Source organism: Anomaloglossus baeobatrachus, chromosome 3, assembly GCF_048569485.1.
Source record: "Anomaloglossus baeobatrachus isolate aAnoBae1 chromosome 3, aAnoBae1.hap1, whole genome shotgun sequence".
Taxonomy (NCBI): Eukaryota; Metazoa; Chordata; class Amphibia; order Anura; family Aromobatidae; genus Anomaloglossus; species Anomaloglossus baeobatrachus.
In genome coordinates this window covers 558,148,052-558,436,409 of record NC_134355.1, presented here as the reverse complement: position 1 = coordinate 558,436,409, position 288,358 = coordinate 558,148,052, and the positions used below count along the sequence as shown (strand labels likewise).

General features: G+C 48.0%; 3 protein-coding genes across 4 annotated transcripts in view; 2 read left to right on the top strand and 1 right to left on the bottom strand.

Annotated features, from left to right (window-relative positions):
* The first annotated feature begins 3,781 nt into the window (after positions 1 to 3,781).
* Positions 3,782 to 69,490, top strand: LOC142297300 (coagulation factor X-like). The gene is made up of 9 exons (XM_075341541.1): positions 3,782 to 4,308; positions 14,414 to 14,595; positions 39,865 to 40,019; positions 42,252 to 42,276; positions 52,584 to 52,697; positions 61,522 to 61,656; positions 63,254 to 63,624; positions 65,872 to 65,989; positions 68,590 to 69,490. The coding sequence occupies exons 1-9, from the start codon at positions 3,782 to 3,784 to the stop codon at positions 69,165 to 69,167; spliced, it is 2,205 nt and encodes a 734-aa protein (XP_075197656.1). The 3' UTR covers positions 69,168 to 69,490.
* A 23,919-nt stretch (positions 69,491 to 93,409) lies between these two features.
* Positions 93,410 to 207,917, bottom strand: IWS1 (interacts with SUPT6H, CTD assembly factor 1). 2 transcript variants are annotated; one of them, XM_075340843.1, is made up of 15 exons: positions 207,704 to 207,917; positions 190,186 to 190,298; positions 188,314 to 190,090; positions 187,432 to 187,624; positions 169,882 to 169,939; positions 151,605 to 151,702; positions 137,663 to 137,813; positions 129,542 to 129,624; positions 127,103 to 127,232; positions 126,861 to 126,978; positions 117,395 to 117,506; positions 109,813 to 109,869; positions 102,336 to 102,447; positions 102,031 to 102,161; positions 93,774 to 93,860 (listed from the first exon to the last, which is right to left on the bottom strand). In XM_075340843.1, exons 1-14 carry the CDS (start codon positions 207,735 to 207,737, stop codon positions 102,036 to 102,038), a joined length of 3,162 nt encoding a protein of 1,053 aa, XP_075196958.1. In that variant the 5' UTR covers positions 207,738 to 207,917; the 3' UTR covers positions 93,774 to 93,860; positions 102,031 to 102,035. The 2 variants fall into 2 exon arrangements, with proteins under 2 accessions (XP_075196957.1, XP_075196958.1); XM_075340842.1 differs by lacking the exon at positions 102,031 to 102,161 and having other exon boundaries at positions 93,410 to 93,860.
* Positions 207,918 to 248,494: 40,577 nt separating this feature from the next.
* The window catches only part of MYO7B (myosin VIIB), a 266,503-nt gene continuing 226,639 nt past the window's right edge, over positions 248,495 to 288,358 (top strand). The window contains exons 1-2 of the mRNA XM_075340840.1: positions 248,495 to 248,550; positions 274,482 to 274,531. Coding sequence (XP_075196955.1) covers positions 274,514 to 274,531 — 18 coding nt within the window. The 5' untranslated portion in view covers positions 248,495 to 248,550; positions 274,482 to 274,513. The remainder of the gene's footprint in view (positions 248,551 to 274,481; positions 274,532 to 288,358) is intronic.

Below are 288,358 nucleotides of genomic sequence, written 5' to 3'. Positions count from 1 at the left end.
GGCAGGTCTATTCAGATTTGCAGACATTATAGATGGAAGTACAATGCAGATCCATTCCTTTGAGTACCTTAGAGATAAATTCTCTCTCTCTAATCGAGAGTTTTTCCAATATCTGCAGATCAGAGACTTGGCTGGCTCCTTGTTTGGCAGGGCAGGGGCCTCGATTCCCACAGATTTTGAGAAAATTTGCAGAAGGGGCACTGATACTAAGGGACTAATTTCGGAAATTTACATTTTGCTTTCTGAGTCACGGGAGGGGCCCGAGGGGTCTTTTCCATACATGCGGAAATGGGAGTCTCTATTGGGAAGGCGGATACTTCCTCAGGAATGGGCAGCAATCTGGGGAAACGCCGCCAAGACGTCAATATGCACACTATATAAGGAAAATATCTATAAAATTTTGCTATTTTGGTACCACACTCCAGATTTCCTTCATGGCATAGACCCCTCCATACCGGCTTGTTGCTGGAGATGCGGGGGAGGCAGGGGCACCATTCTGCACATATTCTGGTCCTGTCCAGGGATAGTCCCCTTCTGGGAGCGGGTTAGAGGGTTGATCCTTAAAGTACTATATATAGAGGTTGATCTTGATCCCCTGATCTATGTTCTGGGTCTTGGGAATGGGGGATTGGGAAAAACGGCCTCTAAGCTTTTGTCCCACATCCTTACGGCGGCCAGATGCTTAATTGCAAATAATTGGAGGCAGCCAGGGACACCCTCACTCCAGAGCCTCAAGTATAGATTACTGGACGTTAGACGCATGGAACATCTCACGGCACTATTGCATGACACAGTTGACCGTTTCCAGGCCGTGTGGGCACCATGGGACTACTTTGCGGGACAGGAGGATCTGTGAGACTGAGGCCTATGGGTCCTATGGAAGCAGCATGGACTCTTGAAACCCTTCCCTCTTCCCTCCTATTTCTCCTCTCCCCTCCTAACCCTCCTCACCTGTCCTGTCATTGTTTGTCTAGGTTCGATAAGAATTCTGAATTTTATGTTTTATTTTATGTATGAAAAACGTAAATTGAAAATCTCAATAAAAATTCAAAGTTTAAATAAATTATATCAAGTGGTTAACTTTAATTTTTGACTTGTTGAATGATCCCTGGAACAGTCAGTTCCTTGAATACGGATGAAAAGTGCCTGATTCATATCTCAGCCTTTTCTTTGTCCTCTATAATTAACTTATTACATTTTAAGGGACCAACACTGTCCCTTGTTTTCCTTTTGGCATTAATGTATTTGTAAAAAAAAATGTATTTTAATGTCCTTGGTGATTTTGTTTCAGTAGCTAATTTTGCTAACTTGATTACTTTTTTACATTACCTATTGAGATCTTTATATTCCTGAAATACTAGCATGATAGTTTTATAGATTGGGTCACTCTGGACATGAAAATACCAAATATATGTTATTTTTATTTTTTTTTACATAAATATCAATATTTATTGTTATATTATTTTCATTTTTCTGTTTTTATTTTTTTTTAATATATAAACCATTTTAAAACTGTTTTTTAACTAGCATTGCAATGAATTATACTTGCCAGTTTTACACAAACAGAAGCCTCTCAAACCATGCTGCCGACATGGTCTAAGAGGCTTGCCATAGCTGACTGATCCGGAGGTCATCATGAGTTCGTCATGGTGACATCAGGTTGCCATGGCAACATTCGGGCCTCCATGATCATGTTCTGGGGGTCTAATTTACATGTGAGAAGAAGGACAATCCCTTTCCCAGCCCCTTAATACTGCAAATGTGATGCCCTGGACCCCAGGGGTCACAGGTCACAACATCACCACATACACCCCCACACTAGAAAGGTACCACCAGTCAACCACAAAGACCTGATTGCCTCCCTCAGTGTTAGACAGGCACACCAGGTGGGCGGAGTCAGGTGGAAAGACACGCCCCCCCCGAGGAGTCTGCTAGCCTGAGGCAGGAAGACAGCTAGTTAGTTCAGACAGTCAGTGCAGACAGACGGTTCAAACAGTCAGGCAGGCAGACAGCAGTGACCGCCTGCAGGAGACCGGGAACACGACCAGCGGAACCGTAAGGGACCGGGACAGGGTAGTGGCCCGCCGGAACCGAACCGGGGAGCTAACAGCATACCGGTGCACCAGGCAGGGTACTCAGACCCCGAACTAGGCTATATGCCACCACCATAGTCGAATTAACTGATTGCGGTCTGGACCTCAGGGGTTCATTCCCACCAAAGTCCCGTTTGACGGCAACAGCCCAACCCATCCGAGCTCCTCCAACATCTACACGCTGGGGAGCGGACTACCAGTGCTCAGGCACAGTGGTCAAACTACAACATAGGTGCAGGAGAAAGTTGGACATTGCCAACCCGACTAGGAAACTGCAGCCGGCTGCGGGCCCTGTTCATACCTTTGTTTGGTTTACCAGTGACTCCGTGTGGTTTAATCGTGAGTACACCAGTGCCATCAGGCACCACACCGCGCTGCACCGCAACCCTGCGCCCTGCACCCCGGCCCTCGCACAACCGGGCCCCAGGACAAACACCCCCTACCCACGGAGGGGTCAACACCTAGCTGCGCCACTACACCGCTCCCGGGAGTCCCCATACCTTCACCGCAGCGGTGGTGTCTACCATCACCACAACCCGTGGGTGGCGTCACGAACAATCACCCCAAAACCCAAATATCCGCATTCCCCCGTGTGTAACGCCAACCCCCTTGCAGAGCGACGTGACCCTCGGGTCCATGAGAGGCTCGAGCCACCACCTGTAGAACGCGAGCACGGATCCGAGCGGCTCGGGGCCGCAGCCGAGGCCGTGGGGTGGTACACATCGACTCTTCTGGCGTCATGAACAGGATAGAACCAGTCTACTTACCGGTAGAAGTGCGCCTTGTGGTTCCCGTCAGCGGCGTCCCGCTGAAAAATCTAAAGATCTGCCATCTTTGGCGTGAAAGTTTCCCACTCGAGTCGTCTTCCCCGAGCAGTGGAGGTGTGAAAGTGAAGCCCCGCCCCCAAAGAGAGAAGTGCTGTAGAAAAACCAGGGGGGGGGGGCGGGCGAGGAGCTTGTCTCATGTGATCTCAGGGATAAGAAGCAGGGACGCCAGGACTCTGCACCCGTCTTGTTCCTGGATCCTGAGCAAGAAACATGTCTGCCCCATCCAGCAAGTCTTAAGCCCCGGAGCCCGCGCCCGGAACAGCGGCGTGGGTGGAAGCCCGGACAGCGCAGATGAGACACTGTCTGCAGGCCCAAGTCCAGCTCCCCGTGGAAGGATGGGTGGCCGAGATGGAGGAGGTAGCTGCAGTTGTGCGGGCACGTGAGGTGGAGGCAGTGTTGGAGGAGCGGGTAAGCGACCCATGTCCCTACGTCCCAGAGGGAACGGCTACTGCTGCCGATGGGCCCGGTCTGCTCCCGCTCACCCTGCTTCATCCCCCACCGCCCGTACCGGTCGCTGTTGCCCCGCCGATCGGTCCATTGCCCCCGACACCGGCAGCGGGTTCCACCGTACCTGCCCGCGAGGGCAGGCCTGTAAACATGGCCCGCAGACGGCCGCTTTCCCGGTCGGCACCGATCCTGTTGCCCTGGAAGGTGCCCGTTCCCCGTGAGGAATCGCAGGTCCCGGAAATGACCACACCCGAAGAGGCCCCGGCAGTCCGCCCGGCCCGAGGAATGATGGACGCTGATCGGAAAGAGGCCCGGAAGGTAAGGCTGGCCCTCCAGGCCTCGGCTGAGGCAGCGGAGGGCTGTTGCTGCAAGGCAGCAAGACAGGCCGCGAAACAGCGGGGCTCCCCAACTCCGATGGTGCCGGTTGTAGCCAGCATCGGGGAGCGCCGACTGGGCCCGACCCCGACCCCCGCACAAAAGGAGCATGCGGAAACCCCATACTGGGAGCGGCAGCTGAACCAAACTGGCCGGGAGATTGAGGCCCGAGAAAAGGAGAAGACTGCAGTACTGGCCTGCACCATCCGGGAAAAGGAGAACCTCCGAAATGCAACATACCGGGTGCGGGGCCAGACCTACGAGGGCCAGGTCCGGTGGTTTTGCCCCCATCGTGGATGGGGGATCATATACGAACCGGACCTGGAAGCCGAGGTTTTCTTCTCCAGAAGGGATGTATACCACCATCTTCCCCTGGGTCATCCGGATCGTGACCTGAAAGCCGGTGAGCTGGTCTCCTATACCCGCCACTGCGGGAAGAGGGGCTGGTTCGCCCTTGATGTAAGGAGGAGGGCGAGCCGCAGTGTTCCTAGGCGGCCCCAGTCCCCTCACCCGCCATACAGCCCCAATGTGGAGCTGGAGGAGGAATATGAAGAAGGAGACTTAAAGTAAGGCAGCGGACTCCCATTGTCCACAGGACAGTCCCCGTTGGGACCAACAAGTTTATTTTGTGGTAGCCCGTTGGCTGCTGAAGTGCCCATCCCCGTTGGGACTGATGTTGTCACTCTTTACCCCCAAAGACAAGGCTGAGAACTCGCAAGTCACCCAAAAACTATTGGGTTTGTAAATAGTCCCCAACTGCCCCTTCCCGCAACTGCCAGTCCCCAGAGAGGCTGGTTGGAGGAAGGACCCGCAGCAGAGCAGGCTGGGGTCCGGTCACCACCAGGACCGGTGACCATCCTCCGGGTCAGGGGTCCCCTTGGACGTGGGGCCCCTGAAGGACTGCCGGGTGCGTAGCACCATACCCGTTCCCGCTTGGGTGGCCTGGGCCAGTTCCCGTTTTACAGACTGGGGAAAAGGGGTGCTGCCTGTTTCTTAGGGGCTGCATCAAGGTTCAGGTTGATTGGGTGCGAAAGCGGAAGGACCCGTTAATGTTATTAAAAATGTTTTCCCGTTTGCAACGGTTCAAAGTGACGTGCCTCCCGTAAGGGAAGAAATGAAAATGCTTTTTGAATGTTTACCTGTTATTTATCTTTTTGCAGTTAACAACAAAATAAACCGGTGTGGACGGGTAGCCCGCGGACAGTCTGCATTAAACCAAGGGGGAATGTGACGCCCTGGACCCCAGGGGTCACAGGTCACAACATCACCCCTTACACCCCTACACTAGAAAGGTACCACCAGTCAACCACAAAGACCTGATTGCCTCCCTCAGTGTTAGACTGGCACACCATGTGGGTGGAGTCGGGCGGAAATACACGCCCCCGAGGAGTCTGCTGGCCTGAGGCAGGAAGACAGCTAGTTAGTTAGTTCAGACAGTCGGTGCAGACAGACGGTTCAAACAGTCAGGCAGGCAGATGGTAGTGACCGCCTGCAGGAGACCGGGAACACGACCAGCGGAACCGTAAGGGACCGGGACAGAGTAGTGGCCCGCCGGAACCGAACCGGGGAGCTAACAGGATAACGGAGCACCAGGCAGGGTACTCAGACCCCGAACTAGGCTATATGCCACCACCATAGTCGAATTAACTGATTGCGGTCTGGACCTCAGGGGTTCATTCCCACCAAAGTCCCGTTTGACGGCAACAGCCCAACCCATCCGGATAGTAGCCACTGCCAAAGGCCAGAGATCCAAGGGCCAGCGCCTGCGGGCAAAGGAGCTACTCCGACATCTACACGCCGGGGAGCGGACTACTAGTGCTCAGGCACAGTGGTCAAACTACAACAGAGGTGCAGGAGAAAGGTGGACATTGCCAACCCGACTAGGAAACTGCAGCCGGCTGCAGGCCTCGTTCATACCTTTGTTTGGTTTACCAGTGACTCCGTGTGGTTTAATCGTGAGTACACCAGTGCCATCAGGCACCACACCGCGCTGCACCGCAACCCTGCGCCCTGCACCCCGGCCCTCGCACCACCGGGCCCCGGGACCAACACCCCCTTCTCACGGAGGGGTCAACACCTAGCTGCGCCACTACACCGCTCCCGGGAGTCCCCGTACCTTCACCGCAGCGGTGGTGTCCACCATCACCACAACCCGTGGATGGTGTCACGAACAATCACCCCATACCCAAATATCCGCATTCTCCCGTGTGTAACGCCAACCCCCTTGCAGAGCAACATGACCCCCGGGTCCGTGAGAGGCTCAAGCCACCACCCGTAGAACGCGAGCACGGATCCGAGCGGCTCGGCGGCCGCAGCCGAGGTCGCGGGGCGGTACACAATCACTGTTGATCGCTGCATATAGGGAGTTAAACAGCTAGGGGCGGTGTAGGTGAGAGGCAGGTTTTGGCTGCCATGTAAGCTGAGCTACTGGAGGCGATTGCAAGGGCACACATGATTTTGCCAGTACATACCAGTATGTTCAAGGTCAGGAACACACAGCAAAAAAGGACGTACTGGTATGTCCGATATCTTAACGGTATATGTACAGTCTTAGGAGATCATAGAGTGTCACAAATGTGCAATGCTTTTGATACAACAAATCTGTTTGCTACAAATCAATTTTTTTAAGCATTGGCTAAATTAGCTGGCGAATTTAAATTTCAAAAGATACCATCATCTTTATAACAAGATCGTTGTGGTCATATCTCAATCTTGCAAAACATTTGGTGCACATTGACACATCTTAAACCATACACCTTTCTAAATAAACCATAACCCCGCCTTGAAAAACGCACGGCACCATGAAAATGCATTTCTATCTGCAAACAGCATGGTATAGATCTGAGCAGTTGATATATAGTTTTGTTAGCAAAGATTCAGCTTATTCTATGTTTTAGACACTTAAACCTCTGCTCTTACTGGGATTTTTTAGCGTAGTGGACGATCCTATCACTGATTGACGGTGCATATAGAAAAGCTGTCAGTCACTGATAGGATCGCCCACTGGACCGAAAATCACAGAAAGAGCAGAAGTTTAAATGATTAAAGCACAGGTTATACTTATACTTTACTCACAAAAATATATTAATCCGCTCAGCTCAAACTTCTTTATAATGTGATGGTTGTACATTTCACTGCATTTTCATGGTGACAGGTTCACGTTAAAAATACAACTCTTTTCCAAGTGAGTTGCAATTATTTTAAACATAAACACGTGGTCAAAATTATTGGTATCCCTCGTTTAATGAAAGATAAACCCACAATGGTCTCAGAAATAACTTGAATCTGACAAAAATAATAAATACAAAATCTATGAAAATGACCAAATGAAAGTCAGACATTGCTTTTCAACCATGCTTCCACAGAATTAAAAAAAAAATAAAACTCATGAAACAGGCTTGGACAGAAATGATGGTACCCCTTAAAATAATATCACAAAAGGGACATGTTAAATCAAGGTATGTCCACTAATTAGCATCACATGTGACTACAATCTTGTAATCAGTCAGTGAACTTGTATATAGGGCTACAGATACTCACTGTGCTGTTTGGTGACATGGTGTGTACCACACTCAACATGGACCAGAGGAAGCGAAGGAAAGAGTTGTCTCAGGAGATTAGAAAGAAATTTATAGAAAAGCATGTTAAAGGTAAAGGTTATGAGACCATCTCCAAGCAACTTGATGTTCCTGTGACTATAGTTGCACATATTATTCAGAAATTTAAGATCCATGGCATTGTAGCCAACCTCCCTGGACATGACCGCAGGAGGAAAATTGATGACAAATTAAAGAGATGGATAATACGAATGGTAACAAAAGAGCCCAGTAAAACTTCTACAGAGATTAAAGGTGAACATCAAGCTCAAGGAACATCAGTGTCAGATCACACCATTTGGTGTTGTTTGAGCTAATGTGGACTTCATGGGAGATAACCAAGGAAGACACCATTGTTGAAACAGTTGAAAAAAAATGATAAAAAAGCCAGACTGGAGTTTGCCAAATTACATGTTGATAAGCCACAAAGCTTCTGGGAGAATGTCCTATGGACAGATGAGACAAAAATGAAACTTTTTGGCAAGGCACATCAACTTTATGTTCACAGATGGAAAAATGAAACATATCAAGAAAAGAACACTGTCCCTACTGTGAAACATGGAGGAGGCTCTGTTATGTTCTGGGGCTGCTTTGCTGCATCTGGCACAGGGTGTCTTGAACCTGTGCAGGGTACAATGAAATCTCAAGACTATCAAGGGATTCTAGAGAGAAATGTACTGCCCAGTGTCAGAAAGCTTGGTCTCAGTCGCAGGTCATGGGTCTTGCAACAGGATAATGACCCAAAACATACAGCTAAAAACACCCAAGAATGGCTTAAAGGAAATATTGGACTATTCTGAAATGGCCTTCTATGAGCCCTGACCTAAATCCTATTGAGCATCTTTGGAAAGAGCTGAAACATGCCGTCTGGAAATGGCAACCTTCAAACATGAGACAACTGAAGCAGTTTACTTTTGAAGAGTGGCCAAAATACCTGTCGAAAGGTGCAGAAGTCTCATTGACAGTAACAAAGATTGTTTGATTGCAGTGATTTCCTCAAAAGGTTGTGCAACAAAATATTAAGTTGACAAGGAGGATGCTATCATTTCTTTCCAGGCCTATTTCATGAGTTTTATTTGTATGAAAATTCTGTGGAAGCAGAAAAGCAATGTCTGATTTTCATTTGTTCATTTTCATAGATTTTTTTATTTATTATTTCTTTTGTCAGATTCAAGTTGTTTTTGTGACCATTGTGGGGTTTTCTTTCATTAAGCGAGGGGTATCAACAATTTTGACCACTTGTGTATCATACATATGTCTAAAATGACATTTGCACAACCTATCCCAAGTATTACAGCTTTCTAAATGAGCTACACATAGCCCTTAATGTAGCCTGTCACAAACGTCTATTAGGGTGTAACGGAGTAGATACATTCATGCTCCCCTCCCCACCTTTTTTTCCCACCTTCTCTCCCCTTCAATCTTTATCTCATTCTACCTCCCCTCTAATTGTTTTCCTTCTTATCAATTTGTATAAGTTGTAAGTTGTTTGATACTGTTTGGATATGTATACTTATTCATATTACACCCCAGGTAGGGGAATGTACTGTCTGTCTACATTTTTTCTGAACTTAATTAATAGAGTTATTTAAAGCTGAATTGACTGAACTGATTTTTGGATCTGTACCATTAACTGATCATAGGTTATTGATTCCATTTCTTTTAGTTGGTCTCATTTCAGTCTTCATTTCTTGTGTTTAAAGCCTGGTGTGTTTAGTCCTTTCCTTCTGTAAACAGGGACACAGGGGGCACTATAGTCGTGGTCAGTGTGTCGTGCAACCCCCTGGCCCCGATACAGGCAGATTGAGGGCCCATTAGACGTATGGGGTTCATCCACTTACTTGCCACTGGGGATACTTCGGTTCCTTCTATTCTCTGGTTCAGGTTCAAATAAGAAGATAATAATCTGGGTTTCTTTTCTATAACTCAACTTTACTTGTTCTTCTTCAGGGTTTTCTCATACAGGATACAGTCACTTTTAAATCCTTCCTCTCTACTTCTTCCTTTATCTGTTCCTTTTAGTCTGTTTCTGCCTTTCTCTGTGCATTTCTGTACTATATTGAGCTTCTTTTATTGGCTGTGTACAGTCACAGCAGACTGGTCCAGCTCTGACTGTGACCTAGGGTCCCATCCCTGTCTGTTCCTTGTTCTGAGGGTCCCGCATACTCCTATGTCACCCAGCAGGCCGCCAACAACTGACCAGCTCATAGAGGAACCGGTCCAACCCCGGCACCACACACATCCTGCTCCTCAGGCAGCCATCTTTTTTCTCCACTCCTTTGACTCTCTCCCAGGAACCTAGTTTCCAAGCTCCTCCCATGGGCTAAACCTTTCCTTATCTCCCGGTGTACTTGCTGTGAAATACAACTGAGCTACCCGGCTATTCCACTCTACCAGCACTGTTTATCTAACCTGCACCTATCTAACTCTTCTACATCTTTTCTGTCTATAAACTACTCTGCTGTCCTAACCATTACTAACTTAATGTTACTAACACCTCAGCTAGCAATTCCCTACGTCTGCTCACTTGTCCCTAGTTGCACTAATTCTTATCTAAAACGTTCTTACGCTTTACACAATATAGTCTTTCCTATCATAAATGGTCCTATATAAAACACATTACACCTTATACTCTTAAAGGCCTATAAACATACATTTCATTAACTTCAGGAGAGCTGTGTAAAAAAGAAGCGCAAATAGGGTCTTATCTGGTAGACAAGTGGGTATAAGGAAAAAGACAGGTACTCATCTGTTTCAGTTGTGATAGGCACAACTCCTTAAAGGCATCAAATAAAAAGACGTATGGAGTGGTCAGCCGCAGCCCCGATAGAACAGATATGGATCACTGGGTGGGTGATGAGAAATGGGTTCTATGCTGCGCTAAAAACCACAATTCCAGGAGATGTGATAGGATTATTTCCTTTATTTTCACAAGTCAACGCGTTTCGAAGGCATCACTGCCTTCTTCATCAGGACAGCAGAAGTAGAAAGAACCTACCTAAGGTTCTTTCTACTTCTGCTGTCCTGATGAAGAAGGCGGTGATGCCTTCGAAACGTGTTGACTTGTGAAAATAAAGGAAAGAATCCTATCACATCTCCTGGAATTGTGGTTTTTAGCGCAGCATAGAACCCGTTTCTCATCACCCACCCAGTGATCCATTTCATTAACTTAGCATACAATACAACACTGTACCCTTTTGGCCACTAGATGGCATTGTCCATCTTACAATAACAAAAGCATGAAGTATTATGAAACATTTTGGTTGGTGTCTTCAGGGGAAAGTTCTTCTCACACCGACCACCTCCTTACACTTCAATATTAGTGTTATTTGTAAAGTTTGGTAAATCACTCTACTACTCTGCCAAGAGGAACGGAAACCTTTATAGACAATAGTACTGTACTATATCGTCTAGTCCGATATGTTCAAATTGTGGACTCCAATTTACTATAAAACCAGTCTCTGCTGCAAATCTTTTCTATCATATTTCTGGCTTTCGAATGTCCTCCGCCAGTCCGGCTCATCACTGGAGCTATGATGTTGTTTGTTTGATGTGCCTCTTGCCAATATTTGTTTGAGATGATGATTAACTACATGTGCTCAGCCGACCCCACAGTTATACCTGAAATACAGACATATCTACACACTACAGAGTGTAGCTCAAGACTCTCCGTAGTGTTCTCACACTCCTACCAAGGTATGTACCACCATAAAGCAAATATAAAGATAAATATTGGAATAGGCTTAATAAAAAATACTTTGAAAAAAACCCAAAAAAAACCAAACCCCCACTTAGATAACTGGGGTCATACAGATGACAATATAGTGTCTTCATCCTGTAGGCCATCACCCTGAGTTCGGTTTACATAGAGAGGAAAATTTGTAGTTTTAGAGGTAGTTTGTGCAATTTTTTTGGTCCCATTTACCCTGTGTGAAAACAAGTTTACAGAATAAACTGTATATATCAATCAAATTATAGAGCGTCTAGCTAAAAAAAACCCTTACAAAATCCAGAAGTGGTAAACATTTCACAATGTACTTTGTGTATTGTGCAATGTTAAACTGGACAGCTTTAGAGAATACTCTCACTTTAGTTGATATATGAAGTGAATCTGAAACAAATCATTTGTGGAAATATAGTATAATACCTGGTATGAGTTTATAGTTTAATTACCGTACTTTTCTGCTGGGCTATCATCTGCAACTAGTCTTGAAATCATGAATAGACAATAAGAAGAACAACAAATGTTACTTTAGTATTTTCTTTGTTAAACTGATGAGTGACATGTAAAAATTGACTTAAATGTCATATGCATTATATCACAAACGTGAGTACACCCCTCAAATTTTTGTAAATATTTATTATATCTTTTTATGGGACAACACTGAAGGTATGACACTTTGACACAATGTAAAGTAGTCAATATAAAGCTTGTATAACAGTGTAATTTTGGTGCCCTCTGAATAACTCAACACACTGCCATTAATGTGTAAACCCCTAACAACAAAAGTGAGTACACCTGTAAGTGAAAATAGCATTGTGCCCAATTAGCCATTTTCCTGCACCAGTGGTATGTGATTCATTAGTGTTACAAGGTCTCAGGTGTGAATGGGGAGCAGGTGTGTTAAATTTGGTGTTATCACTCACACAGTAGCTCATACTGGTCACTGAAAGTTCAACATGACATTTAATGGCAAATCATTCTCTGAGGATCTGAAAAAAAGGAATTATTGCTCTATATAAAGATGGCCTAGGCCATATGAAGTTTGCCAAGACACTGAAACTGGGCTGCAGTACATCGGCCAAGACCATACAGCTGTTTAACAAAACTGGTTCCATTCAGAGCAGGCGTCACCATGGTAGACCAAAAAATCATATCCAGAAGTCGTGTTTTCAAAATAGATGTATGAGTGCTGCCGGCTGTGGCTGAGGGAACCATGAAGGCCAACATGTACTGTGACATACTGAATCAGAGCATGAAACCCTCTCTTCAGAAATTGGACTGCAGGGCAGTATTCCAACAAGAAAATGTCCCCAAACACACCTCCAAGATGGTCCCTGCCTTGCTAAAGAAACTGAGGGTAAAGGACCTGGACTGGCCAAGGATGTCTCCAGGCCTAAACCCTATTGAGCATCTGTGGGACATCCTAACAATGGAAGGTGGAGGCGTGCAAGGTCTCTAGCATCCACCAGCTCTGTGATGTCATCATGGAGGAAAGAAGAGGATCCAATGGCTCCTGTTAGGCTCTTGTGACCTCTATGCCCAAGAGCGTTAAGGCAGTATTTGAAAATAATTGTGGGCACACAAAATATTATCACTTTGGGCACAATTTAGCCATTTTCACTTAGGGGTATACTCCTTTTTGTTGGTAGCAGTTTAGATATTAATGGCTGTGTTTTGAGTCATTTAGAGAGCGAATCAAATTTACGCTATTGTACAAGCTGTACACTGACTACTTTACATTGTATCAAAGGGTCAGATCTTCAGTGTTGTACCATGAAAATATATAATAAAATATTTACAAAAATGTGAGGGATGTACTCACTTTTGTGATATTCTGTATGATGGGGTTCTCTGAATATCGATTGGCGGTTTTTAAGATTTATCTGATATAACTGTATATTCTTTAGGATGGCATGGGCATGCAAGTTGATCATTTAGCTCCAAACCATGGAGCTGAAGTTAGGCTTTCTTCCAGCCATTTTATTTGTTGCCCTAACCCATACATCTAAATACTCAAGAAAAGGTAATGTGGCTTGTTGGGGCTCCCCTAGCACTCATGCTACAGTTGGCCCCACTTGGCAACAGGATTTTCATTCTCAACATTGGGCACTTAAAATTAATTAAGAAAAAATGGCCACAGACTCAGTATATCAACAGAGCCATATTGAATCCCCATGGGAATGTAATTTGATTGATTGATTAATTAATTAATTAATTGATTGACATTGGGATGCTTCTGCAAATCACAAAGTATGTGATTGTGCTGTTATTGGTGTTGATACATAGTTTTGAACACCCTTTATGATACTCAAGAAGAAGTCATAGGATTAAGGTCTACAAAAGTATATAATAAAAAGACTGGAGGTGACCATTGATATTTTTCTCCTGTAAAATTTATTGTGGAGTTGAGAAAAAGTGTTTTTCATTTGTATTTTATATGGAATAGGCAACATTCACACTTATATTTTGACATTTCATTTGTCCATTCAATTTTTAGGCATAGATAAACGGAATTAACATTAAAAATGGATTGACTTGGATAACTGATGAAAGTGTAAGCAGAGGGACCATATTAATCATATGATTCATCTAGGTTCCCCTACTTGTGAGTTTTTAGAACAGATGAAAAAGTTGCGCAATTGTATTGTGTTCTAAAAACGGATACATAACGGAACTCAGACACACCCCATATTTATGAATGAAAGACCCCCTGATTCTGTGTATCAGTAAAGTAGATCCATTTTTTACATTAAGGGGTTGTCCACTACTCAGTCAACTCTTTCTCAATTGCTATACTCCCCACCCCCCTCCCCCCATAAAATAAAATCAGTCTATGCTCATGTATGGCGCCAGTGCTATTCCTGCGACATTTGCACCTGGTCTCCTGGAGCTTGCGTGACATTGTTATGCCACATGAGCTCTGCATCCAATGAGCAGCCACTTCACTTCCTTTGGAAGCAGCTGGCATCCAGAGGAAGTCAGAGAGCTGGATAAGGTCTCACCTCTTTTGGATTTCAGTTTCATCTGAAGAAAGTGAGAATTAAGAAGCCATTGGTTGGGTGCTGGCCCATTAAGCACAACAACATCACACAAACCCTGAAAGACCAGGTTTCAATGTAGGAAGGAGAAGGCATCGGGCCATGGAGGGCGCCGCACTCCTACAGCAGAAAGAGTCCATACGTATTGATCACTTCAGACGGGTTGTGTGGCACTTACTGTTCTCTTCAGGGTGGTGTCCATCACCCTGCAGCCGGTCCCCATCATAGATACAGTAGTGAAACACTTGACACAGGAGTACTTTTGACAACCATAACTTGAACGGTATTTTTTCCTTCTCCCCATTACATGCAGAAGCTGTTCTTCCGATCATGCGCAGTTCACCTTTCTGAAGCCGGGATGCATACACCCGTCTTCTGATCCACTCATGGAAATCATGTTATCACACCCACAGGGGTCTGATGACATGGAAAGAAGCCCTACTAGCTGGGGAACTTCAACTAGTCAAGGCCCTAATTTGCATACAAAGAACGCAGGTAATAAATGCTTTTTTTGCACATTGATTTTAGATAATGAGGTTATACAGGGCTGATAAGGAAAGGATATGCAAATCTGACTGCTGCTGGTTTGGATGGCATAAGGGACCTGACAAGTTGCCTTTGAATGGGCAAATATAGAAATTGAGAAAGGGTGGTCTGAGTAGTGGAAAACTCTTTTAAATCCATTTGTCTGTTCATAAAAATGGAATACACAAATGAAATGTCAAAAAACAAGTGGCTTAAAAACCTAGCAATATTTTGTGAAGCTGGAAGAGCACAACTTGCAATTTATAGACCCCTGTGAACTCAGTGACCCCTTTACATTTAATATATTACTATTCTCATATGTTAAAGACCTGGGTCTCTTCATTAGTGATGAGCGAGCGTGCTCGCCAGGGCAGGATTATAGGCGGGGCAGGCGGGGCTCCAGCCCAGGGGCCCCCACCAAAAGAGCTTCTAAGGGGGCCCCCACCATACTTGGCACTAGGCACCTGTCAGCATTTTTTTTCTTCACACCCTCTCCCCCTCTCCGTAAAGACAGTCTAATAAATCAGCTGTGTTTTCGGGGGGGGGGGGGGGGGTGTTGGAGCACCCGAGGGGGGGAGACAGGAGTGTGTAGGGATGGGGCAGTGTAATTTGTGTGTGTAGGGGGTGATGAGGGTTGTATTGTGTGTGGGGGGAGGGGTAATGGAGGGTGTATTGTGTGTGGGGGAGAGGTAATGAGGGGTGCATTGTATTGTGTGTGTGGGGAGGGGTGCATTGTATTGTGTGTGGGGGGGAAGGGTAATGGGGGGTGCATTGTATTGTGTGTGGAGGGAGGGGTAATGGGGGTGCATTGTATTGTGTGTGGAGGGGGGTAATGGGGATGCATTGTATTGTGTGTGTGGGGAGGGGTAATGGGGGGTGCATTGTATTGTGTGTGGGGGGAGGGGTAATGGGGGGTGCATTGTATTGTGTGGGGGGGGTAATGGGGGGTGCATTGTATTGTGTGTGGGGGAGGGGTAATGGGGGGTGAATTGTATTGTGTGTGTGTGTGTAGGAGGTGATGTGGGGTGCATTGTGTGTGTTTGTGTGTGTGTGTGTAGGGGGTGATGGGGGGTGCATTGTATTGTGTGTGTGTGTGTGTGTGTGTGAAGGGGGTGATAGAGGGTGCATTGTAGTGTGTGTGTGTGTGTGTGTGTGTGTGTGTAAGAAGCAGTACTGTGTGTGTATATATGAATTAGAGCAGTCTGTGCACCCCCCCAGAACTATATGGGTCCCCCAAAGCGCTATGTCACCCATCCCAGTAATGAGTACACCACCAGAGCTGTTTGCCACTCCAGTAACGTCTATGCCCCCTGCCCCTCCTGTAATGTATATATTGTAGCCACCAGCCCCTCCTGTGATGTATATACAGCAGTGCAGTCATGTGTGTTAGTGACAGCCATCGTGAAACACAGTCACATGTCCTGAAGTAGCTGGACGGAAACAAGCGGGAGAGGTGAGTGAGGCTGCTGGCGACTTCCCCATATTAATACCTGTAAGGGCTCATGCGCACGTAACTGCTGAATATTCTGCAGCGATTTGACAGCACATGTGCGAGTCAAATCGCTGCAGAAACACTGCAGAATGGATGCAGTTTTTCTGTACAAAAAAAGCCGATTTCATGCGCTATGGCTGCTGCCCCCGCCATAGACAGAGTGGGAGCTGCATCCATAGCGCATGGAATAATTGACATGCTCATTTTATGAACGCACAGATTTGGGTCCACATTTTAGCACCCAAATTGCTGCGTTCATAAAAGCAACGTGCTCACGTATCATGCACAATCTTCATAGATTGTATAGGGGACGCAGGACACATGCATTTACACTGCAGTGCTATACGCAGCGTAAATGCATGGAATTACGCACCGTGCGCATGAGCCCTAATGCGTCTGTGTCTGCATGTATGTCAGTGTATATGACTGTGCATATATTTGTCTGTTTATATGTATTTTTCTGAATTTGTCTTCAAATATGTATATGTACGTATGCCTGTATGTGTATGTGCGTGTCTGTGTGTGGATGGGGTCCACTGAGACTCTTTCAAACGGAGGCCACAAAAACCTGGAGCCGTCCCTGGCAGCCTTAACATTGGGATCAATAAAAAATATGTGACTAAAGCGGGCTTTTCACGCTACAATATATCTAACGATGTGTCGGAGGGGTCACGTCGTAAGTGACGCACATCCGGCATCGTTAGTGATATTGTAGTGTGTGACAGCTACGTGCGACCCTAATTGTGCGTTAAAACGTTGATCGCATACACGTCGTTCATTTTCTAAAAATTGAACGTCTGGTTGTTCATCGTTCTTGAGGTAGCACACGTCGCACCGTGTGACACCCCAGGAACGATGAACACAGCTTACCTGCGTCCCGCCGGCAATGCGGAAGGAAGGAGGTGGGCGGGATGTTTACGTCCCGCTCATCTCCGCCCCTCCGCTTCTATTGGCCGGCTGTGTGACGTCGCTGTGACGCAGAACGTCCCTCCCACTTTAGGAAGTGGATGTTCGCCGCCCACTGCGAGGTCATTTGGAAGGTAAGTGCGTGTGACGGGGGTTAATCGTTTGTGCGACACGGGCAACAAATTGCCTGTTCCGCACATACGATGGGGGCGTGTGCGATCGCATACGAGATCGCATATGTAATTGAAACGTGTAAAGCAGCCTTAACTCTACTTTCTGTGCATAAGTGACGGCTGTGAGTTTTCCTGGACTGTGTATTGTAGTACTGTAAATCTGAATGTGGCAGAACAGGATAAGATAAATGTTCATTGGATTTATATCTAAATGCTACAGTTCGTGCTCTACTGTTATGGCTAAAAATGTTAACGTTATGGGGCCCCCACCAGATTTTCTGCCCAGGGGCCCCCACCAACCTTAATCTGGCCCTGGTGCTCGCCGATGCTCGATACTCGATTGAGAATTGGGTTGCTCGGGTACGCTTGTTACTTGATTGAGTATCACAGGTGCTCAAGCACTCTTAAGGCTACTTTACACACTGCGATATTGGTCCCGATATCGCTAGTGTGCGTACCCGTCCCCATCTGTTGCGCGACATGGGCAAATCGCTGCCCGTGCCGCGCAACATCGCCCAGACCCATTACACATACTTACCTGCCCGGCGATGTCGCTGTGACCGGCGAACCGCCTCCTTTCTAAGGGGGCGGTCCGTGCGGCGTCACAGCGACGTCACTGAGCGGCCGCCCAATAGCAGCGGAGGGGCGGAGATGAGCAGGACGTAACATCCCGCCCACCTCCTTCCTTCCGCATAGCGGCCGGGAGGCAGGTAAGGAGAGCTTCCTCGTTCCTGCGGCGTCACACATGCAAAATCGCTCATCGGTGTCACACGCAGCAACATCGCTAATGAGGCTGGATGTGCATCACAAATTCCGTGACCCCAACGACTCCGCATTAGCGATGTCGCAGCGTGTAAAGCCCCCTTTAGACAACCAATCTACATGTGGGGCTTGCCTGCCATACACAGTAATGCCGTAGCCATGTTGGCTTCTGGCATTAATGTGGATTGTCCAGCTGTATTGCGACATCTATAAGTCACACTCTTCTCTCCAAGCAGTTCAGGGAGAGTTGATCTAGGAGGGAGAGCTTAGGTTACAGCAGGCATAAGGGCAGTGTTTAATTGGTATTGCAGCAATTATATACTGCTGCTGCAAATTTAAAAGAAAAATCCTTTCCAAGGCTATATACTGTCCGTTCTCTAGTAAATCTGCAACCTGGAGAAAGGATATTTTTGGATTAGAGGCATGTGGGCAGGGATTATTGCCTTAGGATATGTGTACATGATGAGCGTTTGCTCAGGCTTTCACACATGAATCCTGCACCTCCACTCACTTGTGTTTTATGATGTGTTTTTTTTTGCCACAATAAAGCTGGTTGAAAGGCAGGAAGCAAAAGAAACCGGAGGTTGAGCAAAGCAAAGTAATGTCTCACCCCCCTACATATTGTACACTTGCACCATTTAGTGCCTTTCATGTGGCACAAAAGGGTGTTTATAGCCTTGTTTAACCTAATAAATAATTTTAAAAACTGAAGTGGGGTCCTTCCTATTTCTGATAACCAACCAACGTAAAGCAGAGAGCTGCGTGCTGATATTATCAGGCTAGGAAGGTCCATAGTTATTGGGCCTTTCCAAGCCTAAACATACCAGCCCGCAGCCGACCCAGAAGTGGTGCATCATATAGGATGCGCCCATTCTGGTGCTTCACCTCTGCTCTTACCAATTGTCCTGGTGCACTTTCAATTAGGGTAATGGTTTATGGGATTGATGTCAGATGGAATTGTCAGCTGACCTCAAACCCTGATGTTAGTGATGGAAAGGTGTCTATCAGACACCCCCATTACCAACCCACTAAGTAAAAAGAAACAAAAGACATACAAACAAATTTTTTATTTAAAAAAAACACCCTCCAAAAGTTTGGACACACCTTTTCATTCAAAGAATTTTCTTTATTTTCATGACTCTGAACGTTGTAGATTCACATTGAAGGCATCAAAACTATGAATTAACACATGTGGAATGAAATACTTAACAAAAAAGTGTGAAACAACCGATAATATTTCTTATATTCTAGGTTCTTCAAAGTAGCCACCTTTTGCTCTGATTACTGCTTTGCACAATCTTGGCATTCTTTTGATGAGCTTCAAGAGGTAGTCACCGGAAATGGTCTTCCAACAGTCTTGAATACATTCCCAGAGATGCTTAGCACTTGTTGGCTCTTTTGCCTTCACTCTGCGGACCAGCTCACCCCAAACCATCTCGATTAGGTTAATGTCTAGTGACTGTGGAGGCCAGGTCATCTGGCGTAGCACCCCATCACTCTCCTTTTTAGTCAACTAGCCCTTACACAGCCTGGAGGTGTGTTTGGGGTCATTGTCCTGTTGAAAAATAAATGATGGTCCAACTAAACGCAAACCAGATGGAATAGCATGCCGCTGCAAGATGCTGTGGTAGCAATGCTTGTTCAGTTTGCCTTCAATTTTGAATAATTCCCCAACAGTGTCACCCGCAAAACACCCCCACACCATCACACCTCCTCCTCCATGCTTCACGGTGGGAACCAGGCATGTAGAGTCCATTCGTTCACCTTTTCTACGTCACACAAAGACATGGTGGTTGGATCCAAAGATCTCAAATTTGGACTCATCAGAAAAAAGCACAGATTTCCACTGGTCTAATGTCCATTCCTTGTGTTCTTTAGCCCAAACAAGTCTCTTCTGCTTGTTGCCTGTCTTTAGCAGTGGTTTCCTAGCAGCTATTTCACCAAGAAGGCCTGCTGCACAAAGTCTCCTCTTAACAGTTGTTCTAGAGATGTGTCTGCTGCTTGAACTCTGTGTGGCATTGACCTGGTCTCTAATCTGAGCTGCTGTTAACCTGCGATTTCTGAGGCTGGTGACTTGGATAAACTTATCCTCCGCAGCAGAGGTGACTCTTGGTCTTCCTTTCCTGGGGCGGTCCTCATGTGAGCCAGTTTCTTTGTAGCGTTTGATGGTTTTTGCCACTGCACTTGGGGACACTTTCAACGTTTTCCCAATTTTTCTGACTGGCTGACCTTAATTTCTTAAAGTAATGATGGCCACTCGTTTTTCTTTACTTAGCTGCTTTTTTCTTGCCATAATACAAAATCTAACAGTCTATTCAGTAGGACTATCAGCTGTGTTTCCACCAGACTTCTGCACAATACAACTGATGGTCCCAACTCCATTTATAAGGCAAGAAATTCCACTTATTAAACCTGACAGGGCACACCTGTAAAGTGAAAACTATTTTCGGTGACTACCTCTTGAAGCTCATCAAAGCAATGCCAAGAGTGTGCAAACCAGTAATCAAAGCAAAAGGTGGCTACTTTGAAGAACCTAGAATATAAGACATATTTTCAGTTGTTTCACAATTTGTTGTTAAGTATTTAGTTCCAAATGTGTTAATTCATAGTTTTGATTCCTTCAATGTGAATCTACCATTTTCAGAGTTATGAAAATAAAGAAAACTTTTTGAATGAGAAGGTGTGTCCAAACTTTTGGTCTGTACTGTATATTGCACTGCAGTCGTCGCATAACGTGAGTGCAGTGCGATGTTTTACACACACCCATTGGCTTGTTTGGGGGTGCGTGAGCTGAGACTCGCTGCAAAATGCAGCATGCTGCGATTGCACCGAGAGCACGATTCGTGTTGAGAAATAAAAGGCAAGAGGATACTGCCTCATTGATTAACACAGGTGCGAGTGTGATCCGATGTTTTATCGGATCGCACTCGCACATGAAAATCGCAAGTGGAAAAGAGGTCTGAGAATGACACTTCATAGGTCACTCCCGGTCAGGCTGCGATCTTCAATACCCAGCAACTTTGATGAGCGGTGATGACGTCAATACCGTTATCGCTCATCACTGCCCTTGCTGGGTTACTTGGAGGCCCGCACGAGACCTGGAATGTCTCACGAGCGTCGAAGCCACTAACTCAGTGATGTCACCACTCATCAGCCATTCCTGGATTTGTGCTGCCCTGTGTGTAACTGTTGAGAGCAGTGATGAACAGTAACATTACTAACATCATCAGCGCTCATCACAGATCCCGGGGACGTCGTGGGAATGCGAATGAACTACTCCGGAGCTGCACGGGGAATGACGGGTGGTTAATAATTACTTTGTAAATAAGGGACAGTCTCTTGTTTGTATTTCTTTACCTCTCTTTTTTTTAATTTCTTTTAGATTCCCATTTGTGGACTATGTCAGATTTTGTGCAGTATTTCGGATCTGCGTGACTTTTTTTTAATAAATTGGTAAACAAGAGCAAGAATTGGAGAGTGTTTTATAATTCAAAATATTTTTGTGTGTTTTATTATATTTTTACTCACTGGTTAGTCATGGGAGTGTCTGATAGACGCCTCTCCATTACTAACACCAGACAGCTGACAGCAATCCCATAAACCATTACCCCGATTGCCACCGCACCTGGGCAATTGGTAAGATGCTAAGTGTGAGATTTGATGCATCTAATTTGATGTGCCACTTTTGGGGTGGTTGTGGAATGGTATTTTTGGACCAGTAACCATGGACCTTCCCAGCCTGACAATACCAGCCAACAGCTGTCTGCTTTACCTTGATTGGTTATCAAAAATAAGAGGGACGCCACGCTATTTAAAAAAAAAAAAAAAAAACAAAAGCAAAAAACCCCAATGTATTTATTAGGCTAAACAAACTAAAATCACTCTTTAGTGCCACATGAAAGTCACTAAAGAGTGCAAGTGTACAATATGTAGGGGGGCAGGACATTACTTTGCTTTGGTCAACCTCTTGTTTCTTCTGCTTCCTGTCTTTCATCCAACTGCAATGAGACAAAAACACATGCAAAAACACGTCAAAACCACAAGTGAGTGGAGGTGCACGATTCATGTGGAATTTCAGTTGCTTGAAAGCCTGAACAAACACTGATCGTGTGCACATATCCTCAGGGGGTGGAGGAGGCGTGTTTTTTTTTTCTTTTTCATTTTGGCTTATATAAAAGTTATTAAACAGGAAAGGATGTTGCCTAACATTTCTTCCTGTAAAATACATTTTATCTTCAGTTTTGTTTGTTTTATTGTCACTCCGTGAAAGTGGAGTAAAGGCTACTTTACACACTGCGATATCGGTCCCGATATCGCTAGTGTGGGTACCCGCCCCCATCTGTTGCGCGACACGGACAAATCGCTGCCCGTGCCGCACAACATCGCGCAGACCCGTCACACATACTTACCTGCCCGGCGACGTCGCTGTGACCGGCGAACCGCCTCCTTTCTAAGGGGGCGGTCCGTGCGGCGTCACAGCGACGTCACGGAGCGGCCGCCCAATAGCAGCGGAGGGGCGGAGATGAGCGGGACGTAACATCCCGCCCACCTCCTTCCTAGAACGGCAATGGGCGTAGCAACCACCACTTATCAAATTCATGACGTGCGGTGTTTCCTACTCCACAGATCTTACGCCAGCAGAGTTAGGAGTTGGATTTGTTGGCAAGGCGCACATGAAGGTGCATGCCGCTCGTCCTACACTCTTGATTCAGGATTCATGAATCAGGAGAATCTGACCCGAGGACATTTCCTCATAAAGACCAGAGTGAATGAAGCCGGTCTTGTTGAATTGGGATATATATATATATATATATATATATATACACATATAAATATAAATTATATATATACAGTATATATATATATATATATATATATACTAGAAGGTGGCCCGATTCTACGCATCGGGTATACTAGAATTTATTGTGTAGTTAATGTATGATTTTGGTTATATATATCGATGTTGTTGTGTGTAGTTGCCAGTGTTTGTGTAGGGCGCTGTAAATGTTCTGGGTGTTGTCTGGGTGTGGGGTGTGTGAGAGCGGTGCTGTATGTGTGTTGCGTTGTGTGTGTTGCGTTGTTTGTGGAGCACTGTGCGTCTGCAGTGTTGTCTGTGTGTGGTGCTGTGTGTGTTGCGCGGGTTGTGTGGGTGTGGAGTGCATGTGTGTGTTTTGGGGGAGGTATGTTTTGTGCAGTGTGTGTGTTGCGCGGTATGTGCGTATATTTGTGTATGCCGCGGTGTTTGTGTGTTGGGTGTTGTGTGTGTGCGGCGTTGTCTGTGTGTGGGTGTCTGTGTAGGGCAGTGTTTGTGGTTCCCAGTGTGTGTGTGGTGTGTTGTGCGGTGCGCGTGTGGCGCTGTGTGTGTGTTTTGGGGGGAGGTGTGCAACCCCATCGTGCTCCATCCCCCATGCTGCGCACCCCCCATCGTGCTCCATCCCCCATGCTGCGCACCCCCATCGTGCTCCATCCCCCATGCTGCGCACCCCCCATCGTGCTCAATCCCCCATGCTGCGCACTCCCAAACGTGCTCCATCCCCCATGCTGCGCACTCCCATCGTGCTCCATCCCCCATGCTGCGCACTCCCATCGTGCTCCATCCCCCATGCTGCGCACCCCTATCGTACTCCATCCCACATGCTGCGCACCCCCCATTGTGCTCCATCCCCCATGCTGCGCACACCCCATCGTGCTCCATCCCCCATGCTGTGCACCCCCCATTGTGCTCCATCCCCCATGCTGCGCACCCCTCATCGTGCTCCATCCCCCATGCTGTGCACTCCCCATCGTGCTCCATCCTCCATGCTGCGCACTCCCCATCGTGCTCCATCCCCCATGCTGCGCACTCCCCATCGTGCTCCATCCCCCATGCTGCGCACCCCCCATCGTGCTCCATCTCCCATGCTGCGCACCCCCATTGTGCTCCATCCCCCATGCTGCGCACCCCCCATCGTGCTCCATCTCCCATGCTGCGCACTCCCCATTGTGCTCCATCCTCCATGCTGCGCACTCCCCATCGTGCTCCATCCCCATGCTGCGCACTCCCCATCGTGCTCCATCCCCCATGCTGCGCACCCCCCCATCGTGCTCCATCTCCCATGCTGCGCACTCCCCATCGTGCTCCATCCTCCATGCTGCGCACCCCCTATGCTGCGCACCCCCCATCGTACTCCATCCCCCATGCTGCGCACCCCCCATCGTGCTCCATCCTCCATGCTGCGCACCCCCCATGCTGCGCACCCCCCCATCGTACTCCATCCCCCATGCTGCGCACCCCCCATCGTGCTCCATCCCCCATGCTGCGCACCCCCCATCGTGCTCCATCCCCCATGCTGCGCACCCCCCATCGTGCTCCATCCCCCATGCTGCGCACCCCCATCGTGCTCCATCCTCCATGCTGCGCACCCCCCATCATACTCCATCCCCCATGCTGCGCACCCCCCATCGTGCTCCATCCCCCATGCTGCGCACCCCCCATCATGCTCCATCCTCCATGCTGCACACCCCCCATCATACTCCATCCCCCATGCTGCGCACCCCCCATCGTGCTCCATCCCCCATGCTGCGCACCCCCCATCGTGCTCCATCCCCCATGCTGCGCACCCCCCATCATGATCCATCCCCCATGCTGCGCACCCCCCATCGTGCTCCATCCCCCATGCTGCGCACTCCCCATCGTGCTCCGCGGTCACACATCAGATAGTATACACGCACACATCTGATCGCATACATTCACACCCCACTTCTCCCTATGCCCTCCGGTGGCCGGTCCCAGCAGCTGTGCTGCACGCCGTGCTCCTCTGCCTGCTGCCAACACTCACAGATCCGATCGCATACACTCACATATCAGAACACACGCACACATCCGATCGCATACACGCACACATCCGATCGCATACACGCACACACACACACACACACACACACACTGACGATATCGCACATACGTGCTCACACGCTCACAACATCCGGCGATACCACATGCTTCCGGCCATGTGATCCTCCGGCAGGTCCTGGAAGGTCACTGCACGCACAGTATCGCCGCCAAGAAGTAAGCGATATCACTGGATGTTGTGAGTGAGTGAGTGTGATCTGATGTGTGTGTGTCTGTTCTTATGTGTGTGCGTTTGTGTGTGTTCCGCCACTGCAGGACCTTGATGCGCTCACCTTTTCCCGGTCGGCGTCTGGTGAGTATGACTGCGGGGTCTTCTTTCTTCTGTCTTCTCTCTTCTGGGGGTGCCCACTGCCTATAATGAAGTGTCTTGCAGTGTCTTTAACTCATTCACCGCTGCATGACGCTTCATTATTGACCGCAGCGTATGCCGGCTCCCTGCACATGTTTTTCCCGGGAGCTGGTGTTCGCTGGTAACCATGATACACATCGGATAACTAAGGGAAGCGCTTCCTATAGTTATGCGATGTGTATCATGGTTACCAGTGTACACCGGCTCCGTCACGATCCCAGCATCACAAGGTTATGTCCGCCGGGGGCGGGGCTGAGTGTACCAACGTGTGGCGGGGGCGAGCGGGCGAGGCGTCAGCGTATGCCGGCTCCCTGCACATGTGTACCGGGAGCCGGTGTACGCTGGAGCGGGTGAAACGTGCGGAGGGCCGGGGCGAGCGGCTAATCCATGCGGGGGGCGGGGCCAGGCCGAGGCGAGCGGCCAATCCGTCGGGGGGGGGGGCCAGGCCGAGCCCAGCGGCCAATCCGACAGTTGTCACGCTAACGACACTGTCACGGTGACACAATTTTGGAGCAAGACAGACAGACAGACAGAATAAGGCAATTATATATATATATATATATATATATATATATATATGTGTATATAAATAAATATATATATGTATATATATATATATATGTATATGATATTTTATTATAAAACCAAACAGTGAGCAAGTACAATAATGATGTCGTAAATTGTTTTCCACAGTCCAACATGATGACACCACTACTGGGTGTTACACTGTTGCTGCTGACTACCTCATCTTGTCAATCAGGTACATAAAAATATTTAAAAAAAATACATCCAGATTTACTATTTATATTTTAATTTCGTGCTATAAGCTACATGTCAATAATTCATTGCTTTATTGTTTCAGCAAGAAAAGTTATAAAATAATGAAAAACAAAGTCAAACTTTCCTATCTGTCCGCCATCTGGGAAATGCAGTTTTTGGTGTTTTTATAATTTTTAAAAGAACTGAAGTCCTCAGTGGTTGATACCTTTTAATGGCTAACTGAAAAGATGGTAATAATAGCAGCTTTCCAGACTACTCAGGTCTCTTCATCAGGCATGGTATAACACAAAATCTGAAGAGTCACATATTTATACACAACAGGACTTAGAATAGTGCAGTAAAAAAAAACAAAAAAACAAGTTATATGAAACAGAACTATCTCTATGGCAGGGGAGCAAACTGTTGTGGCCATAAATATTGCTGCAGTTCAGTGTGAAAGTTTTATTGTCCTCTGATTAGGGTCTGGTCCAGGGCTGTGATGCGCTCGGATGGTCTGAGGAGCACATCTCTTAACTGATGTAAAAAGACATAAATCCGTAGTCTCCTATGATGCTGTGGTCATGAACATGGACATGAAATTGCTGGTATTGAAAGGGAATTTCAAGTCACAGAGAGACACTGAACTGCAGCAATATTTATGGCCAAAACAGTTTGCCCCCCTGCCATAGTGATAGTTCTGTTTCATATAACTTGTTTTGTTTTTTTTTACTGCACTATTCTATGTACTGTTGTATATAAATATGTGACTCTTCAGATTTTGTGTTATACAGAGCCTGATGAAGAGACCTGAGTAGTCTGGAAAGCTGCTATTATTACCATCTTTTCAGTTAGCCATTAAAAGGTATCAACCACTGAGGACTTCAGTTCTTTTAAACAATTTTTTATCTCTACTGGCTAACACGGTGCAAAGATATATTTTACCTTTAAAAGGCATAAAGTTAAAGATGACACATTTCCTTTGTATTTTACGAGAAAAAAAAAATCATCTTTTACATTTCTAAATGATCAAAAAAGGAAGATGTGCTGATGTAAAAGTTTGGGCACCCTGCATGATTAGTACCTAGTTTCACTCCCGTTGGCAAGTATCACGGCTTGTAAATGTTTTTTTAGCCACCCAAGAGTCTTTCAATTCTTGTTTGAGGGATTTCATCATTTGTTCCTTGGAAAAGTCCTCCATTTCTGTGAGGTTCCTGGGTTGTCTTGCATGCACTGCTCTTTTGCGGTCTAGCCACAGATTTTCAATGATGTTCAGATCAGGGGACTGTGAGGGCCATTGTAAAACATTCAGCTTGTGGTTTTTGAGATAGCCTATTGTGGAATTTGATGTGTGTTTAGGATCATTATCCATTTGAAGAAGACATCCTCTTTTCAACCTCAGCTTTTTACAGATGATGTTATCTTTGCATGAAGAATTAGTTGAAATTTCATTGAATGCATTCCTCCTTTTACCCGTAAATTGTTCCCATGAAATTGGCTACAACACAACCGGAAAGCATGATTGATCCACCCCATGCTTAATGGGGGGTATATGTTCTCTTCCTGAAATTTTGTGCCCTTTTTTTTTTCCACACATACCTTTGATCACAGTGGCCAAGCAGTTCTATTTTAACCTCATCAGTCCACAGGACTTGTTTCCAAAATGCATCAGACTTTTTTAGATGTTCTTTTGCATACTACTGACTCAATTTTATGGTGAGGACACAGGAGAGGTTTTCCTCTGATGACTTTTCCATGAAGGCCATATTTGTGCATGTGCCTCTGAACAGTAGAGCAATGTACCACAATTCCAGAGTCTGCTAAATCTTCCGGAAGGTCTTTTGCAAACAAGCAGGGGTTCTGATTTGCCTCTCTAGCAATCCTACGAGCAGCTCTCACAGAAATTTTGCTTGGTTTTCCAGATCTTATCTTGACCTTCACTGTTCCTGTTAACTTCCATTTCTTAATTACATTTTGAACTAAAGAAAGGGCAACTTGAAAATGCTTTGCCATCTTTTTATATCATTCTCCTGCTTTGTGGGCCTCCACCATTTTCCTTTTCAGAGTGCTAGGCAGCTGTTGTTTTTGGCACAAGATTAGAGGAGGCTGGGTTTTTATAATCTGTGAAATTTGCATCATCTGGCCTATCTAAAAGATAATAATGAACAAGCCATAATGCTAAGAGGTTAATTAATGTCTGAAATCTTGGTCAAAGTTATCTGAGCACAGATCTCCAAGGGTGTCCAAACTTTTGCCCATTTTCTGTTTTCTAATTTTTAAAATGTAAAAGATTCAAACATTTTTTTACCTAAAATACAAAGGAAATATGTCATCTTTATGCCTTTTAGAGATGATTTCAACTTCAATTTGCTTAACTGTTCACAATAACAGTTATTTTGACCAAGGTGCCCAAACATTTGCATTCCAGTGTAATGACATCAACCAACTGTACCCAATGTTAGATCTTAAGGTAATCATAATTGAGCATGTCTTGAACCTTGATTTACTAGGTGAAAAAAATCCTCGTTCTGCTGGGAGTTGCTGACATGGTCATCATAGGTTATTGTATTGACAATTTAAGGAAAGTTAGCAGTTAGGAACATGGCCAAGTTTGAATGGGAACCTTGCTATCCAAAAATGAGAAGAACCTTTAGAACCTGCATGCTCAATGTGGGATACATATCTGCTTTGTGCGTAGCCATAATAGAGCTGCATGGAGCCTTTGTTATACAACTGTATGCCATTATTTCATGCAGACCTTGTTGAACGCTATACAGTGATTAGCAAAAGGGTAGCAATGTTTTGAACTTTTGATTTTCAGCCTCCATATCTCACCATCCACTACAGCTTTGAGCATGAGATTGCCACTACAGCTTTGGGCATGATTGTAGACAATCATCTTGTCTATCTCATATATAAATTTGACTTGGGGGGGCGTGTCCTGACATGGAAGCGTGAGGACGCTGGATCCCAGAGCTCCTGCGCCCACAGCCTAAATCTACTAAATCCTGCAGCCCCCACTTACCCGGGATGGCCCCCAAGAAGAGACCGGGGGTAGCGCCCGCTTCTGCCTCCCCGGTGACGAGCCAGAGACTCCAGGGGAGCCTCACGAAGTTTCTGACGGCGCCGGGCTCTGAACCTCCGCAGGCGGCCCGAAGCAAGATGGCGCCGGCGGGCGCTCGGCGTCCTCCAGCGGGGGATTCCCCAGGTGCCGCTCGGCATTCTCCCACAGCCTGTGCAGCAGAGCAGGGGACCAGCGGTGCAGAGAAACGGAGGTCGGAGGCGGCGGTGGCACTGGACGGAGCGGGCCCAGGTACAGAGGACTGGAGGAGGGGGGAGGCTGCTCAGCCTGCCTCGCAGTACGCTGCTGTGGATAGGGGGGGGGCCCTGAGGGGATCACCAGACCCGGGGATACCGGCCATGCTCTGCACACAGGAGACCCCCCCGCCCACGGGGCACACAGAACCTCAGGTGATACCAAACAGTATGCATGCTGGCCCCCCACAGGGGGACATACAAGCCCTGAGAGAGCTCATTTTGGCCCTCCCCAGCAAGAAAGATCTGGAGGATGTTGTGGCTAGAATTGAATCCTCCCAGCAGATGGCGCTGTCTGCCCTGAGGGAGGAAATGGTGGTACTGGAGGACAGAATTGAAGCCACAGAGCAGGCTCAGGAGTCCCTGGAGAGCAGAATGGAGAGGATTGAGAGAGACTGTGAGTCATCCAATGCCCGCATCAGAGACCTTGCCCTGCTCTTGGATGATCAAGAGAACAGGGGCAGAAGAAATAATATCAGACTGAAGGGTATACCGGAGGACTGGCCCCAGGAACTCCTGCGTACTAAAGTCTTAAACATCTTCAACCGGGTCACTGATCGCCCATTGGAGGCTACCTACCTCTTCGACAGAATTCACAGAGTCGCAAGGACGTGCCCTAGATCTGCCCCCTCCTCTAGAGATGTACTATGTCGTTTGCACTATTATGGGGACAGAGAAAGGATCCTACAGGGAGCTTGGTCATACGGACCGGTGGAGATGGATGGGGCCATGGTGAAGTTATTCCCTGATGTCTCCGGCCGCACGCTATATATGAGACGCCTGCTTCATCCTCTCCTGCTCGGCATCAAAGAAGTAAACGCTTCATATAGATGGGGCCATCCCTTCCATTTGATAGTACGCAAGGGGGACTCCGTGTTTTTGCTGAGGAGGCACTCAGAGCTTCCTGATCTTTTTGCATTCCTGGGAATACCAGACTGCTCAATTCCGGACTGGTTGGAGTGGGAACCCCAGGCACCCTCGAGGCCGCGGAGGAGGAAGGGAGGCACCCGTTCTGCTCAAAGCGGCGATCCTTGAGGGGTTTGGCATGTACCGGATGCTGCCGGGAGGAAGGAGTGGTCCAAGATGTGAGACGAAGGTGCTTTTGATGAGAGGCGGAGTCAAAGTACGGGGAGCTGGGAGGCTCTCTCTTGTCTCTACGACTCCTGAGCAGGAGCCCTGGCCTTGGGCTAGTTTTTTCTGGACATAGTATACTGTCTAAAGTTTTTGAAAATTCTATTTCTTTGGCAATGTCTAGTTTAAGATTGGGGGGGGGGGTGGGGGGGGATGTTTTTCTTTACCGCGTTCATCCTGGGTGGTGGGGTGTGTGGGTGGTTAATCGGCTGACCCTTCCTCTCCGTCGGGGAGAGGGGTCATTTAGTGCTAATAAGAGGGGCGCGGGTCTGCGCTCTGGCCGCATGTCAGTTCTTGTCCCTATCTTTTTCTTAGTAGTCCCTGGGCTGGTCCCTGGTGCTGCGAGCGGCAGTCTCGCTGCTTTTCCTCTTTCTTGTTCTCTCCTCTGAACTTCTTGCCTCTTTCTCTTCCCCCTGCTAAAGGGTCTCAGCTACTTCCCTCTTTGTCAATACTTTTTCTACCCCTCCTCTCTTTTTACCAGCTTTCCCTCTCTTCCTTTTTTTTTTTTTTTTTTTTTTCTCCCCCCTTCCCCTCTTTTCTCTTGGTTTGCTCCTCTAGGACCTCGCGACAGAAAATGGCAAAACAGAGGCAGGCCGAACTGCGGGTGGGCTCACTGAATGTCAAGGGCCTTCATAGCCCGGAGAAACGGTCTATCCTGCTGAACCTTCTTTGGAGAAACCGAATCCAGGTAGCCTTCCTCCAGGAGACACATTACTGTGAAGCTAAGCCTTACAGACTCTCGGACAGAAGGTACCCCATTGTGCACCACTCACCCTCCCCTGATCCTAGATCTAGGGGAACGAGCATCCTCATGTCCAGCACGCTCCCGTGGGAATTGTTAGACTCTCAGACAGACGACCTGGGTAGACTTATGATGCTCAAGGGACGCATAGCTACTCAGATATTCACATTTGTGGCAGTATACTTGCCTAATGTGGGCCAATGTCCCACCTTGTTGCGGTACCTTGAGAAGATAGAGGAATTCTCGGAGGGCACTCTGGTTCTCGGGGGTGACTTTAACGTAGTTTTGGAACCGTTGAGAGACAGTTCAAAAGGGGTGTCCGGTATGCCACACATGACGCTGCGCCGGATGAGACGGGGATTACATGACCACCAACTGATAGACACTTGGCGATTGCTGCACCCATCAGACAAAGACTTTTCATTTTATTCTGCAGCGCACGACTGCTATTCTAGGTTGGACCTCTTTTTTATTAAACATGGGGACCTACACTCTCTGGTGGATGCGTCAATTGAGTGCATATCTTTTTCTGATCACGCACTGATCACGGTCACTCTGTCCCTTGAATGTCCCATCGGGAGGCAGGGTCAGTGGCTATTGAACACCTCGCTACTCAATGAGCCGGTGACAATGCAAGAAATAAGGGAGGCCCTGAAGGAATACTTTGATTGTAGTGGGGGGGAGGGGATGTCCCCCAACATTGTGTGGGAAGCTCACAAATGTGTCGTGAGGGGATTATTCATTAAACATGGGGCCCGTCTGAAAAGGGAACGGGAAGCTGAGGTTACATCTCTACTAGCAGACATAAGGGAGTTGGAAGCAGTACATAAGGGGTCTCTGGGAGGGAACGTGGGCGCCAATCTGGCCAGGAAGAGGGAGGAACTCAGGTCCTTGCTATATCAAAAGGCCAAGGGAGTGCTAGCTAAATGCAGGCGGCATTTCTATGAATATGGCAATAAAAGTGGCAGGACCCTGGCTAGAGCCCTCCGGATCCAGAGGGCGAGGGGCTATGTTCCTAGAGTGCACGTGTCTGGCGACAGGTGGGCCACTCTTCCGAAAGACATTGCCTCCGCCTTTAAAGACTTTTACGCCTCTCTCTACTCAATAGATGGGGGGCGGTCGGAGAGGGCCAGGACGGAACTACGGCAGCGCATCCAGAAGTACATTTCTAACTCCGGGTTGAAACACCTTAAACCGGAGGATGCGGAAGCCCTGGAAAGACCCATCTCAGAGGAGGAGTACTGGGCTGCAATTAAAAATTCCCCCACTGGTAAGGCCCCTGGTCCGGATGGCTTCCCCCTGCTTTACTACAAAAAGATGGGCTCCATGCTGCTTCCCCCATTTCTCTCGGCCTTTAACAATATCTCACTCTCTGAAAAAGTCCACTTGCCGAGAGACTCTCTGGCCGCTAATATAGTAGTCATCCCTAAAGAGGGTAAAGACCCTACCTCTTGTTCTAGTTACCGACCCATCTCCCTCCTCAACACAGACTTGAAGCTCTTCACCAGAATATTATCAGAGAGACTCTCTCCATTGCTGGGGGAGATTGTCCACCCTGACCAGGCTGGGTTCATGGTGGGAAGGGAAGCGAGGGACAACACCACTAAGGCGCTGAACTTAATCCACAGGGCTAATTCGGAAGGGTTGCCCCTGATGCTCTTGTCGACCGACGCAGAAAAAGCATTCGACAGAGTCAATTGGATATTCATGGAGGAGGTTCTGCGGGAGGTGGGGTTGGGGAGGATGATGCTCAGGTGGATTTGCTCTCTGTATAGCAATCCCTCTGCTGTGGTCAGGGTGAACGGTCTCCTTTCAGATAGATTTTCCATTCTTAACGGCACAAGGCAGGGATGTCCCCTCTCACCCCTGATCTTTATCCTGACCCTGGAACCCCTGCTTTGCCGAATTAGAGGTAACATTGACATTTCCGGCCCTATAGTTGCGGGTTCCACCTACAAAATCGCGGCGTACGCGGATGATTTACTTTTCTTTATTACTAACCCTCGGGTCTCCCTGCCCAATTTACTGAGAGAGCTGGAAACATACTCCTCTCTTTCTAATTTTAGAATTAACATGTCAAAATCAGAGGCTATGAATGTATCTCTCCCCCAAGATCTTGTTATTGCGCTTCAATCTGCGTTCGGGTTTAAGTGGGCTAATCACTCTCTGAGGTATCTGGGGGTCCAGCTGGCAGCGGAAAATAGCCAACTTTTTAAGCTGAACTATCTCCCTCTCCTGCAGTCCATTAGAACAGACTGCGCAAACTGGGCGAGGGGTCTTTTCACATGGTTTGGGAGGTGTGCAATATTGAAGATGAACATATTACCACGGCTTCTTTATCTCTTCCAGGCCCTGCCAATTAAGATCCCGAGCTCTTTTTTTAAGGAATTGGCCTCACTATATACTAAATTTATCTGGGCAAATAAGCCGGCGAGGCTTTCCCGTTCCCTACTGTGCAGACCTAAGCGTAGGGGGGGGCTGGGAATACCTGATATGAAAAAATATTACTGGGCCACACATATGGTCAGGGTTCTGGATTGGTGCCGTCACTCTAGGATGAAACCATGGGTCGCCCTGGAACAGAGCTTCTCGGAGGTACATTTACCGGCCATGCCTTGGGTCGGGAGCTTATTCCCGGCCTCTGTGAGATCTCATCCCACCATTGGCGCTACTCTGGAATGCTGTTCGAGGGGAGAGGTTCGGCGCCTCCTCCTGCCGTTGCCTTCTCCCATGTCACCAATTATAGGAGATCCGGATTTCCGTCCCGGCCTCTCGGACCCAGTTTTTCGGAGCTGGGTACAGGGGGGCAGATTCAGAGCTTACCAGATGGGAGGAGAGGGTGACTGGCTATCTCTTTCGGATATTTGTGGTCTCCTGCCGCCGGACCCCTTGGGGAGATGGAGGGCCATGCAGTTGAGACACTTCTTGAGCTCCCTTCCCTGCTTCGCCCGGTATGCTGGGCCTCTCACTAGATTCGAAAAATTGTGCTTGGGAGAGGGGGCCCTGCGGCACTCACTTTCCCTGGCATACAATCTGCTATCAGACCCGGGAGATTTGCCCACCCCGGTTTATTTGCGGCAGTGGGAAAGGGACCTTGGGACAGCCTTATCAGACACGCAGCGAAACAACGTTCTAATGATGGCACATAAAACCTCGATCAGTTCCAGAATGTTGGAGGCCAACTTCAAACTACTGACCAGGTGGTATAGAGTCCCGACCAGACTTCATAGGATATTCCCCTCAGTCGATCCCGTTTGCTGGAGATGTGGTTCGGGGGAGGGTGACTACGTGCACATCTTTTGGTCTTGCCCTTCTTTGCAACGGTTTTGGTCAGGAGTGAGGGAGGTAACTAGACTGGTGACCGGCACGGCTGAGACATTGGGTCCGGAACTGTATATCTTACAGCTTTCGGAACTCCCGGCTCATAGATACAAGCGCTCTTTGCTTAGATTTCTGGTAATGGCCGCCAGGTCTTGTATCCCGCTTGGCTGGAAGTCTACTACCCCCCCCACACTGGCACAGTGGGTTTCAAGGGTTAACGACCTAAGGCACATGGAGGACCTGACATCCTCTCTCAATGACAGTCAGGAAGGTTTTCGTAGGACCTGGCTCCCATGGTTGGAGTTCACTTACTCGGCGGATTACGCCAGATTACTCGCTCCTCCACGTCTGCTGTGAGGCTCTGGTGGAGCATTCCCTCCCCCCCCCCTTTTTTTTTTTTTTTTTTTTTTTTTTTTCTCTCGCTTTCCCTTTCTCTCACCTCTTTGCCCCCTATCTTCTCCTACTCTCCCCTCCCCTTTATTCTCTTTCTACCTCTTTCTCTTATCCTGTTCTAAATTCTTTTCGGGCTTTGCTCTCTCTTTCTATGTTCTGTATTCTACCCATGTTGGGTTGGTTCATAAAAGGATTAAAATGGGCCTGACTCGAGCAGTTGCAGTTACTAGATATGTATAGGGGAGCGGAAGGGTGGGCTACATGTCAATGTTAAATATTTGAAATCTGTTTTTCTGCTCTTTGTGGAACAGTGGTTATTTTGTATGTTCTCGAGTCGGTCTTTAAAATAAAGAATTTAAAAAAAAAAAAAAAAATTTGACTTGCAACTATTTAGCGTATGATTAGTTATGCAGATTCTGTTTTGCTCCTGGTGTTTGATTTTTTTTTTTCTTTCTGTATGTTACAAATTACAACCTGTTCTCACGTTCCCTAATAGCTCAGTGTGTTATTAGGTTGATTCCCAAGTGAAAGGTCACTGGTTTGAATCGAGGCGCAATCATGAAGAAGACTTCCCAAGAAAAGAGAAACGGAATCATCCAGCTCATCAATAGTGGTCTCTCGGTCAAGAAAATTGCCAAGCTGCATCATGAGAGTGCCATAACAGTTGTAAAAATATGAAATGAAGTCCATCCATCCATTTAAAAGCCAAGAACTGGATGTCCAGGCAAAATATAGGAGTTAAAAAGTTGTCTCATCACAAGGTTTATCAGTTCTGGCGCAACAAACATGGCAGTGAAGGTAGCTTGTATGCTTCGTAATAGTGAGATCACAGATGTCTATTTAAGCACTGTGTGATTCAGACTACACAAGTCTGTTGTACCGCCCCCATGGAAGCAGCCAAGCTGCTCGGATCAGGGTTCTCGGTGGCTTGAGGATCTCTGGACCCGGGGGTCGTGCGGCCTCTCAAATCAAGGGGGGTATTTACAAGGAATTATAGAGTTCGTGACGCCACCTGTGGTGCACGGTAACTGGGGTGAATACCGTCACTGCTGTTGGGGAGTACCCGGGGTGATGACGGGGGCAGCGAGGTGTTGTAACCCTCCACTGTTAGGGGGGAATGCCCCGGGACTCAGTGGGGGGTAAGGCCGTGGGATGCAGGGGTCACTCTCGTACTCACTCAGTCCATTAAGCAGACACCGACCACTTGGTAAACCAAGTCTCTGGACACCGCTGCCGCTGAGGGGAGCTAGTTCGGGTCTTGTCCCCAATGGTGCTGCCTGGTGATCCATGACCTGCCTCCTGACACTAACTTTACTTCACGCTTGGGATTTTCTGGACCGTTTTGGATGGGAAGTCCTATCCCCCTCGTTGCGCTAATGTCCCCGATTCTGGAGCAGTTGGGAACAAATCTTGAAGGCTCTGTTCTCCACGGGAAAATTATCGGGTTGCCTTCAGCTACCCCCCGACCTAGGGTCCACGTACCCCGTCGTGCCTCGGTCCCAGACCGGTAATGGTGGAAGGCCGCTGGCTGTCCTGCTCGACACATCCGAGCCTCTTGCCACAATCCCCTGCGACCGGGGGTCCGACTCCTCTAGGCCCAGACCACCGTCTGCAGCCTAGACAGCTTTCTTATGGGCGTCCCCGCTCCCGACCTCCTCAGAGCTCCTCACAGCTCAAGGGCTACTTTCTCACTCCTCACGACCAACTCACTCTGACTACACTCCTCACCTCCCCTTCCTGACCCTCCCAGGTGGGCGACTTTATTCCACTCAAGCCGTCCACTGGTGTGTCTGGTGGGTGTGGTGCAGGGTGTATCTAGGATTTGATTTGCTGTTGGAGGCAACACCATTTGGTTAGGGACCCATAACCAAGAGGGAGGTGGATACTGCACGGGAGGGTATATTGTGCAATACCCTGTGATGACCTGATAGTCCAGGGGCGTCACACTGTAATGGTCGCCCAAAAAAGGTGAAGGAAGAAGGCTTGACTTCAGTATCATCATAATAAGTGTTGGCTCGAGTTTGCAAAGAAGTATGAAACGTGGACAGTAGAAGATTAGAAATGGGTGATTTGGAGCAATGAGTTTAAAGTCAATACACTAGGCTCTGATGGGTGCAAATGGGTCTAGAAAAAAACAAGTGAATAAGGGACTAACGGATCAAGAAATTGAAGTAAATATCAAATTTGGTAGAGGAAGTCTGATGATATAGGGTTGTTTCACAGCCAAAGGCATTTGATACTTAACCAGGATCAATGGTGGTCTCAATGCTGAGCTATATGTGGGTATCCTACAAGATGAGTAACTTCGTACACTACAGTATTTATAGGTGTGAAAAGAACGACATAGTGTTCCAGTAGGACAATGACCTGAAGCATAACTCGAGATTGGCAAAGAAAAGGTTCAATGACTATGAAGTAGAGGAGCTGGTCCAGAGACCTCAACTCAATCGAACACTTGTAAGTAGAGTTGAAGAAAAAGCTGAGAGTCAACCAGTATGCACCAACATTGGGATCGTGTAGATGAGACCTGGGATCAAATTTTGGTTGAGACTTGCTTGATTCTGATCCAGAGCATACCCAGAAAGATTCAGGAAGTGTTGAAAGTCAAGTGAGATTTACAAAATATTAATAAAAAAATAAAAGTGTAAATTTAGATTTTCAGGAGCAAAATAGAATATCGTGAATAGTTGCAAGTCAAATTTATGTGTGATATAGCCAGGTTGATTGTCTATAAAATGAAGATAATTTCACCCTCAAAGCTGTAGAGGATGGCGAGATATTGAGTCTGAAAGTCAAAAATTCAAAACAGTGTTACCCTTTTGTTTCTCTGTATGTACATAGGTATTCCTATTCTTCAATAGAAGTATTACTTATATGACAGATTATCTCTGTATATATTGTACCAGAAGAAGCCTAGATAATTTTGTAAACATTTTTATTTACTACAGCACTATCTAATATCTCACTAGTTCAAATCTATTATATTGTCAAGACCTAGTTTAAAGTGGTAGAAAATATAAAGGGTATTGGCCAGATGCTGTGGTCAAATAGTCAAATTACCCTCCAGACTCCACAATTTCTTAGATAAAAAGTGTTCACAGGCATCCACTTAATTCCAAGATTTGTGTTTTGCCCCTATATATAAAAACACCATGTATTGACCCAACCAGGGATCCTACCTACCATGCTTTTGAAAAGACCCTTTTGTGGGTAAAAACAAGGTGTTATTATGTATTGGAGCAAAAACACATTTTGTCAAATAACCTTTAAGTGAATGATGACAAACGCTCTTTATCTACATTTTGACTATATGATCCTGGGGGAAAAAAACAGTTTGCATCAATATTAATCATAAGCAACTATAAGGAACTTAATGTATTTTTTTCAAAGGACATTTGAAAGGTTGGGCCCTTACACTGACTGACTAGACCACAATTATGTTATCACATTATATGATTTCTTTACATTTTGTAAATAGAGATCAACAATCATCTTTGACTTTGAGTTATCTTGAGACAATGAATATACAGTTAAAACCGGAAGATTACATACACTATCAAAAAAGACACATCTGCATGTTTTTCCCACTATCTGACATGAAATCAGAATAAACCTTTCCTGTTTTAAGTCAATTAGGAACCAAAATTATTTATATTTGCCAAAAGCCAGAATAATGAGAGAGAGAGAATGTTTTAAGGCATTTTTATTACTTTCTGCAAAGTCAAAAGTTTAATATATAATCAAACAATCTTACCAGCTTCTGCCAGCATCTTCACAACGTCTTTTGCTTTCGGGTACACAGAGCCTATCTCCTTCCTGAGCGATATGATTGCTGGAAATTCCCACCTTGATTGTACTTGCATATAATTGTTTGTTTCAGATGAACGACATATCTGGAAATTGCATCCAAACTCATGGATGAAAAATACTTGTGTAAGTCCATAGTTTTCGTCCTGAGATCTTGGCTATTTCTTTTGACTTTTCCATGATGCTATACAAAGCAGCAGTGTGTTTCAGATGTTCATTAAAATACATCCACAGTTGCGTCTCTAATTAACTCAGATGTTGCCAATAAACCTATTAGAAGCTTCCAAAGACATGACATCATCATATGGGTGTCCCATATTGTTTAAAGGCATAGTACTCTAAAGGGGGCTTTACACGCAGCGATATCGCTGATGAAAGCACCCGCCCCCGTCGTTTGTGCGTCACGGGCAAATCTCTGCCCGTGGTGCACAAAATCGTTAGGAGCCGTCACACGGACTTACCTGCCTAGCAACGTCGCTGTGGCCGGCGAACCGCCTCCTTTCTAAGGTCGCGGTTCGTTCGGTGTCACAGCGGCGTCTCTAAGCGGCCGCCCACTAGAAGCGGAGGGGCGGAGATGAGTGGCCGTAACATTCCGCCCACCTCCTTCCTTCCTCATTGCCGATGGCCACAGGTAAGCTGTAGTTCGTCGTTCCCGAGGTGTCACACGTAGCGAGATGTGTGCTGCCTCGGGAACGATGAACAACCTCCGTCCTGCTACAATCAACGATTTTTTGAAAATGAACGACATGTCAACGATCAACGATAAGGTGAGTATTTTTGATCGTTAACGGACGTTCGTTGGTGTCACACGCAACGACGTCGCTAACGATGCCGGATGTGCGTCATGGAATCCGTGACCCATGCGATATATCATTAGATACGTCGTTGCGTGTAACGGGGCCTTTAGTGTATGTAAACTTTTCACTTTGCAGAAAGTAATAAAAATGCCTTAAAATATTCTCTCACTCTCATTATTCTGCCATTTGGTAAATATAAATAATTTTGGTTCCTAATTGACCTTAAAACGGGAAAGGTTTATTCTGATTTCATGTCAGATAATGAGAAAAACATGCAAATGTGTCTTTTCAGATAGTGGATGGAAATGTTTGGTTTCAACTGTATAAGGTCACTTTGTAGATGCTCCAACATATAGTCCCAGAATTTCAAGCACATAATGTATTCTCGCTATGATTTTCTTAGTCTTTATTGGAAAAGAGAGAGCTCATCATGTTTTACGAAAAAGAGCTAATAATTTTCTGGAGGAAATGCTTCCTGGAAATCTGGAGCGAGAATGCTATGAGGAGACATGTTCAAGAGAAGAGGCAAGAGAAATCTTCAAGTCTCAAGAAAAAACAGTAAGTGTATTTTTGTGTGAATGGCAAATTAAATATGAAATGATAAATCAGTAATGAATTGCAGGTAGTGGCGTAACTAGAGTCCAATGGGCCCTGGTGTGACACGCCCGCACCGGGGCCTGGGGGATACTCGTTACTGGACCCGATTCCATGACCCCGGCGGTGTCGTTTTAATAAATGGAGGTGGTGGTGGTAGAAATTATATTTACAATGGAGATGTCGTGACGCCACCTTTGGTGTGTGGCAAGATAGGAGTTACCGCTGCTATTCAGTTCCCTGCGGGTCGGTGGTGATGCAGATGAGTTGGTATAGCTCTCCACAGGTAGAGCTAGGCCCCAGGACTGGTGGGAGTAGTAGTCTTTACAAATGATGGAGGGACTTAACGTTGGGGTGCAAGACTGAGGACGCCGGCAATACCTGGACAACACAGGGGCCGTAATTTCCTTTACCTTTTACTCGGTAGTAGATGATACAGGCCCGGGAGACTGGTCCAGCTGGTAACGGAAGCCCAGTCAGCCTGTAACCAATTGAGGGGATCCACCTAGCCAGGTAGGTTCAGAGGCCTTCCTGCTTGCGCTGTAATGTGTGGGTCCCTGCGGCTTGAAGCTATACTGTGACCCTCTTCCTTGTGTTGGTAGTGGTCCTCACCCATATGGCAGGCAGCGTGAGTCTTTTACTGGTGCCACCCCGCTCGTCACTGCTCCTGTCTCTACTATGCTGCTGTACCCCGGACTCCGGTGTCCGGTCCTCTGCGCTCGGCCCTGAGGAAGCTATGTTGCAGCTCCCTTCTCAGCGACCGTCTTCTCTCTCCTCCTGACGTGTTCTGACTAGTTTTACTTTCGTGTGTGTCTAACTCCTCCTCCAGGCCAGAATGCATAGGGAAGCTCCCCTCAAACCGGGCTCTTGAGCTCCCCCTTCTGGTCTGGAGTTAGGAAGTGTTGAGTGCTGCTGCACCTAGCGTGGGGGACCCCCCCCTTCTTGCTTCCAGGCATAGCATCTCCCATTGTGAGGAGGGAAACACTACTGTGGCAACCGGACCACTGGGGTGCCAAATATGCAAAATTTGGATCTGGGGCACCCCACTGCATGTTGGTGAGATGAATGGGCCTTTGTAGTGTTCTAAATCCTGTAAAGACATGTGTTGCCCCCCTCCCCTCTTCATTATGTAGTAATGTCCCCATCCTGTACTAATGTCCCCCATCCTAGGCAAGAGCAGTGTTAATGACTTACCAATAAAATTGGGTTTTTATATTGCACCAAAGAAATGCCAACATGTTGATGGTGGGTTTTCAATTGATCACAGATAAAAGCAATACCATACATCTTACCTACACACTGCTCTACCTTATACATGTATTACACAGGCATACATTACTGTACATCATACATGTCACAACACATTACATTACTATATATCACATTGTTACAGTTCACATGACTGTACAACGCTGTGATTTCTGTCTTCAGGGAGGAAGGCGACTGCCAGTCCACATCTGTACACTAGAAACATTTGTTTGAACAGGAATGCACGTCATTTTGGTTGATGTAAAATATGGAGGAATTTGACTTCCTGAGCATCCCTTTCATCAGAATAAGGGAAGTGCGCAAAATCTGCCATTGGCGCATCCAATCATACACATATCTGTACTAATGACGTCACCAGCCCTGCTCACCTCCTAATGCGAAAGTGAGCAAAGCTGAACATCCTTTTAACAACTGGAAAAGCAGTATTTGAAATTAACCTACCACTATGTCTAAATACAGAGCAGAGTAGACTAAGTATTGATGTGAAAAAAAACTTCAAACAAGAATGGTTTCACACGTTCAGTAATCATGTTCCGAGTATGGGTGCAATGTCTGGACTGGCCATGGGTCTCCCTGTTTGAACTCAAGAGCCTCATAGGCATGTATGAGACTGTAAGTTCAGTTCAAGAAACCCGTGACTGGTCCGGACGCCATAGTCTGTTCTTGTCATATGTGAAATCGTCCGTAAGAATATGCGAATCGCCTATGAGATCCAGGACTGTACCAATCTTCTAGTCTATTCAATGAAGAAGAAATGGGTTGTCTACTAATGAAAGGGATAACTCGTGCACACATTGTTGGCAACTCCAACTGGCAACTAGACTAGGAATAAACTAGAAAAGCCCGATACTTGGATCTTTATGTAGTGTGTGCTTGCTAATGCCAGGGTTGTTATATTAACATTTTTTTTTTCCTGTTCTTTTGTAGACAGAGTTTTGGTATCACTATGAAGGTGAGTAAAATAATCTCTATGGCAACCTTTTTAGTAGAGTCTAGCTTCTTTCTGCCATCTTGATTGTACCAATTACTGTCTACAGTTTCTTAATCTAGTGTCTGTGTGTCCTGTGATTCCTTGTCATTGCAACCCTTAGGAATGTATGGCCTGATCATATTGAAAGCCATAGTCATATATATCATATATAGAGAGTATATGGCCCAGAAATAACTATAGGCTGTGCCACGTGATGCAGTATTCACGTCAGACCCTATTTGTAAACTCTAATGCGGGCTTTACACGAGACGATAGATTGTGCGATATGTCGTCGGGGTCACGGTTTTCGTGATGCACATCTGGCATAGCGCACGACGTTGTCTCGTGTGACACCTCTGAGCGACGCAGTATCGCTCACAAATCGTGAGTCGTGTACTCGTCGTTAACTTTCATAATCTCGTTTATTTTCATTGGTGCAGGTTGTTCATCATTTCCGTGGCATCACGCGTTGCTCCGTGTGACACCACGGAAACAATGAACACAACCTACCTGCATCCCACTGCACCCGCCGGCTTAATGGAAGGAAGGAAGGAGGTGGGCGGGATGTTTACATCCCGCTCATCTCCACCCCTCCGCTTCTATTGGCCAGCTGCCGTGTGACGTTGCTGTGACGCCGAACGTCCCTCCCACTTCAGGAAGTGGACGTTCGTCGCCCACAGAGAGGTCGTCCGGAGGGTAAGTGCGTGTGACGGGGGTTAAACGAGTTTGTGCGCCACGGGTAGCGATTTGCCCGTGACGCAAAAACGACGGGGGCGTGTACGATCGATTGTGAAATCGCACAATCGGTCGTCTCGTGTAAAGCAGGCTTTACCCTCTATAGTCAGAGAAACATTGAGTAAACTATCTTCGTTGGCCTATTGCCTAGATCAGGATTATATATTGAATGTATTTTTAAAAGTTTTTAATCAATTTGTGGTTGTCACCCACCCAGCACACTCTTAGGGGTACTTTGCACGTTGCGACATCGCTACTGTGATGTCGTCGGGGTCAAATCGATAGTGACGCACATCCGGCACCAGTAACGACGTCGCAACGTGTAAAGCCTAGATCAGGGGTGGGCAATTAATTTTCCCATGGGGCCGCATGAGAAATCGGGATTAGTTTAGAGGGCCGGACTAATATAATTACCTCAGTTCTACCCAATATACTACATTACTACACCCCCTCCATATACTACACCTGTAATAAACTACACCACTACACCCCTATATACTACACCTGTAATAAACTACACCACTACACCCCTATATACTACACCTGTAATAAACTACACCTGTAATATAGTACACCTCCATATAGGACACCTGTAATATGCTACATCACTACATCCCTATATACTACACCTGTAATATACTACACCTGTAATATAGTACACCCCCATATAGTACACCTGTAATATACTACACCTCCATATAGTACACCTGTAATATACATCACTATACCCCCATATACTACACCACTATATACACTTCCATATAGTACACCTGTAATATACTACACCTCCATATAGTAAACCTGTAATATACTACACCTCAATATAGCACACCTGTAATATACTACACCTCCATATAGTACACCTGTAATATACTACACCTCCATATAGTACACCTGTAATATACTACATCACTATACCCCCATATACTACACCACTATATACACCTCCATATAGTACACCTGTAATATACTACACCTCCATATAGCACAACTGTAATATACTACACCACCATATAGTACACCTGTAATATACTACACCACCATATAGTACACCTGTAATATACTACATCACTATACCCCAAATACTACACCACTATATACACCTCCATATAGTACACCTGTAATATACTACACCTCCATATAGCACACCTGTAATATACTACACCACCATATAGCACACCTGTAATATACTACACCACCATATAGTACACCTGTAATATACTACATCACTATACCCCCATATACTACACCACTATATACACCTCCATATAGCACACCTGTAATATACTACATCACTATACCCCAAATACTACACCACTATATACACCGCCATATAGTACACCTGTAATATACTACACCTCCATATAGCACACCTGTGATATAGTATACCTCCATATAGCACACCTGTAATATACTACACCTCCATATAGTACACCTGTAATATACTACACCTCCATATAGCACACCTGTAATATACTACACCTCCATATAGTACACCTGTAATATACTACACCTCCATATAGTACACCTGTAATATACTACACCTCCATATAGTACACCTGTGATATACTACACCTCCATATAGTACACCTGTAATATACTACACCTCCATATAGTACACCTGTAATATACTACACCTCCATATAGTACACCTGTAATATACTACACCTCCATATAGCACACCTGTAATATACTACACCTCCATATAGCACACCTGTAATATACTACACCTCCATATAGTACACCTGTAATATACTACACCTCCATATAGTACACCTGTAATATACTACACCTCCATATAGTACACCTGTAATATACTACACCTCCATATAGTACACTTGTAATATACTACTCCCCCATATATCACACACCCTGCTCTCCCATATCACACACACTACACCCCCATATGTCACATACCCTGCTCTCCATACAGCCTGCACCCCCATATCACACACATTACACCCCCATATCTCACATACCCTGCTCCCCATACAACCTGCACCCCCATATCTCACATACCCTGCTCCCCATACAACCTGCACTCCCATATCTCACATACCCTGCTCCACATACAACCTGCACTCCCATATCTCACAAACCCTGCTCCCCATACAGCCTGCACCCCCCAGATCACACACTACACCCCGATATGTCACACAGCATGCCCACACATCTCACCCTGCTTGTACCCCAACTTACCCCTCTCAAACACTCTGCACCCGTTCACATCCTTCTGTCAGTCTGCAGCCCTCATATGCCCCTCACTCTGTAGCCCCCTTCCCCCTCTCATGTCCCCTCTTTTCTTTTTACCAGTCATCATGTGTCCAAATCTCTTTTAGGATTCAGTATCTTGCTTTCTTCCCGGCCTCCTGTGTCTCCTCCCACACAGTCACATGGGCGTGACATCATCGCAGGTCCTGCAGGATGGATTATTCCGTCTGCTGTGCAGGTCTCTCCTGCTCTGCTGCAGCTCAGACACGGCTGGTGGCCCTCTCCAGGTCAGGGGCCCCTCTGCTGACACTGGGCTCCCCTGACTCACAGGCCGGCCCCCTGACGGTCGCATTGTCGGCCACTACACTGCGGCAATTATTAATAGGGGCCCGGCAGCCGGCTCTGCAGAGCGGCTCCCGGGCCCCTATAACCTTGCTGGCCCGATCGCAGTGGCGACCTCTGCGACCGCGAGCGTTACGCGCCCCTGACCCCATGTACCCCACTATATACTACACCACTATATATACACAACACCATATACTACACCTGTAAAACTACACCACTACACCCCCAGTATTAGTCACCAGTCCCGCCCTCCCCCATTGTCCCCTCCTCAGCTTATTAGTCACTACTTACCTCTCCCTTGTTATCGTCCCCGTCCTCAGGCACCCTCCGTACAGGCCCCCCGCTGAGCTGCTCCTCTTATACGGGCCCTGGCTGTGCTGATGCTGTTCTGCGAGGGGCCCCCGCCGCTGCTTCTCTCCGTGAAAACCCCCACTGTGCTGCTCCTTCTGCCGGGTGGGAACTTTTGAAATGACAAACGCAGCGCAGTACTGATAACATCAGAGCGCGCGCGCGTGTCACTGACAAAGTGCCGGCAGGGAACAGAGCAGAGACTCCTGCGTTCCGCTGCCTGCACTTACTGTGCGGACCTGCAGGATTTCTCCCTGAAAGACAGGCGGGCCGGTCACAGAGAGTAGGCGGGCCGGATGTGGCCCGCAGGCTGCCCCTTGCCCAGGTCTGGCCTAGATGCACCGATAAACGATCGCAAAAGCGTCGTAAATTGGTGATCTGTGTAGTTTCATAGTTTTTAAGGTTGAAGGGAGACTCTAAGTCCATCTAGTTCAACCCGTAACGTAACATGTTGATCCAGAGGAAGGCAAAAAAACCCCAATGTGTCAAATAAGCTCCAATGGGGAAAAAAATTCCTTCCTGTCATAAAATCTAATATACATAACTGGTAATATTATATTTTTCAAGAAGAGCGTCCAGGCTCTGCTTAAATGTTAGTAGTGAATCACTCATTACAACATCATGCGGCAGAGAGCTCCATAGTCTCACTGCTCGTACAGTAAAGAATCCTCGTCTGTGATTATGATTAAACCTTCTTTCCTCAAGACATAGCGGATGCCCCGTGTTCCAGTCGTAGGCCTAGGTGTAGAGAGATCTTTGGAAGTGTAGTGTAGTGTCGGTCATTTCCATAATTTTGCTGCAGCGACAGGTACGATGTCGCTCCTTGTTCCTGCGGCAGCACACATCGCTGTGTATGAAGCCGCAGGAGCGAGGAACATCTCCTTACCTGCGTCCCGCCTGCAATGAGGAAGGAAAGAGGTGGGCGGTATGTTTACGTCCCGCTCATCTCCGCCCCTCCGCTTCTATTGGCCGCCTGCCGTGTGACGTCACTGTGATGCCGCATGACCCGCCCCCTTAGGAAGGAGACAGATCGCCGGTCAGAGCGACGTCGCAGGGCAGGTAAGTGGTGTGAAGCTTCTGTAGCGATAATTTTTGCTACGGCAGCTATCACAAGAGATCGCATCTGCGACAGGGGCGGGTACTATCGCACTCGGCATGGCTACAGTCGGCTAGCAATGTCGCAGCATGCAAAGTACCCCTTAGTATACTGTGATACAACAACGCAACAAATCTGCACCATATTGTAGAGAATTTGGTGCTGATTTGCTACCATGCAAGGGTAAAACTGAAAAGGAAAACCAAGCACTTTCACTTGCCCCTATATGGCTCTATGACTGGTCCTCTCCCTGTCTCTGTACAACCGGCATGTGATCTCTGTAGACTGTGATTAACATCATAGGAGGTCGGGTTATATGGAAAACAGCGGAGAACAAGGTAGTAGAGCTACCGAACGTTGAGTTTTTTAAGTTTTAAATATGAAGTTTTTTTGGTATGGGAACATTTTTTTAAATCAACTGACTCTCTGATATGACTAAGGTCCTGGAAAATGCCGATCTATCAGATTGGCATCATATACAGAAAATATTCTAGATATACAACCTACAAGAATTAGGGCACAACGACTAGAGTGAAAAAAAATTGTATTCTTTTATTAACAGAGACATACCATTAAAAAAGGTGAGAAAGAATAAGCGATGAGATAAACCACTATGGCCGCACACACAGAGCAACTAATGTCAATCAATACATGTATGATAATCGTAATAGTACTGTGTCAGAGCAATTAATGACAGTCATTCTCAAATGATGTCCATACCTTGAGAAAGACGGCACATCGAAACACGTGTCGAGAGGGAGCTGGGACACCCAAGGCTATCTGGTCAATCAGGTAATGTGCATCTCCAACCTGTATTACTAACCTAGCAAAGCGTTCTATATGTAGTGAAGGCAGAGTCATTGTAATGTGTATCTGGGTGTATGCTGCATAGCTCAGTGGAGTGATGTCTGTATTTGGAGAGGGTTACTGTCATGACTAGGACAATACAGTGGGGAAAAAAGTTAGTCAGCCACCAATTGTGCAAGTTCTCCCACTTAAAAAGATGAGAGAGGCCTGTAATTGACATCATAGGTAGACCACAACTTTGAGAGTGAAAATGAGAAAACAAATCCAGAAAATCACCTTGACTGATTTGTCAAGATTATTTTTGCAAATTATGGTAGAAAATAAGTATTTGGTCAATAACAAAAGTTCATTTCAATATTTTGTTATATATCCTTTGTTGGTAATGACAGAGGCCAAACATTTTCTGTAAGTCTTCACAAGTTTGACACACACTGATGGTGGTATGTTGGCCCATTCCTCCATGCAGATCTCTTCTAGAGCACTGATGTTTTGGGCCTGTCTCTGGGGAACACGGACTTTCAACTCCCTCCAAAGGTTTTCTATGGAGTTGAGAACTGGAGACTGGCTAGGCCACTCCAGGACCTTCATATGCTTCTTACGAAGCCACTCCTTTGTTGCCCTGGTGGTGTGCTTGGGATAATTATTATGCTGAAAGACCCATCCAGGTTTCATCTTCAATGCCCTTGCTGATGGAAGGAGGTTCGCGCTCAAAACCCCATGATACATGGCCCCATTCATTCTTTCATGTACACGGATCAGTCGTCCTGGTCGCTTAGGAGAGAAACAGTCCCAAAGCATGATATTGTCACCCCCATGCTTCACAGTAGGTATTGTCACGAATCGGGGTATGGGGGCTCCTCGTTTGTCTTCTGGAGCTGTTCCTCCCCGTACCCGAGGTCGCTCGGGCCGATCTCCTGAGCCACGGATGGTGACCAGGACTTTTTGGAGTTCTGACACTAAGTGTCAAAAAGAGCCTACTGAGCATGTGCGGGATTCCTATGGGTCTTTTGACACTATCTGAGCATGTCAGTGATGTGGCACGTTCCTATTGGCCACAGTGACATCATCAGTGATGTGGTACGTTCCTATTGGCCGCCGTGACATCATCGGTGATGTGGCACATTCCTATTGGCCGGTGACGTTATCAGTGATGTGGCACGTTCTTATTGGCCACCGTGACATCATCAGTGATGTGTAAGGCTCTCATTGGCCAAAGGGGCTGGCTACACATGGTTCCTCCGTCTTGTGGGTGGTAGACAGGTGATAATAGCCCTGACGCCCACATGGAGGTGCACACTCGTCTTTGTGCATTCAGCAACACACAGCTATCTTAGGTAGGGATACGCGGCGAGGTCCAACCGGACTAATTGAGGGTCAAGAGGCAGGTTAGGGTGAGGCATCGCGGTCACATCTAGACCGAGTTAGGGTCAGAAGCCGCTAGGCAGGGTTCCATAGATATCGGGGTTGTGCCGCTAAGGGACCGGTGGTTAACCGGCTACACCCTAATACATCCCGATATAGGAGCAGTACCCTACACGCTCACTCCTGCATATACCCAGAGCATATACTAGCAGAATACGGATAGTGTTCTGCAGGCCTATCCCTATCCATACACCAAAAGTCAGCCTTGCTACAATATGAATATTGTGGGAATTAAACATAGTAAGGTGGTCTCCTAGCACAAGGAAAACATGTCACCACCCACTTATTCATAAATATAATGGATATTTTGATCTATGTAAACATACAAACCAACTCACAAAAGGATCAGATAACAAAGATAGTATAAGAAAAATCTTTATTTAAGAGTAAAAAGTATACAGAAAAAAAGGGGCATACCAGAGCAGCTGAGAGCAATAAAGTGTGCAACGTTGTAAGGAAGCCACAAAAAAACCTTATAAAGAGTAGGGGGGATGCCAGCATATATTACTGAATCATATTCAGGCGGAATCCCAAGACAGAATAATACAGAAAGGCAACATGTTGTGGCAACCAAGTACTAGAAGTAAACACGCATACTCACAGCTGGAATGGCTGTTTCAGCGATAGCCTTCGTCAGGGAGGGGGGCGTGGCGACATACCGGCAGGGTAGGTGTATTTCTATGAAGACCCAGCCAATATTCACATAATGTATGTTTTTTATATTTTTCATATATGAGAACTATTTATTCCAAATTGATGAATTGTATGGTTATTTATTATTCTTTACTTCCTTTTTGCTTTATGACTAATACATGTATACATTCCTTGGGTAATGAGCACCAATTGATAATGTATTTTGTGTCTTGGTGTACCTGGATCCAGTGCGCATGCGCTGTCTCCGGACAGCGCTCACACAGGGGGCGTATCTGTATTGTCCGGACTCCGTACTCGCCCCTCTGACGTCATCGCGTCACGTGATTTTTTGTCACGTGTAGCGGTGACTCATAGTGGGATGACTCCGGTTGCTAGGTGACGATGACGCATCCTTCCTGTTTGGGCTCTGTGCCGATCTGCACAGCGCATGCGCCGCCTAATTGATCCAGATATTCTTTTCATTGGCTGGGTCTTCATACAAATACACCTACCCTGCCGGTATGTCGCCACGCCCCCACCCTGACGAAGGCTATCGCTGAAACGCACGTCGGATGGGACTTGGCGCCATTCCAGCTGTGAGTATGCGTGTTTACTTCTAGTACTTGGTTGCCACAACATGTTCTGTATTATTCTGTCTTGGGATTCCGCCTGAATATGATTCAGTAATATATGCTGGCATCCCCCCTACTCTTTATAAGGTTTTTTTGTGGCTTCCTTACAACGTTGCACACTTTATTGCTCTCAGCTGCTCTGGTATGCCATCTTGTGTATCCTCCCTGTTACTACACCCCCCTTTTTTTCTGTATACTTTTTACTCTTAAATAAAGATTTTTCTTATACTATCTTTGTTATCTGATCCTTTTGTGAGTTGGTCCCTATCCATACTGTGTATGCAACATATATTAACTTTTGTTAAGTCACAGTAGAGCATTGCGCCATATCTGGTCCTGTGAGTTAACAGAGTCCTATCATTTTATATATTATTACCCGCTCCGGGTCCTGTGAGTTAACAGGGTCCCGCTATATTATGCTACAGCTTCTGTGTGGCCTAGAACACAGAGACTGTACATGCAGGTTCTGAGTACTTATTATACCTGCGTTAACACCTGTGTGACCTGTAACACAGGCGTATATTATTACCTGGGCCTTTGTTGAATATCAGTAGAGCCTTATTCTATCAGCTGCAGTTTACCACCACTGCACGGTGGACCCTGACCACTGATATCAGTTTACTCTCATCTTTTACCATATTAGTAGTTCCATCCGTAACAGGTATGGTGTTCTTTGGATGCAGCTCAGCATTCTGTCTCCTCCAAACACGACGAGTTGTGTTTCTACCACACAGTTCTACTTTGACATATGACATTCTCCCAATACTCTTCTGGATAATCCAAATGCTCTCTAGCAAACTTCAGACGGGCCCAGACATATACTGGCTTAAGCAGGCAAACACGTCTGGCACTGCAGGATCTGAGTCCCTGGTGGCAAAGTGTGTTACTGATGGTAGCCTTTGTTACTGTGGTCCCAGCTCTATGCAGGTCATTCACTAGGTCCCCCTGTGTGGATCTGGGATGTTCTTGTGATCATTTTGACTCCACAGGGTGAGATCTTGCGTGGAGCCCCAGATCGAGGGAGGTTATCAGTGGTCTTGTATGTCTTTCATTTTCTTATTATTGCTCCCATAGTTGATTTCATCACACCAAGCTGCTTGCCTATTGCAGATTCAGTTTTCCCAGCCTGGTACAGGGCTACAATTTTTTGTTTCTGGTGTCCTTTGACAGCTCTTTGGTCTTCACCATAGTGGAGTGTGACTGTTTGAGGTTGTGGACAGGTGTCTTTTATGCTGATAATAAGTTCAAACAGGTGCCATTACTACAGGTAATGAGAGGAGGACAGAGGAGCCTCTTAAAGAAGAAGTTACAGGTCTCTGAGAGCCAGAAATCTTGCATGTTTTTAGGTGACTAAATACTTATTTTCCACCGTAATTTAAAGAAAATAAAAAATAAATAAATCTTGCCAAATCAGAGAAGGTGATTTTCTGGATTTGTTTTCTTATTTTGTCTCTCATAGTTATGGTCTACCTATGATGTCAATTACAGGCCTCTCTCATCTTTCTAAGTGGGAGAACTTGCGCAGTTGGTGGCTGACTAAATACTTTTTTCCCACTGTGTATAAGTTATTGCTCTTTACAACTACCCAACTATAGATTATACTATTAGTGTGTACTATTGCAGCATATCTGGATACAATACTAATTGTGATAAGATAATGGTCCTGCACATTAATTGCTCTGACACAGTACTATTACGAATATCATACATGTATTGATTGACCTTGGTTGGTATGTGTGTGCGGCCCAAGTGGTTTACCTCTGTTTATTCTTGCACACTTTTTTTAATGATATATCTCTGTTGTTAATAAAAGAATAATATTTTTTTACTCTGGTCATTGTGCGCTAATTCTTGTAGGTTGTATTGCTTTGAGAGACTATGGTTATTGTGTGATGGTCGGTACAGTTATTTGTTAATTCTGTGTCTGATCTGATTTTGAAGCATTTCTGATTTAGATTGTAGATATGTTCCCTGTTAATGAGATTCAAGAGTAATTCTGAAATAAATTCTATGTATGAGTTGGCATGTACTTTTCACTGTTATTGACTATCTCTTCCTAGACCTCAGCCCATGTAAAGAGAATCCATGCCAAAATGGGGGAATCTGCCAGCAGTATCACTATACATACACATGTCTATGTCCACCACGTTATGCAGGAAAGCATTGTGAAAACGGTGAGCAAATCAGCCAAATATTTTACTACACCGTGTGCAGAACTATTAGGCAAATGAGTATTTTGATCACATGATACTTTTTATACATGTTGTCCTACCCCAAGCTGTATAGGCTTGAGAGCCAACTACCAATTAAGTAAATCAGGTGATGTGCATCTCTGTAATGAGGAGGGGTGTGGTGTAATGACATCAACACCCTATATAAGGTGTGCTTAATTATTAGGCAACTTCCTTTCCTTTGGCAAAATGAGTCAGAAGAGCGATTTGACGGGCTCTGAAAAGTCCAAAATTGTTAATGTCTTACAGAGGGATGCAGCAGTTTTGAAAATTGCCAAACTTTAGAAGCGTGATCACCGAACAATCAAGCATTTCATGGCAAATAGCCAACAGAATCGCAAAAAGCATGTTGGGCAAAAAAGGCACAAAATAACTGCCCATGAATTGAGGAAAATCAAGCATCATGCTGCCAAGATGCCATTTGCCACCAGTTTGGCCATATTTCAGAGCTGCAACGTTACTAGAGTATTAAAAAGCACAAGGTGTGCCATACTCAGGGACATGGCCAAGGTAAGGAAGGCTGAAAAACGACCACCTTTGAACAAGAAACATAAGATAAAACATCAAGACTGGGCCAAGAAATATCTTAAGACTGATTTTTCAAAGGCTTTATTTCACTGATGAAATGAGAGTGACTCTTGATGGGCCAGATGGATGGATCAGTAAAGGGCAGAGAGCTCCACTCTGACTTAGACGCCAGCAAGGTGGAGGTGGGGTACTGGTATGGGCTGGTATCATCAAAGATGAACTTGTGGGACCTTTTCGGGTTGAGGATGGAGTGAAGCTCAACTCTCAGACCTACTGCAAGTTTCTGGAAGACAACTTCTTCAAGCAGTGGTACAGGAAAGAAAAACATGATTTTCATGCAGCACAATGCGCCATCACATGCATCCAACTACTCCACAGCGTGGCTGGCCAGTAAAGGTCTAAAAGATGAAAAAATAATGACATGGCCCCCTTGTTTACCTGATCTGAACCCCATAGAGAACCTGTGGTCCCTCATAAAATGTGAGATTTACAGGGAGGGAAAACAGTACACCTCTGGGCTGTTGAGTGTCATGATAAAGAAAGGTGGCTATATTGGTCACTGTTTTTGGGGGTTTTGTTTTTGCATGTCAGAAATGTTTATTTCTAAATTTTGTGCAGTTATATTGGTTTACTTGGTGAAAATAAACAAAGTGAGATGGGAATATATTTGGTTTTTATTAAGTTGCCTAATAATTGTGCACAGTAATCATTACCTGCAAAAACAGATATCCTCCTAAGGCTGGTTTCACATCAGCGTTTTTCTGCCGCACTGCCAGATCCGGCACAAGTACAGTACAGTTCAATACAGTTCACAGACAGTGCGGCATGCCCCGGTCACATGCTGTCACATGCTCCGGTCACATGACCGCATGTGCCCGGAGCTTGCCAGTGAACTGTAATGAACCTTACTACACTTATGCCGGATCTGACAGTGCGGCAGGGTAGACGCTGATGTAAAACCAGCGTAAGATAGCCAAATCTAAAAAAAAACCACTCCAACTTTCAAAAATATTAAGCTTTGATATTTATGAGTCTTTTGGGTTGATTGAGAACATAGTTGTTGATCAATAATAAAAAATATCCTCTAAAATACAACTTGCTTAATAAATCTGCACACAGTGTATGTTGAGGCGCTTTTTTACCAATGGAACGCAGGGTGATGTGGAACATGGACGAAGTTTTCTTCACAGCAGCCGTTTACTCCTCATCAGTGCTATTTGCATTTTAAGCAATGTAGTGGAGACAAAGGAATAACATTGGGCTTTGTTCACACAGAGTTTTTTTCTGCAGCCAAACCATGTTCTCTTGGCAGTAAAACAGCTGTTTTTCAAGTGGGTTTTTTTCGGGTGCGATTACATGTGCATTTTGTCCACACACAAAAAAAAATGCAGGAGAATCTGTTAGATGCATTTTTTTGCAGTGTTTTTACACTTACCCGTTGCTTTCTATGGATGCAGGACACTTTAAAAAGGATGAAAGAATTAACACGCTGCAGATAAAAAAAAAATGCTGCAGTTCTAAAGTTTAGTCAGAAAAGAAAACAAAAACGAGCGTACACGTGAGATTTCTGAAATGTCATAACTGTTGCTGGTAATGCACAACACAGATTCTTACATGATTTAAAAAAAAAAAACAAAAAAACAAACCTGCAAAATCGCTGCATGTGAACATAGCCTTACAATAAAGACAAGGCTTACCTGGCTTAGGTAGGAATGACATATTTCATGTAGAAAAGTCACAGGAAGGGCTCACTATTTATCAGGTGAGTGCTGTCCGATTTTTTTTTATCACATAACACACTGACACATTTTATTCAATGGGGTAATGCTGATGAGCATTTTTTTCACTGACAGAATCCGTGTGAAAAAAGTCTCAACATGCTGCGATTTGACTGGAAAATTGGATGAGATTAACCCATTCATGTCTATGGGTGAAAGAAAAAAATGAGAGGACACAGTATGACATCTGATTTTCACAGATACATTACAGATGTGTAACAGTAAACTAAATGATTAATAGCTCCTGAGTAAAAAACAGATTACAATCAGATGACAAGTGAGAAAATAATCTCACTTCATCCTTTCTGGATAAAAATTGGACCGATTTGTTTTTACTTCTCATGTGAACCTACCCCAATTGAACTTGTTTCTTAACCCATTTCACACCAGGGGATTTTTCCTTTTTACACTTTAGTTTTTTTCCTTCAATTCTTCCAAGAGCCATAATTATTTTATTTTTTTCTTCCACATTGCTTTAATTCCTGTGAAGCACATAAAGGGTTAATAAACTTCTTGAAAGTGGTTTTGAGCGCTTTGCGGGGTACAATTTTTAAAATGGTGTGATTTTTGGGTATTCACTGCTACATAGGCCAAATGACTTGCAGCAGTAATTGCAGCAAAAGGTGTTTCTACAAAGTATTGACTCAGGGGGACTGAATACAAATGCACATCACAATTTATATTTTTAAAATATTTATATAACCACTTGTCATTTCCTTTACACCACAAATACCTGCTACATAGTGTTGGTATATCACATAAAAACCCAATGAAATACAGTTTGTGAATTTAATGGTAAGAAAAATCTTAATTACTCACCGGTAATGGGATTTTCAATAGCCCATGACAGCACCACATGAGAGATAGGTTCCGCCCACATCAGGACAGGAAACCCACTGATAAAAAGGCGGTACCTCTCCTCCACATCAGTAGGTTTTCAGAGCCAGAGAGGACCAACAAAACACAAGAAACAGATTAATCATACCACCACCCAAGGAAAAACACCCATAACTAACACTCCCCGAAGGGTGCCCACAACCAGTGAATAGGGGGGGAACTAAGGGTGCTGTCATGGGCTATTGAAAATCCCATTACCGGTGAGTAATTAAGATTTTTCCCTGCCGCCCATGACAGCACCACATGAGAGATTTAAATAGACCATCCACCTTAGGGAGGGACCACCGCCTGCAAGACCCGTCTCCCAAAGGAAAGGTCAGTTGTGGAGGACAAGTCCAGCCTATAGTGCCGAAAGAAAGTCCCAGGAGACGACCAAGTAGCCGCCCGACAGATCTGGTCAAGAGAGGCATCCGCCCTCTCCGCCCAAGACGTAGACACCGCTCTAGTGGAGTGCGCCCTTATGCCCGGAGGAGGAGTGGCGTCTTTAGCCGAGTACGCCAAACCGATGGCATCCCTGACCCATCTGGCCAAGGTAGCCTTAGAAGCCCCATGCCCCCTGGACTGCCCCTGAAAAGTGACAAACAGGACCTGAGACTTCCTCCATTCCCTAGTCCTATCTAGGTACGTGACTAAGGCCCTCCGGACATCCAACGTGTGTAACCTAGCCTCCTCCTCGTTCCGAGGGGGGTCACAGAGGGAAGGGAGCACGATCTCTTGGGACCTATGAAAAGGTGTAGAAACCTTGGGCAAGTAGAAGGGATCAGTCCGCAACACTACCCTATCATCCAGAATCTGGGTATAAGGGTGAACCACAGACAAGGCTTGGAGATCCCCCACCCGCCTGGCCGAGGTGAGTGCGACGAGGAGAAAAACCTTAAGGGACAGCAGTTTGAGAGGGACTTCCCCTAAGGGCTCAAACGGAGGCCCTGTGAGGGCATCCAACACTAAATTAAGGTCCCATGGGGGAACCCTGGGAGCCTGAACAGGTACAGACCTGGACTTAGATTTAATGAACCGGCAAATCCATTCATTCTGCGCCAGACTACAATGAAACAGTGCCCCTAAGGGCCGATACCTGCACCTTGAGCGTACTGGTGGAGAGCTCCAATTCCAACCCCCTCTGGAGGAATTCTAGAATAGCCGAGATAGGAGGGGGGCCCTCCGCCCGAGCCCCCGACTGAAGGAGAAAGCGCTTCCAGACCCTACCGTAAATGGCCGTGGTGACCGCTTTCCTACTGCGAAGAAGAGTATCGATTAGGCAAGAGGAAAACCCCCGTCGAGCTAGCAGCCGCCGCTCAAACGCCAAGCCGTCAAATGGAGAGCCGGGTCGGGGGGGTGACGGACTGGGCCCTGGGACAGGAGATGAGGGGCGTCCGGGAGAACCCAAGGATCCACCAGAGACAGTGTCCGCAGCCAGTAAAACCACGCCCGTTTCGGCCAGAAGGGGGCGATGAGAATAACCTCTGCTCTGTCGGTCCGGATTTTCCGGAGAACCGAAGGCAACAGGATCAGGGGAGGAAACGCGTACAGAGGCCGTGAGACCAAGACATCTGGAAGGCATCGAGGGCAACAGGATCGTCTCGGGGGTTGAGAGAGCAGAACCTGTCCACTTTCCGATTCGCCTTGGTAGCGAACAGGTCTAGAACAGGGACACCCCATAGAAGCGTGATCTTGCGAAAGACCTCCGGGTACAAGGACCACTTCCCCTGACGGAGACAGTGCCGGCTGAGGAAGTCTGTCTCCTCGTTGTCCGTCCCCTTGATATGAAGAGCAGTCAAGGAGGAGAGATGTTGTTCAGCCAGCTGGAAGATGTGCATAGTCAGAGTCAGAAGAGAAGGGGATCTGGTGCCGCCCTGATGGTTGACGTACGCCACCGTCACCCTGTTGTCCGAAAGGATCCGAACATGGCGACCTCTCAAGAAGGGGAGGAACCCCTCTAGTGCCTTGAGAACCGCCATGAGCTCCCTGTAGTTGGAGGACTGTCTGACCAACCGAGCGTCCCAGGGACCCTGGAGCACCCGTTGGCGTAGATGGGCACCCCACCCCCAATGGCTGGCATCTGTGACTATTGTGTCCGTGACCGGGGAAAGCCAAGGAACCCCCATCCTGAGGTGAGAGGGGTCCTGCCACCAACCCAGGGAGTGCAAGGTGTCCGCAGACAGGGTCAATTGTTTCTCCAAACAGCCTCCAAACAGTCTCTGAAACTGAAGGACCTCCATCTGGAGGATTCTGGAACGCAGTTGGGCCCACCACACTCCTGGGATGCAAGAGGTAAGAGTCCCGACCAGCGACATAGCCTGCCGTAAGGACATGCTTGGGCAACTCCTTACGGAAGAGAGAAAGGACAAGATCCTGGCGACCTTGTCCTCTGGCAGGTGGCACAACTGTCTGGTAGAGTCCAAGACGAGACCCAGGAAGACTTGACACTGGAGAGGCTGGAGTCTGGACTTCTGCTGATTCACCACCCACCCCAGGCTTTCCAGGATGGTGATGACCCTGGTCACGTGAGCCGCACATAGAGACTCCGACTGACTCACTATCAGGAGGTCGTCCAGATACGGAATGATCAATATGTCCTGTTCCCTGACATGTGCCATGACCTCCGCGAGGACTTTGGTGAAGATCCGTGGGGCCATGGAAAGCCCGAATGGCAGCGCTGCGAATTGGAAGTGTCTCAGCCTCCTGGAGACGTGTAGTGCGAACCTGAGAAACCGCCGGTGAGATGGAAAAATAGGGATGTGATAATAGGCGTCCTTTAAGTCGAGGACCGCCATAAAACACTCTGGATACAACAGCCTGACAGTTGACTTCATGGTCTCCATTTTGAAGGCTCGCTGCACCAGATGCAAATTCAAGTTCCTCAGGTTGAAGATGGTGCGGAAGGTGGAGTCCGGCTTCCGAACCAGAAAGAGAGTGGAGTAAAAGCCGTCCCCTTCTTGTTCTATGGGGACCTCCTGAACGACTTTCCTCGAGAGGAGAGTTAGCACTTCCACTTCCAAGGCCATCTGCCGCTCTGGGGACCGCAAGGATGTTATCATGAGAGACCCCCGAGGGGGTGAACGGAAGTCCAATTTTAACCCTTCCTCCACAATCTGAAGGAGCCACCTGTTGGAGGAGATTGCCTGCCATGCATGGAGGAAGAGGGACAGCCGACCACCTACCTGATGATAGGCGTCAGTCATTGAGAGGGCTTGGGCTTATTATCGGAGTGCTTGCCAAAGAGAAAGCCCGAGGTAGTCTTTCTACGGTCCTTCCACTGATCTTGCGGTTTTTGAGACTTCTTTGCGAAAAATTTACGTCTCCGAAAGGGCCGGCTGCGAGAGGACGCCACCGGAAAAACTGGAAACCCCTGTTTCTTATCGGATGCCTTAGTGAGGAGGTCGTCCAGGCCAGAGCCAAAAAGATAGGCACCTTCACAAGGCATGCTGCATAGTCGCCCCTTGGATTGGACATCACCCTTCCAAGTTTTCAGCCAGAGGGCCCGACGCGCGGAATTGGAAAGTGCCGCTGACCTGGCAAATAGTCTTAAAGAATCAACCGAGGCATCAGCCATAAAGGCAGCAGCACCCTGTATTAAGGGCAAGGACGAGATAATATCTTTCCTAGGAGTGTCATTGCGCAACTGGTCTTCTAACTGCTGAAGCCACACCATTAAAGACCGGGCAACACAGGCGCTGGTCACGGCCGGGCGCAAGCCACCTGCCGTAGACTCCCATGTCCCTCTCAGAAAACCATCAGCCTTCCTATCCAGCTGATCCTTAAGGGACCCCAAGTCCTCAAACGGCAAGGTAGTGGAACGAGACGCCTTGGCAATAGCGACATCAATTTTTGGGGTTCTATCCCAAGAGGTAGATGCTTCCTCATCCACGGGGTACTTCCTTTTAAGGGAAGAGCTAAGATTCAACCTTTTGTCCACTTTTTTCCACTGGTCAGTAATGAGACTTTGAACCTTCTGGGGAATGGGAAACCCCTTACGCTTCCTGGAATCCAAGCCCCCAAACATGACATCCTGGGTAGATTCGGGCCCCCTGGGGTCCACTATACCCATGGTCGAACGTACTGCCTTCACCAAAGGTCCGACGTCTGCTGTAGGGAAACAAGGGCGACCACCTTCATCGGAAGAGGAAGAGGAGCCAGAATCGGAGGGGGAGGATCCCGAGGATCCCGACGACCGAGAGCCCTGAGCCGAACCCGCCGAGGTATCGGGAGTAGACAGCTTATGATGACGGGACTTCTTGCGCCTCTTGCCCCCCTTAAGGGATTTAAGGGACTCCTGTACTTCCGCTCTGATAATGGAACGTAATTCAGATGAGAACCCCGGCCCCTCTTTGAGTAGGGTCTGTTGGATACAGCCTGCACACAGGGCCTTGGTGTAATCCGAAGACAGGGAGGATTGGCATATGGCACATTCCTTGTGACGCTGCTTGGAGGCACATTTTTTCGGTACCTAACAATAGAGGGGATACGGAAACGGGGACTTAGAAACATGGAAGACCACGAAGTCCACTCACCCCCACGACTCCAGGCAATACCGGATCAGGAGGCGGATTCTTATCTCCCTTGGACCTCTTGGGACCCACCGACCGAACGCTGCCCGGACTGGATACAGCCTTCCGGGAACGATCCGCAGAGCCGCGTTCCGAGCCCCGCTGTGGCGACTCCTTGCGCTGCTCCTTGCTGCGGGGTGAATCTCCTGCCATAATGGTAACAATGGAGGAGAAAAAACTCACCAGTCCCAAGCGCCGGTCACATTTGTCTCGTTACATGGGCGCCGCCATCTTGGATCCTAGTGCGCATGCGCACACCAGTCACTTCCTGGTCGCATTGCGCACGTCACCCTGGAATCGCGTCACTTCCGGTCAGAGCTTCCAGCTTCACTCCAGCGTGCTGCACAGCAGGGACAAGCCTTCCAGCGGCCGCCGTGAGTGCGCACATCCCTGGAGCGACGCCGGGCCGAGCTCCCGCTCCAGGCCCGCGCCTCACCGCCGCAGAGGTCTGAGACCGAGGGGGGGTGCATCCAGGCCCGAGCACCGGCTTCAGGTAAGTACCAGGCTTCCACACCGGGTCGGACCTGGGACAGCAATGGGTTGTCCATACCAGGACAGGAAACCAAACTGATGTGGAGGAGAGGTACCGCCTTTTTATCAGTGGGTTTCCTGTCCTGATGTGGGCGGAACCTATCTCTCATGTGGTGCTGTCATGGGCGGCAGGGAAAATTAGGAATAGTTTATGGGGTATGAATACTTTTTCAAGGCACAGTTCAAGTACATTGTATGTTGGGAAGGAGCTAAAGTCTTTTTCCACAATGGACATTGTCAACTGTCCATTAGATAGGTAATAAATGTCTGATTAATCAATAGAATGGGGGGGCACTAACTGCACAAAAGAGGTAGGACCCCAACCAGGTTTGTCATCTATATTTTGAACAGGAACTGCAGAAAAAAAACCTTTATATTATTTTTTTAATAGGAAAGTGGAAAAATAGTACATCTGAGCTCCATGTTTAGAAGTGATGTGACCAATTGTATGCATAATAATATAACTGTAAATCTCTTTAACTGCAGCGCGGGTTGAGTGCTGGTATAACAATGGCGGATGCTGGCAGTACTGTACCGATACACCGCGGTCACTTACTGTAACCTGCTCCTGTGCACAAGGGTATAGCCTGGAGGAGGATGGGAAGAAATGCGCCAAATCTGGTAGGCTGCATCTTTCATTTAATTTGTAGCAACAGATCACAGTTCAGTTTCCATTTCTTATAGAGCTCTTGAAAAATTGTTATTGCACATCGTAATTTAAAACTATATCAGTACTTCTATAATTGTGAGATTGCATCACTGGTCTCCAACATTCGGCTTTCTAGGTGCAACACTCAGCAAGCCTTCACAAATCACAAAAGCATAACTGACTTTCCAAACAATGGGAGAAATTCAGTAAGATAAATGTGCCGAAATCTTTGTGCAATTTGTACCTTGAAACTGCACGTGCACTAGATTTATAATGTGCTGTAGGCCTCCTTCACCCATCCGGATCTGCAGTACGTGTGACATCCATTTTCACATTTACCAGAGACCCAGACACATGTAGATCCATTAAAATCAATGGGCTTGCACACACGTCCGTGTTTTGTCCGTGTCCTCCACATGGTAACATGTTCATTTTCTGATAGTAGCACTGGTGTCTCACGGACCGCACACTGATATGATCCGTGTGACATCAGTGAGACACGTACCGGAGAAAATGTAGGTGACATAAAAATAAAGAATTTTTATACTTACATGTCTCTGCTGGTGCTGCCGTTTCTGCCTCTGCTTTTACTTCCGGGTTTTCGCTCAATATGCTTATGAATATTCACTGCACTCATCGCGGACTCGGAATTTACAGCAGCGCCACAGACAGCAGTGCAGGGGACAGGTAAGTATACCATCAGCTCATACTGTCTGTGTACTATCCGCATGTCACATAATAGCACAAGGACAGCACATGTAAACACACACATACGCGCTACACCACGGACCGTGCAAAACAGTATTTTGCGCACAGACATGTGAAGGAGGGGTTAGACACTTTCTGCTCTGAGTCTGATAAGTTCAGCTAGTGTAAATTGACTTCTATTGCGAATATTAAAATCTGCAACATGTAAATTATTATTCTGTCTTTGTTACATTGTGAAACTTACATTGTATATCACCTCCCCCAAAAGACTTCAATTTTTAAAAGTACAATTTCTGTATTTTTTTATGCATTTTATATATTTCCACACAAAAACAACCCACAGATATTGTATTTTATAGGAGGGAAATGTGTAAATCAAAGAATCACAAAAGAGCATCTCAAAAAGGCACCAAACACAAAACATGATAAATGATGATGAATTGATCAGAATTTCATGAGGATAACCACACATCATATGCATTAGCCCTGAAGGTGCCCTCGGGGTTGGCAACTTGATTTTTTTTCATTTTCTGGCCAGATTATCAAAAAATCATGGACAGGCAACGTTCTTTATGGACACATTGAAAAACCATAATAAGCTATTATGAATAGAAGTGATACATGTTTACAGGTCATAATTCTGATAAGATATTTCCTGCATTAGCTGTACACAGTAAGATAATTGCTGAAAAAATAATCTGTATAAGTTTGTACACCTTAAAAAAAATTTAAGGACAGTGCAAAAAGTGTATTTTTACAGACTGTACTGGAAATTCTGGACGGTTGGCAACCCAGGGGTGCCTGTAATTTCAGAAAGAGCAAACCTATTGGCAGTAATCCATGTTTCCTCTTCTCCTCCAGCTCGTTTCCCGTGTGGACTCACAACCAGTTCGCCACGCTCACTACTGGATCCCCGTGGCCGCTCCAATTCTGATTTTTCAGAAGCAGAGAATTTGTTGTCCAATTCCACAGGGGCCATAACCCCTCCCAACAGTGTTAATGACAGTATAAAGTTACAAAAGATAAATGAGACAGATAGACCGGTGGAGAATGACACATCTCATAATGTTACTGGAATACACAGTAAGAACGTTACTACGGGGGGTGAGGATGGAAATGGAACAACCTGGTATGAGGACTTCATTGGGACAATTCTGAACGGTGAAGACATGTCAGAATTTGGTCGGATCGTAGGTGGGATGCGCTGCGAGCTCGGACACTGCCCCTGGCAGGTATTTAATAACTGTGATTGATTTAGCAGCAATATTTTATGGATTCACCATTCATGTTTTTGACAAGAGATAGAAGTAGGAAAAGTATTTCTGTTACTTTTAGTCTATATTACATCTATGTCACAAATTGATTGATGAACTGTTGATGAATTTGGCGGATGTGTAATGATCCATTGTTCATGGTACTCTCCGGGGTTGGACCCAATGGCCCTTGAGGTCCCTTCCAACTCTACCATTCTATGATTCCATATTGTGTAAAGCCTGCTTTACACGTTACGATTAAGCATACGATGTCGTATGCGATCGTAACCGCCCCCCCATCGTATGCGCGGCACGTTCAATTTTGTTGCACAAACGATTATTTGCTGTCACACGTACTTACCCGTCCATACGACCTCGATGTGGGCGGCGAACGTCCACTTCCTGGAGTGGGAGGGACGTTCGGCGTCACATCGACGTCACGCGGCAGCCGGCCAATAGAAGCGGAGGGGCGGAGATGAGTGGGACGTAGACATCCCGCCCACCTCATTCCTTTCGCATTGCCGGCGGGAGCAGCGGGACGCAGGTAAGATCTGTTCATCGTTCCCGGGGTGTCACACACTGCGATGTGTGCTACCTCGGGAACATTGAACAACCTCACGTTCAATTTTTAGGAATTGAACGACGTGTATGCGATCAACGTTTTAACGTTCAATCGCACATAGCTGTCACACGTTACAATATAACTTACAATGCCGGATGTGCGTCACTTACGACGTGACCCCGCCGACACATTGTAAGATATATTGTAGCGTTTAAAGCCCGCTTTATGTCAATGGATTGAACAACTGAACAATATGTCCAGAAACATAAAAAACGTTTTGGTGAGCAAAAAATATTCTTGTTCAACCTTTGAAAACTGTGAAATGTAAGAGATTATTCGCTCATTCCACAATTAGACCAATAAAAAGGAGGAGAGGAAATTCAATTCATAAATAGGTATTAGTCCGTGTGAACACAGTGCATGATGTCCATTGTTACGATGTAATGATTGCTGTTCAACCATTTTATTCACAATTCTCGTCCTATATTAAAGGGGTGGTTCACCCATATTTTTTATTGTCTAGTTTGATATTATATTGAGAAACAATGTTTCTCTCAAATACCCAGTGTTGGCAATAATGCCTGTGAGAGGCGCTATTGCAGACCGCTGTTTCCCGTCCAGTGACGTCACGTCAAGTTCCGCACACGTCACATCCCTGCGGCCAGCTGCAGTCTTCCTGACTCACTGAGCTGTGGGTGGTATTTCACCGCTGTCACAGCACAGCGCATCTCCTGCTTGCAGCGTTCTGCTGTGAGGGAGGAGGGAGCAGGGAGCAGATGGGCTGTAACGAGCGGTGCAACACCGCCCACAGCTCAGTGAGTCAGGAAGACTGCAGCCGGCCGCAGGGATGTGACGTGTGCAGAACTTGACGTGACGTGAGCGGGGAACAGCGGTCTGCAATAGCGCCTCTCACAGGCACTATTGCCAACATAAGGTATTTGAGAGAAACATTGTTTCTCAATATAATATCGAACTAGACAATAAAAAATATAGGTGAACCACCCCTTTAACACTTGTCCTAAGTCACGATTGCATCATTCATCATTTAAAGGGAATCTGTCCGCAGGTTTTTGGTATGTAAACTGACAGTAGCATGATGTAGGGACAGAGACCCTGATTCCAGCGATGTATTACTTAATTTACTGGGTGCAGCAATTATGATAGAATCATAGTTTTCTCTGCTGCAGATCTAGCACAACTCCGATGTTGAGCTGCGTATAACGTCGCCCACACAACAGCTTTCTGTATACATTGTATAGTGACAGCTGCTAATTAGTGATGGGAGCGTGGTTATAGTAACAAGCATGAGAACCTTGTCCTATAGTGATAATCTCCTGCTGATAAAACACTGATTGTATTGAAACAGCAAAACAGTGTAATAAATGGTAAATCACTTTAATCAGGCTCTCTTCCACTAAATCATGTTGCTCTCAGTTTACATAACAAAAACAGTATAACTTTAAATGATTTTCTATTCATGTAAACAATCCCTTTCAAGCAGAAATATTTTAAGAGAGTTTTCTAATTGTATGCAAATTAGTTGTACTAGAATTATTTTTATTTGTTCTCCAATGTTACAGTATCAGATTAGTTTTACTTTGGATAAAATTTTCTTAGATTGAAAATGTTTATTTTATTTCTTTTTCTTATGCTGCTTGTTTCAGGTTATGATTCGCAATTCTCGAGGAACAGATTTTTGCAGCGGGAGCCTGATTAGCCAACGTTGGGTAGTGTCTGCTGCCCACTGCTTTGAAGGCATTGACCCACATCATGTTACTATTGGTGCGTTCACTACTTAATACACTGATACTGCAATATGATTGATATGCAGAAAATGAATAACAACTGCTATGTATCATTTTAATGTATCTTGTGTTTTAGATTGTTTAAAGCAAATCTGTTATCAGACAATGCAAACTGCAAATATTATGAAATGAATGATCTCTTAACCTGATGAAACTGATCTATTACTGGGGTGGTTATCTAACTTTATTAGCCCTGGGCCACAGTCATTGCCGCAGCCTGCAGATACTTAAACATATGGTCGCATCAGAGGGGGCCAGCCATGCCTGACATCATCAGTGGCCTGCCCCCTTTTTTTCAGCCACTTTATGGTGAGTGAGTGTGTGCCACCACATGGCTAATTTGCATTTGATGTGCATCAGGCGCATCTCATGCAAATTAGCCATGTAGTGGCGCCAGGGGCACTGGAGCAGAGCAGTGCGTATCATCCTCAGTCCGTAGAGCAGCAGTGTGATGAGGTCATATTATTCAGAGGAGCAGTGTGTGTGGGGGATATTATACAGAGGGGCACTGTGTGGGGTGGGATATTATAGAGAGCGGCAGTGTGGAGGTGTATTACACAGAGGGGCAGTGTGGGAGGCATATTATTATTACTACTAATTTTCTGGGGGAAAAATACAGTACCTCATTCTCTGGAACAATTTCAAGGGTGCCAACACTTTCAGCCATGACTGTGTGTGTATATATATATATATATATATATATATATATATATATATATATATATATATATATATATATATATATATATATATATATATATATATATATATATATATATATATATACATATACACATACATATACACACACTATATATAGGCTAGGGCAGGCGGGCCCCCTGCACCCTCAGGCCTGGTCATTATGCCCATATATATATATATATATATATATATATATATATATATATATATATATATATAGGCATAATGACCAGGCCTGAGGGTGCAGGGGGCCCGCCTGCCCTAGCCCCGATTCAGATGGATGTGTGTCCGAGTTTACTCATCTATCTGAAGTACATCGCAGCAGAGAGACCCGTCGGGTCCCTGCACTGTGATGTGTCGGCCGCCATGAATATTCATTGCTCACAATCCTAGACATGGGGAGCAGAGAATATGCTGACAGCTTCTGGCGCTGTAAGTGGCCGTGCATGCCATTGACGTCATGCGCTGCATCGCTTAAACGCTGGTCAGTTGCCAGCATTGCAGGAGGGAGCACAGGCTAGATGAATACAATTGTTTTTTTTGTTACTGTGCGGGGTACGGGGGATGGGGGGCTATATACGAGGATGGAGGGCTATATACATGATGGGAACATGATGGGGCCATATAAACCAGGATGGGAACATGATGGGAGCACATAACCAGGACGGCCATGATGGGGCCATATATACCAGGATGGGGCCTTATATATTATATACCAGGCTATAGCCATGTTCGGGGTCATACAGCAGGATGGGGCAATGATGGGGACATAAACCAGGATGAGGCCATATATCCCAGGATGTAGTTCATACACCAGAATGGGGCCAAGATGGGGACATATACCATGATGGGGTAATGATGGAGATATATACCAGGATGGGGGGCATATTTAACATCTGATAAACATATGGGGGGCCAAAGTTCAAACTCTGCACCGGGGTCCATTAGACTCTAGTTATGCCACTGTGCGTGCGTATATATATATATATATATATATGTTGAAGCTTTGAGGGGTGGACGCTGAGCTGAGGTGGAGCCTGGGAGGAGTCTCCAGGGCACCTGAAAATGTTGCCATTGTGTGGACCTGAAATTTCTGGTGGCATCCCTGGTGTACAGAGGGGCAGTGTATGTTGGAGGATATTATAAAGAGGGGCATCTTGTGTGGGATAATAGTATACAGAGGAGCAGCGTATGTGAGGGATATTATATAGAAGAGCAGTGTCTGTGGGGATATTGTACATAGGGGCAGTGTGTGTGTAGAATATTATACAGAGGGGAAGTGTGTGTGGGTGATGTTATATAGGGGCAGTATGGGAGACATATTATGGAGAGGGGCAATGTAGAGGGTGCATTATTAACTTTCTTAGGGAAATAATTTATTGGAACAACTTCAAGGGTGCTAACACTTTTGGCCATGACTTTGTGTTTATACATATATAGATTTATACATACAGGTTTTTCCAAGAGTGGCAGTGAGACTGGAAGGTTTGAGGGGTGGAGCCAGAGCTGGGGTGGAGCCTTGGCAGAGTCTCAAGGGGGCCTGAAAAATGTTGCCAGTATGGGGTCTTGAAATTCCTAGTGGCAGTCCTTTTCTATCCCATTCACATGCATTATGATGCAATGCTACAGCAGCACAGTGATCTTTGGCCACGCAACCTGTGTCACAGCCGAAGGCACCATTTAGCCCCAGCCTTAATGCTACAGAAATTGAGTAGAGTAACACGAATGTTGATCTGTGAGGGCCACCAACTATGTGTGAACTGCTTATAGTTGTTCTGGAGTTGCATCTACCATATTGGAGATGCATTAATTTGAAGTTGCAAACATGGATCTTTTACAATGATTTGATTTTTTTTTTTTAAATCTATTTTCCAGGAGATTATGACAAATATCTGCGGGATCAGGATGAGCAGAAGATTGCAGTACTGAAAGTTTTCCCTCATCCATACTATTTGGGAGAATATTACGACCATGACATTGCTCTTTTGTACTTGCGTAGTCCAGCTATCCTGAGTGATTACACACGACCAATCTGCTTGCCTAGCCCTGGGCTTGGACGTCTGCTAACCCAAGAGGGAGAGATAGGGCAAGTAAGTGGTTGGGGATCAACACATTATAAAGGGCGTGCCAGTCGTTTCCTGCTAAAGGTTCGATTACCTATTGTAAGCCAAGACACTTGTATGGCATCTACTGATATGGTGCTAACAGGGAACATGTTCTGTGCTGGATACAACATTGAGGCAAGAGACTCATGTAAAGGAGACAGCGGAGGTCCCTTTGCCGTGCTATATCGCAATACCTGGTACCTGGTAGGTGTGGTAAGTTGGGGAGAAGGATGTGCCCAAGAAGGAAAATATGGTGTTTACACAAGAGTATCCAATTATATCTCGTGGATAAAGGACACCATTATAGAATCAGAAGGAACAGATGAGGAAGTTGTTAATACCTTATAAGTTCATAGATATTTTGCCAGTGATATAAATAATGGCTAAAGGTTTGGAGTGAAGAGAGACCTTGTATCGGCTGAACAGTCAGTGCCACATTCATGGTGGTAGCAGTCTAGTATGGAAATGTACGTCATCAATGGATGACATTCAAGAGAGCACATGTAAAAGGCTTATACAGTTAGGAGTATGGGCAGAAGAATCAGCTATAAGCCATACGATATTTTTCAGACTATAAGACGCACCCTGGTTTTAGAGGAACAAAATAAAAAAATAAAATTTTAAGCAAAAAATGTGGTCATGGCACACTGTTATGGGGCGAGGATCTGCTGCTGACACTGTTATGGGGGTAATGTCCCCAAATTCTTTAAGGTACCCCATCCTGGTAATGATCCTCCTGCCTTGTATATGTACCTCATCCTGGTATATGCCCTTATCCTGCTATATACTGGCATCCTGCTATATGCCCCCATCCTGATATATACTGTCATCCATCCTGCTATATGCATGTATGCTGCATGTATCCTGAATCACAAAAAAAAAAAAAAAAAAAAAAGTTTATACTCCCCTTTCATTGCTCCATGCAGCATCGGTCCTCCCTCTGTCTGTGGCGCTTATCTGTGTGGAGCCGTCACCGGTCACTTCCCTGCAGCATCGCAATGTCCTCCTGTCTGTGCCGGTCAGCTGACCTGTGTGACTAGCGGCACGCACAGCGATGACATCATCGCTGTGCTCACCGCTCACTACACAGATCAGCTGACCGGCACAGACAGGAGGACATCGCGGTGCTGCAGGGGAACGGTGAGTACACTGATTCACTGCACCCTGCACTGATGATGATGCGTGGGGGGCAGTGAATACAGCCGCACATGATCACTGCAGGCTGTAGTTGCCAGGGGTGATCACGGCCGGCTGTTAATTATTCGCGCACCCCATGCCCATCATCCCGCCCACCTGTCAGCTCTGGCTTCAGTGCTGAGAGATGATGGGCGGGAGAATGGGCGTGCATATGTAATGAGTGGGCCCACGTGGTCACGGCAGGCGCTGCCACAGCCTTCTTGTGCCGCTGATGACCCGCTCCACTGCAGCACCCTCATTCCTGGCCGCAGCCCTATATTCAGACCATTAGACGCACCCCCCCACTTACCCCCAACATTTGGGGGAAAAAAGTGCGTCTTATGGTCCGAAAAAAAAATTCACGGTCCAGTAAGACGTATCCCATACAACCATCTTATTGTAAACTATCCAGGTAAAGTTTCATGGCTAGTTACAAATTTACCTTGAAAAAGTATTCATACCATGTGACCTTTTCCACATTTTTTTCATGTAACACCCACAAACTTAAATGTATTTTTAAGAGATTTTATGTGATTTAGGAACACTATGTAGGAAGTATTTGTGAAGTGTAAATTAAATGATACATGGTTAAATATTTTAAAAATAGAAATCTGAAAATTGTGTCGTACATTAGTATTCAGCCCCCCCTGAGTCAATACTTTGTAGAATCACCTTTTGCTGCACTTACTTCTGCAAGTCTTTTGGGGAATGTGTCTTGATTTGAGCCCAACTGAACACTTATGGGGAATTCTGAGAAGACAAGTTGAGCATCACTCTTCATCCAGCATCCAGGCCCTAAAAGAACTCATTCATGAAGAATAACAAACATCAGGAGAAGAAGAATGGGTATCATTGCCACACTGCCGTAGTCAGAGATACATCCAGGAGTAGGTCCATAGTGATTTATTGTTACGAGTTTCAGAAAGAACCCTCTTCTTCCTCAGGAAATATTACATATACACATCCGTACATGTGATATTTCCTGAGGAAGGAGAGGGTTCTCTCTGAAATGTGTAGAAATCACTATCTACCTATTCCTGGATGTTTCTTTAACTACGGCAGTGATACCCATTCTTCTTCTGGTGTTTGCCGTTACATTAGTTGGGCTGCTACAGCCGTCATTTCCAGTTTCTTGTGACTCACATAACCTGGCAAGATAAGTATTTCCAACAGTTTTTCAATCATCTTTCTTGTATAAAACCCCAGATTGCGTTATTTTTTCCTTCAGCTCACTGTATGTCATTCATGAAGAATGGAACCTAGAGAGATATTGTAATGTCACCAACTTGTTAATTCCATGCCTCACCTTGGAGTGGTCCTTAAAAATCACGTAGGCCATGCAAAATACCAGATACAGTTTTTCTGTGGGGTATATTTCATTTTCATCAGCCAATTTGTATTAAACTGAAAATGTATTAACCTTACTTTCATGTTATGGGTAATAAGACGGTCTATGAAATACAGTCCTGTCTACCTTTTTGGAAATTGTTCCTGTATACAGTGAGATATTGATTAAAATGTTACTTTTCAAAGTGGGTGTACTCATTTATGCAGAGCACAATATATAACGTACAAAAAAAACCTGTACCAAGAATGGCACAGTACTCGGCAGTCACAGGATGAACACACTGAAGTAGTGCAAATGTAAAAAAAAAAAAAACAGGAAAAAAAAAAAAAAGGCTCTTGGCAAAATTTTAACAGACTCTGATCAGTAATGTGCAATACCAATCATAGCAGTGTAGCTGCAGGCAGAGCTGGTTTTCGACAAAGGGGGGCCCTGGACAAAAGTTTAAAGTGGGGCCCAAATGCTGACATATTGCTCCATCAAACATTTAGGTTACATTTACATGGGCTGAGTTCAAGCTGTTAAATGACTGGGATGGAAAACATTCTAGTCATTCTGCACTTATTTACCGATACTTATACTTATATATACACAGAGCACATACATGCAGAGACATGTATACAGAACACATACTGTACATATATACAGAGTTGGGTTGCCAACCATCTATACATTTAAGGCCAGTCCATAAAACCCCGGCTCTTTTCGGTGCAGTCTGTAGCGTAGTGAAGAAAACCCCACCGACCATGATTTTTTTTTTCCAATTTGTCGTGAAGTTTGTTCTGTGCATGTGCTGAAGAGGCCTTATTGGAAGGAAAAATGATGTCACCGCAAGCACTGAAGCCACGCACTGATGATACTCTTTAATACACTCACCGATGACATTCACTGATGACACTACAAGGACAGAGAGGTCCTCCAATCATCGAACTGTATATCAATTTTCTGCCGTAGGCTGCTTTCACATTGCGTTTTTACCTACGTTTGCTAGTCCTGTCGGGGGCCTCCGTCCAACCCACCCCGCATGCCTGACGGGGCCATTGACTATATTTGAGCAGATGGAGTCACCGTGTGCTTTATCTTGCACCATTTTCGGGCATATACGCTTTCTGCAGGCGGACACCCAGGCATAGCAGGCTTTTAACCCCTTCACGACCATGGACGGATATATCCGTCATGGATCGTGTCCCGGTAAGCCCCGCCCCCTGCCGCGGGCAGGCGGCGTGGATCGGCACACATATCAGCTGTTTTCAACAGCTGACATGTGTGCCTACATGTTCCGAGTGGAATCGCATTCCACCCGGAACATTAACCCCTTAGATCTCGCTGCCAAAGTCTGGCAGCGAGATCTATATGCGCGCGGCCATCTTTTTTTCTTACCGCCGCCCCCTCCGGACGTCACGTGAGTGATCACGTGACGTTCGGTGGTTGCCATCGTAGCACAGGGTCATGTGATGACGCCTGGTGCTACGAAGTTTCACTTTCATTCTTCCTCGGCACGGAGCAGAGGAAGAAAGAAAGTGACTATTTCTGCTGTTTACAGCGGTATAGCTGTAATCAGCAGATAGCGATCAGCAATCGGATTGCTGATCGCTATAGCCCCCTAGGGGGTCTAGTAAAATAAAATAAAAAAAGTAAAAAAAAAGTTTTAAAAAATTAAAAAAAAAACAAAAAACCTAAAAGTTCAAATCACCCCCCTTTCCCCCCATTGAAAATTAAAGGGTTAAAAAATAAATAAATATACACATATTTGGTATCGCCGCGTTCAGAAATGCCCGATCTATCAAAATATAAAATCAATTAATCTGATTGGTAAACGGCGTAGTGGCAAAAAAATTCCAAACGCCAAAATTACGTTTTTTGGTCACCGCAAGTTTTACGCAAAATGTAATAACAGGCGATCAAAACGTAGCATCTGCGCAAAAATGCTACCATTAGAAACATCAGCTCGAGACGCAAAAAATAAGCCGTCACTGAGCCATAGATCCCAAAAAATAAGAACGCTACGTGTTTCGGAAAATGGCGCAAAACGTGCGCCACTTTTATTGGACAAACTTGTGAATTTTTTTTAACCCCTTAGTTACAAGTAAACCTATACATGTTTGGTGTCTACAAACTCGCACCGACCTCAGGTATCATACCCACACATCAGTTTTACCATATAGTGAACACCGTGAATAAAACATCCCAAAAACTATTGTGCCATCACACTTTTTTTGCAATTTTTCCACACTTGGAATTTTTTTGCTGTTTTCCAGTACACCATATGGTAAAACTTATGGTTTCATTTAAAAGTACAACTTGTCCCGCAAAAAACAAGCCCTCATATGGCAAGATTGATGGAAAAATAAAAAAGTTACGGCTCTTGGAAGAAGGGGAGCAAAAAAAAAAAACGCAAAAACGGAAAGTGCCCCGGGGCTGAAGGGGTTAAAGGAGAAGAGAGAAAAAAAAAAAAGGCTCGGTCTGCAAAATGTTAACAGAGACTTTGATCACCATTGTGCAATACCGATCATAGCATTGCAGCTGCAGACTGAGATGGTCTTCGACAAACACTCAAATATTTAGGTTGCATTTACATGAGCTGAGTTCAGGCCATAAGTGCCCAAGATAGACAATATTCAAGTCGTTCTGCGCTTGTTTACGAGTACACACACTACAGTTCAAAAGTTTGGGGTCACCCAGACAATAGTCTTTTCCATGAAAAATCATACTTTTATTTATTAAATAAGTTGCATAATGAATAGTAAATATAGTCCAGACATTGACTAGGTTAAAAATAATGATTTTTACTTGAAATAATAATTTTCTCCTTCACACTTTGCTTTTGTCACAGAATGCTCCTTTGCAGCAATTCCAGCTTTGCAGACCTTTTGGCATTCTAGCTGTTAATTTGTGGAGGTAATCTGGAGATATTTCACCCCGTGCTTCCAGAAGCCGCTCCCACAAGTTGGATTGGCTTGATGGCCACTTTTTACGTACCCTGATTTCAGTGATGTCACTTACTGGGCTGCGTAGTGTAGCTTTTATAAAATCACTGTTCAATTAGAAGATTAGAGGACTACTTGGCGGACTGCCAGGTAGTTCAGCAACTGCATGAGCTCGTTATTTCCCTGCTCTACTTTCAAATGATGCTAGATCAACAGCAAACAGCTCGGTAAGTGACACATTGCTGGAGTCAGGGTCTCTGTCTCTACATTATGCTGTTCTCAGATGAGTTAGCAAAAACCTAGAGACAGATTCCCTTTAATTACATTTCGAACTGAGGAAAGGGCAACTTGAAAACGCTTTGTTATCTCCTTACAGTTTTCTGCTGCTTTGTGGGCCTCCACCATTTTCAGAGTGCTAGGCAGCTACTTAGAAAAACCCATGACTGCTGGTTTTTCGCACAAGGTTAGGGGAGGCTTGGTTTTTAAACAGATATGAAATTTGCAGCACCTGGCCTTTCCTTACCATGATAGTGAACAATCTATAACAATAACTCGCTAAAGTTATCGGAGCACACAAATCTCCAAGGGTGGCCAAAAATTTGCATTGGCCCATTTCCATTTTTGCAAATTTTCAAATGTGTGTGTGTGTGCGCGTGTGTGTGTATGTATATATATATATATATATATATATATATATATATAATTTTTTTTTTATTATTTTTTTTTGCCTAAAATACAAAGGAAATGGGTCGCTTTCAACTTCATGCCTTTTAGAGATCATTTTATTTTCAACTTGTTTAACTGTTCATAATAACAGTAATTTTGACCAGGGGTGCCCAAAGTTTTACATGCCACTGTACATACAGATGTAGTGTGCAAAGTAGACGAAGGGATTAACCGTGCTGCCAGATGAAGAAGCGATCAATGAAGATCAGTAGAGGTCACTCGTGTGATTTTATTGTTCTACACAATTGAGTACAATCACTCCTTGAGGCACAAAATCACTTTGTGAATTTGTTTCTGAAGAAATGATTGTACTCCAATATGCATAGAAAAATAAAATCGCATGATTTTGGCCAACAACCTCCTTCAGTAAGAGCAAGGTGAGGCAAGTCTGGGTCTTCTGGAATGACAATGACCCGAAACACACAGCCAGTAAAAGTCATGTCGTGACCTAGCTAGTCTCTCTTTAGAGGCAGCTGAAACTCAATGTTGCCCAGTGACAGCCCCGAAACCTGAGAGATCTGGAGAAGAACTGTATGGAGTGGGCCAAAATCCCTGCTGCAGGGTGTGCAAACCTGGTCATGAACAACAGGAAACATCTGACCTCTGTAGTTGCAAAGAAAGGTTTATGCACCAAATACTAAGTTCTGTTTTTCTATTGTATGAAATACCTATTTCATGCTATAAAAGAAGGGAATTTTGTTTACTTACCGTAAATTCCTTTTCTTCTAGCTCCTATTGGGAGACCCAGACAATTGGGTGTATAGCTTCTGCCTCCGGAGGCCACACAAAGTATTACACTTTAAAAAGTGTAACCCCTCCCCTCTGCTATACACCCTCCCGTGCATCACGGGCCGATCAGTTTTGGTGCCAAAGCAGGAAGGAGGAAACTTATAAATTGGTCTAAGGTAAATTCAATCCGAAGGATGTTCGGAGAACTGAAACCATGAACCAAAAGAACAATTGAACATGAACAACATGTGTACACAAAAGAACAACAGCCCGAAGGGAACAGGGGCGGGTGCTGGGTCTCCCAATAGGAGCTAGAAGAAAAGGAATTTACGGTAAGTAAACAAAATTCCCTTCTTCTTTGTCGCTCCATTGGGAGACCCAGACAATTGGGATGTCCAAAAGCAGTCCCTGGGTTGCGTAAAAGAATACCTCGATAAAAAGAGCCGAAAAACGGCCCCTTCTTACAGGTGGGCAACCGCCGCCTGAAGGACTCTACTACCTAGGCTGGCGTCTGCCTAAGCATAGGCATGCACCTGATAGTGTTTTGTAAAAGTGTGCAGACTCGACCAGGTAGCCGCCTGACACACCTGCTGAGCCGTAGCCTGGTGCCGCAATGCCCAGGACGCACCTACGGCTCTGGTAGAATGGGCTTTCAGCCCTGAAGGAATTGGAAGCCCAGACGAACGGTAGGCTTCCAGAATCGGTTCCTTGATCCACCGAGCCAAGGTTGACTTGGAAGCCTGCGACCTCTTACGCTGGCCAGCGACAAGGACAAAGAGCGCGTCAGAACGGCGCAGGGGCGCCGTGCGAGAAATGTAGAGCCTGAGTGCTCTCACGAGATCTAACAAGTGCAAATCCTTTTCACATTGGTGAACTGGATGAGGACAAAAAGAAGGTAAGGAGATATCCTGATTTAGATGAAACGGGGATACCACCTTAGGGAGAAATTCCGGGACCGGACGCAGAACCACCTTATCCTGGTGAAACACCAGGAAGGGGGCTTTGCATGACAGCGCTGCTAGTTCAGACACTCTCCTAAGTGATGTGACTGCCACTAGGAAGGCCACCTTCTGCGAAAGGCGAGATAGAGAGACATCCCGCATCGGCTCGAAAGGTGGCTTCTGAAGAGCCGTCAGCACCCTGTTAAGATCCCAGGGTTCTAGCGGACGCTTGTAAGGTGGGACTATGTGGCAAACTCCCTGCAGGAACGTGCGGACCTGCGGAAGCCTGGCTAGACGCTTTTGAAAAAAAAACACGGAAGGCGCCGATACTTGTCCCTTGAGAGAGCCGAGAGACAAGCCCTTGTCCATTCCGGATTGAAAGAAAAGTGGGCAAGGCAAACGGCCAGGGAGTAAAACCCTGATCAGAGCACCAGGATAAGAAGATCCTCCAAGTCCTGTGATAGATCTTGGCGGACGTTGGTTTCCTGGCCTGTCTCATGGTGGTAATGACATCTTGAGATAACCCTGAGGACGCTAGTAGCCAGGACTCAATGGCCACACAGTCAGGTTGAGGGCCGCAGAATTCAGATGGAAAAATGGTCCTTGAGACAGCAAGTCTGGTCGGTCTGGGAGTGCCCACGGTTGACCCACCGTGAGGTGCCACAGATCCGGGTACCACGATCTCCTCGGCCAGTCTGGAGCGACGAGGATGGCGCGGCGGCAGTCGGACCTGATCTTGCGTAACACTCTGGGCAGCAGTGCCAGAGGAGGAAATACATAAGGCAGTCGAAACTGCGACCAGTCCTGAACTAACGCGTCTGCCGCCAGAGCTCTGTGATCCTCGGACCGAGCTATGAATGCCGGGACTTTGTTGTTGTGCCGAGACGCCATGAGGTCGACGTCCGGCGTTCCCCAGCGGCAACAGATCTCTAGAAACACGTCCGGGTGAAGAGACCATTCCCCTGCGTCCATGCCCTGGCGACTGAGAAAATCTGCTTTCCAATTTTCTACGCCCGGGATGTGAACTGCGGAGATGGTGGAGGCTGTGGCTTCCGCCCACAGCAGAATCTGCCGCACTTCTCGGAAGGCTTGACGACTGAGTGTGCCGCCCTGGTGGTTGATGTATGCAACCGCCGTGGCGTTGTCCGACTGTATTCGGATCTGCCTGCCCTCCAGCCACCGCTGGAACGCCTTTAGGGCTAGATACACTGCCCTTATCTCCAGAACATTGATCTGAAGGGAGGACTCTGTCGGAGTCCAGGTTCCCTGAGCCCTGTGGCGGAGGAAGACCGCTCCCCACCCTGACAGACTCGCGTCCGCCGTGACCACAGCCCAGGATGGGGGCAGGAAAGATTTTCCTTTCGACAAAGAAGTGGGAGGAAGCCACCACTGAAGAGAGGTTTTGGTTGTCCGTGACAGGGAAACGTTCCTGTCTAGGGACGTCGACCTCCTGTCCCATTTGCGGAGGATGTCCCATTGAAGTGGACGCAGATGAAACTGCGCAAAAGGAACTGCCTCCATTGCTGCCACCATCTTCCCTAGGAAGTGCATAAGGCGTCTCAAGGAGTGTGACTGATTCCGAAGAAGAGATTGCACCCCTGTCTGCAGCGAAAGCTGTTTGTCCAGCGGTAGCTTGACTACCGCTGACTGAGTATGAAACTCCATCCCGAGATAAGTCAGTGATTGGGTCGGTGTCAACTTGGACTTTGGGAAGTTGATGAGCCACCCGAACTGCTGGAGAGTCGCCAGAGCGACGGTCAGGCTGTGTTGACACGCCACCCGGGAGGGTGCCCTGACTAGGAGATCGTCTAAGTAAGGGATCACCGAGTGGCCCTGAGAGTGTAGGACCGCCACAACGGATGCCATGACCTTGGTGAAGACCCATGGGGCTGTCGCCAGGCCGAAAAGCAGTGCCACGAACTGAAGGTGTTCGTCCCCAATGGCGAAACGCAGGAAGCGTTGATGTTCGGGTGCGATCGGCACATGGAGATAAGCATCCTTGATGCGATTGATGCTAGGAAGTCTCCTTGTGACATCGAGGCGATGACCGAGCGGAGAGATTCCATCCGAAACCTTCTGGTGCTCACATGCTTGTTGAGCAGTTTGAGGTCTAGAACGGGACGGAAAGATCCGTCCTTTTTTGGCACCACGAACAAGTTGGAGTAGAAGCCGTGACCATGCTCCTGAGGGGGAACGGGAATCACCACTCCTTCTGCCCTCCGAGTGTTCACCGCCTGAAAAAGTGCATCGGCTCGCTCGGGGGGCGGAGATGTTTTGAAGAAACGAGTCGGAGGACGAGAGCAGAGCTCTATCCTGTATGTGACTTAGACCGCCATGCAGAAGAGTTCCTCTGGCCCTCCTCTGACCTGTTGGACGTGGAGGAACGGAACTTTGCTGAGGACCGAAAGGACCGAAACCTTTGGACTGGGGCAAGGACGAGTCCTTTCCCTTGGACTGTTTAATAATTTCATCCAATTGCTCGCCAAACAAACGGTCGCCAGAAAATGGCAAACCGGTTGAGAACTTCTTGGAAGCAGAGTCTGCCTTCCATTCACGTAGCCACATGGCCCAGCAGACTGCCACCGAATTGGTGGATGCTACCGCAGTACGGCTCGCAGAGTCCAGGAACGGCGTTCATGGCATAGGACGAAAAAACCTACGCCTGAGAAGTGAAGGACACAACCTGCGGGGCAAAGGTATGTGCGACCGCATTAATCTCAGCCAGAGAAGCTGAGATAGCTTGGAGTGCCCTCACGGCTGCGAAGGCTGGAGCAAAAGATGCGACTATGGCTTCATAGATGGATTTCATCATAAGCTTTATTTGCCTGTCAGTGGCATACATGAGAGATGGACATCTGCCACTAATACTACGGATCTAGCCGTCAGTCTGGAGACTGGAGGATCCACCCTGTGACACTGAGCTCAACCTTTAACAACGTCAGGGGAGGGAAAGGGTAACGCGTGTCATTAAGGCGCGTAGTAAGCGCTTGTCCGTAAAGTTCTGTGCTTCTGGACGGCCCCTCTGGAGTTAGAGTGATTGAAACACGCACTCCTGATGAAGTCGGGGAAGGTTCCCAGCGGGCCCGCTTAGCCTATCGGATGCCGCGGTCCGTGACGGAGTTCTCACCGTGGGATCTGGGTGTTACCCCAGGAGCCCCTTGTTGTACCGACCCAGAGGGACCCGGGAGCGATGAACTCACAGCTCCCTGGCCCTGTGTTACCGGTCTGGACTGCAAAGCTTCCAGTATCTTAGCAGACCCTCTGTCCATAGACTGAGTCCTGGAATGTGAAAGCTCAGAGAGTTGCTGATTCCAACGTGCAAACTCTGTCCCTGCCATCTGTGCAGTGGAAACCGGCGGTACCACCTGAGCCGAGGGTCCCACCAGTGCCGGGGGCTCCGGCTGAGTGAGTGCCCCAGGGGCCAGGCATTGTACACAATGAGGGTAGGTGGAACCTGCCTGTAATATTGTAAAATAAGCCAGTGCCTTGGCACCCTTACTCTTTGCGGACGACATGCTGTTGTCTCCTCTTAGAGTAATCAGTGAGGGTATACAGCCAAAAGCAAATAATGCTGCCGAACATGAGATCATATACCATATAAATAAATATATATATATATATACACACTTCGGCACCCAAGGGGGGTCAGCACCCGAAAAACTGGTGCCCCACAGTGCTCAGTGAGGGGGGAGGAGGATACCAAGGTATGCTCCAGCCCTCCATGCCGACGTCCAGTCGGCCGTCCCGTCGTTACCCCTGACTGGCAGGCCCGGGAACGGGAGTATATGGTACTAGGCCGCAAGAGCCGGGGACTAAATTTAAAAACGCGGCCGGCAAACAGGCGCGGTCGGTGCGGTAGTCCCGGTCTCACAAACCACACAGCAACCGCTGCGGCGTTTGTAACACAGATGCTGCATGCACCGTCCCTAAGGAGACACAGAGTACCTTATGGATGCAGGGCTCTGTCCCTGATGATGTCCAGTCTCCTGTCCGTCAGAATCCCCCAGGGGCTGCGGAGCCCGGTCCCAGTGCATGGCGACCGGTCAGGATCCCCCTCTCCCAGAGCTGTAGAGCAGATTCTGAGATCCTCCACCGGCAGAATTATAACAATGGCTGCCGGCATTCCGAGGGGAGGAGAGAGCCGTGGGCGGAACCGCAAAAGTGCGGGAATCTGGTGGCCCATAGTGATCAGTGAGGGGGGCGGAGGACAGCGAAGTGTGCTCCAGCCCTCACTGTCGGCATCATACCGACCGTCCCGCCTTTCTCCCTGACTGGCAGGCTCAGGGGCGGGAGTTTAACACACTAGGCCGCAAAAGCCGGGGACTAAAGTAAAAACCGCGGCCGGCAAACAGGCACGGTCGGCGCGGTAGTCCCAGTGAAAAAATCCACACCGCAGTCGCAGCTGCGTCTGAGGCCAAGGTGCTTCATGCACCGTCCCAAAGGGGACACAGAGTCCCTGTAGATGCAGGGCCATGTCCCCGACGATACTCAGTCTCCTGTCCGGCAGATTCCCCCAGGGGCTGCAGAGGGAGCCCGGTCCCAGTGGCTGGATGACCGGTTAGGATCCCACTTCCCCAGAGCCCCTAAGGGATGGGGAAGGAAAACGGCATGTGGCTCCTGCCTGTGTACCCGCAATGGGTACCTCAACCTTAACAGCACCGCCGACTCAGTGGGGTGAGAAGGGAGCATGCCGGGGGCCCTGTTAGGGGCCCTCTTTTCTTCCATCCGATATAATCAGCAGCTGCTGCTGACTAAAATGTGGAGCATTGTGTGAATGTGTGCCTCCTTCAACACAAAGTCTAAAACTGATGGGCCCATGATGCACGGGAGGGTGTATAGCAGAGAGGAGGGGTTACACTTTTTAAAGTGTAATACTTTGTGTGGCCTCCGGAGGCAGAAGCTATACACCCAATTGTCTGGGTCTCCCAATGGAGCGACAAAGAAATGCAAATTATTTAAAAACCATACAATGTGATTTTCTGGATTTTTTGAGGGGAGGGATTCTGTCTGTCACAGTTGAAGTGTACCTACGATAAAAATTACAGACCTCTACATTCTCTGTAGGTGGGAAAACTTGCAAAATCAGTGTATCAAATTCTTATTTTCCCCACTGATGAGGTTACAAAAAGTGTACAATAAGTTGTATAAAACAAGAAAAAAAAAAAAAAAGTTGTATAACAATTTTTTAGTGCAAAAAAAGTCCTCATACTGCTCTGTCAGTGAAAAAATACAACAGTCATCAGTATATGTCAATGCAAAATATAATCTAGCGTGATAAAGCTGAAACGCATAAAAAAAAAATAGAGATGCAGTATCTGTATGGTAGTACTGAATTGATTAAGTTTTCTTTCCTTTGAATTGCATACAAAAAAAAGCAAGCATGAATTGTTGTAAGTTCTCTGTCAACCAAAAATAAAACCAAACAAAAATGTAATGTAGTCCAAAATGGTACAATAAAAACATCCCACGAAGAGGCCACACAGCTCTTTTGAAGGAAAAATAAAAGTTAAAGCTCTCGGAATATGGTGATACAAAAAAAAATACATTTTTTTTTATAAAAAATGAACTGCATTTTGAACACGCCCCCTATTACATGACAGAATGGACTCATACCTGGAAGGAGCCCATACAGTCTAGCATCTACCAAGGCCATGCAGCAGACAAGGCTGGGAATAGATATCTAAATATGTGGGTCAGGTTTTGCTATTTGATTGACAGGTGCTACAGAATAACAGTGCATCTCTAAGTTTACTTGCACATATTTCTGAAATAAAACATCCAGTCTCAGAACAAAAGCTATGCTTACATTCAGCATCCTAGTGTCTATAGCACTGGCTTTACTTTATATATGAAAATCCTGATGGTTATTTCTCTTTCAGGCTATGTGCCCATGGGAGCTCGTACCCACAGATATATCCGCAGGTTTCCCGCAGAAACTCCCTGGAATCCACAGCTATACATTGCTGCGGAATTCCAGCGAAATAGCTGCGGTAAACCTGCGGACATTTATGTAGCTTACTTGCTGAAGTTCCCGCCTCTATCTCCATAGTGGAGAGCCGGGAATTCCGCAGCATATTGAGCAGGAATAATTGACATGCAGTTACGTGCGGCTGCAGGACATCTGCAGCTGCACATACCGCAGCATGGACCCAGCACTCCCCATGTCCCATAGGGAGTGTCTGTACTTTGTAAAACCTGCGGATTTATCTAGAAAATAGAATTCGTGGGTACAGAGTACCGTGGGCACATAGCCTAAGAGTTAGGTTTCTTTTTTAACATTGGGTCACTTTATGGGTGTTTTCTGCTGTTCTGACACCTTGAGTGCTCTGCAAGTTGCACCCACTTTTTTTTTTTTTTATAGAGAAATTTTCATCCCCAAAGCCACATAACCTTTATTCCCTTCCACGTCCTGCTGGGCGTCCCAGCAATAGTTTTTGACCACATATTTGATATTGCCACATTTCAGAGAAACTATTTACAATTTGCGGGGTCCATTTTTAGCTCTGACCCTTTGCAAAACTGGAAGATTGGGAGCTTATCTTAGTTGAACATTTCAATTTCATATCCCAATAGTGTAAACTGTTCTGAAGCACCTGTATGTCCTAAAAGATCACTACATCCCAAGCTGACTGCTTTTGAGTCATATAGTTTCTAAAAATGGGATCACTTTTGCTGTTTTATCACCTCAAGGGGCTCTTCAAATGTGAGTGAGTTTGTGCACCTGCTGCACATCTCTCCCCTCCCTGCTGTTAAAGCTGCAAAGTTGTTTTTAAAAAAAAAAAGTGAAGAAATTTTTTTTTTTTTTTATACTTCTGTGGTGAGTGCCGCTGATCTATTTTTCTAGACTCCTCAAAAGTGACATGGTGTCCACGGTCTGCCCCAGTCAAAATTGGGCACCAAAAGTCAAAAGTGCTTTCTTTCCCTCCATGCACTGGCATGGGCCCAAACAGTAGTTCAGGCATACAAATGCAACGTTTAAACATTTCTAATTTTTCATACACTTTTACAAAATGTCAGAAATTAACACATCTTATTAAACAAAATTTGTCACTATCATGAAATTCAATGTGTAAAGAAAAAAATAAATCCCCAAATAACTGGGATTGGAAGAAGCATTCTAGAGTTTTTACCAAAAAGTGACATGACACATTTGAAAAATAGGGCTGTGTCAGGAAGGTCGAAACTGGCTTTGATGGTAAAGGGTAAATACCTAAGAAATATGTCACTTCTGATGTCAAGTGTTTCAGTCTTGTCAAGAAACTTGCTAGTGACCATCCAACAATTAGGGAGTCCTTTAAAAATATTCTGGATATAAGAATTTACATTGATCGCCAGGGTAGAGAATTGACTACAGCCACAAACAGATACTGCCCCTGGAAAAAGGGCCGAGCGAAACGATCGTTGAGGATCTCCCTCTCCCCTCCACTGTGACCACTGCTGCTTATAGGTAACTATAGTGTATGCATCTATCCCTTTATTTTGATGTTTGTTTACAGCTTTCATCCTCTGGTCTCCCCTGGTATGTTAGATATACACATTTTTTGCAGCACTAACCCTGCCTCTTAGTACTAAACTTCTTGTTGATTCATCCAAGCTACCAAGCGTTATTGCTGGCTCCTCCCAGTTCAAAACGTTCCTTTTGACTGTGAACTTTTATACTGCCAGGAGGTTTAATATATTCTTTACTGTGATTCTCTGTTACTATGGCATGGCAGCATACTTCTCATTAAATATACACTTTAGTATTTTTGATCAGCATTTCTGCAACCTCTATCTCAGATAATTATACATAAGTACATGAGCATCTTCTGGCCTCTTTTGGTCTGTTAGAGACATACATATTTTGTAGCTCCAACCTTGCCTCTTAGTAGCCCAGATAAATGAACAGGAAGTTTAGTACTAAGTGTTATTACCTACTCCTTTCAGTACAAAACATTTATTCTCGGTGTGTACTTCTATACCGCCAGGAGGTCTAATATATTCTCTGTGTGATTCTGTGTTATTTTAGCACGGCAGTATACAGCTCATCAGATATACACTGTAGTATTGTGATTGGTACCTCTGCATCCTTAGTCACACAGAACCATATTTTTATCCAGCGGTTTTCTGTCACCCTTAGGAGTCTTTATATGCATACACACCTTTGACCCTCCTCCTTATACACTACCATAGGAATTGTTTTCTTATAAATGCTAACTGAAGCAGTAGTGGATATTTATTGATAGGTTGTGGTCCTTTCATATGCATGCGGTGGTCGCACTGGTTGGGGAAGGGGGGGGGGGGAGTCACACCTCGTTTCCCTTTCCACATGGTGCAGGTATTTTACATCTTTTCCGGTCTCTGTCCTGTAAGTTGGTATTAATACATTTTGTACTCTTGTTGAATAAAAATATTTAAAATTCATCATTTTTTGGTTTCTGTTCTTCTTTTCCTCCTCTGATAACAAATATCTAATTGTGGATGATTGCACAAACAACGGTTTTCTAAGATGGATGTCAATATCACCACTTGTCTGTTCGCATATGGCCACTGTATGCATTGGATATATGGCTAGATAACTTGAAAACTCATCTGTTCAGAAATTCCTATAATCTCCCACGACCCAACTGCCCCACCTACTGTGTCCTTCCCAGTATCCTATAGACTAAGCCCGCAAGGGCAGGGTCCTCTTCCCTCTATACCAGTGTGTCTATTGTAACTTGTACATGTACTTTGTATGTAACCCCCCGATGTACAGCACCATGGAATCAATGGTGCTCTATAATTATTATTATTATTATTAATATAACTTGGGGTGGAAATCTAGAAGGCCGGTGAATATGCACTTTATTACCCTTGTATGAATTCTTTCCTAGAAAACATTTAATTGAAAAAGAAATGGTTGTCTCCTTGTGCATGTTATATATAGGTGGTTAATACCAGTTAAAGGGAAACCAGTGCACCCAAGAACAAGCAGTGCAAAATTAACTAATGTCCTTCAAATAGTGTGTTTTTTTGAAACCATGCACTGCAAAGAACTCATTCAGATGTCAGTTTTCCACACGAGTGCAGTCTGTTTTTCACAGCCAGAACTTATGATAGTTTATGAGTTACCTCACATGAGCGGGGGGGAAATCACACAAAGGATCAACATGAAAGCACAGAAACTTGTCCGATATTGATGTAAGTGGCGGATTAAAATCACCAATGCAAGTCTGAGTCAGGGGGAAAAAAAAAAAAAAAAAAAAAAGAAAAAAAAAAGCAGACCGCAAGTAGAGCCAATATGGGTGAGCATCAGCACATGCTCCATTAAAAACACTACTCTTTTTTTTTTCTTTTTGTTTGTCCCACCACTGGAGTGGTGCTTTGGGCAAAGAGCTTAGAATTAGTCTTATACTCACTTTCTGGCGGCTTCATAGTTTTCGGCACCGCTCGGATCCTGCAGCACAATCTAGTACCCGTAACTTCTGACTGGATGGAAGTCAGAAATTACATCAAGCTCTCAATGAAACTCTGAGAGCAAGAACAAGGCTCTTAGAGATTTATTGCGTTGTGATCTCCGCCATACTGGAGCTGCTGGCAGGTCACAAATCCCTGGAGACCAACTGCAGCGACGCTGGAAAAAGAAGGGAATTTTGTTACTTACCGTAAATTCCTTTTCTTCTAGCTCCTATTGGGAGACCCAGACGATTGGGTGTATAGCTACTGCCTCCGGAGGCCACACAAAGCATTACACTAAAAAGTGTAAGGCCCCTCCCCTTCTGGCTATACACCCCCAGTGGGATCACTGGCTCACCAGTTTTAGTGCAAAAGCAAGAAGGAGGAAAGCCAATAACTGGTTTAAACAAATTCACTCCGAGTAACATCGGAGAACTGAAAAACTGTTCAACATGAGCAACATGTGTACCCGAAACAACCCAAAAATCCCGAAGGACAACAGGGCGGGTGCTGGGTCTCCCAATAGGAGCTAGAAGAAAAGGAATTTACGGTAAGTAACAAAATTCCCTTCTTCTTCGTCGCTCCATTGGGAGACCCAGACGATTGGGACGTCCAAAAGCTGTCCCTGGGTGGGAAAGAAATACCTCATGTTAGAGCTGCGAAGACAGCCCTCCCCTACGGGGAGGCAACTGCCGCCTGCAGGACTCTTCTACCTAGGCTGGCGTCCGCCGAAGCATAGGTATGCACCTGATAATGTTTGGTGAAAGTGAGCAGACTCGACCAGGTAGCTGCCTGGCACACCTGTTGAGCCGTAGCCTGGTGACGTAATGCCCAGGAAGCACCCACGGCTCTGGTTGAATGGGCCTTCAGCCCTGATGGAACCGGAAGCCCAGCAGAACGGTAGGCTTCAAGAATTGGTTCCTTGATCCATCGAGCCAGGGCGGCCTCAGAAGCCTGCGACCCTTTGCGTTGACCAGCGACAAGGACAAAAAGTGCATCCGAACGGCGCAAGGGCGCCGTGCGGGAAATGTAGATTCTGAGTGCTCTCACCAGATCTAACAAATGTAAATCCTTCTCATACCGATGAACTGCATGAGGACAAAACGAAGGCAAGGAGATATCCTGATTAAGATGAAAAGAGGATACCACCTTCGGGAGAAAACTCCTGAATGGGGCGCAGCACTACCTTGTCCTGGTGGAAGACCAGGAAGGGAGTCTTGGATGACAGCGCTGCCAGCTGAGACACTCTCCGAAGAGATGTGATCGCTACCAGAAAAGCCACGTTCTGGGATAGTCTAGAAAGTGAAACCTCCCTCAGAGGCTCGAAGGGCGGCTTCTGGAGGGCAACTAGTACCCTGTTCAGATCCCATGGATCTAACGGCCGCTTGCACGGGGGAACGATATTGCAAACCCCCTGTAGGAACGTGCGCACCATAGGAAGGCGTGCCAAACGCCTCTGAAAAAAGACGGATAGCGCCGATACCTGACCTTTAAGGGAACCGAGCGCCAAACCTTTTTCTAACCCAGATAGCAGGAAAGAAAGAAAGGTAGGCAATGTAAATGGCCAGGGAGACACTCCCTGAGCAGAGCACCAGGATAAGAATATCCTCCACGTTCTGTGGTTCTTAGCGGACGTGGGCTTCCTAGCCTGTCTCATGGTGGCAACGACCCCGTGGAATAATCCTGAAGACGCTAGGATCCAGGACTCAATGGCCACACAGTCAGGTTCAGGGCCGCAGAATTCCGATGGAAAAACGGCCCTTGGGACAGTAAGTCTGGTCGGTCTGGTAGTGCCCACGGTTGGCCGACCGTGAGCTGCCACAGATCCGGATACCACGCCCTCCTCGGCCAGTCTGGGGCGACGAGTATGACGCGGCTGCAATCGGATCTGATCTTGCGTAGCACTCTGGGCAAGGGTGCCAGAGGTGGAAACACATAAGGGAGCCGGAGCTGCGACCAATCTTGCGCTAGGGCGTCTGCCGCCAGCGCTCTTTGATCGCGAGACCGTGCCATGAAGGTTGGGACCTTGTTGTTGTGCCGGGACGCCATTAGGTCGACGTCCGGCCTTCCCCAGCGGCGACAGATTTCCTGAAACACGTCCGGGTGAAGGGACCATTCCCCTGCGTCCATGCCCTGGCGACTGAGGAAGTCTGCCTCCCAGTTTTCTACGCCGGGGATGTGAACTGCGGATATGGTGGAGGCCGTGGCATCCACCCACATCAGAATCCGCCGGACTTCCTGGAAGGCTTGCCGACTGCGTGTCCCCCCTTGGTGATTGATGTATGCCACCGCTGTGGAGTTGTCCGATTGAATTCGGATCTGCTTTCTTTCCAGCCACTGCTGGAAGGCTAGTAGGGCAAGATACACTGCTCTGATTACCAGAACATTGATCTGAAGGGTGGACTCCTGCTGAGTCCACGGACCCGGAGCCCTGTGGTGGAGAAAAACGCTCCCCACCCTGACAGACTCGCGTCTGTCGTGACCACCGCCCAAGACGGTGGTAGGAAGGATCTTCCCTGTGATAATGAGGTGGGAAGAAGCCACCATTGCAGAGAGTCCTTGCCGTCTGTGAAAGGGATACTTTCCTGTACAGGGATGTTGACTTCCCGTCTCATTGGCGGAGAATGTCCCATTGAAGTGAACGCAGATGAAACTGCGCAAACGGAACCGCCTCCATTGCCGCCACTATCTTCCCGAGGAAGTGCATGAGGCGTCTTAAGAAGTGCGACTGACCTTGAAGGAGAGTCTGCACCCCAGTCTGTAGTGACCGCTGCTTGTCCAGCGGAAGCTTCACTACCGCTGAGAGGGTATGAAACTCCATGCCAAGATACGTTAGTGATTGGGTCGTGACAGGTTTGACTTTGAGAAGTTGATGATCCACCCGAACGTCTGGAGAGTCTCCAGCGCAACATTCAGGCTGAGTTGGCATGCCTCTTGAGAGGGTGCCTTGACAAGTATATCGTCCAAGTAAGGGATCACAGAGTGTCCCTGTGAGTGCAAGACTGCTACCACTGCCGCCATGACCTTGGCGAACACCCGTGGGGCTGTCGCCAGCCCGAATGGCAGAGCTACGAACTGAAGCTGGTCGTTTCCTATCACGAAATGTAGAAAAACATTGGTGCTCTGTAGCAATCGGCACGTGGAGATAAGCAGCTTAGATGTCTATTGATGCTAGGAAATTTCCTTGAGACATTGAGGCAATGACGGAGCGGAGGGTTTCATCCGGAACCGCCTGGCCTCCACGTGCTTGTTGAGCAGTTTTAGGTCCAGAACGGAACGGAAAGAGCCATCCTTTTTTGGCACCACAACCAGATTGGAGGAAAACCGTGTCTTGTTCCTGAAGAGGAACCGGGATTACCACTCCTTCTGCCTGCAGAAGAGCATCTGCTCGGTGGGGAGGTGGGGACGTTCTGAAGAATCGAGTCGGAGGACGAGAACAGAACTCTGTCCTGTGCACGTGGGCACACTGTCCCTCACCCACCGATCTGTGACCTGTGGCAGCTAAATGTCGCCAAAGGCGAGCGAGTCTGCCATCAACCGCGGATGCGGAAAGATGAGAGAGCTGAGAGTCATGAGGAGACCGCCTTGGTAGCGGTTCCTCCGGCTGCCTTCCTTGGGCGTGATTGAGCCCGGCCGGCAGCTGAGCCCCTCTGAGGCTTTTCAGCCCTTTTGGACGAGGACAATTGGGACCTGCCCGAGCCTGGGAAGGACCGAAACCTCGGCTGTCCTTCCAGGACAGCATTAATAGGGTAAGTCGCAATGCAGACATTGCGAGGTTACGGACGCCCCTGCGGCACAGATGTACTTGTGCTCAAGACCAGCTGCGCAAGAACAGCTGAAAAGCTTAGGGTGCCCATACGGCTGTGAATGCCGGAGCAACCGACACGCCGATAGCCTCACAGACAGATTTCAACCAGAGTCCATCTGTCTGTCAATGGCATCTGTAAGTGAAGTCCCATCTCCACTGCAACTATGGCTCTAGCCGCAAACCTGGAGATTGGAGAATCCACCTTTGGACCCCGGGTCCAACGCCTGACCACGTCAGGGGGAAAGTGATAACGTGTATCCTTAATACGTTTGGAGAAAACGCTTATCTGGGAAGCGTGGTGTTCCTGGACTGCTTCTCTGCAGTCAGCGTGGCCAGAACAATACTCAATATACGTTTGAGCTTGAAATGGGACTTCTCCTGCTGTGAAGCTGACTCCTCCGCTGGGGGAGCTGAGGGAGAAAAGATCCAACATTCCATTGATGGACGCTATAGGATCATTCCTTATGGCGTCACCATCCGGTGTATCCGGAGTGAGAGCGGTGTCAGGATCAAAGTCCTGATGAGCTACGTCTACCTCATCATACAGAGAGCCTCCTTGGACCCCCCCGGAGCACCGATTTTTAATCCAAGTGAGGGTGGCCAGGGAGCAATGATCCAGATTGCCCATGGCCTGTCCGGACTGCAAGTCTCTATCCCATTGCAACTCCGTCCCTGTCCTTGGACAGGGTTGAGAGGTGGTTCTTTTGGCCACGTCAAGTAGAGTCCCCGGCTGACCAAGTGCTACAGGGGAGCATTGCACCCAATGGGGAGCAGTGCCGTGGAACAGTATCACATGCAGCAAAAACAGCATCGAAAGCCTGTGTTGCTTATATGCTGCTGCCGACTTATAGAGCCAAGAATGGCGACCGTACAGTGCAATGTATATCATACAAGCATAAAGTACAAATGAACACTGCAGCACATGGAATACAAGCAGCATAGAAAGCCTGCTTTTCTGCTGCTGTAGACTAGCCATCTAGGGGAATATAGCCCAGAATAGCGACCATACAGTGCAATGTATAGCATACAAGCATAAGTACAAATGAACACTGCAACACCTGCAATACAAGCAGCATAGAAAAAAACCTGTGCCTCAGCACCCTTGCTTTTCTGCTGCTGTAGTCTAGCCATTCTATGGCGAATATAGCCAAGACTAGTGACCGTACAGTGCAGTGTATAGCATAGCATACAAGCATAAATACACATGAACACTTCAGTACGTGCAATACAAGCAGCATAGAAAGCCTGTGCCTTAGCACCCATGCTTTCCTGCTGCTGATGTGTCGCCATCTAAGAGGGCATATAGCCCGAAATAGCGACCTATGCAGTGTACTTAAATACAAATAGACAAACTGCGGTATTTAGTGTCAGCACCCCAGGTGCCGCTTACCGCCCGCCTATAAGCGGGTGTGTGGTCGCCCTATTCCTGTTGGTTGCCCAGAGTCCGTTCTCTCAGCTCGGGCTGCAGGAATGGCTGCCGGCGTCCTTCTCCAGCTCGTGTGAGTAGGGACGGGCCGTGGGCGTGCCCCAAGTCAGAGCGGGAAACCGGCGTCCCACAGTGTCTAGTGAGAGGGCTGGAGCATGTAAATAAGGCTCCAGCCCTCGGCGCTGCTGATTGTACAGCGTCTCTCCCCTACCCTGATTGACAGGGTGGGGGCGGGAACGAAGCTGAGCTAGGCCGCAAAAGCCGGGGACTGGATTTATGAGCGCCGCCGCCGTAAAAGCGCGGTCGGCGCTAAGTCCCCGGCGCACTACAAGTCCCAGCCGCGCCGCCGCTCCCGGAGCGTCCGGCGCGGTAGTTCCCAATAAATAAAGTCACTCAGCTAGGCTGCAGTGACTGTAACCCTTTACTGTCCCTGGCGCACTAGCACACCCAGCAAGTCTGGAGTGTGCTGTGCCTGTGTGTACGGGGACACAGAGTACCTGAATGGTGCAGGGCCATGTCCCTGAACGGCACTCCCGCTCCACATCCAGCAGGTTCAATGGGTCTGTGGATGGAGCCCGGCCTCAGGGCTTTGGGGCCGGTAAGATCCCACTTCCTCAGAGCCCCTCAGGGGGATGGGGAAGGAAAACAGCATGTGGGCTCCAGCCGCCGTACCAGCAATAGGTACCTCAACCTTACAAACCACCAGTGGGGTGAGAAGGGAGCATGCTGGGGGCCCTATATGGGCCCTCTTTTCTTCCATCCGATATAGTCAGCAGCTACTGCTGACTAAACAGTGGAGCTATGCGTGGATGTCTGACCTCCTTCGCACAAAGCCGAAAACTGGTGAGCCAGTGATCCCACTGGGGGTGTATAGCCAGAAGGGGAGGGGCCTTACACTTTTTAGTGTAATGCTTTGTGTGGCCTCCGGAGGCAGTAGCTATACACCCAATCGTCTGGGTCTCCCAATGGAGCGACGAAGAAGAGGAAGATCCAGGGGACTTAGATTTAAAGGATTATTCCCATCTCCAAGATCCAATCCCAATATGTAGTAGGTCTAATAGTAATAGCAGCAAATACTTCCAATTAGAAATTTAGTATAGTTCTCCTGATATAGTCAAGTCTCTTACCTCATGTGCATGGCATTGTGACTTAGGTATCCATGGTTACGACCATGAGCAACTAACTAGTCACGATATGAGTGGATATAACCAGGGATACCAAAGCTGCAATGTCTTGCATAAGATGTAAGAGACATGGCTATATCAGGTGATCTATACTACCTTGCTAATTGGAGGTATTTGGTAATATTATTATACCTACCACATATTGGGATAGGATCTTGAAGATGGGAATAACCCTTTAAAGCACCACTCCAGCAGTGCAATAAAAAACCCTTCTGGACTGGGCCTGTAAATGTTACCATCAAAGAACAACAATGTTGTTGAAATAATTAACAGCTGTAATAAATTTATATATCTCTCTATCTCTCTCTCTCTCTATCTATATATCTATATATATATCTATCTCAAATACATAAGAGCGCACGCATTTTATATACAGTTTGGGATTGTTGCAATCATTTTGAACAGCAGAATCAAGTGATGACAAGGTCATGTTACTGCACAGTAATTGCTGTAATGATGAAACCAGCGTAATAATGGAAAGGTTGTGTTTTTCTACCATGTTCTGCAATATACATATTATACACATGTAGGGTTACCCTTGGCGAGCTTTGCTCTTCCAGCAGATGGCGTACATACTGAAAGTGCTACTAGTAGACTGGCTCTTTCGTACTGTAGTGTTGTGTAGACTGCAGCCTCTGCTGAGCATGTGCACAACAAAGATAGTGAAAAATCAGTCGGCAATCAAGCATGAGAGACGAAGATAGTTTGAAAAGATACAAAATTTGGCAGTATATCTCATCAGTATTCATAAAATACTTAACTCTATAATCATTTCAGTGCGATTCTGGTATGAATTTTTCAAAGTTAGTACACCATTGTAATTATGGCCAGGTGATCCATTTTTGATGTATACAGCCTATACTGTTAGATCTGGTGACAGATCCTCTTTAATTCCACCAAGACACTAGTAATTAAAAAAAAACCAAGATAGAATTTTATTGTCTGAAATCCAGACACTGAGGTACGAAGGGAAATTGATCTGTACAGACAGCATTAAATACGATCCAAAAATAAGGACCAGTGTTGGTTTCCGGAGATGTGTGAATGGGGAAGCAGAAGAAATGTCTCCTGAAGGGCAAGAACACATTTACAGGGCCAGGGGAAAAAAACCCAAAACATTAAAACTATTGCAAAAGGCTCATTAGAGTCCAATTCAGTGAACGCAACAGGACAATTCATTAAAAGCCCCGTCCCAATATTGGCATAGAAGGAAAAAAAAAAAAAGAGCGGCAAGTGTCACAAAGGCATCTTATTCCCTTCTATGCTGATTTTAACTGCATGGCCAAAGCGCATCTTTTTCCGGATATCTGTGAACTTCCTCATTTGTTTGTCCAGGCGGCTCACCCCTTTCTTTGCACTTCCCTGGAAAGAGAAAAGGCATTTTTATTCTTGTGCAGAAATAGGATTATCAGAAATGTAAACAAGCCAATGATTAGAAGATTGTTATCCAAGAAGCACAATAAAAAGAAACCTGTTCTTTGTATGGTTCTGTTGTGCATGCATAATCAAAGTCACAACATTCAATGTTATATTGCCCTGTAGACAACACACATGCCTACATGCCAGCACTCCAGAAGAGACCGCTACATTGTACTGAACGTGTACATTACTGAGAAAAGCAGACACCCCACACTTTACCCCATGCACACTCCATTTGCTACACTGCAAAACTTTCTGCAAACTCAGTTCAAACTTTGGCCAGAAAAACATGGCCCCCTACATCTCAGGTGAGGGCTGCCCATGCAAAGCCTTAGGCTATGTGCGCACGTAGCGTTCTGTCCCTGCAGAAATTTCTGCAGTGATTTTAACAGCACACGTGCGCTTCAAATCGCTGCAGAATCCGTAATGAAGAAAAAATAAAAGCTGATTCCATGCGCTCTGAGTGCAGCCCCTCCCATAGACAGAGCAGGGGCTGCATGCAGAGCGCAGGAAAGAAGGGACATGTCACCACTTAGAACGCGCGCTTCGGGCAGCAGCCGAAGCGCTGCGCTCTAATACGCCACGTGGGCACGTCTCCTGCATAATCTTCATAGATTATGCTGGGGACGCAGGGTGCATGCAGTTACGCTGCGGTGCAGATCGCAGCATAACTGCATGCAAATACGCAACGTGCGCACCTAGACAGCATGTTTAATCTGATATAGACTAAGGAGCAGAAAACAGGGAAATCAGATGCAGCACAACACCTCCAAGTTAAAGAGGACCAGCCACCAGGATTTTCCTATATAAACTAAAGCCAGTGCTATACTGGCGCTATCATGCTGATTCTAAACATACTTTTATTTGTGAGATCGGATGTATAGTTTCTGACATACAGGTAAGTTTGTGAAATGCACTGTTACCTGATTGATAGGTGCTGCAGAATATCTAATAGGTGGGTCTGGTTTTGCTAGTTATTCCCGCCTCTGTTGGCCTGCCTGTCCTTCCTCTCCATATAATAACAGAGAAAGGGGGAGGAGGGACAGGCTTGCAGACAGGGGTGGGAATATCTAGCAAAACGTGACTCACCTATTAGATATTTTGCAGCACATATCAATCAAGTAACAGTGCATTTCACAAAGAAGGGAATTTTGTTTACTTACCGTAAATTCCTTTTCTTCTAGCTCCAATTGGGAGACCCAGACAATTGGGTGTATAGCTACTGCCTCCGGAGGCCACACAAAGCATTACACTTAAAAGTGTAAGGCCCCTCCCCTTCTGCCTATACACCCCCCGTGGGATCACGGGCTCCTCAGTTTTAGTGCAAAAGCAAGAAGGAGGAAAGCCAATAACTGGTTTAAGAACAAATTCAATCCGAAGGAACATCGGAGAACCGAAACCATTCAACATGAACAACATGTGTACCCGAAAAAACAAAAATCCCTAAGCAAACAGGGCGGGTGCTGGGTCTCCCAATTGGAGCTAGAAGAAAAGGAATTTACGGTAAGTAAACAAAATTCCCTTCTTCTTTGGCGCTCCATTGGGAGACCCAGACAATTGGGACGTCCAAAAGCAGTCCCTGGGTGGGTATAATAACCTCTCGTGATAGGACCGTAAAACAGCCCTTCCCTACAGGTGGGCAGCCGCCGCCTGAAGGACTTGTCTACCTAGGCTGGCGTCCGCCGAAGCGTAGGTATGCACCTGATAGTGTTTGGTAAAAGTGTGCAGACTCGACCAGGTAGCCGCCTGGCACACCTGCTGAGCCGTAGCCTGGTGCCGTAATGCCCAGGACGCACCCACGGCTCTGGTAGAATGGGCCTTCAGCCCTGAGGGAACCGGAAGCCCAGCAGAACGGTAGGCTTCAAGAATTGGTTCCTTGATCCACCGAGCCAGGGTGGATTTGGAAGCTTGCGACCCTTTGCGCTGACCAGCGACAAGGACAAAGAGTGCATCCGAGCGGCGCAGGGGCGCCGTGCGGGAAATGTAGATCCTGAGCGCTCTCACGAGATCCAACAGATGCAAATCCTTTTCACATTGATGAACTGGATGAGGGCACAAGGAAGGCAAGGAGATATCCTGATTAAGATGAAACGGGGATACCACCTTAGGGAGAAACTCCGGAATCGGGCGCAGAACCACCTTGTCCTGGTGAATCACCAGGAAGGGAGATTTGCATGACAGCGCTGCTAGCTCGGACACTCTCCGGAGAGATGTGACCGCTACTAGAAAGGCCACTTTCTGTGAAAGGCGAGAAAGGGAAACATCCCTCATAGGCTCGAAAGGCGGCTTCTGAAGAACAATTAGAACCCTGTTCAGATCCCAGGGCTCTAACGGCCGCTTGTAAGGAGGGACGATATGACAGACCCCTTGCAGGAACGTGCGTACCTGAGGAAGTCGTGCTAGGCGCTTCTGAAAAAATACAGATAGCGCTGAGACTTGCCCCTTGAGGGAGCTGAGCGACAAACCTTTTTCCAACCCGGATTGCAGGAAGGAAAGAAAAGTAGGCAATCCAAATGGCCAGGGAGAGACTCCCTGAGCAGAGCACCAAGATAAGAATATTTTCCACGTCCTGTGGTATATCTTGGCGGAGGTAGGTTTTCTAGCCTGTCTCATGGTGGCAATGACCTCTTGAGACAATCCTGAACACGCTAGGATCCAGGACTCAATGGCCACACAGTCAGGTTCAGGGCCGCAGAATTCTGATGGAAAAACGGCCCTCGAGACAGCAAGTCTGGTCGGTCTGGTAGTGCCCACGGTTGGCCTACCGCGAGGTGCCACAGATCCGGGTACCACGACCTCCTTGGCCAGTCTGGAGCGACGAGGATGGCGCGGCGGCAGTCGGACCTGATCTTGCGCAGCACTCTGGGCAACAGGGCCAGAGGTGGAAACACATAAGGAAGCCGGAACTGCGACCAATCTTGAACTAAGGCGTCTGCCGCCAGAGCTCGGTGATCGTGAGACCGTGCCATGAAAGCTGGGACCTTGTTGTTGTGCCGAGACGCCATAAGGTCGACGTCCGGCATCCCCCAGCGGCGACAGATCTCCTGAAACACGTCCGGGTGAAGAGACCATTCCCCTGCGTCCATACCCTGGCGACTGAGGAAGTCTGCTTCCCAGTTGTCCACGCCTGGGATGTGAACTGCGGATATGGTGGATGCCGTGTCTTCCACCCACGTCAGAATCCGTCGGACTTCCTGGAAGGCTTGCCGACTGAGAGTTCCTCCTTGGTGGTTGATGTATGCCACCGTTGTGGAGTTGTCCGACTGAATACGGATCTGCTTGCCTTCCAGCCACTGCTGGAAGGCTTGTAGGGCAAGATACACTGCTCTGATCTCCAGAACGTTGATCTGAAGGGTGGACTCTTGCTGAGTCCACGTACCTTGAGCCCTGTGGTGGAGAAAGACTGCTCCCCACCCTGACAGACTCGCATCCGTCGTCACCACCGCCCAGGATGGGGGTAGGAAGGATTTCCCTTTCGACAATGAGGTGGGAAGCAGCCACCATCGAAGAGAATCCTTGGCCGCCTGAGAGAGAGAGACGTTTCTGTCGAGGGACTTCGACCTCCCGTCCCATTGGCGGAGAATGTCCCATTGTAGTGGACGCAGATGAAACTGCGCGAAAGGGACTGCCTCTATTGCTGCCACCATCTTCCCTAGGAAGTGCATGAGGCGTCTCAAGGGGTGTGACTGGCCTTGAAGGAGAGATTGCACCCCTGTCTGTAGTGAACGCTGTTTGACAAGCGGAAGCTTCACTATCGCTGAGAGAGTATGAAACTCCATGCCAAGATATGTTATCGACTGGGTCGGGGTTAGATTTGACTTGGAAAAGTTGATGATCCACCCGAAACCCTGGAGGGTCTCCAGCGCAACGTTCAGGCTGTGTTGGCATGCCTCTTGAGAAGGCGCCTTGACCAGCAGATCGTCTAAGTAAGGGATCACTGAGTGTCCCTGAGTGCAGGACTGCAACTACAGCTGCCATGACTTTGGTGAAGACCCGTGGGGCTGTCACCAGACCAAAAGGCAGGGCTACGAACTGAAGGTGTTCGTCTCCTATAACGAAGCGTAGAAAACGCTGATGCTCTGGAGCAATCGGTACGTGGAGATAAGCATCCTTGATGTCTATTGATGCTAGGAAATCTCCTTGAGACATTGCGGCGATGACGGATCGGAGGGATTCCATCCGGAACCGTCTGGTTCTCACGTGGTTGTTGAGAAGTTTTAGGTCCAGAACGGGACGGAACGACCCGTCCTTTTTTGGTACCACAAACAAATTGGAGTAAAAACCGTGACCTTGCTCTTGAAGAGGAACAGGGATCACCACTCCTTCCGCCTTTAGAGTGCACACCGCCTGCAGAAGAGCATCGGCTCGGTCGGGAGGCGGAGACGTTCTGAAGAATCGAGTTGGAGGACGAGAACTGAACTCTATCCTGTACCCGTGAGACAGAATGTCTCTCACCCAACGGTCTTGGACCTGTGGCAGCCACATGTCGCCAAAGCGGGAGAGCCTGCCACCGACTGAGGATGCGGAGGGAGGAGGCCGGAAGTCATGAGGAAGCCGCCTTGGTAGCGGGTCTTCCGGCTGTCTTTTTTGGGCGTGACTGAGCCCGCCAAGAATCTGAACTCCTCTGATCCTTTTGAGTCCTTTTGGACGAGGAGAATTGGGACCTGCCCGAGCCTCGAAAGGACCGAAACCCCGACTGTCCCCTCCTCTGTTGGGGTTTGTTTTGTCTGGGCTGAGGTAAGGATGAATCCTTACCCTTGGACTGTTTAATGATTTCATCCAAACGCTCACCAAACAGCCGGTCACCAGAAAATGGCAAACTGGTTAAACATTTTTTGGAAGCAGAATCTGCTTTCCATTCCCTTAACCACAAGGCTCTGCGTAAAACCACGGAGTTGGCGGACGCCACTGCCGTACGGCTCGTAGAGTCCAGAACCGCATTAATCGCGTAAGACGCGAATGCAGACATTTGAGAGGTTAAGGATGCCACCTGCGGAACAGATGTACGGGTGACCGTATCAATCTGTGTAAGACCAGCTGAAATAGCTTGGAGTGCCCATACGGCTGCGAATGCAGGAGCAAACGACGCGCCGATACCTTCATAGATGGATTTCAACCAGAGCTCCATCTGTCTGTCAGTGGCATCTTTAAGTGCAGCCCCATCCTCCACTGCAACTATGGATCTAGCCGCAAGCCTGGAGATAGGGGGATCCACCTTGGGACACTGGGTCCAGCTCTTGACCACGTCAGGAGGAAAGGGATAACGTGTATCCTTAAGCCGTTTGGAGAAACGCTTATCTGGATAAGCGTGGTGTTTCTGGACTGACTCTCTAAAGTCAGAGTGGTCCAGAAAAGTACTTAATTTACGCTTGGGATACCTGAAATGGAATTTCTCCTGCTGTGAAGCTGACTCCTCCACTGGAGGAGCTGGGGGAGAAATATCCAACATTTTATTGATGGACGCGATAAGATCGTTCACTATGGCGTCACCATCAGGAGTATCCAGATTGAGAGCGGTCTCAGGATCAGAATCCTGATCAGCTACCTCCGGCTCATCACACAGAGAATCCTCCTGCTGAGACCCTGACCAGTGAGATGATGTAGAGGGCCGCTCATAGCGAGCTCGCTTAGGCTGTCTGGGACTGTCGTCCGTGTCAGAGCCAACACCCTGGGATGCATGAGACACCCCCGGAGCCCGGAGCTGTTCCAACTGAGGGGGACCAGGGAGCAATGAATCAACAGTGCCCATGGTCTGAGTTACTGGTCTAGACTGCAAAGTTTCTAGAATCTGAGACATAGTCACAGACAATCTATCCGCAAAAATTGCAAACTCTGTCCCCGTCACCTGGACAGAATTCACAGGTGGATCTCTCTGGGACACCTCCAACAGAGGCCCCGGCCGAGCAGGGGGCACAGGGGCCGAGCACTGCACACAATGGGGGTCAGTGGAACCTGCCGGTAGAACAGCCTCACAAGCGGTGCAAGCAGCATAGAAAGCCTGTGCCTTGGCACCCCTGTTTTTTGCGGACGACATGCTGTATTCTCCACAGAGCAATCTAGGAGGGTATATAGCCCAGAATCACCAGCGACCGTTTAGTGCAATGTATAGCATGCAAGCATAAAAATACAATTGAACACTTCGTCACTAGTGGGGTAAGCACCGGAGGTGCCGCTTACCGCCCGCTAAAAGCGGGTGTGTAGTCGCCAGAATCCCGTGCCTGGGTCTCCCAGAACTTGTCTCCCCTCTCCAGCTCAGACTGCACACAGGAATGGCTGCCGGCGTTCAGTGAAGAGGGGCGGACCGTGGGCGTGCCTCAGACAAAGTGCGGGAAACTGGCGTCCCACTGTGCTCAATGTGAGGGCTGGAGTATGTAAAGCAGACTCCAGCCCTCGGCGCTGACGTTCTGTACAGCGTCCCGCCCTTCCCCTGACTGGCAGGCCTGGGGGCGGGAACGAAACGGAACTAGGCCGCAAAAGCCGGGGACTCTAGTAATAAGCGCGGCCGACAAATATGCACGGCCAGCGCGGAAGTCCCCGGCGCACCACAAGTCCCAGCCGCGCCGCAGTAAAAACTGCCAGCAGGGGCCGGCGCGGCAGTTCCCAACATACTAACTCCCTCAGCAAGCTGTGGAAGTGTGGCACAAGCGCGCAGTGCTGTTGTCCCCGGCGCACTAACACACCCAGCAATGCTGCAGTGTGCGCGCGGTCTGTACGGGGACACGGAGTACCTTGACGTAGCAGGGCCCTGTCCCTGACGATACTCCGCTCCATATCCAGCAGATTCCCCGGGGGCTGTGGACGGAGCACGGTCCCTGTGCCTGGAGACCGGTAAAATCCCACTTCACCCAGAGCCCTAAGGGGGATGGGGAAGGATGCAGCATGTGGGCTCCAGCCTCTGTACCCGCAATGGGTACCTCAACCTTAACAAACACCGCCGACAAAAGTGGGGTGAGAAGGGAGCATGCTGGGGACCCTAGTATGGGTCCTCTTTTCTTCCATCCGACATAGTCAGCAGCTGCTGCTGACTAAACAGTGGAGCTATGCGTGGATGTCTGACCTCCTTCGCACAAAGCTTGAAAACTGAGGAGCCCGTGATCCCACGGGGGGTGTATAGGCAGAAGGGGAGGGGCCTTACACTTTTAAGTGTAATGCTTTGTGTGGCCTCTGGAGGCAGTAGCTATACACCCAATTGTCTGGGTCTCCCAATGGAGCGCCAAAGAAATTTACTTGTCTGTATTTCAGAAATTATATATTCGATCTCACAAGTAAAGGTATGTTTAGAATCCGCATGATAGCACCAGTATAGCACTGGCTTTAGGTTATATAGGAAAATCCTGGTCGATGGTCCTCTTTAAAGCTGATAAATCCTAAATCTATGCGTACTGCCCTCATTGGCTCACGGATTTGCAAACACCAGCACTGTGGTAAAGGGAAATGATGACTGGTGGCAACATGTACAGACCCCTCTTTTCCCCACATTCTGAACTGAAAAAGAGGAATAAATCATGACGTCATTAGTATTCCTTTTTCACCATTAAAGAAGCCCGACCATTAAGTTTTAGGTTTTTTTTTCTACATCTGTGTATGTAATGTAGTGAGTATGTTTCACATACTCACCCACTGTCTTCACCAGTATTCAGCTCCACTCTTTTCCTCTTCTCACTGATGTCACCGCTCTTATGACTGTGCGTCACACAGCGCTCTGCGTGACGTGGAACACTCTTGCTTTTACAATGCGTGTAAGGAACATCAGAACGAAGCTCCCTAGGCCTACATTGTAAAAGACTTCCAGGTCAAGAATAGAGGGATCCATAGTCTGAAATGCGGTGACATCACTAAAAAGAGGAGCGCAACTGTGCTAGATTCTGTAGAAGCTGATGGTGAGTATATGAACACAAACAAAGATTTAAAAAAAATAAATAAATAAAAAATAAATCTTCATACCAGTATTTAATTAATTAGCAATTCATGGAATGTAAAGCACCTGTTTCATGTTTTGGGTTCCTAAATCATGCTTCATATGGCCAAATGTGAGACGCAGCCAGAGAAGCAAATACCAGTGCATGCAGAGCACACCTGTATTCTTCACACTGGGGCATAGGTTAAGAATTACCAATATCACAAGGGCATTCGGTTGCCCTCAATGCTGAATTTGATGGCATGAGTGGTTTTAGTGAGCCTTCTCTGCTCAGCAAATCGTCTTTTGTGCTTTTCCAATCGAGATATCCCTTTACGGCCTCCAAACTAAATTAAAACATTGTGTAACCAGTACAGATATATCACAAAAATACAAAAAAGGAAAGGATAGCAAAGAAATAGAATTAGGAAGAAATTTCTCTTTAAAAAAATGTATAGCCAAAAATCAAAGTAAATATGACAACTTGTCCCATTCACATGGTAACTAAACCTACAACTTACCCGGGACGATTCCATCTCTACATTCCATTTTGGACGGACAACATAATCCTTGTTAGAAGGCAGAGGAACTCGAGCTCGAGCACAAAATCCAGGGTCACCTGGACGTAACGCCCTAAAATAAACAAGAAAATGATGCTTGTAAATATCTACCAGGCACCTGATTTTTCTTAAAAGGGGAGGGGTCACGCTTTTTATTTTGTATTGATAATAGTGATTATGAAATCAAGTATTTTTAATACCAAATTAAACTCCCTATTTATTTAGTTTTATATAATTCTAGTTTTACTGACACACTGTGGGCTGCCATCTTGGATTTGCTGTGTGTGACGACCGTTACTCACCTCCTTTATGGCAGTCCCCAGGGCATTCACTCTGATGGTCGGGCTCCGACTCTATACTTAATACAGGAAAGCTCCCTGCTGTGACCTGGATGTGTGCCCTGGGGTGTCCAGATCACAGCATGGGGAGGAGATCAGCGCCATGTTTGTGCAGGTCACAGCATATGCTGCACTTTCCCAGTCACCTATTCGGGTTGTGTGAGTACCGGCGCCCCTCCCCCCCGTTGCTACCGTCTCCAATGACACCGCCCCCCCCCACAACCCTCCCCCCCACTCTCTTTGCTGCAGTGGGCGTGCATGCAGAGCATTGGAAAGCACTATGCAGCTGTCCTTGGTGACACTTTAGACATTTGTGGTCACCAACAAAATGGCTCTGCACTGTGATCCTAAACTTCATCTTCCCTTATCCTTTTGGAAACACTCAGATTGGGAGGGAGCTGTGACATCACACACAGGAGAACAGATTCTGCACACTTTACTGCAGCTGTAATCTGAGATATTTTTACAGTAGGATTTCAGCAGCTGCTCCCCCTAGTGTTTAAAAGTGGAAAATATCAAACTTTTTAATTATTTTTTATATTTTGCTCAATTAAAAACAAGAAGGGAATTTTGTTTACTTACCGTAAATTCCTTTTCTTCTAGCTCCAATTGGGAGACCCAGACAGTGGGTGTATAGCTACTGCCTCTGGAGGCCGCACAAAGAACTACACTTAAAAGTGTAAGGCCCCTCCCCTTCTGGCTATACACCCTCCCGTAGGAGTACAGATTCCTCAGTTTTAGTACCAAAGCAAGAAGGAGGAAAGCCAATAACAGTTTCAAAAACAAATTCAATCCGATAACACGATCGGAGAACTTAAGAAACAACATGAACAACATGTGCACCCGAAAAACGAAACCCTAAGAACAAATAGGGCGGGTGCTGGGTCTCCCAATTGGAGCTAGAAGAAAAGGAATTTACGGTAAGTAAACAAAATTCCCTTCTTCTTTTTCGCTCCTAATTGGGAGACCCAGACAGTGGGACGTCCAAAAGCAGTCCCTGGGTGGGTAAAAAGATACCACATGAACGGGCTGTCAGACAGCCTCTTCCTACAGGTGGGCCACCGCCGCCTGAAGGACCTGTCTACCTAGGCTGGCATCTGCCGAAGCGTAGGTATGCACTTGATAGTGTTTGGTAAACGTGTGCAGACTCGACCAGGTAGCCGCTTGGCACACTTGCTGAGCCGTAGCCTGATGCCGCAATGCCCAGGACGCACCCACGGCTCTGGTAGAATGGGCCTTCAGTCCAGATGGAATCGGAAGCCCAGCAGAACGGTATGTGTGAAGAATTGGTTCCTTGATCCACCGCGCCAGGGTGGATTTGGAAGCTTGCGATCCCTTATGCTGACCAGCGACTAGGACAAAGAGCGCATCAGAACGGCGTAGAGCCGCCGTGCGAGAAATGTAAATCCTGAGTGCTCTCACCAGGTCCAACAGATGTAAACCCTTTTCAAATTGGTGAACTGGATGCGGACACAAAGATGGTAAAGTGATATCCTGATTGAGATGAAAGGAAGAAACCACCTTGGGAGAAAACTCTGGAATTGGACGCAGTACTACCTTGTCTTGGTGAAACACCAGGAAGGGAGATTTGCAAGATAACGCCGCTAGCTCGGACACTCTTCGAAGAGACGTGACCGCCACAAGAAAAACTACCTTTTGTGAAAGCCGAGAAAGGGGAACCTCTTTCAAAGGCTCGAAAGGCGGCTTCTGGAGAGCAATGAGAACCTTGTTCAGATCCCAGGGTTCCAATGGCCGTCTGTAAGGAGGAACGATATGACAAACTCCTTGGAGAAACGTGCGTACTTTAGAAAGCCGTGCCAAGCGCTTCTGAAAGAATACGGATAGCGCGGAGACTTGACCCTTAAGAGAGCTAAGCGACAAACCTTTTTCCAACCCAGACTGCAGGAAGGAAAGAAAAATTGGCAATGCAAATGGCCAGGGAGAAAACCCTTGAGCCAAGCACCACGCTAAGAATATCTTCCACGTTCTGTGATAGATCTTAGCTGAGGATGGTTTTCTAGCCTGTCTCATTGTGGCAACAACTTCATGAGATAAACCTGAGGCCGCTAGGATCCAGGACTCAATGGCCACACAGTCAGGTTCAGGGCCGCAGAATTCAGATGGAAAAACGGCCCTTGAGACAGCAAATCTGGACGGTCTGGTAGTGTCCACGGTTGGCCTACCGTGAGATGCCACAGATCCGGGTACCACGACCTTCTTGGCCAATCTGGAGCGACGAGTATGGCTCGATGGCAGTCGGACCTGATTTTCCGGAGAACTCTGGGTAACAATGCTAGAGGTGGGAACACATAGGGGAGTCGGAATTGCGACCAATCCTGAACCAAGGCGTCTGCCGCCAGTGCTCGGTGATCGTGAGACCGTGCCATGAAAACTGGGACCTTGTTGTTGTGCCGTGACGCCATCAGATCGACGTCCGGCGTCCCCCAGCGGCAACAGATCTGCTGAAACACGTCCGGGTGAAGGGACCATTCTCCTGCGTCCATGCCCTGGCGACTGAGAAAGTCTGCTTCCCAGTTTTCCACGCCTGGGATGTGAACTGCGGATATGGTGGACGCTCTGCTTTCCACCCACGTCAAAATCCGTTGGACTTCTTGAAAAGCTTGGCGACTGCGTGTTCCCCCTTGGTGGTTGATGTACGCCACCGCCGTGGAATTGTCCGACTGAATCCGAATCTGCTTGCCTTCCAGCCATTGTTGGAAGGCTCGCAGGGCAAGATAGATTGCTCTGATTTCCAGAACATTGATCTGCAGGGTGGACTCTTCCAGAGTCCACATCCCCTGAGCCCTGTGGTGGAGATACACCGCTCCCCACCCTGATAGGCTCGCATCCGTCGTGACCACTGCCCAGGACGGGGGAAGGAACGACTTTCCCTGTGACAATGAGGTGGGGAGAAGCCACCAACGCAGAGAGTCCTTGGCAGTCTGAGAGAGGGAGACAGTCCTGTCGAGGGACGTCGATTTCCCGTCCCATTGGCGTAGAATGTCCCATTGTAGAGGGCGCAGATGAAACTGCGCGAACGGGACTGCCTCCATTGCTGCTACCATCTTTCCTAGGAAATGCATGAGGCGCCTCAGTGAGTGCGACTGGCTCTGAAGGAGAGATTGCACTCCACTCCGTAGCGAGCACTGCTTGTCCAGTGGAAGCTTCACTATCGCTGAGAGAGTATGAAACTCCATGCCAAGATAAGTCAGAGATTGGGTCGGGGTTAGATGAGACTTTGGAAAGTTGATAATCCACCCGAAACTCTGGAGAGTGTCTAGTGCCACCTTCAGACTGTGTTGGCATGCCTCTTGAGAGGGTGCCTTTATAAGCAGGTCGTCTAGATACGGGATGACCGAGTGACCCTGCGAGTGCAGAACAGCTACTACTGCTGCCATGACTTTGGTGAAGACCCGGGGGGCTGTTGCCAGACCGAAAGGTAACGCTACGAACTGCAGGTGTTCGTCGTGTATGACGAAGCGTAGGAAACGCTGATGCTCTGGTGCGATCGGCACGTGGAGATACGCATCTTTGATATCTATTGATGCTAGAAAATCTCCTTGAGACATTGAGGCTATGACGGAGCGTAGGGATTCCATCCGGAACCTCCTGACTTTTACGTGTCTGTTGAGCAACTTTAGATCCAGGACGGGCCGATACGATCCGTCCTTTTTTGGGACCACCAACAGATTGGAGTAAAAACCGTGACCTTGTTCCTGAAGAGGGACGGAGGTCACCACTCCTTCCGCCTTTAGAGCGGCCACCGCCTGCAACAGAGCATCGGCTCGGTCTGGTGGTGGAGAAGTTCTGAAGAAACGAGTTGGCGGACGAGAACTGAACTCTATCCTGTACCCGTGAGACAGAATATCCCTCACCCAACGGTCTTTGACGTGTGACAGCCAGATGTCGCCAAAGTGGGAAAGCCTCCCACCGACCGCGGGTGTGGGAATCGGAGACCGCAAGTCAGGAGGACGCCGTCTTGGCAACGGTTCCTCCGGCTGTCCTTTTTGGGCGTGACTGAGACCTCCAAGAATCTGAGCGTCTCTGGTCTTTTTGAGTCTTTTTTGACGAGGCGAATTGGGACCTGCCCGGTCCTCGAAAGGACCGATAACCAGACTGACCCTTCCTCTGTTGGGGTCTGTTTTGTCTGTGTTGCGGTAAGGATGAGTCCTTACCCTTGGAGTGTTTGATGATTTCATCCAAACGCTCTCCAAACAATCGGTCACGAGAAAAAGGCAAATTGGTTAAGCACTTCTTGGAATGAGAATCTGCTTTCCAATGTCTCAACCACAGGGCCCTACGCAAAACAACGGAGTTGGCTGACGCCACTGCCGTGCGGCTTGTAGCGTCAAGAACAGCATTAATCACGTACGACGCGAATGCCGCCATTTGCGAGGTCAATGGTGCTACCTGCGGGGCAAATGCACGTGTGACGGAGTCAACTCGCGCAAGCCCGGCTGAGATAGCTTGGAGTGCCCATACGGCTGCAAAAGAAGGCGCTAATGACGCTCCAATCGCTTCATAGATGGATTTCAGCCAGAGCTCCATCTGCCTGTCAGTGGCATCTTTAAGTGCCGCTCCATCTTCAACTGCAACCAAGGATCTAGCTGCAAGCCTGGAAATTGGAGGATCCACTTTTGGACACTGGGTCCAACCCTTGACCACCTCAGGGGGAAAAGGATAGCGTGTATCTTTAAGCCGTTTAGGAAAACGCCTTTCAGGATAAGCGTGGGGTTTCTGGATTGCGTCTCTAAAGTCAGCGTGGTCCAGAAAAGTGCTTAAAGTACGCTTAGGGTATCTGAAATGGATTCTCTCGTGCTGCGAAGCTGACTCCTCCACAAGAGGAGCTGGTGGGGAAATATTTAACATCTTATTGATGTTAAATATAAGATCATTAACTATGGCGTCACCATCTGGTGTATCTAGATTGAGAGCGGTCCCAGGATCAGAATCCTGATCAGTTACGTCCGCCTCATCACCCATAGATTCATCTCGCTGGGATCCTGACCATTGAGATGAATGTGAAGGCCCGTCATAGCGAGCCCGCTTAGGCTGCCCGGGGCCATCGTCCGAGTCAGAGTCTTCACCCTGAGGTGTATATGCCCGTCCCGGAGCTTGGAGCTGAGGGGGACCAGGGGGCAATGATTGCACAGTGTCCGTGGCCTGAAGTACAGGCCTAGCTCGCAATGTGTCAAGAATTTGTGACATAGTGAGAGACATTCTGTCAGCAAAAGCTGCAAACTCAGTTCCTGTCACCTGGACAGCATTCACAGGTGGTACACCCTGGGTCACGTCCAGCAGAGGTCCCGACTGTGCAAGCGCCGCAGGGGCCGAGCACTGCACACAATGGGGGTCCGTGGAGCCTGCCGGTAGAAAAGTCCCACATGCGGTGCAGGAAGCATATAATGTCTGTGCCTTGGCACCCTTGCGTTTTACGGACGACATGCTGCTGGCTCTCTGCAATGTGAGAGAGTCTATAGCCAAAGGGCGACCAGCGCTATGCAATACAAAGTATTTGTAGAAACAAAATACTAAGAATACTACTGGCACAAGAGGGGGTGAGCCCTGAGGGCTGCTTACCGCCCGCTGAATAGCGGGTAAGAGGCTGCAGAATTCCTTGTCTGGGTCTCCCCGGCTCCCCTCTGCAGCTCAGCGTGTCAGCAGGAATGGCTGCCGGCGTCTGTGGAGAGGGGCGGTCCGTGGGAGTTCCCAAACAAAAGTGCGGGAAACAGTGTCCCCTCTGTGCCGATTGTGAGGGCTGGAGTATGTAAAAACGACTCCAGCCCTCGGCGCTGATGCACTGGCCAGCGTCCCGCCCCTCTCCTGACTGGCAGGTCTGGGGGCGGGAACGAACGGAAGCAGGCCGCAAAAGCCGGGGACTCGAGTTATCAGCGCGGCCGCCGTAAAAGCGCGGGCCGCGCTGAAGTCCCCGGCGCACCACAAGTGCCAGCCGCGCCGCAGTCCCAGCGGCCGGCGTGACCGATTCCTAGACGTGGCCAGCGTCCCGCCCCTCTCCTGACTGGCAGGTCCGGGGGCGGGAACGAACGGAAGCAGGCCGCAAAAGCCGGGGACTCGAGTTATCAGCGCGGCCGCCGTAAAAGCGCGGGCCGCGCTGAAGTCCCCGGCGCACCACAAGTGCCAGCCGCGCCGCAGTCCCAGCGGCCGGCGCGACCGATTCCTAGAAGTGTGCCTGCTTCAGCGAAGCTGAATGAGGCCATGGCACAAGCGCCGTAGCGCTGATGTCCCCCGGCGCACTACAACACCCAGCATGCTGCGGTGTGAGCGCCAAATGCACGGGGACACAGAGTACCTTGAGGAAGCAGGGCCATGTCCCTGATGTACTCCGCTCCATCCAGCATCTTCTCCAGGGGCTGTAGATGGAGCACGGTCTCAGTGCCTGGAGACCAGTAAATCCCACTTCACCCAGAGCCCTGTAAAAAGGGATGGGGAAGGAATCAGCATGTGGGCTCCTGCCGCCGTACCCGCAATGGGTACCTCAACCTTACAAACACCTCCGACATACAGTGGGGTGAGAAGGGAGCATGCTGGGAGCCCTGTATGGGCCCTCTTTTCTTCCATCCGACATAGTCAGCAGCTGCTGCTGACTAAAAACAATGGAGCTATGCGTGCGTGTCTGACCTCCTTGCGCACAAAGCTAAAACTGAGGAATCTGTACTCCTACGGGAGGGTGTATAGCCAGAAGGGGAGGGGCCTTACACTTTTAAGTGTAGTTCTTTGTGCGGCCTCCAGAGGCAGTAGCTATACACCCACTGTCTGGGTCTCCCAATTAGGAGCGAAAAAGAAATAATATTTAAACAAAACATTAATACTTGACGCTTTTTCAGTTATTGAAAAATTATTTTTTTTTTGGAAGACACCTTCCCTTTAACATTTTGAAGCCTTGTGGCCCATAAGACTAGTAAGGATTGTTGCACATACAGGCAATGTAAATTGAGCAGCAACTGCAAATTTTCTGATTATTAATGGGATAGCCTATGAAATGTTTGGTCTGCTAATTAAACTGACAGACCTACCCAAAATATTAGCATTCACATTTACAACACATGGATTCAATGCAGTACAATTTAAATAATACTCACTTCTCCTCTCCAGTCAAAACTTTTTCCAGGTCTCTTCGTGGTGTTTGACCCCCAGAGCTAAAGATTAACAAAAATTAAACAAACTGTTGATATAGAAGAAGGCAAAAACGTCATGAGCTCTGTATAACTGCTAGATCAGCAGCAAAGAAAACACAGATATTATCAAAATGACAGCAAACAGCTCAGTAAGTGACACATTGCTGGGATCAGGGTCTATGTCTCTACATTATGCTGATCTCAGTTGAGAGAGTAAAAACCTAGTAACAGATCCCCTTTAAGCAAGGCATCCAGGCCCTTCTTGAAATGATTTTTTGAATCGACCATAACATGTTGCAGCAGAGTTTCATAGTATCCCTGCTCATACAGTGAAGAATGACGTATTCAATAAATGGATGCAATGTTCATCAGTCACCAATGGCAGGGAGACCAATTCCAAAAGGACTCCCTTTTCACACCCCTCTAACCACAGAGCCTTGTGGAAAAGTTTCCCATGAACATCAAAAGTACACAATCTAAATTTAAACAAAAAGTGATGCAAAAAAAAAAAAAAAAAAAAAAAAAATCCCCTAAATGACATTGATCACACATAAAGGCGGATGTGCTTGTACATGTATATAGTTAGGTCCAGAGTCTGCTCTATGCACTGCAGGTGGTGGTTGTATTATACAGCCGGCACTGTCGTGTAGAGACCACTGCAGATTAAGAGAACCCATCACCAGAACAGTTTTTGCTTGTATTTTATAACCATTGCGTCCATGTGTACTCTAGGTTGCTTTTTTATTTATTTATTTATTTTTTTTTAAATCTGCCGTATGGGCCTTTTTATTTAGTGGCAATTTTTATGCTCTGACTCAGGATTCTCTGGTAGAGTGTCTTTAGGCAGCTCTGCATTGTTACCCTGTAAGCAATGCCCCCTTGTAAAAGCCATAAAAACACCAACCATAAACAAAAAGACCCATAGCTCAAACTATAAGGTGAATTTAAAGAGGAAAAAAACCATGAGCAGCGAGAATAAAGGCCCCGTCACACACAACGAGATCGCTAACGAGATTGTTGCTAAGTCCCAGTTTCTGTGACGCAGAAGCAATCTCGCCAGCGATCTCGTTATGTGTGACACCTACCAGCGATCAGGCCCCTGCTGAGAAATCGCCGGTCGTTGCCGAATGGTCCTAACCATTTTCTTCAAAGGCGATGTCCTACTGGGCAGGACGCATCGCTGTGTTTGACACTGTGTGACAGGGTCCCAATGACTGCCGAGATCGTTATACAGGTCGCTGATCGTTACTGCGTCGTTGGTAAGGTCTGACTATGTGACATCTCACCAGCGACCTCCCTGCGATCCTTATCAGGTCGAATCGTTGTCGGGATCGCTGGTAAGTCGTGTGTGACTGTGCCTTAAAAACTGGCAACTACTGGCCTGTTGACAGGTCCTTCTTAAACCCGGTAGATGCTGCTCTCAATTATAATAAAGAAAAAGAAAAACAAAAAAAAGAGAATTTTGTTACTTACCGTAAATTCTTTTTCTTATAGTTCCGTATTGGGAGACCCAGACCATGGGTGTTTAGCTTCTGCCTCCGGAGGACACACAAAGTACTACACTTAAAAGTGTAGCTCCTCCCTCTGAGCTTATACACCCCCTGGTAGCCAGTCCTAGCCAGTTTAGTGCAAAAGCTGAAGGAGAATAGCCACCCACAAGTAGAACCGAGTAAGAACCGGAACAACCGGAGACTCTGTCCACGACAACAGCTGGTGATAACACACGGAACAAGAAAATTGCCAACAGGCAACAGGGAGGGAGCTGGGTCTCCCAATACGGAACTATAAGAAAAAGAATTTACGGTAACAAAATTCTCTTTTTCTTTATCGTTCCTTTGGGAGACCCAGACCATGGGACGTTCCAAAGCTGTCCCTGGGTGGGAATAATCAGAAAAAACTATGAAGTAGGCGGAGCCTAACTTCACAAGTGGGCGACAGCCGCCTGAAGGATGCGTCTGCCCAAGCTCGCATCTGCCGAAGCATGAGCATGCACTTTGTAGTGCTTCGAAAAGGTATGCAGGCTAGTCCAAGTGGCAGCCTGACAGACTTGTTGAGCCGTAGCCTGGTGCCTACAAGCCCAAGAGGCACCGACAGCTCTGGTCGAGTGTGCTTTGATCCCCGGCGGGGGAGGCACCTGAGTACTCTGGTAGGCGTCCGAAATGGTCGATCTAATCCAACGGGCCAAGGTCGGCTTAGAAGCAGAGAGACCCTTGCGCCGCCCTGTGGTTAGCACAAAAAGAGAGGTGCACCGCCTAAGCGCAGCGGTGCGAGACACATAGATCCGGAGAGCACGCACCAGATCTAGAGTATGCAGCGCTTTCTCAAAGCGATGAACAGGGGCCGGACAGAAGGAAGGCAAGGAAATATCCTGGTTAAGGTGGAAGGGAGAGACCACCTTAGGAAGAAAGTCCGGGGTCGGACGGAGAACTACCTTGTCTTGGTGAAAAAACAAAAAAAGGTGACTCCGAGGAGAGCGCAGCCAAATCAGAGACTCTCCTGAGAGAAGTTATGGCAACTAGAAAGGCCACTTTTTGAGAAAGACGATACAAAGAAACCTCCCTAAGGGGCTCGAAAGGGGATTTCTGCAATACCGTGAGGACCAAGTTAAGGACCCAGGGATCCAAGGGCCGCCGATAAGGCGGAATGATGTGAGACGCACCTTGCATGAAGGTGTGGACCTGAGCCAGCCGGGCGAGACGCCGCTGGAACAGCACTGATAGAGCTAAGACTTGTCCCTTGAGAGAGTTGAGGGACAGTCCTAGCTGCAGACCGGACTGTAAAAAAGACAGAAGGGTCGGCAACGAGAATGGCCAAGGAGAATGGCCGGAAGAGCGACACCAGGACAGGAAAATTTTTCAAGTCCTGTGATAGATCTTGACAGAGGAAGACTTACGGGCCCGAGTCATAGTGGAGATGACTTCAGGAGGAATACCAGAAGCCGTCAAAATCCAGGACTCAAGAGCCACGCCGTCAATTTGAGTGCCGCAGAATTCGGGCGGAAAAACGGACCTTGCGAGAGCAGGTCTGGACGGTCCGGAAGATGCCACGGCATCTCCATGGACAGTTGGAGCAGGTCCGGATACCAAGCTCGCCTGGGCCAGTCCGGTGCAATGAGGATGACTCGACGGCCCTCCATTCTGATCTTGCGCAGGACTCTGGGCAAGAGAGCTAGAGGGGGAAAAACGTAGGACAGACGAAACTGGGACCAGTCTTGAACCAGAGCGTCCGCGGCGAAGGCCTGAGGATCGTGGGAGCAAGCCACGTAAACCGGAACCTTGTTGTTGTGACGGGATGCCATTAGGTCCACGTCCGGAGTGCCCCACTTGCGGCAGATTGACTGAAACACTGCCGGGTGCAGGGACCACTCGCCACCGTCCACGGATTGACGGCTGAGATAATCTGCCTCCCAGTTTTCTACGCCAGGGATGTGGACTGCGGATATGGTGGACTTTGAGTCCTCCGCCCATTGAAGAATGCGTTGGACCTCCAACATTGCCAGGCGGCTGCGTGTCCCGCCTTGGTGATTGATGTAGGCAACCGCTGTCGCGTTGTCTGACTGGACTCGAATGTGCCTGCCCGCCAACAGGTGGTGAAAGGCTAGGAGAGCTAGAAGCACAGCTCTGGATTCCAGCACAATGATTGAAAGGGCTGACTCGGACGGAGTCCAAGTGCCCTGTGCTCTGTGGTGGAGATGTACCGCTCCCCAGCCGGATAGGCTGGCATCCGTGGTGAGAATCACCCAGGACGGAGTCAGGAAGGAGCGCCCTTGGGACAGGGAGAGGGGTCGAAGCCACCACTGAAGAGAGCTCCTGGTCCGTGGCGACAGAGCCACTAACCTCTGTAAGGAGGAAGGCCGCTTGTCCCAACAGCGGAGAATGTCCAGCTGCAGAGGACGCAGATGGAACTGGGCAAAGGGAACCGCCTCCATAAAAGCCACCATTTGACCCAGCACCTGCATCAGACGCCTGAGGGTATAACGGCGGGGCCTCAGGAGAGAGCGCACCGCCAACCGGAGTGACAGCTGTTTGTCTAAGGGCAACTTCACAAGTGCCGGCAAAGTCTCAAACTGCATCCCTAGGTACGTGAGACTCTGGGTCAGAGTGGATTTGGGAAGATTGACAATCCACCCGAATTGGCTAGGGTGGCGAGAGTGAGCGAAACACTCCGCTGAAGTCTGCGCTGGATGTACCCTTGACCAGAAGGTCGTCCAGATAAGGAAGCACTGCTAACCCCTGGAGGTGCAGGACCGCAATCACTGCCGCCATGACCTTGGTGAATACCCGAGGGGCCGTGGCTAACCCGAAGGGGAGAGCCACGAATTGGAAATGATCCTCTCCTATCGCAAAACGTAACCAACGCTGATGTGACACTGCGATTGGCACATGTAGATAGGCATCTCTGATGTCGATGGACGCCAGGAACTCCCCTTGGGTCATAGAGGCAATGACTGATCGCAGAGACTCCATGCGAAAATGCCGCGCCCGGACATGCTTGTTGAGAAGCTTGAGATCCAGGATGGGCCGGAAGGTACCGTCCTTTTTTGGAACTAGGAAGAGATTTGAGTAAAAACCTCTGAACCGTTCCTGAGCGGGAACTGGGACAATCACTCCGTTTGCCTGCAAGGACGCCACGGCCTGCGAGAAGGCGGCGGCCTTGGAGCAGGGGGAGTTGAGAGAAAAAAATCTGTTTGGAGGGCTGGAAGAGAATTCTATCCCGTAGCCGTGAGATATGATGTCTCTCACCCACTGATCGGAGACTTGCTTTAACCAAGCGTCGCCAAAGTGGGAGAGCCTGCCACCGACTAAGGACGTGGCTGGAGCGGGCCGAGAGTCATGAGGAAGCTGCCTTAGTGGCAGAACCTCCTGCGGTCTTCTGCGGACGCGCTTTGGGCGCCAGTTGGATTTCTGATCCTTGGCTGAGTTAGCGGACGAGGCGGAAGGCTTAGAGGATGACCAGTTGGAGGAACGAAAGGAACGAAACCTCGATTGATTCCTACCCTGGGCGGGTTTCCTGGTCTTGGTTTGTGGCATGGAAGTACTCTTCCCGCCAGTAGCTTCTGTAATGATTTCATCCAGCTGTTCACCAAACAGCCGTGAACCAGCAAAAGGGAGCCCAGCAAGAAACTTCTTGGAAGAAGCATCTGCCTTCCACTCTCGAAGCCACAAAATCCTGCGGATAACAAGAGAATTAGCTGAAGCCACCGCAGTGCGGTGAGCAGCCTCTAGCATGGCAGACATGGCATAGGATGAAAAAGCTGAAGCCTGAGCAGTTAAGGTAACCATCTCAGGCATAGATTCCTTGGTGAGGGAATGCATCTCCTCTAGAGAAGCAGAGATGGCTTTGAGAGCCCACACTGCTGCAAAAGTCGGGGAAAACGCGGCCCCCGCAGCTTCATACACAGATTTGGCCAGAAGGTCAATCTGACGGTCAGTGGAATCCTTAAGTGAGGTGCCGTCAGCCACCGACACAACGGTCCGGGCTGAGAGCCTAGACACCGGAGGGTCTACCTTTGGGGAGTGAGACCACTCCTTGACCACCTCAGGTGGAAATGGAAACCGGTCATCAGAACCACGCTTTGGAAAGCGTTTGTCAGGGCAGGCCCTGGGTTTGGTCACAGCGGTCTGAAAACTGGAGTGGTTAAAGAACACACTCTTCACTCTCTTAGGCGAGGTAAACTGATGTTTTTCTGCCAAAGAGAGTTGCTCCTCTGACACTGGCAGATTGAGATCCAGCACAGAATTAATAGAAGCAATCAAATCACTAAGATCTGAGTCACCTTCAGAGAAATCGATGGGATACATAGCCTCCGAGCCCCCAGTGAGGGCATCCTCCTCATCTTGAGAGTCAGCTCTTGAGACAGAGCCGTGGGATGGGGAGGGGGAGGAAACCCTGCGCCTTCTCTTAGAAGGACGGGATCTGGGATCAGATGATGAATCCTCCGTGAGCTCCGATGGACGGAGGTCAGAGGATAGGAGTCCTCTGTCAAGAGTATTAGAGGCACCCTGTGAGGGGGGCTGATGCATATTCATCAAAGTCCGGGACAAAAGCCCCATGGACTCAGCAAATGAGTGGGATATGGACCTAGAACAGGACTCTACCCAGGCCGGGGGTTCAATCACAGGTGCAGCAGCAGCCCGAGAGACCACTGGGGGTGAGACTCCAGGCTGTGGCACCGCCAAGTTAGAGCAGACATCACAATGTGGATAGGTGCTCGGCTCAGGCAGCAGGAGCTTACATGCAACGCATACAGTATAAAGCTTTGGAGCCTTGCTCCTTATGTGAGACATGCTGCTGGAGTGGGGGCTTTGCAGAGAATGAACCCCAGGGAGAATATACAGAGGTCCACAACCGGAGACCGGCTGTGGCTTACCAGACCGCTGAGCGCAGTGTTGTGTGCCCTCCAGATCCCGAAGCCCGGTCCCCCAGTCGCAGCACCTCAGCAGAGATGCAGAATGCAGGATGTCCCAGAGCAGAGTGAACTCTGCCTGAGAAGAGGGCGTTCCTATAAAAGAGCGGGAACTGGAGGGCTATAGAGACCTGCCGGGAAGGAGGGACGCCCCAGCAGTGGGGAGTGTCCCTCCCCTGTGTAGAACGGCCGCCGGGAGGAGCCGAACCTGTCCCTCTGCATGAGTGACATGCGAGGGCAGGAAAATGAAACTAGGCCTCCTGCGAAGCCAGGGCCTAAATTTAAGCGGCGAGGCCGACAAGCAGGCACCATCGGCGCGGTTCTCAGGGAAAAGCTAGAGAACCCGCCGGAAAAGTTAAAACAATCACATACAGCATACTCTCCCCTTACAATAAAGAACCGGGACCCCCAACATAAACGTCTCAGGTACTTAGCTGCTGAGACGCAGAGCCATGTCCCTGGGGATGAGTGCTCCGGTCCAACAGAATCCTCAAGGGGCTGTGGATGGAGACCGGACTCCTGCCAGGCATGGAGACCGTGCTGGCTCCCACTTCAAGCCAGAGCCCAGAAGGGATGGTGAAGGAGCGCGGCATGTAAGGCTGCAGCCTTGTAAATCAACCTTAACAACACCGCCGACATAGTGGGGTGAGAAGGGACATGCCGGGAGTCCAGACATGGACCCGCTTTTCTTCAAACTCTTTCCAAAAGTCAAACAAATCAGATGAGAATGCATGTGTGGATGTATGCCTCCTGACACAAAGCAATAAACTGGCTAGGACTGGCTCACCAGGGGGTGTATAAGCTCAGAGGGAGGAGCTACACTTTTAAGTGTAGTACTTTGTGTGTCCTCCGGAGGCAGAAGCTAAACACCCATGGTCTGGGTCTCCCAAAGGAACGATAAAGGAAAAACCTGCCTACTTCTCCAGCCTAATGAAATATAGTATTAATTTGCTCAGAATAAAGACATAAAGTAGTGTATTTCCTATGTCAAGGTCATCTTATGAACAGTAATACATCTATTATATGTAACCTAATGTTTACAACAGGTAAAATAGAAAATGTGTTACACATCTAACAAGCTAACACTTGGATTTCCATTCCTCTATGTTAAACACCTGTACATTTGCAGGTCACACTCACCTGCTCATCCTCCTCCGCTGAGGCATCTGCTCAAGATCCCTTTGTTCCCTCTCCTCTCTTGTCATCCCCTTGTAGTTGGAGGTCAGCCCAAAAATAGGTCGTGACCATTCATCTGTAGGTTTTCCAAAAATACAAGGTTATTGCAGCAATGTTAATTACATTCAAGCTACTTCTCACTAAAAAGTGAAAAGATTACGGTCAGAAAAGAAGGGAATTTTGTTTACTTACCGTAAATTCCTTTTCTTCTAGCTCTAATTGGGAGACCCAGACAATTGGGTGTATAGCTACTGCCTCCGGAGGCCACACAAAGTATTACACTTAAAAGTGTAAGGCCCCTCCCCTACTGCCTATACACCCCCCGTGGGATCACGGGCTCCTCAGTTTTAGTGCAAAAGCAAGAAGGAGGAAAGCCAATAAACTGGTTTAAGCAAATTCAATCCGAAGGAATATCGGAGAACTGAAACCATTCAACATGAACAACATGTGTATACAAAAAAAACAGGGGCGGGTGCTGGGTCTCCCAATTAGAGCTAGAAGAAAAGGAATTTACGGTAAGTAAACAAAATTCCCTTCTTCTTTGTCGCTCTATTGGGAGACCCAGACAATTGGGATGTCCAAAAGCAATCCCTGGGTGGGTAAAATAATACCTCGTGATAGGGCCATAAAAACGGCCCTTTCCTACAGGTGAGCAATCGCCGCCTGAAGGACTTGTCTACCTAGGCTGGCGTCCGCCGAAGCATAGGTATGCACCTGATAATGCTTGGTAAAAGTGTGCAGACTAGACCAGGTAGCCGCCTGGCACACTTGCTGAGCCGTAGCCTGGTGCCGTAATGCCCAGGACGCACCCACGGCTCTGGTAGAATGGGCCTTCAGCCCTGATGGAACCGGAAGCCCCGCAGAACGGTAGCCTTCAAGAATTGGTTCCTTGATCCACCGAGCCAGGGTGGATTTGGAAGCCTGCAACCCTTTACGCTGGCCGGCGACAAGGACAAAGAGTGCATCCGAGCGGCGGAGAGGTGCCGTGCGGGAAATGTAGATTCTGAGTCCTCTCACCAGATCCAACAAATGCAAATCCTTTTCACATTGATGAACTGGACGAGGACACAAAGAAGGTAAGGAGATATCCTGATTGAGATGAAAGGGGGATACCACCTTAGGGAGAAACTCCGGAATCGGGCGCAGAACCACCTTGTCCTGGTGAAACACCAGGAAGGGAGATTTGCATGACAGCGCTGCTAGCTCGGACACTCTCCGAAGAGACGTGACCGCTACTAGAAAGGCCACTTTCTGTGAAAGGCGAGACAGGGAAACATCCCTCAAAGGCTCGAAAGGCGGCTTCTGGAGAGCAATTAGAACCCTGTTCAGATCCCAGGGCTCTAACGGCCGCTTGTAAGGAGGGACGATATGACAAACCCCTTGCAGGAACGTGCGTACCTGAGGAAGTCGTGCTAGGCGCTTCTGAAAAAATACAGATAGCGCAGAGACTTGTCCCTTAAGGGAGCTGAGCGACAGACCTTTTTCCAATCCGGATTGCAGGAAGGAAAGAAAGGTAGGCAAAGCAAATGGCCAGGGAGAAACTTCCTGAGCAGAGCACCAAGTTAAGAATATCTTCCACGTCCTGTGGTAGATCTTGGCAGAGGATAGTTTCCTAGCCTGTCTCATGGTGGCAATGACCTCTTGAGATAGTCCTGAAGACGCTAGGATCCAGGACTCAATGGCCACACAGTCAGGCTCAGGGCCGCAGAATTCTGATGGAAAAACGGCCCTTGAGACAGCAAGTCTGGCCGGTCTGGTATTGCCCACGGTTGTCCTACCGTGAGATGCCACAGATCCGGGTACCACGACCTCCTTGGCCAGTCTGGAGCGACGAGGAGGGCGCGGCGGCAGTCGGACCTGATCTTGCGTAGCACTCTGGGCAACAGCGCCAGAGGTGGGAACACATAAGGCAGCCGGAACTGCGACCAATCTTGAACTAAGGCGTCCGCCGCCAGAGCTCGGTGATCGTGAGACCGTGCCATAAAAGCTGGGACCTTGTTGTTGTGCCGAGACGCCATTAGGTCGACGTCCGGCCTCCCCCAGCGGCGACAGATCTCCTGAAACACGTCCGGGTGAAGAGACCATTCCCCTGCGTCCATACCCTGGCGACTGAGGAAGTCTGCTTCCCAGTTTTCTACGCCCGGGATGTGAACTGCGGATATGGTGGATGCCGTGTCTTCCACCCACGTCAGAATCCGCCGGACTTCCTGGAAGGCTTGCCGACTGCGTGTCCCTCCTTGGTGGTTGATGTATGCCACCGCTGTGGAGTTGTCCGACTGAATTCGGATCTGCTTGCCTTCTAGCCACTGCTGGAAGGCTTGTAGGGCAAGATACACTGCTCTGATTTCCAGAACATTGATCTGAAGGGTGGACTCTTGCTGAGTCCACGTACCTTGAGCCCTGTGGTGGAGAAAAACTGCTCCCCACCCTGATAGACTCGCGTCCGTTGTGACCACCGCCCAGGATGGGGGTAGGAAAGACTTTCCTATTGACAATGAGGTGGGAAGAAGCCACCACTGAAGAGAATCCTTGGCCGCCTGAGAAAGGGAGACGTTCCTGTCCAGGGACGTCGACTTCCCGTCCCATTGGCGGAGAATGTCCCATTGTAATGGACGCAGATGAAACTGCGCGAAAGGGACTGCCTCCATTGCTGCTACCATCTTCCCCAGGAAGTGCATGAGGCGTCTCAAGGGATGCGACTGGCCCTGAAGGAGAGATTGCACCCCTGTCTGTAGTGAACGCTGTTTGTCCAGCGGAAGCATCACCATCGCTGATAGAGTATGAAACTCCATGCCAAGGTATGTTATCGATTGGGTTGGGGTCAGATTTGACTTGGAAAAGTTGATGATCCACCCGAAACTCTGGAGAGTCTCCAGCGCAACGTTCAGGCTGTGTTGGCATGCCTCTTGAGAGGGTGCCTTGACAAGTAGATCGTCCAAGTAAGGGATCACAGAGTGACCCTGAGAGTGCAGGACTGCTACTACTGCTGCCATGACCTTGGTGAAGACCCTTGGGGCTGTCGCCAGACCGAAAGGCAGGGCTATGAACTGAAGGTGTTCGTCTCTTAAAACGAAGCGTAGAAAACGCTGGTGTTCTGGAGCAATCGGCACGTGGAGATAAGCATCTTTGATGTCTATTGATGCTAGGAAATCTCCTTGAGTCATTGAGGCGATGACGGAGCGGAGGGATTCCATCCGGAACCGCCTGGTTTTCACATGCTTGTTGAGCAGTTTTAGGTCCAGAACAGGACGGAAAGACCCGTCCTTTTTTGGCACCACAAACAAATTAGAGTAAAAACCGTGACCTTGCTCCTGAAGAGGAACAGGGATCACCACTCCTTCTGCCTTTAAAGAGCACACCGCCTGCAGAAGAGCATTGGCTCGGCCGGGAGGCGGAGAAGTTCTGAAGAATCGAGTTGGAGGACGAGAACTGAACTCTATCCTGTACCCGTGAGACAGAATGTCTCTCACCCAACGGTCCTTGACATGTGGCAGCCAAATGTCGCCAAAGCGGGAGAGCCTGCCACCGACCGAGGATGCGGAGAGAGGAGGCCGAAAGTCATGAGGAAGCCGCTTTGGTAGCGGTTCCTCCGGCTGCTTTCTTTGGGCGTGACTGGGCCCGCCAAGAATCTGAGCTCCTCTGATCCTTTTGAGTCCTTTTGGACGAGGAGAATTGGGACCTGCCCGAGCCTCGAAAGGACCGAAACCTCGACTGTCCCTTCCTCTGTTGGGGTTTATTTGGTCTGGGCTGAGGTAAGGATGAATCCTTACCCTTGGACTGTTTAATGATTTCATCCAATCTCTCACCAAACAGTCTGTCACCAGAAAATGGCAAACTGGTTAGGCATTTCTTGGAAGCAGAATCTGCCTTCCATTCCCTTAACCACAATGCTCTGCGTAAAACCACGGAGTTGGCGGACGCCACTGCCGTACGGCTTGTAGAGTCCAGGACAGCATTAATAGCGTAAGACGCAAATGCAGACATTTGAGAGGTTAAGGACGCTACTTGCGGAACAGATGTACGTGTGACAGTGTCAATCTGCGCCAAACCAGCTGAAATAGCTTGGAGTGCCCATACGGCTGCGAATGCTGGAGCAAACGACGCGCCGATAGCTTCATAGATGGATTTCAACCAGAGCTCCATCTGTCTGTCAGTGGCATCTTTAAGTGCAGCCCCATCCTCCACTGCAACTATGGATCTAGCCGCAAGCCTGGAGATTGGGGGATCCACCTTTGGACACTGGGTCCAGCCTTTGACCACGTCAGGAGGAAAGGGATAACGTGTATCCTTAAGCCGTTTGGAGAAACGCTTATCTGGATAAGCGTGGTGTTTCTGGACTGACTCTCTAAAGTCAGAGTGGTCCAGAAAAGTACTCAATTTACGCTTAGGATACCTGAAATGGAATTTCTCCTGCTGTGAAGCTGACTCCTCCACTGGAGGAGCTGTGGGAGAAATATCCAACATTTTATTGATGGACGCTATGAGATCATTCACCATTGCGTCCCCATCAGGTGTATGCAGATTGAGAGCGGTCTCAGGATCAGAATCCTGATCAGCAACCTCTGTCTCATCAAACAGAGAGCCTTCCTGCTGGGACCCTGACCAGCGTGATGAAGTCGAGGGTTGCTCATAGCGAGCTCGCTTAGGCTGTCTGGGACTGTCGTCCGTGTCAGAGCCATCACCCCGGGATGCATGGGACCCCCCCGGAGCACGGATGTGTTCCAAAAGAGGGGAACCAGGGAGCATTGAATCAACAGTGCCCATGGTCTGAGTTACTGGTCTGGACTGCAAAGTCTCAAGGATTTTAGACATAGTCACCGACAGTTTATCAGCAAAAACTGCAAACTCCGTCCCTGCCACCTGGACAGTGCTCACAGGTGGTTCTCCTTGGGCCACCTCTAGCAGAGGCCCCGGCTGAGCAAGTGCTACAGGGGCCGAACATTGCACACAATGGGGGTCAGTGGCACCTGCCGGTAGAACAGCCTTACATGCGGTACAAGTAGCATAGAAAGCCTGTGTCTTGGCCCCTTTGCTTTTTGCGGACGACATGCTGTTGTCTAGCAATCAGGAGGGTATATAGCCAAGAATAGCGACCGTACAATGCAATGTATAGCATACAAGCATAAAGTACAAATGAACACTGCGGCACTAGTGGGGTGAGCCCTCGAGGGCTGCTTACCGCCCGCTGAAAAGCGGGTGTGTGACCGCCAGAATCCCGTGCCTGGGTCTCCCAGAGCTCGTGTCCCTTCTCCACTCAGACTGCAAACAGGAATGGCTGCCGGCGTCCTGTGAAGAGGGGCGGGCCGTGGGCGTGCCCCAGACAAAGTGCAGGAAACTAGCGTCCCACTGTGCCTAGTGAGGGGGGTTGGAGTATGCTAAGCAGACTCCAGCCCTCGGCGCTGACGTTCTGACCAGCGTCCCGCCCTTCCCCTGACTGGCAGGCCTGGGGGCGGGAACGAAACGGAACTAGGCCGCAAAAGCCGGGGACTCGATTTATAAGCGCCGTCGTCGTATAAGCACGGCCAGCGCGGAAGTCCCCGGCGCACCACAAGTCCCAGCCGCACCGCAGTGTAAAAAACCGCCAGCAGCGGCCGGCGCGGCAGTTCCTAATACAGAAACTCACTCAGCAAAGCTGCAGTGAGTAAAGCACCAGCGCGCCGCGCTGCTGTCCCCGGCGCACTAACACACCCAGCAATGCTGGTGTGTGTGCGCGATCTGTACGGGGACCCAGAGTACCTTAATGTAGCAGGGCCCTGTCCCTGACGATACTCATCTCCACGTCCAGCAGATTCCCAGGGGCTGTGGACGGAGCACGGTCTCCTGTGCTTGGAGACCGATAGGATCCCACTTTACCCAGAGCCCTAAGGGGATGGGGAAGGAAAGCAGCATGTCGGCTCCAGCCTCCGTACCCGCAATGGGTACCTCAACCTTAACAAACACCGCCAACAAAAGTGGGGTGAGAAGGGAGCATGCTGGGGGCCCTAGTATGGGCCCTCTTTTCTTCCATCCGACAAAGTCAGCAGCTGCTGCTGACTAAACAGTGGAGCTATGCGTGGATGTTAGCCTCCTTCGCACAAAGCATGAAAACTGAGGAGCCCGTGATCCCACGGGGGGTGTATAGGCAGTAGGGGAGGGGCCTTACACTTTTAAGTGTAATACTTTGTGTGGCCTCCGGAGGCAGTAGCTATACACCCAATTGTCTGGGTCTCCCAATAGAGCGACAAAGAAATAGCAAATCCTTTATTATATACCTATAAGAAGATCAATGAAGCCAAGCCAGAGATCAGAGGCTGCCGCTGTTTGTCCGCCTGAAGGCAACGCTGAGAATCAGCTATTTGACATGGCCGACTGCCGGGACAAGAGCGGCTTGGTGTTCAGTAGAAACACTTTGGTCTCAATCATTGAATACAGCAAGCAAACAGCCTGCCTAACATTACAGGACCACGGGATGGTATTTTCTCATCATTAACCCCTATACGATGGGGTAATTTTTAGCTTATCTTTTATTTTTTTATCTTCCCCTTCTTAAAAGAGCCAGAAGATTAATTTTTAGTTTCCATTGACCCTGACATATTAGACAATGTTTTTGGAGAGACAAGTCTTCACTTTGAATGACACCATGTCACTATATAATGTACTGAAAAATGCAGAAAGATTTTTTTTTCCATGTGAGATGAAAATGTTTTCTCTATTCTTAAACTTTTCCCCACTCCTTATTGCATTTACCAGTCCCCTTAGGGAGCTTGAAGCTGCAATTTCTGATTTCTTGTGCTGTATAGTGGATAAGCACTGCAATGTACAGCAGAAATGCTGACTTCCTATAAACGCCGACGCTCAGTCAGCGATCACAGGAACTACATCATTACAGACATAGGGGTCATTAGCTGGCCCCAGGCTGCCATGACAACCCATTGGCGTTCCACGATCACGTCACAGGGCCGCCAACGGGAGGAAACTACACGCTCAACTAGTTAAATCCCACTGGCAATCTCTGACAGCAGGATTTAATGTGAACATGCACAGCTCCGATCAAGCCACACCTATTAGAGACACGTCAGCTGGTCAGATCGACCGACACGTACGGGGAAAGATGGCGGCTCAGTGTGTGAGCATGCATCAAAGTGAGGGAGCAGATATTGGACGTACCAGAATGTCGATAAGGTGTTAATGATACCTATTTGTGGAGCTTTGTTTCATTTTTGTTTTATTTCTGGGAGGTGTGTGGATGAAAAACAAATTCTGGATTTTTGACCTATTAATTTCATATAAAAAAAAAACAGACTTACGTATGTTTGGATACCCAACTTTAAAAGGAGGGAGGGGGAAATCTAACATTCTTGTATTTTTTCTCCAGGTAATACCAATGCTAGAGATTGACTGTGGCATCTAAATAAATTAAAAAAAAAAAAAAATGCACTGACAAACGAGTTGCAGTTGCTGCTGTTAGAGACATGTGCTGGCTGTGTAATGTCCATTTGTGACAAAACAAAATTGAATGCCTTGTGTTCTTGAGTCTATTGGAAAACTGTAAAGCGGGGGCACGGGGGAGTAGTCGAGGGCGGGGATTCCCTCCGGTAGGCACCCCAGCCCCACTTCACAGGAAACATGTTGTGGTCCTGGCTGGTGTGTGATATTTAGGGCTTCGGTTGGTATGCACCTGTGGGCCACATGTGACTTGGCGTGGGCTGGCCAGGATCAGCTGTTATAGAGTTCAAGGAAGGAGACCACTGGTTCTTCATAAACAAGATTTTACTGAACAGTGTTTGGTGGATGACCAAGCACAATATGTAGGGGGCACATAGCTTATCAGATGTTTCCTTTACAAAAGTACTACAAAACACAGTTCCTTAACATTCATTTTAGAGGTTACTGTCCCGGTTATTCCAGACCTTCTGCCACAACCCAGCTGAGCAAAAAATAACGTTCATGAGAGTCCTTCTAGAGTCTGCACGTGGTTCCACAATCTCCCAGCAATAGGGATCAGTGACGCTCCCGGATCTGCCGCCCAGGACGGAATTCTCGTCTCACCTTCACCAACATGTTGGCCCGTTTCCTTTCAGCTGTAAGCTACCTGGGGCCTGCTACTAAGCGCCCATCCACAGACCCTAAAAACACAAGTATCGCTTGACCAGTCCCAGATTTCACTGCTGGTCTAGTCTCTGGGTGCAATCACCTTCCAAAATCTCGTGGTACTTTCTCACTACCCTTGCTTAGTCTTTCACTCCATCCTGCCACAAGTCACAGGAAGAATGTGACCAAAACGACCAGACGGACTTGTACGTCTGTACTCTGGTCGTTCCCCAACTGAAGTCTTAAATGGAATCAGTCTCTCCCTCAGCAGTCGCTCCTCCCCGATCGGCTAATCCCTACTGTCACATGCCCTGCAGTCGGGTGACGAGCAACCTATCTTACCACCATCATATATGTTAAAACCTATACTTTACATTACTTTCTTTTATATCATTACTTTATATCTTATCACATACTGTATATATGTATATTTACACATATATTTTAAAAAAAAAAAAACGCATTTGGCACCAGACTAAGTGATCATAATAAATAAGGCCTCAGAATGTTGGGCCATTAGATAAAGGCTTACCCAAACAAAAAGGCCTCCTGGACTGGCTCCCCGAACCGCCTTTCTTTTGGTAAGCCTTTATCATGATCACTTAGGCTGGTGCTATTACCTACATTGATCCATCTATTTCATCCACCGCCTGTGATCGGTCTTACTTGAACCCTTTATATTATGAGCCTAGGCTTCAGCCTTACCCATATTTCCATTTGCGGTATCGACCTTTACTAATCTTTTTCTTCTTGTTGCCATATACTTCTTAGTCCAGGTGACCCTCTCCAAACTATTCTGTTTTTTGGCTTCCTGGAACCATTTTTTTTTTTGTGCTTTTGGATATTTATATTATACAATTTTATTGATAGTTATATACCCAGCACTCAGGCACTTTTTTTTAATTATCTGTACTGTAATTGATCTTGTGGTTCACGTGACCCTGGTGTATGTTCCTTATCCCATGCCTCTATTGTCCTTTCTACTAATTTTTACATATGAAATAAAACTAACTTTATTGCATGTAATTGCTCCCTTTTTTTCACTTTTGTCAAATTGTATTTGGAGTATGCTGCCTCTTGGCCATTCTGGGGGGCGTATTCATGCCCTTTTGAAGTATGACCTATGTGATACATTAAGGCGAGACCATGTGGCTCCTTGCTTGGATAATAATATGAAATGTGTAGCACATCAAAGCTGAGGCGATATCAACAAACCAAATGGGGTTAAAATCATCATTAGGCAAGTGTCGTCGCTATCATCGTGGTCATTGCTTTTCCTCCAGTTCTTTTTTCCCCCCTTACACAATTACAGAAAAATAATTTTCGGGTCATAAAAAAATAAAGATTTTAATATACATACTTATCAGCTTGCCAGCAATATCCTTGTTCGGCCGGGACTCTTTAGGGTGCTTGTAGAGATACATAACAGCTCTACCAATGCCACTGTGTTTTAGAGTCTCCTGACTCACACTGGGCAGCTGTACAAAGGAAAAGAAAAAAAATTATGTCACACATGGTAAATCCCCCCCCAAAAAACGCAGACCAGATAAGCTTACTGAAGGGCCGAGAAATAAATCCTAGAAGTATATGAGGAATTCTCACCTCTTGAAGTATCTTAAGCAGTTCCTCTCGGATCTTTAGTGCAGGTAAGCTGCGGTCAGGAAGAGGGGAAAGCCATTCTTTTATGGCAGACATCACTCCGCTGTCGATAAAGGTCTCTTTTAAATCTTGCCTGTTATAGAAGGTCGCAGGTTAGTAACATTCAAACTTTTAGGGTATATTTTAAAAGCTTTACTTTGTTATTGTGACTCCATTATTTCATAGACAAGAACACGAAGATCTCATTTTGTTTTCTAGAGGGAGAAAGCACATCTAAACAACTGCAAATAGCCGACCAACCTGCTAACATTAACGAGTAGTCGTCATGTTAATTTATTTATAAATCAATAGTACACATGAAAACATTCAGGTTTGTAATATATTGCATTAACCCCTTCAGCCCCCGGGCACTTTCCGTTTTTGTTTTTTGCTCCCCTTCTTCCGAGAGCCGTAACGTTTTTATTTTTCCATCAATCTTGCCATATGAGGGCTTGTTTTTTGCGGGACGAGTTGTACTTTTAAATGAAACCATAAGTTTTACCATATAGTGTGCTGTAAAACGGCAAAAAAATTCCAAGTGCGGAAAAATTGCAAAAAAAAAGTGTGATCGTACAATAGTTTTTGGGATCTTTTATTCACCGTGTTCACTATATGGTAAAACTGATGTATCTACGTGATGCCTGAGGTCGGTGCGAGTTTGTAGACACCAAACATGTATAGGTTTACTTGTATCTAAGGGGTTAAAAAAAATTCACACGCTTGTCCAAAAAAAGTGGCGCACGTTTTGCACCATTTTCCAAAACCTGTAGCATTCTCATTTTTCGGGATCTGAGACTCAGTGAATGCTTATTTTTTGCGTCTCGACCTGACGTTTTTAACGGTACCATTTTTGTGCAGATGCTACGTTTTGATCGCCTGTTATTGCATTTTGCGGCGACTAAAAAAACGTAATTTTGTCGGTTGGAATTTTTTTGCCGCTACGCCATTTACTGATCAGATTAATTGATTTTATATTTTGATAGATCGGGCATTTCTGAACGCGGCGATACCAAATATGTGTATATTTTTTATTTTTTTAACCCTTTTATTTTCAATGGGGTGAAAGGGGGGTGATTTGAACTTTTAGGTTTTTTTATTTAATTATTTTTTTTTCACTTTTTTTTTATTATTTTACTAGTCCCCCTAGGGGGCTATAGCAATCAGCAAGCCGATCGCTCTTATCTATCTGCTAATCACAGCTATACAGCTGTAAACAGCAGATTCAGTCACTTTGTTTCACCCTGCTCAGAGCCGGGTGAAAACGAAAGTGAAACTTCGTAGCTGCAGGCGTCATCACAAGACCCTGTGCTACGATGGCAACCCCCGAAAGTCACGTGATCATGTCAGGTGCAGGTGCACTTTGATCTGTCCTGCTGAGGGCAGACCAAAGTACTATAATGCGCAGGCACGATGAAAGGTTAAAGACCGCCCATGCATGTAGACTACAATACTTGAGCAGAAAAAATCAAAGTGTGCCTGCGCAGGACCTGACTGCTGGCTAGTGTGCATGATGTAGGATGCGTCATACACATGGGCCTCAGAAGAAAAACGGGGATCACCGTAGAGAGGAGGCACCGGACCAGAGACCGGACAACCCACTAGGCGATTATTCTAAAAGTGTTTTTTTTTTTACATTCTACAGAGCGACCTAGGCTCTTACATACAGTATTGCTGTATATAAGGGCTCACTGGTGCTGGACGCAGCTCATAAGGGAAAAACCTGGTGACAGGTTAGCTTTGAGAAATCCACTTTTTTCTCCTCCTGAACTGATCACGCAAAATTGTCAAATCAAGGGTAAAATCTGTATTCATCAAATCAAGCACAGATTTTTTTCCTATTACTGAGATGGGAGATGTCAGTTTGTGCTCATAACATTTTATGGAGAACTGCAACTCACGGTGGGAGAATTAGCAATAGAACGTCTGTCGGCCTCTAGCTCCTCCCCCTTCTCTATGAATTTTAGAAGCACCAACTGTCACCTGCCATCTGAGTAATGGGAACATTTGTCTTTACTGAATACAAAGTTTACCCGTGAGGTGAGGGTGAAAGATCAATCCAGAAAGGAAAGAAAAAAAAATTGACAAATTAATGAAAATGAGCAACTTGTTAGGTATCTTATGTGTACTAGTGATTTACAGTATGAAACTAAAACAACAGATACTATAACTTAAGGCTGAAGTTAATAAAATAAGGCTAAGTACATTTTTCCCCAAGTGCATTGAAAAACCTTTATATATTTGTTCTGGTAGACCTGATTTAACACCATTGTGGAAATTGAACAGTACAAAAGAAATGCCTTTTCCTGCAGCTTTTCTGAGATCCACAGCAGCACACAGGCAGCGTGAAAAAGGGGTGTTAATCTTTGGGTACAATACTATATCTGTATATTTTACAGTCCTTACTTTTTAAGATGCATCACTACAGTGGGAAGCAGAGTTAATTTCTTCAGTGCTGGCTTCTTGCTGGAGTTGAGATTTCTATCTTCCTACAAAAGATAAAAATATATTTTCTTTCTAGGAATGAAGCAATCCTAACGGCTTTCTGGTGAATCAAATAAAACTTAAAAAGGGGTTGTCCAGGTCGTAAACTTTTTTCTTAGTTACATGAATATATTTTTGGCTACAATCATTTTTTGTAATTGAGGTAGAGCAAAAATGTTGCCGTTTGCCTTCTCTAGAATCTGTGTTGGATTGTCTATTGATGGCTGCAAAATTCGTTAATTGAGAATAGGTCCGTTACTTGTTCTGACAGTACAAGGAGAGTTTATAATTCTTGTCTATTTTTGAGCTCCTCTCAGCTGATGTATGACCAAACACCACATCAAAACCTGTGGAAGCAAAAACAGTGCAAAATTTTTATTGAAATTTAGTTGAAAAAATGATTAGCCCCATGCATTTAAAGGGAACCTGTCAGGTCCCCTATACCGAACCCAGCAGCATTCACATCTGTATGACTAACTTCCCTTACTAACCAGCCCAGTATAATGCTAATCACTTCATTTAATGGTTAAAAAAAAAAAAAAAAAAAAAAATAATTTATAAACTCCGCTTTTCCAATGCTAATTAGGGCATTGACTAATTGGCCCTCTTTTCATGTCATCATGCACCCATGATTTCCATGAGCCAGTGTCATCACCAGCTCCTAGAAATCTTGCACATGAGCGTTGCTTATTTCAGTAGTGTCACTGCCTTCTAAACCGGGTGTATGCGTCCTGGCTTCATAGAGGCACACTGCACATGATCAGGAGTGTAGAAGCTGTTCTTTTGCCTCTCTGAAATCGGGATACATACACCCGGCTTCAGAGGTGCAGTAACGCTGTCAAAATGAGCCACAGTATGAGAGATTTCCATGGAAAGAGGCCTAGTCTGGGTTGGAGGGCATAGAGGACCAGAAAGGTTTGCTTTAAAGGTGTGGGGGGATATGGATCTGGCCCTAGTAAAACTGCCCATCTAAGGTCAACCCTTTATGTCAAGCTCATCAAGAACTGCACACAGCGCTTACGGAAATATTTTTGAAAAACAATCAGTCCTAAAAAGAAAAAAAAAAATTTTTTTATAATATATTAAAATTTTTTTATATATATATAAATATATATTAGATTTTAGGGGACATTTCCTCAGCACTGTAGTTAAAAGCCAAGATCATGCTGGTTTGGACAAATGTACCATGTTCTATCAAAAATACGATGTACAGACTCACCCTTGGTAAACCTGGCTTTTGCAGCATATGGTGTTAGCCTAATAGGTTATGTGCCCATGTTGCGTATTTGCATGCAGTTACGCTGCGATCTGCACTGCAGCGTAACTGCATGCATCCTGCGTCCCCAGCATACTCTATGAAGATTATGCAGGAGACGTGCGCACGTGGCGTATTAGAGCGCAGCACTTCGGCTGCTGCGCGAAGCGCGCGTTCTAAGAAGTGACAGGTCACTTATTCCGTGCACTCTGCATGCAGTCCCCGCTCTCTCTATGGGAGGGGCTGCACTGAGAGCGTATGGAATCTGCTTTTTTTTTTTCATTACGGACTCTTTCTGCAGCGCTTTGAAGCGCACGTGTGCTGTTCAAATCACTGCAGAAATTTCTGCAGGGACAGAACGCTACGTGCGCACATAGCCTTAGGCAGTGAAACTGCGCCCAGTAAGCAGGTTCTTTCCCTCTATACTGCTAGAGACTGACTCCTACTGATCATGTACAAGCAGCAAGTAGGAAGACAACAAAAAGAGCCTGTCCCTGAAGCTAGGTGGGCAGATATAGTAGCCTGAATATAATAAAGGGGTACTCCAGGAAGATAAATTTTTATTTACAAATCGACAACCTCAAAACCTATAGCCCTCACACTCATTGTGTGTACACTACGGCCCCCCAAAAAAGTGATCGAAACGTGCGCGTCGGGGCACGTTTTTCCTTGGGGACCACTAGCCACTATGGGTGAGTGACTGATCGTTATGGTCTGGCTCATAGGCTTAGGATAGTAGCATTGTGTTAACCTGGAGTAATTACTATACCTTAGCCTATGGCTGTTCTTTAATGTATGGTTATAATGTTTTACAGACATGTATATAGTTTTTACACTTTAGTAACCTAATTTATCCATACAGGGTCTATTCATATAACTATTCAATACTATCCATTCATACATACTCTCGTCTTGGGAATAATTATTATATGGGAGTTTCTCTATAGAGTCCCCACTGTTTTGTAATGTATGGTAATAATGTTTTATAGACATGTCTAGAGTTTTTACACTTTAGTAATCCAATTTATCCATACTGGGTTTATCCATATAATTATTTAATACTGTCTATTCATACATACTCTCGCCACATGTGGAGTGTTGGCCCTATGTGATTTGTCATCAGTGACACTCCTTAAAAGCCTGATAAGAAGGGAATTTTGTTTACTTACCGTAAATTCCTTTTCTTCTAGCTCCTATTGGGAGACCCAGACAATTGGGTGTATAGCTTCTGCCTCCGGAGGCCACACAAAGTATTACACTTTAAAAAGTGTAACCCCTCCCCTCTGCCTATACACCCTCCCGTGCATCACGGGCCCATCAGTTTTGGTGCAAAAGCAGGAAGGAGGAAACTTATAAATTGGTCTAAGGTAAATTCAATCCGAAGGATGTTCGGAGAACTGAAAACCATGAACCAAAAGAACGATTCAACATGAACAACATGTGTACACAAAAGAACAAACAGCCCGAAGGGAACAGGGGCGGGTGCTGGGTCTCCCAATAGGAGCTAGAAGAAAAGGAATTTACGGTAAGTAAACAAAATTCCCTTCTTTGTCGCTCCATTGGGAGACCCAGACAATTGGGACGTCCAAAAGCAGTCCCTGGGTGGGTAAAGAATACCTCGATAAAAAGAGCCGAAAACGACCCCCTCTTACAGGTGGGCAACCGCCGCCTGAAGGACTCGCCTACCTAGACTGGCATCTGCCGAAGCATAGGTATGCACCTGATAGTGTTTCGTGAAAGTGTGCAGACTAGACCACGTAGCTGCCTGACACACCTGCTGAGCCGTAGCCCGGTGCCGCAATGCCCGGGACGCACCCACGGCTCTGGTAGAATGGGCGTTCAGCCCCAAAGGAAGCGGAAGCCCAGAAGAACGGTAGGCTTCAAGAATCGGTTCCTTGATCCACCGAGCCAAGGTTGACTTGGAAGCCTGTGAACCCTTACGCTGGCCAGCGACAAGGACAAAGAGCGCATATGAACGACGCAGGGGCGCCGTGCGAGACACGTATTGTCGGAGTGCTCTCACTAGATCTAAGGAGTGCAAATCCTTTTCACATTGGTGAATTGGATTAGGGCAAAATGAAGGTAAGGAGATATCCTGATTGAGATGAAAAGGAGATACCACCTTAGGGAGAAATTCCGGAACAGGACACAGAACCACCTTATCCTGGTGAAAAACCAGGAAGGGGGCTTTGCATGACAGCGCTGCCAGCTCCGACACTCTACGGAGCGATGTAACTGCCACTAGAAATGCCACCTTCTGCGAAAGACGTGATAAAGAGACATCCCGCAGCGGCTCGAAAGGTGGTTTCTGAAGAGCCGTTAGCACCCTGTTAAGGTCCCAGGGTTCCAGCGGACGCTTGTAAGGTGAGACTATGTGGCAAACTCCCTGCAGGAACGTGCGGACCTGCGGAAGCCTGGCTAGACGCTTTTGAAAAAATACGGATAGCGCCGATACTTGTCCCTTGAGAGAGCCGAGAGACAATCCCTTGTCCATTCCGGATTGAAGGAATGAAAGAAAAGTGGGTAAGGCAAAAGGCCAGGGAGTAAAACCCTTATCAGAGCACCAGGATAAGAAGATCCTCCAAGACCTGTGATAGATCTTGGCGGACGTTGGTTTCCTGGCCGTCTCATGGTGGCAATGACATCCTGAGATAACCCTGAGGACGCTAGGAGCCAGGACTCAATGGCCACACAGTCAGGTTGAGGGCCACAGAATTCAGATGGAAAAACGGCCCTTGTGACAGCAAGTCTGGGCGGTCTGGGAGCGCCCACGGTTGACCCACCGTGAGATGCCACAGATCCGGGTACCATGACCGCCTCGGCCAATCTGGGGCGACGAGAATGGCGCGATGACAGTCGGACCTGATTTTGCGCAGCACTCTGGGCAGCATCGCCAGAGGAGGAAATACATAAGGCAGTCGAAACTGCGACCAATCCTGAACTAATGCGTCCGCCGCCAGAGCTCTGTGATCTTGAGACCGGGCCATGAATGCCGGGACTTTGTTGTTGTGCCTTGACGCCATGAGATCGACGTCCGGCGTTCCCCAGCGGCGACAGATCTCTCGAAACACTTCTGGGTGCAGAGACCATTCCCCCGCGTCCATGCCCTGACGACTGAGAAAATCTGCTTCCCAGTTTTCTACGCCCGGGATGTGAACTGCGGAGATGGTGGAAGCTGTGGCTTCCACCCACTGCAGAATCCGTCGGACTTCCTGGAAGGCTTGACGACTGCGAGTGCTGCCTTGGTGGTTGATGTATGCGACGGCAGTGGCGTTGTCCGACTGGATCCGGATCTGCCTGCCCTCCAGCCACCGATGAAAGGCCAATAGGGCTAGATACACTGCCCTTATCTCCAGAACATTGATCTGAAGGGATGACTATCGGAGTCCAGGTTCCCTGAGCCCTGTGGTGGAGAAAAACCGCCCCCCACCCTGACAGGCTCGCGTCCGTGGTGACCACAGCCCAGGTTGGGGGTAGGAAGGATTTTCCCTGCGACAGAGAGTTGGGAAGGAGCCACCACTGAAGTGACGTCTTGGTTGCAAGGGAAAGAGACGTTCCTGTCGAGGGAAGTCGACCTCCTGTCCCATTTGCGGAGAATGTCCCACTGGAGTGGCCGCAGATGGAATTGCGCGAAGGGCACTGCCTCCATCGCTGCCACCATCTTCCCCAGGAAGTGCATGAGGCGCCTCAAGGGGTGTGACTGACCCCGAAGAAGAGATTGCACCCCTGCCTGCAGCGACAGCTGTTTGTCCAGCGGTAGCATGACTACCGCTGACTGAGTATGAAACTCCATCCCAAGGTACGTCAGTGATTGGGTCGGTGTCAACTTGGATTTTGGGAAGTTGATGATCCACCCGAACTGCTGGAGAGTCGCCAGAGCGACGGTAAGGCTGTTTTGATACGCCATCTGAGAGGGTGCCCTGACCAGAAGATCGTCTAAGTAGGGAATCACCGAGTGGCCCTGAGAGTGTAGGACCGCCACAACAGATGCCATGACCTTGGTGAACACCCGTGGGGCTGTCGCCAGGCCGAAAGGCAATGCCACGAACTGAAGGTGTTCGTCCCTGATGGCGAAACGCAAAAAGTGTTGATGTTCGGATGCGATCGGCACATGGAGATAAGCATCCTTGATGTCGATCGATGCTAGGAAGTCTCCTTGTGACATCGAAGCGATGACCGAGCGGAGAGATTCCATCCGAAACCGTCTGGTGCTCACATGTCTGTTGAGCAGTTTGAGGTCCAGAACGGGACGGAACGAGCCGTCCTTCTTTGGCACCACAAACAAGTTGGAGTAAAAGCCGCGACCATGTTCCTGGGGGGGGAACAGGGATCACAACTCCTTCTGTCTTCAGAGCGTTCACCGCCTGAAAAAGTGCATCGGCTCGCTCGGGGGGCGGAGAGGTTCTGAAGAAACGAGTCGGGAGACGAGAGCTGAACTCTATCCTGTAACCGTGAGACAGAATGTCTCTCACCCATCGGTCTTGAACATGTGGCCACCAGGCGTCGCAAAAGCGGGAGAGCCTGCCACCGACCGAGGATGCGGTTCGGGGATGCCGAGAGTCATGAAGAGGCCGCCTTGGAGGCATTGCCTCCTGCGGGTTTTTGGGGGCGTGACTTCGCCCGCCACACATAGGAGTTCCTCTGGCCTTTCTCCGGCCTGCTGGACGAAGAGGATTGAGGCTTGGCGGAGGGACGAAAGGACCGAAACCTCGATTGCATTTTCCGTTGCTGAGGTCTCTTCGGTTTGGACTGGGGTAAGGAGGAGTCCTTTCCCTTGGATTCCTTAATAATCTCATCCAATCGTTCGCCAAACAAGCGTTCGCCAGAAAACGGCAAACCGGTTAAGAACCTCTTGGAAGCCGAGTCTGCCTTCCATTCGCGCAGCCACATGGCCCTGCGGACTGCCACAGAGTTAGCGGATGCCACCGCTGTACGGCTAGCAGAGTCTAGAACTGCGTTCATGGCGTAGGAAGAAAAAGCTGACGCCTGAGAAGTCAAAGACGCAACCTGCGGAGCAGAATTACGTGTGACCGCATTAATCTCAGCCAGACAAGCTGAGATAGCTTGGAGTGCCCACACGGCTGCAAAAGCCGGGGCAAAAGACGCGCCCGTGGCTTCATAGATGGATTTCACCAGGAGCTCTATCTGCCTGTCAGTGGCATGGTTTAGCGATGAGCCATCTGCAACTGATACCACAGATCTAGCCGCCAATCTAGAGACTGGAGGATCCACCTTGGGAGATTGAGACCAACCCTTAACTACGTCAGAGGGGAAGGGGTAACGTGTGTCAGTAAGGCGCTTAGTAAAGCGCTTGTCCGGAACCGCTCTGGGCTTCTGGACAGCATCTCTGAAGTTAGAGTGATCGAAAAACGCACTCAGTGTACGTTTGGGGAACCGAAACTGGTGTTTCTCCTGCTGAGAAGTCGACTCCTCTACAGGTGGCGGCGGGGGAGATACATCTAACACCTGGTTGATGGACGAGATAAGGCTCCGGCCTTTGTACCCGCAATGGGTACCTCAACCTTAACAGCACCGCCGACGTAGTGGGGTGAGAAGGGAACATGCCGGGGGCCCCGTGGGGGCCCACTTTTCTTCCAACCGATTAACTAAAATGAGAATGCATGAGTGGATGTGTGCCTCCTTCCACACAAAGCATAAAACTGAGGAGCCCGTGATGCACGGGAGGGTGTATAGGCAGAGGGGAGGGGTTACACTTTTTAAAGTGTAATACTTTGTGTGGCCTCCGGAGGCAGAAGCTATACACCCAATTGTCTGGGTCTCCCAATGGAGCGACAAAGAAATTGCTATTTGACTCTTGTTTTTGTATGTCACTTCTTGTAATTGAATCACGTAATACTAAACACTTTTTATATTTTTGCAAGAAGTTATTTTGACTTGTTTGACTATTTAGTCACGTACAGGACCATGACTACGTTACCCCTTAGTTCTCGTTATGCAAAATCTTGTTTAGGGTGTAGTTCTTACAATTGTTGGATATGGTGTCATATTCTGCCCTCATTCATGCAATTTAACCCTCACACTCATTGTAGTGTTTTTTCAAATCACTGAATGTGCTATTTAGAACTAATGACTGATCGAGATGCATCTCCTCAGTGCTCCCACTCAATTATTGGTCACAGTGTCACAGATAAGTGGGGTTGGCTTGTTGCTGGCTTCTAAGATAATCTTGCGCGGAGTGTTCTTGCCGAATTGTCGCTCTGCCGGTCGTCTCCACTACGAGGCAGACCTGTTGCATGCCTTTCTGTATATTGGTAGTTTGTGCGTGGTGCTTGCATTTCACGCCTGTCATATTCCTCCTTCATTTGTTAACAACATACAGATAGAGTTTGGAGGAGCAAGTTTTCATTGTGAAAACGGAATCTTTAAAGTGTTGCCAAGGTGAGTTTCTAAAGAAGTTAGGAAGTGGAAATTTGACATCCATACTGTGTATTCCGTCATCGTTGAATAGGCTGGAATGTACAGGAACAGTACTGCATAGGCATCATGGAGGACAGCCGAAAATGTCATTTGAAAGTTTGAGTGTACAGTAACAAACCACGAACATTACAGGCAGTAGGAGAGAAGATACAGTGAGAAATTCAGGCTATGACCCCAGATGTAAAGTAGCGAGTGAATCACCCTGTATATTGAACCTTATAAACAGGTGACTGCTGAATTTCAGTGCTGCGATATATTGAGATTTTCACTCATGCAAGAACACAGAACCAGCAACACCAAGGAGCGTTTCAACAATTAATGGAGAATAAAGATTCCGTTCTCCAACTTACCTCAGCGGCCTCATTCATTTTCATTATCATAGCATTCACTACATCATCGGCATCACTAATGAAAGTGCCACCATCCCGATTGCGCCGCCTCTTACCGCTCATGTTCTTCTTTCTTTCCAACATAATTTCAAAGTCGGATTTAAAATCTGTGCTGAAAGAATAAAGCAGAAGAAATGGAAAAGTTCAAGCACTTTATATTAAATAATTTCAGTATTTTTTACCATATTGTTCACATTTTCAAGTATCCCAGGTACCTTCAGCTGCACCACAACTAATGTGGTGTACTTCATTATATGTACTAAGTGTCCAACTGGGGGTCTGTATGTAATGTAGGGGAGACAGGACAGAAGCTCAGAACAAGGATGAATTCTCACCGCCACAAAATTAGAGAAAAAGAAGGGAATTTTGTTTACTTACCGTAAATTCCTTTTCTTCTAGCTCCTATTGGGAGACCCAGACAATTGGGTGTATAGCTTCTGCCTCCGGAGGCCACACAAAGTATTACACTTTAAAAAGTGTAACCCCTCCCCTCTGCTATACACCCTCCCGTGCATCATGGGCTCCTCAGTTTTGGTGCAAAAGCAGGAAGGAGGAAACTTATAAATTGGTCTAGGGTAAATTCAATCCGAAGGATGTTCGGAGAACTGAAAACCATGAACCAAAGAACAATTCAACATGAACAACATGTGTACACAAAAGAACAACAGCCCAAAGGGAACAGGGGCGGGTGCTGGGTCTCCCAATAGGAGCTAGAAGAAAAGGAATTTACGGTAAGTAAACAAAATTCCCTTCTTTGTCGCTCCATTGGGAGACCCAGACAATTGGGACGTCCAAAAGCAGTCCCTGGGTGGGTAAAAGAATACCTCGATAAAAGAGCCGTAAAACGGCCCCTTCCTACAGGTGGGCAACCGCCGCCTGAAGGACTCGCCTACCTAGGCTGGCATCTGCCGAAGCGTAGGCATGCACCTGATAGTGTTTCGTGAAAGTGTGCAGACTCGACCAGGTAGCCGCCTGACACACCTGCTGAGCCGTAGCCTGGTGCCGCAATGCCCAGGACGCACCCACGGCTCTGGTAGAATGGGCTTTTAGCCCTGAAGGAACCGGAAGCCCAGAAGAACGGTAGGCTTCAAGAATCGGTTCCTTGATCCACAGAGCCAAGGTTGACTTGGAAGCCTGCGACCCTTTACGCTGGCCAGCGACAAGGACAAAGAGCGCATCCGAACGGCGCAGGGGCGCCGTACGAGAAATGTAGAGTCTGAGTGCTCTCACAAGATCTAACAAGTGCAAATCCTTTTCACATTGGTGAACTGGATGAGGGCAAAAAGAAGGTAAGGAGATATCCTGATTGAGATGAAAAGGAGATACCACCTTAGGGAGAAATTCCGGAACCGGACACAGGACCACCTTATCCTGGTGAAACACCAGGAAGGGGGCTTTGCATGACAGTGCAGCTAGCTCAGACACTCTCCGAAGTGATGTGACTGCCACTAGGAAGACCACCTTCTGCGACAGACGTGAGAGAGAGACATCCCGCAGCGGCTCGAAAGGTGGTTTTTGAAGAGCCGTTAGCACCCTGTTCAGATCCCAGGGTTCTAGCGGACGCTTGTAAGGAGGGACAATGTGGCAAACCCCCTGCAGGAACGTGCGTACCTGCGGAAGCCTGGCTAAACGCTTTTGAAAAAACACGGAGAGCGCCGAGACTTGTCCCTTAAGAGAGCCGAGAGACGAAGGGAATTTTGTTACTTACCGTAAATTCCTTTTCTTCTAGCTCTTATTGGGAGACCCAGACGATTGGGGTATAGCTACTGCCTCCGGAGGCCACACAAAGCACTACACTAAAAAGTGCTAGGCCCCTCCCCTTCTGGCTATACCCCCCCGTGGTATCACGGGTTCTCCAGTTTTAGTGCCAAAGCAAGAAGGAGGAAAGCCAATAACTGGTTTAAACAAATTAACTCCGAGTAACATCGGAGAACTGAAAAACCGTTCAACATGAACAACATGTGTACCCGCAAACAACAAAAAAATCCCGAAGGACAACAGGGCGGGTGCTGGGTCTCCCAATAAGAGCTAGAAGAAAAGGAATTTACGGTAAGTAACAAAATTCCCTTCTTCTTCAGCGCTCTATTGGGAGACCCAGACGATTGGGACGTCCAAAAGCTGTCCCTGGGTGGGTAAAGAAATACCGCAAAACAGCCCTCCCCTACGGGGGTGTCACTGCCGCCTGCAGGACTCTTCTACCTAAGCTGGCGTCCGCCGAAGCATAGGTATGCACCTGATAATGCTTGGTGAAAGTGTGCAGACTGGACCAGGTAGCTGCCTGGCACACTTGTTGAGCCGAAGCCTGGTGTCGTAATGCCCAGGACGCACCCACGGCTCTGGGTGAGTGGGCTTTTAGCCCTGAAGGAACCGGAAGCCCCGCAGAACGGTAGGCCTCTAGAATTGGTTCTTTGATCCATCGAGCCAGGGTGGCTTTAGAAGCCTGCAACCCCTTGCGCGGACCAGCGACAAGGACAAAAAATGCATCGGAACGGCGCATGGGCGCCGTGCGGGAAAAGTAGATTCTGAGTGCTCTCACCAGATCTAACAAACGTAAGTCCTTTCCATACCGGTGAACCGGATGAGGACAAAAGGAAGGCAAGGATATATCCTGATTAAGATGAAATGAAGATACGACCTTAGGGAGAAACTCCGGAATGGTGCGCAGCACTACCTTGTCCTGGTGGAACACCAGGAAGGGAGCCTTGGATGACAGAGCTGCCAGCTCAGACACTCGCCGAAGCGATGTGATCGCAACGAGAAACGCCACCTTCTGTGACAGGCGAGAAAATGAAACTTCCTTCAGAGGCTCGAAAGGCGGCTTCTGGAGAGCAACTAGTACCCTGTTGAGATCCCATGGATCTAACGGCCGCTTGTACGGGGGTACGATATGACAGACCCCCTGTAGGAACGTGCGCACCTTAGAAAGACGTGCTAGACGCTTCCGAAAAAAAAACACCTTAAGGGAGCCGAGCGACAAGCCCTTTTCTAACCCCGATTGCAGGAAAAAAAGAAAAGTAGGCAATGCAAATGGCCAGGGAGACCCTCCCTGAGCCGAGCACCAGGTTAAGAAAATCTTCCACGTTCTGTGGTAGATCTTAGCAGAAGTGGACTTCCTAGCCTGTTTCATGGTGGCAACGACCCCTTGGGATAATCCTGAAGACGCTAGGATCCAGGACTCAATGGCCACACAGTCAGGTTCAGGGCCGCAGAATTCCGATGGAAAAACGGCCCTTGGGACAGTAAGTCTGGCCGGCCTGGTAGTGACCACGGTCGGCCGACCATGAGATGCCACAGATCCGGGTACCACGATCTCCTCGGCCAGTCTGGGGCGACGAGTATGACGCGGCTGCAATCGGATCTGATTTTTGCGCAGTACTCTGGGCAAGATTGCCAGAGGTGGAAACACATATGGGAGCCGGAACTGCGACCAATCTTGCACTAAGGCGTCTGCCGCCAGAGCTCTGTGATCGCGCGATCGTGCCATAAATGCCGGGACCTTGTTGTTGTGCCGAGACGCCATTAGGTCGACGTCCGGCACCCCCCAGCGGCGACAGATTTCCTGAAACACGTCCGGGTGAAGGGACCATTCCCCTGCGTCCATACCCTGGCGACTGAGGAAGTCTGCTTCCCAGTTTTCTACGCCCGGGATGTGAACTGCGGATATGGTGGATGCTGTGTCCTCCACCCACATGAGGATTCGCCGGACTTCCTGGAAGGCTTGCCGACTGCGCGTCTCTCCTTGGTGGTTGATGTATGCCACCACTGTGGAGTTGTCCGACTGGAGTCGGATCTGCGCTCTTTCTAGCCACTGCTGGAAAGCTAGTAGGGCAAGATACCCTGCCCTGATTTCCAGAACATTGATCTGAAGGGTGGACTCCTGCTGAGTCCACGTCCCCTGAGCCCTGTGGCGGAGACAAACTGCTCCCCACCCTGACAGACTCGTATCTGTCGTGACTACTGCCCAGGATGGGGGTAGGAAGGATCTTCACTGTGACAATGAGGTGGAAATACGCCACCATTGCAGAGAGTCCTTGGCCGTCTGGGAAAAGGAGACTTTCCTGTCCAGGGAGGTCGACTGCCCGTCCCATTGGCGGAGAATGTCCCATTGAAGTTGGCGCAGATGAAACTGCGCAAAGGGAACTGCCTCCATGGCTGCCACCATCTTCCCTAGGAAGTGCATGAGGCGCCTTAAGGGGTGCGACTGGCCTTGAAGGAGAGACTGCACCTCTGTCTGCAGTGAACGCTGCTTGTTCAGCGGAAGCTTCACTATCGCTGATAGAGTGTGAAACTCCATGCCGAGATACGTTAGTGATTGAGTCGGTGACAGATTTGACCTTGCCAAATTGATGATCCACCCGAAAGTCTGGAGAGTCTCCAGCGGAACATTCAGGCTGCGTTGGCATGCCTCGAGGGATGGTGCTTTGACGAGTAGATCGTCCAAGTAAGGGATCACCGAGTGTCCCTGAGAGTGCAAGACTGCTACCACTGCTGCCATGATCTTGGTGAACACCCGTGGGGCTGTCGCCAGACCGAATGGCAGAGCTACGAACTGAAGATGGTCTTCTCCTATCACAAAACGTAGAAAACGTTGGTGCTCCGTAGCAATTGGCACGTGGAGATAGGCATCTTTGATGTCTGTTGAGGCAAGGAAGTCTCCTCGAGACATTGAGGTAATGACGGATCGGAGGGATTCCATCCGGAACCGCCTGGCGTGCACATGATTGTTGAGCAGTTTTAGGTCCAGAACAGGACGGAAGGAGCCGTCCTGTTTTGGAGCCACAAAGAGATTGGAGTACAAACCCTCGCCCTCGTTCCTGAGGGGGGACAGGGATCACCACTCCTTCTGCTCTTAGAGCGTCCACCGCCTGCAGCAGGGCATCTGCTCGGTGGGGAGGTGGGGCCGTTCTGAATAATGGAGTCGGAGGACGAGAACAGAACACTGTCCTGTGCACGTGAGCACAATGTCCGTCACCCACCGGTCTGTGACCTGTGGCAGCTAAATGTCGCCAAAGGCGGGGGAGTCTGCCATCAACCGCGGATGCGGAGAGAGAGAGAGAGCTGAGAGTCATGAGGAGACCGCCTTGGTAGCGGTTCCTCCGGCTGCCTTCCTTGGGCGTGATTGAGCCCGGCCGGAATCTGAGCCCGTCTGAGGTTTTGTAGCCCTTTTGCACGAGGACAATTGGGACCTGCCCGAGCTTGGGAAGGACCGAAACCTCGACTGTACTTTTAGGACAGTTTTAATAGGGTAAGTCGCAGTGCAGACATTGCGGGGTTACGGACGCCTCTGCGGTACAGATGTACATGTGCTCAAGGCCAGCTGCGCAAGAACAGCTGAACAGGTTAGGTTGCCTATACGGCTGTGAATGCCGTGGCAACCGACACGCCGATAGCCTCCTAGACAGATTTCAACCAGAGTCCATCTGTCTGTGAATGGCAACTTTAAGTGAAGCCCCATCTCCAGTGCAACTATGTATCTAGACGCAAGCCTGGAGATTGGAGAATCCACCTTTGGACCCTGGGTCCAGCGCTTGACCACGTCAGGGGAAAAGGGATAACGTGTATCTTTAAAAAACGTTTGGAGAAAACGCTTATCTGGTAAGCGTGGTGTTTCTGGACTGCTTCTCTGAAGTCAGCGTGGCCAGAAAAATACTCCATATCCGTTTGAGATACTGAAAAGGGACTTCTCCTGCTGTGAAGCTGACTCCTCCACTGGGGGAGCTGAGGGAGAAAGATCCAACCTTCCATTGATGGACGCTATAGGATCATTCCGTATGGCGTTACCATCCGGTGTATCCGGATTGAGAGCGATGTCAGGATCAAAGTCCTGGAGAGCTGCCTTATCATACAGAGAGTCCTCCTGGGACCCCCCCCGTTCCAAATGAGGTTGGTCAGGAAGATTGCCCATGGCCTGTCTGGACTGCAAGTCTCTATCTTATGACAATATATCTGTCGAAACTGCAACTCCGTCCCTGTCCTTGGACAGGGTTGACAGGTGGTTTCTTTGGCCACGACTAGTAGAGACCCCGGCAGACGAAGTGCTAGAGACCCCGGCAGACGAAGTGCTACAGGGGAGCATGCACACAATGGGACGGTGTCATGAATAGCATCCCATGTAGTAAAAACAGCACTGAAAATCTGTGTTGCTTTTTTGCCGCTGCCGACTAGCCATCTAGAAGTATATAGCCAAGAATGGTGACCGTACAGTGCAATGTATAGCATACAAGCATAAAGTACAAATGAACACTGCAGCACAAGCAATACAAGCAGCATAGAAGCCTATGCCCTGGCACCCCTGCTCTTCTGCTGCTGTAGACTAGTCATCTAGGGGAATATAGCCCAGAAGAGTGACCATACAGTGCGATGCATAGCATACAAGCACAAGTACAAATGCACACTGCAGCCCATGCAATACAAGCAGCATAGAAAAAAACCTGTGCCCCAGCACCCTTGGTTTTCTGCTGCTGTAGTCTAGCCATTCCAGGAGAATATAGCTAAGACTAGCGACTGTACAGTGCAATGTATAGCATACAAGCATAAATACAAATGAACACTTCAGTACGTGCAATACAAGCAGCATAGAAAGCCTGTGCCTTAGAACACCTGCTTTCCTGCTGCTGATGTGTCGCTCTCCAAGCGGGCATAGCGACCTATGCAGTTAAAATACACATGTACACACTGCAGTATATATTGGGGTCAGCACTATGTGTGCCGCTTACCGCCCGCCTATAAGCGGGTGTATGGTCGCCATAGTCCTGCCTTGCCGAAAGTCCGAGCTCGGACTGCAGTAATGGCTGCCGGCGTCTTCCCCAGCTCGTGTGAGGAGGGGCGGGCCGTGGGCGTGCCCCAAGTCAGAGCGGGAATCCGGCGTCCGACAGTGTGCAGTGAGAGGGCTGGAGCATGTAAATAAGGCTCCAGCCCTCGGCGCTGCTGATTGCTCAGCGCCTGTCCCCTTCCCTGAGTGACAGGGAGGGGGCGGGAACGAAGCGGCACTAGGCCGCAGAAGCCGGGGACTGGATTTATAAGCGCCGCCGCCGTAAAAGCGCGGTCGGCGCCCAGTCCCCGGCGAACTACAAGTCCCAGCCGCGCCGCCGCTCCCGGAGCGTCCGGCGCGGTAGTTCCCAATACACAAAGTCACTCAGCAAAGCTGCAGTGACTGTAACCCTTTACTGTCCCCGGCGCACTAGCACACCCAGCAAGTCTGGAGTGTGCTGTGTCTGTGTGTCCGGGGACACAGAGTACCTGTAATGGTGCAGGGCCATGTCCCTGAACGGTACTCCAGCTCTGTATCCAGCAGGTTCAAATGGGTCTGTGGATGGAGCCCGGCGTCAGAGCTTTGAGGCCGGCAGGATCCCACTTCCACAGAGCCCTCCAGGGGATGTGGAAGGAAAACAGCATGTGGGCTCCAGCCGCCGTACCAGCAATAGGTACCTCAACCTTACAACACCATCAACGGGTGAGAAGGGAGCATGCTGGGGGCCCTATATGGGCCCTCTTTTCTTCCATCCGAAATAGTCAGCAGCTACTGCTGACTAAAATCTGTGGAGCTATGCATGGATGTCTGACCTCCTTCGCACAAAGCTTGAAAACTGGAGAACCCGTGATACCACGGGGGGGTATAGCCAGAAGGGGAGGGGCCTAGCACTTTTTAGTGTAGTGCTTTGTGTGGCCTCTGGAGGCAGTAGCTATACCCCAATCGTCTGGGTCTCCCAATAGAGCGCTGAAGAAAAACCCTTTTCCATTCCTGATTGAAGGAAGGACAGAAAAGTGGGCAAGGCAAATGGCCAGGGAGTAAAACCCTGATCAGAGCACCAGGATAGGAAGATCCTCCACGTCCTGTGGTAGATCTTGGCGGACGTTGGTTTCCTGGCCTGTCTCATAGTGGCAATAACCTCTTGAGATAACCCTGAAGACGCTAGGATCCAGGACTCAATGGCCACACAGTCAGGTTGAGGGCCGCAGAATTCAGATGGAAAAATGGCCCTTGAGACAGCAAGTCTGGTCGGTCTGGTAGTGCCCACGGTTGACCCACCGTGAGATGCCACAGATCCGGGTACCACGACCTCCTCGGCCAGTCTGGGGCGATGAGGATGGCGCGGCGGCAGTCGGACCTGATCTTGCGTAGCACTCTGGGCAGTAGTGCCAGAGGAGGAAATACATAAGGCAGTCGAAACAGCGACCAATCCTGAACTAATGCGTCTGCCGCCAGAGCTCTGTGATCTTGAGACCTTGCCATGAATGCCGGGACCTTGTTGTTGTGCCGGGACGCCATTAGGTCGACGTCTGGCCTTCCCCAGCGGCAACAGATCTCTTGAAACACGTCCGGGTGAAGAGACCATTCCCCTGCGTCCATGCCCTGGCGACTGAGAAAATCTGCTTCCCAGTTTTCTACGCCCGGGATGTGAACTGCGGAGATGGTGGAGGCTGTGGCTTCCACCCACAGCAGAATCCGCCGAACTTCCTGGAAGGCTTGACGACTGCGTGTGCCGCCTTGGTGGTTGATGTACGCCACCGCCGTGGCGTTGTCCGACTGAATTCGGATCTGTCTGCCTTCCAGCCACGGCTGGAACGCCTTTAGGGCTAGATACACTGCCCTTATCTCCAGAACATTGATCTGAAGGGAGGACTCTGGCTGAGTCCAGGTACCCTGAGCCCTGTGGTGGAGGAAGACCGCTCCCCACCCTGACAGACTCGCGTCCGTCGTGACCACAGCCCAGGATGGGGGCAGGAAGGATTTCCCCTTCGACAAAGAAGTGGGAAGAAGCCACCACTGAAGGGAGGCTTTGGCTGCCCGAGAAAGGGAGACGTTCCTGTCGAGGGACGTCGACCTCTTGTCCCATTTGCGGAGAATGTCCCATTGGAGAGGACGCAGATGAAACTGTGCAAATGGAACTGCCTCCATTGCTGCCACCATCTTCCCTAGGAAGTGCATGAGGCGCCTCAAGGGGTGTGACTGGGCCCGAAGGAGAGATTGCACCCCTGTCTGTAGTGAACGCTGTTTGTCCAGCGGAAGTTTCACTATCGCTGAGAGAGTATGAAACTCCATCCCGAGATATGTCAGCGATTGGGTCGGTGTCAATTTTGACTTTGGGAAGTTGATGATCCACCCGAATCTCTGGAGAGTGTCCAGAGCAATGTTCAGGCTGTGTTGGCATGCCACCCGGGAGGGGGCCTTGACTAGAAGATCGTCTAAGTAAGGGATCACCGAGTGTCCCTGAGAGTGTAGGACTGCTACCACTGTTGTCATGACCTTGGTGAAGACCCGTGGGGCTGTCGCCAGGCCGAAAGGCAGTGCTACGAACTGAAGGTGTTCGTCCCTGATGGCGAAACGCAGGAAGCGCTGATGCTCTGGTGCAATCGGCACGTGGAGATAAGCATCCTTGATATCGATTGATGCTAGGAAGTCTCCTTGGGACATTGAGGCGATGACGGAGCGGAGAGATTCCATCCGGAACCGCCTGGTTTTCACATGTCTGTTGAGCAGTTTGAGGTCCAGAACGGGACGGAAAGATCCGTCCTTTTTTGGCACCACAAACAAGTTGGAGTAAAAACCGTGACCCCATTCCTGAAGGGGAACAGGGATCACCACTCCTTCTGCCTTCAGAGTGCTCACCGCCTGAAGAAGAGCATCGGCTCGCTCGGGGGGCGGAGATGTTCTGAAGAAACGAGTCGGAGGACGAGAGCTGAGCTCTATCCTGTACCCGTGAGACAGAATGTCTCTCACCCATCGGTCTTGGACATGTGGCAACCAGGCGTCGCAAAAGCGGGAGAGCCTGCCACCGACCGAGGATGCGGTTTGGGGAGGCCGAAAGTCATGAGGAGGCCGCTTTGGGAACGGTTCCTCCGGCGGTCTTTTTAGGTCGTGACTTAGACCGCCATGAATCAGAGCTCCTCTGGTTCTTCTGTGGCCTGTTGGACGAGGAGAATTGAGACCTGGCTGAGGGCCGAAAGGACCGAAACCTCGATTGTATCTTCCGTTGTTGAGGTCTGTTTGGTTTGGACTGGGGTAAGGACGAGTCCTTTCCCTTGGATTGTTTAATGATTTCATCCAATTGCTCGCCAAACAGACGGTCGCCAGAAAATGGCAAACCGGTTAAGAAATTCTTGGAAGCAGAGTCTGCCTTCCATTCGCGTAGCCACATGGCCCTGCGGACTGCCACTGAATTGGCGGATTCTACCGCCGTACGGCTCGCAGAGTCCAGGACAGCATTCATGGCGTAGGACGCAAAAGCCGACGCCTGAGAGGTTAAAGACACAACCTGTGGAGTAGAGGCACGTGTGACTGCATTAATCTCAGCCTGACAAGCTGATATAGCTTGGAGTGCCCAGACGGCTGCGAATGCCGGAGCAAAAGAAGCGCCTATAGCTTCATAGATGGATTTCATCAGGAGCTCTGCCTGTCAGTGGCATCCTTGAGCGATGAACCATCTGCCACTGCAACTATGGATCTAGCCGCCAGTCTAGAGACTGGAGGATCCACCTTGGGACACTGAGCCCAACCCTTAACTACGTCAGGGGGGAAGGGGTAACGTGTCATTAAGGCGCTTGGTAAAGCGCTTGTCCGGAAAAGCTCGGTGTTTCTGGACTGTATCTCTGAAGTTGGAGTGATCAAGAAACGCACTCCGTGTACGTTTGGGAAACCTAAATTGGAATTTCTCCTGCTGAGAAGCTGACTCCTCAATCGGAGGAGCTGGAGAAGGAAGTTCTAACACCTGATTGATGGACGCTATAAGGTCGTTTACTATGGCGTCCCCTTCAGGTGTATCAAGATTGAGAGCGGCGTCATGATCAGAGTCCTGATCTGCCACCTCCGCTTCATCCTCCAGAGAGTCCTCATGCTGAGACCCTGAGCAGTGTGATGAAGTCGAGGGAAGCTCCCAGCGAGCCCGCTTAACCGGTCTGGGACTGCGGTCCGTGTCGGAGTCCTCACCGTGGGACCTATGAGTCGCCCCAGGAGCACTTTGCTGCGCCGACCGAGGGGGGTCTGAGGGCAATGATTCAGCGGTGCCCGGGGCCTGTGTTACCGGTCTGGACTGCAAAGCTTCTAATATCTTAGCAGACCATCTATCCATAGACTGAGCCATGGATTGAGAAATTGACTCAGAAAGTTTGTCAGCCAATACTGCAAACTCTGTCCCTGCCACCTGGACAGTGGCAGCCGGTGTTTCTACCTGGGCCGAGGGTCCCACTAGTGGCTGAGGCTCCGGCTGAGTGAGTGTCACAGGGGCCGAGCATTGCACACAATGAGGGTAGGTGGAACCTGCAGGTAGCATAGCCGCACAAGAGGTACAGGTTGCAAAATAAGCCTGTGCCTTGGCACCCTTGCTTTTTGCGGACGACATGCTGTTGTCTCCTCTTAGAGCAATCAGTGAGGGTATATAGCCAAAAGCAATAGTGCGGCCGAACAAGTAAATGTATACAATATAAGTATATAAATATACACTTCGGCACCCAGGGGGGCCAGCACCTAGTAACAGGTGCGGCTTACCGACCGCCCTCAGCGGTTGTGTGACCACCAGATTCCCTGCCTGGGCCTCCCAGAGCTATGGAGCTCGGCTGTCGTCTCCCCTCTGAAGTTCTCCAGCGTCAGACGTGCTGATAGGAATGGCTGCCAGCGTTCTGAGAGGAGGAGGGAGCCGTGGGCGTGCCTCAGAAAGTGCGGGAATCTGGTGCCCCGCAGTGCTTAGTGAGGGGGGGAGGAGGATACCTCAGTATGCTCCAGCCCTTACCGCTGACGTCTAGTCTAGCGTCCCGCCCTTACCCCTGACTGGCAGGCCCGGGGGCGGGAATTTGCGGTACTAGGCCGCAAAAGCCGGGGACTAAATTTATTAGCGCGGCCGGCAAACAAGCGCGGTCGGCGCGGTAGTCCGGCGACACAAAACACCCAGCAGCTGCTGCAGCGTCCATTACACAGGCGCTCTATGCGCCGTCCCCAAGTGGACACAGAGTACCTCAGAGGAGCAGGGCCCTGTCCCTGACGATACCCGGTCTCCTGTCCAGCAGATTCCCCCAGGGGCTGCGGAGGGAGCACGGTCCCAGTGCATGGTGACCGTTTAAGATCCCACTTCACCCAGAGCCCCGAAAGGATGGGGAAGGATAACAGCATGTGGCTCCAGCCTTTGTACCCGCAATGGGTACCTCAACCTTAACAGCACCGCCGACCAGAGTGGGGTGAGAAGGGAGCATGCCGGGGGCCCTTATGAGCCCTCTTTTCTTCCATCCGATAAAGTCAGCAGCTGCTGCTGACTAAAATGTGGAGCTTGCGTGCATGTGTGCCTCCTTCAACACAAAGCATAAAACTGAGGAGCCCGTGATGCACGGGAGGGTGTATAGGCAGAGGGGAGGGGTTTACACTTTTAAGTGTAATACTTTGTGTGGCCTCCGGAGGCAGAAGCTATACACCCAATTGTCTGGGTCTCCCAATGGAGCGACAAAGAAAGAATAGATCTACCTGGAGCCAAACATTTCTGTAAACCCGACCACAGCATCATGGACATGAAATTCCTGGTATTGAAAGGAAACATCAAATCCCAGAGAGATAGGAGACTATGGGAGTACAAACTTATGATGACCTTTGACACATTAAGAGCAGGAATGAATGTGTCTCATGGATTCATGCCTTTTTACATCAATTAAGAAATGTGTTCCTCAGAGCATCCGGGAGCATCACAGCCCTGGACCAGACCCCAATCAGAGGACAATAAAACTTCTCTATGAACGGCTGCAATATTTACTGCCACAACTGATTGTCCCCTTCCCATACTGATCATTCTTCTTCACATAAAACAAGTTATTTACTGTACTATTCTATGTCGTGTTGTGTATAAATATCTGACTCCAGATTTTGTACTATAAGACCCCTCTGTGATAGCATGCACGGAGCAGCCATTGCAGGATGTCATCATGGCTTTACTACAGTTGAATATGCAAAACAAGAATGCCGCGGAGACACCATCACGTTTCTCAACGCTGGCAGGAAACTAGCCAGGTCTTTCACCGGGAAGGAACAACCACGGGAAGGGCAGTCTCCAGTCAAGGAGACCACCTATGTCAAACATGGTATCCATCCACAGACAGCCGTTCCGGGGTATTTGCCCCTCATCAGTGTGGAGTAGAAAACTGGCTAGTGGGCGCAATGCCTAGTAGCAGACTACAGTTGAATGCTTTACAGCGCCACAAAGAATTCAACTGCAGTAAAGCGCTGACAGCCTCGGTGGCTCTGTGTATTGGACGCTATCACGTAGGGGTGTGTGTGCCTGCGGTCCACGTGCCTGCGGGTCCACAAGAAGCACTCCTCCATGATCGCATCCCATACACAGGGCCGCCGAGGCTGTCAGTGCTTTACTGCAGTTGAATGCTTTGTGGCGCCGTAAAGCATTCAACTGTAGTAAAGCCATGACAACATTCTGCAGCGGCCGCTCCGTGCACTGGACGCTATCACGGAGGGGTCTGTGTGCCTGCGGACTGCAAGAAGCAGCTGGATGAACCGCGGGCACGGAGGATAGGTGAGAATATTGTTTATTGTGTGTAAACGATGGCACCGTGCACCGCCGTATAAGACAACCCCCGACTTTAAGAAGATTTTCAGGGGTTAAAAAGTAGTCTTATACGCCGGAAAATACAGTACATTTCCTGCTGCTTCTCTGTAAGCCACCAGTTAACAGATTTACTTAGTTGTGCCAGCTGTGCTGTAAAGAGACTCTACTAAGGACATTTACAGGACAAACTTATAGTATTCATTTAGTCAACACAGCGGCTGCCACCATTTCTTTGCAGCATGGGGGGGGGTCCTTCAAGTATGATGTATAGGTTCGCTGAGGGAGATCAACATTTTAAGAGTTTGTGTGCATTAACATGAATGATTACATTCCAAAAGGTAGTGTGGCATAAAATAAAAAGTTCTTACATTTTACCAGACTTCATGTCTACGTCAGAATCTGAATCTTCATCTGCCAGCTTAGGAGCTGCCGGCTTTGCTCCTTCCAAATCCTCTTGGTTAAAACCCTGTGTACAGAAGAAAATATGAAGCTATACAAACTGGTCACTATCTGTAGATCCTTTATACATCACAAATGGTTTATCTGGTCTAAATCCACAAGTCTGTAGTCACTCTTGTGAATCCTCACATGGTGCGCACTGTGCACGGTGTCAGTGACAGAATCTGTAACCGGCTCTGACAGTGGAGAATCCTCACAGTGCAAGGTGCAAGTGATGTGAAGATTCACAAGTTTGCAGTCAGAAAGTAACGATGGGTAACGAATTAAAGTTGATAGAATCCGCCAAAATCCGGGACTGGCGGGTAATTGCCGGATTGAAAATAAAATCCAGATCCGCTCCGGATTCCGGTGCCCATACAAGTCTATGGGGACCAGAATCCGGAGATTAAAAAGGTTTGTGGAGGGGATGGGGGGAAAGGAGCGCCGGATCCAGATTATGCACCCAGAAATCTTTGAAACAGCCTGGATCCAGACTTTTACAGTTCGGATTCGCTCAGCCCTAGTAACGATGCTTCTGTTAATTTTAAAGGAAGGTAGGTCTTAAAATTTAAAAAAGGACAAATACTTAAAAAAATATATGGCCTTATTGACAGTAATTTTTTTTGCTATATTTTGTAATGGCTCCTTTTTGGGCTACATATATGTGGAACAGCAGCAATGTAATTATTTTTTTTTTTTTTTACTAATTTTTATAAATTAGTACACAATGGCTACACAATTGGGGTGGGGGAGGGTGGGGGGATCATTTTTGATAAGCATATATTTATCCAATGAATATTCAAAAAGAGTACCCCTTAAAGAGAATTTATCAGAAAGTAACCTAGGTTTTTGAGTTACATGCATTTTTTCCACATCATAATCTTTATTAGAAAACAAAATTAGGAATCCTTAAATATTCATAGTTGTAGCTAGGGCTTTTTTTTTTAGGCCTAAGCCACACGGCATGAAAATCTGAGAGAGTGGAATGCAATAAAACATTGTGCTAGCACCCATGAGCGATTATTTTCTCAGCCCTAATCGGACCGAGAAAACAGTCGCAGCATGCTGTGGGTGCAATGTGATCCTAGTTTCTCTCGCACTCATTCAAGTGTATGGGGCGAGAGGGGAAAAAACAAAAAAAAAAAAACAAAAACAAAATCGCACAGCACTCTCAGTACACCGGTGTACTGCAAGTGCAGAACGAGAATGGCAATAGCCGGTTACGGAGGAAAGAGAGAGATAAATCCCTCGCTCCCCTCTGCAGCGTCACCCGCCCCTCCTCAGCGCTGAAACTCTGCTGCTCAGCTGTGGTCTGATTGCAGGATCGGAACTCAGTCACAGTGAGACTTGCATGACACTTTGCTCCCTGCTGTGCTGCCAGCGTGAGCCGAGTGTCATACGAGGATCGCAGTAGTCTCCCGTGTGACCCTAGCCTTAGACTCCTACTTCCAGGATATTCAGGAACAGTTTTCAGCAAAGCTCCTTACCAGCAGTGGCAGGATTACAATGACAGATTACACCTCTATAGACAAGTAACACAATATTCACTAATCACAATAGAGGATATCACAACTGACCAGCATAGGCTCATTAGATGTTTCAATACAAGGCTAGGTTCGCACACTGCGTCTTTTTGACGCTGCGTTTTTGGCCGCTAAAAAGGCACAAACACGCACCAGCGTTGAAAAAACGCATCAAAAAACGCATGCGTTTTTGCCGCGATTTGGTGCGTTTTTAGCTGCGTTTTTGATCTCTGCGTTTTGCTGCGTTTTTCAAATGCATTGCATGGGCGGAAAACGCAGAAAAACAGGAAAGAACTGACATGTCCATTTTTTTTTTTTTAACTCAAAAACGCAGGTAAAAAAAACAGATGTGTGCGGACAGCAAAAATGAAAACTCATAGACTTTGCTGGGGAAGCAAAGTCCTGCAGTTTTGAGGCCAAAAACGCACCCGAAAAACGCCGCGAAAAGAAGGGAATTTTGTTTACTTACCGTAAATTCCTTTTCTTCTAGCTCCTATTGGGAGACCCAGACAATTGGGTGTATAGCTTCTGCCTCCGGAGGCCACACAAAGTATTACACTTTAAAAAGTGTAACCCCTCCCCTCTGCCTATACACCCTCCCGTGCATCACGGGCCCATCAGTTTTGGTGCCAAAGCAGGAAGGAGGAACCTTATAAATTGGTCTAAGGTAAATTCAATCCGAAGGATGTTCGGAGAACTGAAACCATGAACCAAAAGAACAATTCAACATGAACAACATGTGTACACAAAAGAACAACCAGCCCGAAGGGAACAGGGGCGGGTGCTGGGTCTCCCAATAGGAGCTAGAAGAAAAGGAATTTACGGTAAGTAAACAAAATTCCCTTCTTCTTTGTCGCTCCATTGGGAGACCCAGACAATTGGGACGTCCAAAAGCAGTCCCTGGGTGGGTAAAAGAATACCTCGATAAAAAGAGCCGAAAACGGCCCCCTCTTACAGGTGGGCAACCGCCGCCTGAAGGACTCGCCTACCTAGGCTGGCATCTGCCGAAGCATAGGCATGCACCTGATAGTGTTTCGTGAAAGTGTGCAGACTCGACCAGGTAGCCGCCTGACACACCTGCTGAGCCGTAGCCTGGTGCCGCAATGCCCAGGATGCACCTACGGCTTTGGTAGAATGGGCTTTTAGCCCTGAAGGAATCGGAAGCCCAGAAGAACGGTAGGCTTCAAGAATCGGTTCCTTGATCCACCGAGCCAAGGTTGACTTGGAAGCCTGCGACCCCTTACGCTGGCCAGCGACAAGGACAAAGAGCGCATCCGAACGGCGCAGGGGCGCCGTGCGAGAAATGTAGAGCCGGAGTGCTCTCACCAGATCTAACAAGTGCAAATCCTTTTCACATTGGTGAACTGGATGAGGGCAAAAAGAAGGTAAGGAGATATCCTGATTGAGATGAAAAGGGGATAACCACCTTAGGGAGAAATTCCGGGACCGGACGCAGAACCACCTTATCCTGGTGAAACACCAGGAAGGGGGCTTTGCATGACAGCGCTGCTAGCTCAGACACTCTCCGAAGTGATGTGACTGCCACTAGGAAGGCCACCTTCTGCGAAAGGCGTGACAGAGAGACATCTCGCATCGGCTCGAAAGGTGGTTTCTGAAGAGCCGTTAGCACCCTGTTAAGATCCCAGGGTTCCAGCGGACGCTTGTAGGGTGGGACTATGTGGCAAACTCCCTGCAGGAACGTGCGGACCTGCGGAAGCCTGGCTAGACGCTTTTGAAAAAACACAGAAAGCGCCAATACTTGTCCCTTGAGAGAGCCGAGAGACAAACCCTTGTCCATTCCGGATTGAAGGAAAGAAAGAAAAGTGGGTAAGGCAAACGGCCAGGGGGTAAAACCCCGATCAGCGCACCAGGATAAGAAGATCCTCCAAGCCCTGTGATAGATCTTGGCGGACGTTGGTTTCCTGGCCTGTCTCATGGTGGCAATGACATCTTGAGATAACCCTGAGGACGCTAGGAGCCAGGACTCAATGGCCACACAGTCAGGTTGAGGGCCGCAGAATTCAGATGGAAAAATGGCCCTTGAGACAGCAAGTCTGGACGGTCTGGGAGTGCCCACGGTTGACCCACCGTGAGGTGCCACAGATCCGGGTACCAGGACCTCCTCGGCCAGTCTGGAGCGACGAGGATGGCGCGGCGGCAGTCGGACCTGATCTTGCGTAACACTCTGGGCAGCAGTGCCAGAGGAGGAAATACATAAGGCGGTCGAAACTGCGACCAATCCTGAACTAATGCGTCCGCCGCCAGAGCTCTGTGATCTTGAGACCGTGCCATGAATGCCGGGACTTTGTTGTTGTGCCGAGACGCCATGAGGTCGACGTCCGGCGTTCCCCAGCGGCAACAGATCTCTTGAAACACGTCCGGGTGAAGAGACCATTCCCCTGCGTCCATGCCCTGGCGACTGAGAAAGTCTGCTTCCCAGTTTTCTACGCCCGGGATGTGAACTGCGGAGATGGTGAAGGCTGTGGCTTCCGCCCACAGCAGAATCCGCCGAACTTCTTAGAAGGCTTGACGACTGCGTGTGCCGCCCTGGTGGTTGATGTACGCGACCGCCGTGGCGTTGTCCGACTGTATTCGGATCTGCCTGCCCTCCAGCCACCGCTGGAACGCCTTTAGGGCTAGATACACTGCCCTTATCTCCAGAACATTGATCTGAAGGGAGGACTCTGGCTGAGTCCAGGTTCCCTGAGCCCTGTGGTGGAGGAAGACCGCTCCCCACCCTGACAGACTCGCGTCCGTCGTGACCACAGCCCAGGATGGGGGCAGGAAGGATTTTCCCTTCGACAAAGAAGTGGGAAGAAGCCACCACTGAAGAGAGGTTTTGGCTGCCAGTGAAAGAGAGACGTTCCTGTCTAGGGACGTCGACCTCCTGTCCCATTTGCGGAGAATGTCCCATTGAAGTGGACGCAGATGAAACTGCGCAAAGGGAACTGCCTCCATTGCTGCCACCATCTTCCCTAGGAAGTGCATGAGGCGCCTCAAGGGGTGTGACTGGGCCCGAAGGAGAGATTGCACCCCTGTCTGCAGTGAACGCTGTTTGTCCAGCGGAAGCTTCACTATCGCTGAGAGAGTATGAAACTCCATCCAGAGGTAAGTCAGTGATTGGGTCGGTGTCAATTTTGACTTTGGGAAATTGATGATCCACCCGAACCTCTGGAGAGTCTCCAGAGCAATGGTCAGGCTGTGTAGACATGCCACCCGGGAGGGTGCCTTGACTAGAAGATCGTCTAAGTAAGGGATCACCGAGTGGCCCTGAGAGTGTAGGACCGCCACCACTGCTGCCATGACCTTGGTGAAGACCCGTGGGGCTGTCGCCAGGCCGAAAGGCAGTGCCACGAACTGAAGGTGTTCGTCCCCGATGGCGAAACGCAGGAAGCGTTGATGCTCTGGTGCAATCGGCACATGGAGATAAGCATCCCTGATGTCGATTGAGGCTAGGAAGTCTCCTTGGGACATCGAGGCGATGACCGAGCGGAGAGATTCCATCCGGAACCGTCTGGTTCTCACATGTCTGTTGAGCAGTTTGAGGTCCAGAACGGGACGGAATGATCCGTCCTTTTTTGGCACCACGAACAAGTTGGAGTAAAAACCGCGACCACGTTCTTGAAGGGGAACGGGGATCACAACTCCTTCTGCCTTCAGAGTGTTCACCGCCTGAAAAAGTGCATCGGCTCGCTCGGGGGGCGGAGATGTTCTGAAGAAACGAGTCGGAGGACGAGAACTGAGCTCTATCCTGTAACCGTGAGACAGAATGTCTCTCACCCATCGGTCTTGGACATGTGGCAACCAGGCGTCGCAAAAGCGGGAGAGCCTGCCACCGACCGAGGATGCGGTTTGGGGAGGCCGAAAGTCATGAGGAGGCCGCCTTGGAGGCGGTTCCTCCGGCGGTCTTTGTAGGACGTGACTTAGACCGCCATGCAGAAGAGTTCCTCTGGCCCTTCTCTGACCTGTTGGACGTGGAGGAATGGGACCTGGCTGAGGGCCGAAAGGACCGAAACCTCGGTTGTATCCTTCGTTGCTGAGGTCTGGTTTGGACTGGGGTAAGGACGAGTCCTTTCCCTTGGATTGTTTAATAATTTCGTCCAATTGCTCGCCAAACAAACGGTCGCCAGAAAATGGCAAACCGGTTAAGAACTTCTTGGAAGCAGAGTCTGCCTTCCATTCGCGTAGCCACATGGCCCTGCGGACTGCCACCGAATTAGCGGATGCTACCGCTGTACGGCTCGCAGAGTCCAGGACGGCGTTCATGGCGTAGGACGAAAAGGCTGACGCCTGAGAAGTCAAAGACACAACTTGCGGAGCAGAGGTACGTGTGACCGCATTAATCTCAGACAGACAAGCTGAGATAGCTTGGAGTGCCCACACGGCTGCAAAGGCCGGAGCAAAAGACGCGCCTATGGCTTCATAGATGGATTTCATCAGGAGCTCTATTTGCCTGTCCGTGGCATCCTTGAGCGATGAACCATCTGCCACTGATACTACGGATCTAGCCGCCAGTCTAGAGACTGGAGGATCCACCTTGGGACACTGAGCCCAACCCTTAACTACGTCAGGGGGGAAGGGGTAACGTGTGTCATTAAGGCGCTTAGTAAAGCGCTTGTCCGGAAATGCTCTGTGCTTCTGGACAGCATCTCTGAAGTTAGAGTGATCGAAAAACGCACTCCGTGTACGTTTGGGAAACCTAAACTGGTGCTTCTCCTGCTGCGAAGCAGACTCCTCTATAGGTGGAGTTGGGGGAGAAAGATCTAGCACCTGGTTGATGGACGCTATAAGGTCATTTACTATGGCGTCCCCTTCAGGTGTATCTAGATTGAGAGCAACGTCAGGATCAGAGCCCTGAGCTGCGACCTCCGCTTCATCCTCCAGAGAGTCCTCATGCTGAGACCCCGAACAGCGTGATGAAGTCGGGGAAGGTTCCCTGCGAGCCCGCTTAGCCGGTCTGGGACTGCGGTCCGTGTTGGAGTCCTCACCGTGGGACCTAGGTGTCACCCCAGGAGCACTTTGCTGCGCCGACCGAGAGGGGCCTGGGGGCGATGAACTCACAGTGCCCTGGGCCTGTGTTACCGATCTGGACTGCAAGGCTTCTAGTATCTTAGCAGACCATTTGTCCATAGACTGAGCCATGGACTGTGAAAGCGACTCAGAGTTTCTCAGCCAAAACTGCAAACTCTGTCCCTGCCACCTGGACAGTGGAAGCCGGCGGTTCTACCTGAGCCGAGATTCCCATCAGTGCCCGAGGCTCCGGCTGAGTGAGTGCCACAGGGGCCGAGAATTGCACACAGTGAGGGTAGGTGGAACCTGCAGGTAACATAGCCGCACAAGAGGTACAGGTTGCAAAATAAGCCTGTGCCTTGGCACCCTTGCTCTTTGCGGACGACATGCGGTTGTCTCCTCTGAGAGTGATCAGTGAGGGTATATAGCCAAAAGCAAAATAATGCGGCCGAACAGAGAAAATGTATACTAATATATATATATATATATATATATATATATATATATATTACACACACACTTCGGCACCTCAGGGGGGCCAGCACCTGGTAACCGGTGTGGCTTACAGACCGCCCAAAGCGGTTGTGTGTCCACCAGATTCCCCGCCTGGGCCTCCCAGAGCTGTGGAGCTCGTTCTGAAAACCTCCACCTGCAGAAGTGATTGTAACAATGGCTGCCAGAGTTCTCAGGGGAGGAGGGAGCCGTGGGCGGTGACTAATAAAGTGCGGGAATCTGGTGCCCCACAGTGCTCAGTGAGGGGGGAGGAGAACACCTAAGTATGCTCCAGCCCTCACTGCCGACGTCCAGTCGACCGTCCCGCCCTTACCCCTGACTGGCAGACCCGGGGGCGGGAGTTATGGTACTAGGCCGCAGAAGCCGGGGACTAAATTTAATAACGCGGCCGACGAACAGGCGCGGTCGGCGCGGTAGTCCCGGTCGTCACAGAAAAACAGCAGCCGCTGCAGCGTCTGTAACAGGCGCTCCTGCGCCGTCCCCAAGGGGACACAGAGTACCTTTTAGATGCAGGGCCTGTCCCTGATGATACCCAGTCTCCTGTCAGTCAGATTCCCCCAGGGGCTGCGGAGGGAGCCCGGTGCTAGTGAAAGGTGACCGGTTAGGATCCCACTTCTCCCAGAGCCTCTAAGGGATGGGGAAGGAAAACGGCATGTGGCTCCAGCCTTTGTACCCGCAATGGGTACCTCAACCTTGACAGCACCGCCGACTTAGTGGGGTGAGAAGGGAGCATGCCGGGGGCCCCGTGGGGGCCCTCTTTTCTTCCATCCGATACAATCAGCAGCTGCTGCTGACTAAATGTGGAGCTTGCGTGAATGTGTGCCTCCTTCAACACAAAGCATAAAACTGATGGGCCCGTGATGCACGGGAGGGTGTATAGGCAGAGGGGAGGGGGTTACACTTTTTAAAGTGTAATACTTTGTGTGGCCTCCGGAGGCAGAAGCTATACACCCAATTGTCTGGGTCTCCCAATGGAGCGACAAAGAAACGCACTGTGCGCACATAGCCCAAGAGTTAGTAGAGGGTCCGTTCAATGTGTATTGTGCAAGTATTAAAACAGCAAGTTGATAAGGGTTTAAGAGGGCGCCAGTGGCCAAAGTGAAAACGGCAAGATTTATTTTAAAATAAAATTGTGATATGAAGAAAAGAAAAAAAAAAAAGGGAAGGATTTTGGATAGTTCTATAATCTTTCTTGCAGCCTTCATTGGAGGACACAGGAAGAACCATGGGTGTTTGCTGCTGTTACACTAGGCAAAGAAGGGAATTTTGTTACTTACCGTAAATTCCTTTTCTTCTAGCTCTTATTGGGAGACCCAGACGATTGGGGTATAGCTACTGCCCTCTGGAGGCCACACAAAGCACTACATCAAAAGTGCAAGGCCCCTCCCCCTCTGGCTATACCCCCCCGTGGTATCACGGGTTCTCCAGTTTTAGTGCCAAAGCAAGAAGGAGGAAGCCAATAACTGGTTTAAACAAATTAACTCCGAATAACATCGGAGAACTGAAAAAACCGTTCAACATGAACAACATGTGTACCCGCAAACAACAAAAAAACATCCCGAAGGACAACAGGGCGGGTGCTGGGTCTCCCAATAAGAGCTAGAAGAAAAGGAATTTACGGTAAGTAACAAAATTCCCTTCTTCTTCAGCGCTCTATTGGGAGACCCAGACGATTGGGACGTCCAAAAGCTGTCCCTGGGTGGGTAAAGAAATACCTCATGTTAGAGCTGCAAAACAGCCCTCCCCTACAGGGGTGTCACTGCCGCCTGCAGGACTCTTCTACCTAAGCTGGCATCCGCCGAAGCATAGGTATGCACCTGATAATGCTTGGTGAAAGCGTGCAGACTGGACCAGGTAGCTGCCTGGCACACCTGTTGAGCCGAAGCCTGGTGACGAAATGCCCAGGACGCACCCACGGCTCTGGTTGAGTGGGCTTTTAGCCCTGAAGGAACCGGAAGCCCCGCAGAACGGTAGGCCTCTAGAATTGGTTCTTTGATCCATCGAGCCAGGGTGGCTTTAGAAGCCTGCAACCCCTTGCGCGGACCAGCGACAAGGACAAAAAGTGCATCGGCACGGCGCATGGGCGCCGTTCGGGAAATGTAGATTCTGAGTGCTCTCACCAGATCTAGCAAACGTAAGTCCTTTTCATACCGGTGAACCGGATGAGGACAAAAAGAAGGCAAGGATATATCCTGATTAAGATGAAAAGAGGATACGACCTTAGGGAGAAACTCCGGAATAGGGCGCAGCACTACCTTGTCCTGGTGGAACACCAGGAAGGGAGCCTTGGATGACAGAGCTGCCAGCTCAGACACTCGCCGAAGCGATGTGATCGCAACAAGAAACGCCACTTTCTGTGACAGCCGAGAAAAGGAAACTTCCTTCAGAGGCTCGAAGGGCGGCTTCTGAAGAGCAACTAGTACCCTGTTCAGATCCCAAGGATCTAACGGCCGCTTGTACGGGGGCACAATATGACAGACCCCCTGCAGGAACGTGCGCACCTTAGGAAGACGTGCTAGACGCTTCTGAAAAAACACGGATAGTGCCGAAACTTGCCCTTTAAGGGAGCTGAGCGACAAGCCCTTTTCTAACCCCGATTGCAGGAAGGAAAGAAACTTGGGCAATGCAAATGGCCAGGGAGACACTCCCTGAGCAGAGCACCAGGACAAGAAAATCTTCCACGTTCTGTGGTAGATCTTAGCCGAATTCGACTTTCTAGCTTGTCTCATTGTGGCAACGACTCCCTGAGATAATCCAGCAGATGCTAGGATCCAGGACTCAATGGCCACACAGTCAGGTTCAGGGCCGCAGAATTCTGATGGAAAAACGGCCCTTGGGACAGTAAGTCTGGTCGGTCTGGCAGTGACCACGGTCGACCGATCGTGAGATGCCACAGATCCGGATACCACGACCTCCTCGGCCAGTCTGGAGCGACGAGTATGACGCGGCTGCACTCGGATCTGATCTTGCGTAGCACTCTGGGCAAGAGCGCCAGAGGCGGAAACACGTATGGGAGCTGAAACTGCGACCAATCTTGAACCAAGGCGTCTGCCGCCAGAGCTCTTTGATCGCGCGACCTCGCCATGAATGCCGGGACCTTGTTGTTGTGCCGGGATGCCATTAGGTCGACGTCCGGCACTCCCCAGCGGCGACAGATTTCCTGAAACACGTCCGGGTGAAGGGACCACTCCCCTGCGTCCATGCCCTGGCGACTGAGGAAGTCTGCTTCCCAGTTTTCTACGCCTGGGATGTGAACCGCGGATATGGTGGATGCTCTGTCCTCCACCCACAATAGAATGCGCCGGACTTCTTGGAAGGCTTGCCGACTGCGCGTCCCTCCTTGGTGGTTGATGTATGCCACCGCTGTGGAGTTGTCCGATTGGATTCGGATCTGCTTTCCTTCCAGCCACTGTTGGAAGGCCAGTAGAGCAAGATACACTGCTCTGATCTCCAGAACATTGATCTGAAGGGTGGACTCCTGCGGAGTCCACGTCCCCTGAGCCCTGTGGTGGAGAAATACTGCTCCCCACCCTGACAGACTCGCATCTGTCGTGACTACTGCCCAGGATGGGGGCAGGAAGGATCTTCCCTGAGACAATGAGGTGGGAAGGAGCCACCATTGTAGGGAGTCCTTGGCCGTCTGGGAAAGCGAGACTTTCCTGTCCAGGGACGTTGACTTCCCGTCCCATTGGCGGAGAATGTCCCATTGAAGTGGGCGCAGATGAAACTGCGCAAAGGGAACTGCTTCCATGGCTGCCACCATCTTCCCTAGGAAATGCATGAGGCGCCGCAAGGGATGCAACTGGCCCTGCAGAAGAGATTGCACCCCTGTCTGTAGTGACCGCTGCTTGTCCAGCGGAAGCTTCACTATCGCTGCTAGAGTATGAAACTCCATGCCAAGATACGTTAGTGATTGAGTCGGTGATAGGATCGACTTTGGAAAGTTGATGATCCATCCGAAAGACTGTAGGGTCTCCAGCGTAGCATTCAGGCTGTGCTGACATGCCTCTTGAGAGGGAGCTTTGACTAGTAAATCGTCTAGGTAAGGGATCACCGAGTGTCCCTGAGAGTGCAAGACTGCTACCACCGCCGCCATGACCTTGGTGAAGACCCGTGGGGCTGTCGCCAGACCAAATGGCAGAGCTACGAACTGAAAATGGTCGTCTCCTATCACAAAACGTAGAAAACGTTGATGTTCTGTAGCAATTGGCACGTGGAGATAAGCATCTTTGATGTCTATTGAGGCAAGGAAGTCTCCTCTGGACATTGAGGCAATGACAGAACGCAGGGTTTCCATCCGGAACTTCCTGGCGTGCACATGTTTGTTGAGCCGTTTTAGGTCCAGAACAGGACGGAACGAGCCGTCCTTTTTTGGAACCACAAAGAGATTGGAGTAAAACCCTTGCCCTTGTTCCTGAGGCGGGACTGGGATCACCACTCCTTCCGCTCTTAGGGAGTCCACCGCCTGCAGCAGAGCATCTGCTCGGTCTGGATGTGGGGAGGTTCTGAAGAACCGAGCTGGAGGACGAGAATTGAACTCGATTCTGTACCCGCGAGACAAAATGTCCGTCACCCACCGGTCTTTGACCTGTGACATCCAAATGCCGGAAAAGCGGGAGAGCCTGCCCCCGACCGGCGATGCGGAGGGAGGGGGCTGGAAGTCATGAGGTAGCCGCTTTGGAAGCGGTACCTCCATTTGCTTTCTTGGGGCGCGTGTGAGCCCGCCACGAATCTGAGTTTCTTTGCGTCCTCTGAGTCCCTTTGGACGAGGTAAATGGTGTCTTGCCCGAACCTCGAAAGGACTGAAACCTCTGCTGCCACTTTTTCTGCTGAGGTTTGGTTGTTCTGGGTTGTGGTAAAGAGGAGTCTTTACCCTTGGACTGCTTAATGATATCAGCCAATGGCTCGCCAAACAGTCTCTCTCTAGATAAAGGCAAACTGGTTAAACATTTTTTGGAACCAGCATCTGCTTTCCAGTCCTTTAACCACAAGGCTCTGCGCAAAACTACCGAATTGGCGGACGCCATTGAGGTGCGACTGGTAGATTCTAGGACCGCATTGATAGCGTAAGACGCAAACGCCGACATCTGCGTGGTAAGGTGCGCCACTTGCGGCACTGCTGGATGTATGATAGCATCCACTTTTGCTAAGCCAGCTGAAATAGCCTGGAGTGCCCATACGGCTGCGAATGCCGGAGCAAACGACGCGCCGATAGCTTCATAGACAGATTTTAACCAAAGGTCCATCTGTCTGTCATTGGCATCTTTAAGTGAAGCGCCATCCTCCACTGCAACTATAGACCTAGCTGCGAGTTTGGAAATCGGGGGGTCTACCTTTGGACACTGTGTCCAGCGCTTGACCACCTCAGGGGGGAAAGGGAAACGCGTATCTTTAGATCGTTTAGAGAAACGCCTTTCTGGGTGAGCGTCGTGCTTCTGGATTGATTCTCTGAAGTCAGAGTGATCCAAGAAAGCACTCAATTTACGCTTGGGATAAAGGAAACGAAACTTTTCCTGCTCCGCAGCCGCCTCTTCTGCTGAGGGGGCTGGGGGAGAAATATCCAACAGCCTATTGATGGCTGAGATAAGGTCGTTTACCATGGCATCCCCATCAGGGGTATCCAGGTTGAGAGGGATTCCAGGAATGGATTCCTGATCACTCTCATCAGACACATCACAGGGAGACTGATTGCGCTGAGACCCTGAGCAGTGTGATGACGTCGAGGGTCTTTCCCAGCGAGCTCGCTTAGGGTGGCTGGGGCTATCATCTGAGTCATAATCCTCGGCCTGTGAAGCCGGGGACCCCCCTGTGGGCTGGATTAAATCCAAGTGAGGGGGACCTGAGGGCAGAGGCCTCGCCGTGTCCAAAGACTGAGCCCCATGCATAGATTGCAAGGTTTCAAGGATTTTTGCCATAGACACAGACATATTATCCGCAAAAACTGCAAAGTCTGTCCCTGTCACCGGGGCAGAACTTACAAGCGTCTCAGCCTGGGTCACTACCCCTCCTGACTCCGGCTGGCGAAGCAGCACCGGGTCGGAGCATTGCACACAATGGGAGCCTGCTGGTAGATTAGCCCCACATGCAGCACACGCAGCACACACAGCCCTGGCCTTGGCAGCCTTGCGTTTTGAGGATGGCATGTTGCTGCTTCCACAGAGTGATCTGGGAGATGCAGCCAGAAGCGACCTCACAGTGCAAGAAATACAATATTTATATATCTGTACAGTACACCGATACACCGTGAGGCACTAGAGGGACCAGCACAGACAAATCGCTTACCGCCCGCTTAAAAAGCGGGTGTGTGGTCGCCAGATAGCCCCTAGTCCAGGTCTCCCAGAGCCTTGCGTCCTTCCTCCAGCCAGACTGCATGTAATGGCTGCCGGCGTCTGAGAGGAAGGGGGGCGGGCCCTGGGCGTTCCTGGCCAAGAGCGGGAAGCCTGCTTCCCTCTGTGCCTAGTGTGAGGGCTGGAGCATGTAAATCAGGCTCCAGCCCTCGTCGCTGCTAGCGAACAGCGTCTCTCCCCTACCCTGAATGACAGGGTGGGGGCGGGAACGAAACGGAGCTGCCGGCGTCCTAGGCCCAAAAAGCCGGGGACTCAATTTATAACCGCCGCCGCCGTAAAAGCGCGGACGGCGGATCCCCGGCGCACCACAAGTCACAGCAGCGCCGCCCGGTCCAGAGGGGGTCGGCGCTGCGTTCCCATACACAAACAATCCCCCAGTAATCTGTAGGGACACTGGCTCCAACGTTGCGGTCCCCGGCGCACTACAACACCCAGCCAGCCCGGAGTGTGTCTGTGCCTGCCGGGGACACAGAGTACCTGTATGATGCAGGGCCTGTCCCTGATCGTACTCCTGCTCCGTCTCCAACAGGTTCTAATGGGTCTGTGGATGGAGCCCGGCGTCAGAGCTGAGAGGCCGGTAGGATCCCACTTCCACAGAGCCCTACAAGGGGATGTGGAAGGAAAACAGCATGTCAGGCTCCAGCCCTGTACCAGCAATAGGTACCTCAACCTTACAACACCATCCAGGGGTGAGAAGGGAGCATGCTGGGGACACTATATGTGTCCTCTTTTCTTCCATCCGAAATAGTCAGCAGCTACTGCTGACTAAAATCTGTGGAGCTATGCATGGAATGTCTGACCTCCTTCGCACACAAAGCTAAAACTGGAGAACCCGTGATACCACGGGGGGGTATAGCCAGAGGGGGAGGGGCCTTGCACTTTTGATGTAGTGCTTTGTGTGGCCTCCAGAGGGCAGTAGCTATACCCCAATCGTCTGGGTCTCCCAATAGAGCGCTGAAGAAAAAAAGTTGGCTCCTCAGCAGGTTACACCCTCAAATGGACACAAAGCTAATTAGTGAGCAAGCTGTAAGGGTCAGGACCCGCTGCATCCTGGAAGCGGCAAGGCCGCGAGTCTCTTCTGCAGGAGAACACAGGAGACTGCAGCTGCTCGTACCTACGATCAGGGTTTGGTGCACTGCGGTCTCTCACTGTGTTCTTATGGAGGACGCATGAGACTCCGCAGCAAAAAATTGACATGCTGCGGCCTCTGAAACCCGCACCGCAGGTCCATTTTTGCTGTGGGCCGCACACGCACAGTGGGCATGGGATTTGTAAAAATCCCTTCCAGTGTTTCTACTGTACATCGCAGATTTTGGAAGCAGCAAAAACACGTTACATCTAAAACGCTGCAAACACTAATCATGGGCACGCACCCTAAGAGAAGCAACAGACTTCGCATTAGCAATGGATAATACAAACATTGAAAGAAAGGGAGGGTATTGTGTTCCCCAATGAAGGCTCTGAGAAAGATTTTATGGTGAGTACCCAAAATCCCCTCTTCTCTGTGGCCATATTGGGGGACACAGGAAGACTATGGGACATCCCAAAGCAATCTCAAGGGTGGGAAAAAGGTAAACCAATGAAAGCACAAGAATTACAGTTCAATTAAGGACAGCAATCGCATAACTGCAACTTGCAAAACTCTCCTGCCTAGGCAGGCATCTAAGGCATTCATATCAACTCTGTAAAATTTGGAGAACATGTGAACAGCAGACTAGGGCAGTGCCTTGCAAACCTGCAACTCGGAAGCCAGATGACGAACGGCCCAAGAGGCCCCCACAGCCCTAGTGGAATGAGCACACACCCCAGACGGGAAGAGTTCTATTTTTTTTGTACGGCGCACTTGTGAGATTGCAGAACAAATCAACCAACCAATAATAGCCTTGAAGGCCTGAAGTCCTTGCTGGGTGCCTTCAGGAATGACATAAGAATTCCTTGCATCTATGGAGATATACTGGAAAGTTACATGCTATTGCCTCTAACGACATTGATTTACTTAGGGATCGTTCCATGGGACCTGAAAGAGAGGGCCAAAATGAAGGAAGAACGATATCTTCATTAAAGGGAACCTGTCATGTAGAATATGAGTTCTGACCTATCAGCAGACGCATGTGTGCCCTAATTACACCTCCCTACCCATCCCTGTGTTGTAAAATTGTGTAATATGAAAGTAATAAAAATCGTTTTATTACTTACATATTTCCTACGTAAATAGCAGAGCTAGTCACCCCATGGGCGTCGCATCGCCCTGTGGGCGTGATACCATGGATTCACATGAGCAACGTTCCCCGTCGCTCCTTCAGAATCCCGCGCGTGCGCACTTACCATTCCCGCAGAATTTTCCGGGTGCTCGTTGTCAGTTTCAGATGTGCTCTACGCATGATCAGAAAAGTCTGACCATGCGCAGAGCACGTCTGAAGCCAGCGAGTGAATACCCGGAAAAGGCTGCGGGAATGTAAGTGCAAACACAAGCGGGATCTGAAGGAGCAGCGAAGCGCTTCCGTGTGAAAACAGGAATTATGATGCCTAGTCGGACCAGTGAAAACATGGCTTTGAAAAAATCTGAAATGAGGGTGGGGTTGCTTGGGGGACTGGGATTAGAAAAAAACGATTCTAGGGGAAAGAGGCAAATTTTATCTTATGATCGAAGGAGACTACTTCCCTGATTCAAGCATCTTCGACTGTAGAATGCCAAACATCTGAAAGAGGAGTCATCGGCCCACCATGAGAGACCTGTCATGCAGAGGAGCATCTGCTAAGCCAACAGTCCTAAACTGTTGATTGTGTGGACACTAGGAGGGAGTTTGCTTGAAGGAAGGTCTCTGAATGATTTCTTTTAACAAATGGACCCTTCAGAAAAAAAAGAATTGCTGCAAGGACCAAAAGGGCTTAGTCATCTGTCTGGTAGAGGGACGGTTGGGTATTTGTGAGGGAGCAGGGTGCTCCTTCCACCCTACCTCAAGAATAATCTGATTCAACTTTGCTCCAAACAGGCGAGAACCCTGAAAAGGTAGACCGGTGAGAGACTTCTTGCTGGTGATGAGTCTACATCCTTAAATTCAAAGGCTGATTGCCAGCCAGGATTAGGCTGTCCACCATGTCCGTTAACTTCGAGGCTTGTTTGGAATTCAAATCAGAATCGGAGTTGGACTTGAGTGTTGCATTAGGCTTGGGAGGGGGAGAGCAAGACCGAGAGACTAGTCCAGAAGGTCCAGAAACAGGGTTTTGGTGAGCTGGAGTGGATCCTTTCCTTGTACCTATTAAGGAATAGCAGTAGGATCTGCCTCAGCTAAAGGAGTGGACAAGGAACCCAAGGTGGGCAGGACGCTAGGTAGGCTGTCCAGGACAGAAACTAAGGTCTGTGAGACCTTGGTTAGCTTGGCAACGGACAGAGAAGCAAGGCCCATACTGGAGGGTCAGCAACATGTCCTCACGGGCAGTGAGAAGCTCCTGGGAGGCGGCTACAATCAAAACAGAGGGCCCCTGGAAATTTGCATTTGCAAGACGAACAAGTTTATTACAAAAGTAATGAGGGAGAGAACCCTTTCCCTTCGAGTTAGACATAGGGGAACCTGAAGGGGAGTGCTGCTGAGGAGTGTCATCTTGATAGAAGGTAAAGCTTACCCCACCTTGCACAGGATGATCCACAGGCAGACACGGGGGAGCAGCATGTGGGGGATTGGAGGAACCAGGAGTACAGAGGTGCGGCGGAGGACACACTCCTTCAAGATGGTGACTACTATGAGAAGGACATGGCCTGAGCAAAGATGCACTAGCACCCAGGCTATTACAATAGGCCAGGAGACTGACATCCAGAACTAGAGGGGCGGAGCTAAGAAAGCGCATGGAAAAAGCCTGCGAGCGAGATGGGGTGAGAGGGGTAGGGGGTGTTGTCTATCGGCATATAGGCCGCAGAGAAGCCAGGGCCTAAATTTTGGGAATAGATCGAGGAAGGGTACCAAGGCACCACAGAAGTGACAGTGGGTGCTGTAAAACTAGCCTCTATAAGGAGGGAGAGCTCCCACTGCCCTTAGACTAAGGGAGCCAACCTAGGAGAGGAGGGGAAAGTGACATGGTCCTTAAGGAGCCGCAGCTGAAGCCTCCTCAATGCTGGAGAAAAGGGGAAGCTACTCCGTGGATGGCTATCACTGGCCTGTGGAGAGAATACCTTGGAATTTCTGAAGATAATTCTGATTTCTCTTCACACGCAATGTAGAAGACAGTTCGGACCTCTGAAAGCAATATTCTGGGATCGAGAAACATCTTGCTCCAGACACAGACACGCTGTTGTGGATGATCAGAGAGGTAATGTCACGGACTGTCTGATCACCTAAACGCTCTTTATGTGTTAGGGGTTAGAGTCCCTCCACTGCAGACCAGAGAGGGCACAGTGTGACGGGTGTCACATCGTTCACTAGGTGGGATAACGGAATAAGCGATTACACCGTTTCCCTCAGGCAAAATTTGAAAGAAAAAAGAAATGCTGCTTAAAAAAAAATTACAACACTTAAGGTAGAGACTGGTCTAAATGCAGACCAGTGTCTGCCACCTACAACCACTAAGCTAACAGTGATTATCTTTGTGCCAGTTGATGGGTATAACCTGCTAAAGAGGAACTTACTATTTTGCCTAGTGCCAGCCTTCTATTGGCAGCAGCATACTGGAGCAGTCTTCATGTGTCACTCAATGAAGCAATAGAGAACCAACCTCTCTCAAAGTTTTTCTATTTTAAAATACATTTAAACATAAAGCCCTAGGTCATTTTCAGAAGTTCCTTCACGTTTTAAAAAGGAAAACTAATAATCCTTCCTTACCGTAAACTCTTCCTCCTCTTCATCGCCAGATTCTCCAAAAATGTCCGCAATTAGATTTCTGCATAAGAAAAAAGAGAATTTTGTTTACTTACCGTAAATTCTTTTTCTTATAGTTCCGTCATGGGAGACCCAGACCATGGGTGTATAGCTACTGCCTCCGGAGGACACACAAAGTTACTACACTCAAAACGTGTAGCTCCTCCCTCCTAGCATATACACCCCCTGCTAGCCAGTCCTAGCCAGTTTAGTGCAAAAGCTGAAGGAGGACATCCACCCACAAGTAGAGATAGAGTAAAACCCGGAATAACCGGAGCCTCTGTCTACAACAACAGCCGGTGAAGACACACGGAACAAGAAACTTGCCAACAGGCAATAGGGAGGGTGCTGGGTCTCCCATGACGGAACTATAAGAAAAAGAATTTACGGTAAGTAAACAAAATTCTCTTTTTCTTTATCGTTCCTATGGGAGACCCAGACCATGGGACGTCCCAAAGCAGTCCATGGGTGGGAATAAACAGACAACTGAGAAGCAGGAAAACCCAACTTCACAAATGGGCGACAGACACCTGAAAGATGCGTCTGCCGAAGCCCGCGTCTGCCAAAGCAAGAGCATGCCTTGGATAGAGCTTCGAAAAAGTATGCAGACTAATTCGAGCTGCCGTCTGACAGACCTACTGAGCCGTAGCCTGAAAGCCGAAAAGGCACCGACAGGTCTGATCAAATGTGCTCTGATCCCCAGCGGGGAAGGCACTTGAGTACACTTGTAGGCCTCGGAAATGGCCGACCTAAGCTAACGAACAAGGGTCGGCTTAGATGCAGAGAGACCGCTATGCTGACTAGCAGTCAGTACTAGAGAGAGGTGCACCGCCTAATAACGGCGGTGCGAGACACCTAGATCCGGGGCGCCCGCACCAGATCCAGGATATGCAACGCTTCCTCAAGCGATGAAGAGGAGCCGGACAAAAGGAAGGCAGGAAAATTGCCCCGGATAAGGTGGAAGCAGTAACCACCTTAGGGAAAAAAGTCCGGAGTCGGACGGAGACCACCTTGTCTTGATGCAAAAGACCAAAAAAGGGGGTAACTCAGAGAGAGTGCAGCCAGAACTCCCTGGCAGGAAATTATAGCCACTAGAAAGACTACTTTCTGTGAAAGATGAAACAAAGAAACCTCCCTAAGAAGCGCAAAGGGGGGTTTCCGGGAACGGGGAGGACCGGATTAAGGTCCCAGGGCTCCATAGACCGCCGGAAAGGCGGAATGATGTAAGACGCGCCCTTAAAGGAGCGCACCGGAGCCAGCCGGACGATACGCCGCTGGCACATACCGACAGAACGGAGACCTGTCCCTTAATGAGGGATAGTCCTAGCTGTAGACCGGACTGTGGAAGGGACAGGAGGGTCGGCAAGGCTAAAAAGGTCCAAGGACACCTTGGAGCTCGAGTCATAGCGGAGATGACTTCAGGAAGGATACCAGAAGTCGCCAAGATCCAGGACTCAATAGCTACGCCGTCAATCCGAGAATCCAGAATTCTGACGGAAAAAACGGACCTTCTGAGAAAAGGTCTGGACGGACCGGAAGATGCCATGGCAATCCAACGGACAGAAAGAGCAGGTCAGGATACGAAGCCTGCCTGGGTCAGTCTGTAAGAGAATGACCCGACGGCCCCCTTCCCTGATCTTGTGCAGGGCTCTGGGCAAGAGGTAGAGACGAAGCTGGGATCAAACATGAACCAGTGTGTCTACCGCAAAACCTGAGGATTGTGGACCACGGTTGGACAGCTGAAATAATCTGCCCGCAGTTTTGACATCTAGGATGTGGGCTGCGGATACGGTGGACTAGGAGTCCCTTGTCCAGTGAAGAATGTTGAGGCGCCAAGATTGCCAGGCGGCTGAGTGTCCCGATCTGGAAATTGATGTAGGAAAACGCTGTAACGTTATCCGACTGAACTCGAATGTGCCTAGCCGCCAACAAATGGTGAAGGCTAGAGAGCTAGAATACAGCTCTGATTTCTAGCCCATTGAACTAGAGGGCTGATTCGGACAGAGTCCAAGCGCCCTGCGCTCCGCGGTGGAGATATAATGCTCCCAAGGCGGAAAGACCAGCACCCTGGTGAGAATCACCTGGGACGGGGCCAGGAAGGAGCGTCCCTGAGACAGAGTGGTCGAAACCACCCCTGAAAACGAGCCCCAGGTCAGTGGCAAAGCCACCACCCCGTGGAAGGAGGGAGTTCGCGTGTACAGCGGACAACATCCAGTCTCAGAGAGCACAGGAGAAACTGGGCAAGGAATCGCTTCCATTGACGCCACCGTCTGACCAGCACCTGTATTTGGTGTCTGATAGAACGACGTCGACCGCCAGCGGAGGGACTACTTATCGACTAAGAGCGGCTTCACAAGAGCCGACAGTCTCGAATTGCGTCCTTGAGAGCCTCTGGTTCGAAGTCAGAGTGGACTTGAACAGAATGACAAGCCACCCGAATAGGTTAGAGTGGCGAGAGTAAGCGAAGTACTCTGCTAAGAGTCTGCACTGGATGAAGGCCTGAGAAGAAGGCCGTCTAGGGCAAACGATCACTGTCAATCCCTAGGGGTGCAGGACCCTAATCACAGCAGCCCCAATGAGAATACTCGAGGGGCCGTGGCCAACCCCAAGGGAAGAGCCACGAATTGGACCACTCTGATGGCAAAACGCAGTCAACGCTGGTGTGAAACTGCGATTGACCGTTGCAGAAAAGCATCTCTGATGCCGAAGGCTGCGAGGGAATCTCCTTGGGTTCTTGATTGATCCGGTGAAAAAAAAAAAACACACGGAACAAGACAGAGACTCCATGTGAAAACGCCACACCTGACCATGCTTGAAAAGCTAAAGATCCAGGTCGGAAGGCACCGCCCTCTTCGGGGACTAGAAATAGATTTAAACAAAAATCTCAGAACCGTTCCCAGTCGGGATTCGGTACAATTACTCCATTGGCCTGCAAGAAATGCCACGGCTTATGAGAAGGCGGCGGCCTTGGAGCCGGGAGGAGGTAACAGAAAAAATCTGTTTGGCGGGTGGACAGAACTCCATCTTGTAGCCATGGGAGATATAATCCCGCCCCCACTGAACGGAGACGTGTTAGAACCATACGTCGCCAAGTGGAGAGAGCCTGCCACCGACTAGGAGGAGGTTGGCGTGGCTAGATAGCTCGGAGGGAGCTGACTAAGTGGCAGCATCTCCTGCGGTCTTCTGAAGACGCAGCTTCAAGCCAATTGGTTCTATGAACCTAGGCCGAGCTAGAGGACGATCAGATGGAGGAACGGAAACCACCGAAACCTCAACTGATTCCTGCCCTGGACAGGTTCCCTGGTTTAGGTTTGTGGCAAGGAAGAACTCTCCCCGCCAAGAGCTTCCTAAATTTCATCCAGTCGGTTTCGAAGAGACTGGTCCCACCAAAGAGGAGCCCAGCAAGGAACCTCTATAGAGGCATCTACCCTCCATTTCCGAAGCCACAGGAGCCTGCGGACAGTGAGGAAAGTAGCCAAGACCACCGCCGTGCGGTGTCTAGCATGGCAGACCTAGGCAGAGGATGAAAAGACTGAAGTCTGGAAGTTCAGGCAACCGTTTTGGGCATAGGGTCCCTGTGAGGGAATGCATCTCCTCTGAGGAGCCATCAGCCACTGACATAACGGTCCGGGCAGAGCCACCTGAGGTGAATGAGCCCACTTCTTGACCACTATTGGTGGACAGGGGAAACAGTCCTCAGAATCACGCTTCATGGGAAGCGACTGTCAGAGCGGACCCTGGGCTGGTCACAGGGACCTGAAAACCGGAGTGGTTAAGGAACACACGTTGTGTTTACCTAGATAAGGTAACTCCGGCGGATTGAGGTCCAGTACAAAATTAATGTACCGTGGGATCCTTATAGAGGTGCCGTCAGCCACTGATACAACTATCCGGGCTGAAAGTCTAGACACCGGAGTGGCCACCCTTGGCGAATGAGTACACTCCTTGACCACCTCTGATGGGAGGGGGAGACAGGCAGCAGAACCCCGTTGTGGGATCTGCAGGACAGGCTGTGGGCTTGGACGCCTGAAAACTGGAGTGGTTAAGGAACACACTCCTCGTCTTGTTAAAGGTATACTGATGCCTTACTGCCAGCGGGGAATACTCCCCTGATACAGGCGGATGGAGGTCCAATACAAGTATAATGGACGCAATCCAATCAGTCGCATCCGCGTCACCTACGGACGGATCAAAGTACCTAAAGTAGCGTCCGTGACATCCTCCTCGTCCAATGAGTCAGCTCGTAATCGGAGCTGCGGGACGGGGAGGACAGGGGACCCTGCGTCTCCCTGTCAGGAGGACGGGGTCTGAGAGCTTTGCTGAGCGAGCAGAAAACGCCCTGAGAAGGGGGCTGCATGCTCAGCAGATGCCGGGACAGGCCGACCCCTGGAAAAAAAAAAAAAAGATTCCCCCAGGGGTCAGCCATCGACCGGAGCAGCTGGAGGGACCCTGAATGAGCCTCCAAGCTGAGGGGCCACAGTGGTTATGAGCTCGGTACAGCCGTACGAGACTACCAGCAGTGGATACTAAAAACAGCCTGCAGCCTCGCTCTGTGAGACATGCTGCAGAGGTGGGGGGCTATGTCTAGAATGTCTAGAATACCCGAGACAGGGGTCAGCCTGGGGAGACTCCAGGCAGAGGCACCACATAAGGACCATTACAGTGTGGGTCCGTGCCGGTTCAGGCAATATGAGTTTACATGCAGAACATGTAGCATACAGCCTTGGAGCTTTGCTCCTAGTGTGAGACATGCTGCTGAGGAGGTTCTATAATAAAGAATTAACTCCCTCAGAATGCCGTGATTGTGTATAAAAGTGCACAGCCAGAGGTTGTGACTTATCAGGCCGCTATTATGAGTGCCCCCTCAGGTTCCAAGCCTGGACCCCCAGCCATATATCCACTCCCTCTGCTGCAGAGCAGCCAGCGCCGATCAGCGTACTAAGAACGCTGAGAAAATGGCGCCAGAGTGAGGGGGGGGGGGCGGGGGTTAACCTAGGAGCGGGAATCGGAGGGCTAAGGCATGTACAGGGGAGGGAATCATCTCCTAAAACGGAGTGTCGTCCCCTGTGCAGAGCGGCCGGCGGGCGGCGCTGCAGTGTCCCCTTGCATGAGTAACATGCAGGGGAACAAAACGAAACTAGGCCGCGGCTGAAGCCGGGGCCTAGAGTTATACATGCGGCCGAAAATCAGGCATCATCGGCGCGGTACTCAGTAAAAACTGAGAAACCGGCCGGAAAAACTGTAAAAAGCAGCATTATCAACATAAATCACTGTCCCCTCAATAAATCCACATTGTAGAAGGACCCTTGAACAACGTCTCTATACTTAGCTTTGAGACGCAGGGTCCAATCCCTGGTGGGGTGGGGGTCCAGTGCTCCGTCCAGCAGGGTCCTGCCAAAGGGCTGCGGATGGAGGCCGGTCTCCTGCAAGGCAGTGAGAACCGTGTTGGCTCTAACTTCAAGCCAGAGCCCCTAAGGGATGGTGAAGGAGCGCGGCATGAAGGGATTTCTGCCCTGAAGTCAACCTTAACAGCACTGCCGCCAGGGGAGTGTGAAGGGACATGCCGGGGGTCCAGTGGACCCGCTTTTCTTCCAAATCTTTAGAAAAAATGAAAAATCAAAAAAGGATGCATGTGTGTGTGTGTGTGATCCTCCTGACACAAAGCTTGAAACTGGCTAGGACTGGCTAGCAGGGGGTGTATATGCTAGGAGGGAGGAGCTACACGTTTTGAGTGTAGTAACTTTGTGTGTCCTCCGGAGGCAGTAGCTATACACCCATGGTCTGGGTCTCCCATAGGAACGATAAAGAAAATACAACATTAGTGTTTTCTGAAATATCATTAAAATTGTAACATTTCTTTAAACCCCTTTCAGCAACCAATAATTTTGGCGTTTGGAATTTGTTTGCCGCTACGCCGTTTGCCGATCAGATTAATTGATTTTATATTTTGATCGGGCATTTCTGAACATGGCGATACCAAATGTGTGCATATTTTTTATTTTTTTTTAAACCCTTTAAATTTTCAAATTGAGCAAAAAGGGGGTGATTTGAACTTGTGCTTTTTTACTTTTTTAATTTTACTAGTGCCCCTAGGGGACTATAAGGATCAGCAGACTGATTACTCAATTTCTGTTGATCACAGCTACACAGCTATGATCACTAAAAAAGCTCATCTCTTGTAACAGATGCTGCTCTGCCGGCTGTTACAGGAAGTGAATGTGAGCTACAGAAGTCATCACATGACCCTGTGCTACCATGGTCACTTTAAGGCACCGCCGAAGGAGACAAGTGCATGTTAACCCGCTGCGGGCATTTAAATCGTGCTGTCACAGTTTGACAGCGCAATATAAGAAGTTAACAGGTGCGGGTGGATCCACGATCCACCCGCACCTGTTAACCCCTTAAATTGCGCTGTGACTGCAAGGCACACATGTCAGCTGTGCAAATCAGCTGACAAGTGCAGGAAACACCGCCGACTGCTTACAGCAACCGGAGGTGATTATCCCTGGATGATTTAGGACGTACCAGTATGTCCTCGGTCGTTAACAGGTTAAGATTGTTGGCAGCAAGGGCTGAGTAAGCGGCTGTATCCAGTGATGCCGTTAGAATATACTTCCCTCAGTGGGGAGTCTGGTCTGCTAAGTCTGCCAGTTCGGAGGTGGGAGCACCAGACAGGATGCTCTGGCTCAGGAGCTTAGCCCAGGCAAACACTGCCTTGGAAAGCCATGTGGAAGCAAAGTAACAGATCCTGCAGCTCGAAGGGAATTAAAGGAGAGCCGGGAGATTGGGGGGGGGGGGGGGGAATCCACTGAAGGAGACTCTGCCCATCTTTGTAGAAGGTCAGATGCAAATGGATACAAACGTTCCATGTGTTTTCATCTTTGAAAATGTTTTGGTTTTTTTTCCCGAATGTTCCCATTCCCTGGTGAAAATTTCTTTGAATTCTGCATGGTTGACGAAAACACAACGCTTTAACTTCTAGAAGGGTAAAGACTGTTCAGATGCCCTGACTCTTTAACCAGTTGGAGGAGGGAGAGCGGGACACAGATGCCATCTTGAAGGCCGCCGAAGGAAATGGAGACCAGGTAGATTAACTAGTGTGTGCTCATTTCTTGGATCTTCTACAAAGTTCTGCCATGTTGGAGCTGAGGAACCAAGAAGTCCGACCCACCCTTGGAAGCAAGCGAGACCCCTGTGGTAGTAAGCTGGATTAGGCAGTCATTCTACAGTATGATCGAAACCAAGGTTTGAAATCCCTTGGTCAGATCGGCGACCGACGGAGTGCTGCAACCTACTCGTGGGATGCGTTTCTGCTGTGTTCAGAGGGGTCTCCTGGGGCATTGCATGAGGAGTGGGCTACAATCTGAGCAGAGGCACTAGGTCTGACTAGAGAAGAATACTTTTTGTAACAAAAAGCACAGTCAAAGTGTAGAACAAAAAAAAAACGGAAGCGAAACTCCCTGAGGTTAGGCATAGAAGAAGTGTCATAGGGAGCGATGCTGGGTAGATAGCTTCCCCAGGTGGCAGAGTTTTCCCAGAATCAGAAGTCTGTGACCTGAAGAGAGGCGATGTCAAGGTTCTGTGGTGCAAGTAAAACGGCAGAGACCATGCAGTGTGGAGGCTGCAGGTGCTGCAGACCAGTGTGCAGTGGAAGATGGCGACGACAGAGAGGCAGCATTGACACCGAAAAGGAGAGCGGCATCAGAAAAAGCGCAAAGTTCCTGAATGTTGGGAAGAAAGAAGCGCTCCGATAGGCTAGAGGCTGAGAGCACAGGAGAACCAGTGTCTGATTGGCCAGGAATGTGTCATGGCCGCAGGAGCAGGCACCGGACCAAAGACTGAGGCCGTAATAGCTTTAGTAAAGGAAGGAAAATAAAAGCAAGAAGGTGGGCCCTGAAAGGGAAAGTAGGGTGGGGTTTTGTTCAGTTTGGGACTGTAGACTCTAGTTCTTTTATACATTTTTCTTTTGTTAAATATGGAGCACCCTGTGCCCAGGACCTAGGGAAAAGGAATACCTGTCCTGAAGGACCCAGAATCCTTCTTCCCAGGAAGCTGAGGAAGATGGTCTTCAGGCGTCCCAGAGACGGTTTCTGGTGGCTCAAAGGTACCGGTATTGTCCGTCCTCTTTGCACGTCAAGCTCTGGGGGGCGAGCGGGCAGATGAATGGTGGGAAAGGACAGGGGGCCCAAACACTGTGTTAGGGGATTAATTGTTATTTGTCCTTATGGAAAGACCACAGAGAAAAGTAGTGATGTAACCCCACACTTTGCTCAATGTCTCTAGGTGGGATGACAGAGTGACAACTCCACTCTGTTGCCCAATCAAAAGCTGGATCTCAAAGAAAAAAGGGAAATGACTCATAAAACACAACAAATTTAAGGTAGAAACGAGACTGAGTGCATCCCCATGTCTGCCTTTTACCAACACTAAGCTAAAACGGATCTCTGTGCCAGTTGGTGGGTGTATACTACTGGGGAAGACGTAACATTTTTTGCATAATGTTTCCTAGTGGCAGCAGCATATATCCATGGTTTCCTGTGTCCCCTAATAAAGCGATAGAGATATGTATTTTTGCTAGGTTGTTAAAATCTTTAAAAGTTTTTCAGTGATTTTCACAACAAACCGAGGAGTCTCTCTCGAGCACTCAGATACCCCATAAGAGGCAGGAATTTACTTTTTTAGCACACAGCAGGACTTGGAAGGGAAGGGGTACGGTTTGATATCATATTATTTAACATAAGATGTTCTGGTTACAATTTAATCCACTTTTTGTGTAACAAAATGAAAAAGCAATGGTTTTGCAGTGATTTTTATCTATTTTTTTTTTAGTGTGAGTGTTGTATATACTTTGAACATTTTATATTAGGATTACTGGTCTAATACCCTGCAATATTTATTCACTGCAGGGTATTACACCCTTCACTGTTACACTGACGCTAGATAGACCCAGATTATGGCAAGGTCTTACCAAACATTGTACCTGGCAAGTCCAGAGATCATTTTTTGACCTTTGGTTAACATGCCAAGCATCAGCACCCTCCAATGGGGTGAGAGATGAAGCGCCATTTATCTAATAACCCCCTGGTTGCAGGAATAACTAGTGATCGCAGTATCTAGACAGCTAAAGGGAACCTGTCATGTATATGCGTTCTGATCTATAAGCAGACACATGTGTGCCCTAATTACACCTCCCTACCCATCCCTGTGTTGTAAAATTGTGGAATATGAAACTAATAAAGAAGGGAATTTTGTTTACTTACCGTAAATTCCTTTTCTTCTAGCTCTTATTGGGAGACCCAGACAATTGGGTGTATAGCTTCTGCCTCCGGAGGCCACACAAAGTATTACACTTTAAAAAGTGTAAGCCCTCCCCTCTGCCTATACACCCTCCCGTGGATCACGGGCTCCTCAGTTTTGGTGCAAAAGCAGGAAGGAGAAAACTTATAAATTGGTCTACGGTGAATTCAATCCGAAGGATGTTCGGAGAATTGAAAACCATGAACCAAAAGAACAATTCAACATGAACAACATGTGTACACAAAAGAACAACCAGCCCGAAGGGAACAGGGGCGGGTGCTGGGTCTCCCAATAGGAGCTAGAAGAAAAGGAATTTACGGTAAGTAAACAAAATTCCCTTCTTTTTTGTAGCTCCATCGGGAGACCCAGACAATTGGGACGTCCAAGAGCAGTCCCTGGGTGGGTAAAAGAATACCTCAATAAAAAGAGCCGAAACGGCCCCCTCTTACAGGTCGGCAACCGCCGCCTGAAGGACTCGCCTACCTAGACTGGCGTCTGCCGAAGCATAGGTATGCACTTGATAGTGTTTCGTGAAAGTGTGCAGACTAGACCACGTAGCTGCCTGACACCTGCTGAGCCGTAGCCCGGTGCCGCAATGCCCAGGACGCACCCACGGCTCTGGTAGAATGGGCTTTCAGCCCTGAAGGAAGCGGAAGCCCAGAAGAACGGTAGGCTTCAAGAATCGGTTCCTTGATCCACCGAGCCAAGGTTGACTTGGAAGCCTGCGAACCCTTACGCTGGCCAGCGACAAGGACAAAGAGCGCATCTGAACGACGCAGGGGCGCCGTGCGAGACACGTAGAGTCGGAGTACTCTCACCAGATCCAAAGAGTGCAAATCCTTTTCACATTGGTGAATTGGATTAGGGCAAAATGAAGGCAAGGAGATATCCTGATTGAGATGAAAAGGAGATACCACCTTAGGGAGAAAATCCGGGACCGGACGCAGAACCACCTTATCCTGGTGAAACACCAGGAAGGGGGCTTTGCATGACAGCGCTGCAAGCTGAGACACTCTCCGGAGTGATGCAACTGCCACTAGAAAGGCCACCTTCTGCGAAAGACGTGATAAAGAGACATCCCGCAGCGGCTCGAAAGGTGGTTTCTGAAGAGCCGTTAGCACCCTGTTAAGATCCCAGGGTTCCAGCGGACGCTTGTAAGGTGGGACTATGTGGAAAACTCCCTGCAGGAACGTGCGGACCTGCGGAAGCCTGGCTAAGCGCTTTTGAAAAAATACGGAGAGCGCCGATACTTGGCCCTTGAGAGAGCCGAGTGACAAACCCTTGTCCATTCCGGATTGAAGGAATGAAAGAAAAGTGGGTAAGGCAAACGGCCATGGATGAAAACCGTTATCAGAGAACCAGGATAAGAAGATTTGCCAAGACCTGTAATAGATCTTGGCGGACGTTGGCTTCCTGGCCTGTCTCATGGTGGCAATGACATCCTGAGATAACCCTGAAGACGCTAGGAGCCAGGACTCAATGGCCACACAGTCAGGTTGAGGCCCACAGAATTCAGATGGAAAAACGGGCCTTGTGACAGCAAGTCTGGGCGGTCTGGAAGCGCCCACGGTTGACCCACCGTGAGATGCCACAGATCCGGGTACCACGACCGCCTCGGCCAGTCTGGAGCGACGAGAATGGCGCGACGGCAGTCGGACCTGATCTTGCGTAACACTCTGGGCAGCATCGCCAGAGGAGGAAACACATAAGGCAGTCGAAACTGCGACCAATCCTGAACTAACGCGTCCGCCGCCAGAGCTCTGTGATCCTGAGACCGTGCCATGAATGCCGGGACTTTGTTGTTGTGCTGTGACGCCATGAGATCGACGTCCGGCGTTCCCCAGCGGCGACAGATCTCTCGAAACACTTCTGGGTGCAGAGACCATTCCCCCGCATCCATGCTCTGACGACTGAGAAAATCTGCTTCCCAATTTTCTACGCCCGGGATGTGAACTGCGGAGATGGTGGAGTCTGTGGCTTCCACCCACTGCAGAATCCGCCGGGCTTCCTGGAAGGCTTGACGACTGCGAGTGCCGCCTTGGTGGTTGATGTATGCGACGGCAGTGGCGTTGTCCGACTGGATACGGATCTGCCTGCCCTCCAGCCACCGATGGAAAGCCAATAGGGCTAGATACACTGCCCTTATCTCCAGAACATTGATCTGAAGGGATGACTATCGGAGTCCAGGTTCCCTGAGCCCTGTGGTGGAGAAAAACCGCTCCCCACCCTGACAGGCTCGCGTCCGTGGTGACCACAGCCCAGGTTGGGGGTAGGAAGGATTTTCCCTGCGATAGAGAATTGGGAAGGAGCCACCACTGAAGTGACGTCTTGGTTGCAAGGGAAAGAGACGTTCCTGTCGAGGGAAGCTGACCTCCTGTCCCATTTGCGGAGAATGTCCCATTGGAGTGGCCGCAGATGGAATTGCGCGAACGGCACTGCCTCCATCGCTGCCACCATCTTCCCCAGGAAGTGCATGAGGCGCCTTAAGGGGTGTGACTGACCCCGAAGAAGTGATTGCACCCCTGCCTGCAGAGAAAGCTGTTTGTCCCGCGGTAGCTTGACTACCGCTGACTGTGTATGAAACTCCATCCCGAGGTAAGTCAGTGATTGGGTCGGTGTCAACTTGGATTTCGGGAAGTTGATGATCCACCCGAACTGCTGGAGAGTCGCCAGAGCGACGGTAAGGCTGTGTTGACACGCCACCCGAGAAGGGGCCCTGACTAGGAGATCGTCTAAGTAGGGAATCACCGAGTGGCCCTGAGAGTGTAGGACCGCCACAACGGATGCCATGACTTTGGTGAAAACCCGTGGGGCTGTCGCCAGGCCGAAAGGCAAATGCCACGAACTGAAGGTGTTCGTCCCCGATGGCGAAACGCAAGAAGCGTTGATGTTCAGGTGCGATCGGCACGTGGAGATAAGCATCCTTGATGTCGATCGATGCTAGGAAGTCTCCTTGTGACATCGAGGCGATGACCGAGCGGAGAGATTCCATCCAAAACCGTCTGGTTCTCACATGTCTGTTGAGTAGCTTGAGGTCCAGAACGGGACGGAATGATCCGTCCTTTTTTGGCACCACAAACAAGTTGGAGTAAAAGCCGCGACCACGTTCCTGAAGGGGGACGGGGATCACAACTCCTTCTGTCTTCAGAGCGTCCACTGCCTGAAAAAGTGCGTTGGCCTGAGCGGGGGGCGGAGAGGTTCTGAAGAAACGAGACGCAGGACGAGAGCTGAACTCTATCCTGTAACCGTGAGACAGAATGTCTCTCACCCATCGGTCTTGGACATGTGGCCACCAGGCGTCGCCAAAGCGGGAGAGCCTGCCACCGACCGAGGATGCGGCTAGGGGACGCCGAGAGTCATGAGGAGGCCGCCTTGGAGGCAGTGCCTCCTGTGGCCTTTTGGGGGCGTGACTTGGACCGCCACGCATAGGAGTTCCTCTGGCCTTTCTCCGGCCTGCTGGACGAAGAGGATTGGGGCTTGGCGAAGGGACGAAAGGACCGAAACCTCGATTGTATTTTCCGTTGCTGAGGTCTCTTAGGTTTGGACTGGGGTAAGGAGGAGTCCTTTCCCTTGGATTCCTTAATAATCTCATCCAATCGTTCTCCAAACAAGCGGTCGCCAGAAAACGGCAAACCGGTTAAGAACCTCTTGGAGGCCGAGTCTGCCTTCCATTCGCGCAGCCACATGGCCCTGCAGACTACCACAGAGTTAGCGGATGCCACAGCTGTACAGCTAGCAGAGTCTGGGACTGCGTTCATGGCGTAGGAAGAAAAAGCTGACGCTTGAGAAGTCAAAGACGCAACTTGCGGAGCAGAATTACGTGTGACAGCATTAATCTCAGCCAGACAAGCTGAGATAGCTTGGAGTGCCCACACGGCTGCAAAGGCCGGGGCAAAAGACGCGCCCGTGGCCTCATAGATGGACTTCACCAGGAGCTCTATCTGCCTGTCAGTGGCATCCTTTAGCGATGAGCCATCTGCAACCGACACCACAGATCTAGCCGCCAATCTAGAGACTGGAGGATCCACCTTGGGACATTGAGCCCAACCCTTAACGACTTCAGAGGGTAAGGGGTAACGCGTGTCAGTGAGGCGCTTAGTAAAGCGCTTGTCCGGAACCGCTCTGGGCTTCTGGACAGCGTCTCTGAAGTTAGAGTGATCGAAAAACGCACTACGTGTACGTTTGGGGAACCGAAACTGGTGTTTCTCCTGCTGAGACGCCGACTCCTCTACAGTAGGAGGCGGGGGAGAGAGATCCAACACCTGGTTGATGAACGAGATAAGATCAGTCACTAAAGTGTCCCCTTCAGGTGTATCAAGGTTAAGGGCGACGTCAGGGTCAGAGCCCTGAGCTGCGACGTCCGCCTCGTCCTCCAGAGAGTCCTCAAGCTGGGAACCCGAGCAGCGTGAAGAAGTCGGGGAAGATTCCCAGCGAGACCGCTTAGCCTGTCTAGGACTGTGGTCCGGGCAGGAGTCCTCCACGTGAGACCTAGGGCCCAGCCTGGGAGCGCGCTGCGGCGCGGCCCGAGAGGGGCCTGGAGGCGACGATCCAACAGGGGCCGGGGCCTGTGTAAGGACCGGTCTGGACTGCAAAGCTTCTAGCAGCTTGGCAGACCATTTGTCCATAGACTGAGCCATGGATTGTGAAAGTGACTCAGAGTTTCTCAGCAAAAGAGGCGAACTCTGTCCCTGCCGCCTGGACAGGGGGAGCAGGGGGGTCTACATGAGCCGAGGGGCCCACTAGTGACCGAGGCTCCGGCTGAGCAAGCGAAACAGGGGTCGAGCATTGCTCACAGTGAGGGTAGGTGGAACCCGCAGGTAACATAGCCCCACAAGAGGTACAGGCCGCAAAAAAAACCCTGTGCCTTAGTAGCTTTGCTCCTTGTGGACGACATGCTGTTGTCTCCTAGGAGAATGATCACTGAGGGTATATGGGCAAAAAAGGGTATACAGCCCGACCGAACAGAAATATATATATAAATACGTATCTATTCCGGCACCCTAGGGGGACCAGCACCGGGTGACCGGTGTGGCTTACCGACCGCCAACAAGCGGAGTGTGTGTCCTCCAGATTCCCTGCCTTAGGTCCCCCGGAGCTGCAGAGCTCTTCACTGAGAATCCTCCACCGGCAGAATGCCAAAAAATGGCTGCCGGAGCTCTCAGGGGAGGAGTGGAGCCGTGGGCGGCGCCAGGAAAGTGCGGGAATCTGGGGTCCCCACAGTGAACAGTGAGGGGGGAGGAAACATGCAGGATGCTCCAGCCCTCACATCCGACGTCAGGTCGGCAGTCCCGCCCTTAGCCCTGACAGGCAGGCCCGGGGGCGGGATTTTTGCGACTAGGCCGCGATGAAGCCGGGGACTAAATTTGAGACCGCGCCCGACAAGCAGGCACGGTCGGCGCGGAAGTCCGCCGGCCTTCTCAATTCAGCAGCTGCCGCAGCGTCCGGGGAGAAGGTGCGCTCCCTGCACAGTCCCCAATGGGGACACAGAGTACCTTTGAGTTGCAGGGCCCGGTCCCTGAGGTTGAATAGACTCCGGTCCGGCAGATTCCCACAGGGGCTGCGGAGGGAGCACGGTCCCAGTAAATGGATGACCGCTCAGGATCCCACTTCTCCGAGAGCCGCTAAGGGATGGTGAAGGAGGCGGCATGAGGCTCCGGCCTTTGTACCCGCAATGGGTACCTCAACCTTAACAACACCGCCGACGTAGTGGGGTGAGAAGGGAACATGCCAGGGGCCCCGTGGGGGCCCTCTTTTCTTCCAACCGACATAACTAATATGAGAATGCATGAGTGGATGTGTGCCTCCTTCCACACAAAGCATAAAACTGAGGAGCCCGTGATCCACGGGAGGGTGTATAGGCAAGAGGGGAGGGGTTACACTTTTTAAAGTGTAATACTTTGTGTGGCCTCCGGAGGCAGAAGCTATACACCCAATTGTCTGGGTCTCCCAATGGAGCGACAAAGAAAATAGTTTTATTACTTACATATTTCCTATGTAAATAGCAGAGCTCGTCGCCCCATCGCCCTGTGGGCGTGTGCATACTACGGGGGACGTCACTCATGTGAATCCATGGTATTACGCCCACAGGGGCTTGATACCATGGATTCACATGAGTGACGTCCCCTGTCGTTCCTTCAGATCCCACGCGTGTTTGCACTTTCCATTCCTGCAACCTTTTCCGGGTGTTCACTCGCTGGCTTCAGACGCTTCTGATCATGCGCAGAGCATGTCTGAAACTGACAACGAGCACCCGGAAAAGGCTGTGGGAATGGGAAGTGCGTATGCGCAGGATTCTGAAGAAGCAGACTGGGGACGTCGCTCATGCGAATATATTGTATCATGCCCACAGGGGAGGGATACCATAGAAAGTATGCAATAAGGAGGGAAGCTCTGAGTCACTGAATTATAGGTGCTCAGGGAAAAATAACAGTCAAATATAGAGATAATCCCGGCACACTATTGCTCCCAAATAAGAAAAATCATGCAACTGTTCATATGCAAATCACTTTTTATTGATCAAATTGTGTTGAAATTCAGGAAATATGGTTCGTCCAAACAAGTCGACGTTTCGGCTGTAGGCCTTCGTCAGACTGGACTTTATTTTATCACTGAGAGTATGAAAGAATGCAATCACGCCGTAGCGTGAGCCAAGAGGCAGCGGAAGACAATGCGTCAATTATGATATACGCTTTTGAGTGTGAACCTGTAGCTCAAGGATTATTAAGTAGATATATGTAATGCATGCGTCACTTGCTACGTCAGTAAAAGAAATCTCCCCAGGGATTAGTGGTAGGTTCCTGGATCTGCATGTCAATGGGAGGAGTTGTAGCTGGAGACTGCTCAGTTGCAGACCAATATACGGTGGGTAATATAGATGTTTCCTAAGTTCTGGTCAATTATATGTATTATTGCCAGTGGGACCGGAGACATCCGAAAACGTCACCTGTAATATATTAGGCGGCAGGGATAGCGTTGCTGGTTAATGAGGAATATCAGGCCGTTCTAGTGTAATATCACCGGTAGGACCGGAATCAGAAGTGGCCGTTTCCACACTGGTGCTGGACGTGCGGTCTGCAAGTGGAGGCTCCTGCACTGCACAGGAGCCTCCACTTGCAGACCGCACGTCCAGCACCAGTGTGGAAACGGCCACTTCTGATTCCGGTCCTACCGGTGATATTACACTAGAACGGCCTGATATTCCTCATTAACCAGCAACGCTATCCCTGCCGCCTAATATATTACAGGTGACGTTTTCGGATGTCTCCGGTCCCACTGGCAATAATACATATAATTGACCAGAACTTAGGAAACATCTATATTACCCACCGTATATTGGTCTGCAACTGAGCAGTCTCCAGCTACACCTCCTCCCATTGACATGCAGATCCAGGAACCTACCACTAATCCCTGGGGAGATTTCTTTTACTGACGTAGCAAGTGACGCATGCATTACATATATCTACTTAATAATCCTTGAGCTACAGGTTCACACTCAAAAGCGTATATCATAATTGACGCATTGTCTTCCGCTGCCTCTTGGCTCACGCTACGGCGTGATTGCATTCTTTCATACTCTCAGTGATAAAATAAAGTCCAGTCTGACGAAGGCCTACAGCCGAAACGTCGACTTGTTTGGACGAACCATATTTCCTGAATTTCAACACAATTTGATCAATAAAAAGTGATTTGCATATGAACAGTTGCATGATTTTTCTTATTTGGGAGCAATAGTGTGCCGGGATTATCTCTATAATAGAAAGTATGCAAACGCCGAAAGGGCGATGTGACCCCCATGCAGCGACGAGCTCTGCTATTTACATAGGAAATATGTAAGTATTAAAACAATTTTTATTACTTTCATATTACACAATTTTACAACACAGGGCTGGGTAGGGAGGTGTAATTAGGGCACACATGCGTCTGTTGATAGGTCAGAACGCATATTCTACATGACAGGTTCCCTTTAAAGAGTGAGGATGCAGTTGCTGCAGTAGCTTGACCGCCAGTTAAGTCAAAATACTGTGCTCATATAATCACCGAGAAGTACATGCATGTCATAATGCAGGAACACTAAACTCAATTCCCACTATAAACGTACATGTACAAAGGTTGGGAAGGGGTTAAAACAGTAACATGTATGTCACGGCAATGCAATCACAATGTATAGAGCAGATTTCTGATTTGACAACCCTTTGAAATACCTATGTTGATACTTACTCCTCTTCATTTCCAGATTCACTGTCACTACCAAACAGCTTATTCTCTGCATTCTTTGGCTCATCTTTTGATTTTTCCCCATCCTCTGCTTCACTATCAGATGACATTGCCTTCTTTTTTTGAGACGTTTTCTTAGAGGACGCATCACTGTCAGTGTCATCGCCATCTGAGAGGATCCGACTCTTCTTAGCGGCTGCATTGCATTAGAAACACAAAATGATTAAAAGGACAATGCAAAGACGGCTCATATCTCAATTATCCTTCAAAGTCAATACAAGACCGTGCAATGCTGTGCTCCATTCACAATGAAAAAATGGTTACATTGGTGTCAGGATGTAAGATCGGCACCTAAAAGGGTTCTGCACAAATTAGGACAGGTCAATGGAACCCAACAATTTCGGCAGGACCATCTGATGTGTAGAGGGACAGGAATTTCAATGTTGGATTCTTTTGTGTTCAGGGAAGATGCATTTGGAAACGGCTTTCGCTTTTCTACCAGTTAAAAAAAAAGATAAAAATGAATGCTATACCGAGGCAAGCGTTCAGATGTATAGAGGACGCGGGAGAGATGGCTGCGGACCATCCACTATCTTGTGTTTGACCATGTCTCACATTTATGTTCTAAATGTTTATTTTTTTATTATTTCTTTTTAACTAACTGGTGAGGTGCCAAAATCAAAAATGGATTAAGTAAGTTCTCAATATTTTTAAAAGCAAGATATTCATAAAGAAAATTTCACAGAAGAAGAGTAAGATTTGACTTGTATAGGATATGAAAAAAACAAGACGACATTTTAGGAGTCAATTATAATGGTGTGCTTCTTATTACAAGGGGGTAAAGTATGCAGTAACAGGTCATTTTCATAGTTTGGTCTTTATTACCTGGTTTATCAGATGTCTCTTCATCTTCACTATCAGAGAGAACAGTTTTCTTCTTTAAAACTTTCTTGTTGCCCTCTTCTTCACTCTCTGAAGCGGCCTTCTTTTTGGCGCTCTCACTTGCGCTGTCATCGCTGCCTGAACTTTTTCGTTGTGCCCTTTTTCTCCTTCTCTTGGTAGTTTTCCTTTCCATTTCATCATCACTATCATCGGATGATAAAATTTTTCTTTTCATCCTGGGAAATTCATCCTCTGAGTTAGCATTGGCTTGTTTAGCAGGTGTATCCTCTTCAGAATCACTGTGCACTGGTTTAGAAGGACGCTCCTCATCGGAGTCGCTAACAGCGTGCTTAGCAGGAGCGTCATCATCTGAGTCAACAATTTTTTGTTTAGCAGGAGCCTTATCATCTGATCCACTTGCCCTTTTTTTAGGGGCATCATCATCATCTGATCCACTAAGAGCACGTCTAGCATGACGCTTAACAGGCCTCTCATCTTCAGAGTCACCCACCGCTCGCTTGGCAGGAGATTCATCTTCAGAGTCACTGGCTACATGCTTTTTTGGCTTTTCATCTTCAGAGTCACTGGCTACAGGCTTTTTTGAGGTTTCATCTTCTGAGTCACTGGCTACATGCTTTTTTGGGGTTTCATCTTCCGAGTCACTGGCTACAGGCTTTTTTGAGGTTTCATCTTCCGAGTCACTGGCTACAGGCTTTTTTGGGGTTTCATCTTCCGAGTCACTGGCTACATGCTTTTTTGGGGTTTCATCTTCCGAGTCACTGGCTACATGCTTTTTTGGGGTTTCATCTTCCGAGTCACTGGCTACATGCTTTTTTGGGATTTCATCTTCCGAGTCACTGGCTACATGCTTTTTGGGGATTTCATCTTCCGAGTCACTGGCTACATGCTTTTTTGGGATTTCATCTTCCGAGTCACTGGCTACATGCTTTTTTGGGGTTTCATCTTCCGAGTCACTGGCTACATGCTTTTTTCGGATTTCATCTTCCGAATCACTGGCTGCATGCTTTTTGGGGGCTTCATCTTCCGAATCACTGGCAACATGCTTTTTGGGGGCTTCATCTTCTGAATCACTGGCAACATGCTTTTTGGGGGCTTCATCTTCTGAATCACTGGCAACATGCTTTTTGGGGGCTTCATCTTCTGAATCACTGGCAACATGCTTCTTTGGAGCTTCATCTTCAGAGTCACTGGCAACATGCTTCTTTGGAGCTTCGTCTTCAGAGTCACTGCCTATATGTTTCTTAGGCGTCTCATCCTCAGAGTCACTGCCTACATGTACCCTAGGGACTTCATCTTCCGAGTCACTGCCTGCATGTTTCCTAGGGGCTTCATCTTCTGAGTCACTACCTATATGTTTGGTTGGAGCCTCATCCTCTGAATCACTGGCGACATGCCTGACAGGGGCCTCATTCTCAGAGTTGTTGCCTTTTTCACCTTTACTTTTTGTAGGACTGTCCTCATCAGAATCACTGGCTGAATGTCTAGACTGTACCTCTTCTTCAGAATCACTCGCAGCCCCTTTAAAAGGCGTGCCATCATCATCACGGTCCTTTTGACGAGGTGCTTCATCCTCCGAATCACTAGCAACATGATTATGAGCACCTTCTGTTTCAGAGTCACTAGCATTGCGATTAAAACTATCATTCTCTACATCACTGGAGTTACGTGGCCTACGATCATCATCGTCTGAATCATTGGCTTCATTTTCGGAACCGCTGCCTCGATCTTTGTTTTCTTCTTCTGCATCACTGTTGTCATTCTAAGGAATGGAAAATAGCTATTTAATTAACCTGGAGAACAACATAAACTAACTGCTATTGGCATGGTAGGAGAACACAAATTTCATCTTCATACCTCATATCTATTTGCTGGACTGTCACCTTCTGATCCGTGCTGCTCATTATCATTTCGGTCATCGTCTGAACCAGAGTCTCGCTCATCTTGTACAGGGGTTGCACCGCCATCATCTGCAAATAGAATGATGCTAATTAGTCGTGAACAATAAAGTCAAGCATATGTCTATAAGCTTTGGTTTTATTAGAGATACTCTAAAAACAAGATGACAAAATAGTAAGCTGGGTAAAATGTACTACAGCCATAGCAGAAATTGTTGGCACCCATGAAATAGTCCCAGAAAATGAAGTATTTCTTCCAGGAAATTATTGCAATTCCACACGGTTTTGTCATACACATGTTTATTTCCTTTGTGTGTACTGGAACACGCAAAAAAAACCACAACAAGCAGAAAAGGCAAATTAGACAATTTCATACAAAAGAAAATGGTCCAGACAAAATTTTTGGCACCCTCAACAAAGGAAATCTGTCACCAGGTTTTTGCTACCTCATTTGAGTGCAGCATAATGTAGAGACAGAGACCCTGATTCCATAGATGTGTCACTTACTGAGCCGCCTGCTGCAGATCTAGCAGTTATACAGAGCTCATTAATATGCTGGACTACCTGCCAAGTACATTGACACTTGGTACTACATTGTGACCCAAAATTCTTTGGCATTCTTTTGTTGAGCTTCAAGAGGTAGTCACCAGAAATGTTTTTCCAACAGTCTTGGAGGAGTTCCCAGAGATGCTTAGCACTTGTTGGCCCTTTAGCCTTCACTCTGCGGTCCAGCTCACCCCAAACCATCTCGATTGGGTTCAGGTCTGGTGACTGTGGAGGCCAGGTCATCTGGCGTAGCAACCCATCACTCTCCTTCTTAGGCTACTTTCACACATCAGTTTTTTGCCATCAGGTTCAATCCGGAAAAAAACGGGTAAAACGGATCCAGTACCGCATCCGTTTTTTCCCCATAGACTTGCATTGTTACCGGATTGTACCGGATGGCTTTGCGGTGCATCCGTTTTTTTCCGGATGCGGCAAAATAAATAAATGCGGCGGCCGGAGGCAACGTAGCTTGCAACGTTTTTTTGTCCGGCAAAAAAACCGCATCGCGCCGGATCCGGCGCGATACGGCGTGTTTTACAATAGAAGCCTATGGACGCCGGATCCGGCGTAATGCGGTAAAAAACGGATGCGGCCGCCGGATCCGTTTTTCTAAACTGCGCATGCTCCAATGTAATTAACAAAACGGATCCAGCCAAAAAACGGACGAAAAGGATGCAAAAACGGATGCAAACCGTATCCACCGGATCCGTTTAACGGATCCGGCATAACGGATCCGTTAAAAAACGGATCCGGTGGATACGGTTTTCACTTTTTTTTCAGGATCCGTTGGATCAGGAAAAAAAAGGACTGTGCCTGAATACATAAAACTGATGTGTGAAAGTAGCCTTAGTCAATTAGCCCTTACACAGCCTGGAGGTGTGTTTGGGGTCATTGTCTTGTTGAAAAATAAATGATGGTCCAACTAAACGCAAACCGGATGGAATAGCACGCCGCTGGAAGATGCTGTGGTAGCCATGCTGGTTCTGTATGCTTTCAATTTTGAATAAATCCCCAACAGTGTCACCAGCAAAGCACCCCCACACCATCACACCTCCTCCTCCATGCTTCACGGTGGGAACCAGGCATGTATAGTCCATCCGTTCACCTTTTCTACAAAGACACGGTGGTTGGATCCAAAGATCTCAAATTTGGACTCAGACCAAAGCACAGATTTCCACTGGTCCACTTTTGGTCTGTACTAATATATACAGTATATATTAGTACAGACAAAAAGTTTGGACACACCTTCTCATCTCTAGAACAACTGTTAAGAGGAGACTTTGTGCAGCAGGCCTTCATGGTAAAATAGCTGCTAGGAAACCACTGCTAAGGACAGGCAACAAGCAGAAGAGACTTGTTTGGGCTAAAGAACACAAGGAATGGACATTAGACCAGTGGAAATCTGTGCTTTGGTCTGAGGAGTCCAAATTTGAGATCTTTGGATCCAACCACCGTGTCTTTGTAGAAAAGGTGAACGAATGGACTCTACATGGCTGGTTCCCACCGTGAAGCATTGAGGAGGTGGTGTGATGGTGTAGGGGTGCTTTGCTGGTGACACTGTTGGGGATTTATTCAAAATTGAAGGCATAGAGAACCAGCATGCCTACCACAGCATCTTGCAGCGGCATGCTATTCCATCCGGTTTGCGTTTAGTTGGACCATCATTTATTTTACTTACACACACACACAATGAATATTGAAATAAATAAAAATTATATAGTGCATATACACTGAATATCAAATTACAGACACCAAGAAAAAGAAAAAAAATTAAAGAAAATTTAGAAACCTTAGGACTCAGATGGATGTTCCTCTTGGTAGCTTGCTCAAGGAGTGAGCATCTACAAAATTGTAGCAATTGAATATAAGAGGACTGGAAAGAAGGGAATTTTGTTTACTTACCGTAAATTCCTTTTCTTCTAGCTCCAATTGGGAGACCCAGACAATTGGGGTGTATAGCTATGCCTCCGGAGGCCACACAAAGTATTACACTAAAAGTGTAAAGCCCCTCCCCTTCAGCCTATACACCCCCCGTGCTGCCACGGGCTCATCAGTTTTGGTGCAAAAGCCCGAAGGAGGAAAAAATTATAAACTGGTTTAAAGTAAATTCAATCCGAAGGAATATCGGAGAACTGAAACCATTTAACATGAACAACATGTGTATACAAAAACAGGGGCGGGTGCTGGGTCTCCCAATTGGAGCTAGAAGAAAAGGAATTTACGGTAAGTAAACAAAATTCCCTTCTTCTTTGTCGCTCCTTATTGGGAGACCCAGACAATTGGGACGTCCAAAAGCAGTCCCTGGGTGGGTAAATAATACCTCATAATAGAGCCGTAACGGCTCCGTCCTACAGGTGGGCAACTGCCGCCTGAAGGACTCGCCTACCTAGGCTGGCATCTGCCGAAGCATAGGTATGCACCTGATAGTGTTTCGTGAAAGTGTGCAGGCTCGACCAGGTAGCTGCCTGACACACCTGCTGAGCCGTAGCCTGGTGTCGCAAGGCCCAGGACGCTCCCACGGCCCTGGTAGAATGGGCCTTCAGTCCTGAGGGAACCGGAAGCCCCGAGGAACGGTAAGCTTCGAGAATTGGTTCCTTGATCCACCGAGCCAGGGTTGACTTGGAAGCTTGTGTCCCTTTACGCTGGCCAGCGACAAGGACAAAGAGTGCATCCGAGCGGCGCAGGGGCGCCGTACGAGAAATGTAGAGTCTGAGTGCTCTCACCAGATCTAACAAGTGCAAATCCTTTTCACATTGGTGAACTGGATGAGGACAAAACGAGGGTAAGGAGATGTCCCTAGCCTGTCTCATAGTGAAAATGACCTCTTGAGATAATCCTGAAGACGCTAGGATCCAGGACTCAATGGCCACACAGTCAGGTTGAGGGCCGCAGAATTCAGATGGAAAAAACGGCCCTTGAGACAGCAAATCTGGTCGGTCTGGCAGTGCCCACGGTTGGCCGACCGTGAGATGCCACAGATCCGGGTACCACGACCTCCTCGGCCAGTCTGGAGCGACGAGGATGACGCGGCGGCAGTCGGCCCTGATCTTGCGTAACACTCTGGGCAACAGTGCCAGAGGAGGAAACACATAAGGAAGCCGAAACTGCGACCAATCCTGAACTAAGGCGTCTGCCGCCACAGCTCTGTGATCTTGAGGTCGAGCCATGAATGTTGGGACCTTGTTGTTGTGCCGTGATGCCATTAGGTCGACGTCCGGCATCCCCCAGCGGCAACAGATCTCCTGAAACACGTCCGGGTGAAGGGACCATTCCCCTGCGTCCATGCCCTGGCGACTGAGAAAGTCTGCTTCCCAGTTTTCTACGCCCTGGATGTGAACTGCGGATATGGTGGATGCTGTGGCTTCCACCCACAGCAGAATCCGCCGGACATCCTGGAAGGCTTGCCGACTGCGTGTCCCACCTTGGTGGTTGATGTAAGCCACCGCTGTGGAGTTGTCCGACTGAATTCGGATCTGCTTGCCTTCCAGCCACTGCTGGAACGCTTTTAGGGCAAGATACACTGCCCTGATCTCCAGAACATTGATCTGACTCTTGCTGAGTCCACATACCCTGAGCCCTGTGGTGGAGAAAAACCGCTCCCCACCCTGACAGACTCGCGTCCGTCGTGACCACCGCCCAGGATGGGGGTAGGAAGGATTTCCCCTTCGATAATGAGGTGGGAAGAAGCCACCACCGAAGGGAAGCTTTGGTTGCCTGAGAGAGGGAGACGTTCCTGTCTAGGGACGTCGGCATCCTGTCCCACTTGCGTAGGATGTCCCATTGAAGTGGACGCAGTTGAAACTGCGCGAAAGGGACTGCTTCCATTGCTGCCACCATCTTCCCCAGGAAGTGCATGAGGCGCCTCAAGGGGTGTGACCGACCTTGAAGGAGAGATTGCACCCCTGTCTGTAGTGAACGCTGTTTGTCCAGCGGAAGCTTCACTATCGCTGGAAGAGTATGAAACTCCATGCCAAGATATGTCAGCGATTGGACCGGTGTCAGATTTGACTTTGGAAAATTGATGATCCACCCGAAACTCTGGAGAATCTCCAGAGTAACGTCGAGGCTGTGTTGGCATGCCTCTTGAGAGGGTGCCTTGACCAGCAGATCGTCTAAGTAAGGTATCACTGAGTGACCCTGAGAGTGGAGGACCGCAACTACTGTAGCCATGACCTTGGTGAAAACCCTTGGGGCTGTCGCCAGGCCGAACGGCAGTGCCGCGAACTGAAGGTGCTCGTCTCCTATGGCGAAGCGCAAGAAGCGCTGATGCTCTGGAGCAATTGGTACGTGAAGATAAGCATCCTTGATATCGATCGATGCTAGGAAATCTCCTTGGGACATTGAGGCGATGACGGAGCGGAGGGATTCCATCCGGAACCGCCTGGTCCTTACGTGTTTGTTGAGCAGTTTTAGGTCCAAAACAGGACGGAAGGACCCGTCCTTCTTTGGAACCACAAACAGGTTGGAGTAGAAACCGTGACCCTGTTGCTGAAGAGGAACCGGGACCACCACTCCTTCTGCCTTCAGAATGCCCACCGCCTGCAGAAGAGCCTCGGCTCGCTCGGGAGGCGGAGATGTTCTGAAGAATCGAGTCGGAGGACGAGAGCTGAACTCTATCCTGTAACCGTGAGACAAAATGTCTCTCACCCAACGGTCTTTTACTTGTGGCAGCCAGGTGTCGCAAAAGCGGGAGAGCCTGCCACCGACCGAGGATGCGGTGTGAGGAGGCCGTAAGTCATGAGGAAGCCGCCTTAGTAGCGGCACCTCCGGCGGTCTTTTTAGGGCGTGATTTAGACCGCCATGCGTCGGAGTTCCTCTGATCCTTCTGCGGCCTTTTGGACGAGGAGAATTGGGACCTGCCCGCACTCCGAAAGGACCGAAACCTCGACTGTCCCCTCCTCTGTTGGGGTGTTTTTGGTTTGGCCTGGGGTAAGGATGTTTCCTTTCCCTTGGATTGTTTGATGATTTCATCCAATCTCTCACCAAACAAACGGTCGCCAGAAAATGGCAATCCAGTTAAGCACTTTTTGGAAGCCGAATCTGCCTTCCATTCCCGCAGCCACAAGGCCCTGCGTATTGCCACCGAATTGTCGGCTGCAACCGCCGTACGGCTCGCAGAGTCCAGGACAGCATTAATAGCGTAGGACGCAAATGCCGACGTTTGAGAGGTTATGGACGCCACCTGCGGCGCAGACGTACGTGTGAGTGCGTCAATTTGCGCCTGACCAGCTGAGATAGCTTGGAGTGCCCATACGGCTGCGAATGCTGGAGCAAAAGACGCGCCGATAGCTTCATAGATGGATTTCAGCCAGAGCTCCATCTGTCTGTCAGTGGCATCCTTGAGTGAAGCTCCATCTTCCACTGCAACTATGGATCTAGCCGCAAGTCTGGAGATTGGAGGATCCACCTTGGGACACTGCGTCCAGCCCTTGACCACGTCAGGGGGAAAGGGTAACGTGTATCCTTAAGGCGCTTGGAAAAACGCTTATCTGGACAAGCTCGGTGTTTCTGGACTGCCTCTCTGAAGTCAGAGTGGTCCAGAAACATACTCTTTGTACGCTTGGGAAACCTGAAACGGAATTTCTCCTGCTGAGAGGCTGACTCCTCCACTGGAGGAGCTGAGGGAGAAATATCCAACATTTGATTGATGGACGCGATAAGATCATTCACTATGGCGTCCCCATCAGGAGTATCAAGGTTGAGAGCGGCTTCAGGATCAGAATCCTGATCAGCTACCTCCGCTTCATCATACAGAGAGTCCTCTCGCTGAGACCCTGAACATTGTGATGATGTCGAGGGGATATCATAGCGAGCTCGCTTAATCGGTCTGGGGCTGCGGTCCGTGTCAGAGACCTCACCCTGGGATCCATGAGACACCCCGGGAGGACATTGCTGTTCCAACTGAGGGGGACCAGGGGGCAATGATTCCACAGTGTCCCTGGCTTGAGATGCCGGCCTGGACTGCAAAGCTTCTAATATCTTAGCCATAGTCTCAGAAAGTCTTTCAGTAAAAACTGCAAACTCCGTCCCTGTCACCTGGACAGTGTTAACAGGTGGTTCTCCCTGGGCCACCCTTAGCAGAGGCTCCGGCTGAGAAAGTGCCACAGGGGCCGAGCATTGCACACAATGAGGGTCAGTGGAACCTGCCGGCAGTATAGCCGTACATGCTGCACAGGCAGCATAGTAAGTCTGTGCTTTGGCACCCTTGCTATTTGTGGACGACATGCTGTTGTCTCCTCTGAGCAATACAGGAGGGTATATAGACAAAAATCAACAGTGCACCATACAGTGTAAAGTATAGCCTATAATCATATAATCTATAAGTACACTTCTGCACTAGTGGGGCCAGCACCACAGGTGCTGCTTACCGCCTGCGCAAAGCGGTTGTGTGGGCACCAGAAATCCTGCCTGGTTCTCCCTGAGCTTGTCTCTCCTCTCCAGCGTTAGCAGAGCTGAGAGTAATGGCTGCCGGCGTCCTGAGGAGAGGAGGGAGCCGTGGGCGTGACCCAGAAAAGTGCGGGAACTGGTGCCCCACTGTGCAGAGTGAGGGGGGTGGAGTATGCAAAGCATGCTCCAGCCCTCAGTGCTGCCGTCCTGTACAGCGTCCCGCCCTTCCCCTGACTGGCAGGGCTGGGGGCGGGAAGAAAACGAGACTAGGCCGCAAAAGCCGGGGACTCGAGTTATAAGCGCGGCCGCCGTATAAGCGCGGTCGGCGCGGAAGTCCCCGGCGCACTAACAGTCCCGCCGCAGTGATAACCATGGCAGCGGCGGTCAGCGCGGCAGTCCCCCTACACGAACACACTCAGCGACGCTGAAGTGTGTAATGGCACAAACGCAGTCAGCGCTGCTGTCCCCGGTGCACTAGCACACCCAGCAATGCTGGAGTGTTGCTGTGCGCGGTCCCCACGGGGACACATAGTACCTCAAAGTAGCAGGGCCATGTCCCTGAACGATACTCGGCTCCTATCCAGCATGGTCCTCAGGAGCTGTGGATGGAGCATGGTCTCCTGTGCCTGGAGACCGAAAGGATCCCACTTCACCCAGAGCCCTAAATGAGGGATGGGGAAGGAAAGCAGCATGTGGGCTCCAGCCTCCGTACCCGCAATGGATACCTCAACCTTAACAACACCGCCGACAAGAGTGGGGTGAGAAGGGAGCATGCTGGGGGCCCTGTTATGGGCCCTCTTTTCTTCCATCCGACATAGTCAGCAGCTGCTGCTGACTAAGCTGTGGAGCCATGCGTGGATGTCTGCCTCCTTCGCACAAAGCATAAAAACTAAATGAGCCCGTGGCAGCACGGGGGGTGTATAGGCTGAAGGGGAGGGGCTTTACACTTTTAGTGTAATACTTTGTGTGGCCTCCGGAGGCATAGCTATACACCCCAATTGTCTGGGTCTCCCAATAAGGAGCGACAAAGAAAATGAAATATTATGAACCATTACAGGCGAATAGATCTGATATTTTGGGGAATATATATTTATGAATGTTCATAGCTTTTGTACACAACATGATGTAGTGGCTGAGAGCCTGATTCCAACCATGTGTCACCTAGTGTACATCCACAGGAGATTATTACTACAGGACTTTGTTTTTCATGCCTCCTTGTCAACTGCTGTGTAGCCCACCCCTCCAGTGTACACAGAATGCTGCTAATCAGTGGTGTGGGCGGGTTTATACAGAGCTCAAAATGCCAGCATGCAGAGCAACAAGTGACAGGACATTGCTGGAATCAGGTTTTGATCCCCTACATCATTCTAGTCTCAGAACAGAGCAAAAAACCTGATGACTTTTACGGCCAATAAATTTCAAAGAAATGACTGTGCCCAAGATATACAATAAATTTCCTCAAAATTTCAGCTCTTAGCTAAAAATGGCTCATAATGAACTTTCATATAACCAATTTAGATTAAAAAAAAAGCTATTAATTCAACTTTAAGTGGTACATGCCTCCATGCTTTTTTTTTTTTTAATTTATTTTAAATATATATATATATATATATATATATATATATATATATATATATATATATATATATATATATATATATATATATATATATATATATATATATATATATATAAAAAAAACCTGTTCACTCCAAATTTAAGGAAAACATCACACCAGAGACGTGCTCCACTTTTTGGCAAGAAATACAAAGACTTAAAGGGGTATACCCCATCTCCAAGATCCTATCTCAATATGTAGTTGGTGTAATTATATTAGCAAATACTTCCAATTAGAAATGTAGTATAGTTCTCCTGATTCACTATGTCTCTTAGGTCATATACATCTCGCTGCCAGATTTTGGCAGCGAAATGTAAGGAGTTAATAGTCACGGGTGGAAGGCAATTCCACTAGCGACTAGCAGGCACACGTCAGCTGTTGATATCAGCGGATATGTGTGCGGATGCCCACGGCAGGCAGCTGGGATTAACCTCACACGATCCATGACGTACCCAGTATGTGAGTCATACGCATGACACTCTGCTCCCGCTCTGCTGGAGTGTAAGCCGAGTGTCTTGCGACTGTTATGTGATCCTGCAATCGCAGCACAGCTGGGGAGGACAGTGCGGGCACTGCGGAGTAGAGGGAGGAATTACTCTCCCCATCTCCTTCATTGTCAGTTGATGCGATTATCGCACTGTACTCCGGTGTAATGCGACGTTTCTCTCGCATCCAGAGACTTGTATGGGTGTGAATGAAAACGAATCGGATTCCACCCGCAGCACGCTGCGATTATTTTCTCGGTCCAATTAGTGCTGATAAAAGAAAAACGCTCATGTGAGCGAGACCATAGTGTAACATGGGTCCGGGTGGAATGCGATTTTTTTATTGCATTCCACTCGCTCTGGTTTTCTCGCTGTGTGTGCTCAGCTTTAGGGGACACACTGCGATGCCTACACTACCACGACAACCAAATCGTAAATAAATAAAAGAGTGTTCGATTTTTTGTGACATGTTTGTCACGGGTGGGTAGATATCACAATGTGACCCCACTCCGTTCTAATATGTAATAGCAACACTGAGCAATGTCTGGTTATGGTTTTTTTTTGGGGTGCTTCTAACCCTGAGCAGTAGTAATGCGTGCACACTGACGCTCCATTCATTCTCTATGATACTGCTGAATATAGCCAAGAAAAATACTACAAAAACAAAATCTGACTAGCATACAATAGAATGAAACTAAAGTATGATGCCAACATATGCAAGCAGTGTGTACTGTACATACCAAGGAATACAGCAGCACACACAGATTCATCAAGACCGGTGTTGTTCACTCCAGAGCTGCCCTCAGTGAAAGTGAAATCAGCTACCAGATTGCCAGACTGTCGGATTGCAGGACATGACAATCCGGCAGCAGATTCCACTTTCACTGAGGGCAGCGGGGAGTTCCCAGTTTGACCTCCGGTGACCTGACTGCCAGATTGCAGGACACAGCGGCAAAATAGTAGGACAATCCGGCAGTCAGGTCACCAGAGTTCACACTTGGACTCCCCGCTGATCTCAGTGAAAGTGGAACCTGCTGCTGGATTGCTGTACGGCCATGTTCTGCAATGTAGCAGTCCCCCTGTGGCGCTGTGTCCGACATTCCAACAGTCCAGCACACAGGTCACCGGACTTCACAGTGGGGACTCCTCTGCCTCTAGCCGTCTGCTTTATCTGCGCTAGTTATCCATATATGGGGTACCCTATGTCAATTTTTCAAATTATTTATTTTTACACTTCACGTCCTGACCCAGACAGCTAGTGTGAGGGCAACCAATCACAGCCGCCGGAACAGAGTGCTCGGGGGAAGCAGTGCATATTCATAAGGGTTAGGCTACTTTTACACTTGTGTTGCGCGGCATCCATCGCATTGCGTTGTGTGACGGATGTAACCTATGTGTTGCATATAGTGGCACAACTGATGCGACGGATCTTGCAAAACAACGCAATCTGTTGTAGCTTTTTTTCAGCGATTTACTCAACTGAGCATGCTCAGTTGTGTAAAGACGGATCCGTCACAGGAATCCCTCAAATGATGGATTCCGCCACAATAGGCTTCCATTATAAAAACGACGGACGCCAACGGAATCCTATACATTGCGGGTTTTTTTGACGCTCTAGGAAGTGCAGAAAAACGCTACATGCTGTGTTTTTTCCACCCGGCGGATGCAACACAGCGTCGGCCGACGGATATAACGCAAGGCCATCCATCACAATGCGTCATCAATACAAGTCTATGGGAAACAGCGCACATCCGTTAACGGATTGTGCTGTTTCTCAAAGTGGCAGATTGCGACGGCTGCCAAACAACGCAAGTGTGAAAGTAACCTTAATGAACAAACCAGGAAGTAGTGTGACAGGGAAACTAAGTAAATTCTCCTGCCTAATGACTGGACGTTTTTCAAGCAAAGATGGCTACAGCATTACTGTGATTGGCAAGCAATCCCAGCATATTTAGGGGCTGAAAATCAGGCGCCAAACATGCTGGAAGAGAACTCAAAACTCATGAAGTGAGGACCAAAATAATCAATGAGTAACGAATATTGTGAACACCTTAATATTTGTGCAAGTAACAAAGTGCCAAATATTTTCGCTTATCACTAGTGAGACAATGAACAGAACAGGGTGAAATATTTACTACTTTTATATGATATGCATTAAAAAATATTTTAACTATATATACAAAAAAATCCCCGTTTAAAAACTAGCATTAAAAATGAAAACAAGCAGGGAATCTGAAACATAAAAGATGCATACGAACAATATCTGTAAGAGTTCACACCTCCGTTGTTTTGCATCAGTCAAATGCGTCGCTTGACACATGTGACTGATGCGCTGTACAACGGATGACAAAGAACAGAATTCTTTGTCGGATTCCGTTGTGTGCGGGGGGCGGAGTTCGGGGTGGGTGGAGCCGAGCGGGGCCGTGGCATTGAGTACGTCAGTGCCGCAGGGACTGCAGGACAAGTGAGTGAGTGTGAGTGTGAGTGTGTGTGTGTGTGTACACACATGCTGAGAGCGGGAGGGGGCGGAGCCGAGCGGTGAAGTGTCTGGCTCCGTGCACAGCCAGGGTAAATATCGGGTAAAAGCAAAGCACTTTTTGCTTGGTTACCCGATAGTTATCTTGGTTACCAGCATACACCGCTCAGCGCTGGCTCCCTGCACCCGTAACCAGTCTAAATACCGGGTAACTAACCAAAGCGTGTTGCTTAGTAACCCAATGTTTATCCTGGTTACCTGTGCGGGGAGCCAGAGAGCGCATGCGCAGCGAAATCCAACGGATTCCACTGCACAAAAAACGTTACATGCTGCGTTGCTCCCACCCGGCGGTCAGTCAAAAAACGACTGACCGCGACGTAGCGGATGCAACGCAGCATCATTAGTCACAATCCGTCGCCAATAGAAGTCTATGGGGAAAAACTGGAATCCTGCAAAATATTTTGCAGGATACCGTAATTCCTCAAGGCGACGGATTGTGACTGATGCAAAACAACGGAAGTGTGAACTTAGTCTAAGGCCCTGATACTGCCTCTAGATTTGCCCCACATGGCTGCAGAGGTTGGCACCCTAAACAATGCATGTTGCGCCTCCGCTCAACGTTGACTCTCCCTGCTATATCACTAGTCAAAAAATGCCAAAGCAAACAAAACACAACGTGAAATTAGAAAACAAATACACAACCGATAAGTAAAATGGTTAAAAATACTCTAAACCACTTCTTTTCTAAAGTATGGCACAAAAATGACCAGTGATAATAAAAAATTGATAATGGCCAAAATCCAAAAGAACTGTGTGTAGGCCGTGGCTCCAACAATAATTCATAACTGATCCACAGCTATAATATACTATTCATGGATACCACATTATAAAGTGCCAATACACATCTCAGAATATCAAAAATCGAAATGAGTACTTCCTTTGAAGAGTTATTGTTAAGTCCAATGGTGCATCGTTGACATATTTTAAGTGATCCAGGGTTATCAGGAGGCCTGAGGGAGGGGGGGTATTACAGACACACACACCCAGGGGTACCAGAATAGGGAAGTGCGGGATGTCTCACACGCGCGTGCGCCCACACACACCCAGGGGTACCAGAGTAGAGCAGTGCGGGATGTCTCGCACACACACACACCCAGGTACCAGAGTAGAGCAGTGCGGGATGTCTCGCACACACACACACACAGGTACCAGAGTAGAGCAGTGCGGGATGTCTCGCACACACACACACACACAGGTACCAGAGTAGGGCAGTGCGGGATGTCTCGCACACACACACACACACAGGTACCAGAGTAGGGCAGTGCGGGATGTCTCGCACACACACACACACACACACAGGTACCAGAGTAGGGCAGTGCGGGATGTCTCGCACACACACACACACACAGGTACCAGAGTAGGGCAGTGCGGGATGTCTCGCACACACACACACACACACACAGGTACCAGAGTAGGGCAGTGGGGGATGTCTCGCACACACACACAGGTACCAGAGTAGAGCAGTGCGGGATGTCTCGCACACACACACAGGTACCAGAGTAGGGCAGTGCGGGATGTCTCGCACACACACACACACACACAGGTACCAGAGTAGGGCAGTGCGGGATGTCTCGCACACACACACAGGTACCAGAGTAGGGCAGTGCGGGATGTCTCGCACACACACACACACAGGTACCAGAGTAGGGCAGTGCGGGATGTCTCGCACACACACACACACAGGTACCAGAGTAGAGCAGTGCGGGATGTCTCGCACACACACACACACACAGGTACCAGAGTAGGGCAGTGCGGGATGTCTCGCACACACACACACACACAGGTACCAGAGTAGGGCAGTGCGGGATGTCTCGCACACACACACACACACACAGGTACCAGAGTAGGGCAGTGCGGGATGTCTCGCACACACACACACACACACAGGTACCAGAGTAGGGCAGTGCGGGATGTCTCGCACACACACACACACACACACAGGTACCAGAGTAGGGCAGTGCGGGATGTCTCGCACACACACACAGGTACCAGAGTAGGGCAGTGCGGGATGTCTCGCACACACACACAGGTACCAGAGTAGGGCAGTGCGGGATGTCTCGCACACACACACAGGTACCAGAGTAGGGCAGTGCGGGATGTCTCGCACACACACACAGGTACCAGAGTAGGGCAGTGCGGGATGTCTCGCACACACACACACACACACAGGTACCAGAGTAGGGCAGTGCGGGATGTCTCGCACACACACACAGGTACCAGAGTAGGGCAGTGCGGGATGTCTCGCACACACACACAGGTACCAGAGTAGGGCAGTGCGGGATGTCTCGCACACACCCAGGGGTACCAGAGTAGGGCAGTGCGGGATGTCTCGCACCCACCCAGGGGTACCAGAGTAGGGCAGTGCGGGATGTCTCGCACCCACCCAGGGGTACCAGAGTAGGGCAGTGCGGGATGTCTCGCACCCACCCAGGGGTACCAGAGTAGGGCAGTGCGGGATGTCTCGCACCCACCCAGGGGTACCAGAGTAGGGCAGTGCGGGATGTCTCGCACCCACCCAGGGGTACCAGAGTAGGGCAGTGCGGGATGTCTCGCACCCACCCAGGGGTACCAGAGTAGGGCAGTGCGGGATGTCTCGCACCCACCCAGGGGTACCAGAGTAGGGCAGTGCGGGATGTCTCGCACCCACCCAGGGGTACCAGAGTAGGGCAGTGCGGGATGTCTCGCACCCACCAGGGGTACCAGAGTAGGGCACTGGGGGATGTTTCGCACCCAGGGGTACCAGAGTAGGGCACTGGGGGATGTTTCGCACCCAGGGGTACCAGAGTAGGGCACTGGGGGATGTTTCGCACCCAGGGGTACCAGAGTAGGGCACTGGGGGATGTTTCGCACCCAGGGGTACCAGAGTAGGGCACTGGGGGATGTTTCGCACCCAGGGGTACCAGAGTAGGGCACTGGGGGATGTTTCGCACCCAGGGGTACCAGAGTAGGGCACTGGGGGATGTTTCGCACCCAGGGGTACCAGAGTAGGGCACTGGGGGATGTTTCGCACCCAGGGGTACCAGAGTAGGGCACTGGGGGATGTTTCGCACCCAGGGGTACCAGAGTAGGGCACTGGGGGATGTTTCGCACCCAGGGGTACCAGAGTAGGGCACTGGGGGATGTTTCGCACCCAGGGGTACCAGAGTAGGGCACTGGGGGATGTTTCGCACCCAGGGGTACCAGAGTAGGGCACTGGGGGATGTTTCGCACCCAGGGGTACCAGAGTAGGGCACTGGGGGATGTTTCACACCCAGGGGTACCAGAGTAGGGCACTGGGGGATGTTTCACACCCAGGGGTACCAGAGTAGGGCACTGGGGGATGTTTCACACCCAGGGGTACCAGAGTAGGGCACTGGGGGATGTTTCACACCCAGGGGTACCAGAGTAGGGCACTGGGGGATGTTTCACACCCAGGGGTACCAGAGTAGGGCACTGGGGGATGTTTCACACCCAGGGGTACCAGAGTAGGGCACTGGGGGATGTTTCACACCCAGGGGTACCAGAGTAGGGCACTGGGGGATGTTTCACACCCAGGGGTACCAGAGTAGGGCACTGGGGGATGTTTCACACCCAGGGGTACCAGAGTAGGGCACTGGGGGATGTTTCACACCCAGGGGTACCAGAGTAGGGCACTGGGGGATGTTTCACACCCAGGGGTACCAGAGTAGGGCACTGGGGGATGTTTCACACCCAGGGGTACCAGAGTAGGGCACTGGGGGATGTTTCACACCCAGGGGTACCAGAGTAGGGCACTGGGGGATGTTTCACACCCAGGGGTACCAGAGTAGGGCACTGGGGGATGTTTCACACCCAGGGGTACCAGAGTAGGGCACTGGGGGATGTTTCACACCCAGGGGTACCAGAGTAGGGCACTGGGGGATGTTTCACACCCAGGGGTACCAGAGTAGGGCACTGGGGGATGTTTCACACCCAGGGGTACCAGAGTAGGGCACTGGGGGATGTTTCACACCCAGGGGTACCAGAGTAGGGCACTGGGGGATGTTTCACACCCAGGGGTACCAGAGTAGGGCACTGGGGGATGTTTCACACCCAGGGGTACCAGAGTAGGGCACTGGGGGATGTTTCACACCCAGGGGTACCAGAGTAGGGCACTGGGGGATGTTTCACACCCAGGGGTACCAGAGTAGGGCACTGGGGGATGTTTCACACCCAGGGGTACCAGAGTAGGGCACTGGGGGATGTTTCACACCCAGGGGTACCAGAGTAGGGCACTGGGGGATGTTTCACACCCAGGGGTACCAGAGTAGGGCACTGGGGGATGTTTCACACCCAGGGGTACCAGAGTAGGGCACTGGGGGATGTTTCACACCCAGGGGTACCAGAGTAGGGCACTGGGGGATGTTTCACACCCAGGGGTACCAGAGTAGGGCACTGGGGGATGTTTCACACCCAGGGGTACCAGAGTAGGGCACTGGGGGATGTTTCACACCCAGGGGTACCAGAGTAGGGCACTGGGGGATGTTTCACACCCAGGGGTACCAGAGTAGGGCACTGGGGGATGTTTCACACCCAGGGGTACCAGAGTAGGGCACTGGGGGATGTTTCACACCCAGGGGTACCAGAGTAGGGCACTGGGGGATGTTTCACACCCAGGGGTACCAGAGTAGGGCACTGGGGGATGTTTCACACCCAGGGGTACCAGAGTAGGGCACTGGGGGATGTTTCACACCCAGGGGTACCAGAGTAGGGCACTGGGGGATGTTTCACACCCAGGGGTACCAGAGTAGGGCACTGGGGGATGTTTCACACCCAGGGGTACCAGAGTAGGGCACTGGGGGATGTTTCACACCCAGGGGTACCAGAGTAGGGCACTGGGGGATGTTTCACACCCAGGGGTACCAGAGTAGGGCACTGGGGGATGTTTCACACCCAGGGGTACCAGAGTAGGGCACTGGGGGATGTTTCACACCCAGGGGTACCAGAGTAGGGCACTGGGGGATGTTTCACACCCAGGGGTACCAGAGTAGGGCACTGGGGGATGTTTCACACCCAGGGGTACCAGAGTAGGGCACTGGGGGATGTCACACCCAGGGGTACCAGAGTAGGGCACTGGGGGATGTCACACCCAGGGGTACCAGAGTAGGGCAGTGGGGGATGTCACACACCCCAGGGGGGGGAATCAGAGTCTGGCAGAGAGGGCTGACACACATACTTCACTGCCAGGAACCCAGAGTCTGGCAGTGAGGGCTGTCATACACACACCCCAGGATCCCAGAGTCCGACAGTGCGGCATCACAAGGACACGAACCAAGAGTCCAGCAGTGCGGGGTCACACACAGCCTCGAGGCACCAGAGAGCGGCAGTGCGGGGTCACACACAGCCTCGAGGCACCAGAGAGCGGCAGTGCGGGGTCACACACAGCCTCGAGGCACCAGAGAGCGGCAGTGCGGGGTCACACACAGCCTCGAGGCACCAGAGAGCGGCAGTGCGGGGTCACACACAGCCTCGAGGCACCAGAGAGCGGCAGTGCGGGGTCACACACAGCCTCGAGGCACCAGAGAGCGGCAGTGCGGGGTCACACACAGCCTCGAGGCACCAGAGAGCGGCAGTGTGGGGTCACACACACATACACCCCCCAGGGGCACCAGAGTCTGGCTGTGTGTGTGTGGGGGGGGGGGGGGGGTGTCACACACACACACACACACACCTCTAGGGGTACCAGAGTCTAGCAGTCCGGGTGTCACACACATACCACCGGGGCACTAGAGCTCGGTAGTGCGGGTGTGGGGTCACAATCACATACGCTGGGGAACCAGAGTGCGAGGAGAAGCTCGGCAGTATGGCATCACACACAGCACCAGAGCCCGGTAGTGAGGGGTCACGCACTTCCCGTAGCACCAGGCTGCTCAGGTGTAGGACACTTCACTCACTTATGTCCGCTTACCGGAGTGCTCTGGGCTGTAGTAGTCCGCCTCCATGGCTTGTCTTTCACAAGCCTGGTTCCCTGGACTGCTCCGTTAACCAAAGGGAGTTTCAATATCCCTCAGATTTCCGTTTAACGTAAATTGTGGAAGAAAAAAATCTTTAGGCCTCACGCAAACCGGGATACGCATGCGCCTTAGGGACAGTACGTGAGCGAAGCCTGTACCTGGAAGGGGCGGTGCGTACGTCACGACGTAACCATGTGATCTAAAGAAGGGCGGGAAAACTAATCAGCGGAAGTATGAAGTGAAAGCCCGGCCCCTTCGTGTGCAGTGTGTGTAACAGTGCCGGAGCGGCAGTGTGTAGTGTGTAGTGTGTAGTGTGTAGTGTGTAGTGTGTAGTGTGTAGTGTGTAGTGTGTAGTGTGCGGTGTGGTGACTCTCACAGCTGAGCCGCGCTCCTTGTACAGGATAACACAATTCTTCCTTTATGAATTATTACTGGAGCTGCTGACCTGATTATTTTCTCTTACAACCTCCCAAAATTTTCACAGCCATTTTTTATGGGCAAATAAAAATCTTCAGTAACTTCCATACCCCCGAGCAGAGCGTAGAGGGGCCACACCGATAACTGGTCAGTGGCCATTTTAATGTCTTCTCCGGATTTGAACGAGCAACAGGATCCCTCTCAGGAACAGGATCATACTGTATATAGGGGGCTGTGAGGGTTCATACTGTGTTTGCAGTGCCTTGCAAAAGTATTCACCCCCCTTAGCTTTTAACATATTTTGTTTCATTACAAAATATTTTTATAATCCAATTAGTGTGTGATGCGTCAGCACTAAATAGTCTAAGGGCGGCTTTGCACGTTGCGACATTGCACGTGCGATGTCGATGGGGTCAAATCGAAAGTGACGCACATCCAGCGTCGCAGTCGATATCGCAACGTGTAAAACCTTTTTGATACGATGAACGAGCGCAAAAGCGTCGTTATCGTATCATCGCTGCAGCCTCCGACATTTCCATAATGCCGATGGTGCGACAGGTACGATGTTGCTCCTCGCTCCTGCGGCAGCACACATCGCTGTGTATGAAGCCGCAGGAGCGAGGAACATCACCTTACCTGCCGCCCGGCTGCAATGAGAAGGACGGAGTTGGGCGGGATGTTTACATCCTACTCATCTCCGCCCCTCCGCTTCAATTGGCCGCCTGCCGTGTGACGTCGCTGTGACGCAGCACGGCCCTCCCCCCTAAGGAAGGAGGCGGATCGCCGGCCAGAGGGACGTCGCACGGCAGGTATGTGCGTGTGAAGCTGCCGTAGCGATAATTGCTACGGCAGCTTTCACTAGATATCGCATGTGCGACGGGGGCGGGGACAATCGCTGCAGCATCGGTAACACATTGTTACCGATGTCGCAACGTGCAAAGCCCGCCTAAGGCTGCTTTCACACATCCGGTTTTTCCTGTGCGGCACAATCTGGCTCTTTGCAGAAAAAACGCAACCATTTTTTTTTTTGCCGCTGGTTGCGTTTTTATTTGCATAGACTTACATCAGTGCCATATTGTGCCGCATGGGCTTGCGTTCGGTCCGGTTTTTGCCGCATGCGGCAGATTTAGCCGATGCGGCGGCCGGATGGAACGTTGCCTGGCACGGTTTTTTGTCCGGCAAAAAAAAAAAAACGCATCGTGCCGCATCCGGTCGATGCGGCACGATTTGCAATGCATGCCTATGGACGCCGCATGCGGCGTCCTGCGGCAAACACCGCATCCGTCCGCCGCATGCGGTTTTTTTCCACTGCGCATGCTCAATAGCCTGCCGCAAGCGTCAAAAAACGGACGGGCCGCATGTCAAAAACGTATACAAAGGATGCGGTTTTGTCGCCGCATCCGTTGCATAGGTTTTAGAGCCGGATTGTCCGGCTCTGCTAAAACCGGAGGTGTGAAAGCAGCCTTAGTTGAGGAAGTGAAGTGAGAATAATATATACAAAAACTAAATTTATGGCATAAAATAAATACATTTTGCCAAGTACATGTACAGTGCCTTGCAAAAGTATTCGGCTTTCTTGAATTTTTCAAGCTTTTACCACATTTCAGGCTTCAAACATAAAGATAAAAAATTTAATGTTATGATGAAGAATCAACAAGTGGGACACAATTGTGAATTTGAACGAAATTTATTGCTTATGTGCTGCCCCGCGCATTACCTTCAAGTGCAGGTCGTCGCAGGGTTGCCACAGGCTTGGAGATCTGGTCACAGGTAGGTTGATTTCTGTTGGATTCGTGACACCACTCTCGGTATTGCGGTCAGGGCGACCGCCACTGTAGATTAGGGGACGCCTGGGGCCGATGGTGGGTGCAGTTAGATGTGGTGGCCTCCCGAGAGTGAGGCTAGCCCCAGGGCCCGGTGAAGGTGTGTAGCACCACAGGTCGCAAAATGACTCACGCAGAGCAAGAATGTCTTTCAGGTTTTTACTCACATCAGGTGGCAGGGTGAGTAACCCGGGCGTAGCTGTGATGAACAGGTGGAACCAGGAATTACTTGTGAGGGTGGCTACTGACTCGCCTTCCTAGCCCTTGTGTTTTTGTGGTGTCCCAGACTTGTAGTCCTACGGGGTCACCCAGGGAAGTTGCCTCTGCCTGTTCTCCCCTTTTTTTGGCCCGTCTGCTTGTAGCCTGGACCAGGTCACTCCGGCTGCTTGCATCTTGTGAAGTATGGGCCCTCTCGTTGCTACGTGGCTCCGGACTCTGTGGTGTTATGGTGGAGGGTATGAAGTACCCCCACCTGCAGGTTTGGCAGGCCAACTGAATGGGACCCTGCGCTGAGGACCTGTAACACCGTGTGGCCTGGTCCTCTCCTGGCAATCCCCGTACTCAGCCACACCTTTGCACTCCAGCCGTGGGTAGATTTCGGGCGGCACTACCAGGTGACCGTTCTCCTCCGTCAGTAACCACTGCACCTGCGATGTCTGACTAGCGACAGCCTCCAGGTTTCCTCCTTGCGACTGCTCTCCCTGAGCTTCACTTCAGACTCGCTCACTACTCCCTCCCCTCTATGCCTGCCTCCGCAACTTAGCAACCAGGCTCTCTACCACACCCCTTGAGTGGAGATGGAGCACTCGCCCCCTCCTGGATTCCCCAGGGGTCCCTTCAAAGGTCAATGTGGGAGACCTGGTTACTATGCGCCTGTGTAACCACACCCCGGTAAGCCTTCTGGATTACCTGTATTGTACTGCCCCAGCATGGGTGCAGTACTCAGTGGTGCCTGACCAGGTCAGGGGCGCCACACTTATTTTAAACTTTTTTAAAAAAAAATAACTGAAAATTGGGGCGTGCAATATTATTCGTTCCCTTTACTTTCCGTGCAGCAAACTCACTCCAGAAGATCATTGAGGATCTCTGAATGATCCAATGTTGTCCTAAATGACTGATGATGATAAATATAATCCACCTGTGTGTAATCTAGTCTCTGTATAAATGCACCTGTTCTGTGATAGTCTCAGTGTTCTGTTTAAAGCACAGAGAGCATCATGAAGACCAAGGAACACAACAGGCAGGTCCGTGATACTGTTGTGGAGAAGTTTAAAGCCACATTTGGATAGAAAAAGATTTCCAAAGCTTTAAACATCCCAAGGAGCACTGTTCAAGCGATCATATTGAAAAGGAAGGAGTATCATACCACTGCAAATCTACCAAGACCTGGGCGTCCATCCAAACTTTCATTTCAAACAAGGAGAAGACTGATCAGAGATGCAGCCAAGAGGCCCATGATTACTCTGCATGAGCTGCAGAGATCTACAGCTGAAGTGAGAGAGTCTGACATTGGACACCAATCAGTCGTACACTGCACAAATCTGGCCTTTATGGAAGAGTGGCAAGGAGAAAGCCATTTCTCAAAGATATCCATAAAAAGTGTTGTTTAAAGTTTGCCGCAAGCCACCTGGGAGACACACCAAACGTGGAAGAAGATGCTCTGGCCAGATGAAATCAAAATCATTGGGTACAATGCCAAACGATATGTTTGGCGTAAAAGCAACACAGCTCATCACCCTGAACACACTATCCCCACTGTCAAACATGGTAGTGACCTCCGTTTTGGAGAGAGGTGGGGAGGTTGATCCGTGGAGTTCTTGGATATGAGGTCGCTCTGGACCTGTTCAATTATCTACTTAATGTTCCACCTGTGGGGGTTTCGAGGGACTCGGCCAGACTGCTCCTTCACATTTAGACCTCAGCGAAATGTCTAATATCGTCGTTTTGGAAAAAGACCCTTCCTCTTACTCTCCAGGATCTGGAGTTGAGAATTCAATAGACAAAGCCGATGGAGTACCTCACCGCATGGATCAACAACCAACTGGAAAAATATCAAAGGATATGGTCGCCTTGGGATCTTTTTTGTGAACAATCGTACTTAACCGCCAGAGGAAAAACAAAAGTGTACATGCCTTGATATGCCGATCAGACGTATTATTTGCAAAATGTGTCAAACACCCCCCCCCATGCTCTTTCCTATCCTATCTTTCCATGAGTCTCCCCTGTCTAAAAGTCTAGTCAATTCTTGTTGAAAACTTTTGAAATTTTCACTTTTATGTTCTAAAATGGAAAATCTTTGCAAATAAATAAACAGTTATAAAAAAACAACAACATGATAGTGGCAGCATCATGGTTTGGGCCTGCTTTTCTTCAGCAGGGACAGGAAAGATTGTTAAAATTGTTGGGAAAATGGATGGACTATATACAGGACCATTCTTGAAGAAAACCTGTTGGAGTCTGCAAAAGACCTGAGACTGGGACAGAGATTTGTCTTCCAACAAGACAATGATCCCAAAACATAAAGCAAAATCTACAATGGAATGGTTCACAAATAAACATATCCAGGTGTTAGAATGGCCAAGTCAAAGTCCAGACCTGAAATCAATCGAGAATCTGTGGAAAGAACTGAAAACTGCTGTTCACAAACGCTCTCCATCCAACCTAACTCAGCTCGAGCTATTTGCAAAGGAAGAATGGGCAAGAATTTCAGTCTCTCAATGTGCAAAACTGATAGACACATACCCCAAGTGACTTGCAGCTGTAATCATAGCAAAAGGTGGCACTACAAAGTATTAACTCCCATCCCACCTCATCCCCAATCTCACCAGTCTTCAGTCTTCATCCCAACCCTAACCCATCTCTCCAGCCTATCACTAACAACTGGTGTATTCCCTTCATGCTTTAAACATGCCTCCATTACACCCATCCTCAAAAAGCCCTCTCTTGACCTTTCCTCTTTGCCCCATATCACTTCTCCCCTATGCCTCAAAACTACTGGAACAGCATGTCCATCTTGAATTGTCCTCATACCTCTCTTCCTGCTCCCTCTTTGACTGTCTACAATCTGACTTCCGACCGCATCATTCCACTGAAACTGCTCTAACTAAAGTCACCAATGACCTACTAAACGCCAAAGCCAAGCGACACTACTCTGTCCTCCTTCTCCTGGACCTGTCCTCTGCCTTTGATAATGTAGACCATTTCCTTCTACTTCAAATTCTCTCATCTCTGGGCATCACAGACTTGGCCCTATCCTGGATCTCCCCCCTACTTGACTGAACTTTCAGCGTCTCCCACTCTCACACCACTTCCTCACCTTGCCCCCTATCTGTCGGGGTCCCTCAAGGTTCAGTTCTAGGACCCCTTGCTGTTCTCAATCTACACCTTCGGCCTCGGACAACTCATAGAGTCCCATGGCTTTCAATATCACCTCTACGCTGATGATACGCAGATCTAGCTCTCTGGACCTGACATCACCTCCCTACTAACCAGAATCCCACAATGTCTGTCTGCTATTTCATCCTTTTTCTCTGCTTGATTCCTAAAACTGAAAATGGACAAAATAGAATTCATTGTCTTTCGTCCGCCTCACTCAACCACCCCCCACCTGACACATCCATCAATGTCAATGGCTGCTCACTTTTCCCAGTGCCACATGCTCGCTGCCTGGGAGTAACTCTAGACTCTGCTCTCTCTTTCAAGCCACACATCCAAGCCCTCTCCACCACCAACTCAGAAACATTTCCCGGATCCGTGCATTCCTTTACCAAGAAGCTGGAAAAACCCTAGTGCATGCCCTTATTATCTCCCGCCTGTATTATTGCAAACTCCTGCTCTGCGGGCTCCCTTCTAACAGTCTCACACTCCTACAATCTATTCTAAACTATGCTGCCCGACTAATCCACCTGTCCCCCCGCTACTCCCCGACCTATCCTCTCTGCCAGTCCCTTCACTGGCTTCCTATTGCCCAACGACTCCAGTTCAAAACCCTAACCATGACCTACAAAGCCATCCACAACCTGTCTCCTCCCTACATCTATGACCTAGTCTCCCGGTACTTACCTGCACCTAACCTTCGATCCTCACAAGATCTCCTTCTCTACTCCCCTCTCATCTCCTCTTCCCACCATCGCATCCAAAATTTCTCGCGTTCCTCCCCCATACTCTGGAATGCTCTGCCACAACATATCAGATTCTCGTTTACCTTGACAAGTTTCAAAAGGAACCTGAAGACCCACCTCTTCCGACGAGCCTACAACCTGCCGTAACCCTCAGTCTGAAATACCACCGCACGCACGACCAGCTCTACCCTCACCTACTGTATCCTCACCCATCCCTTGTAGACTGTGAGCCCTCGCAGGCAGGGACCTCCGTCCTCCTGTACCTGTCTGTGCCTTGTATTGTTTATGATTATTGTACTTGTCCCTATTATGTACACCCCTTTCACATGTAAAGTGCCATGGAATAAATGGCGCTATAATAATAAATAATAACTTAAAGGCTAAAAAAAATTGCACGCCCCACTTTTCAGTTATTTATTTCTTAAAAAGTTTAAAATAAGCAATAAATTTTGTTCAACTTCACAATTGTGTCCCACTTGTTGATTCTTAACCATAACATTACAATTTTTATTTTTATGTTTGAACCTTGAAATTTGGGAAAAGGTTGAAAAATTCAAGGGAGCCGAATACTTTCGCAAGGCACTGTAGTTGAAACCAAAAGTTTACATAAACTATCTGAAAAGACATATGCACATTTGTAGGTCGCCTTGCTCACACCTGCCTTTTCCTTTTTTGCCCATAAATTTTCAATAGGATTGAACTCAGGGCTTTGTGATGGCCACTCCAAAACATTGACTTTGTTATCCTTAATCCACTTTATAGCCAGTTTGGCAGTATGCTTCAGGTCATTGTCCATTTGGAAGACTCATTTCCACCCAAGCTTTAAGTTCCTGGGCTGATGTCTTGAGATGTTGCTTCAGTATTGTCACATAATCTTCTTTCCTCACAATGCCATCTATTTTGTGAAGTGCACCAGTCTCTCCCACAGCAAAACAACCCACAACATGATGTTGCCACCCTCGTGTTTCACAGTTGGGGTGGTGTACTTAGGCTTCAGAGCTTCTCCCTTTTTCCTCCAAATGTAACAATGGTCATTATGGCCAAATATTTCAATTTTAGTTTTGTTGACCACAGGACATGTCTCCAGAAATTAAGGTCTTTGTGTCTGTGTGCATTTGCAAACATTAATCAGGCTTTTTTATGTTTCTTTTGGAGTAATGGCTTCCTGGCAGAGTAGCCTTTCAGCCCATGTTGATACAGTACTCATTTCACTGTAGTTAATGACACAATCTTACCAGCTTCCACCAGCATCTTCACAAGGTCTTTTGCTTTTGGTCTTTCGTTGATATGCACATGTCTGATCAAAGCATGTTCATCTCTGGTACACAGAACCAGTCTCCTTCTGAGCGGCCACCTGAACTAGCCCAAAGTGAAAAGCGTGTCGGGGCCTGGTGGAGTGCCCCTACCACAGGATGGAATAATATGGGTAAGCTGGATCATTTCCACACGTAGTTTTTTTTTATTGCACAAGTTTAGCCCTCTAGTGACTGAATTATTGTGGTTCTAAACTTTCATGTGGCCTATATATTTTTGTGAGTCTACTATATCTATCAGATGGTACTTTATTACTGTTGATGTATGTGTTGTCCACTTATATTGACATTATAGGCTACTATTGCTGTTATATTTATTTGATTTATATGTGAATTGGAGTGACACACAGATCAACAGAAGTCATATACACTGTAGACAGGCTGTTCAGCTGGTTGTTATATCATAACATTGTGCTATGGGGCTGTGCAGTGTATTGTAATGGGGGCACAGTGCAATACGTATACAGATATATATTTTTGAATACTGACATAATTATCAGTTGCTCTCTATATACTCTACAGCACACGGGCATTGTGCAATTCTTATTTATTTAGTTTTACTTTGATCCATGCTTTTTTACTGATTCTTTACCTTTCCTTTGGTATGTGCTTTCCACCTTTTTTCTGCTCCTGTGGTCTTCTCCCTTCTATTGATTACAATTATTTATGTGTGTATTTGAGTTTAAATAAAGATCATTCATATTTTAATACTAAGGAATTTGACTCCAGTTTTTCTTGGATTTTCTCCTTCCTGAGCAGTATGATGGATAGACATTGGCATCTTGTTTGTTCTTGTGTATAATGGTACAGATGAATGAGGTACCTTCAGGTATGTGGAAATTGCACCCAAGGATGGCCCACAATTGCCTTTCTGAGATCTTAGCTGATTTCTTTTGACTTTCCTATGATACTACACAAAGAAGCAGTGTGTTTCAGGTGTTGCACAGTTCATTTTGGCCATCCGTATGTCTGTATGTGTTTTCCGTATGCTGCCAATGTGTCATCCGTATGACCAGTATGAGAAAAAAAGCATGATACTGAATTGAATGTTTTTTATGTGTAAAGATGTGCAAAGCCAGAAAAATGATAGATAATACGACTTGATAGATAGATAGCTTGTACAGCTATTTAGCAGAATTAATCATTTTATAAAAAAATGACTTGGGGTTTCCCACAATTTTCATAAACAGCACAGGTACAGCAGCAGCTGCGGGCTGCAACCCTTAGCCGTCAGCTGTACTTTGTGTGGTTTTGAAAAATAGAGGGGATCCCATGCTGATTTTTTAAATTATTTGAACAAATAATTTTAAAAAATGGCATAGGGTTCCCCCCATTTTTCAAAACCAGCCAAGAAACAGCAGACAACTGGGGCTGATATTTTTAGGGTGGGAAGGGCATGGTTATTTGCCAACTCTGACACTGCCAAATCTTACACTGTACTCGGCTCTTCTTGTTGCCCTGGTGGCAAATGGGGTTATATGGGATTGATGCCAGCTGTGAATTGCCAGCTGGCATCAAGCCCTGGTATTAATAATGGGTTGGCGTCTATCAGACACCCCCATTACTAATCCAGTAGAGATATAACACAAATATTTTATTTGAACAAACACCCTCGACTGAAGCCCTCATTCACCAATTTGTTAAAAATGTATTTTAAAACTAAGGTCTGCTGTAATCCATAGCGATGTCCCACGACGTTCCCCAAAACCGAATCTGAAAGACAAAAGAGAAAATTATTAAAGAAACCAAGTTCTCATGAGTTCGCCAAGTATCGCGAGAGTTTGCAGCAATGACCTTCGGCAAACTCATCAGTTCAACTCACTTCACTGCCTGCAGTTTTCATGCCAAGTATTGCGAGAGGGCTCACTCAGTTCACTTCACTGGTTCTCGCACAGAACAGTGTGTGAGGCTGCAGTTGACTGCTCTCCCTGACAGTGATGAACGATCTGTTCATCATTGGCTAGGACAGTGAGTCTTGGAACATCGTGGGACCCCCTTTTGGATTAGTGTTTTTGAAGGAAAATAAATTGGTGAATGAGGGTGTCTTTTGTCTTTATTTGTTTAATCATTTTCACTTTTTATGCCTTTCAGATTTGGTTTTGGGGAACGTTGTGGGACATCGCTATGGAATACGCCTGACTTTTTAAAATTTTTAATAAACTGGTGAAAGGGCTGTAGTCGGGGGGGGGGTGCTTGTTCAAATAAAATATTTTTGTTATATTTCTAGTGGATTAGTAATGGGTGTCTCTGATACACACCTACTCATTACTAATACCAGGGCTTGATGCCAGCTGGCAATACACAGCTGGCATTAACCCTTGAAACTTGTCTCCATGTGACTCCAGACATGCAGGTGTTTCACAGGGACACAGGATCCAGATGAAAACACGGAGGTGTGAAGATCTCTATTGACTTTAATTAGTATGCATGTGAATGTGTACAGATGCATCTCTATGTACCTGCATAATCTGCTTCTGGCTACTACACAAGTATACACAAGTACACCACATTCTCCTATCTGCCTCAATGTGGGCTGTAGATAAGAATGAAAACAAGGAGCGCATGTGTAGGGTTGCAATGTAAGCGGTGAGAACAAATAGTTAAAATTTGCTCACCTGATAAGGTTGTGCAGTCCCCGCACAACCCCGGTAAAAGACGTGAGTGTTATTATACTTGCGCTGTTGGAGACTGAATCCAGGAGATCCTTCCAGGAGATAAGCCACTTGTGCTGCCATGCCAGGCAGGGACGAGGTCTCCTGCAGCCAGGGAGTTTCTCCAAAGGAGCCTTCCAAGAGGAAAACCTCCAGTACGGCCGGTCCGGAGGAGTCACTGGGTATCAGTGTTTCTGGTTGCGAGTAAAGCCTCCGTCCAAGCAGCTCCTGCCGTGAGTCCCGAAAGGGGAAGAAAATTGCCAGAAAAAATGAAGCGTGGTCTAATGGAGCGCTATGGAGGCTACAGGGATGTAAAAGTTCAATGATTTTTATTAATTCACATAACCCACAACGCGTTTCGATATAGTCCAATATCTTCATCACCTGTATGTGTGTGTGTGTATATACACACACACACACACACAATCAAAATGTTACTTAACACAAGCACAATTTCCTAAATTTTGACAAGACTGAGTTTCATAGAACATTCATTACAAAATCTTCAGTTTTACTTTAATTAGTTGATGCAAAAATAAATACACCCCACATAAAAAAAATCTACATCCAGTATTTTGTATGACCTCCATTTTTAAGGTCTTCTAGTCATTGAGTAAATAAGTTGGTGATATTTTGTTAGATCTATCTTTTTCAATTCTTCAAGAACGACCTTTTTTAGAGCCTGGATGCTGGATGGGGAGTGGTAACTTTTCTCTTCAGAATTCCCCATAGGTGTTCAGTTGGTTTTAGGTCAGGAGAGGAGACGCTTGACCACTGAATCACTTTCACCCTGTTTTTCATATATGCAGCAGATGTGTGATTTGGATCATTATCATGTTGGAAAGGTGTGTGTCTACCAACGGCAGGGAGTGATGGAGCATCTTCTCTTTCTATTTATAGCAGAACTTCTGTGAAATGAAATGTAGCCCCCTACACCAGCAGCTCTCATGCAGCCCCTTAAAAAGCTTAAACCGTTGACAGGTTGGGTAAGAATGTCGTCTTCATATGTTAATGTGGGTACTGCAACTAGTGTACTTGCCCAGGTATAATCCACTGGATTTAACATCAGCTGGGCCCCACTAAATTTGAGATAGGCCAGTGCAACCAGACTTTCGGGGTGCACGGAAGCTAGACCCCAGTCACCATCTCAATACCTCAGCTCCATCACAGAGAGACCCGGGGCAAAACGGCCACGACAACCGAGTGCCGGTCTAAATTCTTGCCGGTGACTCAACCTTGCACAACGTCATGCAGCCCCACTTAAGGTCACTGCCGCCACCATGTTTCACTGTAGGCACCATGCATTTTTCTAAATTCATTTTTCTAAATGCATGATGCCTACAGTAAAACATGGTGGTGGCAATGTCCTTATGTGAGGCTGCTCTCTGACGTCCTCTGGTTTGTATGAAGGAAGGGAGAGTGAAGTGGCCGCTGATTGTTATGTCACGAGAGCCAGTTGCTGCTAAAACGATGCCGACATTGATGAGTATAAGTGTTATTTTACTTGAGGGAGACAATGATTGAGGTAAGGGTTTTCTGAGTAGTGGAGAACAACCCCATTAATGAAATGCAAATTAAAAAATGGAAGAAAAATGATCAAAACGTCTCCAGTTATTCAGTCTGAGTGCCACTCACAGGAATACACATACTTACTTGCCTTGGCTACTATCAATGAGGTTATTAATAGTTGAGGAATGCTCTGCCGCACTGAATGTATTTGGGCAAATCATCAGGATCCGCCAGTGAAGGCTCCCTTTGCAAGTGCCCACCAATGACGTCCAAGATGTGGTCAATGACAAGTCCAGAGACTGCAGGTCATGGTAACACATTTAGGCTACGAAGGCTGCTCACAGTAGCACGGGAAACATGTAGCCTTGCTTTATCATGTTGAAAAACAGCTCCTGGAACACTTTAGTGAAGCGATTAAAAGAAGCTCCAAAGACTGAACATAATATGCACAGCAAGTAATCTTTCCATTGCATTTCATTTTAATGTTTAGCTATTTTTTAAGTGGATTACAGAGTGTACCTGTCTGAAAAATGTGTTGCGTGCACTTACTTTATGACTCATTCAGACATCAGTATGTTCCACATACGATAAAATGGATGGATGTTTTGGATGAGACTTTGATCAAAGTGTGGTCTGAGTGTCATCAGTCCTTCTTGTACTTGGAGGAAAAAAAAAAGTTTATCCACCTTCTCCTATGTGTGATGTCATCCAAGTGCGATCCGATTTTTTAAATAACCTATAGACTTGCCTGGACGATTTTTATCCAACACAAATTCAGACATGTCTCCATGAAAGATCATGGACATGTGACTGGCCCCATAAACTATTACAGGTACAAGTGCTTTATATGAAAACTATGGATAACACTCATACGAGACTATGGTAGGTCTGAATGAGGCCTAATTAATTTTTTTTAAACTTGTACTTACTCCAAGAGGTATAAAATGTCCATAAACTACAGAAAAGGAAATGGATAATGTTTCTCACAACTCCAATAGATTTTTGAGAACCTTGAAAACAAGGCAAATTATAATCACAAAGTTAATTCACTATATCACAAAGTCTCATATGTCGGCGGAGCAGTTAATCCGTTTCTAGCAGACACTGGGAGGGGTAAAGTAAGCATGTGAGAACATAATGGGATTGCCCAGTAGGAAACACTGACCTGTTTTCATCTTCAGTGTGAAGAAGCCTCATTTAGCCTTGGAAAATACAGAGACCTTTATCTTCGCACAATATAACAAGAATTGCAAAATCAAATATGTCAATGGACCTTTAAAGTTGTGTGCTACATGAATGTACTGAGTTTCATTCTTCTGTACTTCTTTTTTACCAGATGGCTTCCTTGTAATCCAGTAAGTAAAAATATATTTAGATGTAATTTATATTTAGATTTAATTTTTAATTTATAGATATAAAAGAACGTAACGGGCATTGCAGATTTACATCTGACATCCTGAACATGGTAACATACTTCACGTAAAAGATAACTTAGATGAACCGCATTCATATTTGCCTTTTAGCTCAATTATTCTGATTTTAGTCTATTTTCTATTTGCTGTTTAGGTATTGTGTGTGCTGTGAGTATGTCTATGAAAGAATAGTTTCTTTAGAGATCTTATTTGCTAGTATAAGACACAGTATATCATTCAGCAATGTAAAGCATTATTCTGCAGCATGGTGGCACACATTGGTCCCACAAATCACTGAAGTTCTGTAATGGTACTCATGTATCATCTAGTACTGTCACTTTCTATGGTGGAAGGGGGCTTTTTATAGAAGGACGTTGTTTGGATGTGATCAGTGGGACCTGTTTCTTTTCCAGACTATGTAATTAAAACAATGCAGATTTAGGACACTGTGCATCATTGGGTAGTTAAATGATGCACTATAAGCATCCTGTATCAGCACCGCGTTTGCAGAAGAAATAGTCTTTTGAATATCACTCCACCTTTTCTGATTTTTAGCAAACCACATAACAGTTCCCCTAAGGCTATGTTCCCGCAATGAGTACGGTATTTGGTGAATTGATGTTGCAGAATTTCTGCACCTATTATATATATTAGTTTACTTGTGTTTTTATCATGTTTTTGATGCTGCGGTTTTTTTTCTCTTGTTGGCATGTTATACTTTAAATAAGGCTGTTTTGTTTTTTATGCTTCTTGATATTTGGCTTTGACAAAACTATATTGAGACAGTCATGTGCAGATTACATGTGTTTTAGTGCATTTCTGCAGCAGAAATGTGCTGAAAACACATGCATTTTATACCTGAAAATTTTCTCCATCTAATAAAATTCTATGTGGAAAATTTGCACAAATAATACGCAGCTTATCCACAAGAAAAATTAACACATTGAGCATTTGAAACCCAAAGTATAAGTAAAACAAATAAGTGCTTAAAAAAGTACAGTGGGAATGAGGTTTCTATAAATCGCATCCATATTGCTGGAACTGTAAGATGCTGCGTGTTTCATACAGTGAAAATACATAGTGTCAAAAACTCATTGTGGGAACACAGCCTTAGGCTTCCTTCACACGGCCATGTTTCCAATACTTGTGCTAATGTTTTTTTTCACCATTAAACCCTATAGGGATGCTCACATGTATATGTTTTTCCAGCAGCATGGATGACAAGGGCCAATACAGATCTATGGGTCCATGAAAAACACGTACAGCGCACAGATGTCATCAGTGTACAGTCTGTGTGCTGTCCGTATATAACATTGCAAAGTATAGCAGAAGCTTTGTCATTTAATCCTTTCTTTATCCATACATGAAAACCAATGATGACACTGATGATAAAAAGGGACACTCAGACCATACACTGATGACACTGATCCAATACACTGATGACACCAATACTATTTTTTCACATACTTGTGAAGGTGGTCTCAGGGAATGTTCATGCTTCATCTTTTCAGGATGTCAAAGGCGTCTGTTTTTCGACCAGAAGACGGTTTTGGGATTCCCTCTATTCTCTGGCATTTTGTAATTCTGAAATGTCAGGTTTTTCACTGTGGTAATTTCCTGAATGCTTTTTCCATTTCAATGGTTTTTCCAAGGAAGCCATTTTCAGTTGGATATTTCGTAGTTCTTCTCTCTTAAGGCCCCGTTACATGCAACGACGTATCTAACGATATATCGCTGGGGTCACGGATTCCGTAACGCACATCTGGCATCGTTAGCGTCGTCGTTGCGTGTGACACCAACAAGCGGCTGTTAACGATGGAAAATACTCACCAAATCGTCCATCGTTAACACATCATTCATTTTCAAAAAATCGTTGATTGTTGAGGACGCAGGTTGTTCGTCGTTCCCAAGGCAGCACACATCGCTATGTGTGACACCTCGGTAACAACGAACTACAGCTTACCTGCAGCCGCCGGCAATGAGGAAGGAAGGAGGTGGACGGGATGTTACTGCCACTCATCTCCACCCCTCCGCTTCTATTGGGTGGCCGCTTTGTGACGCCGCACAAACTGCCCCCTTAGAAAAGAGGTGGTTCACCGGCCACAGCGACGTCGCAAGTAAGTCCGTATGACGGCTCCTAGCGATATTTTGCTCCACGGGCAGCAATTTGCCCGTGACACACAAACGACGGGGTCGGGTACGCTCGATAGCGATATCGCTAGTGATATCGCTGCGTGTAAAGCCCCCTTTAGCATTAAATTATATTCAAATGTATTGTGGAGAAAAACCCTTTCCACTAGGTCCTCTATTTTTCTGAATGCTTTTTCAATGTTTTTTTTCCACCAGCGTTCTTTCAGTGGTTTCTGGGCATACAGTTAGGTCCAGAAATATTTGGACAGTGACACAAGTTTTGTTATTTTAGCTGTTTACAAAAACATGTTCAGAAATACAATTATGTATATAATATGGGCTGAAAGTGCACACTCCCAGCTGCAATATGAGAGTTTTCACATCCAAATCGGAGAAATGGTTTAGGAATCATAGCTCTGTAATGCATAGCCTCCTCTTTTTCAAGGGACCAAAAGTAATTGGACAAGGGACTCTAAGGGCTGCAATTAACTCTGAAGGCGTCTTCCTCGTTAACCTGTACTCAATGAAGTAGTTAAAAGGTCTGGGGTTGATTACAGGTGTGTGGTTTTGCATTTGGAAGCTGTTGCTGTGACCAGACAACATGCGGTCTAAGGAACTCTCAATTGAGGTGAAGCAGAACATCCTGAGGCTGAAAAAAAAGAAAAAATCCATCAGAGAGATAGCAGACATGCTTGGAGTAGCAAAATCAACAGTCGGGTACATTCTGAGAAAAAAGGAATTGACTGGTGAGCTTGGGAACTCAAAAAGGCCTGGGCGTCCACGGATGACAACAGTGGTGGATGATGGCCGCATACTTTCTTTGGTGAAGAAGAACCCGTTCACAACATCAACTGAAGTCCAGAACACTCTTAGTGAAGTAGGTGTATCTGTCTCTAAGTCAACAGTAAAGAGAAGACTCCATGAAAGTAAATACAAAGGGTTCACATCTAGATGCAAACCATTCATCAATTCCAAAAATAGACAGGCCACAGTTAAATTTGCTGAAAAACACCTCATGAAGCCAGCTCAGTTCTGGAAAAGTATTCTATGGACAGATGAGACAAAGATCAACCTGTACCAGAATGATGGGAAGAAAAAAGTTTGGAGAAGAAAGGGAACGGCACATGATCCAAGGCACACCACATCCTCTGTAAAACATGGTGGAGGCAACGTGATGGCATGGGCATGCATGGCTTTCAATGGCACTGGGTCACTTGTGTTTATTGATGACATAACAGCAGACAAGAGTAGCCGGATGAATTCTGAAGTGTACCGGGATATACTTTCAGCCCAGATTCAGCCAAATGCCGCAAAGTTGATCGGACGGCGCTTCATAGTACAGATGGACAATGACCCCAAAGCATACAGCCAAAGCTACCCAGGAGTTCATGAGTGCAAAAAAGTGGAACCTTTTGCAATGGCCAAGTCAATCACCAGATCTTAACCCAATTGAGCATGCATTTCACTTGCTCAAATCCAGACTTAAGACGGAAAGACCCACAAACAAGCAAGACCTGAAGGCTGCGGCTGTAAAGGCCTGGCAAAGCATTAAGAAGGAGGAAACCCAGCGTTTGGTGATGTCCATGGGTTCCAGACTTAAGGCAGTGATTGCCTCCAAAGGATTCGCAACAAAATATTGAAAATAAAAATATTTTGTTTGGGTTTGGTTTATTTGTCCAATTACTTTTGACCTCCTAAAATGTGGAATGTTTGTAAAGAAATGTGTACAATTCCTACAATTTCTATCAGATATTTTTGTTCAAACCTTCAAATTAAACGTTACAATCTGCACTTGAATTCTGTTGTCGAGATTTCATTTCAAATCCAATGTGGTGGCATGCAGAGCCCAACTCGCGAAAATTGTGTCACTGTCCAAATATTTCTGGACCTAACTGTATTTATACTGGCATTTTCCAGGTATTATTTTTTAATTCATAAAGCAATGAATAGAATGCTAGCAAGATTCTGTGCATCTTCTTGGCCTCTTTTTTTTCCTTCCAATTGACTTGCTTTGTAACGTATTGAGTGTATTCCTAGCGGAAAATGGCTGAAGAATGTACGTTACTTCTTGGCGTCTTTGAAAGCCTAAACATATGAAGAGTAAATGTAGCACCCTGGGGGCAGGGAGATTCAGGCACGGGGTCTCGTACCTGAGTTACTCGTCACAGTTACTGGTGTGATGGTCTGGGATGTTGCGGTGGCCTGCCCGGCTTCGTGTCCCGCGGTGTACACCAATAAGGAGGGAGGATGATGGGGGTTGTAGTAGCCGCCGCTGCTGTTGCTTTCTTCTGGGGCTGATGGTAATAGGAGCAGAGATGATGTCGCTCCCCACAGGTGGAGCGGGCCCCAGGGAGGATGATGACGGGAGTAGAGATGTCGATGGCCTTTTGTCGCCGAGGCGCGGGGCGCCGAGGTCCGAGTAAGATGCTGCGGTTCCAGGTGTCTTTACTCACTCTTTGTGCCGCTTGCCTCGGATAATACTGGTCACTCGCTGTGATGAGCCTTGTCGAACGCAGATTCCTTTGGAGGTCAGTCCGGTGTGGGATTCAGTGGGCCCTACTTGTGCACTGTGTGTCGGATCCCCATGGCTTAAAGCTACTTGGGGACCCCGATCCGTCTCGAGTAGTACTCTTGTCCCTATTTGCAGGTGCCATGGTTCCTCAATGGGGCCTGGTTCCGTCCAAGGCTCCGGATCCTATATTGCATTGTGCTTTCGGGCTCTGTGTGGCCAGGGAAGCTTGCAACCTCCCCGTCCCGGCCGATTCTCGAAAAAAACAACTTGAAGTGTGATCTTCCCTCGGGGGCCTGCACCCTACGTGGTGCCAGTTCCAAGGGAGCGATTAAGCTCTCACCGCGGCAACCGCAAGAACAACTCCTGAGTCCAACCGGAGCACCGGTGAGACATGTCTGCTCCTTTCCTCTCCTGCCGGAGAACTCCCTAACTGTTTTGTTGGCTCTTCACCCCCCCTAGTGGCTTCTCCTTCCCCGGGTCCCTGTCACTAGTGGGTGGTGCCCCCATGTTTGAATACTACCTTAAGACCCTACCCTAGCCTGGTCCCCATTGGGGGGGGCAACCTGGTTGTGTGTTTGAGTTGTGTAAGTGGTGAAAACGGTACCGACCTCCTCTGCATCCTAGTTAAGCATTACACCTTAGATCAGGTGCAGTACTCTGTGGCGACTGAAGCCTCAGGGGTGCCACAGGAAAAGTTCTTCTATACAAATTAATGGGATACTTCTTTGTAGTTTTTCTGAGGCGCTTTTTTTGTGATTTTATGAGTGTTCCAACTCAAAAAATGGCAGAAAAAAACCACAGTGTAAAGATGCCTTAAAGAGTTTCTAATTAACTACTCTCAGAAACCTTGCATGATTAAACCATGTTAGGCCTCTGTAGTGTGGTGGGGTAGGGGGGAATGCACCAGCATACCTTATATACAGGAATAATTAATATTTGCCTAAGGTAAAGGAAAGGATAACATTTTTGTAGGGTGCCTGGGGAAGGGGGCACTGAAAATTACAATAACAGGGAAAGTGTTACTTTTAGGTTCACAATTCACTTCACTGACCACAGGTTAACATTGGTTTGGTACATTGTTTCAGGGATGGAAAATTATTTCTCTTATAATCTTATGGTATCTTGGCGGTGATGTAAATCATTTTATTATAAATGTTATGTATTATCACAGTCAGCAATGTAAAGATTGCTAAACAAAAAGTTGCTTGTTGCTCAGAATGTATACTGCACCACGCAGCACAAATGTTATTTTATTTCATTTGTAGGTGGAAAGACCTTGAATAGAGCTGACTCCATTATACCACCATGAAGCTTGTATATGGTAAGTACAGCAGGACAAGCATTTTTTATTATTCTGTATAAAGAATTTAGAAATAATTTCTATCTTTTCACCTTCATCTCTCAGTGACTTCACTGATCTCTAGATTGTCCTTTAAAGGGAACCTGTTGCATCATTTTTCTATATTAAACTGTCCCCATTTTGTTGTTAGTCATGTAATGTACGTTACTAACATGGTGTTCTCAAACAAAAGTTCACAGTATTCATCTAAAAAACACTTTTTATCATTAGGTCTCTTTCAGTCACTTGGGTGGCGCTTTGTAGCGTTTCAGTCACAGTCAGTCGCTGTCCTCTTCAAAGTATTGCACGTCCATCGCAGTCTGATTGCCGTGACTGGCCCAACATCACGGCAATTGGCTTGTAAATCCCTCACTTGTGCACTGCCCATCAATGTTCTGGGCATGCGCACTGAATGTGGATATACGTACCCAGCTTCATGTCATATGTATTCATGCTCTGGAGCCTATGCACATATGAATAGAAGCTGGGGGACAGACACCCACATTCAGTAGTGACTGACCGTGATTGAAAAGCTACAAAGCGCCACCCCAATGACTGAAGCAGAAGGTCTTTGATGCCATCACCTAAACATTAGTGATGAGCGAGTACTAAAAAGCTCGGGTGCTCGAAGCTCGTGCCGAGCCTCCCAAGATACTCGTGTACTCGGCCCGAGCAACGAGCCCAATGTTATCCTATGGGAGACCCGAGTATTTTTGTGAAATGACCTCCCGGCAGCATGGAGAAACCCTAAAAATGGCACAAAAGTCTCAGAAGAGTGCTCAAATGATATGGCAACAGCATGGGGAAGACCCCTTGAAGCATTTATCACTCAAAAGTCACAGCTGTGAACAATTTTGTCCGCGTTTTACGCCATTTTTACGGACTCACCAGAAAACCTTCCAAAATGACCCCAAAATGATTTTTCATGGCGGAAATGTTAAGGGCACATACCCAATAGTGAGATAGATCTGGTGTATGTTACTTTTTGAGATTAATACATGAAAGATTTTACGTGAAAACATTGTGTGGCACTCCGATGTCCCTGAGAAGAGACGTACATGAAGGCCTCTTGAGTCTAATGTGCCCATTTTGAGGAAGTGAGTCTTTGTAGTATTTTCCTTTGCCAGGGCAGTCCAAAATTGTGAGGTTCACCAATGCCCCTGCATACAGACGTGCATGAGGGCCTCAAAACATTAAGTGTCCATTGTCAGGAAGTGGGTGTATTATAGTATAGCCCTTAGGCAGGGCAGCCAAAAATTGGGAGGCTCCACATTGTCCCTGGATAGAGACGTGCATGATGGCCTTTAAACCTGAAGTGCCCATTGTAAGGAAGTGGGTCTATTTCAGTATAGCCCTTTGCCAGGGCAGCCAAAAATTGGGAGGCTCCACGTTGTCCCTGGGTAGAGACGTGCATGATGGCCTCAAAACATTAAGTGTCCATTTTAAGGAAGTGGGTGTATTTCAGTATAGCCCTTAGGCAGGGCAGCCAAAAATTGGGAGGCTCCACATTGTCCCTGGGTAGAGACGTGCATGAGGGCCTCAAAACATTAAGTGTCCATTTTAAGGAAGTGGGTGTATTTCAGTATAGCCCTTTGCCAGGGCAGCCAAAAATTGGGAGGCTCCACATTGTCCCTGGGTAGAGACGTGCATGATGGCCTCAAAACATTAAGTGTCCATTTTAAGGAAGTGGGTCTATTTCAGTATAGCCCTTTGCCAGGGCAGCCAAAAATTGGGAGGCTCCACGTTGTCCCTGGGTAGAGACGTGCATGATGGCCTCAAAACATTAAGTGTCCATTTTAAGGAAGTGGGTGTATTTCAGTATAGCCCTTAGGCAGGGCAGCCAAAAATTGGGAGGCTCCACATTGTCCCTGGGTAGAGACGTGCATGAGGGCCTCAAAACATTAAGTGTCCATTTTAAGGAAGTGGGTGTATTTCAGTATAGCCCTTTGCCAGGGCAGCCAAAAATTGGGAGGCTCCACATTGTCCCTGGGTAGAGACGTGCATGATGGCCTCAAAACATTAAGTGTCCATTTTAAGGAAGTGGGTGTATTTCAGTATAGCCCTTAGGCAGGGCAGCCAAAAATTGGGAGGCTCCACGTTGTCCCTGGGTAGAGACGTGCATGAGGGCCTCAAAACATTGTTCCCATTGCAAAGGAGCGGGTCTCCTGTCGTTGTAATGTCCATTCTGCAAAGAATGGGCGAAAAAATTTACCACTGGGGGTATACCTGAAACAAAGACCTAACTATTGTAACGGTCATCATGATGGCGCATGAGGAGAAGGAGGAGCAGTCCAGCGATTATCCAAAGTCGAGAAGTGTACCCATGGGTGAGTGGAGGTACATGGCAAACTTTAAATTCCGCTCTCATTTGCTGGTGGTGTGGTGAAGTCTGGCCCAATCCAACCCTTGTTCATCTTTATCAGAGTCAGCCTGTCAGCATTTTCAGTTGACAGGCGGGTGCGTTTATCTGTAATGATTCCACCTGCGGCACTAAAACACGCTCTGACAAAACGCTAGCAGCAGGGCAGGCCAGGACTTCCAAGGCGTAGAGAGCCAATTCATGCCACGTGTCCAGCTTGGATACCCAATAATTGTAAGGCACAGAGGAATGTCGGAGTACAGTTGTTCGATCTGCAAGGTACTCCTTCAGCATCTGGGCAAACTTAGGATTTCTTGTGGCACTAACCCGCACCTCAGGGGCTGTGGTACGTGAGGGGCTGAGAAAACTGTCCCACATCTTAAAGACTGTTCCCCTACCTCTGGCGGATTGGACTTGTGCCTCTCTCGGCTGTACGCCTCGGTTGTCCACTGATTCCTGACCTATGCCGCTAGCGTTTTGTGAGGGGAATGCTTTGCCTACTTCCGTGAGTATGGCCTTCCGAAACTGCTGCATTTTGGTTGACCTCTCCTCCACGGGAATAAGAGACAAAAAGTTCTCCTTGTAGCGTGGGTCTAACAGTGTTACCAACCAGTAATGATTGTCGGCCAAGATGTTCTTAACGCGAGGGTCATGAGACAGGCAGCTTACCATAAAGTCAGCCATGTGCGCCAGACTCTTAACAGCCAGGACTTCAGTAGCCTGACCAACAAGATGACTGAACATGCTGTCCTCCTCCTCCTCCTCCTCCTCCTCCTCATCTACCCTGTCCTCTGGCCAGCCACGCTGAATCGAGGATATGACTGGTGTGCATGTCATATCCTCAATTTGGCCGGAGAGTTGCTCCATGTCTTCATCCTCCTCCTCGTCATAGTCCTCCACTGCACGTTGTGATGAGACGAGGCTGGGCTGTGTGTTATCACCCACACCCACTACTGTTTCTTGCTGCAACTCATTGCGCTCCACCTGCAATGCATCATGTTTGTTTTTCAGCAGGGACCGTTTTAGAAGGCAGAGTAGCGGTATGGTGACGCTAATAATGGCGTCATCACCACTCACCATCTTGGTGGAGTCCTCAAAGTTTTGGAGGATGGTACATAGGTCTGACATCCATCTCCACTCCTCAGGTGTTATGTGTGGAGTTTGACCCATTTCCCGACGGCTTAGGTGATGCAGGTACTCAACAACTGCCCTCTTCTGCTCACATATCCTGACCAACATGTGCAGAGTTGAATTCCAACGCGTGGGGACATCACACACCAGTCTGTGAGCCGGAAGATGCAAACGGCGCTGAAAGCCGGCAAGGCCGGCTGAAGCAGTAGGTGACTTTCGAAAATGTGCAGACAGGCGGCGAACTTTTACCAGCAGATCAGACAGCTCTGGGTATGACTTTATAAACCGCTGAACCACGAGGTTGAGCACATGGGCCACGCATGGAACATGTGTCAGCTGGCCTCGCCTCAAAGCCGCCACCAGGTTCCGGCCATTGTCACAAACGACCTTTCCTGGCTTTAGGTTCAGAGGTGTGAGCCAGTGATCTGCCTGCTGTTTCAGAGCTGTCCACAGCTCTTCTGCATTGTGGGGTTTGTCACCTATGCAGATTAGCTTCAGCACAGCCTGTTGCCGCTTCGCCGAGGCAGTGCTGCAGTGCTTCCAGCTTGTGACTGGTGTGGAGGGCACAGTGGATGAGGATGCGCAGGAGGAGGAGGAGGCTGAAGAGCATGACATTCCGGAGCTGTAGAGTGTGGGTGAAACACTGACTGAGGTAGGGCCTGCAAACCTTGGTGTGGGAAGGACGTGTTCCGTCCCTCGCTCAGACTGGGTCCCAGCTTCCACAATATTAACCCAGTGTGCCGTCAACGAGATGTAGCGGCCTTGCCCACAAGCACTTGTCCACGTGTCTGTGGTTAGGTGGACCTTGGGTGAAACAGCGTTGTTCAGGGCACGTGTGATGTTTTGTGACACGTGGTTATGCAACGCGGGGACGGCACACCGGGAGAAATAGTGGCGGCTGGGGACCGAGTAACGTGGGACAGCTGCCGCCATCAGGTCACGGAATGCTTCTGTCTCCACCAGCCTAAAAGGCAACATTTCCAGCGCAAGCAGTCGCGAAATGTTAGCATTTAGAACTGTGGCATGTGGGGTGTTGGCAGTGTATTTGCGCCTGCGTTCAAAGGTTTGCTGAATGGATAACTGAACGCTGCGCTGGGACAAGGACGTGCTTGATGATGGTGTTCTTTCTGCGTAGGCAACTGCAGGTGCAGGAGTGGAGGAGGCTTGTTCGCAGGCAGCATGGACAGAGGATTGGCTCGCATGCACAACCAGCGAAGACGTAGCAGTGACATCAGCAAGCACTGCTCCTCGACTCTGTTGTACTTCCCACAAAGTCGGGTGCTTGGCTGACATGTGCCTGATCATGCTGGTGGTGGTCAGGCTGCTAGTTTTGGTACCCCTGCTGATGCTGGCACGGCAGGTGTTGCAAATGGCCTTTTTTGAATCATCTGGATCCAACTTAAAAAACTGCCAGACTCGTGAAGACCTAACATTTGTACAGGCACCTTGTGTCGTCGTGTTGTTCCGGGGAACGGTTGCCTGACTTCTGCCTGGGGCCACCACCCTGCTTCTTACTGCCTGTTGTGATGCTACGCCTCCCTCCCCCTGTGCACTGCTGTCCTCGCTCTGCATATCCTCCTGCCAGGTTGGGTCAGTTACTGGATCATCCACCACGTCGTCTTCCTCTTCCGCACCCTGCTCCTCCTCCTGACTTGCTGACAATTGTGTCTCATCATCGTCCACCACTTGTTGAGACACGTTGCCAACTTCGTGAGAACGTGGCTGCTCAAATATTTGGCCATCTGTACAGACGATCTCCTCATGACCCACTTCAATATGAGCTGGCGAGAGGCCAGAATGTGTGAATGGAAACGTGAACAGCTCTTCCGAGTGTCCAAGTGTGGGATCATTAATGTCCGAGGAGGACGTGTACTCAGCCTGGTGGTAGGAAGGAGGATCAGGTTCAGAAATGTGCGGTGCAGTATCACGGCTACTGACACTTGACCGTGTGGAAGACAGAGTGTTTGTGGTGGTGCCAATCTGACTGGAAGCATTATCCGCTATCCAACTAACAACCTGTTGACACTGGTCTTGGTTCAAGAGCGGTGTACTGCTGCGGTCCCCAAGAATTTGGGACAGGACGTGCGAGCGACTAGATGTGGCCCTTTGTTGTGGCGAAATTAGAGCTTGCCCACGACCTCGGCCTCTGCCTGCACCACCATCACGTCCACTTCCTTGTTCCTTGCCAATGCCCTTGCGCATTTTGCAATGCTGTGCACTGCTGACGTGTATATTCACTACTTGTGCGTTATATCAAAGTTTCTGGAAATTGCACACAAGTGCACCTGTACGCTGCCACCGACAGGCACACACGTGCGGTTTTTAAATGCAAGCACGGACGCACTAAGAACCTAACACAGGTTTTAGGAGCAAAAATTAAGAACTCTGACACTATCAGCCACTGCTGACTGACGTGTATTATACACTACACTTGTGCGTTATATAATAGTTTGGTAAAAACGCACACCAGTGCACCTGTACGCTGCCACCAACAGGCACACACGTGCGGTTTTAAAAACCAAGCACGGACGCAATAATAACCTAACACAGGTTTTAGGAGCAAAAATTAAGAACTCTGACACTATCAGCCACTGCTGACTGACGTGTATTATACACTACACTTGTGCGTTATATAATAGTTTGGTAAAAACGCACACCAGTGCACCTGTACGCTGCCACCAACAGGCACACACGTGCGGTTTTAAAAACCAAGCACGGACGCAATAATAACCTAACACAGGTTTTAGGAGCAAAAATTAAGAACTCTGACACTATCAGCCACTGCTGACTGACGTGTATTATACACTACACTTGTGCGTTATATAATAGTTTGGTAAAAACGCACACCAGTGCACCTGTACGCTGCCACCAACAGGCACACACGTGCGGTTTTAAAAACCAAGCACGGACGCAATAATAACCTAACACAGGTTTTAGGAGCAAAAATTAAGAACTCTGACACTATCAGCCACTGCTGACTGACGTGTATTATACACTACACTTGTGCGTTATATAATAGTTTGGTAAAAACGCACACCAGTGCACCTGTACGCTGCCACCAACAGGCACACACGTGCGGTTTTAAAAACCAAGCACGGACGCAATAATAACCTAACACAGGTTTTAGGAGCAAAAATTAAGAACTCTGACACTATCAGCCACTGCTGACTGACGTGTATTATACACTACACTTGTGCGTTATATAATAGTTTGGTAAAAACGCACACCAGTGCACCTGTACGCTGCCACCAACAGGCACACACGTGCGGTTTTAAAAACCAAGCACGGACGCAATAATAACCTAACACAGGTTTTAGGAGCAAAAATTAAGAACTCTGACACTATCAGCCACTGCTGACTGACGTGTATTATACACTACACTTGTGCGTTATATAATAGTTTGGTAAAAACGCACACCAGTGCACCTGTACGCTGCCACCAACAGGCACACACGTGCGGTTTTAAAAACCAAGCACGGACGCAATAATAACCTAACAGGTTTTTTTGGGGAGCGACAATTACAGTACAGACAAGTCAGACACTATCTGGACTGTTTTACACTGTGTACACCAGCCCCAGATATGAAGGCTGGTATACGGTCACCACTACCCTGCCTGCCTGCCTGCCTGTATACTGCTACAATAGTCCTGACAAGGACTCTTTTGGTCACTAGCCTGTATTCAGACCTGGCTATACCCTGCCTGTATATAGCAACAATAGTCCTGAGAAGGACTCTGCTACTGTACGCCGACCTGGCTATACCCTGCCTGCCTGTATACAACTAGAATAGTCCTGAGAAGGACTTTTGGTCACACTGTTTGCAGCCCTGCAACTGAAAAAGCTATAAAGGGCCGCAAAGCTTTCCCTGAATCAGCGACACTCTCCCTACACTCACTGTCAGAATAGCTGTGAGCAGAGCACAGCGCGCCGGCCTATATAAAGGCTCGGTGACGCTGTGCAGGCCGGCCAATCACTGCAATTCCACAACTAACAGGGCTGTGGCATTGCAGTGGTCTGCCAGCCAATCCCTGCATGAGGGCTGGCTCTCAAAAGAGCGCCAACATGCAGAAATGAAGACCACGAGTAAAGCACGAGTATCGCGAGATTACTCGGTCCCCGCCGAGCAGCCCGAGTACAGTGATACTCGTGCGAGTACCGAGTAGTGACAAGCATGCTCGCTCATCACTACTAAACATACAAAGTTTTTTTAATAGAAAACTACTGGGATCTATTGTTTGAGAACACCATGTAATTGATGCACATTGCATCACTAACAAGACAACAAGGGACAGTTTAATATAGAAAAATGGCATGACAGATTCCTTTTAAACTATTTTTTTGTCTTTATTAGTAAACCATTTCTTAGTTAATAGTGGGGGGTCTTCTACTTATGATCTTCATTCTTGGTAAAAATAGTAAAAATTAACTACAAAGAGTGTATCTTACTCTGGAGGTATTACCCAGATTGCACATTGACTTGTATGGGTAAAATATCATATGTGAAGCAAGCGGCAGCTGTTCCCTTCAAGAGGTTGTAAATGGTTGTAGGTGATAAAGAAACAAACCGAGCTACAGTATAATCACTCTACCCAGGTTCACCAGCGAGTCTCTGCTGCTCCTCCTGGTCACTGGCATAGGCCTCGGTCCTGACGTTACGTCAACAGTGTGGCCACCAATCAGTGAGCTCAGAGGCTGTGCTAATGTAGGCAGAACGCTCCCTTCAGTCACTGGACGTATTGATTTGCTGCTACGCAGTCAACATGACATCAGTGCCGCAGCCAATAGGCAGTTGAGTAGAGCACGGTTTGTTTCTTTATAATATCCTGCCACTGGAGACATTCATTTACGACAAGGGAATAACTCCTTTGAGTGCTCTCTCTGTATTTGGCTTGTTTTTAAACTGAGGGGTTAATTTATCATGCCCACTCTCAAATCTGAAGACCGCTGAGTAAGATGAGTCACACATCTATTAAGAGGTTAGTTGGGCTGCACTGCCGGAGTAAATTGACTCTGCAACAATGATGGTAATTTGTTTTATTTTATTCATAACGCATTTCAACGCCGTATCAGCTGTGCCCTTATCAAGTGATAAAGGCGCTCGTACGGTGTTGCAACGCACTGTAAATAAAAAAACTTATCATCTTTGGTGAAGAATCGATTTACTCCAACAACACAGCCCAACTAACATGTTTTATCCTACCGGATCCAATATTTCTTGGAGGATCCATCCACCAGCCACGGAGCGGAAGCAGCAGTGTTCTTTTTTTCATCCCTTCACAGGAGTTGTGGCTGTCAGAACTCCACCAGGGGTGCGATAACCAAGCACTTACCCACTCTCCTTCACTAGGGTATTACTCTATTGTGCGCTCTAGCCCCCACATCTAGATTTCTTCACATTTATTAAGAGGCACATACCTCTGTATAAATTTAGACACTCTTTTGGGCTGTCCATGTGCCTAAAAAATGTCTGGCATATATTTCCACTACAATGAATGCCAGTTTTCTGGTATACATTATAGTCAATTTATGTTACTGTGATAGATCCCAAAATTTTGTTTTCTGGTGATACATTTTCTGCTATACTTTCTCTGAAATTCTGTCTCATTTAATGCCATATTTTATCTGGGGATACTAACAAGAGAACACTTTGTGATCAGCTTTTTATCAAGGGACTCTTTATTAACTTAGATTTTATAAGTGAAACAAGATGGTTCAGCTCAAATGCACAACTTCTTTATTACTTGAAAAATTCTTAGCAGTTTTACCAAAAAGAAAACCCCATTAAAATATAACTTTTAATAATGGTATTAAAATGTCAAAGACCAAAAACACACAGGTATCACCCTCCTGCACCACCTTCCTGGTACCCTAGGGAGACTCCTGCATTGACTTTCTACTCCCTGGCTGTCCCCTGATGAATCCCTGGCATCCTTTGGGAGGAAATGCGTCGGATCGCTGTCTCTGGACACATTTTTTCAGATACGTTTTTTTTGACTCGCCATCTACTTAATGGGGGTCTTCTGTTTATTTCTAAATAGTGATGTTGTTTGATCTGTGCAGGGCTAATTAGGGCTACAAAGGGTCTCCCGTTAGTGAATGGGGGTGCCACTACCCTAGGGTGTCATACCCTCCATTGCTAAGTAGGAAGAGATTTATTAGGGCTTAACTAGGGCCAGTCTGAATTTTTGTCCTCCCACCTAGCTTATGTTATTACACATTCTGCCCAATTGTTTGGGGGGTTTTGTGTGTTTTTGGTCTTTGACCTTTTAATACCATTATTAAAAGTTGTATTTTAATGGAGTTTTATTTTTGGTAAAACTGCTTTTGTCCCCATCTTATCGGCTGCGGCATGGTATTGTACATTGAAAAATTATTCTTATAAATGGGACATCAAGTATTTACACAGAAAATGCTATAGTAGCGTATCCATGAACGCATTTCTGGTGTGCATGATTAAGGGTGGATGCGCACCAGAAACCCATTGATGCATACGCTACTATCGCATTTTCTGTGTAAATACCTGATGTTCCGTGTATAAGAAATTGTCAAGCAATAAAGAAGAAGTTGTTCATTTGAGCTGGACCATCTTGTTTCACTTATCATTAACCAGGCCATGTCGGAGCCTAGGTCCGAGCTCTGAACAATAATGTGAACAACAGTAATGATGAGCTGGATATATATTTATATTTTTTTTTAAGTGACCATTGCCAACTGTGCTTGTTTTTGTTATCAACCAGCCAACACCTCTGATGAATATTAAAAAAAACAAAACCTTGAAGTAAATTAGTAGTAAAATGAAAATAAAATTTCATGAAGGTTGGAAAAAATCTTTAGTTAGTTACATATTTCAACTATTATTTTTAAATATACTATTCTTCTATATTGAAAATTTTATTATTCTTATTTAATATATTTAATATTATTTAAACATATTTTTAAAATAGACAGCACATGAATAAGAAATTGTTTTGTTAATAGACTCTTCAGTGTACAGTGGGGAAAAAAATATTTAGTCAGCCACCAATTGTGCAAGTTCTCCCACTTAAAAAGATGAGCGAGGCCTGTAATTGACATCATAGGTAGACCACAACTATGAGAGACAAAATGAGAAAATAAATCCAAAAAATCACCTTCTCTGATTTTTCAAGATTTTATTTGCAAATTATGGTGGAAAATAAGTATTTGGTCATCTAAAAACAGGCAAGATTTCTGGCTCTTACAGACCTGTAACTTCTTATTTAACCCCTTAGTGACCGCAAGCGGTAAAATTACCTCCTAGCAGTCATAGTGTTAATTTCCCCGCGCTGCACAGTCTTTAATGTACTGTAACGTTGGCATATGAAAGTACAATTTAGATAAAGCACCATTCCAGCATTTTTTTTAATTTGCCAGCTGAAGTGGTGCTTTAAAAGTGAGCCCCTTGTAATATACTTACCTTCGGGTGGCTTCATCTTTTATCGTCACCGCTCAGGTCGGTCTCCGGCGATTTGTGACCTGTCTGCTGTTCCAGTGTGTCATGAATCCCACCAGAGATCACAACTTAATACATCTCTATGGGAGCCTCATCATTGCCTCTGATGGAGATGCATTGGGAGCTTGTGATGTAACTTCTGACTTTTTGCCAGTGAGAAGTTACTGTCACAAGATGGCACCGTGGGACTGGAGCAACATCAATAAAAGGTGAAGCCACCTGAAGGTGAGTATATGACAGGGGGCAGAGAGCTTAGATTTAAAGTGCCACTCTTGCCCTGAAAAAAAAATATTCTGGAGTGGTGCTTTAACCCCTTCACGACCAATATCAGCAGATATGTGCAGCTAACAGGCGCGGGTTTTTGTAGATTGATCAGAGTTTGACAGCGTGATCTAACATGTGAAGGTGGAGTTCGTGCCATTCCTCGGCACCATCAGCGGCCCCATGACACAATCACGGGGCGCCGATGGGTTATCATGACAGTGGGGCGTCAGCTGATGACCTCTGTTGCTGCCCCCTGTCGCTGCTATGACTCACTTCGTGTGAATGCTAGCAGACTGCCAGCAATCAAAGGAGATCAGCATTTCTGCTGATCAGAGAGATGCTGAAGAATCACTCTGAACAGCAGAAGCGATCAAATAGTGCAAGCATTTAAGTCCCCTAAGGAAACTAATAAAATTTAAAAAAAAATTTAAAAGTTCTTAAAAATGTAAAAAAAAAAAAAAAGGTAAACGTTCAAATCACCCCCCCTTTATCTTCCATTGAAAATAAAACAATAATTAAAAAAAACATATATTTGGTATCGCCGCCTTCATAAATGCCCGATCTATCAAACTATAAAATCAGTGAATCTGATCGTTAAAGGGCGTAGCGAAAAAAAAAAAATGCTAGAATTACGGGTTTTTTTTGGTCGCCTCAACATTGCAGTAAAATGCAATAACAGGCAATCAAAGTATCACATCTACCCAAAAATAGTGTAATTAAAACATCAACTCAAGACACAAAAAATAAGCCATCACTGAGCCCAAGATTAAAAAAAATAAGAACGCTACAGGTCTTGGAAAATGGCGGCAAAGGCACAATTCTTTTTTTCTTTCCTTTTTACAAACTTCCAATTTTTTTTTCACCACTTAGATAAAAGTAAAACTATCCATGTTTAGTATCTACAAACTCATAGTGACCTGGGAAATATATATACGAGATATACAGTAGGAACAATTCTGAACTTCTCTAGTATTCTACTATTAAAATATCCATTTTTGGATGAGTAATAACTTATTATTAATTTATTATTAGATTATATTTATTGATTGGTCTATACAAGATGCACAATATTTTCCTGTATTCTTTGCTGCTAGTATAAGGGAACATTCTTGTCCAGTAATTATTTTTTAATGTGATTTGTATTTTAATTATTTCGTTAATAAAATTTAGTATTTTACTGTGATATTATTGTCATGGTCACTATCCCCCTTTTTTTTGAGTGTTTTAGCTGGCTCATGATCGGGGATTTTTGATTGTTTAAATCACTGCGGTGACTCATTGCGGAAATTTTGATTATTCATTATAAATTTCAATAACTGCCATTTTTATGTGACTGTTTAGAATGTGACCTCATGTACAACTTGTTAAAACTTTTTCCAAATCCTTTTTTTTTTTTTTTTTTTATTTAACGGCCTTCAGCTCTATCTCGAGCCATGGCAACGTCATAGATGTACACTTTGTAGGAGGATCAATCTTGTGCAAGCCTAAATAGGTCCAGTAGGGTCTTCTCCACGATATTCTTGATTCTATCAAGCTATCTGGTTGCTGGTCTTCCTCTCCACCTTGTTCCTTCTATTCTTCTTACCATGATGTCCTTCACCAGCAATTGTTCTCTTCGTATAAATAGGCAAGTTGTAGCTTGGTGATCCTTGCCTATTTTATCATATTACCATGGCACTTTCACCATATATTGAGCATGGTAAATCGAAAAGCAATTGTGGAATTGCACTTCTTTGCACTTCTTTTTGCAATTTCACTGCACTGGAATTTTTTCCCCTTTTTCCAGTACAATATGGGGCAGAATGAATGGTGTCAGTCAAAAGAACAACTTGTCCTGCAAGAAAACAAGCCCTCATATGGCTATATTAGCAGAAAAATAAAAAAGTTAGGGCTCTTGGAAGAAGGGGAGGAAAAAATAAAAATTGGAAAATCACCTGGGAGTGAAGGGGTTTAAAAAAAAATGAAAAAGTCCTCAAGTAGGTAAAAAAAGATTTTACATAATGTATAAATAGCAATGCAAATACAAAAAGTGTAATATTTAAAGGGAATCTGTCAGGTAATTTTGGGGATGCAAGTGATATATAATTAGAGTAGGACTTGCTGAGCTTTTCTACACATATAATTTTTACTGTTGTACTCACTAATCTTTGTCCACTGTAAGCTTGTGAAGCTAGGTCACAATGTAACTTTACGTAGTCCGCCTGTAATATGCCATGTGCCTCCCAGTCCTCCATATTCTAATGATGCATGCCTATATTCACCATTACTTGCTCCTGCAAAACCTGTTCTAAAACCCTCATCAGTATGTCAAGTTTTCCAAAGTCTCGACATGCGTGGTTACAAAGAGGGTGGAGCATGCTCTGTGTGATTTTCCCACCAGAGTGCCCACACGGTGTCCTGGCACAGCGCCTGCGCGTACTTTACTCCCAATTGGTAGGTGTGGTGAGCTCAGTCCTTAGAAATTGATCCTGATGATTTATATGCCCAAGTACATTCAGCGTGGCAGAACACTCTTCAGACATCAATTAATAACCAATTAATAGTCAATTAATAAATAGCAGCCAAGGTGTGTAAGTGCATGTATTTCTGCCAGTGGCGATCATACTGAGTGGTGACTATTTTAAGATGTTTGGAATATTTTGTTTCCATCTTTTCAGCATTTTCATATCCAACCTGTGATTTCCATAATTCCACACATTTTCTTTCCTAGTTTTGTAATTTTAAGGATGAGGAGCCTTCCCCCATATAAACTATAACCACAAGACTTTTTGCCTTTATCAACTGTGATGCCACTCTGTCTCCCTTATGAAGTCAAACAAACAAACCAACTGCCATCCTGTCTTACTTTATGACCTACAGTATAACTGCCAAACCACCCACCCTAATGAACTATCACCCACCTATAGGCTTTTCCCTATCCACACGATTCCTGCCTTATGAACACTGACTTCCACACTGTCCCCACTTCATGCTGTCTGCTCGCCAATAATTCCGGTCATGTTGTTCTCATCGCCACACATGTTATGGAAGGATAGGGAATTTTTAAGGCAAGTATATTAGGAAATAGTTTAGCTTATGGCACTAAATAGACGTGGATTTATAAACTTACTTTTAAAACAACCAGTTAAGTTCTTTGACTTCACCTTAGGTAAGTTCATTGAGTTCAACTTAGGTCAGCTCACCTGAGGTCATTGCTGAGGTACCATGGGAACTGACAGCTGTGACCTCAGGTCAACGCAGTGACATCACCGCTCACAGTTGAGGCTCCATCAGTGTGACCCTAATGCTACAGTGATCAGTCACATTTTCCAATGTACAAAAGAAGGAGAGAACTCCGGCACACTCGTAACTTCCCAAAGAAATAGGTTCACACTGATTCATGTATTTCTTAATCTGCTTTTCTTTATTAAAAATGGTGAAAGTGGTGCTTTACAAAATAGAAAGTCCGCCAGGACGTTTCGGCCTTAGGCCTTCATCAGGTCGGACGATCTGACTGTGTGGGAACAAGGTATTGAGGTAGTGCCAGAGAGGGACTATGTGGACTAATGTAATTAGCCTAGATAGGTGAAGATTGGCTTATTCTTATCGGACTAAGTCCATATAGTATCGATTATGGTAAATAGGGAGAATCGACACATTAAATAGCACTGTTGTTACTGGTACTGGAATATGTCAATGGATTAACGTCAAAATCCACATGTTCTCCTTGTACACAGGGAGCATGTGTGTGCTGATAGCGGTAATAAATCGGTAACAGCAGGAGGCTAGAACAGGTCCTGCTAAAAGAATTTTTAATGTGTCTGGCAAATTGAGGAAAAACCAGTGGAATTGGCCATAGGAGGGCTTCTAGTCCAATTAGATATAAAGAAAAGCGCAAGCTTATGCTGGTGACAACAATATGTCAATAGGGGCAGGAGGCTGGATGAAGACCTGAGTTAGGCTAATGTATCCAGGAATTGGGGAAACTCCAGTATGGGCTGGCCTCCATGTGCGGTGGTGGCTGTGCGTGCTGCGCGTCCTGGACGCGCAGCACGCACAGCCACCACCGCACATGGAGGCCAGCCCATACTGGAGTTTCCCCAATTCCTGGACACATTAGCCTAACTCAGGTCTTCATCCAGCCTCCTGCCCCTATTGACATATTGTTGTCACCAGCATAAGCTTGCGCTTTCTTTATATCTAATTGGACTAGAAGCCCTCCTATGGCCAATTCCACTGGTTTTTCCTCAATTTGCCAGACACATTAAAAATTCTTTTAGCAGGACCTGTTCTAGCCTCCTGCTGTTACCGATTTATTACCGCTATCAGCACACACATGCTCCCTGTGTACAAGGAGAACATGTGGATTTTGACGTTAATCCATTGACATATTCCAGTACCAGTAACAACAGTGCTATTTAATGTGTCGATTCTCCCTATTTACCATAATCGATACTATATGGACTTAGTCCGATAAGAATAAGCCAATCTTCACCTATCTAGGCTAATTACATTAGTCCACATAGTCCCTCTCTGGCACTACCTCAATACCTTGTTCCCACACAGTCAGATCGTCCGACCTGATGAAGGCCTAAGGCCGAAACGTCCTGGCGGACTTTCTATTTTGTAAAGCACCACTTTCACCATTTTTAATAAAGAAAAGCAGATTAAGAAATACATGAATCAGTGTGAACCTATTTCTTTGGGAAGTTACGAGTGTGCCGGAGTTCTCTCCTTCTTTTGTACTGTCTCTATTACTCCAGAGCACCTACCCTAGGTGATGCTAGGTCTTATCTCTTTTTGTGGACATTTTCCAATGTGACCGCGCACTGCCACCTTCGAATGTAGCAGAGCTGCGATCATCTTGGGACCTCATGTGGATTACGTCGGACCTGCAGGGGTGTTTTGGGGGTTAATAAAATGGAGAAAGAGGGTGGTTTTGTTTTGTTTTTTTAAATAAAGGATTTTTCTCTGTGCATTATGTTTTTTTTACTTACACAATTAATAATGGGGGTTCTCAAAGACCCTTCCACATTACTAACCTTGATGACAGTTGTGATTTTTTGACAAATTACAGTTGTTATTAACCCCTTATATTACCCCAATTGCCACCGCTCCGGGGCAATGGGGATGAGCTGGGTAAAGTGCTGGAATTGGCGCATCTAATGGATACAACAATTCTGGGGTGGCTGTGGCCTATTTTTAGGGTGTGGAGGGCCCAATAACCAGGGGCCTCCCCAGCCTGAGAATACCAGCTCCCAGCTGCCCACTTTATCTTAGCTAAGTTTCAAAATTGGGGGGGGCCGCACAACGTTTTTTTTAATTAATTAAATCTTTTTTTTATAAAAAGCTGCATGGGGTCCCTCGTAATTTGATACACAGCCAAGATAACGCACACAGCTGGTGGCTGCAGCCTATAGCCATCTGCTTTATTTGTGCTGGGTATCAATATACCCATGCCATTTTTTCAATTATTTTTTATTTTTAAGCTCCACAACCATTCAGAGATGCTGGCAGTCTGACTGCAACCAATCACAGATGCTGTCTCAGAGGGTGAGTAGGGGAAGCAGTGCATATTCATGACAGATAATTATTGGACCCAGTGTGAAAGCTGGCGGGAAACGCAATAAGTATAACAAGTATAACTGTTCTGCTTTCACAGCCCTCTACCCCTTACTAACACCATTTTACTGCACACATGTTTGGTTTGGTGTAGACTTCTATTGGTTCTATGTCCAGGCTCAAGTTCGGGTTCAAGTCCGGTCCCGAACCAAACTTTTTTTTTTTCTTCAAGTCCGGCCAGACCAGCCAAACCCAAACAACTGCAAGTTCGCCCATCTCTACTCAAATTGAGTGTTAATATGACAGCCAATTTGGCGAACAAGTAGATTGCAGGATGCCGACTTGGTTCCCTGCTTCTGGGATTTGATTGTATCTATATCTTGTATCTTTAAGAAGTAAATAAAATTGAAGGTAAGAGCATTTCAGGACTCCAGGGGCTGAGAAACAGTAATGAGCTACCAGACCCGATATGCAGTGACGTGATGAGGTCACCACATCATACTTCTGGTGCTATCCTGAAGGGCTGCAAAGGTGAAGAAGTTGGCAGGGAAGATCAGCATTCCATATTGGAGCTGACTGTAGACTGGGGGTGACAGTGTGAAGAGGCAACACAATGGGGCAATGTGCAACAATAAAAGTTACATATTATGAAAGGGCTGCACAAGCTCAATTTCAGTATACTATTAGTATGATGAACCGCAACTAGGGAATATTTTTGGAGTAGGACTTTTATTTTTAGTTTACTCCAAAAAGGCTGAAAAATCCTGCTAGGGCCTCTTTATTCAGGGTAGGTCTTATTTTCGGGTAAACATGGTAGTGGACAACAGCATTTATTGCCAATTACTCAGTGAATGCAGACTTCAAACTATATACCGTATTTTTCTCTTTATAAGATGCACTTTTGTTCCCCCAAAATTTGGGGGAAAGTAGGGGGTGCGTCTTATAATCCAAATATACGGGGGGGTATATATATACATATGAACACAGACACTACAGAGTCCAGGGGAGGTGGTGGCAGCTCTTGAGCGGTGCTGGGGGCAGGTGACAGCTGCGAGCGGCAGAGTTTGATCTCCTGCTCCCACTCATAATGTATAATATTCACAGCCGCTGTCCATCACCATGGTGCTGAAAGCGCACTACAGCTATGGGCTGGGGCAGCGCGCATATTATATCTGCCTGCGCCCTCCTTTGATCGCACATGCCCCCCCTGTGTTAGCTATGGCCCCCATACTGCTGCCCATAGTAAAATAAAACACTTTACTCACCTCCTCCAGCGCTGATCTCCGGTCTCCTGCTGCTGCCACTGTGATCATGCAAGCAGAGATGATATCACTCTGCCGTGCCGATCACATGACCGGCAGCAAGAACCAGGAAATGCAGGCAGGAGGCCGGAGCTCAACCCCGAGGAGGGAGTCACGAGACAGGACAGTGCTGGAGAAGGTAAGGAAAGAGTTTATTTTACTAAAAGCAGCAGCATGTGTGCAGCCACAGGGGGGGCCGTGTGTGCAGCCACAGGGGGGGGCATGTGTGCAGCCACAGGGGAAGGCCATGTGTGCAGCCACGGGGGGGGCATGTGTGCAGCCACAGGGGGGCCTTGTGTGCAGCCACGGGGGGGGGCCATGTGTAAAGCCACAGGGGGGGCAATGTGTGCAGCCACAGGGGGGGGCCATGTGTGCAGCCACAGGAGGGGGCCATGTGTGCAGCCACAGGGGGGGGCCGTGTGTGCAGCCACAGGGGGGGGCCGTGTGTGCAGCCACAGGGGGGGGCCGTGTGTTCGGCCACGGGGGGGGGGGGCGTGTGTGCAGCCACAGGGGGGGGGCCGTTTGTGCAGCCACAGGGGGGGGCGTGTATGTTGGACAGTAGTTGACCATATGGACCATAGTTGTATAACATTAAAGGATTATTCCCATCATAATAAATACATTTTATTAATTAGAAAATGTGTAAATAAATATTTATGTAGTTTACAGCTATTAAAAATTATGCTCTATTAAAAAAAATAGCAAGCTTTCATCTTCTGGAATAGGCCCACTTGCGTTATGTCAGTGAGTTTTGTCTCTCCATCACAGGGGCCACACTTGCGCAGTTCCTTTCCTCCTACAAAAATAGTCCCCCTGGCATACAAAGCTCCCCGTGCCTCTCCCCGTGTCCATGGGCTTTCAGACAGCCCATTTTTTTCTTTGAAAATCCTTAGATAGTGTTTATTTTTTGCTTGGATCCTGATCACGGCAGCAGGTGCTCATCTGTATATTGCAGCAGTGGACCTGCTTAATTGCATAGGCACAGTGACAGGATCTAGAACAGTATTCCCCAACTCCAGTTCTCAAGAGCCACCAACAGTGCATGTTTTCAGGATTTCCTTATTATTGCACAGGTGCTGGAATCCTCTCCTATGCAAGTGATTAATTTATCACCTGTGCAATACTGAGCAAATCCTGAAAATAAGCACTGTTGGTGGCTCTTGAGGACTGGAATTGGGGAACACTGATCTAGAAGATCCAGACACCATAATAGTCATCCTGCCTGTGTAGAGTGGCATGGGGCGGTAGTTTTGGGCGAGGTGTTGACTCTGGACGCCCCTGGCAAGCTACATGCAAAATCTGGTCTGGTTTGGGTGTATGGACTTCGGGCTTGTGTGCTAGGATCCCCTGCAGGATGCATACTGCAATTGGTGTTGGCTGGCCAGGACCAGATGACAACTCACACATACAAGGAGACCAAGTGTTTACTTTAAACCACAACTCTTTACTGGGTGGTTCATTATTGTTCACAGATTTATGTTCCAGATAGCGGGCACATATCTTCCAGCATGTTAAAGTTTTTCACAACATTATGAGACACGGTTCAACTTCCCTTTAGGTTGCATCCCTTCGAACTGGGCTGGTGAAAGCCAGTGTAACCTAGTCCAGCATTACAGTGTACACAGTGACTTGTCACCTTCCTTTCCTACAGCCCCACGTCCAGTCCCCTTAGTGGTCCCATAATGACCGGAGTAAAGCTTTGCACACCTGGACGTCTATCAGAAAACCGCTCGGTCAGCTGACTAAGTTGACACACCACTTGAAGTTACTCGGTACCTTGACAGTTAAAGGCCTGGCCACTAGAGTCCTGCTCCAGTAGAAGTCATCAGGTGCCTTGACGGTTTAAGTAGCTGGTTGCTAGGGTTCCATCCTCCGACTCCTATGGTCTGGGGTTTCTCCGTTCAAGGATCGGTCTTTAGTAACAATGCTGTTCACATCCTGTGTCTCTGGCCACTAATGAGGATCTCACTATCTTGCCTTTTGTTTCCTTTACTCCATTGCCACAAACCACGCACTGTATGCGACCTTCACAACTGACTATATGTGTGTCACTGTCTCTCACTAGGCCTTCACTGACTCTTTATAGAATGAACTGGCACTTTCCCTTATGCTTCAACCCTCCCAGGTTGGGCTGGTCCCAACATTTAAGGGGGTGGATCACCCATATTTATTATTTGCTAGATCAATATTATGTTGAGAAACAATGCTTCTCTCAAATACCTTATGTTGGCAATAGTGCCTGTGAGAGGTGCTATTGCAGACCGCTGTTCCCCATCACCTGACCCCCGAGCTCCGTGACCTCGGGGATTCAGTGATATCACGTCAAGTTCCTGATCACGTGACATCACCGTGGCCGGCCGCAGTGTCAGCACAGCCCATCAGCTCCCTGCTCTCTCCTGCCTTGCAGCAAAGCGCCGCAAGCAGGAGACACGCTGGGCTGTGACAAGTGGTGAAACACCGCCCACAGCCCAGTGACTCAGGAAGACTGCAGCTGGCCGTGGTGATATGACGGGATCCGGAACTTGACGTGACATCACCGGATTCCCGAGGTCACGGAGCCTGGGGATCAAACGATGGGAAGGGCGGACTGCAATAGCGCCTCTCACAGGCACTATTGCCAACATAAGGTATTTGAGAAAAACATAGTTTCTCAACATAATATTGATCTAGCAAATAATAAATATGGGTGAACCACTTCTTTAACTATCTCTGTCCCTGCAATCTGTTGCTGGGCAGAGTTCCTTACAAAACATGCTACACCTTACACATTACATTATCAACACCTCTTTACTATGCATTGCACTATATTATACCTTAACAAACATCCTAGATAACACTGTTGTACCTTATATCTTATACCCTACATAACATTACCTTTTTATGTACTACATTATACACAAACATATCACATTATCAATGCTTATCACACTCTATATATATATTACATTACTTATCTTACACTACACAAGCAAACAGTATGTTACAATACAATTTACGTGACACTTTACATCACTATAGTTATAACGACGCAGGACAGTGTTCACACTACATTACATTAAACGATTGGTGTCTTCAGTTGTAGGAACGCGACCACCACTGTCCACCACTTACACCTGCATTATAATATTATGTCACAGGAACTCAAGGGGATAAAGATTTGAATAGTGAGCAATCATTATACAATTGTCATGGAGTATCTGGAGTATTTTAGACTTTTTATTGTTATTCTGCAGTTTAATAACTAGCCAATTATTATAATAATTAAATTATTTTTAGTTCTGTAAAACTATGAACTTATCCAACATTATATAATTGTTTACCTCTGCGAAACATAGGGCTGCTGGGAATTAAAAGGTTACTAGATATTAATTTATGGTTATGTAAATGAGGTAAGTGACGTGTATTAACTCGACTACAAGGAGAGCAAAGTCCGCTCATAAATGACACTGGAGAGAAGTGAGAAAAATTTCTTTTTCCTGGGAATCTCGACTGAGCAACACACAGTAGGTAATCCTTATATAGTAGATTTACATGAACGCTAGGAATTAAGGAATTAAGACTAGTAATCAGCAATGTATTTGTGGATGGTAAAAAATGTATACATGTTTTCAGGCTGAAGATGTACTACTGAATAACATTGTCTTTCAGATAAGCTTCACATAGACTTTACAGTGATTTAGGTAAAGTAATTTCTTTAAATCATAATGTGCTGACAATTTAATGTTTTTTATGTGGCAAAGGAGAAGAACTGATCATCTGTGTTGAAGTTTTTGGCCTAATTTGTTTATTTTTCACCTACGGAAACGAGCGCCGCTCCCTTTCCTTAGTTATCAACGTTTACTTAGGATGAAGAATGACAGCTGAACAGTATAATATGTCTATAGTAACTTCTAATCAGTATTTGTTACCAAAATATGTATTCTGATGGTTTTTTTTTCTTTGCACTAATAATGTTACGTTACAATTATATATTAACTACTGGATCATGGTTACCCATCCAAATTTCTATAGAAAATGTCTGCTCAGTAATAGGCGGTACTGTATTTGATTCAGCAACATTCTCTATAATCAGACATCTAACATTGTGAGCTTTAATCTTTAATCTAAAGCAATCATAACTGATTGTCATATATTCCTGATGGAAGCCATTTACTCTGCCAGCTCTATAGATTCCTTATTTTGTTAGCAGTGTGGGATAAATTATTAAACTGTGTTTCATTTAAATCATCGTTCCTTTAATCTGCTATCATTGCAAATCATTTACTATTGGACTATGAATTATATACAGCATTTCCTCTACTCAGAATGTAAAATATTTTATTGTGTATTCTGATATTGTTAATGGCATTGTCTCAGAAAGTCAGTCCCTGTCCTTAAATAAGTCATATGGAAAGTTGATAAGTAGTACCAGTGGTCACAATGAAAAATACATTACATTTTTCTAGTGACGACAGCTAATTGATAGGGGTACCAAAACCAGACTATCTGATGGCTGGGGCAGTTAAAGAGTAAAGGCCGCTTTACACGCAACAACATCGCTAACGAGATGTCGTTGGGGTCACGGAATTCGTGATGCACATCCGGCCTTGTTAGCGACGTTGTTGCGTGTGAAACGCACTAACGACCGTTAACAATCAAAAATACTCACCATATCGTTGATCGTTGACACGTCGTTCTAATCTCAAATATCATTGCTGCTGCAGGTACAATGTTGTTCGTCGTTCCTGCGGCAGCACACATCGCTATGTGTGACACCGCAGGAAGGAGGAACAACCTCGTACCTGTGGCTGCCGGCAATGAGGAAGGAAGGAGGTGGCAGGATATTACGGCCGCTCATCTCTGCCCCTCCGCTTCTATTGAGCGGTCGCTTAGGGACGCCGCTTTGAGGCCACACGAACCGCCCCCTTAGAAAGGAGGTGGTTCACCGGCCACAGCGATGTCGCTAGGCAGGTAAGTCCGTGTGACGGGTGTTAGCGATGTTGTGCGCCACGGGCAGCGATTTGCCCGTGACGCACAACCGACGGGGGCGGGTGCTTTCACCAGCGACATCGCTAGCGATGTCGCTGTGTATAAAGTGCCCTTAACTGTTTGTTTTTTTCAATAGTATGTATGAAAATAAAAAAAACTTCATAACTTATTTGATTTGAGAAATCTTATTTATCCTATTGGACTGATCATTTAATCTAAAAATTATAATTCTCAATTCAGCAGTAAAATCTGTTTTTACTGAATATAGATTTCCCCTGACAGAATCCTGACACTGAGTATATTGCACACTGTTAGGACTTAACATGCTACAGTCCTTGCCGAAAATTTGCTCCTGCCTAGAAATCCGCTTTTATCTATACTTTCTGTAAAATATTTTAAACAGCGGTTGTAAACTTCATATGAACAGAGAATTTTTCAAGATGTTTTTGTTTATTCCATAGGCTTGCAAACATAAGAAACTCAGTTATACACACCCTCTCAAGCACTGCCTCTCCATTGCTGCTTCGGTCTTTGTTGATAGGCTGCAGTGTTGACATCACGACTAAGCTCACATACGCACTGCACCCAATCACTAGGCTCCGCCTTTTTAAACTGACAACCTCAGCATTACCACTGAGCCCAGTGATTGACTGTAACTGTCACATGATCTTGTTGTGATATTACTGTTGCAGCCTGTAGTGGAAATACAGTGCTGGACCTGCAGAATTGGGGTGCAGCTGAAATGTTTTTAAGGTGCTGGACATGCAGCAGAAACCTATTGATTCACTAATATAATTAAATACATACATACTCACTAATACGCACCCCATATCACAAACTAACACTAACCCACATACAAAACACTGATGTATATACATACACTGAACATAAATGTTAACGCAACATTAGTTTTTGCTCCCATTTTTCACAAGCTGAAGTCAAAGATCTAAGACTTTTCCTATGTATACAAAAGGCTTTTTTCTCTTAAATATTGCTCACAAATTGTCTAAATTTGTGTTAGTGAGCTCTTCTCCTTTGCAGAAATAATCCATTCACCTCAATGGTGTGCCATGTTGAGATGCTGATTAGACAGCATGATTATTGCACAGGTGTGCCTTAGGTTGCTCACAATAAAAGGCAACTTTAACATGTGCAGTTTTACAGTATTGAAGTGGTCAGAAGGGGGCAGAAAGACAGTCAGTATCTGGTGCGACCACCATGTCCCTCATGCAGAGCAATGCATCTTCTTCACATAGAGTTGATCGTGTTGTTGATTGTGGAGTCTTGATCCACTCCACTTCAATGGCTGCAAAGTTGTTGGATATTGGCAGGAACGTGAACACGCTGTCGCATATGTGGCGCCTGGAGAAGCCAGGGGGCACAGAGAACAACACCAACACACCCCACACTCCTGGTCAGGCACACCGAAGTCAGACAAAAACCCTTGTTGCCTTCCTCCAGGGGCTGATGTCCACACCAGGGGGTGGAGCCAGGCGGTTGGTCTCCGCCCACCAAGGAGTTCACAGTCCTGGAGGCGGGAAAACAGTCAGTTTGGTTGGAGAGGTGAAAGTGAGAGGAAGGAGAGTGGCAAGTGAGCAGACTGAAGTTGGTCCAGGTGTGTGGCCCGGACGGATCAGCAAGGTTGGCAGACGGTGGTGACCGTCTGCAGGAGTGGCCTATCGGAGTTTACCGCAAGGACCGTGGACGGGCGGTGGCCCGGCGGTACCGGACCGGTACACAAAGAGAAGTCAGCACCATCTGGCAAGGGCTTACGGACCCCGGCAAGGCTAGGAGTCGCCGTGAATTTGCCAAATTCGTTAGCGAAGGGAACCTCTTGAGTTTCCCAGCAGCCAAGTCCCGACAGAAGGCAACAGTCCAACCAAGAGAGGGAAACACAGCCACCGCCAAGGCTTCCGTTCCCAGGGCCAGAGCCTGCGGGCAAAAGGGGCTCCTCCGGCCCATATCCAAGCCGGGGAGCGGGTTACCGGTTGGAACTCATTGGAACCGTTACACTACATAGGTGCAGGGAAAGGCAGTCACTATCAACCTGCCGGGAGAAACAACACCGCAGCCGTCTGTGGGACCCGTCCATCCAGCTGTGTGTTTTACCAAGAACTGTGTCCTCATCATTGGCTGAGTGAGTACCACCGTGCCGTGCGGCACAGCGCTGCCCCCGCGACCCTGCACCTCACCAGGCCCCGTAACCCGCCTGCCATCCATCCCTACCTACCCCATCACCGGGCCCCGGGACAACCAACCCCCTACTCACGGAGGGGAGAACCAACATCCAAGCTGCTCCCTGTCATCGCTCTCGGGATTCCCGTCCAGAGCAGCGGTGGTGTCACAACCTCACCACAACCGTGGGTGGCGTCACGGACAATATCCAATCCCCACAAACAACCCCCTTTTCACTCACGGGCGAGGAACGCCGCTCAAGTCCCCGGGATCCGGCCCACCGCTCGAGCCACCACCGAGCAGCAACAGCCGCAGCAGCCGGACCCGAGCAGTGGAGCGCAGCGCACATACACCAATCCAGAGCATCCCAAACATGCTCAATCGGTGACATTTCTGGTGAGTACGCTGCCATTCAAATAACTAAAATGTTTTCAGCTTCCAGGAATTGTGGACAGATGCTTGCGACATGGGGCCATGCATTATCATGCTGCAACATGAAGCAATGGTCATCAATGAATGGCACAACAGTGGGCCTCAGAATCTCATCACGGTATCTCTATGCAAAATGGTATCAATAAAATGTACATGTTAATTGTCCATAAAATACACTTGCCCATACCATAACCCCACCGCCACCATGGGACACTCAATTCACAATGTTGTCATCAGCAAACCACTCACCCACACAATGACATACATGCAATCTGCCCCGTACAGGTTGAGATTATGGTAGAGAAAGGAACATTAAATTTATTGGCCTTTAATTGTGGACAGCCTAAGGCACACCTGTTCAATAATCATGCTGTCTAATCAACATCTTGATATGCCACATCTATGTGGTGGATAGTTTAATTCGGCAAAGAAGTGCTCCCTTACACAGATTTACGCAAAATTGTGAGCAATATTTGAGAGAAAAAGGCCTTTTGTATACAGCTCATGAAAATGGGAGCAAAATCAAAAGTGTTGCGTTTAGATTTTTGCTCAGTGTATTTACTATATGCAATAACAAGCAAAAGGGTAACAATTTTTTTGAACTTTTGACTTTCAGGCTCCATATCTCACTATCTACTACAGCTTTGAGTGTGAGTCTGCTTTTATTTTATAGACAATCTTCTTGACTATCTCATATATAAATTTGTCTTGCAACTATTTAGCATATGGTTAGTTATGAAGATTCTTGACATGTTAGGGCATTGTTACTGTTTTGCTTCTACAAATCTAAATTTAATTATTATTTTGTTAGTATTTTGTACATTTTCTTTGGCTTTCAACACTGCCAAATACTTTGTGGCCATGCTCTCGATCAGATTCAAGCAACACTCGACTGGAATCTGACCACAGGTCTCTTCTACACGTTCTTAGGGGTACTTTGCATGCTGCGACATCGCAGGCCGATGCTGCGATGCCGAGTGTGATAGTCCCCGCCCCCGTCACAGCTGCGATATCCTTATGATAGCTGCCGTAGCGAACATTATCGCTACGGCAGCTTTACATGGACTCACCTGTCCTGCGATGTCGCTCTGGCCGGCGACCCGCCTCCTTATTAAGGGGGCGGGTTGTGTGGCGTCACTGCGACGTCACACGGCAGGTGGCCAATAGGAGCGTAGGGGCGGAGATGAGACGGGATGTAAACATCCCGCCCACCTCCTTCCTTCCGCATATCCTGCGGAAGCCGCGGTGACGCAGGTAGGAGATGTTCCTCGCTCCTGCGACTTCACACACAACGATGTTTGCTGCCTCAGGAGTGAGGAACAACATCGGACCGTCGCGTCAGCGTAATTATGGATTACGCCGACGCTATACCGATGATACAATTATGACGCTTTTGCGCTCGTTAATTGTATCATCTAGGCTTTACACACTACGATGTCGCCTGCGATGCCGGATGTGCGTCACTTTCAATTTGACCCGCACTCAAGTGCGTCGATCAGTATGCACCAACACTAAGGCGGGCTTTGCACACTACGACATCGCAGCTGCGATGTCGTAGTGTGCAAAGCCCGCCTTAGTGTTGGTGCATACTGATCGACGCACTTGAGTATATATACAGATTTTTCTTCAACTACACCCACATGTGGTCAATTCAGTTGAGGTCTGGCAACTGTGGGGGCCAATCCAGTATCTCTACTTCACTGTAATTGAACCATTTGTTCTCCAATCTCTATGTATGCTTCTGGTCATTGTCTTTGATGTCGTCTCTCTGTTGTAGAGATTAGTGACAGGTGCTGGTCCAGAGTCTCTTTTCTTTGAGACTCTGCACATTAAATGTATTTGTTTTCTTTTGATTAGGAGAGGGTTAATGTCTTCATTCCTTTCCAGCCAGCATGTCTTCACCTCTTCAGGTGTTTCTGGTTTATGACCACTCCCAATTCATATATATACCCTCTGCTCCCAGCAGAGGGCGCCAGTAATTCTCATTCAGTTGGAAGCTTGGCCTGGAGGTAAAAGCAGCTAAAGAAGCTCTCTCTGCTACTTGCAGTGTTGGCTGCAGCATTGGTGCTACTGCAGTAGTCTGTGGTGTGCTGATTGTACGGTTTGGAAGTTTCCCAGTAGTCTGTTTACCCCCCCCCCCCTTTTTATGTTGTTTTCCCCTGTGCACATTAAGTTGTTCCTATGTGTGTGATTGCCATGTGTATGAGTTGTCATTTTCCCCTGTCCATGTTTAGTTGTGGGGTTTGTGTTTTCTGTCCCGGCTCACCCCTTGTTTGGAGGTAGGGTAGGGAAGTAGCATCAGGACTTGGACAGGAGTTAAGGTCAAGCTGGCAACTCAGACCATCTAGCGTACCTCTGAAAAGGGTCAGCTTAGGTGTCCCGTTTCTGTCATCAGGTCCCATGATATTGTTCCCCTGGAACACTATGTTGTCATTTTCATACCCATAGTACTCAATTGTACAAATAAATTTGTCTTGTAGAATACTCACATATAGTTGAACATTGACACCACCATCGATCGTGGTCAAGTATCCAACACCTTTGACTGTGAAACACCCCCATATCATCAGTCTTCCTCCACTGAACTTGACAGTTTAGTCAATTTCTTGATCCGTTAACCCATTTTTCCCTTGTTTCTCCCAGACCCATTTGTACCCATCAGAACCTAGTCTATTGAATTTCATCTCATCACTTTAAATCACTCTTTTCCAATCTTTCACTGTCCATGTTTTGTATTTCTTTTTAAACTCGAGCCGACGCTTCTTATAACGATATTGAAATCGAGGCTTCTGCACCTTTTTTCGGGCCACCATTCAAGACTTGTGTACTGTGCATTTCATGGTGCTTGCATGGATGTCTGTGATCTCACCATTATGAAGCATATGAGCCATCTCCACTGCCGCCTTTGTCATGCCAGAACTGATAAACCTTGTGATGAGCCGACTTGTTGACTCCAATATGTTGCCTGGACGTCCGCATCTTGGCTTTTAATGGATGTACAGACTTTATTTCATATTTTTCCAACTGTTATGGCACTCACATGATGCAGATTGGCAATTTTCTTGGTCAAGAGACCGCTATCAATAAGTTTGATGATGTGTCTCTTTTCTTATGAAATCTTCCTAATGGCTGCTCCTCGATTCAAAACAATGACTGTTTGTTTGGGAATCAACCTAATAAAACACCGATCTATTAGGGAATGTGAGAACACGTTGTAATTTGTAGTATACAGGAAGAAAAAAAAATTGAAACAGTGAGCAAAACAGTTACAATGCAATGACATGACAAGAATCTGCATAACTAATGATATGCTAAATAGTTGAAGTAAAATTTATGTATGGAATAGCCAAGGTGATTGTCTATAAAATGAAGGTAGTGTCACACTCAAAGATGTACTGGATGGGGAAATATGGAGCCTGAAATTCAAAAGTTCAAAACATTGTTACCCTTTTGCTCGTCACTGTATATGTACAGTCATGGCCGAAAGTGTTGGCACCCATGAAACAGCCTTGAAATTGTTCCAGAAAATGTAGTGTTTCTTTCAGAAAATTATTGCAATTACACATGTTTTGTTATTCACTTGTTTGTTTCCTTTGTGTATATTGGAATAACACAAATAAATAGTAAAAAAAAAAAGCAAACTGGACTTCACATAAAACCCTAAATATGGACCAGACAAAACTGTTGGCAGTATACCCAAAATTATGGGTAAACAACTTTGTTTTTTGTTTTAAACATGTGGTATTCATTCAAACTCATCTGTGGCAAGTAACAGTTGTGAGCAATATGAAAATCACACCTGAAACCAGATAAAAGGGGAGAAGTTGACTCAATCTTTCCATTGTGTGTTTGTGTGTGCCATACTAAGTATGGAGGACACAAAGATAAGAAGAGAACGGTCTGAGGACTTAAAAACCAAAATTGTTGAAAAATATCAACAATCTCAAGTTCACAAGTCTATTTGCAGAGATCTTGATGTTCATTTGTCTATGGTGCACAGCATAATCAAGATGTTTACAGCCATTGGCTCTATAGCTATTCTTTCTGGCCTTGGATGGCAGAGAAAAATTGATGACAGGTTCCAACGAAGGATAGTCCAGATTGTGGATAAATAGTCCCATTCAAATTCCAAAGCATTTCAAGCTGTCCTGTAGGCTCAGGGTGCATTAGTGTCAGAGCAAACTATCCATCGACATTTGAATAAATGAAACGCAATGTCAGGAGACCCATGAGTAACCCATTGCTAACACAGAGACATAAAAACGGTAGACTGCAGTTTTCCAAAATGTACGTGAGTAAGCCAAAATCCTTCTAGGAAAGTGTCTTGTGGACAAATGAGACCAAAATAGAGCTCTTTGGTAAAGCACATCATTCTACTGTTTATCAAAAACTGAATGTGGGCTACAAAGAAAAGAAGACAATACCTATAGTCAAATATGCTGGTGGTTCAAAGATATTTTGGGGTTATTTTGCTGCCTCTAATACTGGGTCCCTTGGTTGTCTGCGAGGCATCGTGGAATCTGAAGATTACCAAAGGATATTGGGTCACAATCTAGTGCCCAGTGTCTGAAAACTGGGTTTGCATCCTAGGTTATGGAACTTCAAGCAGGACAATGATCTCAAACAAACTTCACCGGGGGCGTGGCATGCAGTACTAGGGGAATACACAGCACTGGGGGGCGAGAACAGTACTGGGTGGCGGGCTCATAGCACAGGGGGGGTTGGAGTCACACAGCAGCGGTCCAGGAGGCATGTAAAGCAGGAAGGCCGATAAAGCTACTGCTCCTCTTCTTCTGTGGGACGGGAGCACATCTCGCGCTACCCAGCCCACAAAGTAAGCCCTGAGCACGTTCACTAGTGAATGCTATGTGCGCCTCCTCGCATCACACATTGTGATTTAACGGGCTGGCAGCCGGCAAGACTACCGCTGCATCCCGAGTACTGCGCTCCCTGGGAATCTTCTCCACCACCTGTTTTAGATAGTTTAAGTTTGTCACCGAATCACATTCAGTAAATCAGCCAGAAATCGTTGACACATAAAAGGCAGTGTGCCTGCAGGATGAGGCTGCCCAAAATTAGTATTTTGTCTGTTACGATAGATATACATAAGCCTGCATAATAACTGTAAAACTGTAAAGTCAAAACTAAAATATCAACAACACCTATTGCAAAGTTGCTGGAGAGCGCTAATGCCGTGTATTACATATATTTGTACGATAGCACAGCAATCTTGGGCACAGTAATATGTACTATGTACAATCATTGCCATAAACATTGGATAAAAGTGCAGGGTTCATTACTTTTAGAAAGATGTGGTGTCATGAGGCAATTTCTTATGTCTTTGGTTGTGTTCATTGAGGTAGATAATTGGTCAGTGTTTCAATAGTAGAAGATTCAACTACACTGTTGCTCAGTTGAGGTTGGTGGGTTAATCCCACTGGAGGTTCAGTGGAAAGGAGGGGGTGAGGGTGTTAATCATTTCTAACATGCATCGTGAAAAGGTTGAAACCCTTGGGAATGTACTGGAAACATATGGAAATAATGAATTTTGCTTTAGTTGTACATTCATAAATTAAAAAAGGAAAAACAATAGTTCCTTAAAAACTTCACAAATAGGTCATAATGGGTTCAAAACAAATGTTCAACGTATGTGTCACAAACCACCGGGGGGGGGTCACTCAGAAATCCCCCGCGCTGGCTACCAGTACGTCACAATCGGGGGGTAACAAGTGGGGGTCACCCCTCCTTTATACCTCCCGACCGACAGACAGAGCACGTGACGCGCTCTCTAGCGCCCCTCTTATAGTCAGGCCAATTATGGAATTGCCCGACCATAAGCAAGGAGGCCGCTATACTACTTATGCCGATTATTGAAGGGTCCCCGGTGAGAGTAAGGTATATATTCCCCCGACCTCCGCGGGCGGAATATATAAAATCTCCCCGAATCTCACTGGCCTCCCCACAATAATCCTTGGCACAATTCGCTGCCACCAACCGATTTACGGTAACTATTAGCCGAACACACAGACGTGGGATTCAAGATCGAGATAACAGAACAGCCCAAGATTAATTATATAATTTAATCAGCCTAAAGCACACTAGAAACTACAATATATACAATAGGGAATCTACAGAATATACATATGTCAGAGTACAGTTACAATCAAAGCATGGGTTACAAACAGGCATACACAGTTCCAGCAGTTACCTTGTTGCGTCTGGCCACAGGGGGGCGCTGTACCCAGGTTTCTAGGATCCTTCCCACAGATGTTTCCTACACGTGCCCCCAGCGAAAAGAACCCTGGAAAATGGCCGAAGTAGGGTTATCAACCTGGGCAGATCCAGGTCCCCTCCTACCTTAGTGACCTCAGAGGGAGCACTGCTCCACCCCTGGCTTGAGTTATGGACAATCCACAACATGGAATATGGGCCATAACTTTGCCTGGGAGCGTCGTAGGCGGACGCCAATGCTCTCATTGTGACAGTTATGAATTTAGCTACAGAACGAGGGGACTCATGACCTGTCTGCCAGTTCCCCATTGGCTGATATCACGCCTGGGGCATTTCCCAATGTCCTGCTCCCATAAAAAGGGTGTGCCGGCATCGTCCGCATGCGGAGACACCATTTTTATGGTTGCCATATTTATCGGAAATATGGCTTGCGAGATATGAACCATTTTTTTACTGGAGTCGTTCTGTCTGGCTATTTCCATAGCCTTGCTAATGAGATACAACTCTTGTTACAGGGTGACGGCAGGGAGTCATCCTGTGTCCATTGTTCCCACACCACCTCATCTCCATATCACAGGAGATGGCCATGGGATTTGTTGCTAAACCAGTTGTGTGAAGGAAAGGGGGGGTGACACCAGGAGAGGGCTTCCTGACATACTTGAATATCATGATTTATCGTCATATCTCCGGATTTACCTCACACCTCCCCCCTTTTGAGGGCGCTAGGGGGCAGCACACTCCGGTGTTCCCCCGTGCGCCCGTCCGCGACCTCTCCTTGTCGGGACAGCCCGTCTGCGTTACCGTGGTCACGGCCCCTTTTGTGGCGAATGGTGAAGTTGTATTGCTGGAGCGCAAGGCTCCATCGCAACAATCGCCCATTCGTCCCAGAGACGGTGTGCAACCAGCTGAGGGGATTGTGGTCCGTCTCCACGATGAAGTGGCGCCCGTATAGATAGGGTTGCAGACGCTGCAGGGCCCACACTATGGCCAGGCACTCCTTCTCCATTGTGGAATAGGCCACTTCCCTCGGTAACAGCTTCCGGCTCAGGTACAAGACTGGGTGCTCTTGGCTCGCAGAGTCCACCTGGCTGAGCACCGCACCGAGGCCGAAGTCACTGGCGTCGGTCTGTACTACAAACGGCCGCGTGAAGTCGGCTGCCTGTAGCACGGGCGGGCTGGACAGGGCGTCCTTTAGGGCCCGGAAGGCTGTCTCGCAGTCCATTGTCCAATCGACTGCAGAGGGCAGCTTCTTCTTGGTGAGGTCCGTCAAGGGCTTTGCCAGGCTACTATAGCATGGAACAAACCTCCTATAGTACCCAGCGGTCCCCAAGAAGGACATCACCTGCTTCTTGGTCCTGGGGGTGGGCCAGGATGCGATGGCCTCCACTTTCTCAGGCTCGGGCTTCAGTGTTCTCCCGCCTACCCGGTGACCGAGGTACTGGACCTCGCTCATGGCCAGCTGACACTTTCCCGGCTTGATGGTCAAACCTGCCCGGTGGATCCGCCTGAGCACCTGTGCTAGATGCTCTAGGTGGTCCTCCCAGGTGGGACTGAAGACGGCAATGTCATCTAGGTACGCGGCCGCGTACCCTTCAAGTCCCTTGAGCAGGGTGTTGACCATCCGCTGGAAAGTGGCAGGGGCATTCCTCATCCCGAATGGCATCACCGTGGACTCGTATAGTCCAAATGGGGTAATAAAGGCAGAGCGTTCCCTGGCCTTGCGAGTCAGGGGGATCTGCCAATATCCCCGGCTCAGGTCCATGATGGTCAGGTACTGAGCCCCGGCCAACTGATCGAGCAGGTCATCGATGCGTGGCATTGGGTACGCATCGGCGACCGTGACAGCATTGAGCCCCCTGTAGTCCACGCAGAACCGAGTGGTTCGGTCCTTCTTAGGGACGAGGACTACAGGCGAGGCCCAAGCGCTGTTGGATGCCTGGATCACCCCCAGCTTCAGCATCTCGTCAATCTCCTGGCGCATGTGTTGCTGCACCTCCAGGGAGACCCGATATGCTGAACGCCGGATCGGGGGATGATCCCCAGTGTCCACGTGATGGACAGCCAAGTCAGTCCTTCCGGGCTGGTTGGTAAACAACCCCCGGAAGGGGTGTAGGGTGGCCCACAGCTGGGACCGTTGGTCCTCCAAGAGCTGGTGGCCAACCTCCACATCCTCAAGGGATCCGCCTGCCCTAACCTGGGCTAGCATATCCAAGAGGGTTTCCGCTTCTCCCTCCTCGGGCAGGTTGCACACAGGGAGTGCACATGCCTCCCGCTCATGATGTGCCTTCATCATGTTCACATGGAAGGGCTTCCGCCTTCCACGGGCAGGGTCCAGGGTGACCAGGTACGTTACAGGGTTGAGCTGCTGGTACACGAGGTATGGGCCTTCCCAGGCTGCCTGAAGCTTGTCCTGTGGTACGGGGACCAGTACCCACACCTTTTGACCCACTTGGTAGGTCCTCTCACAAGCGTTCTGGTCGTACCAACGCTTCTGATCGGCCTGGGCTTGAGCCATATTGTCGTGTACCAGTTGCGTCAAGGCCTGCATTTTGTCCCGGAAGCGCATGACATACTCGATAACCGACACTCCAGGGGTGGCCAAATCCCCTTCCCAAGCCTCTTTCACCAGAGCCAGGGGGCCCCGCACACGTCGCCCGTACAGGAGCTCAAACGGTGAGAATCCTGTTGAGGCCTGTGGAACCTCCCGGTAAGCAAATAACAGGTGTGGGAGATACCGCTCCCAGTCACGCCCATGGGAGTCGACCAACATCTTAAGCATCTGCTTTAAGGTGCCATTGAACCACTCGCACAGGCCATTAGTCTGTGGATGGTACGGGCTGGCCACCAGATGTCGCACCTGGACTTGCTTACAGAGGGCCTCCATCAGCTGGGACATGAATTGGGTCCCCCGGTCAGTGAGCATTTCCTGGGGAAAACCCACTCGGGAGAAAATCTCCAGCAATGCGGTGGCCACCTTGTCAGCCCGAATGGACGACAAGGCCACTGCTTCTGGGTACCGGGTGGCATAGTCCACTACCGTCAGTATGAAGCGTTTCCCGGAGCTGCTGGGGATGGCCAGCGGGCCGACCAGATCCACAGCCACCCTCCTGAAAGGCTCATCGATGATTGGCAGAGATACTAGTGGGGCTTTGGGGCGTGGCCCCGCCTTCCCCACTCTCTGACAGGTTTCACACGAACGGCAGTAGGCAGCCACATCGGCCCCCATTTTTGGCCAGTAGAAATGCTGGTTTAACCGGGCCTTGGTCTTAGCGATCCCTAGGTGTCCGGCCATCGGAATCTCATGTGCGATCCGCAACAACTCCGTCCGGAACGGATAGGGTACCACCAACTGTCGGTCCCTGGGCCACGCCTCCGGTGAACCCTGCTGGACCGTGGCCCGGTACAGCCGTCCTTGGTCCCAGACCACTCGCTCCGGGTCCGAGTCCGAGGGAGGCTGTGCCGCCTGCTCCTTAAGAGCTTTCAGGCTGTCGTCAGCTTCTAACGCTGCCTGAAACCCCTGACTAGATGTGGCCAGAATCGACGAGACTGTCACATCTTCAGTCAGTACCCCGGGACCTGTGTCCTGGCCTCCACCTGACTCGGCTGCCACTTGGTCAGAAGGGGAAGAGCTATCGGACCTCCGGGAGGCCCCTTGGCTTCCAGCACTCCCACTGCGGGTGACAGCGGCCACAGCCGCTGCGACCGTGGGTCGTGCCTGCTCCTCCTCCGTTCCTGACCAAGTCGCCGGTTCAGGCAGACCTACCTGGCTTCCTGACACCCCGGTTGTGGGGGAACCATGCACCGAGATCTTACCTGGGAGCACTTCCGCTCCTGGACCGGCCCCAATCTCACCTGCCTGTTCCCCTCCTGCAGCAACAGAACCCCGCTGTGAAATCTCTGGGGACCCCACATTTGCTGTGGTAGCCCCCACCCCACACACTGGTCCTCCCCCTGCAGCACCCTGCTCTCCGCTTATCCCTGCAGAGGGCAACAGATCCCAGCTCACAGGCTGGTTACTTGTAGAGGCATTGTCACACCTTTCTCTGACCCCCTCCCCTCCTGTCACAGCTGCAGCTGCGTGTGTGTCTATGGTGTCTGTGCAAGCAGAAATATCAGAGTTCACTCCCTCCTCCCTTACATCATTCATAGATAACACATTAACATTGTCAGGAGTCATGTCAGTACTGGCTGAAGGTTCAGCCCTTGGGGGGGGCCCAAACTGGGAGGTTATCTGCCCCAAATCTGTCCCAAGTAGCACGTTTGCAGGGATCCGATCAGTTACCCCCACCTCCCTCACCCCCCGCCCTGCGCCCCAGTCCACATAAATGTCAGCAACAGGCAGCGCCGGGTCAGTGCCTCCAATCCCGGAGACAGCGAGGGTTTTTCCAGGGATCAAGTCTTGGGGGGACACCATCTCAGGCCGCACCAGAGTCACCTCCGAGGCGCTGTCTCGCAGTCCTATGGTCACAGACCGGCCGACGGTGACAGGTTGGAAGCTGTCCAGGGACCTACCACCACCCCCACCCACACAATACACCTTGGGCGGCCCTTGGGACGGGGACGGAGCCGGGGCCTTGGGACGCTGAGGGCACATGGCCTTGAAGTGTCCAGGTAGGTTGCACTGGTGGCACCGTCTTGGTTCCGCCACGGGCCTGGAGAGGGGAGTTGAGGGGGACACCCCCTGCAGTCTAGGGGCAGGTGGGGCAGTCGCAGAATTCATCTTACCCCCTCTCCAGGTGCTGCTGGTGGCCGCTCTCCTGGCCTCAGGGGCCCGGTTGTTGGTGTAGTCATCGGCAAGGGCAGCTGTAGCCGTGGACCCCTTTGGCTTCTGGTCTCGGATGAACTGGCGGAGATCCTCAGGGCAGTTCCACAAGAGTTGCTCCGTGATGAACAAGTCCAGGATCTCCGGTCCGGTGGAAAGCTGCAGGCCTTGGGTCCAGTGGTCGGCAGCTCGGGCAAGTGCCCGCCGGTGGTCAGCCCAGGAGTCCTTTGGTCCCTTCTGTAGGCTCCGGAACTTCTTGCGGTAGGACTCTGGGGTGAGGTTGTACTGTTGGATCAGGGCCCGCTTGATGGTGTCGTAGCCCTGATCTGCCTCAGCAGGCAAGTCCCCAAGGATATCCAGGGCCTTACCCCTTAAACGGGGGGTCAGGTATTTGGCCCACTGGTCCTTGTCCAGATGGTGCTGCAAGCAAGTCCGTTCAAAAGCAGTCAAGAAAGAGTCCAAGTCTCCATCCTTCTCCAGCACTGGGAAGTCCTCAACACGGACCTTTGGAAGTTTGGTGTCTCGAAGGTCACATGTGGCTGATGAGGGCCGGAGCTGAGCTAGCTGCAGCTGGTAGTCACGGTCTGCCTGTCGCTCTCGCTCTTCACGCGCTGCCTGCCGCTCTCGCTCCGCAGCCTCACGCTCTGCGTGCCGCTCCGCAGCCTCAGCGTCACGCGCTGCCTGCCGCTCTGCCCTGCGCTCTGCCAGGAGTTCCTTGTAGCCCTTCTGGTCTCCAGCCTGGAGAAGGGCCATAGCCATTTGAAGAAGGCTATCCGAGCCTCCCAGGCTCGGTGGAATGGCACGTGGTGATCTGCGGCACGCTGCAGAGCTAGGCGATTCACTGTCCCTTTCAGAGCGGAGGGCTGGCATCTGGCTCGTTGAGGAACCTTGGGTGAGCTCCTCCTCATCTTGTCCAGCAGTGCCAGGTTGCGCAATGTCCTCGGCAGAACGGTTTTCTGGCGTCGAGCTCCTGGAGGACTCGTGGGCAACCTCCTCATTGCTGTCCACAGCACCGTCCTCCCTCTCTTCGGCTCCTGCCTTAGCATTGGCCAGTTGCATAGCTCTGCTCCTGGTGCCATCAGCCATTCTTGCAGACTTTTGGTCACTGACACAGAACTGACACCTGATGCCTCCACACACCTTACAGTATCTGCACTCTGACACTCTAGTGTTGAGCTAGTCTGAAGACCCCAGCAGCCACAGCTGCTGCAGGCAGTCTTTAGTGTCTGGGAGTATGGGTCTCACACTCACACACACTATTATCTCGATCCCACCGCTATGCCACCAATATGTCACAAACCACCGGGGGGGGGTCACTCAGAAATCCCCCGCGCTGGCTACCAGTACGTCACAATCGGGGGGTAACAAGTGGGGGTCACCCCTCCTTTATACCTCCCGACCGACAGACAGAGCACGTGACGCGCTCTCTAGCGCCCCTCTTATAGTCAGGCCAATTATGGAATTGCCCGACCATAAGCAAGGAGGCCGCTATACTACTTATGCCGATTATTGAAGGGTCCCCGGTGAGAGTAAGGTATATATTCCCCCGACCTCCGCGGGCGGAATATATAAAATCTCCCCGAATCTCACTGGCCTCCCCACAATAATCCTTGGCACAATTCGCTGCCACCAACCGATTTACGGTAACTATTAGCCGAACACACAGACGTGGGATTCAAGATCGAGATAACAGAACAGCCCAAGATTAATTATATAATTTAATCAGCCTAAAGCACACTAGAAACTACAATATATACAATAGGGAATCTACAGAATATACATATGTCAGAGTACAGTTACAATCAAAGCATGGGTTACAAACAGGCATACACAGTTCCAGCAGTTACCTTGTTGCGTCTGGCCACAGGGGGGCGCTGTACCCAGGTTTCTAGGATCCTTCCCACAGATGTTTCCTACACGTGCCCCCAGCGAAAAGAACCCTGGAAAATGGCCGAAGTAGGGTTATCAACCTGGGCAGATCCAGGTCCCCTCCTACCTTAGTGACCTCAGAGGGAGCACTGCTCCACCCCTGGCTTGAGTTATGGACAATCCACAACATGGAATATGGGCCATAACTTTGCCTGGGAGCGTCGTAGGCGGACGCCAATGCTCTCATTGTGACAGTTATGAATTTAGCTACAGAACGAGGGGACTCATGACCTGTCTGCCAGTTCCCCATTGGCTGATATCACGCCTGGGGCATTTCCCAATGTCCTGCTCCCATAAAAAGGGTGTGCCGGCATCGTCCGCATGCGGAGACACCATTTTTATGGTTGCCATATTTATCGGAAATATGGCTTGCGAGATATGAACCATTTTTTTACTGGAGTCGTTCTGTCTGGCTATTTCCATAGCCTTGCTAATGAGATACAACTCTTGTTACAGGGTGACGGCAGGGAGTCATCCTGTGTCCATTGTTCCCACACCACCTCATCTCCATATCACAGGAGATGGCCATGGGATTTGTTGCTAAACCAGTTGTGTGAAGGAAAGGGGGGGTGACACCAGGAGAGGGCTTCCTGACATACTTGAATATCATGATTTATCGTCATATCTCCGGATTTACCTCACAGTATGTAATGAAACTAAGATGGTAAAAGTTTTTAACTTTGTAGACATATTGAACAACATCTTCAGAATATCTTTCAGCACTAGAGACGAGTGCACCCGTTCAAATTCGGTTCCGAGGGTTCAGCCGGCCTTTAGATAAAGTTCTTTTCTGGATCCAGAATTCAGAACTTAATTTGAACCCCAATGGAAGTCACTGATTAGGCAGATCGTCTCTTGTCCCACATGCAGCCAGGCATAAACAGAACAATTTCGGGGAAGAGTGATCAGGCTTTTTCCTTTTATTTTTTTTGGTGCATACTACATCCGATAATTCAAACACTGCAAGTGGCACTGCAAGCACCGAGAGTACCTGAGCACGGCGATGCTCAAGCAAGTGGTTACCAGACACCCGAACTTTGTAAAGTCCATGCTCAGTACGAATACCGAACTTTACTTTTCAGGCTCGCTCATCTCTACCCAGTACTCTTGGTACTTAATGCATTTGTAGCACCCAGGGATATGGGATACTCGGTTGCGGGTAGAGTGCGTCCTGGGGATGTCATGATGGTGGCCGTTACCCGGTTCTGTGCCCTGGGCCCTTTTTGTAATGAGGATATTTACAGGGGATTTGTGAATAAAGTTATTCGTGACACCACTTGCGGTGTTGCAGCTAAGTATAGGGAGCAGAATGTCTCTACTGGGGTTGATGGTATGAGCAGCTAGTATGGTAATCCCTCCGCAAGTAGGGTATTGCCCCAGCGGGTGTATGGTGCGGGGGGCGTTGGAAGAAGGAGTCCAGACAGGTATTCAGTGCATCTGGTTTACTCACTTTTAGGGTGTCAACTGGTTGCCCGAGGCCGGCTGGTTTTGCCTCCAGGTCCCCATTCATCCCAGTACCAATCTGGTTTCTCTGGTACCTTCTTCCCCTGCACCTGTCTCTGGTAAGTGGGTCCCCGTAGTATGGAACACTGGGGGTCCCCGCTTTGTGGTTTGTCCACCTCTATCCGCCTGACGGTAGCGTGAACCGTGTGGGGTTGGAGTGTCTGGTCCTGTCCCCGGTTCTCCCCGGTCTTTGAGGTCTTTAGGGTCAGCAAGGTCCTTGATGGTCCGCATTGCTGTGCAGGTGTTAACAGGTCGGCATGAAGCTCTTTCCTGTCCTAGAGTTCTGTACCCCGTCGGTGCGTAGTTCCAGGAGTACTCCACCGGCAACCACCTCTTCTGGGTACCAGGTCACCGTCAACTCGAGTCAGGACGTTGCTCAGTCATACCTTCACACTTCCACTGTCTGACACTTTCACTGGTCACATACGTTCTCTCTGCTGTCTTCCTGTCTCCACAGTCTGCCCCCCAAACCTGGTCAACTAGTGGACTGGAGTGACTCCACCTCTAGGCGGCCATCCATGGTCCCACCCTAGCTAAGTACCATTGTATGGGGAATTGTTGGGGAAAACTGGGATTACCTGGGTTTTTGTTGGCACCGGCACTGGGGTTCTGGGTACCTAAGGGGGTAGGCCCTGCATCCTAGTGGGGATGCAGAACATTGTAGAACCCTGATGGTCTCAGGAGCGCCACACATGGAGTATTGTTAATTTAAATGGTTGTACAACCTCCCTCTGAGACAGAGCTGCACACTGGGCAGGATAGCTATGGAGACATTTGTACACACAGTACCCATTTTTTATGACAATTACTAGGACACTTGCACAATACCTGTCATTGCAGAGTTGCCTCAAGAAGTACCGTACTCGGCATAATGTGCAGTAGCATCTCTCCACACCGGATGTCATGAAAACTCTCCTAGCTGGAATAACTCTATTTTTCAATGGTGTCTTCCATTTTATTTAGAATGACTAATGGTTTTATCTAGAATATTTGACAAATATATTAAAACTAGCAGATAATCGTTTTCTCATTATTGGGCCATCTAAACAGCTCTGCAACAACCTTATGATTAAGCAAAGTGCTTTTTGTTTAGTTGAAGTGATTGAGGGGGGGCACCGAGCCGCTTGTGCTCTGCACTCCCTGGTCAACGGTCCCCTGTTTGTTGGTGGATCTCGTAGGGTGCCTAGCACTTACTTGCTCCTGTGGCACACTGTCCACCTCTCCATCCACAATTGCAGGGGCTGCAGACAGAGCTCACACCACCCCTGGGTCTCTTTAACAAAACAGTCTTTACTTTCAGTTATCAGTTGCATAGCAGATAAGTTGTTCAATGTTCTTACTCTCTGACTGGCGTATTCCTTCCCTCTGTTTTGCACTGGTCATACACCTGTTTGTCCATGGCAGGAATCATGCACCAGTCCTTGACCTGGCTGACACCTCTGCTGTTACGTTCCCCTCCTTACCGCTCTTTTGGACGCCTGTCCATTTTTGTACAACCTTGACCGGGGCACAAGTTGGGCAAAGTTCCATTGGGGAAAGGGGCAAAGTCCATGGGGCAAAATGGCAAGGTTCATGGCAAGGCAGGCAGCTATTTCATCGCTCAGAGTCCCGCAGTCCAACAGAGGGGTGCACAACATGCGCAAAACAACTTGAGAGGGAGGGAAACAAAGTACTTTCAGCCGCTTCTGACCAACTTTGGGGAGCCAGGTCTCCTGACCTGTCCCTCCCTTCCACAGAACACAGAAAAGTTCCGTAGGCCTACACGCAACAAGCACAACTGGGGAGTGAAGGTTTGCAGGATACCTTTTAACTGAAGACCACTCTTGCGACAGTCAGGGCCGCCCTCCTTAACTTTTTAGCCTTGCTTAAAGAGCAGTCTCTCTCTCTAGGCATCTGAGTTGAAAATGACGCTGGCTAGTCTTTGTGGGGGAGACTCAATCTTCCGGACCGCACCTTCCAGGATGCTGCCTCTTCTGGTTCACACCCCTTTCTGCAGACCCGCCGCCTGTTCCCCATTAGCTTCCTAGTATAGGTGGGCTCTCTCCATAGGAGGGCACAGCTAACCAGGGGGCGTCTTCTTACCAACATCCTTTGTAGAGGCGGAGCTGGTTTTCACGCTCTTTTCAAACCATAATGCCCACGATAGATATGGTTTGTGTTACCTCTGTGTAGGTGTAACCTCTCCTTTCTTTGTAAATACACTCGATACAACTCCCCATACGTGCCACGCCCTGGCGGCTTCACCAAGCCCAGTCAGGAGGAGCCTTATACTACAGACCTTTCGAAATTGGCATCAGGTTTTCAGGACAGACCCTGGAACCTAGGCCCTTCTCCTGCTAGGCAGAACCTTAGCAGAACTCCTCTCTTGTAACCAAGAAGTCTCTCTTCTCAACACTAGAGCCCCCCAGCAGTGAGATGGACCTAACATTAACTGTTTCTATTACTAACAAAGTCCATCTACATAACATTTCTTTAAATTATATCCTAAACCTTTACCTCACACTGCACCCTACTTAACATTACCAACTCTGCTATAGCTGTTAAAATCTATGTCTTAATCTAAAGCTTACCTAATACATTTCACTTACACATTTACTTTACATAACCATACACTTTACATTGCACGCGGCTCTGTCAGCCTCCTACAGAAGCTTGCTTAAAAATCATTGTTCTCAGCTGAACATCGTCAGGTGTAAACAGAACATGTGCTGCTGAGAACAATGATATTCTATGCACATAGAACTATCATATAATTATTCAATGCACATGAGAGTACAGTTGGTGTCACAAGGAGGTTTTTGCAAGCATTGCCGACTGTTATGGTGACATCAGGATCTGTGGAAACTACAGATTCTTGAACTCTGCCTGATAAGAACTCTGATGTCTGTGATCAGTGCAGGGAGACTTGGATGTCGACCACAGATATGTAGTTCATAGGCAGACTAGCAACAGTTAATCTCTGCTGGTCTGCTTGTTAATCTCCTTTGGTCACATACTGTGGGAGAGCCAGTCACATTTGTTTCTCTCCTATATATGCTGGGTGGACACTTCAGTTATTGCAAGCTATAGTTTATCTATACTGTTCTGGAGAGGTGAATTGATCAAGACATAAGGGGGCTTTACACGCAACGACATTTCTAACGATATGTCGTCGGCATCACGGAATTCGTGACGCACATCCGGCATCATTAGCAACGTCGTTGCGTGTAACAGCTCTGAGCGAGTGTTAACGATCAAAAATACTCACCTTATCGTTGATCGTTGACACGTCGTTCATTTTCAAAATCTTGTTGGTCGTTGTGGACGTAGATTGTTCGTCGTTTCTGAGGCAGCACACATCGGTACATGTGACACCCCGGGAATGACGAACAACAGCTTACCTGCGTCCTCCGGCAACGAGGTAGGCGTGTCGATAATGCGGCTGCTCTCCACCCCTCCGCTTCTGTCCGTGTCCGTGACACACAAACGACGGGGGTGGGTGCTTTCACGAGCGACATCACTAGCGATGTCGCAGCGTGTAAAGCAGCCTTTACTGGTGGTTGTTGTGCATTACTGCTGTGAGCGGTTGTAGTGCTAACCATTGTTGTCCTTTTGATGCTTCCTCACTTCACTTGCTTTCCTCCTTAGTTCTTTACTGTTTGTTCCTGTTAGTTTGCAGTGTGTCTGAGTTTTGTTTTTTACCTGCCTATCTAAATCTGTGTTGCCATCACACTTCTACACTTCTACCCCTAACTTCCCTACGGGGGCAGCAGATTAGCTCTGGTCAAAAGAATAGCCAGGCATGTTACTCGGGCATCTCCACCATTAGGAGAAACCCTGAGTTTATAGATATCCTAGTGTCCACTAGTGTGAGCTACAGTATTTTAACCCCCTGTCTTTCACTATCCTGCAGTCACATCCTGACAGTTGGTCAACTATCAAGCTATTAAATAACTGCCAACTGGTTTTAATGTAGTCGATCGGTGGCTGTTTACTCGTGTTACATGTAGCCCATTAGTAGCCATTTAAGTGCCACAATCAGACTGTCCAAATGCAGCCTTACAGCTAGAGATGGGCGAACCTGCAGATGGTAGGATTCGGCGGGTTCAGCTGGACTTTAAAAAAAGTCCGGTTCTGAACCCCATATAAGTCTTAGGGACCTGAACTTGTGTGTTATAAAATGGTGGTAGTAAGGGCTAGGGGCCTGGAAAAGCAAGCAAAATAGGGTTTAAAGCAGGACAATTATACTTATCAAATATCCTCATGCATATTCACTGTTTCCCACACCCACCCTCTTAGACAGCATTTGCAATTGTTTGCAGTCAGACTGCTGGCGTGCTGGCATCTCTGATTGGTTGTCCTTACAGTAGCTGTCTGGGTTCTGGAAATGGAGTGTAAAAATAAATAAATAATTGGAAAAAATGGTGGGGTCCCCCATATTTTGATACCCAGTGCAGATAAGGCAGACAGCTGGAGCCTACAGCTCCAGCTGTGTGTGTTATCTTGACTGTTTACCAAAATACGAGGGACCTCCTGCGGCTTTTTAAAAATGATTTAAATAAATCATTTTTAAAAAATGGCGTTCAGTTGCCCCTCTCAATTTTGATATCCAGCCAAGATAATGCAGACACCTGGAGGCTGGTATTCTCAGGCTGGGGTGGTTATTGGCCTCTTCCCAGCCTAAAAATAGCAGCCCGCAGTCGCCCCAGAATTGGCACATCCATTATATGCCCCAATCCTGATGCTTTATCCGACTCATCCCAATTGCCCTGGTGCAGTAGCAATATGGGTAGGATAAGGGGTTAATGACAGCTGTGATTTGTCAAAAAAAATCACAGCTGCCATCAAGCCTAATGTTAGTAATGGGGCGAGTCTATGAGACCCTAATTACTAATCGTGTAAGTAAAAAGAAATAAACACAAAACAGAAAAATTCTTTATTTATAAATCCGCCCCCTTCCTCCAATGTATTAACCCCCAAACACCCCTGCAGGTCCAGCGTAATTCACACCATGACATCACACAACAATCCCAGCTCTTCTACATCCTGAACTAGAAAATGTGACCAAGCACAGTGTCAGGGACACACTGACAAAGCTGCAGCTGTGAGAGTGGTGACATCAGTGAGATCACCTGAGGTCACAGCTGGCAGTTCCCATGGTACCACAGTTGCAACCTCAGGTTAACTGACCTGAGGTGAACGCATCAATACTGGATCAGGCACTGTGTGCACATTCAGTATTTGGTTGCAGACATTTCTGCAACAAATCTGCATCTCTTGGCAAAAAAACACAACAATACCTCACATATTTTTGATTAGGCTCCGGTGTGTTTTTTACCATGAGATGCAGATTTGGTGCAGAAATGTCTGCAACCAAATTCTCAACGTTTGCGCATAGCCTAATCCGGTATTCTTGCATTGAATTCAATGACTTCACCTGAGCTGAGGTCACAGCTGGGGTACCATGGGAACTGCCAGCCGTGACCTCAGGTGAACTATCTGATGTCACCTCTCTTACATCTGCAGCTCCATCTTTGTATCCCGGATAACACAGTGATCGATCATGTTTTCTAATGTGACTGCGCACTGCGACCTCAGGATGTAGCAGAACCAGGACCGTTGTGGGACATTGTGTCTGTGGATTACATTGGACCTGCAGAGGTGTTTTGGGGTTTACAAATTGGAGAAAGGTAATCTGTTTTTATATTTTCTTTTTTTAAAAAAAAGTGTTTTTCTGTGTTTTGTGTTTATAGCTTTTTACTTACATGATTAGTAATGGGGGGTCTCATAGACCTCTCCCCTTGGCTAACCTCAGGCTTGATGGCAGCTGTGATTTTTTTTGACAAATCACAACTGTCATTAACCCCTTATATTTCCCCGATTACCACAGCTCCAAGGCAATTGGGATGAATTGGGTAATGGATTCACCAATTCTGGAGCAGCTTCGGGCTTCTATTTATAATCATAGGCCTCTCCAGTCTGAGAATACAAGCCTCCAGCTGTCTGCTTTATCTAGGCTGGGTATCAAAATTGTGGGGACCCCACGCCGTTTTTTAAAATTATTTATTTAAATAATTGAAAACAGCTGCATGGGGTGCCTTGTATTTTGATAGCCAAGATAACGCACACAGCTGGGGGCTGCAGCCTCCAGCTGTTTACTTTATCTGCGTGGGGTGGAAAAATTCGGGGGACTCTATGCCATTTATTGCAATTATTTATACATTTTTACACTTCATTTCTAGCACCTCGACAGCTACTGTGAGGGAAACCAATCAAAGACACTGGTTTTGCTATCAGTCTGAATGCAACCAATCACAGATGCTGTAACATAGGCTGGGCAGGGGAAACAATGCATATTTATGAGGTTTAATGAGCGGACCCAGACGCAGTGCGATAGCCACGTGGAAATACGGTAAGTATAATAGTCCTGCTTTAATCCACATTTTGCTTCCTTTGCAGCCCCCTAGCCCTTATTACTACCATTTTATAACACTTAAGTTCGGGTCCTTGGGGGTACTTTACACGTTGCGACATCGCTAGCATCGGCTAGCGATGCCGAGCGCGATAGCACCCGCCCCCGTTGCACATGCGATATGTGGTGATTGCTGCCGTAGCGAACATTATCGCTACGGCAGCTTTACACGCACATACCTGCTCGGCGACGTCACTGTGACTGCCAAACTATCCCTCCTTCAAGGGGAAGTGCGTTCGGCGTCACCGCGACGTCATCGCGATGTCACTAATCGGCCGGCCAATAGAAGCGGAGGGGTGGAGATGAGCGGGACATAACATCCCGCCCACCTTCTCCCTTCCGTATTGGCGTCGGGACGCAGGTAAGGAGATGTGTGTCGCTCATGCGGGTTTACACACAGTGATGTGTGGAGCTGCAGGAACGACAAACAACATCGTACCTGCGGTCGACCCAACATTATGAAAATGAACGATGCTACACAGATCAACGATTTTCGACGCTTTTGCGATCGTATATCGTCGCACCTAGGATTTACACGTTGCGATGTCGCTACTAGTGCCGGATGTGTGTCACTAACGACGTGACCCCGACGATATTTCGGAAGCGATGTTGCAACGTGTAAAGCCCCCCTTAGACTTATCAGTGTCTGGGGTCAAGATCAGGTCAAGTCCGGACACAAACTGGACTTTTTTTTTGTAATTCTGGATGGATCTGCAGGTTCGCCCATATCTAGTGCTAACTACAAGCCATCTGATGTGTGTTTATTGTCATTTGACTGGTTCTACTTCTTTATGGTAATTATTTTTGTAGGAATTTTCTTTTCATATCCCCATGCTTAAAGAATTCTTCCAAACAACAAAAGAACTAACAATTTATTGTCCCTATTTTCTAATTTCTTTTTTAGAATCTAATTTCAGTATTGACACATTTACATTTTTCTTTCTTACAAACTCAGTTATGCTCATAGTAATGTTTCATTATTTATAGGCTGGAGTAGAAGCTCAAAACCCTGACAAGAAATGGTTATCCTCAGACCGGTAAGCACCAAAGTAGCTGTTATATTTGTTTCACAAAGTGTCTCTATATTTAATCTTAATCCCTATGGGTTAACTATTATATAGGTTACATTTATTCCATGTTATATATATTTATTATTATTATTATTATTATTAAGAAATATTCTGCTGGTATAAGCTATAACTACCTGTGCATGAATCTAACTGATGTAGGCATATGGGCATGTGCACATAATATTTTTCTAGGTTTGACACATTACATGACCATTATCGCATACAGTGCCTTGAAAATATATTCATACCCCTTGAACTTTTCCATTTTTTCACATTTCACCCACAAACTTAAATGTATTTTATTGGGATTTTTTATGATATACCAACACAAAGTAGCAAGTTTTAAAAGAAGTGTAAAAGTAATTATATATGGTTTTCTAAATATTTTAAAGATATATATCTGAAAATTATGACGTACATTTGTATTCAGTCTCCTGTAGTCTGATACCACTTAATAAAATCCTGTGTGACAAACTGCCTCAATAAGTCACTTAATTAGTAAATTGAGTCCATCTGTGTGTAATTTATTCTCAGTATAACTACAACTGTTGTCACGCTAGGTACGGGGAAGTACCAAGTGAATGACGGAAGGGAAGGTAAACCCTGTGTCTAGGAAAGGGGGAGATGGTGACCCTTGTCAAAGCCTACCGCTGGGCCCTCGTTTCCCTCACCACCCTAGATAGGTTCTACACTTATGCGCCGAGCCAGATACCTGACCCTGAAGTAGACCCTAAGTAGGGAGTGGATGGGATGAGCTCTTAGTCAAGCCCACTAAGCACTAGTGATAAGCGGAGCCTGATTGTAAAAGTTCGGATCCCACCCGGGTAATAAAAAAAATAAAAGAAAAAAGAATTAAAATAAGAATAAAGCAAGAACTTCATACTTACCGGTCTCCACGTGGCTGTACACTGTTTCTGGGGCCGCTCACTCTACTTCCGGGGCTGCTCATTATCCTAATGCATATGCACTGCTTCGCCCGCCCACCGACAGTCCCCGCGTTTCTAAATGATTGCAGTCAGACAGCACCCCACCCTCTGTGACAGTGTGTCTGACTGCTTTCAATCAGTCTCTGCCTCAGCGTGTGGTCATGTTCTGTGCCAATGCGCTCTGCCTTCAGTATGTATGTAACAGAGCTGGAATTATTATGAGACCTTGTGTGGATTACGTCGGAGCTGGTTGTTTTGGTGGTTAATAATGGAGAGAAAGAGGGTGTTTTTTAAATTTTACTTCAAATAAAGGATTTTTTTCTGTGTTGTGTTTTATTTCTTTTCCTTAAAGACTAGTAATGGGGTAGTCTCATAGATGCCTTCCGTTACTAATCTAGTGCTTAGTGGCAGCTGTAAGGCTCTGTGCCCACGTTGCGTATTTGCATGCAGTTACGCTGCGTATTGCACTGCAGCGTAACTGCATGGGTCCTGCGTCCCCAGCACAATCTATGAAGATTGTGCATAATCCATCCGCATGTTGCATTTTAGAACGCAGCGATTTGCATGCTGCCATATTGCTGCGTTCTAAAAAGCAACATGTCACTTATTCCGTGCGCTTTGGATGCAGGTCCAGCTCTGTCTATGGGGGTGGCTGCATCCAGAGCGCATGAAATCGACTTTTTCACTGCATTCATTACGCAGTGCTTCTGCAGCGATTTGGAGCGCACATGTGAATTTTCTGCAGGGACACAACGCAACGTGGGCACATAGCCTGAGATGTCATTAGCCCCTTATCACCCAGATTTCCACCGCGCCAGGGCAGCTAGGATGAGTTGGGTCAAGTTCCGGGATTTTTGCATCTAATGGATGCGACAATCCTGGGCAGCTGCAGGCTGCTATTTTTAGGCTGGGTGGGCCAATAACCATGGGTCTCCCCAGCCTGAGAATACTAGCCCCAAGCTGTCAGCTTTATCATGGCTGGGTATTAAAATTGGGAGGGACCGCATGCCGATTTTTTAATTATTTATCTAAATATTTAATAAAAAGCTGCATGCGGTCCCTCTTATTTTGATAACCAGCTAAGATAAGCACACAGCCTGGGGCTTCAGCCTGTAGCTGTAAGCTTTATCTGTGATGGCATCATAATTTGGGGGGACCCTGTGGAATTTTTTTTTATTTATTTATCTTTACACTATAGACACGCGTACACCTTCTGTGATTGAAAGCAGTCAGACATCCAGTCACACAGGGTGGCAGCACGTCTGACTGCAACCAATGAGAGATGCTGAGACTTCCAGTGAGCAGGGGAAGTAGAGCATATGCAGAAGGGATAATGAGCGGCCCTGGAAGTAGCGTTACATGAATAATAAAAAAAATGGTGTGCGGTCCCCCCAATTTTGATAACCAACCATGATAAAGCTGACAGCCCGAGGCTGTTATTCTCAGGCTGGGGAGGCCCATGTTTATAAGGCCCCAGCCTAAAAATAGCAGCCTGCATCCATTTAGAATTGTGGCATCCTTTAGATGTGACAATTCTGTCAATTTTCCCAGCTCATCCTGATTGCCCTGGTGCCTGGCAATCAGGGTTATATCAGGGATAATGACAGCTCACAACTGCCACTAAGCCCTAGATTAGTAATTTAGTAATGGGAGTCATCTATGAGACCCCCCCCCATTACTAATCTGTAAGTGAAAACAAATAAACACAAACACTGAACAAATCCTTTATTTGAAATAAAATACAAAAAACACCCTCTTTCACCCTTTTATTAACCCCAAACATCCAGTTCTGACATAATCCACACAATTTCAGCTCTGCTACACGGAACATCTACGCGCGCTTTGGGCTTCAGGCAGAGACTGACTTAGCCACAGCGATGAGTGGTGACGTCGCTCAGTTTATCTGAGGTCATAGCTTTAGGTTGCCACGGTACCTCACCTGTGACTGCAGGTAAACTGACCTCAGATAACCTCATTAAACTCAGTTTTTTTCCAAGAGATGCAGATTTGGCACTGAAATTTATACACCGTATTCCTGCACCCAAGCTGCATCTCCTGGCAAAAAATTGTATCAAAACCGCATTATAGTGCATAAAGTTTTGATGTGATTTTTTTTGCCAGGAGAAGCAGATTCTGTGCAGGAATTTCTTGGCAAAAAGATGCACAAAACAGTTTTGACGCTGTTTCGGTGCTATTTTGTGCCAGGAGATGCAAATATGGTGCTGAAATGTCTTCACCAGATTTCTAACAGATGGACTTCCCCAGCCTGAGAATACCAGCCCCCAACTATTGACTTTATGCTGGGTATCAAAATTGATGGAGACTGCATGCTGTTTTTTATTTATTTATATAATTAAAGAAAAGCCGCATAGGAACCCTCTTATTTTGTTACACAGCCAAGATAAGCGCACGGCTAGTAGCTGCAGCATGTAGCCATATCCTTTATCTGTGCTGGGTATCATCATATGGGGAGACCCTACGGCAATTTTTTATTTATTTATTTACTTTTTATACCACTATACACACGCACACAGCATATGTGATTCCAAACAGTCAGACATGCTTTCACACAGGGTACGGCGGGTGCGGTCTGACTGCAACCAATCACTGACACCAGGACTGCCGGTGGGCGGGTGAAGCAGTGCATGGGCATAAGGGATAATGAGTGGCCCCAGGAGTAGTGTTACAACAGCAGGTTCGCCCATCAATACTCAGTTGCACATTGCCCAGTGCAAACTGCAGAAGTGCTGCTGATGACATGATACTGTGTAGGGCAATGAAGTAGGTAGAAGAAAAGGTTAATCTGCACTGCCAGAAGAAGATCACTGAAGCGATCTTTAGTGATCTTCTTCTGGCAGCGCGGATTAACCCTGTTCATCTACCTACTCAATTGCTGTTATCCGTGGGTTCTGTAGCAGCCGTCTATACTACGTGTTTTAGTGGTTGTGCTTGTACACAACGACACCAGGTTAGTGCACCTAATTAATCCTTTGCTGGTACCACTGGATAAGACACCATTTACAGACCCTCTCCCCTTTTTGTCTTTTCAGTTTATTAACAATGATACTGTAGGGGACAGATTGATCTATTAGTGACTGTCCTGTCCCCATGTTTCTTCATCATCCCATGTAAAGATGCTGGGAAACAAGCACCGAAGGACTTGAATATTGTCAAATGCGTTCATTTACCAGTCTGAACTCATCTCATGTAAATGCAACCTAAATGATTGAGTATGATAGAGCAATATGTGAGCATTTAGACCTCCTCTGTAAACTTCTGCCCAGGGCTCCACTTTGTCTAAAACCAGCCCTGGTTGCAAAACTACAAATCCAAACATGTATTAATAGAAATGGTGAAAGGTGAAAGCTGCATTTGTGCAACAGCTGTTGAGCCAAATGTTGGAAACCGAAGCCTTAAGGCCCCATTACACGCTACGATTTATCTGACGATATGTCGTCGGGGTCACGGTTTCCGTGACGCACTTCCGTAATTGTTAGCGACGTCATTGCGTGTGACACCTACGAGAGATTCTGAACGATCGCAAATAGTGAAAATTGTTGATTGTTGACAAGTCGTTCATTTTCAAAATCTTGTTCGTCGTTTTGAACGCAACAGACATATTGCTACGTTTGACACCCTGCCAACGACCAACAACATCCACACGACCGCCTTGGTCAAACAATATATCGCTGAATGATGTTGCGTCATTTGTGAGATGTGTACGTGTGACCACTACTAAGCGACCTATGTGCGATCTCGGCAAATCGTTTCAACGATCTGGGTGTGTCACATCGTTTAAGAGATCGTCAGATAAATCGTAGAGTGTAATGGGGCCTTTAAGGCCCCGTTACATGCAACGACATATCTAATGATATATCGCCGGGATCACGGATTCCGTGACGCACATCCGGCGTTGTTAGCGGCGTTGTTGCGTGTGACACCAATGAACGGCCGTTAACGATCAAAAATACTCACCTAATCTTTGATCGTTGACACGTCGTTCATTTTCATAAAATCGTTGATTGTTGAGGACGCAGGTTGTTCGTTGTTCCAGAGGGAGCACACATCGCTATGTGTGACACCTCGGGAACAACGAACTACAGCTTACCTGCGGCCGCCGGCAATGAGGAAGGAAGGAGGTGGGCGGGATGTTACGGCTGCTCATCTCCAACCCTCCACTTCTATTGGGCGGCCGCTTTGTGATGCCGCTGTGACGCCGCATGAACCGCCCCCTTAGAAAGGAGGCGGTTCACCGGGAACAGTGACACCGCTAGGCAGGTAAGTCCGTGTGACAGCTCCTAACGATATTGTGCACCACAGGCAGCGATTTGCCCGTGACGCACAAACGACGGTGGCGGGTGCTTTCACCAGCGATATCGGTAGTGATATCGCTGCTTGTAAAGCCCCCTTTAGACACAAATTATCAGCAAGAATGCTCATTATTGGTTGTGCTAGCTGTATTATATGAACAGTTATGCCGAGGATATGTCAATAAATGTTGGTAAAAATATTATTCCATGTTGCTATTGTAGGGGGTGGGCAGACCCCCTACAAAGGGAGCATAGTTAACCCGGAAATGTTATTAATAAAAATGTTTTATATGTGTATATACTGTGTTAGGGTACCCCCTAGTGGCCGGGTGGGACGGCTGTCACCACAGTGGGGAGGAGGAGCCGGCAGAAGCAAGGGGAGGAGAGAGAAAAGGTGGTGAAGGGAAAGAAAAGATCAGGAGGGCAGTTGTCTCGGGGACGGGAGCGGAGCAGCAGAGCCGGGGCAGAGTGTGGGAGCTGTATCACAGGGAAGCCGGAGAGAACAGGAGCGGGCGGAACCTCATAGGGTGAAGCAGTCTGGTGTGGGTCCGGGCTGTGGGTAGCCAAAAGTGGGAGCCGGGCGAAGAGGAGTAGTCAGGCACATCCCCACTGGAGGGGACGCAAGGGCAGGCTTTCCCCAGCTAAAGAAAGCGTATCATCACCTCGACTGTCTTGTGTGGACCTTTGTGAAGAATAAAAGATGTTTGTTATTTGCATTGAACCATGCCTGAAGAGTGTTTGTGCGCCGGACAACACCTGCACCACCACCACACTCTGCCCCACCATGACATCTCCTGTCCCCAAAGTGACGGTGGAGCCAGGGGTAAGCCTGACAGCAAGGGCCACGACTAAAAGGCCGGAGGCACCCCTGGCACCCTGTTAGGCTCTGTGCGCACTGGGAAATGAAATTTCCTTGAGAAAATTCCGCATGCTCTCAAAGATTACCGCACCCGCGGTAAAAAACCGCGGGAAACCGCACCAGAAAACCGCATGCGGTTTGCCGCGGTTTGCTGCGGTTTTACCGCGGTATTATTCGCGGTATTGCCGCGGTTTTGCCGCGTGCGGGTTGGGATGTGCTTTATTGCATTCAATGCAATAAAGCACATTGGGAAAAAAAAAAAAAAAAAAGTCATTTAATCCTGAGATAGTAGATAGATAGACAGAAGAATAGATAGAGGGATAGATAGAGGGATAGATAGATGACAGATCGCTGCATTTCCCACGGTCGGCAGTGAGTTCACATTACCGGCCGTGGGAAATGACCGGTAATTACCTCTGCTGTCTGCTGCATTCAGCCTGTGTCTGTGACAGTCGCGGCTGGATGTCAGCAGTGCAGGACGCAGGAGCCGGAGCTGTGGATTATATGCCGGAGCTGTGTGGATTACGCCGGAGTTTTGTTTTGGGGGGGTTAATAAAATGGTGAACGAGGCTTGTTGGTTTTATTTAAAATAAAGGATTTTTCGGTGTCTGTGTTTTTTTTCACTTTACTTACGGGTTGATCATGTCAGCTGTCACATAGACGCTGCCATGATCAAGCCTGGGGTTAATGGCGGTGGTCCCCCATCACCATTAACCCCTTGTTATATTACCCTGACCGCCACTGCTACACGGCGGCAGGAAGAGCCGAGGACACTCCCGGTGCTGCCGCATAATGGATGCGACAGTCCCGGGGCAGCTGCGGCTGATATTCTCGGCTGCCGGAGGGGGAGTGAGGCGGGGGACATTACCCCTGCCCCTCTCCCTCCCCAGCCTGAGAATACCGGGCCGCCGCTGTGTGCTTACCTCGGCTGGAAGGTAAATATGCAGCGGAGCCCACGTTCTTTTTTTTCTATATTTCCGTTTTCTTTCTATGTGTGTTCTATGTGTCTGTGTCTATGTGTTCTATGTCTGTGATGTGTGTGTGTGTGTCTGTGATCTGTGTGTGTTTACTCTGCACGGCTTCCTCTTCCTGTAATGACATCACTTCCCTGCAAAACCGCAAGCAAGTGATGTACATTGCCGGAGGTAAACCGCAAAATACCGCAGGGAATAACGCAGGAAAACGCAGTGAACCGCACAGAATTTGCTGCCTGCGTTATTCCCTGCGGGATTTCATGATTAACATTGAGTCAATGGAGTGAAATCCCGCAGCGACGTGCGGAAAAGAAGTGACATGCAGCAAAACATGCAGCTGTCAAATTCCGCCCAGTGCGCACAGGATTTTTTTTCTCCATAGGATTTGCTGGTGATTCACTGCAGAGATGTTATGAACATTTTCTGCAGCGAAACATGCAGCAAATCCGCGAAAAATCCGCGGCAAAATCCGGTAAGTGCGCACATAGCCTTACACTATATCACAGCTAGGCTCAATATTAGAAATAGTGAGTTATTCTGGTTCTGGTTGCATGAATCAGATGACAGTTTCCCTTTAAAAAGAACTGCAGCAAATCCACAATGTCTGAGCATAACAGCAGTTTTTTTTGTTGTTGTATAACATATAATTCTAACTTAGCAGTAATACTCTCACTATGTAATTTATTGCATCCAAGGTGAGTTGCATCCATACATTTTATGAACCCTTTCATAATGGGCAATTGTAAAATGTAATCTCCCGTCTGTCTACCAGTCTAATATCTGCTCCCCTGTGCTTACACTAGGTGAGCCTATGACTTCCTCAGAACTACAAGATGACATCATCTGCTGTGCAATACTTCATGACAGCTCTAGGATCCCCTTACCACCTATGTCTTGCCTTTTGCATGATTTCAACATAGCTATTATTTCTGCCACATAAGAGTACATTGCTATAATAGGTTAGCCGATACAATCATTAACTGCCCACCCAGTTATTACAGTTTCCTGACTCAGACTTCCAGTCTATACTATCTGTAAGGTCGGGGCCACATGGGGACTACTGTGTCGCGGAACGGGTGCCACCTCCACTGGGGCAACCAGGGCTGCTCGAGTGGCGCTCTGATCCGGGATCGTGTCCTGGGCTCGAGTGGTAACTGGACTCGGGGCTCGTGCAACCGCCAGTTCTCGCACACAGTGAAAAAGGGAGGTATTTACAGGGGAGATTGTCTGTGACGCCACCCGTGGGTTGCGGTGATGGGATGGTGGCACCACCGCTGCCTCTCGGAGTCGGCGTCCAGGACCGATGACGCGGGGGCAGCAAGGTGGTATCCCCTCCATGGGTAGGGGAGAAGTGCAGTCCTGGGGCCCAGGTGCAGGTAGGGAGCAGGGCTGGGGCACTGTCGGCAGGTTGGACCGGATGACACCGGTGTACTCACACTTAAGAAGAAATCACACCAAGTCCGTATTGTAAACCAAGGCCGGATGCCGGTTGCTTCTGGAGGGGTGTGCTGGTCGCGCACACGGATTTGGCAATGTAGGGTCCCTTCCTCCTGCATTTCTGTCTTGTGGTGGATGGATTAACCTCGCGTGGAACGGGAGAAATCCGCTCCCCTGCAACTTTGGACGCAGAGGGAGCCGTTGCCCACAGACGCTGACCCGTGGGACTTCAATGGGTTCTTGTCGGACACCCTGTCCCCCACATTGGGCTGCCGGTCTGCTCTATATGGGCTTCTCTCCTTGGGAACAAGGCCTGGTACTTTGTCCCGCTGGTCAATTAACAAGGGGCTTGAAGCTTGCCTCTTCCTAGGGTCCAGGTACCGCGCCTGTGCAAGGCCTCCGGCCCGCTTCCCGTTGTCAATACCGGCGGGCTACAACGCTGCCCCGGTCCACTTCAGGTCTCCCGCGACCGGATCTCCATGGCCTATGGCCCCACAAAGCTGTCTGCCACCTAGTTGGTCCTCCGGTGGTCCAAGGGCTCCAACCCTGACCACGCTGCACTTCAGCTCCTGTCACCGACTCCTACTCCAACCGACTTCCAGACTCAACTCTCGACTTAGACTGACTGGTTCCCTCCTCATGCCACCTCAAGACCCCTAGGTAATCGTTCCCATCTGCCTGGTCCCGCCCACTGGTGTGTCCTGGCTGTCATGGGGGGGGGCGACTAGGATTTGTGGCTGATGTTCCTGTGTGTGGGAAGTGTGTTGTAAATTCCCAAGGAGGAGGCGATTCCTGTACCCTTGGTGGGGGGTACAATCATCTGTGACTACCTGGTTTTTCCAGGGCGTCACAACTGCGATCCTCGCATGATACTCGGCTCACGCTGGCAGCACAGCGGGAGCCGAGTGTCATGCGAGTGTCATTGCGACTGAGGTCCGATCATGCGATCGGACCACAGCTGTGGGGGGGCGGGCCGGCACTGAGGTGGGGCGGGCCAGCTCTGAGGAGGGGAGGGCTGGCACTGCGGAGGGGAGGTCGGCGCTGCCAGCTATTGCCATTCTCGCTCATGATTCACGTTACACCGGTGTAATGCGAGTGCAGTGCGATTTTCCTCTTGCCCCATACACTTGAATGGGTGCAAGAGAAACAAGGATCGCATTGCACCCGCAGCATGCTGCGACTGTTTTCTCGGTCCGATTAGGGCTGGGAAAATAATTACTCATGGGTTATGACCCATAGGTTAATATTGGTCCTAGTGGAATGTGATGTTTTTCATGGCGTGTGTCTTAGTCCTAAGTGGTGCATTCAGAATTGTCTGTGTGATGCAGCTTCAGTCTGTTTTCCCTTTTTCCTCCTTGTAAGAGCTGACAGGGAGAAGCATATCACAAGCAGGAGCCGGGAAAGACAGGCTAAAGCTGCATCACATAAATCACATGATGACCTTGCATTGTGAGTCAATGGAAAGCAATTTTATGTCACTGATCTATTATTGTTGATGCTGACTCTCTAAAATGAAAGGACCTGGAGTACTGATACAGTGCTGCTGCAGCCATGGACCTCAATAAATCAATAAATTATGTCATATCCTAGTGATATGTTATTGCTGACACTAGTAGCATATCTGTCTGTTTTATTGTTTATTTTTAATATTCAGAGTTTAGCCTTTCTTTTGTATTTTTATCCATTAAAAATGTTTTCTAAAATTGATAATATCCTAAATTACATGGCATGTTTTTAACAATAGAATACATGTACCTAATTAAAAAAAATAGGAAAAACATCACAAGGATAGGCTATGTGGGGTTGGTCTGTATCTAAATTATTATTTTTCAATTTGTCTAAGGATGCTTTGTTAGTGTAAACAAGTGTTATAGAGCGGTAAAGCAAGGTTAAATTTGCTAATCCATTTAGTTGCAGTGAAGACCTGAGGTGTAATCCAGTAAATAAGAGTTCACATACAGTATCATAGAGGAATATATTTTATACAGACTGATAATACCTTCAGTGTTCCATCTATTATTGTACAATTTTTCTTTATGCTTTGTGAAAGTTATCACTTGCAGAGTCAACTTTTATGTTAGTATATGAATCAATGACTAGGTTTTTAACCAATTGTCACCAATTTTCTAAGTAAATAGATTTCTAAAGGTGCTACTGACATAAATTTCTCACCAGATATCTGTAAGAGCGCATCCAGTCCACAAAGACAAATCAAACAGGGAGAGTATTGAACACCTGAATAAAGTGATTCAAAAAGCCATGGAAAGCCATGATACCAGCTGAAATCTATCAATAATCAGAAAGAAACCTTGCCACTTAGTGAAAAATATCATCTGGCTCAACGTATGGCCTATAAGAGGTGTTTCATAACCAAGGTACCACACAAAAAACATCTCATGATGGGTAAAACCAGTGACCTGTCTAAAGACCTTTTGTAACCTTATTGTTGCAAAACATACTTATGGCATTGGTTACAGAAGAATTTCTAAACTACTGAAGACGCAAGTCAGCACTGGTGGGACCATAATCCTGAAGTGGAAAGAACATAATTTCACCATAAACCGGCAAAGAGTATGTGCTCCTTGCAAGATTTCAGAAAGGTGAGTGAAAAGAATTATCAGGAGAGTTGTCCAAGAGCCAAGAACCACCTGTAGAGTGCTGAAAAAAAAAATCAGCAGGTACAATTGTTTCAAAGAAAACAATAAGTAATGCAGTCAAGCTCCATGGCCTGCATGTACGCTCACCATGCTAAACTTCATTTCTGAACAAAAATCATGTTGAAGCACGTTTAAAGTTAGCTCAATAAAATTTAGACAAGCCTGAGACATACTGAAAGAATATAGTGTGGTCAGATGAGACCAAAATTGAACTCTTTGGATGCCATAATACACATCATAGTTGGAAGACAAAGGGCACAGACTATCACCCCATAAACACCACACCAACCGTGAAGTTTGGAAGTGGGAATATTATGGTGTGGGGCTGTTATTCACCATACAGCATTGACAAATTTCACATAATTGAAGGAAGCATGTATGGACAAATGTACCGAGACATTCTTGATAAAAATCTGCTGCCATCTAACAGGATGATGAAGATGAAACAACGGTGGACATTTCGGCAAGACATTGATCCCAAACATACAGCCAGGGAAACTCTCAGTTGGTTTCAGAGAGAGAAAATAAAGATGCTAGAAAGACCCAGCCAATCACCTGACCTGAATCCAATAGAAAATTTATGGAAGGAACTAAAGCTCAGAATTCATAGAAGAAGCCCATGGGACCTTCAGGATTGGAAGAGTGTTTGTATGGAAGAATGGCCGAAAATCATACCTGAGTAATGCATATGACTAGTTTCTCCATACATGAGGTGTCTTGGAACTGTTATCACCAACAAACGTTTATGTTCGAAGTATTAAATAAATTTCAGTAAGCGTGTTCAATACTTTTTCTTTGTGTCATTTTTCATTCTCACACATCAATATGGACACCTATGGTTTGATAACTTTCTCTGTGTGGATGGTTTGTTACCGATATCTGGTGAGAAATTAATATCAATAGCACCTTTATCAATATATTTACTTTGAAAATTGGTTATGTGTTCAATGCTTATTTCACCCGGTGTATAAAATTGAGCTGTCTGATCTGAGCTAGAAGGGATAGTGTACTTGCTTTCATTTTTTAAATTCAGAGTCTGAAAATGCTGCGCTCACCTGTAGTTGCGGGGATTGTGACAATTTATCTTGGTACACAAAAACTATGCCTGTTTTCCAAGATTTTGCTTCCATTGTTTTTTTAAATTGTGAGCAAAACTGTGGCCTTATTTAAGGGTGCTTTAGACGCTGCGACATCGGTAATGATATATCGTCGGGGTCACGTCGTTAGTGACGCACATCCGGCACCGTTAGCGACATCGCAGCGTGTGACACCAATGAGCGACGATCAATTAGCGCAAAAATGTGAAAAATCGTTGCTCGTTGACACATCGTTGATTTCCTTAACCCCTGAACGACCGCGGGCCGTAAAATTACGTCCTTGCGGTCATAATGTTACTGCCCGCGGTCTGCCGGCAGCATCATGCTGCGATCGGCACACATCTCTGCTGATTTTCACAGCTGAGATGTGTGCCTGCTAGGCACGAGCAGAATCGTTATCTGCTCGTGCCGTTTAACCCCTTATATGGCGCTGTCAATATGTGACAGCGCCATTATAAGCGCTATCGCGGTAAACATTTATTTACCGCCCGATACCGGAAGTCACGTGACGCGATCACGTGACTCCCGATAGTTGTCATGGTAGCACAGGGTCATGTGATGACTCCTGTACTACTCCTGACTTGCTTTCACTTTCGCTGTGCCAGCGGCACAGCAAAAGAGAAAGAGAGCGTATCTGCTGTTTACAGCCTTGTAGCTGTGATCAGCAGATACTGCAGAGCGATCGGAATGCTGATCGCAATAGCCCCCTAGGGGGACTAGTAAAATAAAAAAAGTTAAAAAAAAAGTTTTAAAAAATTAAAAAAAAAACAAAAAAACCTAAAAGTTCAAATCACCCCCCATTCGCCCCATTGAAAATTAAAGGGTTAAAAAAATAAAAAATATACACACATTTGGTATCGCCGCGTTCAGAAACGCCCGATCTATCAAAATATAAAATCAATTAATCTGATCAGTATACGGCGTAGCGGCAAAAAAATTCCAAACGCCAAAACGATGTTTTTTTGTCGCCACAACTTTTGCGCAAAATGCAATAAGAGGCGATCAAAACGTAGCATCTGCGCAAAAATGGTACCGTTAAAAACGTCAGCTCGAGACGCAAAAAATAAGCCATCATTGAGCCATAGATCCCGAAAAATGAGAACGCTACGGGTCACGGAATATGGCGTAAAACGTGCACCACTTTTTTCGGACAAACTTCCGATTTTTTTTTAACCCCTTATATAAAAGTAAACCTATACATGTTTGGTGTCTACGAACTCGCACTGACCTGAGGCATCACACCCACACATCAGTTTTACCATATAGGGAACACAGTGAATAAAATATCTCAAAAACCATAGTGCTATCGCACTTTTTTTGCAATTTTTCTGCATTTGGAATTTTTTTTGCCGTTTTCTAGTACACTATATGGTAAAACTGATAATTTCATTTAAAAGTACAGCTCGTTCCGCAAAAAATGAGCCCTCACGTGACCATATTGACTGAAAAATAAAAAAGTTACGTCTCTCAGAAAAAGAATGGCGAAAAAAAAAAACGGAAAGCGAAAAATCGGCCGGTCGTGAAGGGGTTAATA

Excerpts from the sequence above, each read along its gene's own strand:
- LOC142297300 (XM_075341541.1), top strand. The coding sequence starts at position 3,782 with ATGGTGCCGGTTGTAGCCAGCATCGGGGAGCGCCGACTGGGCCCGACC. Across the intron at positions 52,698-61,521 it reads AGGAAAGCATTGTGAAAACG|CGCGGGTTGAGTGCTGGTAT; the intron begins GTGAGCAAATCA and ends CTTTAACTGCAG. Across the intron at positions 63,625-65,871 it reads TCGGACACTGCCCCTGGCAG|GTTATGATTCGCAATTCTCG; the intron begins GTATTTAATAAC and ends TGCTTGTTTCAG.
- IWS1 (XM_075340842.1), bottom strand. The coding sequence starts at position 207,737 with ATGGAGGCGGACTACTACAGCCCAGAGCACTCCG. Across the intron at positions 187,625-188,313 it reads AGAGACATCTGATAAACCAG|CCGCTAAGAAGAGTCGGATC; the intron begins GTAATAAAGACC and ends AATGCAATGCAG. Across the intron at positions 151,703-169,881 it reads AAGAGGAGGAAGAGTTTACG|GGTTTTAACCAAGAGGATTT; the intron begins GTAAGGAAGGAT and ends TTCTGTACACAG.